The 288358-nt window shown below is 37.3% G+C and overlaps 3 protein-coding genes across 9 annotated transcripts in view; 1 reads left to right on the plus strand and 2 right to left on the minus strand.

The window, feature by feature from the left end:
* Positions 1-18374, minus strand: part of izumo1r.L (IZUMO1 receptor, JUNO L homeolog) — a 23597-nt gene extending 5223 nt beyond the window's left edge. Inside the window, 5 exon segments of the mRNA NM_001174032.1 lie at positions 8415-8523; positions 10304-10432; positions 14422-14521; positions 16614-16768; positions 18362-18374. Of these exon segments, the coding sequence (NP_001167503.1) occupies positions 8415-8523; positions 10304-10432; positions 14422-14521; positions 16614-16752 (477 nt within the window). The 5' untranslated portion in view covers positions 16753-16768; positions 18362-18374.
* Positions 18375-33110: 14736 nt separating this feature from the next.
* Positions 33111-176618, plus strand: LOC108714283 (microtubule-associated serine/threonine-protein kinase 2). Of its 6 annotated transcripts, XM_041590442.1 has the most exons (31): positions 33111-33551; positions 43435-43582; positions 45396-45541; positions 84314-84345; positions 92684-92890; positions 111497-111588; positions 122653-122728; positions 124989-125009; positions 129120-129198; positions 131636-131790; positions 137101-137176; positions 139579-139788; positions 150749-150850; positions 157504-157636; positions 158254-158324; positions 159359-159450; positions 159971-160179; positions 161643-161781; positions 162882-163014; positions 163925-164090; positions 164578-164679; positions 164759-164881; positions 165394-165503; positions 166281-166432; positions 167150-167472; positions 167713-167925; positions 168929-169155; positions 169535-169657; positions 172381-172517; positions 172791-172978; positions 173126-176618. In XM_041590442.1, exons 1-31 carry the CDS (start codon positions 33426-33428, stop codon positions 175120-175122), a joined length of 6108 nt encoding a protein of 2035 aa, XP_041446376.1. In that variant the 5' UTR covers positions 33111-33425; the 3' UTR covers positions 175123-176618. The 6 variants fall into 6 exon arrangements, with proteins under 6 accessions (XP_041446376.1, XP_018113861.1, XP_041446377.1 ...); XM_018258372.2 differs by lacking the exon at positions 124989-125009 and having other exon boundaries at positions 33112-33551; XM_041590443.1 differs by lacking the exon at positions 92684-92890 and having other exon boundaries at positions 33114-33551.
* Positions 176619-226231: 49613 nt separating this feature from the next.
* On the minus strand, positions 226232-247857 carry pik3r3.L (phosphoinositide-3-kinase regulatory subunit 3 L homeolog). Of its 2 annotated transcripts, none has more exons than XM_018256835.2 (10): positions 244137-247508; positions 242731-242839; positions 240702-240800; positions 240405-240585; positions 239652-239777; positions 238579-238721; positions 237569-237745; positions 236960-237034; positions 235898-236068; positions 226232-235286 (listed from the first exon to the last, which is right to left on the minus strand). In XM_018256835.2, exons 2-10 carry the CDS (start codon positions 242811-242813, stop codon positions 235088-235090), a joined length of 1254 nt encoding a protein of 417 aa, XP_018112324.1. In that variant the 5' UTR covers positions 242814-242839; positions 244137-247508; the 3' UTR covers positions 226232-235087.
* Positions 247858-288358: the final 40501 nt, after the last annotated feature.

Raw genomic sequence — 288358 nt, forward strand, 5'->3', positions numbered from 1 at the left:
GATCCTATCGTACGAATCGAGGATTCGTACGATTTTTGGATCGTGTGTGGCGTGTGCCGACATCTTTCGTCCGGCGGAGATCGGTCGTTTGGTCGATAGGTCAGGGTTGATTTTGACTCGACCGATCTCGCCGGAGCCCATTGCTCATCGTAATCGGATCGTTCGGCCATACGGCCGAACAATCAGATTACCCCCGATATAGCCATGCTCGTTAATGGCATATCGAGGAAAGATCCGCTCGTTTGGCGATGTTGCCAAACGAGCGGATCTTTGCGTCTATGGCCACCTTTAGTCTTATATTTGGCTACCAACAGGTCTTGTTCTCTATGGTTCCAGCCTTCTCTGATAACCCACTATGCTGGAGTGATGCATGCTTTTATCAGTACTATGTCTTTGTATTCGCTGTTTCTTCACCTCTGGCCTGATTAAATTCACTTCTCGAACCACATTGCCATTGGCAATTTTTGTTTTTCTCATTGCTCACTGGTTTTTTTCTTCTGTCATTTCTCTTATAATAATGTTTCTTATTATTTTGTGTGTATCATTTTGTATGTATAGTTTCCACTAGATATTGATAAATGCCCCAAACCCCATCAATATTCCTAAGCCCATCCTCTTTTCTGCACAGCTATTGTAAGTAATTGCAGTCCTTACAGGTATATTTCTTTCAACAGTAGATTCAGGATGAAGATGAATGTCAGTGATTCAAAAACACAATACTGGAGAGCACAGATTTCAGCACAATTCTGCCCAATGCCTTGTGTGTCTATTTAAAGTTGGAAGTTGGGAGTTAGGGACTGCGTAGGTGGCCAATTAATGGTAGGGAAAGAGTAGAAACTGATTTTAGCTACAAAACAGTTACCTGCTTTTTACATGCTCACCTTTCTACATAATGTACAATGGATCTATTTGTGAAATAATTTTTCTTTGCTCAAATTTTCTAGAGAGAGATTTTGTTTCTAGTGAACATAAAAGCAAATCAATCATACACTGAATATAAAGGTAAGAAGACATTATTACCTTGAGAATTAAAATGTTATTTATAGTTAACAACCTCACAGTACTAATATGCAGGTTTGTTTCAGGGGCTGCTGCCCTCCCGCTCCGCGCTTCTAACTTGTAGGGGCACATTTACTAAGCTCGAGTGAAGGATTTAAAGTAAAAAAACTTTTTTTTTTTTTGGGTACTTCGACCATCGAATAGGCTACTACGACTTTCGACTACGACTTCGACTTTGTTTCGAACTAAAAATCGTTAGACTATTCGACCATTCGATAGTCGAAGTACTGTCTCTTTAAAAAAAACTTTGACTACATACTTCAGTATTTTAAACCTACCGAGGTACAATGTTAGCCTATGGGGACCTTCCCCATTACTTTTCTAAGGTTTTTTTGATCGAAGGAAAATCCTTCAATCGATAGATTAAAATCCTTTGAATCGTTCGATCGTAGGATTTGCGGTAAATCCTACGAATTCGATATTTGAATTCGTAGGATTTTACCTCGAGGGTCGAATTCGAGGGTTTATTAACCCTCGATATTCGACCCTTTGTAAATGTGCCCCGTAGTGTCAGAGCGGGTAATGGAGAGGCCACATTGCTAGTGCAGTGAGTGCTACTGCGCTAGCTGCACTAGAAGAGCCTAATTTTCATTTTAAAAAACGGAAATTCTGCTCTTGAAGTTACCAGAGGTGGCTTTTTGCCGTCCCTGGTAACTGGCCACTCTGTGCCGCCTGAGGCATGTTTCTCACCTTGCCTCATGGCTGGAGCGGCCCTGCTAATATGCAGAATAAAAGTTTGGATTTGTTTGTTTTGTAATTTTGCTAATCCCTGCAGCAAGTACAAACTATCAATGAGATTATTGTAAACAAATTCTACATAGCAAAATATGATATAAACAGCAGTAATTGTAATGATTTTAATAGCTATTAGTAGCAGCTACTTGTTGTGGCTACAAAAACTCATAGGCAATACTGAGAATTGCCTCGGCTAAGTGTTTCGGCAAATCCAATTATAACTATAACCCTTAGAGTTACTGCCTTGCAGCACTGGGATCCTTTGACTCCAACTAGGGCATGGGGTCTGTATGTTCTCCCCTTGTTGCATGTATTTACTCTGGGTACTACAAAAATGTACAAGCAGGTTAACTGTCTTCTCATAAAAGTAACCATAGTGCTCATGATAAGAATTTGGTTATATGTTGATTCATATAAATAAAGTATCTCCAGTCTGGTTGCACACCATTTATAAAGGGCTACATGCCCAAGTGATAAAGCCAAAAAACTGCACTGTATATTCTAGATGAGGCCTTACCACTGCTTTATAAAGTAGACTTACCAGATCACTTGAACATTCAGAAAATCCTGCCAGAAGAGATGCCCGGATTGCAATTTAAACTAAACCCTGCAACATGCATTTATTAGATGTGTCCTTGAATTTTCAAGTGATCTGGTAACCCTATTATAAATAGGGAGAATAACACTCTCCTCTTGTGAATCTATACCCCTTTTAATACAGGGCAAGACCTTGATGGTCCTTTCTGTTGACGTCTGCCATTGCTTGCTACAGCTATGTTTATTATCCACAAGTACCCGATCCTTAAGACAGTTTTCTATCCATGTACAGCATTACTAATACCAACATACCTTAACATAAAAACATATATGTGACACTGTAAAAAAGCTTTGGCAAAAAAACAAGAAAGTCACATCTACTGCAATCCCACTGTCTACATTCCTACTTATTTCATCATAAAAAAAAAACTATTAAAGGGGAACCATTGTGAAAATGAAAATTTAATATAAGCTTCATACTAAAATAAGAAACTTCCTAAATGCAATCAATTAAAAATTCACCATTTTTTTAAAATAATCATGTTTATCTTCACTATCCCTTTTATTATTTAGAAAGTTTCTTAATTCAGTATGATGAAGCTTATATTAGATTCTCATTTTCACGATAGTTGCCCTTTAAATATGTCTGATATGATCTGTCATTCATAAACCCATGCTGATTACTAGTTATAATGCCATTTTCCAGAACATAATTTTTAACGGTATCCCTTAACAAACCTTCAAATAGATTGCCCACAACAGATAGACATACATGCCTTTAATTTCCAGGCTGAGATTGAAATCTCTATTTAAATATTTTGTTAAATATTTAATAAATGCTCAATCTCTACTGATTATAATGACACCGTTAAGAGACTGTATAAATACACACTTTTTACCACTGCAGCTTGACAATACATTGTATTTAAATGCACACAAAGCCCTTTGGTATTTTGTTTTTACTTTTCCTGAACTCTTTCAGTATTATCTAGCAATATTCCAGGACCACACCCTAAAAAGCACATCAACTATAGCTGCCACTTTTTCAGAAATAGATTCCTGCTTTTTCTGGCCTTTACTGATTCTACTCATAATTAAGATACTGCACTAACCTGTGCTAATACATGTAAAAAGCCAATTCGGTTTACGGAATAAAGAACAGTGAAAGACATCTAAAAGCAAAATATGGAGGATGCTGTACGTTCTCCATTCTAGATTACCCTGATCATTGTCATTTATCAATAGTGACAAACAAAACCGCCTTCTACAGCAACAGATCTTTATTCATGGGGCAATTTATGCTTTTCTGACATTTTGTCCTGCTGGATTGGGATCAGTCAATAGACTGCTGGCAGGAGCAGTGAAAGAACAAACAAATCTGTACATTATTAAAATAGGAGAGACAGCCAAGATGTAACTTCATGTGCTTAGAATTAGTTGACGAATAATTCCTGTGTGATGTAAACAGCAGGGGGTATGCTAAGGAGCAAATTAAAAATTAGTATATTATTATTTTTGTGTTGAAATGTATTGAGTCAAAGTTGCTAATTTATTCCAGAAGTAAATTGAACTAAGCAAGGGCTTTACCACAGATCCCACCAGTTAGTACTGTGTATCTCTCACAAAATCAACCTTCTGGCAACTTAAGGCAACTAAGGAATATATGTGGAACTTCTGAAATAGCTATTTGCCATTTTTTTGGTGTTCATTTTTTTTTTACTCTTGCTTTATCTCTTCTCCATTTTGGATTCATCCTATTGTGATACTAGAAGAGTTCTGCAAAAGGTATTAAAACACATCAGTAATGCTAGATTGAAAAGTTTCTCCTCAATGCTGTATTATTAATTTTTATATCACCTACAAAAGCCTTTTGGTAATGTTTGGATGTTGCAACATTTGGAGGGTTATTTATCAAGGTCTGAATGTATTTCAATATCGGCTGCTACAAACTCTGATCTAAGCCGATCGGGTTTTTAACAATTATTTTTTATTACATTTTCCTGAAAATTTGCGGGAAAAGCTCAGATTTTCACAATTTTTTCGTGAATTTTCACCCGAAAGCTCCAAAAACTGAAATTGCCTGAAACTCCGACACAACCAAAAATCAATGGGACTGTTCCCATTGACTTTTATGCAACCTCGACAGGTTTGAGATGCCGTGTTTTTATATTCGGGCTTTTTAGCCCTCGGGGTTTAATAAATTCCGAAAAATTTGTGATTTTTTTTTTAAAAGCCTATTATAACACAAAAAATCAAGAATTTTTTAGGATTTTGGGGAATTTCAGTTATTCTGAGCTTAGTAAATAACCCCCTTGGTGTAATTCCTGTTTACTTTATCACTGAATTCACTAGAAAATCCACTGATTTGTGGATATGATGTACAGTTTATTCTGATTCGCATTTAATTCCATAGTCTGTCTTGAATTGCAGAATCTAACTCCTAAACACTGACAATTACTCTACTGATAAATTCATTGGAAGTTTGGAGTTAAAAACAACAATGGGAATGGAGAGCAGGGGTATTCATTTTCACTCCAGCTCTGTTATCTGTACCCTACTAGTATGTCCGAAATAGAAATAATATATGGACAACATTTTCAATAGCGTTTGTATAATATATAATTTGTCCACTAAAAGATGTTGAATAGTGTGGTTTCTAATAATCAAAGGTTACTAAAACAATTAAATTATCAGACCCATGGTGGACTATGTTTCACTGCATTAATAATGTAGGCTCCAGCATTAATAAATCAGCCCCTATGTCATCACAATCTAGCAAGATTGGCTTTGCAGACTTTGGTGAATTGACTGAATCCCAATTGGATTCATTGAGAGACCTAGGGGCCTATTTATGATTGGTCAAGATTTTCGGCTGAAGCAATCATCGAGGAAGCCCACCGTTCATTTCCATGCTCATCTAAAAGCTGCAAAAGTTTTTCTTTGTTACAAAAGCCCATTCAGTGAAAATTATGGAAATTGCCCCAATCAATCTGTAGCTTAGCACTACTTATTAATTAAAACATGGTAATTGAAGTGTGGTCTGTAGTACCAAACTCCAGTTTTCCATCTCTTGCTGAAGTACAACCTCCCGTGTTCAATCCTCTATTCAGATGCTGATAGTTGTAATCCAACCACTGTTGGAGGGCTGCAGTATGGACATCCATGATGTAAACACTAAAGAAGCTATTTTGAGGCTTACTCCCAGCATACATTCATTTATTTCCCTATCACTAAAGCTAGGCTTGCATTGGTGAATTGATTTTTGGACTCCAATAAATTATCCTAGTACTGCAACTGTGCAAGATTCATTTTAAACTGACTATTCATATCTGTAAGACTCAATAGCCTTATGAGAATAGAGTCTGTGAAGAAAATAATTAACAAAGAACTGAGAGGAAATACACGTTTTCTTCTGAGGCCCAGCAAATTAGGAATGTCAAATCATTTTGGGTGTGGAGCAAGGGAAAGTTCTTACACAGGGAAAAGAAATGTAAGCTCTGGCACTTGAATCATCCACAACAATGTTGTTAGTCATTTCAGCCTGTGCAGAGCTTAATAATACATTGCACCGTGGGAATGGCCTTGACATAATGTAACAAAAGCGTATGATTAGAGGATAACTTACACTGGTTATCATCCATAAGTCATCAGAGACCATGTATGATAAACCTATGAATCATCCTACTGCTGACCTGAATAGAAAGCCCCTTAATCCTCTCAGCCTTATTATACCATTTACATAGCTGGAGAAATGTCACTTGTCACTACTTGTTTAATTCAAATTTGCCAAATATAGTAGCAAGAATCTTCACCCACACCTTAGTAACCATGGTCAGTCTCTTGTGGGTGGATCACACAGTTGTTGGAAAAGAAAACCAAAAAAGAACAAGAAAGTTTGGGAGAACAGTATGTGTGTGTGACTGAGTCACACACAGAAGGACTGACCAGAGAACTCTATACTATAATTACTCTGTATGCACATGGCTATTTATGTACGTGTAGCTGTCTCTATGGATTGTACCATCTACATTACAAGTGCTTTACATATATATATATATAATATGCTTACTTAATACATATTGCATAGCTGGTATGTTTGACTGGATGAGGGAGCAATCATTTAACAGGGCTACCTTGTAAGTCAAAAAGGGACTCAAATGGTAAAGTGACTGCTATATTTGCACAGCTCATTTGTGAAAACTCTATACAGTATAGATGCAACACCCAAAGGTATGTCTGTATTTACATCCCTATTGTTACTGGACCACAACTCCCAGCGTGCATTAACTTCTATGATTTCAGTGGCTGTGACAAAATGTTTTTCAGATAGTTTTTAGGGCTGGTGTTAAACACAGGAACAAGATGATGATGGGAGCAAAGAGTAAACATGAGGGAAAGCATTGGAAGGGTTATCCTGCACATATTTCACATTCATTTGTGATTACTAGTTGCTTTTTCGACTTCTTTTTTTTTTATATATATATAAAAGTTCAACATTAACATTTTAAAACAGAGGAGACACATAATCTTTGGTTTAATGTATGCTTTTCTTATTTTATTTGAGTCTAGGAAGGATTGTAGGCCTATCCTGCTGGTAAACTATCCATTTGAGTAACTTGTAAAACAACAGGCCCTTTAAAAACTCACTGCACTGATGCATAGCACACGCAGCTACATTTTTGACATTTGTACACCCTAGAAAACTCAGGAATTATTTAAATTAACCTGCTCTTTAGTTCTTACAAATGCTAAAGGTTTTCTTAATGGGATTCTGTTATGATATTTATGGTGTAGTTTTTATTACTAAATTACACTATGTACATTGAAAATGATTCTTGAACCAATAAATGTATTTTATTTATTTATTTTAATTCTGGTGTGTAAGCAGGTATCATTGTGCCTGATCCTGTGTATTCAGAAAGACTTAACACAATAGAACTGCTTTTAAATAAGCTATTATTTGGCCTACTCAATGTAAATGGACAAAACGGAAATACTGGTTGGAGTTTTTTGGGCAAAATATTGATTTTTTTTGTGGGAAAAAAACCCTCAAATTTTTCGATATTTATTATACCCCAAAGCTACAAAAAATCTGAATCCATAAATCCGCCATCTCAAACATGCCAAGGTCATGTATAAGTCAATGGGAGATCTCCCTTTTACATTTTGAAGATATTGTGGTTTGAGTTGGGTTTCGTCTGATAATTGAAAAATATGGGGTTATCAGGTTATAACCTGAAAACATCAAGCGATTCAGGCGTCAAATCCAAAAAATTTGTATGATTTAGGTTTTCAATTAATTTTATCTAGTTTTTTCAGGACCGGATTTTTCGAGTTATTTTATTTATAAATAAGATAAAATCATAGATGGGAGTTTGGTCGAGCTTGGTTTAATAAAAATATGAGATAAATTCGAGCTTTAGTAAATAACCCCGTATGTTTATCCCCACATCCAATTTTAAAATTAATAATCATCTGTTTTTTTTTATTTCAATGCAGAATTCTGCTTGAGGTATGCTATTAACTGATGCATTTTGTACATGTTTTCCTGTGATAGAAACCCTGGATTAGATTTGTATTTCTTCTCAGCTCATGAAAACTCCATGTATTTCCATGCTCATTTAAAACTCTCCTTTTTATTTTATGTTTTTATTTGTTTGTTTTTCTCTCTTTTTTCTCCTCTTTTCTTGTTTAACAGTGTACTGTGCTAGAAGTGAGAAAATATAATTGCATGATGAGTGGCGAGTGCTGTGTGGTGAATTGCCTGAAAAAGCAGTACAAAATAATGGTACAATATATAATCATGCATTGAAGTAATGTGCATATTAATACTTCTGTCGTCTAATAGCATAGAGTACAGTTATCTCTGCTGTGGTTAGCAGCAAATTATGCCTGTTAATTAAAGACAAACTTGAAACTCCCAATGTTCAGGAAACACTACAAGTGACATTATCATTTATGGCAACCCACTGTCAATACTGTTTAGACAGACAGTTCAAAATAGGAGCCTTGGAATGCTCACTCAAAATGTCAAATGTCAAATAAAACTCATTCTGAAGCATGTGCGTCAGGAGTTAACTTACCTTATGAAATGGAATGCAGTCATTTTTACAGTGGTTTCCAGTTTCATCAAATTCCCAGTCCGATATCCAGTTGTAAGTACAGGTCAGGTCAGAATGGCAAGCATCAAACCTGGGAAGAAAAGAAGATGCCTGAGTTACCTAAACATTTTAGAAACCATGGCCTTTATGTGGAAGGAGATGAGATTCTTTATCTATTGTGGGACTGCCCAACAATAATGAATATTGTCACTAAGTATATGCAGAATCATACAGACTTTCCTATTATGTTGGACCCTAAGATTCTAATGGGGGCACTTTTGGTAAGGCCCTCTTTACCCTTTTGTATCAATTATTGTTTTTTTTTGTATGTAATCGGAATGTTCAATTTATACATTGATACAGTATATTGTATAACAGTGCATAATGTGTTAGTGCTTTATAAATATGTGTTAATAATAGTGAATTAATCAGATAATACCAAAGAAATATTCCAGGATACCCTGGGACCCCACCAGTTGCATATAGCCGGATGTTCTTTAATGAAATTCAAAATAATAAGGGATATCTGGACCGATTCCAAAAGGAACATATTATTGATCCAAGCTGTGATCTAATTCTTAAGCCTGGACATCTGGCATACCACTTAATAAAACCAACAGTTCTGTGCTTTAATTCAAAGCTTATTGGATATTAACTGTACTGTGATATAAGTCTTAAAAAGGTTTTTTCCCTTTAAAGGTTAAAAGACAGCGATATTCTGAGATTAGCTGCAATTGGTCTTATTTTTTTAAATTTTCTAGTTATTTAGCTTTTTGCATTGCAGCTCTTCAGTTTGGAATTTCTGGTTGCTAGGTTCCAGTTTACCCTACTTGCCAATCGGTGATTTAAATTAGAGAGTGTAATATGAATAGAAGAGGTCCATAATAGAGAGCTAAGCGGTAAAAAGTAACTAACGATAAAATGGTAACCTCACAGAGTAATCGTTTTTTGCTGCTGCCTGAAAGCTGGAAAAAGGCAGAGGAGGAAGGCAAATAATTCAAAAATACTAAATAAATAATGAAGAGCAGTTGAAGTTGCTAAATATATGTTAAAATTAACTTAAAGGTAAACTGAAAACAACTGAACTGAAAAAAGTGTTTGGAAGATGAACAGCCTATTTAAGGCTACTAGAAAATCATTCAGCCATTAAATAACCCAAATAGGCTGATTTTGCTTCAAATAAGGATTAATTAGATCAAATTTAAAGGAAAACTATACCCCCAAAATGAATACTTAAGCAACAGATAGTTTATATCAAATTGAATGACATATTAAAGAATCTTACCAAACTGGAATATATATTTACATAAATATTGCCTTTTACATCTCTTGCCTTGAACCACCATTTCGTGACTCTATCTGTGCTGCCTCAGAGATCACCTGACCAGAAATACTACAACTCTAACTGTAACAGGAAGAAGTGAGGAAGCAAAAGGCAGAACTCTGTCTGTTAATTGGCTCATGTGACCTTACATGTGGTTTGTATGTGTGCACAGTGAATCTTACGATCTCAGGGGGCGGCCCTTATTTTTTAAAATGGCAATTTTCTATTTCTGATTACCCAATGGCACATACTACTAAAAAAGTATATTATTATGATATTGGTTCATTTACATGAAGCAGGTTTTACACATGAGCTGTTTTACTCAGTATCTTTTAATAGAGACCTACATTGTTTGGGGGGTATAGTTTTCCTTTAAGGTACTGTTTTATTATTACAGAGAAAAAGGAAATAATTTTTAAAAAATGTCATTATTTGTATATAATGGAGTCTATGGGAGATGGCCTTTCTGTAATTCAGAACTTTCTGGATAACGGGTTTCCGGATAATGGATCCCATGCCTGTATTAGTAGAATCATATTCTACTTACCAGTTGTCACAGAAGGACTGGCACACAGGCACATGTTGGATTGCTTCTGAAAAGTTAGGGTGTATCCAGTGACTGGCCAGTGGAGAACAATGATAGAAACATTCTGTTTTCTTCATATAATCTTCACACCTGTCAGATTAAAGATACCATTAACTGCTGGTGGTATTCATGTATGAATGATAGGAAAATGACAGTCACAAAATGGTGAAGCTAATACAAAAGCATATAGGTCCCCAAGTTGGCCACTACAGAATTTTTCAGATCCTGGCATATTCCTTCTCTGCACTATGTGTCATTCCAGAGTAAATGTTATGAGCAATTGGTTTAAACAGAATTATATATTTTCGTCAAATTAATTATCAAAATGAAACATAACAACGGTGAGAGAGCATTGGTGTATATAGTGCAATAACACATGCTAAGCCCAGTGATAGACCACCACTAAAGAGCACAGCCATCCAGCTGAAGGTCCATCAAGACCAATGTTGCCATACAAATTTTTTTTATGGCCCTTGATGGATTAAGAATTAGAAAGATCTTTTTGGATGACATAAGAATTTCTTTATAATCTGGCCCCTAAACATAGTAGAATAGTAAATAACTGGGATTCTGCAAATAAACAGTTGGCCAGCACTACTATAGGGCTCAATAACACATGATGAGAACACCCAGACAGCATTAATAGATATAGCACAATAACTCATATGAGCAATGAACCTTTAAGGTGTCATGGTGGTTCAGTGGTTAGCCATGTTGCCCAGAGGTGCCAAAAGTGTGACTGGGACCTCATGTCTTGGTGTTGGATGTGGGTTTCATTTGGGGACTCCAGTTTCCTCCCACACTCTAAAAACATACAGGCACGTTAAAAGAAACTGGCCCTAATGTGTATCCATGGACATATGTGAAGGATGAACAATCGCATATTGGCTCTTTATCAATAAAAGAGAATGATTATTTAGAACACAACGCAGCAAGACAGTAACACATGCTAAAAACAGAGGGAACAGGATGAAGACAAGAAAACCCTAAGGTTCTTTTATTTTCTGCTGGAGATCAGGATCTTGGCTTTAATCAGCTGAGTGACTGTTTTTCCTGCATATTATGAATTACAAGTCACTAGGGAATTATTGCTTGCATGACTGGAACGTGATCCCAACACTACAAATGTTTATCTTACCCATGTGCTGTTGGCTACGCTTAACAATATTTATAGCTTTCCAGTCCCACAGTGGGAGTTGCAAAGAGAAACCTGAGTCCCTCTGGGAGGAGTATACCCTGCACGCTTGGATACACATTATTACTATGCCAGGAGCTGCCTTCATCCTGCCAGATTCACAAGAGCGTTGTGGTGTCACTTTAACCCATTAAATACTTAAATGCTGTTTTTTGGTCAAATCTAATACTCTATGTAGTCTACAAATCCAGCTGCCTGATATGCAGTTTCACTGCCAGTAGATCTCTACCAACTGAGGAAGCCGTTTTATTTTGGCAACAATACTTAATTTTTTTCCAATAATGCCAAAACATACCAGTTTAATACCTAAAATACAGCTCTAATACCTTAAAAGGCTTTAGGGGCAGATTTATCAAGGGTCGAATTTCCTCGAATTGAATTGAAATACTCGAATTGAAATACTTCGAATATCGAAGTTGAAGTATTTTTCACCGAATTTGGCCATCGAACGATCGAAGTATTAGCGTACGATCGAACGATTTTACTTCGATGTGTGAAGACTTAGAAAAATGCTCTAGAAGGTCCCCATAGGCTAACATAGTACTTCAGAAGGTTTAATTTGGCGAAGTATTGAAGTCAAAGTTTTTTTTAAAGTTTTTTTTTACTTCAATTATCGAATATTTGAATATTCAAACTATTTTACTTCGAATCGAATTCATAGTATCCTATTCGATGGTCGAAGTATCCAAAAAATTACTTTGAATTTAAAATTTTATTCCCTCGAATTCACTTCGACCCTTGATAAATCTGCCCCTTAGTGTTTGTTTACACTGTATTCACAAATGTGCCTGCAAAGTGAAAAGCATTTCTCAGCGTGCCTACCCATTGACCTTTGTCCTAGATGCATGTGTGACCTGAAGCAGTGTATCTCCTTCCTATGCGCCATAAGGCTGTACATTTGTTAAGTTGCACATTTTGCCTTGTATCAAAAAGAATTCACATTATGCAGTCACACCATTCATTGCACATTTCCTCCACTCAAATTTATTCTTCCTTAGAGAATATCCTCTTTAAAAGGGAACTATAGCAAAATGAAAATTTAATATAAGCTTCAGCATACTGAAACTTTCTATATACAATCAATTAAAAATTCTGTACCATTTCTGAAATTTTCAGATGAATGAATCCAATATATCTTATAGAGGGGCTCCTTTTACCTAGCAGATGTATTAGAGCTCATTATATTAAAATCACCAGACATTAGGTCTCTCTACATGCAGAATTAGTGCAAAAGGCAGTTATTTTGATAGATTTTGTTTGTACTGGAATCAGTTATTTGAGTGAGCTCTAACACATCTGCTAGAAAAGGAAGCCCCCCTATAAGATATATTAGATGACTCATCTGACACCCAACCGCTGCAAGACAGAATGAAGAGCGACAGATGCTGAGAGAGGAATAGTGAATATAAACTTGATTATTTCAGAAACAGTGCAGAATTTGTAATTGCTTGTATTTAGAAAGTTTCTTATTTTAGTATGAGGAAGCCTATATAAAATTTACATTGTCGCGAAAGTTCCCCTTTAAAAGCCCATGTAAAGGTATTCAGTTGTATTGGTGGCCTTGACTTTTCCCACACACAGCTCTTTTCTTGTGCAAGTAAGCAAGTATGTGTGCATTGGTCAAGGGGTGGGGAGTCATTTATCCAGAGACCAGTGACAGGTAATGATTTATTCCACCATCTGGGGTCTTTGGTTGAATGGAAAGAAAATGAGAACAGAACAGAAAACATTTTGAATAAGCATGCAATACATACATTGTATTTTGTCTGTGATGAGCCCTATGTCAATTCTTTTTATATGCTGATTTTAGAATAGGAAAGAAAGGGCATTTGCCTTGGCCCCTTGGCATCAGAGAGTGACCCTTACGGGAAACATTAACAAAAAGTACACTTCACATATTTTATTGTGTGAATTCAATTCAATTAGATATTTCCTTCAACTGCAGTTGAATTGCAGTCAGCAGCTGTAGATCAACAAGAGCTGAAGGGACTTACGGTTGGGCATTCTGATCTTTTATTTCCCTCTTGGATTGCCAGGGACCCCTACTCTCTGGCTCTGCAGTTGTTTGCCATGTATACATTGTCTAATGTTTAATAAAGGACATGAAAGTATTTTCTGAAAACTCACTCCTAAAAGTCCAAACACAGCTGTATCACTCTACTGTATTGTTAGTTAAAAACTCAATACATGACTTCTCCCTGTATCTTGTCACATGACAATCTGGGTATAAAAGGGCTTATGTTGGGGACATCTGACTTGTTGGCTCCATGGGTGAGTTATGTTTGATGATATGGTGATATTTGGGCAAACCCAAATTGCACTAGTTGCAGGGAGTTTAAAGCCAGACAATGGGCCTATCAGAGATTATCAAGACAATTTGCAATTGGTTTTCATTTATTATGGTTTTGAGTTATTTAGTTTTTTATTCAGCAGCTCTCCAGTTTGCAATTCCAGCAATCTTGTTGCTATGGTTCAAATTACCCTAGCAACCACACACTGAATTGAATAAGACTGGAATATGAATAGGAGAGCGCCTTAATAGAAAGAGGAGTGAAACAGTAAAATAATAAATGTGTAGCTTTACAGAGCATATGTTCTTCAGGTGGGGTCAGTGACCCCCATTTGAAACCTGCAAAAAGTCAGAATAAGATGGCAAATAATTAAAAACCTATCAAAAATAAATAATGAAGATCAATTTAAAAGTTGCTTAGAATTGGCCATTCCATAACATAATAAAAGTTAACGTAAAGGTGGTCCACTTTACATGTTCAGCCCTTTAAATAACAACATGCTCTTACTCAGTAGTTTGTTTTTCCTGAATGTTCCCTAACCTAACACAAGATCAGTTGTGTGCAAGATTAGTTGATTAGTATGAAGTGCTTACGTTTTACTGAGGTTACCGCATCTGTTGTAGTAGTAATTGTTCACCTCAATCATAGGTGAACGAGAGAGTTTCTCGGTGAAGTTGGCATGGCAACATGAAGCTGATGGGAAAAAAAGAAGTGTTTAGTATAACAAAATGTAATAAAATGGCTAAAATGGGAATTGCACACAATATGACAATTATAGCATTAAACATGTTCTGTTGTCTTATTCTTTATTTTTATTTAATTTATTTGAAAACTCTGTCAAATGTTAAATTAATTCGATTTTTTTTAAAATAGTAGTGAACACCATAATGGCATAAACCTGGCTGAGAGGGAACTTATGTGCGATTACGCAAGTTACTAGTTTTACCGGCAGCAATTCTCATTTATTTGAATAAAAAGTTATTTTCAGATGTTTTTTCACCTGCACTAGAGATGATTTAATGTGAGGAATAAAATGTTGCATTCCATTACCATAAAGCTACTAAAAGGCAATTAAATATATATATATAGGATTTGTTATTTGTTAAGAATTGTTTCTTTAGATACTTATATTTTCATGGTTCAATTTTGATGCGTTCTGGATAAAATCAGGCTATCTATTTAGATTTAAATTCAATGTTTCTGCTTGTGTCATAACAAAAATAGACGCAACAATTAATGGACTTTTATGTCCTGAAAAGTGAAATGCAGACAATATATTTTAAACACAGGTGCAGTAGCTAGCAAAGCAGGGACTATGGGTTTCATATACCAATGAGGGTAAAGGAAATATCACAAATAAATCAATACAATCTGCTATTGCAGGTAGCATACAGGCAATGATTTTATACACACTAAAAAAGAAAGTGATGAGTTAATTGTGGAAATGGAAGCTTGGAGTTAAAGGAGAACCAAAACCTGAATTATAAAAACCCCTACACCCCTACTCTACATAGACCCCCCTCCCTGCTCCCCCATAGCCCAGGTGTTGCGCCTACCTCTTTACTTACCCCTTGGTGCAGATTCTGTGCAGCAGAGTTCACAGACGCCATCTTCTCTTCTGTAATCTTCGAGTCTTCTACTGGCGCTTTCGCAATTTCCGTCACTTTGGCACATGCCCAGTTGTTACGAAACGGAAGATTGCTCCAACTGGGCATGCACTGATACACCGCTCTCTTCCCAAAGATTACCAAAGAGAAGAAGATGGCGCCTGGGAACTCTGCTGCACAGAATCTGCACTGAGGGGTAAGTAAAGAGTTAGGGGCATTTACCGGGGGTAACACCTAGGTTGGGGGGAGCAGGGATGGGGGTCTATGTAAGGTAGGGGGATAGAGTTTTTATAATTAAGGGTTTGGTTCTCCTTTAAACCCTAGGTGTAAATTACAGAACTGCTTTGTATCTTTGCACACTATTTTCTGAACTTTGCCCCTCAAACTCAGTAACAGGTACAGTTGCTGCATTTTGAAATGCAATAAGTTGTCGTCTAGTTTTTTGCTGTACCCCTGACAAGTTTCAATTGTGAGTTCCCTGAAAAGAATTGCTGGTGTCCAATGTAGTGCTGATGTAACATTCCAATAGAATAAGTAATAAGACAGAACTGCCCACTAGAAGATGTTTTGGCTATAATAAATACTCTGTTTCATAGCTAAACATCCTTTGAATTCCCTTTGTTTTGTATAACAGTCCAGGAATTAAAGCAATTACTTTTGGATGGTAGTTGAGTTGGGGCCTTTTCTAGTAACAGTTTAATAGGCATTCAAGGTCAAGAAGCAACACCAGTTTATGCTCATATAAGACCTGAGTCTCCAAGCTAATCTTCACATTAACATAAACTAAACAAGATCCCATGACTTCATATCTCCTTCCTCTGGCTGCAATGTAAAGTCTGGTTGTACAGCTGCTGGGGAATACATCTCCCAGTAGCTTTATGCATGACAGTGGTGTGTTGAAAGCTAAGCTTATAATGAGAGTATATTTTCCTCTTAAAGTCTCCTATCTACCCCAGGCACAGGATGATGTTTTGCAATTAAAAGACAGATGGAAAGCTGCTGGCTGTATAATCCTGTTCCAGAATCAGAAATAATTGAACTCAATGTTCTCTTAAGTATATTTTTGCAGAGTCTAACAAGTCAGATAATGATAGATATGACTTCATTGCATTTTAAATTGGTATTGTGCTATAGCCCAGAGGATGGCTACACAGAGTCCTTTAAAGGAAGTCACCTACATTCAGCATATAGGAGACATTCCTGAAAGTTGGTCTCAGAACTTGGCGTTGATTTGTGATGTGGCCCTCCTAGGCATTGTAGCTGGCAAGAAACTGCTGAGACTAAGCCAACACAAAAGATTGTAACAACAAACTTCATCTCTTCAGCTTAATACCTAAAAGAACAAAGTACATTTCTGTTAAAGCCCATGACATAAAATATAATTACTTAAAGCAAAAGATTAGTAAAGGTTAAAGCAAAAGATTAGTAAAGGTTGATGAGTGAGAGAGCCTAAATGTGATAAACTTGATGAAGCTAAATACAAAAGGAAATGTTTTGCAGGAAAGTTTCTTTGTCTGGGCATTTTAGTATCTCAGGATAAACCATTGACTGGAACCAGGTTAGAACACATTTTCACTGTGCTCTTGATGCTTTAGTAACTTGAGAATTAAATGTGTGAGGACATAAATAAGAAAGAAGAGCCACAAACATGAATCACACCCAAAAAAAGATAAAGCCTATGCACAGCAATGTAACAAATATGTATTCAAAGTTGACAAACTTTTTACTTTTACTAATTATATTAGAATTTGCCCATGACACTAATAGAGGCAGGTTTTGAAAATTTCACCTGCCAATGAACCATGTCAGCCAGTGCATGGGTGGCCATCCCTTATTTTCAGACCCTCTTACAGTTTTTCTATGTTCACAGGCAAATCAGTCAGTGTATTATATACAGTATACATGTTGATAATAATAATAATGACACCAGCATACGGCATCAAACAGTATATAGACACCTATAACAATACTTAGCAATGCTTAAACCTTTTATGTAAAAAAAAAGCTGTCCTTCCTATTCTTTTTAGCTTTCTTCTTTATTAACAACATGGGTATCAAGCATGATTTCCCAGGTGGGATCCCTGGCATAACTCCTGCAACATAGAGGATATATTTGCAATGAATACATACTTTTATACATACATGTATAAATTTCACTTATACATGTAATTTCATGCAATTGCAGTTCGTAGCTATAGCTGAACTGGTAACTGGCAGCTGCTATGATTTAGGTTGCTGCAAATAAAACAAAGTGTGAGTGTGTTGGGGGAAGGGCATCTCAGTTATTTTATGCTCTATTAATTCAGAGATACAAGGTACCTCACAGAGCAATTTAAGTAATATAAAACTGAATTTCTGATGTTAATGCTTGACATTATTATTCCACTATTCTACATAGTACTGGTTGCCAACTTGAGACAGGAGCAGGATGGCACATGTATTTCTCTTTTGATAAGTCAAATTAACCTTTTGGTTCAAATGTATGTTGTATCTGTTGGTCTCCCTCTTTCCTTTTATCTGCTACCAGAACTGGAACATTGCTTTATTTATATACATATGCAATTATGTGAGTACTGCTGAGATTATTGTTGCTTACATTTTGGGCTGGTTTTAGGGGTGAATTATAGGAGTGCAACAGTCAGTGAATATAATTTTCTATTGAAATAAATGTTTTTTATTGAATTTTTTAATTGTTTAAATAATCTTTCCTTTTTACTATGCATGACCCTCATGAGCTAAGTTATAGAAGAGCTTTCCCAGGATAATTGACATGTAAATTACAGCATATATGACTACATTAATTAGTTTTCCACAAAATCTTGTGCTATTGAAAGTAGTTGCATAAAAAATATTCACTCAACATCTGCTATCTCTTGCTGGATCGCACAGAAGATAATAAACCAAAAGTCAGTGCCTGCGGCCTTACCTCAACTCAGGATGTGCTCTAGGGGACTTTGCCAGTTCAATGTGCAGATCTCTGTATTTATAGGTTTCCAGCCAGACTCTGCTATGTTTGCTTTCCTTGACGTCTTTTACATATGATTTTTTTTTCAGTTGCTGTCTCTAGCACTGGTATACAGCCCTTCAGAGCTACACTTAGGGGCTAATTTATCAAAGGCTGAGTGTTAGAGTTTTTCTTACCTCAAATGAACTCGAATGAAAGAAAAAACATGAATGTGAAAAAACTGATTCTGCGAGTTCGAGTCCAGCAACCCGGAAACTCGAATCATAAGAGTTTACGGCAAAATACTCTGAAAAAAACTTGAACATAAAGCTGGGCTGTTAACCTCTTCTGCCATTGGCTTCTACAGAACCTCAACAGGTTTTAGGTGGTGTTTTATCAGATCTGAGATATAAATCTCGAATATTCAAGAAACTCGATTGATTCAAGCTTTTTTTAACCCGAAAATGTAAGTTTTGACCAAAAAATACAACTCGAAAATTTGGAAAAAAACAACCCCATCCTTAATAAATCTGCCCCTTAGTTGCTAGTTTCACCAGTTTCTAGCAAAAGGAATAGACACTCAGATGACAGATTTTACAGTAAAAATAATCATGAGTCTTCCTATTATACTTAGGCAAGGGTTAAAATACATTAAAGGCACCCATGCCTGATATAAAGCTATCAAATTTAAGATGCACAAAAACACTCTAGCAAATTTTTTAATTACTGAATAATTTGTCTGGAATTGACTAATGTGTTGAAAAAAAGATTTGGAACAACTCAGAAAGGATCTTTGGAGGCTCAGAGGGTGTGGTAGCCTTGGGCTGGTACCGTATCATTTATAGGTTATTTATGCTGCCTGACCATCTGTGTAGGTATGGCCAGTCAGGGGGTTGTTTAAACTAATTTTCAACCCCAATGGAAAATTTCTGTTGGCCTACTGAAAGGAATGGAGAGGAGCAGCAGATCTCTAGTTTCTGTTCACTTCCCGTTGTTCCATTTATTGCTGGTTGCCCTGAATTCATTAAACAACTCAAAGGTGGTCATACACTTATATGGCCCTTTGTAGAGAATTCTTCAGTTGACCAGTGTAGGTTGGTGTACCATTAGGGTACACCATACGCCCACATTAATTGTTTGTTGAGCTTTAATTTTCTGTTAAAAGGTCAGTGTATGCTATGTTAGCCTTGCCTAAGCCACATTTATACTCAGGCTGGCTGTTCGCTTCCCAAAACGCTTCCTTTTGTGTTACAAGAAGAGGATATGGCACAGAATTCAATAATATGTTTTGGAAATGGTGGTCAAAACATAAAATAATGCAGCATAGTATATTCTAAAGGTTTTCCCAAAGACAATTAGTCCCAACAAACAAATCACTGTGCATAAAACTCACAGTGTCTGCACAACAAGGAGAAAATTCTGCATTTTCAGCATTTTTGGAACAGGAGACAATTGTTTGTCTTAGTGCAAGAGACAGTGCAACTGAAGTCTATTAAATGTGTAACGGGACATCCAGCATGCTCGTTAATTTGCTTATGTTGTAACCAGACCAAAGTCTTGTTGACAAATGTCTGGCACCATTCCTGAGCATACAAAGAAAAAAAGGGAACAGAGGGACATTTACAGAAAACAATCTTTGAACTACAGGACCTTGCCTCATATATACTGTGCTCTCACCTTTTAAAGGGATACTGTCATGGGAAAAAATGTTTTTTCCAAAATGAATCAATTAATAGTGCTACTCCAGCAGAATTCTGCACTGAAATCTATTTCTCAAAAGAGCAAACAGATTTTTTTATATTCAATTTTGAAATCTGACATGGGGCTAGTCATTTTGTCAATTTCCCAGCTGCCCCTGGTCATGTGACTTGTGCCTGCACTTTAGGGGGCAAATTCACTAAGCGCCGAAGTGCCGAACGCTAGCGTTACTTCGCTAGCGTTTGGCATTTTCGTTACTGCGCAAATTCACTAACGAACGCTGGCGTAGATTCGCTAGTGTTACTTCGCACCCTTACGCCTGGCGAATTATCGCTACGGACGTAACTACGCAAATTCACTAACGCGTGCAGTGTACTGAACGCTACCTTTTACGCTAGACTTCCTTCGCCACCTCAGACCAGACGAAGCACAATAGAGTAGATAGGGATTGCTTCAAAAAAAGTCAAAATTTTTTCTAAGTCCCAAAAAACGCTGGCGTGTTTTCTACATTATGGGTGATAGGCTGAAAAAGATCGCAAATTTTTTTGGGGCTCACCTCCTTCCCCCCTACATTTCCTGACTCATGGCAACTTACCTATACAGTGGGCACATGTGTAGGGCAAAATAAAATTTTTATTTGATGTTTTGAAGGTTTTCTAGGTATTTGTAGAGCTACGTATTCCTCCATTGAAATTTGAATTTGGCGCCGTATGCAAATTAAACATCGCTAGCGTAACTTCGCTTCGCTTAGCGAATCAACGCTAGCGCAACTTTGCAACCTTACACTACCCCTGAGCGCAACTTCGGATTTTAGTGAATTTGCAAAGCGCTGGCGAAACTACGCCTGGCGAAGTGTGGCGAAGTGCGGCGAAGTTACGCCTGGCGCAACTACGAATCTTAGTGAATTTGCCCCTTGGAGAGAAATGCTTTCTGGCAGGCTGCTGTTTTTCCTTCAAAATGTAACTGAATGTGTCTCAGTGAGACATGGGTATTTACTATTGAGTGTTGTTCTTAGATCTACCAGGCAGATGTTATCTTGTGTAAGGGAGCTGCTATCTGGTTACCTTCCCATTGTTCTTTTGTTTGGCTTCTGGGTGGGAAGAGGGGGTGGTGATATCACTCCAACTTGCAGTACAGCAGTAAAGAGTGATTGAAGTTTATCAGAGCACAAGTCACATGACTTGGGGCAGCTGGGAAATTGACAAAGTGTCTAGCCCCATGTCAGATTTCAAAATTGAATATAAAAAAATCTGTTTGCTCTTTTGAGAAATGGATTTCAGTGCAGAATTCTGCTGGAGCAGCACTATTAACTGATTCATTTTGAAAAAAAAAAAATTCCCCATGACAGTATACCTTTAATTATCTTTTCAGAAGAATTTTAGAATAATTTTTCTGCAGAGGGACAGATGACTGTATCATTATATAGAACAGATCATCTCATCATCATCAACATTTATGTATATATCACAAGCAAGTTACTAAGGGGTATATTAATCAAAGAGTGAAGTTAGAGATCTCCACAGTCCGCAGAGTGAAATACCGCCTCTCTCCATTCATTTCTATGGGATTTTTAAAAGAGTATTTATCAAATGGGGAACTTTCACTATCAGTCAAATACAAGAGTCCTCTGCACTCAACCCATTATCAATATATTTAAGACAGCGACATTTTGTGCATACTGCTACTAAAAAATGCCTTACCCTTTAAACAAAACAGGGATTGTTTGTCCATATATTGCAATATATTTAAGCTGGCCAACTACGTCAAAGTCATCCCATATCTGGCCAGTCCTATGCTCAATTTTATCTGATTCATTAAGAATTCTGTTGCTTCATTATACATTTTACAAAGGGACTTGGTTTTACCTGCAACTTAACTTGCTGCTTTCAAAGTAAACCTCCATACTTGGCTGCCCTTTTATTAGACACCAGTGGGATCACCTGACTATAGCTGGGAAGGGTGGGAGCTACAACATGGAGCTGGTCACTGCTCCTGTATAAAATATAACAAACAAGGGAAAGTTGTGCTCACCACTATTTTTTAAAACCATTAGGCGGGGGTGCAATGAGGGTGTGACCACAAAATACATATAGTCAAATACAAGAGTCCTCTGCACTCAACCCATTATCAATATATTTAAGACAGCGACATTTTGTGCATACTGCTACTAAAAAATGCCTTACCCTTTAAACAAAACAGGGATTGTTTGTCCATATATTGCAATATATTTAAGCTGGCCAACTACGTCAAAGTCATCCCATATCTGGCCAGTCCAATGCTCAATTTTATCTGATTCATTAAGAATTCTGTTGCTTCATTATACATTTTACAAAGGGACTTGGTTGTTCCATTGTTCTTTTGTTTGGCTTCTGGGTGGGAAGAGGGGGTGGTGATATCACTCCAACTTGCAGTACAGCAGTAAAGAGTGATTGAAGTTTATCAGAGCACAAGTCACATGACTTGGGGCAGCTGGGAAATTGACAAAGTGTCTAGCCCCATGTCAGATTTCAAAATTGAATATAAAAAAATCTGTTTGCTCTTTTGAGAAATGGATTTCAGTGCAGAATTCTGCTGGAGCAGCACTATTAACTGATTCATTTTGAAAAAAAAAAAATTCCCCATGACAGTATACCTTTAATTATCTTTTCAGAAGAATTTTAGAATAATTTTTCTGCAGAGGGATAGATGACTGTATCATTATATAGAACAGATCATCTCATCATCATCAACATTTATGTATATATCACAAGCAAGTTACTAAGGGGTATATTAATCAAAGAGTGAAGTTAGAGATCTCCACAGTCCGCAGAGTGAAATACCGCCTCTCTCCATTCATTTCTATGGGATTTTTAAAAGAGTATTTATCAAATGGGGAACTTTCACTATCAGTCAAATACAAGAGTCCTCTGCACTCAACCCATTATCAATATATTTAAGACAGCGACATTTTGTGCATACTGCTACTAAAAAATGCCTTACCCTTTAAACAAAACAGGGATTGTTTGTCCATATATTGCAATATATTTAAGCTGGCCAACTACGTCAAAGTCATCCCATATCTGGCCAGTCCTATGCTCAATTTTATCTGATTCATTAAGAATTCTGTTGCTTCATTATACATTTTACAAAGGGACTTGGTTTTACCTGCAACTTAACTTGCTGCTTTCAAAGTAAACCTCCATACTTGGCTGCCCTTTTATTAGACACCAGTGGGATCACCTGACTATAGCTGGGAAGGGTGGGAGCTACAACATGGAGCTGGTCACTGCTCCTGTATAAAATATAACAAACAAGGGAAAGTTGTGCTCACCACTATTTTTTAAAACCATTAGGCGGGGGTGCAATGAGGGTGTGACCACAAAATACATATAGTCAAATACAAGAGTCCTCTGCACTCAACCCATTATCAATATATTTAAGACAGCGACATTTTGTGCATACTGCTACTAAAAAATGCCTTACCCTTTAAACAAAACAGGGATTGTTTGTCCATATATTGCAATATATTTAAGCTGGCCAACTACGTCAAAGTCATCCCATATCTGGCCAGTCCAATGCTCAATTTTATCTGATTCATTAAGAATTCTGTTGCTTCATTATACATTTTACAAAGGGACTTGGTTGTTCCATTGTTCTTTTGTTTGGCTTCTGGGTGGGAAGAGGGGGTGGTGATATCACTCCAACTTGCAGTACAGCAGTAAAGAGTGATTGAAGTTTATCAGAGCACAAGTCACATGACTTGGGGCAGCTGGGAAATTGACAAAGTGTCTAGCCCCATGTCAGATTTCAAAATTGAATATAAAAAAATCTGTTTGCTCTTTTGAGAAATGGATTTCAGTGCAGAATTCTGCTGGAGCAGCACTATTAACTGATTCATTTTGAAAAAAAAAAAATTCCCCATGACAGTATACCTTTAATTATCTTTTCAGAAGAATTTTAGAATAATTTTTCTGCAGAGGGACAGATGACTGTATCATTATATAGAACAGATCATCTCATCATCATCAACATTTATGTATATATCACAAGCAAGTTACTAAGGGGTATATTAATCAAAGAGTGAAGTTAGAGATCTCCACAGTCCGCAGAGTGAAATACCGCCTCTCTCCATTCATTTCTATGGGATTTTTAAAAGAGTATTTATCAAATGGGGAACTTTCACTATCAGTCAAATACAAGAGTCCTCTGCACTCAACCCATTATCAATATATTTAAGACAGCGACATTTTGTGCATACTGCTACTAAAAAATGCCTTACCCTTTAAACAAAACAGGGATTGTTTGTCCATATATTGCAATATATTTAAGCTGGCCAACTACGTCAAAGTCATCCCATATCTGGCCAGTCCTATGCTCAATTTTATCTGATTCATTAAGAATTCTGTTGCTTCATTATACATTTTACAAAGGGACTTGGTTTTACCTGCAACTTAACTTGCTGCTTTCAAAGTAAACCTCCATACTTGGCTGCCCTTTTATTAGACACCAGTGGGATCACCTGACTATAGCTGGGAAGGGTGGGAGCTACAACATGGAGCTGGTCACTGCTCCTGTATAAAATATAACAAACAAGGGAAAGTTGTGCTCACCACTATTTTTTAAAACCATTAGGCGGGGGTGCAATGAGGGTGTGACCACAAAATACATATAGTCAAATACAAGAGTCCTCTGCACTCAACCCATTATCAATATATTTAAGACAGCGACATTTTGTGCATACTGCTACTAAAAAATGCCTTACCCTTTAAACAAAACAGGGATTGTTTGTCCATATATTGCAATATATTTAAGCTGGCCAACTACGTCAAAGTCATCCCATATCTGGCCAGTCCAATGCTCAATTTTATCTGATTCATTAAGAATTCTGTTGCTTCATTATACATTTTACAAAGGGACTTGGTTTTACCTGCAACTTAACTTGCTCCTTTCAAAGTAAGGGCAGCCAAGTATGGAGGTTTACTTTGAAAGCAGCAAGTTAAGTTGCAGGTAAAACCAAGTCCCTTTGTAAAATGTATAATGAAGCAACAGAATTCTTAATGAATCAGATAAAATTGAGCATAGGACTGGCCAGATATGGGATGACTTTGACGTAGTTGGCCAGCTTAAATATATTGCAATATATGGACAAACAATCCCTGTTTTGTTTAAAGGGTAAGGCATTTTTTTAGTAGCAGTATGCACAAAATGTCGCTGTCTTAAATATATTGATAATGGGTTGAGTGCAGAGGACTCTTGTATTTGACTATATGTATTTTGTGGTCACACCCTCATTGCACCCCCGCCTAATGGTTTTAAAAAATAGTGGTGAGCACAACTTTCCCTTGTTTGTTATATTTTATACAGGAGCAGTGACCAGCTCCATGTTGTAGCTCCCACCCTTCCCAGCTATAGTCAGGTGATCCCACTGGTGTCTAATAAAAGGGCAGCCAAGTATGGAGGTTTACTTTGAAAGCAGCAAGTTAAGTTGCAGGTAAAACCAAGTCCCTTTGTAAAATGTATAATGAAGCAACAGAATTCTTAATGAATCAGATAAAATTGAGCATAGGACTGGCCAGATATGGGATGACTTTGACGTAGTTGGCCAGCTTAAATATATTGCAATATATGGACAAACAATCCCTGTTTTGTTTAAAGGGTAAGGCATTTTTTAGTAGCAGTATGCACAAAATGTCGCTGTCTTAAATATATTGATAATGGGTTGAGTGCAGAGGACTCTTGTATTTGACTATATGTATTTTGTGGTCACACCCTCATTGCACTCCCGCCTAATGGTTTTAAAAAATAGTGGTGAGCACAACTTTCCCTTGTTTGTTATAGTTATACAGGAGCAGTGACCAGCTCCATGTTGTAGCTCCCACCCTTCCCAGCTATAGTCAGGTGATCCCACTGGTGTCTAATAAAAGGGCAGCCAAGTATGGAGGTTTACTTTGAAAGCAGCAAGTTAAGTTGCAGGTAAAACCAAGTCCCTTTGTAAAATGTATAATGAAGCAACAGAATTCTTAATGAATCAGATAAAATTGAGCATAGGACTGGCCAGATATGGGATGACTTTGACGTAGTTGGCCAGCTTAAATATATTGCAATATATGGACAAACAATCCCTGTTTTGTTTAAAGGGTAAGGCATTTTTAGTAGCAGTATGCACAAAATGTCGCTGTCTTAAATATATTGATAATGGGTTGAGTGCAGAGGACTCTTGTATTTGACTATATGTATTTTGTGGTCACACCCTCATTGCACCCCCGCCTAATGGTTTTAAAAAATAGTGGTGAGCACAACTTTCCCTTGTTTGAACTTTCACTATCACCCTTTGATAAATACACCTTTAAGAATCCCATAGAAATGAATGGAGAGAGGTGGTATTTCACTCTGCGGACTGTGAAGATCTCTAACTTCACTCTTTAATAAATACTGTATACCCTATTAGTGTTTTACATTAATTTATAACAAACAGTGCTCTTACAATTTAACAAGGTTACAGAGTAAAAAATAGGATCAGAGGGCTGTACTTACATCACTTACTCAATCCCACAAAAAAAGATGCCACCCCAGCTGGTGATATGAGATGATGAATAAAAAGGTTCTTGAGGTTTTCACCAGTGTAAACACCTTGAGATCAGGCTATGAGACTGGATAAATATTTCCAGAGGGATGACAATCGTGATTTTGGTATGGGGGTAAAACCTCTGTCCCACTACCATGAAATACATCACAAAAACCTTGATAGTGTTCAGGAACTAGAGAAAAGTCATTAGAGGATATATGGCATATTATGATATACATCATGCTGACAAACATCTGATCTGAATGTAACCTCACTTGATCTCCAGTCAATTGAGGACAAATATTGTGGAAAAGTTGTGGGACTGCAACCTCGTGCCATGACAAGCTTACAACACATAAAGGTGTCATACCCATGGCAAAACATACTGTGAGATGCCCTGGGAGACCGACGCACCTCCTTACATCTTGGCGTGATGGTCCATGGTTCAGTGTGTGCATGTGCATACTATGACATGTGTCCTAACATTGCTGCGTCTTGATTCGAACACATTGTGAGGACTGTGCATATTCTGATGCACATTGTGATTTCACTGCCCACGCGTTATATGAATTGCCCCTCCTGTTTTTTACTTTGTGCCTATTTCTGGCTTCTAAATTTTCACTGATTGCACTGACTCCAAGCCTGTTTATTGATCACAATTCTGCCTGACCTTTCATTGTGCACAAATTGGATAAATCTCTGCTGTATTCAGGTTCACTGTCAGTCCACAGCAGAAAGTTCTGCAGTCCCAAAAGGACGTGGTGAAGACCAGCCCTGGCAGGGGCCTCTTGCCCAATAAAGACTAGCAGACCTAGGATTCCTGCTCTTCAGATTGTGAGAGTTAGATTGGGACAAAGATTGATTTATGCATGTATTGTGGTCAGAGTGGCCATCGCCTTAAGATGTGCTCAATTAATTGTAAGTGTCAGGGAAACACTACCATCTATGTCTGAGTGGGGCGACCCCTCTAGGCAAAGCATTTTTGCTCTCAGATAAGTTACTTTCTAGAATATTTGTCCCTCCTTCCCTGTCCTTTGCTTCTAACTCACACTCATGCTAATCACTCCTGGATTCTGGAGAAACTTGTAATTCCATTGACCTCTGTAATGCCTTTCCCTCTACACTTTTTCAGGTTCCACTTTCTGCTCAAGAAATGGATGGCAGCCCTGTTAGTTTAGGACTTTTGATTACTGTCACTGTCCCTCTTCTGATGCAAGTAGGTTGCCTTTATTCCTGATGATCAGGAAATTTCCTGATCATCAGGTCTCCTACTACTCCTGTAATCCAAGGTTAAGGCAGCACAATCCAGTTAATGTTACTCCAGTTACCTGCCGGCTCCTGTCCTTCTTGTTCCAGTTTCGTCTGTTAATCATGATTCATCCCTTCTGCCTGAGTGATACAAGGACTTTCTGGTCATCTTTGAGAAGAAAAATGCAGAGATCTTGCCTTCTCATAGGTTCTATAACTATCCCATCAACCTTTTGCCTATACCCTTTGTCTGCTCTTGAAATCCAGGTTCTAAAGGAATACTTTAAAAATATATTTTTTATTAGGTTTTAAAAGATCTTTAGAAAGCTAACACAGAGAGGCAATTTGCACTGAAGCATTTATCTGGGGTCGACAGAAGGGGCAACTGCAGAGTTTATACTAAATATTGCAGCAGCAGGAGTTTGCAGACAGCTCAGGCAATGTAGGGTTTTCTAGCAGAAGGGGCTTGGGAATGAGGGTCAGCCATAGCAACATTATTATTATTTATTATTAACATGGATTTATATAGCACCAACATATTGCGTAGCCATGTAAATGTGATTATACAACTAAATCACATGAATTATATGCATAGAACATATGGAGTTACATACATCACAACCAATACCGGTACAAAAGGTGAGGAAGGCCCTATGCAGAAAGAGCTTACACTCTAAAGGGAAGGGAGTAATACACAAGGTGTGGGAGTGGGCAAGATCGAATTAAGTTAGGGTGAGAAATGTGGTACTGTATGTGGTGTTGCATTTGGTAGTTAAGCAGAGTGGCTTCTCGAAAGTGCGTTTTAAGAGATTTCTTGAAAGCAGAAAGGTTCGGAGAAAGTCGGACAGACCATGGGAGAGAGTTCCAGAGGAGGGGTGCAGCCCTTGCAAAGTTTTGAATGCGAGCATGTTAGCAGGTAATGAGAGAAGAGTTGAGTAGTGTCAAGGGGGCCTAGCGACTCCCAAAGGGAGTAGTCCGGACCAAGGAGGAAGCCAGGAACAAAAGTCCAAGATCGTGGTATCCGAGGGGTTAAACAAGAGAATAGTCAAATTCCAGGCAAAGTTTCAGGAGGCAGGCAGATCAGGTTCAGAGTTTCAGGCAGGAATCAGGATCAGGATAGCAATGGCAAAACACACCCAGGTTCTATAGCACAAGAAACCTATAATTCGGCAGGGTTTCAGTGTCCAGGGCGCCCTTTTATGACAAAATCCCGGCACCAGTGATGACGTCATCATGCAGCGACGCTGCACCAATGTGTTCAACATGGGCACCGCCATCTTGGATTTTCATCGGCATCAGTGATGATGTCATCAGGCAGAGACGCTGCACCGATGTGTTCAACATGGGCACCGCCATCTTGGATTTTCATTGCGATCGCCAGGAAGGTAAGCAGCGCCGTCGGGTGCTTCTGACAGTAGAGGAGCATAGTAAGCGGTTGGGTGAGTATATAGAGATGAGTTCAGAAATGTAACATACAGACTTGTTACTTTTTTGTTATCTATATTTATATCTTCTCCTATGAAGCTGTTTTTACAATGTAGTTACTTTTTCTAGTATTGGGATTCTTAAATACTGCTATGGAGATGAGTGATTGGTTACTAAATACATAGTAAGTACATTAAAACAAAGAAAATACAGTTTTTACAGATGTGTATTATAGTTACTAGAACCAGCTCTAAAGTTACACAACTCAAATCAGGTTTCCTTTTTCCATTGAGAGAAATAATTGGTAGACTCTTACTGAAATGATACAAAACCTCCTATGTATCTAGTTACTAATGTATTCATAAATATTATAGGGTTTTATCTAAGTTTACTTTTTCAAAGAAAGAAAGTTACATTTGCCTTATATACTGTAACTAAAACAATACTTTGCAGCAGGATTCATAAGTATGACATCTGTACAGTGTCTGGAATATGTAACAGATGCCAATGTCTGTTTTGTTATTGTTGCTAGAATATGTGAAATTACAAGCAAATGACATAACATTACACTTACGCTAGAAAACTGTTCAGTTTATCTTATGTAAAGGTTTACATTCACAAAACTTGTTGCAGAGCAAATTTGCACCTATATAGTAACCTGTCACAACCAATCATCGATTCATTTTTACAGACAGCTAAAGGTAGAATACTGAAAGCAAATAAAAAAAGGCCTGTAAAAGCTGCAGACCAGACAAAGTGGACATCTTATTGGCCCATCTATGGAACCCTTCCGCTTGCATGTCAGACTGATATTTCCTGGTATTCCTGGAACTTACTATCTAAGATCCCTAAAACATTTACACACACTCTGGTCAGTTTTATTATGAGCTAATTAACCTGATTGTATGTTTTTGGAATGTAGTACCTAGAGAAAACCCACACATATGTAGGTAATTGACCATATATCTGCTAGGTTCAAAAATCCCATTGGCATCTCCCATTCCCAATAAGTCTCCAAATTAATCTATTATGAACATTTGGCCTGAGGGCGCAAATGATCAGATCATCCCAATTTGACCCAGTATGTTGGTGGCCAAATTAGATTAAGATCCACTTGTTTGACGACCAGACAAAATAACAGCATCTTAAAGCGTATGCCCAGCTTAATGCTTCAAGTTGGGAAGTATGCTCAGTAGGTGTCCCTGTGCCTAACAAATTGTCACCGCCCCAATCATTTAAGCTTCAGTTGTCAGTGGAAAATTGGACATACATCTTTTAAATGCTTGCCCTATCAGTCAAAAAACAAATTATTACTAAGCTTTAGTTTTACACAAATGTACACACAGTAAAATATGATGACATCACCTTGTATGCATAAAGTATTCCTTCTCCGCACAGGTGCATTTTGAACAAACAAGTTGAAGCTGTTTAGGAGCTACTGCAGGAGACTCTATAGAAATTATATTCCCAAACTACTACTTTACCTGCCAATAAGGGCACTGTTATTGTGGATAATGCTCAAGCTTTCCACAATAGTGGCAGCAAACACTGGAAAGTTCTGTGTCTTATAACCCCTATTTTGAAGTCAGGTACATTTTACCTGATAAAAAAAAAAGAGTTATGTATACAGCACCACCTGCAGGAACAGAGGGCAGAAAAATGATTGTGCCTTTTTACAGTAATTATGCTTGATGATTAAAAACCTAGTCAGATGATTTATTGAAAAAAAAAATCAGATTTATGTGAAATTTGATTTGGTTGCCCATAAACCAATGACAGTTAGTGTTCCCTCTGTTAAGCTCTCTGCTGCTTAAAAAAAGAGAGTGATACATCTTTATGATCCACAGTTTAATAATTTCCATTTGGGACCAAATAATAAATTATATAGTGAATAATGTAGCCCCATTGTTACATATAGGGATAGTATAAGTCTCAGGCAGGTGGGTCAGTACCAGAGAAATAACCACGGAGACATGAGACAAATTCTAGGTCAGGAACAGACTGGGGTCAGAACCAGAAAATACCACAAGGAGCATGGATCAGCAACAGGAAATCAGGAGCAGGAAATCAGCACCAAGAAACAATTAAGCTTGACTTACAGAAGGCTATGTGTGAGTGCACAGCAGGGGTTTTATAGCCACGCTGATTACAAACTTTTAGGACCTGTGGACAAATTGACTACATCTAAATTCACTAAGCCTACCTGGAAACTAAAGGTGACCAAAGGATAAACTTTGAGCCCGCCTGTCTGCTCAGATAGAGCAGTAGCAAGTAGGCTGCATAGAAGACAGCAGGTCACAGGTCCCCACGCACTTGACAGTATGACTTCTGCCCTATTAGCACCCTCTGCACTAGTGTGGTAGAGACCCCCCACAAAACTCCCTCACCAAAGGAAGTGGTAATGAAGGTGAGGAATGGTGCTGAAAGGAACTACAGACAGAAACATTGCAAGTAATGGACAAGGAGACAACCAGAGACAGGACGCAATGGAAGTAAAGGTTGAAGGGATACTGTCATCGGAAAACATGTTTTTTTCAAAACGCATCAGTTAATAGTGCTACTCCAGCAGAATTCTTCACTGAAATCTATTTCTCAAAAGAGCAAACAGATTTTTTTATATTCAATTTTGAAATCTGACATGGGGCTAGACATATTGTCAATTTCCCAGCTGCCCCAAGTCATGTGACTTGTGCCTGCACATTAGGAGAGAAATGCTTTCTGGCAGGCTGCTGTTTTTCCTTCTCAATGTAACTGAATGTGTCCCAGTGGGACATGGGTTTTTACTATTGAGTGTTGTTCTTAGATCTACCAGGCAGTTGTTATCTTGTGTTAGGGAGCTGTTATCTGGTTACCTTCCCATTGTTTTTTTGTTTGGCTGCTGGGGGGGGGGGAAAGGGAGCGGGTGATATCACTCTAACTTGCAGTACAGCAGTAAAGAGTGATTGACGTTTATCAGAGCACAAGTCACATGACTTGGGGCAGCTGGGAAATTGACAATATGTCTAGCCCCATGTCAGATTTCAAAATTGAATATAAAAAAATCTGTTTGCTCTTTTGAGAAATGGATTTCAGTGCAGAATTCTGCTGGAGCAGCACTATTAACTGATTCATTTTGAATTTTTTTTTCATGACAGAAATTGTAATTTCCAGGACTGGGCATCAAAATGACATCTTTGCTCCATTCTTTAGCCACAAGTTTGCTGTGTCAGTTGTCATGTGGGAGCATATTATTTCAACATTGAAATTAAACCTTTCTGCTTCTCTGTTGCTCCCAGCACTGCAGAAAGTATTTTTATGGCTCTAAGAGGGCCAGGGAGGCTTCTAATGGCAACCCTGTGTTCCATCTCTGTATACAACCACCTCTTCAGCTTATAATGGTCATGTTTCCTATATAAATAATAATTTTAATTCCCTGGGTACCTGTGTGTGTGTCTGTGCTTTATGTCCAAAACATATTGCTGACTATGTATGTCACTTTACATGAGACTTGGAATGCTGTGCAGCTAACGTGTGCCTATTTTGGGGACACTTGTATTTATAGCTCATGGGCCTAGGTAGGAGTGTTACTGGTAGGCCTTTACAGGCGGATACAGGATCATTTGTGGGGTAAAGAATATCCTGACGTAAATTAAAAACATGTTTATCAAATTTTAAAAAAAAACATTCCTATCACGTCTCGTACTAAAAACATTTCAAGACACTGCTTTTTCACAGGAGGACGTAAAGGACACCAAAGAGCCCTGATTAGCAGAGAGTGAACCAATGAGGAGCAAGAACACATGCCGTAATCTTTTCAGGATGACTGAGTGCAGTTTTTAATGACGTAGCATTACAAACGATTTCTCACCCCCGAGGGCACGCCCCTATTCGTCACTAGATACGCCCACATCTGTCGCGGTGGCTGGTTGCAGCGGCGGGTTTGACAGGAGACATTGGATGTAGTTCCGGCTGGCGGGCGGCGCACTGATCGCTGCGGCCGGAGGTTGCGAAGGGGTCGCAAACTGCATTGGTGCCTATGGGGTTGGTGCAGCGGTGAAACCGGCATGTAAAAGCTTACGCTTGTCTGGAGGGTCGGGGAGACATGGTGCAGGTATCCTTTGAGAACCCTGGCTGACCGCCTTGATTAAAGAAATGAAGCGAACACGGGGGAACGCAGAGAAGCCGCAGCCCACCGTGGGCGCAGAGGAAGCCCGGGTTGCCCCTGTGTTACGTAGGAGAACAGCTGGACCAGAAGAGAGAGCTGGAAGCAGAGATCAGGTGATGCGCTGCTTAAAATATATCCATTGTCATTGATAATCCGCTGTATTGCCTAATTATGTATTTGCCTAATTAACTAGCTAATCATGCAGTGCCTTGTTATTCCATGAAAGGAATGGGGGTGGGGGGGTCTGACTGGAATCAAGGTAGCTAGGGAATTCCTCCAGGTATATTTCTGTGATACTAATACTGAGCCCATGTTACTAATGCAGCAGACACAAGTCACACCTCAGGCAGTGTATGCACTTTACATGAGCCCAAGAAACCCTCTAAAGATGGCAGTTTGTTGATCTAGCACTTAGGTTTCTTTGCCATGTGCGATCTATTAAATTCTCCCCTAATATATTTGTGGTTATGCCAATATGGGCTAGCTGTCACATTGCTGGACGCTACCTATCACTTAGAAATGTATCATGTTCTGCTGATGTTTACTTTTCATAAGAATAAGGACCGAACACGTTTTTCCATACACCGTGAAGGATTTGGTGTTGACGGAGATCAGTGTTCCTATGCTTTGGTTTCTCGCTTAACAGTGTACAGGTTACGCTATCTGGAAACCCGCTATCCAGAAAGCTCCGAATTATGGAAAGGTTGCCTCCCATAAATTTCTTTTTATCCAAATAATAATCCAAATGTTAAACAATGATTTCCTTTTTCACTTTATAATAAAACAGTATATTGTACTTGATTCTTACTAAGATATAATTAATCCTTATTGGAAGGAAAAATCACCCTATTGGCTTTATTTACCGTTTACATGATTTTCTAGTAGACATAAGGTATGAAGATCCAAATAATGGAAAGATCCATTATCCGGAAAACCCCAGGTCCCGAGCATTCTATACCATACACCTTTACTGAATAGAAATATAGGTGGATTTTAATGATGGTTTGGGGAGGTTAACCTGCACCAAACCACCATCAATGAATTGATGGAGGTAAGATACATGAAGTTGGCACGGCATTTGTCTTGCTATGTCTTCATGGATTGTACCGTGAAATTGACATAGTATTTATATTACCATCTGCATGAGCGCTACACCAATAAGATAAGTTGGGAAACTCCCATTAGACGGCAGCGCCCCACCAGTGATCAGGGTGGCAAAAAAACTGCTCTTCTGCTTAGAATTTCAGCTGTTATCTGGTTGCTAGGGTCAAAATTACCCTAGAATCAGTTAGTGGCTTGAAAGCAAGACTGGAGTATGAGCTGAAAAGTACATGAATAGAAAGGTAAGAAACAATAAATAACAATAAAATTGTAGTCACACAGATCAACTCTTGTGCTACGGGGGGATCAGTGACCCCCATTTGAAAGCAGGAAATAGAAGAAAAAGACAAATTATTCAAAAAATATCAGTTGAAAAGTTACAAAGAACTGGCCATTCTGTAACAAACTAAAATTTATCTTGAAGGTGAACCACCCCTTAAACAAAATAAACATTCCACCTATGTATACAGAGTTAATATTTTCTTTAAAGGGCATCTTTCTTAGGAAAAGCACCCCCGGTGCTGGCTAATAGAGCTTGCATTCCATTTGGAGAAAACAATACTGTTTTGCTCAGAAAAATTCACTTAAGTCACCTGCACCTGGAACTTTCAGTGATAAATACATAATGTTTAGAGTCCCAACATGGCTGCCTACACTGCAAGCTACCTCCCGACGTATGCTTTATAGAGCATTTGCTAAGCAAAATAGTATTGTATCTCCTAGAGTGTGGTGCTGTTAGTCAACACTTTCTGTGGGGGTAAAATTTTCCTATGTTAAGTGCCTCTTAGGGCCATTTTCAGCCTGACAAGTTACCTAGAATATCTGTCAAAAATTTCATATAATGAGTGATGCCATCTTTTAACAGCAGAAGCGCTACTGAACATGCTGCTGATTAGAAGCTTTACTATTTAGTCATTGCACGCTTACTAAAAGTAGTTCAATGTAGTTAAAGTTACCCTTGCTTGTTGAATTATTGTAAGAGCCACTATTCGTTATTTAAATAACATGCGCCATATAAGTCAATAACGATTATGGTGGTATTGCATAGTTGTTTGCATACACAGACAGGAAATAAACCTTTTTCTCCAAGTTGGAGAAAGAAGTGGGGGTGGCAGAATGGTCGTTTTGCAGTAAGATAACTTAGTTGACAGTCAGAGGCACAACATGTGGGCAAGAAGAGAATGCATCACAACTGTTAAGGCTATGGGAGGAAGCTGAGATTGTGTAAATGGTAAGGCTTTAAGTCTTGGGTTATCATGATAGGGGCTATGGTGATTCACAAATCTGGAAATTCTAGAATTTGTAATGTTTTGTAATTGTAGTATGCCGTTTCAAAACCAATGTATTGTGAATGTGACTTCCTCCTGTCATTCAGAGTGAGGATTTATGAGTTTTAGGGCAGTGGCAGATGGAATGTTTTGATTGCTGCAGTCCTTTCAGGAAGAACTTGAGCTGGCAAACTGTATATCTCTGCCAATGGCCACTTCCCATTTACATAGTTCTAAAAACAAGATAAAGCTAAACACTGTTAAAATCTGGTGCTACCATATTTGGATGAGCAGTTTGGCTGATTTTGACCATACTGTCCGCCCTTCTGGACATGTATGCCATTTTAACAGATCTTCTTGTTGATGATTAGGAATGCTTAAAGATTTAATCTTACAGAAGAGGAAGTGAATAGCCACAGCTCCTTTCTGTGCAGTACTTTCTGGCCTTTGGTCTGAGCAAACAGAACAGAACAATAGGAAGTTGTTCATATATGTATATGGCCACGCATATGGTGTTAATGTGTTTGCCCGGGAGCTGATTGGTCAGAGTATTGGCCAGTGTAATATAAAGCAGCCATTTTTAGATTAGGTTTAGAGGTACATAGTTTTTCGGAGGCAGAAAAAATGTACTTTTTGGAACATGGTCCTGCATTTTTATGTCTTAATTATACGTTTGTATTTTATAATACATATATCTTAAAAATCAGAAACATTTTCAAACAATAGAAATTAATTTATAACTAATATTTATGTTGTAAAAATAGATATTTTTTTGGCTGTTCAATTTTAGAAGCGTAGTGGTAGCCAAGTCTGGCATTTAAAGATTTTCAGTACGCAAGTGCTTTGCCCTGAAGGTGTATTGGGGATAAATGTTCAGATTTATTCTAAAGTGATTGTAACTGATTACATTTCATTTTCAAATTATGTATTTGATTCTTCTTGATAAAGTCAATTTATATTTGTATGAAGATTTTTCTCTAATTAAAACCAACTAGATAGCTGCCTGTGCCACAACCACCAGTGCCCACTCCCTCTTTGAGTGAGTAATTGAAAAGGTTTTTGTGATACCATAACATCTTACCCATTATAAAACATAATGGAGCACAATGAGACATTTTACCACTATAGTTTCACTTTGTTAAATTGTTGCAGAATAATAGTATGATGACTATTATATTATCAAGTGTTAATCTAACTGCTGTTGATGTAGCAACCACTACCATAGGGCACAAATTTAATATACCTCACAGTTAGCCAGATTACAAAATGTTGCAGATTGATGGAATCAATCAGTTTTGCATGAAATTTTCAGAATCTAGGGACTCTGCAAGAGAGGTTATGTGAAAAGGGGGTGTATAGAAAAGCTATTGTCATTAGAATGATGATATTAAGAGCTCACTCGATTCCATTCCATAGAGAGTTGTGTATATATTCGATGGCTAAGGGGCAGATATATTAAAGTGTGAGTTTGGAGTTTAACATATAAAAACTCACCCAAGTTCTACTCATTCCTATGGGATTTTTAGAACTGTATTTATCAAACAGTGCTTTCTAACTTTCACCCATTGATAAATACAATTCTAAAAATCCCATAGGAATGAATAGAATGTGAGTGAGTTTTTATTTATTAAGCTCTAAACTCAAATTTAAATAAATCTGCCTCTAAGTGTATTTATTTATTTTTTTCTCAGAAGAATATGGTGGTGGCAGAGAGCCCAAATGACTGTTCATATTGTGTAAGCAAAATCCGGATTATTAAAAAGTACTAGATGATTTAGAATAAATGAGAGGCCAGGAAATTATCGTATGCCTGGTTAGTCAAGGCTCCCATTAGCGTGACTGACGTGTTAGCAAAGGATCTTTGCTTTTTTGATGTTTGTCAATGTTGTCCAATTATACCCCTCCCCAGCACCAATGTCTACAGTTGTAAATAGGCAGTGTATCTTAGTGGCTGCTGTAAGGATATGGCCAGACGATTTGGAACTGGACCTGCAGAGAAACGCAGGCCAAGAATCCAGGTCTGGACTGGGAGTCAAAATAGGCCCTGACATTCCAAGTACAAAGAGGCCCTAACAGGTCCTAGCAGCCCACTAAGTAGTGTCTTTCTATGGCATCTGATCGCAGCCCCTCTGGCATTTGCCTGAACCCACAGATTGCCAGTCCGGGCCTGCAAGAATCTGCTCCTCTGCGGCTGCCCTTCTGTCCAATGTGCCTGTACCTGGGCACATTACCTCTGCTGAGGTGCAGGCCTAAATTTTCACCTAAGTTGAGATTGCAGAAAGGCAATAGCAGACGAGCAGATTCTCAGCCTGCATTTCTCCACAGCCTGAGATCCAATTCATCTGGCCCTAGCCTAGGATTAGTAAAGAATTTGGTTAGAATGAGTAAGTCTTTAATGCAAGGCTTTTGGTTTTAATTTTAACATCTGCAATCTGTAAAAAGATGGTGAGGGCTGTCTTTTCTTGCTTTTAGGATAAATGCTATCATTTTCTCATGCAGGGAATCTGAAAGTTGTCCCAACCACCCATCCCTTTTAACCGAACGTTTTAAGGGCATTTTATCTGCATTATTAATGTACAGGTTTGCAAATAATCCAAGTTTTTAAAAATGATTACCTCTTTCTCTGTAAAAATAAAACAGTACTTTGTACTTGATCCAAGCTAAGATATATTTAATCCTTATTGGAGGCAAAACCAGCCTATTGGGGTTGTTTAATGTTTACATGATTTCCTAGTAGACTTAAGGTATGAAGATCCAAATTACGGAAAGAACCAATATATGGAAAACCCCCAGGTCCTGCGTATACTGGATTAAAGGTCCCATACCTGTACCAATTTGTGGGGATACCAAATTGACTTGGGGGGTCTAACTTCCAGGGAATGATTAAAGACGTATAGAGCCTCACCCAGACTAAAGCATTAGTCCAAATTGTGCACAGTGTTGTGGTGAGAATGCTGGGAGGTCTAAAGTACTAATTTTGGATATATCATACTATGCGGAAGCAGGGGCCTAAGTAGTCTTGAAAGCTTGCATTTTGTAATCTACTAATAAAGGTATCGCCTAATCTATATTCTGCATTAACAGAGGAACAAGGAAGGTTTAACTATATGAACTTAAGATATGTATGCCACCCACCCACTATTCTGCTCCATTTGTATTAGGAATGCCATTTAACTTCTTTCTGGATTAGCCCCACCAAAATATTTTTCCAGCTCATTACAGTTGTTTTTTCTTTCTTTTACTCTTCCCAGACAAATTGCTGTCTTTAAGTCTCCAGCCTGTGCCTTCCCATTGTAGTGAAAACACCATATATCTCATCATTATTATTTTCCTGCATATTTTATCTGGGGTTATTTTTTTGTATGCTGCCAGTTCTGTGGGTTCTAGTTTTAGAACTGTACCTGCAATAGGTTTCTGTTGGTTGGTCACTGATATAGAGGACCCTGTGCGGGCTTGCTTCCATTGATTAGCTTATTACAGTATTTTAAACCGCATTAAATCACATTGGCATCTGCTAAATTAATTTTAGGGAAAAAAAAGTAATTGAGTAATATTAAGGGGGTTATTTATTAAAGGACAAGCTGTGTTTTCCTAAAAAATTAGAGATTTTCAATGGTAGTTTCACTAAAAAACTTTTGTAATATAAAAAAAACCTCAAATTTTTTGACACTTATTATGCCCCGAATCTGCTAAAAGCCCAAATCTTAAAATACTCCTACGTTCATGTAGAAGTCAATGACAGAGGTCCCTTTAACCATTTGAAGGTTTTTTGCCTTCATGATTTTCCGGTTATTTTTTTTAACGGTGGTTTGTGCTATAAACTCGATAAGTTCGAGTTTTTTCAATGATTGCATTCATTCAAGGTTTTACATTTGTGTTTTGTTTGTAAATATATATATATATATATATATTTGTATAGAAAAGACAGCATAGTGGCAAATTTTTAAACAGAAAAACTAACTTTGAAATGCAACAATATCCCTAGATTAACTTCTGTATGCTAAAACATGTTCACATGTGGCGAAAAGTGAGAGATTTCTACATGTGAAAGTAGTGGAAGGAAATGGTTAACCTGTAAGGGAAGCCTTATTCTGAAATGATATATCATCAGAAGTTGAAGAACTGAGCTGTGTCTCTGTAAAAGCTTATCCTCTTAGGCTTTGGGTCTTGACTCCAGCACGCAAATAGATAATCTATGTTCTTAGAAAATGCTCCTGGGTGTGTTTTAAAACTAAGCACATGTATTAAATTGTGGGAAACGAGTTTAGTGATCACATTTTAGCATATGTTTCAATTGAGGGCCTAAACTGTTTGCATATTTGTTTGGCAAACATGTCTGAGAAAAAAAGGAAACAATAAATGCTCGACAACTAATTCTTTATCTGAGTTTTGGCTCCATTTAAAAAAAGAAAAAAAAAGAAAAGGGTGCTGATATTCTCCTTGTTGCTGCCAAATACGGGCAGTAATTCTGCTTTTCATTCCATACAGTGTTAGCCGGAAAGATCTTTAGCATTTAACAAGTGTGACCAGATCTATTTGTTCCAAGATGTTTTGCTCATGGCGCAGCATTTTGTGGGTAGGCAAACTGCACATGATAGGACATTCAGCACAAAATTTGAAGAAATTGGTTACTGCTTTTTCTTTGAAAAACAAATAAAACCAACAAGATGATTTTGTAATTGTTAATTGTGGCACTGCTTGGTGCATGGTGCTGTTTCAATGTGTTGAGCCTGAAGAAGTAATCTAATGGACATGCATTAACCAACCCCCCCCCCCCCGATATTTTGAGCAATATGCAGAGTGCTCAGTAACCGTAACAAAATGCAGAGTGCTCAGTACCCTTTAATATCTGTAGATCTGTCACTAGAATGGCACATCTTTCTTAGCAACTCTTCAGTTGGTCTTCATTTTTTTAATAATTTTTCTTTGCCTCTTTCTAGCTATTAAATGGGGGCCACTCACCCCTGCAGCCAAAAAAACGATTGCTGTGTGAGGATACAATTTGTATTGCTTCTTTTATTACATTCAAAAGATAAGTAGCTGCTGTTATTTCAAACTATAGAGCTGCTGATAAAAAATTAATTCAAAACCACAAATGTAGAAAGTAAAGACCAGTAGCAAATTGTATGAGAATATCACCGTTACATTATACTAAACATTAATTTTAAGTTGAACTATCCCTTAGGGTAAGGCCAGACAAGGAGATTCGGGGAGATTTTGTCGCCTGTCGACTTATCGCCACGTCTTTTGCGTGACTATCTCCCCAAAGTGCCTCAGCGTCTGCATTAGCGCAGGCGATTTTGCGCTGTAGTCTATGGGGAAAAAACGCTGAGGCAGTTCGGGGAGATAGTCGCGCAAAAGACGTGGCGATAAGTCGCCAGGCGACAAAATCTCCCCGAATCTCCTTGTCTGGCCTTACCCTTAAAGTTATGTGTGGCAGATTTAATTTACTAAACACACATTTTAGATATATAGTACTGTGCCAAAAGTTTATTCTGAAGTTTTTACTCCATTTTATAGTTCCAAGTGCTATTTAAGTGTGACAAAATACAGGTTTAGTAATTCTGGTATGAGCCAGTCTCAGCTTGTGATTACACCCAGATTTTTAAAGTGCCTTATGGTGAAGGGACTGGGGATCTCACATCAATGTATATACACTATAAAAGCAGTTCTCATTTACTTTAAGGTTATGTTTGGTGTCCGCCACTAGAAAAGAGCATTTAATTGAGCAGTTTTTTCTTTGTTATAAAATAAAAAAAACTCTTTGTTATTTTTTCTTTGTTATAAAATACTGTTTTTCATTGCATTTGTGCATTGTGCCTTTCTGTTTTGTAGTGACCCATTCGTATAGATGCTATTTTTGATCGATATGGTGGGGAGGGTTAAAGTAACAGTTGCACCAAAAAATGAAAGTGTTTTAAAGTAATGAAAATATCATGTAGTGTTGCACTGCACTGGTAAAACTGATGTTTGCTTCAGAAACACTACTATAGTTCATATAAACAAGCTGCTGTGTAGCAATGGCGGGAATTGAAAAAAGGCTATATGGCACAGGTTAAATAATGGATAACAGATAACACCATTATGTTTTACTGCTTATCTGCTATCTGCTGTGTAACTTGAGCATTTTCTCCTTTGAATGGCTGCCCCCATTGCTACACAGCAGCTTTTTTATATAAAAAATAGTGTTTCTGAAGCAAACACAGCTGTTTTACCAGTGCAGTGCAACATATTTGCGTTACTTTAGGGTAAGGACACACGGGCAGATTCGGGGAGAATAGTTGCCCCGGCGTCAATTCTCCTCTTCTTCGGGGCGACAATCTCCCTGAACTGCCTTCCCCTACCTTCCCGCAGGCTATAATGAAAAATCGCCCAGCTAGATGGCACTCGCGACTATTTTTTTTCCGAAGTTGCCTCGCGAGGAAACTTCTGGCGACTTCGGAAAATGAAGCGCCGCAAGTGGCATCCCATTGAGATTGCGCATACTGTATGCTAATTTGGTAAACGTAGCGTATTGCTTAGAGTAGTTCGGCGCTGCTGGGCTCAAAGCGGTGTTTTTCCCTTGCGGATTGGATGCAGTTTTTATCCCGGGGATGATCTGACGGATATTTGTGAGCGTTCCACACCACGGACGATATCCACACAAGGGCAAGTATAGGAAACCTTTTGCTGGCATACTGAACTGGGGTTCTGCATATATAGCCTTTAGGCTACTACATTGGATACAGCGTTTGCTACAGCTAACTCCTTACTTACCCTGCATTTAACCTCGGCTCAAGGGGCTTCCCCTGAGGGACTTGCAAGGGGAGCCAGCCCCTACCCTGCTTGGGATATAGTTCTTATACAGAGAAGAAGGGACATTTTGGCACACATGCCCTTAATGTGGTTTCTGCCGGGAGTTCACATCTAATACGCTTTACCAAACTATCTATACTGCTCCAACCACATTTTTTTACCTACGCAAGGTTTTTCAACCAGTATAAAAAATAGTGATCACTAATTAACATCAGGGTATTCCCCGTTTTTTGTTTCCAGCAGCGCTGTTGGTTTTTTTTTTTTAAATATGTTTTAATTTGTTTCACTAGCATGGTTATTAATAAATATTGCTTTTTACTGTAATACATTGTGTCTAATTTTCCACAGTGCAACGGGATAGGGGGATAAGTCCTCTTTTGTATATAGGATAATTGCTTTAAATGTGGCGGACACCCCTCCCCCCTTGCACTGATATATAATTGAAGGCTGGCGCAACTGTGGATGTCTGCTTCTTTTTAACCCGGCGTTCTAATGTATTGCTTAGAGAATAACTACCAGGACTAGCAATGTTTTAAAGAAGAGGATCACTGGTTTTATTGTAGTTGTAATTACATATGAAAGCAGCATTATAAAAGTCAGAACCACCTGTTCAGAGGGTAGGAATTCTACACAAATGGTGTTTAGTAGCAAATGCATTATAAATAACCCCTAAACCTTTGAAAAAATATAAAAAATTGTAGTTGGAAAGGTAAGTTTATAATTTGTATTCTATGAAAAATAAAATTTTATGTGGAATTCCCCATTAAGAGATAAGTGCAAGTGTTCTGAATTTGGCAACTTTTTTTTTCTAAAATGTTTTTATTCCTTTTAGGATACTATTCACCCTCCTGCTCCACTGCTGTTCAGAAAACTGAGCAATCCTGATCTGTATTCATCCACAGGAAAGGTAAAACTGCATCGTCAGCTGAGCCAGGATGACTGCAAGCTTCGTAGGGGAAGTTTAGCCAGTTCTCTTTCAGGTGAGTGGTCCTAATCTCCATCCTAAATGTCCATCCATGTCTCTTAAAGGGATACTGTCATGGGAAAAAAGTTTTTTTCAAAACGCATCAGTTAGTAGTGCCTGTGACATGCACATGCTCACTGTGCTTAGGAAGTTGATGAGAGGCTAAGCTTAAAGGGCTTTGCAAATTAAGTAGAAAATTAGGTTTGCCTGTCTTAGAAACTGATGCTACAGAGCTGATTATTAAATTGTGATGCTAATTGCAATGGTTTCTGAGCTGCCTTGTAATGAACACTGAAGGAATTATGAATCAGCCTTATATTGTGACAATTCTATTCTATTTATGCAGTATATTGTGTATTGGTCAGTAGTCTCAGGTAGCATGTGCAATGAATTAACAGAAAAGAAGAACTGGAACAGGCATCTTTTGGGGGCACAGAACTTCACTGCTAAAGGACTGTGGTTGCCTTGGGCTGGTACAGAATCCCAAAACATAATGTGCAGCATTTCTACCCTTTTTCTTTAAGATTTAGTACTCCTTTAAGTAACAATAAGGTTAGTGCATTTGCATCCCTTAAGGTGGCCATACACTATAAGATTTGACATCGCCAAATCAGCGGATCTTTTCCCCGATATGCCACTAACGGCAGGGCTATATCGGGGGTCATCTGAACGTTCAGCCCTATGGCCGAACAATCGGATTACGACGAGCGCAATGGGCTCCGACGTGTCGGTCGGGAGAAAAATCAAACCTTCCCGATCAATATCGTGTCCAGATATCGATCGCAAAGACCCATCGAAAGCCTCCTTACTCGCAGATTAGCTGTCAAATTGGTCTAAACGACCGATATCGGTAGCTTTATCTGCCCGTGTATGTCCACCTTTAGGGTAGGGACACACTGGGCGATTTGGGGAGATTTAGTCGCCTGGCGACTAATCGCTGCGACTTTCCACGACCAATCTTCCCCGAATGCCTCCCCTCGCTCTGCGCCTGGCTAAAATGAAAAATCGCCTGCGCTAATCACACGCGGCGATTCGTTTTCCGAAGTCGCCCGAAGTTTCCTCGTGAGGCAACTTCGGGCGATTTCGGAAAACGAATCGCCGCGTGTAATTAGCGCAGGCGATTTTTCATTTTAGCCAGGCGCAGAGCGAGGGGAGGCATTCGGGGAGAAAAGTCGCGGCGATTAGTCGCCAGGCGACTAAATCTCCCCAAATCGCCCAGTGTGTCCCTACCCTTAAGTGCTATAGCATTTGCCCCCAGGGTTATTGTAAATTACCCTAGTGCCTTTTATCAGATAAGAGGTTTATTGTTCTATTATTGTTTCAGTGTATAAGTTTGTTTAGAACATATTATGTCTATTTAACCAATTTTCAAACCTGCCTAACTGATTGGCCAGGTGGGCCTGTTAATCTTTTTTTTATCACAAATTAACTGTTTACTTATGTGTATGGCCACCTTTATTCAGTTTGTGGTTAAATAGGCTGGGAGAAGTGTGAAGTGAGAGTGCAAGGGCCAGAGTATAATGTGAAAACAGAACGGGGTATAAGGAAAGGAGGGAACAATTTGTAACAGATAATAGATTTAGTGGGGGACAGAGAGAAACAAAACAGAATTTTGGGGAATAGAACAGGTAAAGTGTAAAAAGACAATTAGGAGAAGGAAAAACCATAAGGTTTTTGCTGTAACAAACACATTTTCTCCTGGTCTTGCTATAGTAGTAGAGTAAATTTAAAACCATGTTGATGTAACTTTGTTTATCCCCTTTTTCATTGGATTTGCTTCCCAAAGTACTGCAAGTTTGATATTTGATAATTTTTTCTCTATCTTAAAGGAAAGCAACTTCTTCCACTATCTAACAGTGTTCACAGTGGTGTTGGTCAGCTGACAACATGGCAGCCATCAGCAGAGACGTCCAATCTGGTCCGAATGAGAAACCAGTCTTTTGGCCAGTCAGCACCTTCCCTTACAGCTGGATTGGTAAGTTGTTTTTTGCTGTCCCGTTTTCACAATTCAGCAGAGCGGTAAAGGGGATCTGTCAAATTCCAAATCCTGTGCTATCATGCTAAAGCTAAATAAACTTTACTAACAGTGGGGAATGTGAGGAGGGCAGTGACATGAAGGAAGTGCAGAAATGAAAATTGGTGTTTCATGTTTAATTTGAAAAGGACTTTTTTTATACAGCTTTTTGTGTCTGGGTGCTGTTCCCCTTTAAGTGTAAGCTTTGAAGCAACTTTATAAGAAAATACATGTTAAAATAGAGGGCATTTGTGTTGTATTCTGTGTCATTTACATTTATTTTACTCCTTGTTCTTATAATGTTTCTAGTTATTTTTAAAGAGTTCATTACCTTCCCTTTTGGCTTTTCCAGTGTTTTTCTGCGTTAGGCTGCTAAGTACTTTTGAGAAAAACATTACCAGTATTTTGGCATTAACAAAGCTTCTTGGTTATTGTCCATGTTTTATCCCGTGGAAGCCATGTTTTGTGGTATCCTTGTTTCTAAGTGATCTTGGTTTGGCTGTAAAAAGCATAAAATGTTTGTGTCTTTTAATGTGTTTCAAGGGGTTTTTGACATTACTGACAAGTTATCAGAGGCCAAGAATCCTAGGATCTTGGAACTGACGAGATGTGTGCAGCTGTTTTTCTCACCATGTCCTGTTTATCACGATGTTAAGCCTTTCAGCGAATGAGCTGCCTTAAATGTATTCAGGATTATTGCTAAATTTTATGTATCCTCTTCAGTTTGAAAAAAAAAAAAATGGAAACTTGTATTTTGTCTTCATAGGCATAATTGTTAAAGGGAAGTATCAATTACATTAAATTGTATTGTAAATTATACTGTTTTTAGAGGTGAAAATCTAAGCAACTATCCATTATACATTAATTACAAATTTTAAAATGTTTGTTATTAATAGCAGTATCTGTCTGACTGTTTATATTATCTGTACTTCTGTCCCTGTCTCCTGAAACAATGTTGCAAGCCTGCTGATACAATCTGATTAAAAGAACTTGAGGAGACCTGTCTCCTATTACATTGTTTAGAGCAGTGATCCCCAACCAGAAGCTTGTGAGCAACATGTTATAACCACTTGGATGTTGCTCCCAGTGGCCTCAAAACAGGAGCTGATTTTTGAATTCCAGTCTTGGAGGCAAGTTTTGGTTGTATAAAACCAGGTGTACTGCCAAACAGAGCCTCAATGTAGGTTGACAATCCACATAGCAGCTAAAAATGGCCAAGCAGAGCACTTATTTGGCACCCCAAGAATTTTCATTTTAGTGTTGCTCCTCAACCCTATTTACTTATGAATGTTGCTCGCAGGTTCAAAAGGTTGGGGATCCCTGGTTTAGAGAGTCATACCCAGAGAACAGAGAGGATTAACAAATACAATTTTTTTACTAATTACATTTAAAGGGGATCTATCGCGAAATTAATAATTCTTGAAATAAATCATCATGTCATATTATAAAAGTTCCTAAATATAATGTATTAAACATTTTGTACAGTTTTCAAAATATTTCACCTTTTGTAGTGAAGCCTGTGGAAGCTGCTTCTCTTCAACCCGTCTCTGGTCAGCTCTGAGGTCGGGTCGGATTTATTTGCAAGACAAGTCTACCCTCACTCTCACTGGCTGCTAATGCTGTCACTCAAGAACAGTTTACTGAACAGCCAGCAACTTTCCCCTTGCATCCCGTTAATCAGCATTGGCAGTGCAGTGGCTTGAAAGGCTTGCTGTTCCCCAAACTAAATACACACAAATCGCCTGCTTTCTGTTTTGACCACCGCTCCCCCAGAGAGGCAGGTGAAAAAGCGGCATAGTAAAGTGACTTCTAATACTTCCTGACTATCTCACGTAACTGTGTCCTGCTCTCTCCTTCTAACCCTCCCCCCTGCACATTCAATGCTTGTGAATGTTATTTAAGCTTTGTGAAAGTGAAAGTGCTGCAGGGAACACTGAAGGGAGCATGTGACAAGTTACCGATTCTGCCCTTCTGTGAGGGGGAGGGTTTGAAGAAGGAGAGAGCAGGAGCCGGAGTTATGTGAGTCTGGAACGGAATGAAACAGAGGGGAGGGGGGAACAGAGAAGGAAATCTTTACAGCTTACTAATTTACTACTGCACTGTTTTTTCAAATGTTTGCCAAGGGTAGTTTGGGGACATAGAATTGAAGACATTAGGAGCTGTGTGTGTTTAGGTGGGGAAATGGATAAGTAGGATTTCAAAGCCAATGTACTACCATACTTTTTAAACAATACTTTTATACTTTTATAAAAGTGCATTCTTTGGTGCAGCAGAGTTCTAGTTCTGTATTAGTTTAAGCACCACCAATGCTTCCATCACTGCCTGAAACTTCCTGCTGCATAAGACATTGTACATAGGGACTCTACAGATCTGCCAACAGTCTTCCTGCACAGGTAACACACATATTTCTACACACACACATTTTACAAAAGTTTTGTCTGCTTTTTTCTTTTGCCCACTTATGCACATATATTTACACACTTATAAACCAAAACACATATTTAGAAGAGTGTACACATGCATATACACACTTTTTATTTGTATTTCTTTATTTTATAATTTTGTGTTTTTCTTCACCAAAACCTGTTTATTTGGCAGCATGACAATTGGATCAAGTATTCTGACCACTAATCATGCTGTTCAGCCAGTTATTTTGTTTTTTCACAATTGTATTTGATTTTTGTGATTTTATTGCAGCTTTATGCTTGCATTGTTTGTTGCTACTTTTTTTAGCATAGCTCTGCAGTTCGCAGTAGAAAGATGTCTTCACACATCTAGAATTGGTCAGAATCTGTATTATCCAAAAATATAACGTTTTCTGGGGTATGTACAGGTATGGGACCTGTTATCCAGAATGCTCGGGACATGGGGTTTTCCGGAAAATGGATCTTTCCATAATTTGGATCTTCATACCTTATGTCTACTAGAAAATCATGGAAATATGAAATAAACCCAATACGCTGGTTTCGCTTCCAATAAGTATTAATTATATCTTAGTTGGGATCAAGTATAATAAACTGTTTTATTATTACTACACAGAAAAACGGAAGTAATTTTAAACCTTTAACTGCTAAGCACATAGGAACTACGCAGTCAAGGGCTTCCTAAGCCGCCATGCAGACGAGTCTGTTGTGTCCCCAAACCTCTAGGCAACGAGCCAAGGGGGCTGCCACCTAGGTCCTGCGACACACATCATCGCAGGACCCGACTTTAACAAGACTTACATGCAGGCACATGTACACTCACATACTTTTGCACATATTTACACACTTACATACACATTTACACACTTTTTAGAGCTGTACACACATGCATACACAAGCACACATATATTTTATGTTAATTTATTTTTTTTCATAATCTTATCAGTTTTCCTCTTGTTATTCCGCTATTGGATCAAGCATTCTGACCGCTAACCACATTGTCGGATCAGTTATTTTGTTATTTCATTAATTTGCCTAATTGTTTTTTATTTGGGGTCCACACATGTCGGCTGCTTCGGTTCATCTACATATGCATATTGGGCATCAAACTGTTCAGTATACCCTTGGTGTCAATATCTATGGTGTTTTCCAATTGTATGTAAGAAATTGGGTGAGATAAATGTGGCCAATTGCAATATTTTTAGGTGTTTTCAGAAATGTAAAAACCGCCAAAATTTAGGATGATACGGCTGTATTTTTTGCCCAATTATCACTGTCCACCTGCCCAATTTTCCATTCCCTCCTGCCCAATTTTCACTGCTCTCCTGCCAATACACTATATTTATATTTTTCTCAGTACAATATTTACCAGTATCTCTGTCTGTACTTGACTGAGAGAATGTGCAGACCTGACAGCCTTACTTTTCTCACAAGGAGCTTCCAGAGTAACAGTTGGTGTGAGGATGCTATTCAGCATGGAGAAGGGTGGGACTTTGCTAGTTGCTAAGTGACGTCATAGCTAGTGAGAAGCCACTCCCATTCAGCAGTAGCTTGAACTGTCTCTCAGAGAAAGCACCCTCATTGCATGTATTAGTATTTCATTTTACAATAAAAGTAAGCATTTCTGCTAAAGAATTATATTTGAAGATTTTATTATTTCCACCTCAACTATCCATCAGTAGAATTTGATTTTCACGATAGATCCCCTTTAAAAATATCTGTAAACCTAAAGAGACAGAAGACAGGAGAACAAACAAAACATAAATCCAAAAGTCATTTGGTTTGCTCTTGCTACAGTATAATAAAATGTCAGAAGTAGTGTTTTCTCCACTGAATTTTTGGTAAGAAAATCCAAAGAACTACCCATGTTTCATGTCATTGACTCCAGTGGTATTCACTTGCCGCTCAAACATGGCAGATTGCCCTAAACCTGTTCCGTTTGAGATATAGGAGGTGGATGCTGTTGAAGTCAATAGCATGATGCATGTACAATATTTAACAAAAAAATAAAATTTTACAGCCGACAGATTAAAAATTAATGTTGAAGAAACCCCCTTAGGAGAATGAAAGCCTCTCTAGAGTTGGCTTATATTGTTTAAAACTTGTATATGCTCCTTGCTGTGCTCTTTCCTGCTTCTGTCAGCGGTTTCAGATCTTTTAGTTGTAAGCTGTAATGTATAAGGCTTTCATTACCTTCTCTGTCTCTCAGTATTGATGTGTAATTCATATGCTTGATGTATACACACTTGTACAGCACTGTAAAATGGGTACTGTATGTGTTAATAGTGGTAAACAGACAGTTGTACTGAGTAATGATAAATGCCTTATCTCTGTACAACTGTAGGATAACTGATCATGTAGTGCAGCCTATACCAAATGCCTTCTCATTAGAGAGAGACATTGAGTATGGGCATTAACTTCTTAATCGTTAACCCTACAGCACCAGGAGGTCTCACAGGGAAGCATTTTACCTTGAAAATGTTACCAAAAACTGTCAACAGCAGGGGGCAGCATGGTAGTTCGGTTGGTGGCACTTGTTCCTTGCAGCACTGGAGTCCTGGATTTAATTCTGGCTTGAACACTATTTGTAAGGAGTTTGTATGTTCCATCAGAATCTACATTGGTTTCTTCTTTGTGCTCTGGATTTCTCCCACACTCCAAAAACTTACAGGGAGGTTAACTGGCTCCTGATAGTGAAGTCATTTTAAATTGTAAGCGCCACTGGAGAAGGGGCCGATGTGAATGATTTATAATCTATGTAAAGTGCTGCATAAATGTGTGCTATAAAAATAACGTAATAAAATAACAACAAAAGTAAATAGCAGAAGAGAGAGCTTTAACGTAGAATCTGCAGTAGAATCTACACACAGTGTCCACTCTAACTTCCATAGATAGGTTCCAGGTTCACTTTAAAGATAGGCGGAACAATTGCTGTGTGATTTGTTTTTTTAAAAACTTTTAGCTTAAAAGCCTTCTATTTAAATAAGAAATTGGTCAGGCAGGGTGGGTTGTGGACTAATTGGCAATCTGTTCAATCTCCTTCTCTCTCTTCTGTTGTGGTCCCGCACTGACATTCCCAAGGGACCAGTGGTTTGTGGTTTTTTGAGGCGAAGATAGTTCTTACTAGTTAGGGCAAGTTAAAATTTGAGACCACAGTCCTGGGTACCCTGCCTTCTCCATCTTTGTGGTGTCCCAGGATTAGAAAATAATTAGGCAGAAGTATTGGGGACAACTCCACCCTCTCTTTTTCCTTTTCTCACTATTTTCAGTTGAGTCCATTGGAATTAATTTATCCTGAAATACTTAATTGGTCACAATGAATTTTACTATTAATTACTATTACATGGGACAATTATTTAAATGCACTGCACTTTAATAATTTGGAATCTGTCTGTTATTAACTGATTTATTGATATTTTATGAATCGATTTAACTAAAAGCACTGCACTTTATAAATTATTAATTGTCTGAACTTATTAATTATCGGGTTATAATCAATTATACCCAGCACTCCTGATACATAATGTTTTTCAAAATACGCTTCACTTAGTTTTTAGATATTTATTAATATATATGCACTAGCACTTTAATACAAAATGGGCTAATTGCAATATTAATATCAAGTGGGAGCAGCATTTATCCTAATTGAGTTGTACCTTATAGTAAAATTTTTTAGATATTGTGTAATTTCAGCACTGGTGGAAGAGGGGTTCTTCTTTTTTCTTTTCTTTTTCACTTTTAAGATATGCCATCCTGCATGTTTATTGCAAGATCCTGTGGCACTGAAAGGGTTTAGGACTTAAATTGTCTGAAGACTTTAGGACTTAATAACTGCAGAAACCCCTGTATTCAGCACAGAATATGGGATGCTAGAAAAATAGCTTGTATTCCAATCTTAAATTTCTGCTAGCAGTCTGAAGGGAAAATGTAACCCTCAGTGTGCAAATCTTCCTCAATACTATTATGTAGAAAGACATTAAACTTCTCTACCATTTGCTTACTGAGAAAAAGAACATTGGAACACTGTATATGACTCCTGCAGCACCTCCGCAGCTTACGGTCGCATCTGGCTTTACATGTACGATCAGTGAAGCAAAGTCTACAGTTCTTGAAAAGTTCACGGCAGCCATCTTCTCCCGAGCGCTCTTCTTCCTGTATTGAGCGACGTTTGGTGGGCGCATGCGCAGTAGGAGGCATTTTCCGGTAAGAATCTACTGCGCATGCGCCGAATGTCACGAAGTTTCTGAAAAAAGAAATCGGAAACTTTGTGACTTTCGGGCGCATGCGCAGTTGGAGGCATTTGCTGGTACAGAGCTACTGCGCATGCGCCTGAAAGTCACAAAGTTTCCGATTTCTTTTTTCGGAAACTTCGTGACTTTCGGCGCATGTGCAGTAGATCCTTACTGGTAAATGTCTCCTACTACGCATGCGCCACCAAACGCCGCTGAATACAGGAAGAAGCGAGCTAGGGAGAAGATGGCTGCTGCAAACTCCTCTGGAGAGGACCTAGAAGGAGTGGTAAGTAACAAGTTAGGGGCATTTGCCCGGGGGGGGGGGGCTATGCATGGGAGAGGGGGAGGGATTTTTGCACCCAGGGGTTGAATTCTCCTTTAAAGAAGAAGTAAACTTTTATTTTCTCAAATTGCTCTTAATAGTCCCCTAGAATAACCAACCTTAGTCCAAGCATCAGCCTGTGTGTAAGCACCTGCACTGGAATCACAAGATTTTCATATTTACTGATTAGTGATACAATTTGCTGTATTTATTGACCAGTTTCTTGCACTTGCATCTTAATTAATTCAACTGTGGTTTTGCACTATAACTCTCTGCACTTCAAGTTTAACCTTTTTTTGTACATTTTTAAAGAATACTTTGATATTTCTATTACGGTATTGAAAATACCATACCATTCTGTTCAGAGTTATAGCTAGGACCTTTATCAAGGATAACAAATAGTTACTTGTGCAAATCTTAAATACCCATAGCCATTGTGAAAATGGAGCCAGAAAGAGATCAAACAATCAATTAATGTATGCCTTAATGAAGATAAGTTGAATATGCAAAGTGCCAAACATATTGAAGTGCATTTCACTAATCTATCCACTAGGTGTCTCGCATATTGATCATAAAGTGATATCATGTTGCTATACCATATATCAACCGTGCATTTTAGCAACCATGTATTTTAATAAAATGCAGAGTTGCTATGGTATATTTTATATGACAACATGATGGAATGCACTGTCATTTTATGATTGATATGTGAGACACCTAGTCCTCTGAAAAGCAAAAAAATGGGGTTTGACTATATTTTCTCTCTGTATGATTGTATTGATATGAGCTGATGCTACAGATCCAAAGCTTGCTATCTATAAATCAAAAAAGGTGCACTACGGTGTATGCTTGAAATACAGACCAAACCAGTCATTTATTATTGCATATTTGACTTTTAACTGACCGTAAGCAAGGTTGATGCTATCAAGACCGTATAAAGAAAGATGCACTGTAGTTTCTAGTATGATAGAGCTGCAATTTTTTTCCTGCAAATAACTTCTAACAAAAATTATTAGCCCCAGAGGCGGACAGGAGATGTTTGTGTTTGCATACCTCCTGTCATCATTTTTTCTGCTTGTTAATAGACTACCGTGTTCTTTTGTTATTGTTTGGACATATTGGTATTTAGCTAGCTGCAGTCATTTCAGCGTGTTCTTATTTTATTAAAGCCTATGAATCATTCTATTTATTTTATATGTGTTTATTTGGTATCAGAGCAAATCCTGAGTTTTTTTAACTTTATATATTTAAATAGATTTATAATGTGCACAATGTTTTAAAACCCATAATTCTGTGCTTTTACAAACTGGTATACAAAATATCATGAAGCAGTAGGGGGCAGCAAATGGTAGTATTTTTTTCCCCTGTACTCTTGTCAGACATCTATGAAGGACCTGTATTCTGCCATGCAATTAATTAGTCTACGACAATACAAAAGACAGAAAGCTGCTTGCTTTTACAAAAAAAATTGCTAAATATATTTGGCCATATTTGCATTTCAAGTCTGCAGGCTATTTTTCAGGAAAGTGGGGAGCGCATGATAACTGAGGGCATTAAGAAACAACAGGAAATACATACAGAAATACATTTCAGAAAAATAAAAATAAACTACAGTAATGTCCAATATGTTCTAAAACCTGCTGCAGATTTGAGACCAGGATGGACATGTAGCCCATGTGTCTGCACGAGATACACTCGGCAGCCCATACAAATGATATTCTTCTGCTGATAATATTTAACAGTATTTTTTTTTAGCTCTGCAGCAGCCGTAGTTGAGTGGAGCACATTCACTTTTTCTCACACTTCATTTTTTTGTGTGGAATACCCAGCCAGAGGAGGGTGCGGTGGCTTGGATGATTTATAATAATTTGCCATCATCAGCCTGATTACGGCTCGAGTCTAAGACCCGAAACATTGAATAAACCCATTTTTTTTTCATCACAAAAGACCTATGAGTGCGGATTTCTTTGCTATATATATATATATATATATATATATATATATATATATATATATATATATATATATATATATATATATATATATATAGATATAGATATAGATATATATATATATATATATATATATATATATATATATATATATATATATATATATATAGATATATATATATAGATATATATATAGATATATATATATATATATATAGATATATATAGTTCCCATTTACTCAGGTACATACCTGGGTGCCAGCCAAGAAAGGTAAGTATATATGCACAGAAAGTGTTTTTTAACTTGCCTCATAGTGCTCTAGCACTTGCACAACTTGGGAACCTTTAGTAGCCTGTTTGCAGTGTAACATAAAATATGCTTATTTCTAGAGCAGTGCTTTGCAAATTGTATTACTGTGCGTCATGGCAGGCAGTAAGAACAGGGCTGATTTGCACTTCCTGAGTATACATGTTGTACTTCACTCAGATTTTTTTATTACTTGGATGAGGTGCAAAGCACAGGCAGAAGTACTGTCTGCATAAAGTTGTCTAGGACTTCTGGTCTTGGTAAATTACCCGTTCTCCATTTCTCTCTGTCACATCTGCTTTGGTTTGTTCCATTGAAATTAGATCTGGGTTATATCCCTTTCCAAAATCTTCATATCCAATTCCATAAAAACTGTCTATAAGGAATATTATTGACGCAGTATTCATTCATACTTTTTGTTCTTGGGCACCTTTTCCACAAAATGTGTAGAGCAGTGTTTTCCAGTTTATATAGTGTAATATTCCTGATTATTTGATTGAGCACATAACCAAATTACCTTATGATTATATTTTGATACAAAGACATCTGTGGAGGCCTTCAGTCCGCTTTTCTTGGACTGCCCCATTTGGCCCACAAGCCTTTCATTTGACAGCTTTGGCATACAGATAAAAATCCATTATTCACTTCAGCACAGTGATGCGATAATTTATAGCAATTAGCTAAATGCAGGCTGTGTAATTTTGGCCACAGCTCCGATCACATATTTTCAAGCATATAGTGCCAAATATTTGGCAGTCAGAATAAAAGGCATTTTCTTAATGAACGCCTTTAATAAAAACTCCAAACTGTACATACAGGGATCAAAAAAAAGGATTGTGAGTAAAAGGTTCTGTGTTTGTTCTCTTTTGATGATCAAAAGGCTTTCAATAAAAGACCTATCAGAAGAGCTATTCTTCTCTGAAAAATTGAACTCTATAATCAACCTTTTATCTCTTGCTTCAATTGGATATACCGCATATGTGTCTGTGCATGGTTTGTTAATTTTCTTACGTGTCCCTTCATAACCTGATGTTAGGAGCCAAAGGGATAGGAGTCGTGGTTACCTGGTTCCTGGAAAGTAAATAGTCATAGCCACCCTTTTCCCAGGGATTTGTGAAGCTCTACTGGACCTGATATAAGGCATTTAGTTTCTTGGTAAAGTCATTGTTTTACAAAAAGCATGTATCACTAATTCAACTTTAACATATATACAGTAATACTCGCAGAGAAAGTTTTGTTCTACAGTGTTTCAAAATGTTGTATAGAAGTAGTAGAACACATTAGAGAAAAACTATATACAGTTTAGTAAGTTAATACATTTGTGTAGGTCTACTACTTCTATATCAGATTTGGGACTCCTGAGTGGATGTTTCAGGAAGCTGTAATTCTCTAATTAGATATTGGACATTTGATTGTGAAGATCAAGTTGCTTTCACAATGTATGAACAGACTTTGTCTATATATATATATATATATATATCTATATCTATCTATCTATCTATCTATCTATCTATCTATCTATCTATATATATAATTAGGGATTATATATATCCAGGGACTATATATATATATATATATATATATATATATATATATATATATATATATATATATATATATATATATATATATATATATATATATATATATATATAGTGACACCTAGGGGCAGATTTATCAAGGGTCGAATTTCGAAGTAAAAAATACTTTTTCTATTTTTCACCGAATTTGGCCATCAAACGAAAGGTTCTAACAATTTTAGCGTACGATCATAGCATAGCTAACATAGCACTTCGGCAGCTTTAATTTGGACGAAATATTGAAGCCAAAGTTTTTGGCTATAACCCAGATCTAATTTCAATGGAACAAACCAAAGCAGATGTGACAGAGAGAAATGGAGAACGGGTAATTTACCAAGACCAGAAGTCCTAGACAACTTTATGCAGACAGTACTTCTGCCTGTGCTTTGCACCTCATCCAAGTAATAAAAAAATCTGAGTGAAGTACAACATGTATACTCAGGAAGTGCAAATCAGCCCTGTTCTTACTGCCTGCCATGACGCACAGTAATACAATTTGCAAAGCACTGCTCTAGAAATAAGCATATTTTATGTTACACTGCAAACAGGCTACTAAAGGTTCCCAAGTTGTGCAAGTGCTAGAGCACTATGAGGCAAGTTAAAAAACACTTTCTTACAAAAATACCCTATTACTAACCCCATTGTTAAATTTCATATGCAACTTTGGAAATTGCTTAAACCGAGATTGTTACCAGTGGCTACTAATAGTTACATGCAAGCTCTGGTAGGAAATCCAGATTTCCCCCCAGGGATGGTTCATAGCGATTTTCAATGGTGGGCCTCTCAAAATTTCAATAAATTATATGATCTATTGTCCCTGCATGGGTTTAGAACTTGGAACTCATTAAAAGAGTCGCTCACAATCCACCCACGAGAGTTTTTACGTTATTCTCAACTTTCCCACTTTTATTTCTCACAACTACAAAAGAAACCTACATTAACTGGATCCTTATTTGAAAATCTCTGTAAAAATGCCCTACGAGCTAAAGGTCATATTTCCACTATATACTCCATATTAATTGAGGCTCCACCTTCCTCTTTACCTATGTATATGAAAGCTTGGGACAGGGATTTCAACCTATTATGGACTACAGAGGATTGGTCCAAAGTAATGGAATTCTCTCATAAATTTTCTCCCAATGTTGCCATACGGGAAATGGCTTACAAAGTAATTTCAAGATGGTATTACACACCAATGCGTAAACACAATTTTTCTCCTTCCTCTTCTCCTTTGTGCTTTAGAGGCTGTGGAGCACTAGGTGATTATAAACATTCGTGGTGGTCCTGCCCAGTAGTAGAGCAATTTTGGAATAGGGTAGTCCAAATTGCAGGTGACTTAACTGATTCCCCTATTACACGAACTCCTGAACATCTTTTACTGAATCACCCTAATCCAGATTTTAATAAAGTTACCAATGCTTTGCTATTTCAGATATGGGCAGCGGCGCGCTGGGTTGTTGCACTTAACTGGGTTTCCCCTACGCTTTCAATAACTCAATTCATTTCTAGACTCAACTACATTCAGGAAATGCATTTATTAACAGCCATTGCAGATAACAAAAAAGAAGTTTTTGACGATATATGGCAACCTTGGGAGAACTTTAAGAAATCCTCTGGTTTTTTGCTTTTGTTTCCTTAACTTAATTTCTTCCCACGAGTAATTCTACTTTTTCAGAGTCATTGAGAATACAACCTGTCATAACACACCGGTTTCCCAGTTAGGGAAAACTTAGCAATTTGAGAGCCACCCGTTTATTCTCTTTGTAGTCGCGCTATTGCCTACCCTGCTCTATTTAACTATGCAGGTTTCCTTACTCTTCCCCTTTTTTTTTTTTTTTTTTTTTTTTTTTTTTTATTATTTTACTATTGGTTTTGGTTTATATTCTTTGCCTTCTCCTGTTGTTTAAGTGAAGTTGTAATACTTACCTTATGCTTTTGCAAGTTCATATTGTTGTGATGTCTTTCAATGTCTATTACATATGAAGCACCAAATGTGAAAAATGACGCAATGACAAGATTGTACTGTTACCATTTTGTTCACGAAATAAAAAAAGATATGTTAAAAAAAACACTTTCTGTGCATATATACTTACCTTTCTTGGCTGGCACCCAGGTATGTACCTGAGTAAATGGGAACTATATATATCTATCTATATATATATATATATATATATATATATATATATATATATATATATATATATATATATATATATATATATATATATATATATATATATATATATAGTGACACCTAGGGGCAGATTTATCAAGGGTCGAATTTCGAAGTAAAAAATACTTTTTCTATTTTTCACCGAATTTGGCCATCAAACGAAAGGTTCTAACAATTTTAGCATACGATCATAGCATAGCTAACATAGCACTTCGGCAGCTTTAATTTGGACGAAATATTGAAGCCAAAGTTTTTTTTAAAGAGACAGTACTTTGATTATCGAATGGTCGAATATTCAAACTATTTTTACTTTGAATCGAATTTGAAGTAAATTCAAAGTCGTAGTATCCTATTCAATGGTCGTAGTATCCGAAAAATTACTTCGACTTTTCGAATTTTATTACTTTGGAAATTCCCTCGAATTCACTTCGACCCTTGATAAATCTGCCCCCTATACTTCTAGGGGTACCTGGGTCAGTGTCTTGGGGCCACTTTCCACAGTTTCAGGGTAAACAAAGCATTTACAGAAGCCTCTCTAAGGGTAAGGCCACACGAGGAGATTCAGGGAGGGTTTGCCTCTGAGGCAACTTTGGGCGACTATTGAAAATGCATCGCTGCGTGTGCATTAGCGCAGGCGACTTTGCGCTGTAGCCTATGGGGAAAAACGCTGAGGCAGTTCGGGGAGATAGTCGCGCAAAAGAGGTGGCGATTTGTCGCCAGGCCACAAAACCTCCCCGAATCTCCTCGTGTGGCCTTACCCTTAAAGGCAAGTGCCTGCAGTTTATTCTGTTACACAGTCTTTATAACAAGCTCACAAAAGAAATGTAAAACAAGGAAAAATAAACCCTTGAACCAGGGCGCTGGCCAAACACAGTTGGCAGCCTAACTACAGCTGGGTGGCTTTCCCAACAGCAAAAGAACCAAAGTGATCACAATTACTGGTAACCAGCACCTGCTTTCTCTCCCTGAAGTCGGAGAGCCCCTCCTTAAATCCTTTAAGCCCCTCCTTAAATCTGAGTCTGGTACTTCAGCTTCAGTAATTACCTTGCAGCTCTGTTCTGTATTAATTATTCTATGTTCCAGGGTGCAATATATTACCCATGTGCAACTAATCCAGCTACTTTGTTGCAATACGCACGCACGCACGCACACACACACACACACACACACACTGGTGTGAAAAACTATTTGCCCCCTTCCTGATTTCTTATTCTTTTGCATGTTTGTCACACTTAAATGTTTCTGCTCATCAAAAACCGTTAACTATTAGTCAAAGATAACATAATTGAACACAAAATGCAGTTTTTTAAATGAAGGTTTACGTTATTAAGGGAGAAAAAAAAACCTCCAAATCTACATGGGCCTGTGTGAAAAAGTGATTGCCCCCCTTGTTAAAAAATAACTTAACTGTGGTTTATCACACCTGAGTTCAATTTCAAAGGTTATAAAGCCATTTCTAAAGCTTTGGGACTCCAGCGAACCACAGTGAGAGCCATTATCCACAAATGGCAAAAACATGGAACAGTGGTGAACCTTCCCAGGAGTGGCCGGCCGACCAAAATTACCCCAAGAGCGCAGAGACAACTCATCCGAGAGGCCACAAAAGACCCCAGGACAACATCTAAAGAACTGCAGGCCTCACTTGCCTCAATTAAGGTCAGTGTTCACGACTCCACCATAAGAAAGAGACTGGGCAAAAACGGCCTGCATGGCAGATTTCCAAGGCGCAAACCACTTTTAAGCAAAAAGAACATTAAGGCTCGTCTCAATTTTGCTAAAAAACATCTCAATGATTGCCAAGACTTTTGGGAAAATACCTTGTGGACCGACGAGACAAAAGTTGAACTTTTTGGAAGGTGCGCGTCCCGTTACATCTGGCGTAAAAGTAACACAGCATTTCAGAAAAAGAACATCATACCAACAGTAAAATATGGTGGTGGTAGTGTGATGGTCTGGGGTTGTTTTGCTGCTTCAGGACCTGGAAGACTTGCTGTGATAGATGGAACCATGAATTCTACTGTCTGCCAAAAAATCCTGAAGGAGAATGTCCGGCCATCTGTTCGTCAACTCAAGCTGAAGCGATCTTGGGTGCTGCAGCAGGACAATGACCCAAAACACACCAGCAAATCCACCTCTGAATGGCTGAAGAAAAACAAAATGAAGACTTTGGAGTGGCCTAGTCAAAGTCCTGACCTGAATCCTATTGAGATGTTGTGGCATGACCTTAAAAAGGCGGTTCATGCTAGAAAACCCTCAAATAAAGCTGAATTACAACAATTCTGCAAAGATGAGTGGGCCAAAATTCCTCCAGAGCGCTGTAAAAGACTCGTTGCAAGTTATCGCAAACGCTTGATTGCAGTTATTGCTGCTAAGGGTGGCCCAACCAGTTATTAGGTTCAGGGGGCAATAACTTTTTCACACAGGTTTGGATTTCTTTTCTCCCTAAATAATAAAAACCCTCATTTAAAAACTGCATTTTGTGTTTACTTGTGTTATCTTTGACTAATAGTTAAATGTGTTTGATTATCAGAAACATTTTGTGTGACAAACAAGCACAATAGGGCACACAACCCACTCTTACCATTTGTAGAATGAACTTAAAAAGAGCCCTCTGTAACTGTGGCATGCTCGGAGCTTAACACTTTTCATACCAGCCTCCAACAGCCAGCACAGAGTCCCTGATAATTATTCCTTACATACTAGAAATATGTACTACTGGTTATTGCACTGGTGATGGTCATTGCCAATGTTTTAGGGAGATAGGCTGAAGCAGTGCCTCTAAAATGCGGCCTTAATTGCAACTGCATTATCTGTTGTAATTGTGTACACTTGATTAGTTTAACTGGGTCTGTTGAAACAACTTCAGTAATTAGAAAAAAAAATAGCTTGATGATAATGTTATGTGCTGAAACTGACTGAAACCATGTTACATCCAGTTCATTAGCAGGTATTCATTTTTCTGCAGCTACTAAAGTCCCTGTAGATTTACTTTGTTCTATTAGCGCACAGATAACAGATTTGGACTTGTATTTGCTATTTTACAAACCTATCTAATCATTTTTGCAGTAGAAAGCAGTTATTCCACACATAGCATTTTCTCTGCTTTATTAGCATTGTGTATTACAGTATTCTAGTTTATACAGGGAAATGCTGATAACAAGCCATATGAAAAAAAAATGCTCATTCTTAACATTGAAAACCTGTAGAATATTAGTATTCACTAAGCATAAAATAGACCATTATATAAATTGTTTTTTTCTAAGGATTCTGATTTCTGGGTCATCTTAGAAACAACTGACTATTTAAATTGAAAAGGAGCAGCTGCTGTACAGCCCTTCGATATCCAATGTCTGGTTTTGTTAAGGGTAATTATGTCAAATTTGAAGTGATTATAGCCTGGGGTATTAAGCAAGGTTTTTCTGCGTTGTGTAACAACCTTTGTAGCTCTTTAGGGTGAGAAAGATGAGATTTTCAATTAATATTAGTCTTCCTTGTAACCTTTCTAATTAATTTTGAGCTTTATGTAAAGCATACAATGCAGACACTTTTAATAGACAAATCGCCCAAAAAAAAAAACCATGATATTTTTTTAAATTGAGATACCATTTATTTGTCTTTTGCATGTTAATTTATTATTAAAATCCAGCCATAGTGTCACATTTTCATACTTGCTAGAAGTCTATAATTGTAGGCCTTTTCACCATATGTATCTAAATTTAGAATGTAGCTGGGGGTATCTGCTTCCTTCCTGTTTTTAAGATTTTTCATATATATTTTAAAAGAGGGAGGAAAGGCAATACAGGTACAAGATCTATTATCCAGAATACTTGCTTTCTGTAATTAGGATCACCATTCCTTTAGTCTGCAACAGATTATTTATACCAGAAATAAACTTAAATGGGATTGTTTTGTCACCAATATGGATTCCTTCAGCTCAGCTAGTATCATGTACAAGGTACTGTTTTATTATAACAGAGAAAAAATTGAATTATTTGCTTAAAATGGACTCTGGGGGAGATGGCCTTCCCATACCTGTGTCACTAGGGATGCCAAGTTGTTATGCACCCTAGTTATTCTACTTCTTTGCCTGCTATACCTGGTGGTGCGCCTTTACTTCAATAAGTTGCCAGCCATTTTCTTCCAGTTTCTCAGGTGTCCTCATTGGGCTTGAGTACAGACTTCCCCCCCCCCTCAAACTTTCTGTGCTGTCTATGCACCCTACTAAAAGTCACACACAGGAACATTAGGAACATCTGAACAAATATTTTTATGTCGCCAAACGAGCGGATCTCTCCCCGATATGCCCACCTTGAAGTGGGCAATATCGGGCTGATCCGATCGTGGGCCCGAGGGCCCAACGATCGGATCCTAACAGTGGCTTTACTTGCGGTCGGATTGCGGGACTGCATCAACGAACAGATGTGGCCGCGATCTGACGGGATTTTTAGTCCCATCCGTATCGGTGAAGCCCGTCGGGGGGCCCCATACACGGGCCAATAAGCTGCCGATCCGGTCTGTCGGCAGCTTTTATCGGCCCGTGTATGGCCACCTTAAATTGAGAAATAGGTTATTTCTTCATGCAGATCAGTTTAAAGGACAAAGAAAAGCTTCTTTTCTAAGTCACATTATATTAAAGAGGCCCCTTGTGTGTACCTAGGGTTGCCACCTGCCCGGTATTTTGCTGGCCTGGTCGGTAAAATTAAGCTTGATCCCAATGTTATTAATAGGGAAAATGCATAAAAATATAGAAAGGCCGGTATTTTTTTTCAAGAAAAGGTGGCAACCCTATGTTTTACCTGATCGCTGGATTGTTTTTTTTTTAAAATACAGCTCCTTTCTCCTGTGGCACCCTCTCCAAGTTAACAATCTCTCTCCTTTGTCGCGGCCACCATTTTATTTCTGATGACAAATGAAGGTGGTTCCTGCGCATGCGCCAATGCTTTTCTAGTTTTCTTCCTCCTGGACACCAGCATGATTAGAAAGCTTGCAGACCTGATAGAAAGTGAGTGCAGCAGAGGAGAGTTGTATAGGCAGGGCTGGCAGGACACCGCAACATCACTGAATGAGGCAGGAGTAATACGCACTATTCGGCTAAAAGCAGGAGTCCGTAATAAGGACTTTGTGTATTTCTTCCTCAGTAGGCTGTTTTGATTGGTGTGTGCTTCAAGAGTGCAGACATTTTCAGGGGTAAGCAATCGTTCTCTACAAGGGCACACTCCAGAAGATTTGTGTCCCGTCTACTAATTTAATGTTCTGCGCATGACCAACAGTCTTGGTCTTGCTGCAGTAGAGATGCATCACGGGACTTTATGATAATGTAATTAGTGGTTTTGCCTAGATTGCAGGGATTGAACTGCAAACAAGCCTATTACAGGGGGGAACAACAAGGACTTACTATAGGTAGACCTTTTGATAGAACATGACTATTTTTATATCCTTTCATTGTCCTTTAATTAGAAGGTGTAAATGGGTTATGAAGTATCAAAACTAATAGTCTTACTGTAGATAAAATTACATTCAGATCACACTCTTCCTTCCTAGATCAACGTTTTGAAACTGAAATAAGGGAAAGATTGTATACTTTGCATGTACAGATGAAGGGAATAGTCTTCAAAGTCTGCCCTGTAGAGCTTGCATTCAAAGGTTTGATGGCTAAAACGTAATTATAATTCTATTTTCTAAACTACAAAAACATATTTGTAAATAGTAAGGTTTGTGGATATGAAGATTAATAACACGTTCAGCTCAAGAATTTTGTAGTACGGTATGCATTGAGTGGCTTAGCCCTTACTACTACTACTACTACTACTACTACTACTACTACTACTTTTTTACTACTTTTTTACTACTACTACTTTTTTTACTACTTTTTTACTACTACTACTTTTTTACTACTTTTTTACTACTACTACTTTTTTACTACTTTTTTACTACTACTACTTTTTTACTACTTTTACTACTTTTACTGTTACTACTACTACTGCTATTATTACATCTATTACTACAGTTGTGCCTCAATGGTTTATTGGGAACTTTGGGCTAAGGGTCTTACTGTTCTACATGATAAAACAGACATTGTTATGACCAAACAGAAGTACATTTTTCTGTATAATTATCAGAGATTCCCGTTCCAGGTATCCAACTGTTCACATGCTCTTCACATGGAAGTCAGCCTATTATTGCCCTGGAGCAAAGGCACATACCAGATTTATGTGACCATTAACAGTACAATTAACTACTTATAATTATATACAGTGGTATAACTAGATGTTACTGGGCCCTACAGCAAAATAATTTGAGGGGCCCCAAACTCTCCAGAGGTTGTCCTGTTTTACCAATATATATTAAAATTACTCATTAATTAAGGCCTCATGGGACCCTAAACCTCCTGAGCCCCCTGCAGCCGCAGGGTCTGCTTCCTCTGTTGTTATGCCCCTGATTATATATGCATTTGTGGGATTAAGGCTATATAAATCCTCTTGTTACTATTGCACCAGTTGCAAGTTTCAAAGCCTTAAGGGGAACAATATCTACAGTAGGATATATTTCTTCCGTTTTGAGTCCTTTTAAACATTTTTATTAACCGTAGCTGATTTTTCTAAGGAAGACTAGCTGTTTTATATTACATTTACAATATAAATTTACAATATAAATTAAATACTTTAAGATTGGAAGCTCTAGTCTTCCAGATAAAGGACCTTTCAGTAATTTGGATCTTCATATCTTAAGTCTACTAGAAAATCATATAAACATTAAATAAACCCAGTAGGCTGGGGTTGCCTCCAATAAGGATTAATTATATCTTAGTTTGAATCAAGTACAAGGGTTTGTTTTATTATTACAGAGAAAAAGGGAGCGAAAAAAGTAAGCATTTGGATTGTTTGGATAAAATATAGTCTATGGGAGACAGCCATTCCGTAATTCTGAGCTTTCTGGATAACGGGTTTCCGAATAACGAATCCTATATCTGTATTGGTTATTAGTTGTACTTTTATATGTCATTTGTATATTTGATTTATACACCCTTCTGTTGCTCAAATCTGTGGAATAAGTTAATGCTTTATAGATACATGATAATGATGATAATAATTACAGTAGCATCTCAGCTACAAGTTATTTCGTTGCTGCTATATTTGAAAAAATATAAGATATGATGCTATTGCATTTGTTTTGACAATGCTTGCAGTATGGCAGCTTCCCTGCCAAACAATAATCTTTCATGTCATCTTACTCTGTGGTGTTCTTTCAGTATATTATAGATTTGTAAATAGGATATATTTCTGTTAACGTATGCAAAAGCTCTGAATGTTTTCAGGTTTACTGGATCATATCAGTGCAGCCCAGCTCACCCTCTACCTATTATGTCACTGATTTTAGATTCTCTAAATGATCTGCTAATCTTGACATTGTATGCATAGCATATTGTATGCATAAATATTCATTTATAAGATTTTATTCTCGTCAAAGGCTGTTTATGTTAGACATTTTCTCTCTGTAATGATAACTGTGCCTTTAAAAGCAAGCTGCATAATAAAAGATGTTCTCACCAGTTCTGTGCTTTTATGGCTCAGGCCCTATGCAAATGGTTCTTCTTTGAGCATGCTGGTTGGTTGCCCTGCCCGGGAGCGCTCTAACTGCTTTGCTCCCTGATGTGATGTCAGCTTCAGTTGTCTAAACAGCAGATGGAAGGAGGTATCAGGCAAGGTACTGTGTGGATCTTTTCCTTTCCCAGTGTTTAGCTGATATTTTAACAGTGCTTTTGTCTCCTACTCATATGCTATAAATTCAGCAACTGATTTGCTTTGAGTCAGAGCTTTCATTTTTTTCTTTTATCTTAACGGTGCTTAAAGTCTCATTGCGTATTTGATATGATGAAGAATATTGGTTGTCAATATTCTGCATTGTGTATCATTAGGAAAATGCTCAATGCACTTGCAATTTTATGACGTTATCATCCTATTTTTTCAATCTTGATTTTTTTTTTTTTTTTTGCACACTGCATCTGTTGAAAGTCGAATGTACCAGCTTGTTTTTCTAAAGGATTCATCTGTAGCTGCCTGTGTTGTCCCATTGTGAAACAGAACTAAAATATAGAAAACACTGCTATTTTCTGGAATTCCCTCCCCCCCACTTCAAATGAGCGGTATTTTTAACACTGGCATAGAGATTGGATGGATGAATGAATACATACTGACAATGACATGGCTTGTCTCAGACTTATCTTAAATGTATATGAGCATTTTGCTAGGATCCCTGGAAGTCCCTTCTATTGCAACAGTTGGTCAAATTGTACAAGCCCTTTGAAGGAAACAGAAGACAACATGCTCACCAGAATCAAAGTGGATCTGTTCTTTTCAAAGGAATCATATCATGTCTTCTTGCAATGATTTTGCTTGATTCTTAGGAGTTTTACAAACTGAATAACGATATTAATGCCCTTTAAGGCTCTTGCCTTATGTGATGGACAGTTTTTTTGTTAATGATAAAATTCTCTCTTGCACTGAACCTTCTATCTTGAACTGAAAAGAGTATATACTGCTTTCATTTCTCTACCACCAAGATTGCTGCTGAGTAAAATATGTAAAGGTTTAGCTGGCAGCCCAGTGCTCAAGCCTGAATGATTAAATGCAGAGAAAGACATTATTTTGGAAACTGCATTGCAAGAAGTTTATCAGGGACTTGTAGTTTGGTAACTCAGCAGAGGTTTTACTTATGGATGACTCAAGCATTTTACGGCGTAGAGGACTCCAGGTATGTTAACGGAGCTTTTTTCCCCTTTTCTGGTACTTTTAGGTGTATACTATTATAGTAATTGCCCATCACTAGTTATTACTACAGATTGATGGGGTCAAAAATAAATTCAGCTGTTCAATACCTTTGTACAATAATGTAATTGCCCACTGTTTCATAGAATTTTTAGCTTATAGAGCACCTGCAAATATATTATCCTTAACCAAAAGTGCGGTTGGGGTAGCAGTAGTTTTTTTTTTAAAAAAATGTGCCCCCGCCAGCGCAAGGCCACTCAAACTGGGAGGGAGCTTCCGGTGCAAGTGGCCATGTCGTACATAGTGCATGCGCATAATGGATAAGTCACAGCATTCGATCATTATGTGTGTGCCCCAATATTTCTGTTCGTACCAGTAGCTCCCTCCTGGTACGGATGACCTAGTGCTGGCTGGGGGCAATTTAAAAACAAGAAAACAAACTACTGTTACCTCTAATTGAAATGCAGGCTCTATTAGTCCACACCTTTTGGTTGGGGATAATATTTTTGCCCAACAAGGGTTGTTCACCTTTGAGTTAATGTTAAGCATGATGTAGAGAGAGTGATATTCTTAGACAATCTGCAATTGGTTTTAATTTTTTATTATTTGTGGTTTGTTTTTTTTTTAGTTATTTAGAGTTTTATTTAGCAGCTCTCCAGTTTTCAATCTCATCATTCTGTTTGTTAAAGTACAAATTATCCTAGAAACCATGCATTAATTTCAATAAGAGACTGGAATGTGAATAGAAGAGGGTCTGAATAGAATAAAACGTAGTAACAACAATAAATGTGTAACCTTCCAGAGCATTTGTATTTAGATGGGGTCAGTGGCCCAATTTGAAAGCTGGAAACAGTAGAAAAAGGCAAATAATGAAAAAAAAACCCCACTATAAAAACTATAAAAACTAAATTATGAAGACCAATTGAATAGCTGCTTAGAACTGGCCTCTATATAATATAGTAAAAGTTAACATAAAGATGAACCACACCTTTAATCTAGCAATCTGATTAATTTTACATTTAATTATTGTTGCTGAGGGAACCCGTTTGTAAGATATTCTTGCTTTGCATTAAAAAGATTTGACAACTTTGTTTCACTTACAAACTACTTTTGTCATCTCTGCCATGGTTATAACTTTTAATTGATACATTAAAGTTACCTTTTAATTTAGTGTTGGATTACAGAGATAAAATATTGTTTTTGAGTAAGTTTTATATGCCGAAAATACTGAATATATATTATACTATTTATTATATTTTAATTTGGCCTTTGGTTATTAATCCCACTGTCCCTCTGTATAAAGCATATCCGATTTACATTAAACATTATTCGGTCTCTTAGTTACACTGTTGCAGCAGATATATAATTGTACTTGCACATCACAAATACACACCATAAAAGGGGTTTTTCACCTTCCAACACTCACAAAATAGTAAGGAGGCAGGTATCTCAGGAAAACACATTTTGTTGATGCAGGAGAAAATCTGTGGGAGGTAGTTTTTAAGCAAGAAATAGTTTCTTCCAAGGGGGTAGGCCCTTCGTTCTCAGAGTCACCCATCAGATCTTTGTATGTTTTTGGGTACTGGAAGAAGACCTTGTGATTTTGTTTGTGTTACACTTCTGCACATAATAATTTTCACTCTATTGGACAACAACAGTTTGCCATGGATTTACTAGTTCAACATTGGAACTTTGCTTTCGTCTTCTTTTTTAACATTTTTACCTATCATAGTAAGAGTAATTATCTTATAGATGGGCTTTAATTTTGATTTTACTGACATAGGCGTATAGACAGTTTTTCACAGATCTTCTGAAAAGTTTGTCATTATGGCAATTGCCTCACCATCAGAATCTTCTATTGCAGTGGCCAGCCATCCATCCATACTGCGTGGTCTTCAACTGCATTTTAGAAATCTTAAAGGAAAACTATACCCCCCAAACAATGTAGGTCTCTATTAAAAGATACTGAGTAAAACAGCTCATATGTAAAATCCTGCTTCATGTAAATGAACCATTATCATAATAATATACTTTTTTAGTAGTATGTGCCATTGGGTAATCATAAATAGAAAATTGCCATTTTAAAAAATAAGGGCCGCCCCCTGAGATCGTAAGATTCACCGTGCACACATACAAACCACATGTAAGGTCACATGAGCCAATTAACAGACAGAGTTCTGCCTTTTGCTTCCACACTTCTTCCTGTTACAGTTAGTGTTGTAGTATTTCTGGTCAGGTGATCTCTGAGGCAGCACAGATAGAGTCACGAAATGATGGTTCAAGGCAAGAGATGTAAAAGGGCACTATTTATGTAAATATATATTCCAGTTTGGTAAGATTCTTTCATATGTCATTCAATTTGATATAAACTATCTGTTGCTTAAGTATTCATTTTGGGGGTATAGTTTTCCTTTAAAGAAAAGTAGTAGACTCTTTAGGGATCTAAAGACCCACAAAGGTCATTAATGCAGTATTCATTTATCAAAACATGCCAAAGAGTTTCCATTACCTCAAAAAGCTGGCAAAGAGTTCAGTGTCTTTCCTGAAAGTACCTCAATTCTAATTTTTCTTTCTGGTGGTTTCAAAAAGCTTCTCCCATCTGACCAAAAAAAAAAACACACACTCACTCCAAACTTGCATGCTATTCTTAAGCAGTAGCTTTTTGTTTCTTGTTTTCTTATAGGCAATTGTTATACTGAGCTCTAAATATGGTTTGCCCATGCCTACAGTGAAAAATGGTGGCAGCTAATTATTAGCAGGAAGTGGACAAAATGCTGAAAAATACTGCTAAAAATTGCAGCTTGAGCAAAACTCATCTTTTAGCAGGATAATGTGGACTGATGAACATAGGCCAAAGAACAAAGGCCAAAGAAGCCCATTCAAAGCTTTCATCTCAATCCAGTTGGCAGACCGAGACACTATTTAAATATTTAAATTTTCTATACTAACCTTAATTTGGAATATTCTATAAAGAATTAAAAAAAAATAATTTGAGATTCTGTGCATGTGTAAACTGTCATTGTAACCACTTAATCACATAAGTGATTTCCCCTTTTGTATCACAAAATGTTTTGTTCAGTTGGGGCTGTCATGAATACACACTGTCTAGTAAAAATTCTGACAAAAGAAAAGTGCAACTGAAAGCATCTGTATGAGAGCTAAAACTGTGGATCATGACTTTTTTGTTTCCATTGTTATTTGTGAAACATTTTATATTTTTATGTTGTGACTTCATTTTAGAAACATGGCATACAAAAGATGTTACACAGAAATTACTTAACTTATGTCACTCTAAAAAATAAGCACTATATTATTTTATTGTACATTTTATCTGTGATTGTAGACCACAGTTTTTATTATTCTTTTGATGTGTTACATAGTGGGCTCTATGAAATGAGAATGAAAAGTAGCTGTTGACACAAGGAGCTCATCTTGCATCTTAAATTTAAGTGAAATGATGTTAAACTGGTTCTAAATAGTTAATTAAATCTATAGGCAGCCATATATGGTCCGCTATTTGTTGCAGACTTGGCACCTTCAAACTGAGTTGGCAGCTAACTGGACTGTCTGTGGGGCATTGGCCCACGAATGTGTTATTTGCTGAAGGGGAAGCAGAGGCCCTAAAGGTGGCTATAGACGTAACAATTACGATCTTTCTTGGAAAAGATGTTTCCAAGAAAGATCGTTAATTTCAAGACACACGTGTAGAGCTGAATTGTCAGATATACAGGTAGAAACAATAGAATTCTACCTGTATCTAAAGATTCAGCACTAACAATGGGCGATGTTTAGTCTGATATGATTGCCCCAGGACCAAATGATAGAAAGCACCTGAAATGGCTCATCACATGGGTGAGCAATTGTGAAAGGATCCTTTTATTTGGCATCGTGACCAATCAAGTGTTGCATTATCCTAATCGTGTCCAGGGGCAATTTTGACATGTGGCAGGGTTAGAACCTTATCTCAAATGGTATTTTATCAGGCTGCACATTGTTTTTGCTGGCAACTTTATAATATTCAAATGAAATAATCTGCATCTTAACATAACAAATTTACATGTATCATGAATAGAGTGCTGCATTCAATGGGCTTTCTTAAAATTCTTTATAAGTGACAGGTTAACATTTTGGTCCTTTTTTAAGTCTTGATATTATTTATATTAGAAACATTAACATGCTTTTGTCCTGTACATCTGTATTACCTACCACGATACGATGATAGTCATGAGAGAAGGCAATGACGTCCGTTACCATACCAATCCGGTATTTTTCCCCTTCAACTGATACCATGGGTAGAAATGAATGAGTTTTTCTAATATGGGTATTGTATAAAAAAGGCAATTGGTTCAACTCTCCTTTGTGTTTTCGTGGTAAGTATGTTCAGTACCAGCTTTGGAACTGATTTTGGCCTATTATTTCTGGCAGATTTATACCGGTTAAGGATAGTTGGATGATAGGGCACCTTGGCAATAACTGCTATTGGTTTAGCTGAATTGAACACAGGTCTATGACTAGGCCATTGTTGGACATTAGGATTTTGTTCTTGAGCAAATAAAAATGACTGTTCTTGTGTTGTATATAATTGTCCTAATGAAAGTTATTTTGACCACGGTTCAGTTTTTTCAGCAATCAAAACAGCTTCTCATACATTTTACCCTATATTTTGCCTCATTTATTCTTGCCATCCTGCCCCTGCCATCTGTTCTATTTTAAATTGTTCCCTCCTTGCTGATTAAAAGTAGCCCTGCAGCATTAGATTTACCACCACCAGAACAACAGCTAGAGTGACATTGGTTAATAAGCTGCTGACTTGGCATGGAGGGGGCCAAAAAATCACACCATGTATGGCCAGCTTTTAGTTTCTATACCCATGGTGCTATCAATGTACCGAGATATAAAAAATCACACAGTAGTGAGATCTGGTTGTGAAAGTAAGGGCATGCATAATGTGCTTTGCTGTGGAAGTGCTGTATAGTTGAATTAGGGCCACGTATGCAAACATACTCTCAGAAATCTTCCTATATCTGCAGCTTGTTAGCTGCTTAATAAACTGGCTATTATAAAAACATATGAATTGAGTTTACATCATATAAGATGTATTGCTATAAATCCCTGAAATCTCCCTGCTCTTCCTCTATTTTATTAAGCCTGCTTCCCATCTGTTTATAAACTCCCCCAGTAGGTTTGTATTAAGCATCTTATTTATATGTGGGTGGTGTTTATATTTCATACTTTCTACAAATTCATTTTAAATAACCATGTATGCAGTTTTCTAAATTAATTTCTCTGGGTATCTCTTAACTTTGAACTTAAAAGAAGAAATGAAATGCTCTGTTGTTGTTGTACAGCTGTTGTATTCTGCTGGGTTTAATTTCCACTTATTCTGCTTCTAGCAAAGTAAACACACTAGTGGCAGGATGTAGTGTATGATCTATCCGTAGATTACTGCCAGTTTTTTTTTTTTTTCAAAACCAAACCGTTATTTAGATGCATAGTATATCTAGCACCGTAGGTCTCAATTAGATCACAATACTGTGGTTTCCTTAAAAATAATTGGTGTCTGATTCTGAAAGACTATGCTAATTTGAAAGTAAAGACAAGTATCAAATTATTGCAAACTGTTGCTATTTCTGGTATAAGATATTTTATCTAGGAAGTTAAAAAAATACAGCAATAATATAACATTGTCTTTGCATGCTATTTATAATTTTGCCACCAAAGTATTTGCCCAATGCTTTTACTTTACCTTTTTAATCCCTATGTTCCCTTATGAGGAGACAGCCATATTTGTGCAGCAATAGTCCTTTGGCATTAGAAACTCATAACCGATTAAGAAGGGACAGTCAGGTTTAGAAACTTCAAGTAACACTTACAAAAGAATCCCTTTCAGTGAAAAACAATCACCATGAACTAAAGGTAATGTTTAGGGGCTTATTTATCAAAGGTCGAGTTGTGTTTTCCACGAAAAATTTGATGGAATTTTTTAGTCAAAAATCTAAACTTGAATTTTTGGAGATTTATTATAAATCGAAGCTGGAAATAGCTCAAATCTGAAAATACACCATCTAAATCCTATCTTGGTTATATAAAAGTCAATAGCAGAGGTCTCTTGAACCATTTGAAGATGTTAATAGCCTTCATGATGTTCGAGTTTTTTCCGGTGGGTTTCGTGAGAGAGATTCAAGGGGTTTTTAATCACTGAAAACTGAAAACTTCAAAACTTCAGATAGAGTATTTGAGTTTTTCACCCCTGATTCGAGTTTTTTATATTCAAGTTTTTTGTCAAATCAGAAAACATCTGAGATGTGAGTTCAATCAAAAGTCTAAAAAAACCTCATAAAGCTCTAAAATTCGACCTTTGATGAATAACTTCCTTAATGTACATTTAGGGTAAGGTCACACTGGGCGTTTTGGGGAGATTTAGTCGCCTGGCGACTAATCGCCTCGTCTTTGTGGCAACCAATCTCCCCAAACGCCTTCCCTCCCTCTGCGCTGGCTAAAATGAAAAATCTCCGGCGCTAATCACACGTTCGTTTTCTGAAGTCATCCGAAGTTTCCTCATGGGGCAACTTCAGGTGACTTGGGAAAACGAATCGCCGCGTGTGATTAGCGCCGTCGATTTTTCATTTTAGCCAGCGCAGAGTGAGGGAAGGCGTTTGGGGAGATCGGTCGCCACAAAGACGAGACGATTAGTCGCCAGGCAACTAAATCTCCCCAAAACGCCCAGTGTGACTGTACCCTAATATTTTGAAGGGCATTTTTCTAATGTCAGTATCGCTTTAATGCATGTTGATCATGACAGAACTATCCCTTATGTGGAAAACCCCAGGTCAAAAGTATTTCTGATAACAGGTCCAATACTTATTGTAATCCAATATTTATGCAGTACTTTTCAGAGGTTTGTCATTATCATCTCTGCCCCAGTGGTGCTTACAATATAATAATAGTACAGGTATGGGATCCGTTATCCGGAAACCCAATGTCCAGAAAGCTACAAATTGCAGAATGACCATCTCCCATAGACTCCATTATAATAAAATAATCCAAATTTTTATAAATGATTACCCTTTTCAGTGTAATAATAAAACAGTACATTGTACTTGATACAAACTAAGATATAATTAATCCTTATTGGAAGCAAAACCAGCCTATTGGGTTTATTTCATGTTTACATGATTTTCTAGTAGACAAGATATGAAGATCCAAATTATGGAAAGATCCGTTATCCGGAAAACCCCAGGTCCTGAGCATTCTGGATAATAGGTCCCATACCTGTATCATTTTATCATATATAATTATATTATTACTTTGATGTTATAAGTGCAATGCCATACAATATGAAATAATCTGTATGGAAGACTAAATAACCTAGTGGGCATGTGAATTATCTGTTTTTCCCTTAACTATAATGTCTCTGAAGGCAATTAAGCGAGCCCCAAGAGAGAATATGGTGCAAGAAGCGAGTATAGCACTCGTTTTCATAGTATTTTATAGTATCCCTCCACATCCCTCTTTGAATAGGATCATTTGGCTGCACCATCTTAAACCACACATCTAAATTAATTCTGATTTCAGGTGTTAACCCTACATTAATTCCATTTATGAAAATTGTATTGTGCAAGGGATTAAATGCAGCCCCGTGTAAACCATTATTCCTAAATCTGTGTTCAACTGGAATTCTGCCATGTATATTTACATTTCCTGATTTTCCATGGATTGGGTATACATACTGATAAAAACAGTATGTTTAGATTAGCAGCATGATTAGCAGAAAGATGTTGAGATTACACACACTTAATTCTGATTATGGAATATATGATAATTAACTTCCTTTAGACTGATCCTTGTGAGGGGAGGACGGAACGTTCCAAAGAATAATAGAATATCATTTTTTTTACGCCATCCGCAGTCACTGGGTAAAGCTGTTTTTTTCTAAACAAACAAAATATCAACTAGCATAACTCAGATGTTACAGGGACCCACTACATTTCCCAGTCCTCTTTCCTGATGTGAAGAGACTTGTAAGTAAATGTTGCTGTGGAAGTTTTGGACAATAGTATTATTGCTCCTTTTTTCATGTAATTTTAAAAAGCCACCCTGTAAGGAATACAAAATTGTGTGATCCAATATCATTTTTGTTGATATAAGTATTTAAAGTCTAATGCACATGTTTCTAAACTATTCAGGGAGGTTTGAAATAAGGACTATTTTTACAGGGTTGTCAACTTCAGGGTAAGGAAATTTTATCAGGAAAGCTGGCAAAAATATTGCACCATCTGCAATATTACTTGCCTTACGGCATCGTTTCTTAAGCCATTATTAATTCTTTCTTATTGTACCAGATGGTGCATTGACTGCCGTGGCAATGAAAAAGCACCCCACAGTTAATTATTTTATAATAAATCTATAGAAAAATCTCTTAGGTAGTGTTTCAGTGTTTCAATTACAGCCACATTAAAATCATATTAATGCATTATACTGTTATTTCCTCGATATTCGTCTTGGCGTACATTAATCTGTTTTAAAAAAAAAAAAAAAAAAGTTTCCCCAAGTTCTTTCCATTTTAGAATAATCTTTTACAGGTATTTATAGAAGTACTAACACATCACACATGTTTTGTGCTCATAATCAAGTTACCTTGATGCAACTAGCACCCATGTTTGTTAATCAGCTTGGAGTTGTTTTACTGCATTGGATCTATCTGCTTTCATGATTCTGTGCAGTTACATACATACATACATATGCATGCACTGCTTCTCAAAAGGAAGGTTTGTTCTCTTATTTATGGGTACTTTCAAGCAAAAAAAAAAAAAAAAAAAAAAGCCTCTACTCAATCCACATTATAGTGTCAGGACAGGAGAAGAGGTATATCGGTAAAATCTACTTTAATCTATTTATTACGTATATAAAATCAGTTAGGTTTGGGATTGTACAATTTTCTTTATGATACCTGTCATATTCAAATGTTTCTAGTTCATATGCCTTCACTATAAATAAAATTGTAAATCCATAATGGATTAGAATTATAGTTATTTATAATAAATTTTAGGGTGGGATCTGACTGGCTATGAGAACCCTTGCCCAATTTTTTCCCATTTTTCCATTATTTTCCAAAGTATATTTAAGGAGAAAGTGATTCTTTGTTATTTAATAAGTCATTGTTACCTACAGCAATTTACACAGGAAGCAATTAAAACTTATTTTGGCTACTTAGTTCTCCATTTCTAGTGTTATTTCCTTTGTGCCCCATGTGCTACAAGGGCTACAGCATATGGAGGTCATAGGGGGTTAGACTGCTGCTATTGTCCGAGAAAATCAGCGGTGTTTAAAATGGCCCACCCTGGCTCTGTGTCACAGCCTCTGATGCAGAGTTGACAGAGGCTGGCATTTTACTGCTCCATGTTTGCCAATGAAGGTGCTTTTAATGTAATATTGTGGTAATATTGTCCACTGGCGAAACAAAAAAAAGTGTGCTTGGATTCCTTTTAAGGGGCAAAACATAATATTGGGGAAATTGTGGAAAGAATGACCATAATAAAGAATGGGTAAAGAGAAGAAGTTGACTAGATGTCAGACCTGTAATAAAACAGCATGAAGAGGAGAAGTGGGAAGCTTAAAAATGCCCCATGAAAGCTGACATAAAACTTTATCTAACCATTAACAGGATCTTATATGAGGAAGAAGTAGGTAAAATATATGGGCATATATACATAGGATAAAAGTGAGATAGATAAGGAACACATAATGAGTAGGCATCAAAAGGCAAAATCAGTGGTTAAAATGAACAGAAGGAGAAAGGGAGAGCAGAAGAAATGGGGTGGTAGAGAGAAAAGAACAGTTAGAAGGTTGGGCATAGAGGTGATCAAGAGGAGAGGTGTTGGAGGTATTGTAGTAACAGGAGGGAGAAGCAGAGATTGGGAAAAAGAGGGAAAACAGTATATAAATAAGAGAGCAGAGAGAACTACTGCAAAAGAGGGAGTGTGGCATGGGGAAAGGAGGAGTGAGATACAGGGAAGGGATAGGGAACATATGAAAATGTGACTGTTTCTTTTGTCAAGCTTTTGTTTTGGATACTTTGCAGCTCTAATGATTTCATATTTAGAAGGCAGCTCACCACTAAATTATATCTGTATCTATGTTTTGCCATTAAAGCATGATTTAATTTGCTTCTGGTAAATTGGTTTACTGAGGATCTGTGGGTTTGTCTCAGCTCAGTCATATCATTTGAGCTTCTTGCAGATATTTATTAATATTATAAATGCAGAAGGCTGTTATAATGTCATTCGCTAAAAGGTTTTATAGCTTTCATTCTTGAAAATGAATAGCACAACCATGGTTCATTACTGGATGCAGGCATGACATCAGTGATTATTCATCATTGGTCTTCTTGTTCAAAGACACAGTTGTACAAACCCCAAATTGTAAATAGCTTCTTTAGTAGGTTTGCACTTAAAATATAGAACCAAATTGAAGCTCTTGGAATCTACAAGTCCTTAGTTTGCATAGAGGTTAAAGGACCAGTAACATCAATTTTTTTCTCTCAAAAATTCGTTAGTACACAACGAAAAAATAACACCAACACAAATTAAAATTTAAAATAACAAAGCCTTTATTAAGAAATAACTTACAGAAACTCCACTTCCTGTCCTCTGCAGAAACGGCGAAAGGGCGACCATTCTTCCTGCAGAGCTCGATTTGTCCTCCCTGGTTAGCTCCAACATTCTACTGACAGCGTGTGAAGCGAGGTGAAGCGAGTTGAAGCTGCGGATCAAGACCCTGCGGGACCGACACATGAAGCCCTTGCTGCTGTAGGAGTGCGGGAAACCAACTGGTGCAGGCAGCCTAAGATGCAGGCAGTTTCCTGGGAGCAAGCGGTTCTCCCTCCACAGGCAGCTGAGGCTCGGTATCTCCACAGCTCAATGCGAGGCAAAGGACAGGGGAAGACTTACGGCCAGTCTGGAGCTGCCTCAGTGCAGCAGTGCAGCGAGACGCCATCCAATTTTAGATGTGCGGGTGGTTCTGCAAGAAATAATCGGCTGTCGCGGTTTGCTTGTCCTCTATTTAGCGCCGCTTCCCACTTGACGAAATTTGTCCCAGCAGTGTCGGACAGGAGGGAGGTGCGGGACTGAGCTGCATGTGCCCTCCTCAACTGAGTCCGAATCACTCACTACTCATCAATGAGAGCCGCGCTCCTCCGGCCCTAAGGGTTATGCCTGCTGCAACACGTGACTGGATAGTAGCGCTCCTCCATGCCCGGCTCTCCCTGACTCTGGACTGAAGAGCTGAAGCCGGATAGAACTGCAAGTCCTGTGCGGGGTCCTCTTTTGGCTCCTTCTGCCCGGCTCCCTCTTGGCAGGTGAGTACATACGGACACACAGGCTAATAATGACCAGTGGGCTAAATAGAGGACAAGCAAACCGCGACAGCCGATTATTTCTTGCAGAACCACTCGCACATCTAAAATTGGATGGCGTCTCGCTGCACTGCTGCACTGAGGCAGCTCCAGACTGGCCGTAAGTCTTCCCCTGTCCTTTGCCTCGCACTGAGCTGTGGAGATACCGAGCCTCAGCTGCCTGTGGAGGGAGAACCGCTTGCTCCCAGGAAACTGCCTGCATCTTAGGCTGCCTGCACCAGTTGGTTTCCCGCACTCCTACAGCAGCAAGGGCTTCATGTGTTGGTCCCGCAGGGTCTTGATCCGCAGCTTCAACTCGCTTCACCTCGCTTCACACGCTGTCAGTAGAATATTGGAGCTAACCAGGGAGGACAAATCGAGCGCTGCAGGAAGGATAGTCGCCCTTTCGCCGTTTCTGCAGAGGACAGGAAGTGGAGTTTCTGTAAGTTATTTCTTAAGAAAGGCTTTGTTATTTTAAATTTTAATTTGTGTTGGTGTTATTTTTTCGTTGTGTACTAACGAATTTTTGAGAAAAAAAAATTGATGTTACTGGTCCTTTAAGTGATAACCCTTTGATGCAGGGAAGCAACTCTCAAAAGATCGAAAACAAAGAGGTTTAAACTGTCCGTTTCAACTGTAAGGATTGTAATCAGGAAATGGAAAGCCACAGGCACAGTTGCCAGGTCTGGCAGGCCAAGAAAAACACAGGAGTGGCATATGCGGTGGATTGTGAGTGGTTAAAGACAACCCAAAGATCACCTCCAAAGACTTGCAAGAACATCTTGCTACAGATGCTGTATCTGTACATCATTCTACAATTCAGCGCAATTTGCACAAAGAACATCTGTATGGCAGGCTGATGAGAGAGAGAGAGAAGCCCTTTCTGCACTCACTCAAACACAAACAGAGTCGCTTGTTGTATGCAAAAGCTCATTTAGACAAGCCACAGTCATTTCTGAATAAAGTGCTTTGGACTGATGAGACAAAAATTTAATTATTTGTTCATAACAAAAAGCTCTTTGCATGGAGGAAGATGAACACCGCATTCCAAGAAAAACACATGCTTACCTACTGTCAAATTTGGTGGAGGTTCCATCATGCTGTGGGGCTGTGTGGCAAGTTTAGGGACTGGGGCCCTTGTTAAAGTCGACGGTCAGATGAATTCAACTCAATATCAACAAATTCTTCAGGATAATGTTCAAGCATCAGTCACAAAGTGGCCTAAACACACTACTACACTACTACAAAGGCATTTATGCAGAGGGAGAAGTACAATATTCTGGAATGGCCGTCACAGTCCCCCGACTTGAGTATCATGGAAAATCTATGGGATGATTTGGAACAGGCTGTTTCCATAAGGCATGTTATATATTTAAAAGAAGTTGCTACTTTGAAAGCTCAGCCAATGATAAACAAAACTCCAAAGAATTAAGAGGGGTTCCTAAACTTTTTAATATGACTGTATGGTCGCCAATTCCCAGAACCATCTGTATATAGTATATAAATATTGGGCTTTTATGTTAATGGCTAAACAATCCTAATTTCATTAAAAATAAATGTTTTTTTTAAGCACTTGTAGCAAGGTGTTTCATGTTATAGAAAATCCCTTTTTTAGGACAACCCCAGTTCCCACATTGTGGATAACAAATGCCATACCAGTTCACCATTTCAGGCCCACACATTGTGTATCTTAATATGATTGCAAGGGTGGAAATTTAAGAAGCCTTTGAAATGTGAGAGTTGTGTGCCTGCATCAAATGATGAGATAGTAATGAGACCATAACAATTAGAGTTCATGTAGAAAGAAGTTCAGCTGTCCCAAGGTCCCCATTTCATAGTTGGAAAACAGTATTCAATAGAATGTCCAACCTTCTAAACTACAGCTGTTGAACAGCAACTGCCAGCATCCCCATCACTGCCTTCACTTTTGGATGCTTTTGGTTGTGTTTTGGCAACAGCTAACAGGCTTCAGGTTGGGCATCCCTGATGGTATATTGTAATGATATCTGTGTAACCGAGAATATAATGTCCTTTGTACTTCAACAATGTTTCCCAAAAGCTCCTAATAATGTTGTCATCTCAGGACAAGCACTCTCTCTGTTCTAATTTGAAATTAGCGATGGAAATAGACACGTATTTATAGGATTATGTAAGTGACCTTGAAGCTATGTGTCTTTCCAAGTGAGTGTTAATCTGAGGATTAATATCCATTTATTGACAACTTAAATGCATAGAGTAATTCAGGTATGAGCAGTTATGGAACACAGAACAATGACTGGTCCATCCATATTTTTGAAAGCATAAGTATGGGATTGCCAGGCTGATTCAATAAGGTAAGAAACACTTTGCCGTAGGAAATATTTAATTGTATATGCCCTCTTATTTTTTAACCTTAGTATACAATCTTTCTCTGTCTCTTACTGTACTGGGTAGTGCCAGTGTAAAACCAATTGCTGAATACAAATCGTCGTACTAAGGCTAGCGATATTAAACCTCAATTATATGTTCTTGCTATGTGTGTAATTTTTTTGCAGTTTGGCTTAAATATGCCATTTGTTCTCTGTGTATTTTTATGAAATTTAGGCATTTAAAATTCGAAGCGCATGCATATTTTGCCCTGGGTCATTCTGTAAATAAGGAATTACGTTTAGTTAGTATCTCATGTGCCCAACAACTGATTGCTTATTGCTGAATATTGGAGAGATGTTGGAAATACTGGTCTAAAATGGGCTATATTATTAATACTGCACTGCATAAGCTTGTCACTAATAGAGAACTAAGCACTGCATTACAAAGAAAACTGACTCCAGTGTTTGTACCTTTTGAGTATTTGAAACTTGAGCTGCTTTAACATAGTGATCACTGATGAAGGGCCAAGAGGTCCCAAAATGTTTGATCTGTTGAATAATGTCAAGAACACGATGGGTTAAAACTTGGGATCACCCCGTTTGTTGCATAAAAAGGTATCGGCTTTTTATTTATTATTGGATCAACACAGTTCCTGCAGTTTACTTTTTAACAGATTTTTACACCAGTTATTTTAGTCCTTTGAAAAACATAAAATGGGTGCTAGGTTAGCTAGGTCAGTTTTGTTGCAACTTCTGCGCTGGCAATAAGCCATGCAATGTCCAGACTAAGAATAGAAGTGCAATATCAGAGTTGGTGACTCAATCCATGTCCTGTAATCATATTGTGAATCTTCTTGTTCCAGTTGTGAATTGATAAGCATGACCCATGTCGTTAATAAAGGATAAAAACAAAACAAAACAAAGCACACTATATTGTATGTATTGTGTGTTGTATGATTTGTGAACATCAGGGCGAGACAGGTTCCAGGGCTGGGGACTTGTGGAAGAACAAGTTTATTTATTAAGAATTGCATCTCATCTAGCACCACCAAAACAAGTCTAAATAGCCTCTCCATTCTGCGCAAAGTCTTGAGGAAACAGAAATGTCTCTTTCGATGCGTTTTTGTATCGAGTCATTTTGATGTACTTTATGCAGCTGACATTTATTTTTGGGTTTGATAAGGGGTTATATTCACAAATAGCTACCAAATAAGACAGGATGTATGCGTGAGTGCGGCCACTGTGTGTAGTTGTGCACGAAAATAGCGTTTACAGTAACTTAAATTCACAATTTGCAAATATTTGCCAAAATTGTGGCGTAACTCTAACGCGCATAAATAGTTGCAATTTGTGATTATGCCATGTTTAGTCCCGCTGTAGTCCCGTTACATTTGCCTTTGTTTATCTTCCGGTGTAAGATCTAAAACCATTGTATGCCACAGCACTCTGCTGTCTAGTTTATATGCTGTGTAACCTGTGCCTTTTCTCCTATCAACTGGGCTGCCCCCATGGCTAGAGCATCTTGCTCATATAAACTATAGTAAACTTTCTGAAACAAACACAACATTTTTTTACCAGTGCAGCAATATGCTATTTTTAAATCATATGAAAGAATTCATATTTTTTGGCGTTACTGTTTAAAAGCCTGAAGGTTATGTAAGACAAGGTTTGTTATTTCTGTATGTCTAGCTCTGGTGCATTGGCTTAGAAGTACTATCTCTATAGCCACCAAATTCCAATTACTATGCAGCATATTCTGAACTAAATCGTTACTATTTGGAAGGGTCCTTTGCTTAAAGTTGTCAGGTTTCCTCCTTTTAATCAACTTTTATCAGCTGCCTAAACTAGATGGAAATATACTGCTTTTATAGCAATTACATTTACATATAACTTTAAAACCACTAACATTTATAATGTGTATAGTGGAAAGATGCTTAGAACTGTATTTTCATGATAAAAATGGTTTTTGGGTGGAAGACCCCATTAAGTGTTACAATGGCGCCACCTAGTGACAAATAAATAACTGGCTTTTGAGATATATATGTATATATATGTATGCAAAGCATGTATTACCACACCAACTTACTGTAAAGGACTTGCTACAAAATAACTTTATTAATTATGTTTTGGTCATATAATGTATTTAATCTTTAATTTAGCAAATTCTGTGCATTTAGATTGCATTTTGTGAAGGACTTTCTGTTGCTATCTTTGTATTTGAACATGTCTTATGTTTTTCTTTTTGCTATGTATAATTTACTGGAATGCCCTGGTTAATTATATGTTATTATGTGCAGTTAAACACTGCATTTATATATTTATATGCAAAATTGCTTCCACCTAATAATAAAAAGAGAATTTTAAATTTGGTTTCAGCTATCCCTCACATGTTTAAATTAGCATCCAATCAAACAAATTAAGGGTCCGGGCACACAGGCAGATTAAGGCAACAAGTCTCCTCTTCTTCGGGGCAACTAATCTCCCCGAACTGCCTCCCCTGCCTTCCCGCCAGCTAAAATGTAAATCGCTGGTGGGATGACACTCGGCACGATTCGTTTTTCGAAATCGCCCGAAGTTGCCTCACGGGGAATAGTCTTTTCTTTTTAAAATTGCCTCCTGCCATTGCTAGAACACTCGCACTGGGAGCTCCCTCCCAGTTTGAGGCGCCATGTTGTGCAGAGTGCTTACATTTAATGCGCTTCTGACGTCACGTGCATGTGTATAATGAACAAGTTGTGGCATTCACTCATTATGTGCATGTGTGTGCCCCAACATTGCTGCTCGTTCTGGGAGCTCCCTCTCAGTGTGGGTGTTCTTGCGCTGGCAGGGAGCAATTTAAAAAATGTATATGGTGTGTAATCACAGTATTCTTTTAGTGATCAAGTGTAAAATAATGGTTGTTGGGTTTCCTGTGTGATGTCTGCACTTAATCTTTTAATTTCATCAATATTATAATTTAATAATATCGTACCATTATAATTTTCTAATAAGTACTAGAAATTCCTTATTTAGAAACTTGCAGAAGAAATGTATTTTCTTTAACAGAAGAAATACAAAAATTATGAACAAACGTTTTCCAAAGTGCTACTGAATGCCTTGGTCTTGTTGTAAGACGAGCCTTGGTCTTATCGCTAACTTTCATTTTTTGTTAATAATTTGCTGCAAACATTTATTGCATTTTTATTATTTCTTCTTTTCGTGTTTCTAATTTTGCTTAATACATTTTTTTTTCTTTGTAGAAGGAGCTGAGCCTCCCAAGAAGAGGAAGTTTGTAAGTAATATACATCTTTTAAAATATGAATAGTGTTTTCTAAAAAAAAAAAAAATATATAGTTTGTTTTCTGCAGTATACTGATATGGTATTTGTTTAATTTAAGACTATGCTTACACAGAAGTGCTATATAAATAAAAATATACATATATAGATACACACATTGTTGTTTCAGCTTGGCTTAGATGGCCCTCCCTTCACACCTCTTTGCAACCATTTGTCTTGTTTGATCTTGTTGCTGTTTTGACAAAAGCCTGGTCTGAATATTCAGAAGCTTTTAAATCTCCTCCCAGATGTTTGTACTGTATTCCTTGATATTAGGCTCCACATTGGTTGCCCAGTGGTGTAGACTTTTGTCAATCCTCAATTTACATTAAAGCGGTTTTTGCAAGTCAAACAGCAACTAATGATCCCTATTATTTGGTTTCCTGGATACTTCAATTTTCAGTTTTTGCTTTTCTTAAATGTATATCTCATATTTGCTAGCTGTAATAGTTGTTTTAAACTTATTATTAAAGGGGAACTAAACCCCCAAACCAAAAAGCCCCTCTTAACTGCCTGCACAGTGCGGGGATGGAGGGGTGGGGAATGCAGGCAATGCCAGGCTGTTAAGGGGGGCTTTTTTGGTATGGGGGGGCTTAGTTCTCTTTTAATAGATACACAATGACCTAAACTGATGAAAACATTCATAGATGCATGAGCTAGACAGACATGTGGCTGGTGATACGTTTCATTAAAAATGTTTTTTAAAAAAGTGAGTTTCAGATGTACTAGCAATTTTGGCATGTTTACATTTTATAATGCTTTCCCCCTTTAATGTTTCTTGCTACAGACAATGGTTGCATTTTGATACAATGATCTGCATTTTAAAAACAATACTGCTAAATTATTTACAGTGGAAATGTTTGCAAAACGACTATAAATGTGCAAAAATTCACATAGGCCAATTATATAATTTAGCTTTTGGTTGTGAACATCCACAGCTACATTTGTTTTTGGTTTTTTTTTGCCAATAACACTTTTAATTGAGCATCTATCCCTTTTGTGTACAAAAAGGTGATTATTTGAAACTGCTTGGATCAGGAGAGGTCACATAAGGTTTTAGTAGGGAATGAGAGATGAGATTAATGGAAAAAAAAGACTTGTTCTGAAATAGTAATAGCAGGGAAGTTAGATGTTATTAGCCATAAACCTTTATTAGGATTACTGTTAATATTTTGGTTTACTGGTTAGTAGCAGAGCAGTGGTTATATTTGTTATATTTCTGCTGAGTAACTTCAGGGCAAGTGAGGAAATAATTTTTATGTTGCGTTTCTAAAAACGTGCATCCGAACATACATACATACAAAATAAAGCCCTATTGAAAAGAATGGAATACAAACTATAGCAGTACCCACAGGGTGCTTGTGAGCCAACATCCGCTATGCAATGCCAGTATTTGGATTTTTCAGCAGTAACGCCACTACGTGAAGGAACGCCATATAATTGAACAATTAAATATTCAGCATATTTTCAATATGATGGCCATAATGTCATGAGATGGATTGTGCACATGCGTATTGCAGTGTTGTATGCTGGAGTCGTAATTAGTATGGCTACATTTTGCCTGTAAATTGCTTTTCCGCTTGATTTTTTTTCACAAAAATTCTTCCAAGTAGAATTGTGGGGAACGAGGAAAAACAGAAATGCATGTTGGAAAAAGAAAACTACAGCTTAAAAATGCATATTTTTAAAAACGCAAAGTAAAAACACGACGTGTGAACTCGACCTCTGGGTACTTCACATCTAACCGTGTCTTGAGGGTGCTGACCATGAATGCTAGACTTCTCCCACTGGCAATAAAGAAAGCATTTCAGGGAGAGTTGTCTCCCAAGGTAGCGAAGATTTAAATGTGGACAACAAATCTTACTGTGTGTCTGTACCCTTCTTGTTGTGCCCGTTAATGTTACTCTTGTTGTCTTTTCTTTAGAAAGCAATTTACTTAATTTTTCTCATTTAATATCACAATTCCTTATACACTAAAACACTGAGGCTTATCTTAGATGGGCTATGTTGTTGGCATGATAAGGATAACATTCAAACCGTGCTTGCTCCAATCTGATCTGCATTACAAAGTGTGCGCCTTTGTTGGGAGATCGGCTTTAAGATGCAGTGCATAGTTCAGTGGAGCCCTATGGGTTTAAAGGAGAACTAAAAACTAAAATTGAATGTGGCCAAAAATGCCATATTTTATATAATGCACTTATTGCACCAGCCTAAAGTTTCAGCTTCTCAATAGCAGCAATGATTCAAACTTGTCACAGGGGGTCACCATCTTGGAAAGTGTCTGCGACACTCACATGCTCAATGGGCTCTGAGCAGCTGTTGAGAAGCTATGCTTAGGGGTCGTCACAAATTATCAAGCAGAAAATTAGATTGGCCTGTAATATAAGATGATGATACGAGGCTGATTATTCAATTATGATGCTAGTTGCACTGGTTTGTGTGCTTCCATGTAGTATTTACCTGTATTAATTACTGATCAGCCTTACATGTGTACTGTGTATTTTGAGTCGAACCCTAAGCTCTAAGTAACTGACCGCAACACAGGGCGGGCATGTGCAGTGAATCCGCAGAAAAGAAGATGGAGAGCTACAGGGGCATCTTTGGAGGCACAGCTCTTCACTGCTAAAGGGCTGTGGTTTCCTTGGGCTGGTACAGAAGCCCAAAATATAATGTATAACATTTCTAGCCTACTTCTTTAGTAATGCTTTAGTTCTCCTTTAATGCTTCAGGGCAACTAATGCGGAGGGGCAATATTTGTGGCTTACTGTGGTTTAAGCAAGAGTTTGAGCAGTGTGGACAAAAACCACAATCCTTTGTGTGTGTTTTTGCACTTTATACCTTGCCTCATGTTGTGAACAAGCCATTATTACTGATTGGGATAGAATGCTTTCCTGCTATCCAAGGTTATGTGTGCGGTTTCTTTTGTTCCCAAACTTAACATCAGATGCTGTGTTATAATAAATGGTAACCAGAACCTACAGCAAAGGACAGAGCTGCCTTTCGAGTGTGTGAAGATGAAGAGTATCCAAACATACTTTATGAGCCTTCCCAGAAACATAGTAGGCAATGCCACTTTCTTTTTTTGCTTCTGCATTCATAGGATGAGTTTCTGCAACTTTTCTGGCCGTTAATTCATGGTGGAGGAAGCTTGCATTGCAAAACCAATTCAGCAGCACTTTTATAAGCAAGGATTCAATAGAAATTGATACCCCCCCAGCAAACTGACTATGAACATTTGTTTCTAGGATTAAATGTAGTTAACCCATAGTGAGTGGGGTTAACCCGTTGTGAGTCTTTTTTAATCCATCTATAATTGGTTCTAAATATGTGTATGACAGGAGGTTTTGTGGCTCACTGGAAGTCACCCTTGGATATAAGCTGTAAATGCTTAAATTAATCATTTCCGTTCTGCCTTAGATGTAAGTAAATCTTACATCTAAAAATATATACAATGATGAGGCTGGGGTACACAAGCACTCACAGTTTAACTGTGCTCACTGTGGACTGTTTCTATACAGCTAACTTGACAACCTTGCTTGATGTGCTATTTATATGACCTACCATTTATATGTGCCCATAACACTCTTAGCATCCCAGTGCGTGGAGGACAATATACAGAAGAAGAACGTGATATAATATGATTGTTTCTACTTCTGGCAAAGATACCATGATAGTCCTGTGCCATCACTATGCCGTCACTGCACCACTCACCCACCCTCCCAATAAACAGTGTAACAGTAGCAGTGGCATAACTAGGGGTCCACAAGCCAAGGTGCGAAACCAGCGGCTGCCCCCCTTCCCCCAAGCAATACCTAAGGGGCCCCCCTGTAATGCACTAAATTGAATCTCCAGTAGTTACACCACTGAACAACAGTGCAAAATGCCAGTTTAGGTCAGCCGTTGGTTAGAAATAGTGCAGGCAAATCATTGAAATAGATAAGAGGCAGTTCGAGTGGGGAAGTGTAGCATATAGTAGGACGATGCAACCTCTTCTGAAGTAGACTTTATTGTTGAGTTGTTAATAATGCAGGGTAAATCATCCTCTGTCACATGCTACATTCTCTTTTCTACAGCTGTTCCACAAAATGATTATAAATAACTCATTTGGTTTGGAGTCATCAAAGCTTAAGCTTCCCCACTGGTGTTACACATATACGTAGGTATTAATTAAGCCCAAATTACTGTCACGTTTGTCTATATTTATCTGTACAAGCTCAGTGTTAGCAGGCTTTATTGTACTTGCTTAATTCCAGGTTGATTGTACTTAATTGTGCCAGTTCCTGAAACCACAGTATGCATTAACAAGTCATTATAAAACAGCTATTATTTGGACTGGGGCCATCTTTGCTTTAAAGGAAAGATTACAATATCTATCTAATCTGTCTGTCTGTCTGTCTGTCTGTCTGTCTGTCTGTCTGTCTGTCTGTCTGTCTGTCTGTCTAGATAAATGTAGGGCCAGTGCACACAAATCACAGGTATATGCCTAGGTGCTGGAATACTCAATCTTAGTATAGAACAGCAAAAAAAACGCACTCATAGGACTTTAAATGCAAAGCAAAAAGTGTTTAATATATATATATTCAAACCAAAAAAACATATTTTATGGTGTGTATACATAAAATATAATTCTTTGTAACTTTGTTTTTTTCCATGTAAGGGATCCTTACATACCATACCTTGTATCTCCAGATATCTTAAGTCTGCTAAAAAAAACAAAAAACATTTATGGATTGCATTGCTTCCAGTAAGAACACATTTTATCTATGTTGGGCTCAAGTACAAGGTACTGTTTTATTACTCCATAAAAAAGGGAAATCAATTAGAAAAATTTGAAGGAAAAAAATATATAAATAGCCTCTATTATTTATATATATATATATATATATATATATATATATATATATATATATATATATATATATATATATATTATAAAGATGGAAAAAAATTCACCCTTAACAAAAATTAAAGTATATCCAAAATTTACAGTAAAACCAATTTCCCCCAAACTATCCAGGCACATAATGTTTTTTTTTTATTATATTGTTGCTTAATTGAGGGAGTTTAAAATTCAATATTCCTAAAATGGTCCCTTGGGCACTTTGGAACTTAATGTTTTTTTAAATGACAACTATACCTCCAGAATGAATAATACTAAAGCAACAGTTTATATCATATTAAGTGGCCTGGTAAAGAATATTACCCAACCGTATTATAGATATCTGCAAATATTGCCTTTTTACATATTTTATCTTGAGACACCATTTTGTGATGGTCTATGTGCTCCCCCGGAGATCACCTGGCCAGACATAATGCAGCTCTGACGTTAACAGGAAGAAGTATGGGTGTAAAAGACAGAACTTTTACCATTTATTGGCTCATGTGACCTCTTTTGTTTTTTGTGCTTGGAGAGTCATATGGTCCTGGGGCCATCCTTTGTTATTAAAATGGCAATTTTCTATTTAGGATTTTCCAATGGCACATACAACTAAAAAAGTATATTTTTATGAATATCGTTTATTTAGATTTTACATATGAGCTGTTTCATGCCATATACTGTTGTAGAGACCTACATTATTCGAAGGTATAGTTTTCCTTTTTGAGAGAGACTTTAAAAGATCACAACAACAGGAAAGCTATCTATTGGGGTAAGGACTGCTCCAACAATCCGATGCTGTCCTTAACCAGACAGAATTTTCAATCCTGCTCCATCAATATATGGCCAATTTGCATCCAGATATCAGTCACACTGGCCAGTTGGAGGTCCATATACATGGGCAAATAAGCTGCTGACTGAAGGGGATAACTTTGCTGCCATTTCAAAGGCTGAATTGAGCTGATCTAATGACTGTGGGAAACTCAACTTGATATGGAATAAATGACAAGTTTTATATACATTTTCTTGTGTATTCTTTGCATGTACATTTTTTTGGCATTACAACTATTATTGGCAACAATTTCTTCTTGCACACAACCGCTACAGAAAATGATTCTTGCCAAGCAGAAATTCACTATAGATTTCTCAGTTAGCTGTTTATTCCGCTATAAAGGGAAAATAAAATTGTACAACATTTTGAGGCCAAATCATACATACAAGTTAAGAAGAATTTGTAAAGAGTACATATTTGTTTTTCTGCCTCAGTTACCTTTTGGAGCTCTGAAATAATTCCCAAACTCTACACCTCAAAACTAATCCAGTCAGAAAGGGCTTTCCTAAAATGGAATGCTCCCTTGGTGTAAGAGGAACAGCTGCTCCCTGCTCTCTTCATGACTTTCTCTGGTGTCAGCCAGCGCACTGCCTTGTGCTCCTATCACACACACAGTTTTTGAGTTACAATGTCAAATTTTTGCATGAGTCTTTTCATTGTGCCAGCTCTTTGACCTCCACCCCCTCCTCCCAAACAGGACCCTGGCTTGCTCTCTCATTTGCTGAAACTGTTGCTACTCTGATATCTGAAGCCTAAGAAAAGATTCTGTTCAGTGTCGCTGATTTGTTGTCACCCATATCAGGCGTACATTGCTATTTATATGTCTGCTGAGTGTTTTCAGGTGGAGTCAGTGCACTGTGTTGCAAAGAGTGGAAGTCCTCTTGGATACCATTGCCATTATTGCAACTAAATAAATCCTACTTTGTGAGTAAGATGTGCTGGCTACGCAGTTCAGATCATCCCTGTATCTCTGTGACTACGCTGGAATAATGTGTGTGCATGGCACTTTTTTTCTGGCCAGTTAAGCCGGATTGCTGCCAGGGGCACACACTTCTCTGCTGCTGCTGTTCTCTTTTACTTTAACAGCAACTATGATGAAAAGAAGAAGAGAAAGATTTGGAGCTCCGAACTTGCGCCTCCAGTAAGCACAAACTAGTTGGGGTACTGGGCATTTGTAATCTTGGCTAAGGCTAACAAATGGCAAAGATCTGAAAATTAATGAATTTTTGCCTTTTTTTGGGATTTGTTTTTTAATATTATTACAATTTTGCACAACATATTACTCAGTGCTGTACAGAATAGCGGATGTTAATAACAAAACACTGTTACATGAGATGTAAATTAATGAGGACCCTACCCCTGTATGTAATAGAGTTTCAGTACTGATAAGTAAGTTATAGAGGGCATTGTCCAGTCACAAAATGTACATTTTCACCAATCACAATTGCCTCTCGCTGACAAACTTAGAAGACCATATATATTAACTTTTAATATGTTGTAGACTGTAAGTATCTAAGGTCTTTCTTTGATTTCTTTTTTTTTTCTTTCTTTACTTACCGTTCAGTCAGCCGACACTAAACCATGTGTTGCCAACACTAAAAAAACACAAACTTTAAATTGTCACTTAAAACTCTCCCTGAGTTTTGACAAACAAGTCTTATTTTCCCACTTCCATGTTTCCCAGTAGCAGTAATTGAAGCCTAGTCACCATCATGTCAGCAGCACCATGTATCAATGTAACAGCTACTCTGGTATTTCTACAAGTTGTGGCGTATATGTCAAACAGTTTATAGACCAAGTAATTAATATAGTTCTGGTATGCAGGGTCAGTTGAAGATCCATAGATATTAATTATAGGCCATAGACTTACAAGCTGATGTTTTTCTTTTTTAAACCACAATATGTTTTTAAACATTGCATTTACATTTAAATGTGCAAATTCAGATTTTCGTTTCTTACTGGGACAGATTTTTTGGCAGAGTATTCTGTGATTGCCTGAATTGAAAAATGACAGATTTGGTTTGCTTGTATAAATTTTAATAATAAGGACGGGTTTACTTTACACCAATGTCTTTTTTGAAAAGGACACACCAAATAGATGGCTATATCCCTATGATCAAGCCAGTTGGATCTGATTGATTTAATGAGTCTGTGTATTGATCACAGTGACCTTATTAAGGCCCTTTTATGCTGGGCTCTTTTATCTCCTTCTTTGTGACTGTATTCTAATTCTGGTTGGTCTGACAAAACAGCATGGCAACACAGTTGTGGCACTGAAGTCCTTGGTTTGTTTGACAAGTGAATATGTATAAGTTGTGCCTGTGTCTGTGTATATTCCTCTGTGTACTCCAGAGGAGTAGGCAAAAACCTACTGTCAGGTTAAACTGACCCTTGTGTGAATGTAATGTGACATGTAGCTTATACATTCCTCTGAGGCAGGGACTGTTGGAAATAATGAAAATTTGTGGCCACTATGTACTTTGTGAAGCACTGAAAACTTGTGGATATTAGGCACACAAAAGGTAGTAATAATATGATGACACTACTTTCTGAGTGATTATATTCATTTTTTTAATTCTTGTCAGAATCTTCTCCCCTTTGCACGCTCACTGCCGAGGAAACGATGTGCATCAGCGGATGCTCTCGCCTTCATCTGCTCCAAACCTCCAGCACTTAAAAATCCCATTAAGTGCCGACTGCACACTCGATACATCTCCACTTGCTTTTTTCTGCAGTCCTCAAGCACAGAGTAATCCAGGTAGTCCTTGCTACAGTGCGCCATTGCAGTGGAGGTAAGCTGGAACTGCATGAGGTGTCTTGAAAATCTTGGGATGAGTGTGCTTCACTAATACTTGAAAACAAACTAACAAACTAGAAAAATGCAAATCGGCATTGGTTTTACATCTACATTTCTTTTTTGGTACAACTCTGGACAATTTATTAACCTGCCAACTAATCCGAGAAGCTCATTAGATTGTTGGCATGTGAGATTGAGAGATGGGAGTGGTGTTGACAGAACTTCCCCAGCAACACATAGGAACACTAATACTAAACGTTATAACGCATGGGTTGTATTCTGCATATTTCAGCTGCCTGGAAAGTGCCTGGAACCAACTCTGCCGCCTACAGTGCTGGTGATTTTCAGCCAAAAATAGTTTAGGTGCACCTCTGAGCAAAACTTGTTGTCTCTGCTACTTTTATGCAATGTATCTATTACTTAACTGTTTTGGCCAACTCCACATCCTATTACATCAGACTATGCCCCAGTTGGTTTCTGGATTAGAGACCCTTCTTTGCAGGATGGTTGTTGAATACAGAGTACTTGAGAAACATGAAAAGGGTTTAGCGCAATTGCTGTTTAAATACATATTGAATATTTTTGTCATATAGTTTTTAGTTTTACTCAAAGCTGTAAGTGGTAGGACTTAGACAGACTAGGTAAGAAGGAAATTATTATATATTTACCTCATAATATTTAAATACTAAAAAAGTTATCCCTATTAAAATGAACCTATTACAAGAATGGTGTTTGTGTTTGGGAATATATGAACCACTGTAATCTGATATCACCTGCACATATTTTTAAAATATCAACCCCAATATGTAATAAAATTGTCCAGGAGCAGTAACCCATGGCAACCAATAAGATGTTTGCTTTTAAACAGGTGACCATTAAATGCTTCCTTCTTCTGCTATGGGTTATTGTTCCTGGGCAAACTTAATGTATTTTATTGCATAACCCCCCCCCCCCCCCAAGTCATAGGATTGTGCCCTATTGGGCAATATAGACTGTTGTGCTAAAAGATAAAAAAATACTTTCAGGAACAATTAATGTAGTTTCCAGTTTGCATGTTTAAAAAATACTTTCAGGAACAATTAATGTAGTTTCCAGTTTGCATGTTTAAAAAATACTTTCAGGAACAATTAATGTAGTTTCCAGTTTGCGTGTTTATTATGCAGGTCTGTTTTGAGTGATCTGGATTTTGGTGCAATGTAATAAGTGGAATAAAAAGTTGCAATATTAAAGATACTAGACGACTTTATAGCATGAGACAAAATACAGGGTTACTATAATTAGCTCTTAATTTAAAATTGAACAAGGTGCTGGCCCAGTTGCAATTTGGTCCTAGGAAGGATTTTTATTGCCATCTGAGGCAAATTCAAGAGGCTTTAGATGTTTTAGATTCTCTGGATAAATAAGCAGTTAGGTTTAATTTAGATAAAAAGGTTGAACTTAATGGACCTGTGTCTCTTTCCACCACAATTACTATGGTGCGTTTCTGAGTTCACAAGCTGTAATATGAACAGAGGGAAAACTGTTGGTGTTGTGCATATAATTCCATTAACAGATTTTTATACATAAATCAAACATACCATAAACAGCATTGCATTACAGAATGTAATGTACTGTATAGTGCAGATGTGACTGCAGGAGACTTTTGCATTCAACTTTATGTAATGAATGTTTATGTGCTTTGCATTTGTCTCATCACTTTGAACCAATAATCTTGCCATGTTTGCAAAGTGTTTTTGTATGAGTTACTTTATTCTGATGTATCTACGGAGTGCTACATGGATGTAACAGGGTCAGGCATTTAAAAAGTGAAGGATTAAACTGCAGCTTATTCTTGTATGGGTCCCTCACAACAATGCACCGAACTAATACTCAAAAATCGTCCACAAATCAGTTAGTGCAGGTATAAAACTCCCAAAGGGCCAACACTGGAATTTGCCGTAGTTGTGAGGGTAGCCCAATCAGGCAAAGGTCTTCCTGTTTAACAATCTAATGAAAGTGTAAGTGTATGGTTTGTTTTAGACTTTCTTCTGTCTAAATATGATTTTCTTTACACAGCTGCAGAGGAAACCTTATTCAAACGTGCTCATTAGTGACTTTGGTGTTATCTTTAAAAGCCCAGTAACACCAGGAAATGAAAATGCCCTTACACACAAAGCCCAGTTAGCCTGCACTTTTATACATTTGCTGCCATTTGAAGAATTCGTGATATTTTTATTTAGAAATTCCTGTAGTTTAAGACTTTTAAGAGCATGTCTGAAATGGTATTAGTCCACACAATATGGTTTGCTATTTATTGTTATCAGATTTCTCCTAGATGTGATGTAATGTTACATTGAAAACTAAATGTACATGCAGTGGTGCCCAGTGTTGTATCAGCTAATTTGGTCATCTCTGTGATTGTAAATCGTCTCTCATGAGGGCAGCAAATGTCTGAAAATAAGTTGATTGGAATTGCTTCCTTAAAGCGATACTGACACATTCCTATAAAAATCATAGGAACGTGTCACTATCAAGTAAATGCTGCACCTGGAATAGTTCACCTCAAAACCGCCGACCCACTGACACTACTAACGGATCTTCCGCATTTCTTCAGTGACGCTGAGACTGTTGATAAAATGTAAGACAAGGCAGCTGATTAACAGACCTGTCTTTGTTGGGGAACAAAGACCGTTGCAACATTGTTTAAAAAGTAACAACCAGGAGTTTAGCAAATGCTGCTTTCAATAGCAATTCTTTTTACAAATAGCTTGAAAAGTATTGAACATTTTTAAAGGGGAACTCCGGTTTCCAAACCAAAATTTGATAAAGAGGCCCACATAACACAGAAACCCCTAATATACCCATCACAGTTACCTGTTTCTTCTATGAATAAATTAAATTTTCTATGCTGAAATCCAGCTATTTAACAGTTCTTTTCTTTCTGCATCATTTGAAATCCTGGCAGGGAAAGAGGGACTAAACACTGATGTTACAAATTGTAACAACTTTTCCACAACTTACAGACAGCATGCAAGAACTACATAACCCACAATACATTGCACTATGATGTTCCGTTCCTTATTGAAATCACGTGTGCAGGGAATTGTTGGGTTTGGAGGATGCAGGCTGAGGACAGCTGGCTGTTGATACAAAGTAACAGTAGTCAGCCAGCTCAGCAAAGTAGTCAGAAAGATCAGGGGGTCGGCTTAGGGAACTGTCAGAAACCATTAAAAATCATGTAAAGTCTACATGTTTTTTTAACTAATGTATATTGCAAAATTGCTTGAAATTATGTTTACTTTTCAAAAAGCTTCAGTTATATTTTTGTGGAGTTCCCCTTTAATAAATGTATAATGGAAAGTTACTCACAATTAAGTTTTCTTTTATTAGGCAAATTGTTATTTTGGGCTCAGGCTTATCTCAGGCTTTCAATTCATACTGCCAGCTATATGGTTGCTAGCAACCAGGTGGCAGTATGGAAGACAGAATGAGAGCTCAGTAGTAGAGGGTCCAAATAGAGATAAAAACAACTGAAATAATAAACCTTTTAATGCAAAGAAAAAACACAGAATATAATTATATTACAAATATATTGACCTATATCATATAAAAAGGAGGAATTAAAATAGGGAATTCCAAGCTCTGCAAATTGTGCAATCTTTATTATGTTTAGTCAGCAGTTACCTTTTACAGTAAAGCTCTTTCCACCAAGCTTATGGTATAATGTTACATTGATATTTTAGCTGGCTTTTTTTGACAGCTGCCAAATGACTTTCTGGAAGCTAGAGGGTTTGTCTATAACAAAAGCTATTTATGCAGCAAATACAACCTCTGTGGAATTGTTTTGACTCCAGTAGAATGTTGTAAACTCATGTAGGATCATAGAACTGGTGTTTGCATTGAGCATATGCAAATTAGGGTCAGGAAAGGAAAAAGTGGGAGAATTTTTTTTTACTTCCTTGTTTTGTTAGGAAAAGTCACGTGATTTCCCTCCGCCCCTAATTTGCATATGCAAATTACTATTTGATTCAGCCAAGCACAAGAATTTGCCCGAATTCTGCTGAAAATATAGTTTATTGGATTAACAGAAAATATGCAATATGTGTCATAACAAAATTAGACAGGTGCATAAATGTGGGCACCCCAACAGAGATATTACATCAATACTTAGTTGAGCCTCCGTTTGCAAATGTAACAGCCTCTAGACGCCTCCTATAGCCTTTGAGGAGTGTCTGGATTCTGGATGGCAGTATTTTTGATCATTCGTCCATACAAAACCTCTCCAGTTCAGTTAAATTTGATGGCAACATGATTCAAATCATCCCATAGACTTTTTATGCTATTCAAGTTGGGGGACTGTGACGGCCATTCCAGAATATTCCCTCTGCATAAATGCCTTTGTAGATTTCAAAGTGTGTTAAGGGTCATTGTTTTGTCGTAATATCCAACCTCTGCATAACTTCAACTTTGTGACTAATGCTTGAAGAATTTGTTGATATTGGGTTGAATTCATCCAACCCTCGACTTTAACAAGGGCCCCAGTCCCTGAACTCGCCACACAGCCCCACAGCATGATGGAATCTCCACCAAATTTGAAAGTAGGTAGCAGGTGTTTTTCTTGGAATGCGGTGTTATTCTTTAGCCATGCAAAGCTTGTTTTGTTATGACCAAATAACTCCATTGTCTCATCAGTCCAAAAGTACTTTGTTCCAAAATGACTGTGGCTTGTCTAAATGAGCTTTTGCATACAACAAGCAACTCTGTTTGTGGTGAGTGCAGAAAGGGCTTCTTTCTCAATACTCTGCCATACAGATGGTCTTTGTGCAAATTACACTGAATTGTAGAACGATGTACAGATACACCATCTGCAGCAAGATGTTCTTTCTGGTCTTTAGGGTTGATCTTTGGGTTGTCCGTAACCATTCTTACAATCCTCCGCATCCTTCCATTTCCTGATTACATTCCTTACAGTTGAAACTGACAGTTTAAACCTCTGAGATAGCTTTTTGTAGCCTTCCCCTAAACCATGATATTGAACAATCTGTTGCCACTCTTGAGAGGAGAGTCAAACAGAAGCATAATTTGCTATTTGCCACCTTAAATACCTTTTCTCATGATTTGACTCACCTGCCTATGAAGTTCAAGGTTTAACAAGCTAATCCAACCAGTTTGGTGTTGCCAGTAATCATTATTGAGCAGTTAAATGCATTCAAATTAGCAAAGTTATACTATTAACAAAATGTCTATTATTTATTCTGTACTGCTCTTCCAAAATCTAAGATTAAAGTTGAATGTTCCCGTCGCTGGTGTTTCACTCTGGCCAATCAGTAATTCAGGTGCAGGTTCTGAGCTGTTACAATTTTGCAACATTTAGTTGATACATTTCTCAGCAGCATCTCTGGAGTATTAGCAACTATTGTGTCAATTCTAACAGCAGTAATGAAACCCAGGGATTCTGCTCAGCAGGGTCAAAGATAAGAAATATATCAACTAAGGTCAGAGACACGTGGAGATTCGGGGAGATTCAGTGCCCAGCGACAAATCGCCTCTTCAGTGACTAATCTACCCGAACTGGATTTAGAACCTAAATCGCGTGCGGGATGGCACTCGGATCGCTTCGTTTTCCGAAGTCGTGCGAAGTTGCCTCACGAGGAAACTTCGGGTGACTTTGGAAAACGAAGTGCTTTGAGTGCCATCCTGCTGTCGATTTAGATTCTAGCCGGTGGGAAGACATTACGGGGAGATTAGTCGCTGAAGAAGAGGCGATTTGTCGCCGGGCGACTAATCTCCTCGTATCTCCATGTGTGTCTTTGCCCTAAATGTATCAATTTAGAACAGTTTACAGGGTCGGCAACCCCCCCCCCCCAGAGCTGCTTTAGACGGTGAAAAATGACACTTTACATTTCAAATATTAGAAAAACTGTGGCACATAGAAAATAAAAGGTAGAACTTGTTGTTTGGAGGTGAACAACCTGTTTAAACAATTTTACTGTGCCTTTGGCAATAAGCATAGATTGTAAGGTATACTAACAGGTACTATTTTTTTCCTTCAAAGATTTTATATACAACTACAAGTAATATATTCTCATCATGATAATGATACCAAGTGTTTGCAAATGTTCCATCCTTTCCTGTGTTTTTCAAAATAGTGTTGAAGAGATTAGACAATGTTCACTGTCCTTAAATAACACTTAAGTCTTATCTCTTTCAAACTGATCGTGAGCCAGTCTTCAGTTGTGTCACACCTTCACTCGTCGGTAAAATTAAAGTATGAAAGCCGGTAGAGTTGGAGATTTAGCGAAACAATTAGTAGACTATATAGTATGAATGGGCTTGTAATTATTTATCACCCCACTGGAGTATGGAGGAGGGATGAACAGAGGGGAGTGGTAGCTGAAATCGATACAAAGCAGAAGCTGGGGGAACAGCCGGAGCACTCCTTTCTGCTTCTCGTGTATTAATGGAAAAGCATGATAAGGTCTCCAGGGAATACATATTGTCTGCATCTCTTTCTGGATACGCTTTCTTGTTTTCCAAAGCTGCTGGCATCTTGGTGTAGGTGTGTGCCAGCCATGAATGCTCAGCTTTACAATGTCTGACTCCTTCTGGACTGTTTTGTCCAATTTCTCTCTCCCTGAAACAAACATGCTGCGAAGATCCAAAAGGTAAAACATATATGATATACACAAGATATTGTCTAATGGTGCAAAATTACTGCTTAGAAAATTATCTCTTTTGTGCTTTAGATTTTTTTTAAAAATGTTTTACACTTTTATCTAACATTGGAGTTGGTTAAATCTGTAAACTGCATCTTGTTCTTGTAATTATTTGTTTTTGGTTTATGTACAGCATACATCTTATTTTATGTTACTGGGAAATAACTAGATGAGGCATTAAACATGTAGTACAGTTCTGCACATGTTCACTACAGATTATTATAAGGTTTTTTTGTTCTTTTATATAACTTTTTTTATCCATGTATATATTTGTTTTTCTTTAAATATTTCACCTTGTTTAAGTATTAAACTCCTACCACAGACTAGGAATACATTTCTATATATAGAGGCTATGTGTACATTTAAGGGACTGTGTTTTAAGCTGTGACTAACCAATAAAGATTGAGTTCCTGCCAAATTATTAGCTGCACAACACCATCTCCAGGTAACTGCCAGGTTTAAAGAACACCGTGACCCAGCACTGCTTGAATATTCAACTTATAAATACAGTATACATATTTCTCTTATTTCTGTTACATGGTGATCAGTATCATTATAGATGGCTATTTTATATATCTGTATAGTTAGTACGGTTCATCTAGGACTGGCTTTTAAATCTCTTGTCTTGTCTTAAAGATTCAAAGCCTTCTAAATGGGCAGGAAAGTGGCAAAGAGGCTTTTTTTTTTAAATGACATGTTAGAAAAATTAACAGTCAGCCGTCATTAACTATTTTTAAAAAGGAAAGGTGTATTGATTGGAAGAGCTACACCATATCAGTTTACTTTATTGACTCTAAGGGCTTTAGCACACGGGGAGATTTAGTCACCTGCGGCAATGCACTTGCGGCGCTTTGATTTCCGAAGTTGCCTCACGAGGAAACTTCGGGCGACTTTGGAAATTAAAGCGCCGCAAGTGCATTGCCGCAGGCGATTTTTCATTTAAGCAGGTGGAAGGCAGTTCGGGGAGATTGTCGCCCGAAGAAGAGGTGATTAGTCGCCATTCAACGAAATCTCCCTGAATCTGCACGTGTGCTAAAGCCCTAAATAACCTGTATTGTACAATGTTTATCTCACCCAGCATGTTTATTGAGCAGTAATATGCTATCAATCTGTCTGTTTAGAAGTTAAGGCCATTGGAATGTAATTTTAAGTAACATTTTATGGGGACATTTTATTTTCTGACTGAAAAAAAATAAGACTGCCATAAAATGTAGGAATTATAGATCTACAAAGGGTTAACCTGAAAGACCTTAGAAATGAAGGATAACAAGCATGAAATATACTCATAATTATGTATGAGAAGGTTTTCAAAATGGGTGGAACAGTTAAGTACAGTTGGAACCTACTTAGGAAATGCCTTTGCACACAAATATAGCTCTTGTTCTAGTTAAACTCGCACAAACATGGGTATGATGGTCCTTGCTTAATTTATTTTATAGATATTTTCATGTATGTTATTGAAAGGGCAATGCAAGCATGGGAGTTTCTTTGAAGGTGATAAAAACGAACTTTTTTTGGGGGGTAGCTGTAATTAACCTGCATTACCGTGTCATGAAGTTTCCTCCTATTTCTGACCTTAGGAATTGCCCTTTGGAATTATTAGATTTTCATATTACTTATTTTGTTAAACATAATTTGCCCAGACCCCCTCTGTCTGAGTAAATGGTTACAGAGAGGATTGACTGAGTGGGAGCAAAGCTCTTCCAGGAGCTACACTTTTAAGCTTTTCTTATCTCACATTGGTCAGGCTTTCCACCCATCATGTACTTAAAGAATAGATTAAAAATAATCCCCATACCCAACATAATATTTGTCTTTTCAGGCACCCAGATGTTTATATCCTTGTGAGAAATCATCTTTCCAATTTCTGTTTAAAAGACTTATCAGCAGAACTATTCAAATATACAGTTTTTTTCCCCTTTCAGTAAAAACACTTCCTGACATATATGCTGGAAAAATCTGTGTACAGCCCTGCATGCTAACTGTAATCTTGTGGGCCTCTTATCATTATCTTATTTCAAGTAATGTCTGCTGTAATTGAACAGCAGAGCTATCAGCTTAAAGGAAATCCATCATGTCCCAGAAGTAAATGTGCATAAGATCTTATTCATACTTGTGGGTTTTTTTAGTCCCTGGCATTAGATTTAAAGGATTAAACATAGTTGCAATGTTACTACTTATAAATAGGACAGTTTAAGGAAGAAATTAGAGGCACTGTATTTGTGTAGTTTCTCAGCAAACCTAACTAATGTCAGTGGTGTAGAAATACAGATCCAACTGCAGAATTATTTGGTAAAAGAAAATTTCAGCATAAAATGATTGTATATAGCACTCATTTTGTGCAACCTTTATTCTGCACATAAAAAAAGTTTTTTTCTGATTATTTACTGTAAGTAGCATGTTGCATTTTTATTGATTTTTGGGATTTAGTTTTATATTGGTACGCTGGTACAGCTATGGGATCTCTTATCTGGAAGCTAGAAATAGGTAATAAGAGTTGTTAGCTGTTCTTCTTACTGCAAAAATAACAGTTTGTGAGAAGTAGCTGATTGGCGTATTCTGGTGCTGTTTGTCTGATGGCAAATCAATACCCTGATTATAACACTGTATGCACTGGACCCTTGATTGCTTTGCCTGTAATACAGCTTAGAAGAGACTGCTGAAAAATGTGGGAGATGAGACAGGTCTGAGAGTGAAAAAAAACCCAATTGTGATTGTTATAAAGCTAAAGCTTTTTGGGGTTTTGTTGTTGTTTTTTTAATATTTAGGTTGTGATGCCACAGATTGCCCAAAAAAGTAACTTGTGGGAAGAATTGAAATGGCCCTTGGCACCTACCTATACCGTGGCTGGGTATAATCCTGCATTATAGAAAATAGAGCGTTGATTGTCTAAATATATCTTAATATTGTCACATCAATTTCTTTAATAACATAGGGTACGTGAGAGAAACAGATCTTGGTTATTCTATTTCAGCATGACATTTTTCCTCCATCAACTGGCTTTGAATCCTGTGTTATTAATAATTAAGGCAGTCTTGTCATTTAGGCAAAGCAGCTGGTACAGCTGTGATCAGTTCAGTGAATTAGCTTTAATTAGGTTTCTGTTGACCTTAACAGCTTTGAAGTTTGACTGTGGATTTAAGAATAAGTTTGGTTGCATTAACGGTTTCTGGCCAAGACATGCTAATTATTTGCGCTAAAGAAAGATTACACAGTATGTAGCTTCTGGAAGCAGACACACGAAAGAGTAGTGCAGAATTTAAGGCATGGTGCCAGAAAGACATATTTTATTTGTAACACTCCAATGTCCCAAGCATTCAAAATAATAGATCCCATAATAGTAGTTATATTGGGGAGGTAGGGGTAGTATGGGAAGTTGCAGCTGAACTTCAGTTGGATGGTTTCAACACCCATTTATTTTCTGTTGGTGTAGCGCCTTGCCTGGAAACTGGCACTTATATGGCAATGTCACATATTGTAACCTGCAGCACTTAATACCTACGGCAAAAGGTTGTGGCAGTGAGAGCAATAGCGTGTCACTAAGGGGCAGATTTATTAAAGTTCGAAGTGAACGTTCGAAGTTAAAAACTTCAAATTTCAAAGTAATTTTCGGGTACTTCGACCATCGAATAGTCCAACTTTGATTCGAAGTTGAAAAAAACTTCGAAATTCGAAGGCCGTCTGTCTCTTTAAAATTTCAACCATTTGCCACCTAAAAGCTGCCGAGGTGCTGTTTTAGCCTATGGGGGACCTCCTAGAACCTGTATGGAGGCAATTGGGGGAGCTTGGGATATCGAAGGTTGAAGTTAAAAAAACTTTGAATCAAAGTAGATCGAAGATTTAGTTTGTGAACTAGAATATATATTTTATACAGATCGAATGATTGCCATGGAAGCCTGTAGTTTCAGGTGAGAATCCTGCCCATGTGCCAAGAAGAGTGCAACCCTCACAGACTAAAACGATAAGTGATTTGTGGCAGCTCTTGCCATTTAGTCTCTTTAGTGGTAGTCCTGAGAGCAATTGCAGAGACATGCACCATATGTGCTTTTGTCCTTAGTTAAATAATTCATCAAAGTGTACAGAAGGGACGTGTCAGTTAGTGTGACAGTCAACCTAAAGTGAATCGTTTATCTCAGATTTTATGCAAAATCAATTGGTCTCTTCAGTGCAGAATTTCTTGCCTTAAGAAGCTATATCTCCCATAACATTTTTAGAAAATTAATGGGTCGGTGCATAATTCTTTAAGCAGAGAGAGGAGATGAAATATACATGTTAGGTTGTTTATTTAAAAGAATTTATCAGTTTCATTACTTTAACGTATTTGGAATTTTTTTTCCAAAATACTACTACAGTTTATATTTATTTATTCATCTGTCACCTGTCTTTTTTGCGCTGTCACCCGTAGTTATATCTCCATGGGTATTATTAACATTTATTTTAAGAGCGCTAACATATTGCACAATGCTGTAAAATAAATGTAGCAGAGCAAGGGGTGCTGTCATTTCATACGATTTACAAATCCCCTGGATTCAGTTCCCAGTTGGTTGACATCTTTGTTTGTTCTCTCTGTCATTCCCCTGATTCCTAACCCGCACCTTTCTTCTTTTGCTATGATGTACTTGTTGGATCCACAAATCACCTTCCAGAGAAGTCAATAGAAAACTCATAGAAAAGCTAGAATGGGTGATTTCTCCTTTGGTAACATACACATGCTATGGCATGCAAAATGTATGTTAGTTGGCATGTCTCACTATTATCAAAATGGCATAAAGAATTAGGATAACATTACATTACGTTAGCCTTGTATCTTTACAATGAATAATCAATGTTTACATGCAGTGGGTGTAGGACAGTTCACATATACCCACCCATAAATACCAAAACATCTCATTTTATTTGCTGGTAGTCTCATAGATGCTATTTGATCTGACACCAGATATCAGCTTCTGTTCATATTTGTACTTAAGATGAGTGACTGTATATTTGTTATAAATAAATGGTCATGGTGAGTAGGGCATTAGGAAATAAGGTGATGTGTTGTTTATTATACAGCTCCTTCTTATTGCATATATTGAGATAGATTAAAGGGATGGTTTACCTTTAAGTTAACTTTTCATATGTTATGGAATGGCCAGTTCTAAGCAACTTTTCAGTTGGTCTTCATTTATTTCTAGGTTTTTTAATTATTTGCCTTTTTCTTTTCAGCTTCACAAGTTGGGGTCACTGACCCCATCTAAAAAGCAAATGCTCTGTAAAGCTACAAATTTTCTGCCACTTTTGTAAAAAACTCATATTTCTATTCAGTCCCTCTCCTAATCTAATGCCAGTCCCTTATTCAAATCAATGCATAGTTGCTAGGGTAATATGGATCCTAGCAACCTTCCTAAAACTACAAACTGGAGAGCTGCTGAATGCTTACATTGTGCACTGCTGTGACTGTTTTTCCTATTTTTGGTGTGAGATGTACATTATTAATAAATGGCGGGTAACATAGATTGGTGTTTGTATGAGTGTGGCCACTGTGTATGGGGTTTGTGCACGAATATAGTGCTGATGGTCATCTTGCAAATATAATTTTGCAAGTTTATGAAAACTGTTAAGAAAATATTTTTTCTGTCACCAAAGTTGTGGCTTAACTCGACTGCAAAGTGTGAGCACAAATATTTGCAATTATGTGACTATGAAGATTTTCATTCATCCAGGTCATGGTATATCTAGTATAGTTCAATCTAAAAACAACTGGACTTGCTGAGTAATCAATGAAGACGTTTCACTACTCATCCGAGCAGCTTCTTCAGTTCAACTGACTGGTGTGGGAAGTTCTCGTCATATATACTCTTCCACTAATCCAATCATAATGGCACATTGTAACTCTTCAAAGAGGTGACATCTCAAGAAATTCACAGAGGTGTTGATTCTGTGTAGTTACTGTGATAGGATTATCCAATGTGTCATGCAACTCCTAGAAAGAGGTGTTACTTGTGAGAGTTGCATGAATGGACGTGTGAAGTCTTCTGAAACCGCTGGGGTACAGATGTTAGAATAGCATTGTATGTAGCAGACAGGTGGTAAAAAAAGGAGCCCCACTAAGACCCATTGTCAGCAGCATAAATTCAGTGACATACAACATTGCAAAATTCTTGGCTAACATTTTAGCCCCGTTGGTAGGCAATACAGTGCATCATGTCCAGAATGCCAAAGAGTTTGTAACCAAGATTCACGGCGTTACACTAGAGGCAGAAGAAACAATGGTATCATATGATGTCACTTCATTGTTCACATGTATACCTACTACAGAGGCAATTGAGACTGTAAGAAATCGACTGCAAGAAGATAATACCCTCAGCAGCAGAACGAAGCTCAGTCCCAACCAAGTATGTTTGTTGCTAGATTTGTGTCTTAACACCACATACTTCAAGTACAAGAACCTTTTTTATAGACAGAAACATGACTGTGTAATGGGTTCTCCAGTCTCTCCTATTGTAGCAAACCTGTACATGGAGGAATTGGAAAGGAGGGCCTTACTTACTTTCCAGGGAACTATACAGAGTCACTGGTTCAGGTATGTGGATGACACTTGGGGGGTAACTTGAAGACGGAAGTATACAGGAAACCCACTCATACGTACCAATATCTGTTGTTTGATTCCCACCATCCGCTGGAACACAAACATTAGAACTCTGCACCACAGGGCGGAAGTTGTGGCAACTGATACAGAGTCCAAAGACAAAGAGCAAAAACATCTCGGAGGCAGGGCCGCTTCTGCCATGAGGCAAGGTGAAACCCTTGCCTCAGGCGGCAGTGAGCGGCCAGTTACAAGGGGTGGCAAAAAAAGCCGCCTCTTGTAACTTTAAGAGCCGAACTTCCGGGTTTTAACCCGGAAATTCGGCTCCGCTAGTGCAAAGAGCGCTATTGCGCTCAATGCACTAGCGATCCTGCCCCCTGAAACCTGCTCCGACGCTAATTTTTAAGCGCGGAGCAGGAGAGGAGGGGGGCGGCATCTGGGCTGCTGCCTCAGGCGGCAGCAGCCTCAGAATCGGCGCTGCTCAGAGGAGCCTTGAAAGCGTGTGGCTACCCAGACTGGGCCTTTGTCAAAACAGCAGCAACCAAGCCCAACAGGAACACCAATGGAAATAACTGCACGGAGACACATAGTAGGTGAAACATAGTCATCCCATATGTAGCTGGAGTGTCTGAGAAACTCAGGAGGATTTTTAACAAACACCATGTCCCTGTGTTTTTCAAACCTAGCAACACACTGAGACATAAACTGGTACACCCAAAGGATCCAACCCCTAAAGAAAAACAAAGCAATGTGGTATACAGAGTCCAGTGTAGCGAGGAGTGCACAGATCTATACATTGGGGAGACAAAACAACTATTCACCAAGCGAATGGCTCAGCATAGGAGGGCAAAAGTCAGCTGTCTTTCTACACTTAAAAGACAAGGGACACTCCTTTGAAGATAGCAAGGTCCAAATCTTGGATAAAGAAGACCGCTGGTGTGAAAGAGGCGATTCATGTCAAGGTGGAGAAACCATCCCTAAACAGAGGCGGGGGCCTTCGACACCACCTGTCTATTACATACAATGCTGTTCTAACATCTGTACCCTGACGGTTTCAGAACACTTCACACATCCATTCAGGCAACTCTCACAAGTAACACCTCTTTCTAGGAGTTGCATGACACATTGGATAATCCTATCACAGTAACTACACAGAATCTACACCTCTGTGAATTTCTTCAGATGTCACCTCTTTGAAGAGTTACAATGTGCCATTGTGATTGGATTAGTGAAAGAGTTTATATGCTGAGAATTTCCCACTTCAGTTGAACTGAAGAAGCTGCTTGGATGAGTAGTGAAACATATTCATTGATTACTCAGCAAGTCCAGTTGTTTTTAGATTTACCTATACTAGATATTTGCAATTATGGCATATTTTAAAAGTTCTTACAGGCAATCGCAGAACAAGTACAACAAACTTGCCCAGCTTTATAAATACAAACACACACAGGGCAAATATTTCAGCACTGCTGAAAGTTTATAAATTAACCCAAGTGAAAGCTACATTGTACATATCCTGAAGTTTTTCCTTATTTTGCACTGTTTTTTTGAGGTCCTACCAATATATAATGTACCCCCTGTTGCAAAATATATATAATGTGGAGTTCCATGACCTGTATAAAAACACTCAGCCTTCAACCATGTGCTTTTATATGTTCATGGAACTCCTTGGCAATTTATATTATCCTTATATTTTACAAGAGTAAACTCTCTATATAATCTCTATAATTCACTATATAATGTACAGTATATTCATGGCTCTTGTATACTATACACAAACACGCTATATGTTATCTGTGATCCAATTTTTTTGTTTGTGTGGTTGTTACCTTAATGTTCTGAAGCAAATGCACAAGAGAAACGTGCTCTCCACTGCTCTTCCACTGAAAAAATCCCTGTAAAGCAGATGCTTGTTAGTTCTTATCTTTTGAGGAGCTAATTATTGCTCTTGCCTGTTTTGTGTTACGCATTTCAAATTCACATCCATCTCTAAATTACTGTAATTAAAGCTACAACATTCATATCTGTTTTACTGTGCCATGCAGCTGGGGGTGTTGATCATGAATGAACATGGATATTCCAGACATCCACACATTGTGAGCTGAAATATCTTAAATATTTGTTTCCTCCCCAGTCAAAACCTTTTTTTAATGAATTGATTCAGATTGCTTAAAGCATTTAAATATGTAAGGGTGGTAGGGGATGTAGACAGGGGATAGTTTGTCTGAGAATAGTATAGGTAGAAATTTGACATATACGTGGTTTTCGGATATCGTGAACTCCAGATACTGTCATGTTTTCAGCACATTCTCTTTGTATAGACACTAAAGCAGGGCATAGATGTAAAGATTTTTAAAAGATCTGATTGTCATTGTGAGAACACGATTATCTCAACGATCGTACGAATTGTCCATCAATTAAAAGACCAATTTGCCAGGAAAACAAAGGGGAGCTGCCTGCTTGGCCCTGCAAATATAGATTCTAACCGCACCATAATTTCAAAGGATTGGTCGGACTTCCCTAAAATCGGTCGTTCGTAAAAAATGTCTTGAATACTTTTAGGGGCATATTTATTATGCTGTGTAAAACATAATTTGTGTAAAAAATTGTGTTTTTACACGGTGAAGCCTGGTGATGTGTGTTGTATTACCCACTTTTTTTTTTACATTGCATAATAAATATGCCCCTTACAATCTCCCAGTACCTCCAACCCCTTTTTGCGTATAAAGTATGTGCTGTTTGAGTATCCAGATTTTGCAAATACACTACAAGTGCACTGTAGACTTTAATGGCAGTTAAGCCTGTTCCACAGACTTAGTATAGTGAAAATAGAAATAGAAAGAGCCAGAGGAATTCTAGTATAGTTTTCCTGGAGTAGGGGAAAGTGGGATAGTGGCAGGCAGGACCATATGGTATGGTCCGCATTTGACGTGAAATCTGTTTTAAACTTAAAGTAAGTTAAAGGGCAACTATTGAAAAACAAAATTTGATTACGATTTTTTTTTTTAAATATAGTCTATAAAACATTCTGTTTTTTTTAAATAATTAAGATACTCTCTCTCAAGCAGCTGTGTGCCAGTCCGTTATTTTGAAGGACGTTTAGCTCCAATACATTGTTTTGGAAAAGGGAGCACACACCAATGTATGTGGCCTGGTATAGTTTTAGCAATTCGTGCGCCAAACATTCATTTACAGAAATAAAGAAGACTTGAAAAAAACACAGTGTGATATCATAATAACCATTCAATTGCAGGAATGTGAAAACCTAAGAAAGTTGCATAAGCTAGAATGCATTGAAAGTTACCACCGACCTTACACCAACCATAGTGAAATGTAATGGACTGTGAAAATTTCTTGGGAAATGTCATGTCATGGACAGTGTTGGACATAAACTACAGTAGTTGATAGTAGCAGAACATCCTCATCTGTATTATGTGTAGAACTGTCTGGTAGTGGTGGAGACTTGGTCTACTGGCAATATAATGTAGAGGGTTCCGACTGTGTTATCTGTGCATATCCTAATAACTAAGTAATGCACACTCTCAGTTTGGGTTGTAAATTTATGTATCTTAGTATATTTTTATCTATATATCACTACTTATGCATGTAGCGCTGTACAGCAAAACATTGCTGTATGAATGAATTGCTAGAAACAAGCATAGCACAATGTTGACAGTGACCTGCTTTAACTTTTGCTTATTGTTGCTTGTTTCTCCCCAGAAAAGTTGTATCATACCCACAATAGATAGCTTAATGTTGCTGTATTGCTGGCCTTAGGTATTTTCAAGAAATTAGTAAAAGGGATTGTTCACCTTCAAACAACTAGTTGTTTTCAGACAGATCATCAGAAATAACAACTTTTTCCAATTACTTTATATTTTCTATCTGTGACCGTTTTTCTAAAATCGAAGTGTAAAGTTTCATTTTTCACCTTCTAAAGCAGCTCTGGGAGGGGGGGTCGCCGACCCGGTGAACTGTTCTAAATTGATACATTTAGTTGATACATTTGTTATCTGTGTCCCTGCTGAGCAGAATCCCTGGGTTTCATTAAAGGCAGCTGTTAGAATTGATACAATAGTTGCTAATACTCCAGAGATGCTGCTGAGAAATGTATCAACTAAATGTTCCAAAATTGTAACAGTTCAGAATCTGCACCTGAATTACTGATTGGCCAGACTCAAACACCAGAGACAGGAACATTCAACTTTACACTTAGATTTTGGAAAAACAGTAAAAAATAAAGAATGGAAAGTAATTGAAAATAGTCTTTATTTCTGGGGAATGAAAGGTGAACAATCCCTTTAAAGGGGTGGTTTACCTTCAGGTTAACTGTTATATATAGAATGGCCAATTCTAAGCAACTTTTCCATTGGTTTTCATTATTTATTTATTTTTTTTATTTTTTGAATTAAATCACGACATACTAAAAGTTTATTTAAAGGTGAACAACCGCTTTAAGCACTTGCTGAAGTATGACCATTTTGTACCATTTTTAAAACATCTTACGTTTTAGAATTCACAAATTCTGTATAATATTTTGGAAGTTGAAATTAATTATCATGAAGAATAATGGATATACTGCATGCTTTATTGAATCGTTAAACTTCCGTAAAGGATATTTCTTCTGGGAATTGATGGGAAATTACACAAATGGACTTGAATCGGATTTACATGATATTGGTTTTAGCATTGAGAAATTGTACCTGTCCCTTGAGGATCATCAGTCATTCTGCTACTGTTGTCATGGAGAGATTTATCAATTAGAGTTTAAGCAATGTTTGAAGTGGTGGGATATACCCCATCTGCAATATGGCGATAGTGCCTGTATATCTGAGGAAGATGGGATTCATTTCTCATCCCTAGGGGGTGTCTAATTTCGGACCATTATGCATATGTCATTACATGAAATGGCTTTGGTACAAAATCAGTCATATTTTAGAAAGGATGCTCTCATGCATTCTATCGATTAGCACACATATTTAGTTTGGATCAATGTTTTGCTCAAAGTGAAAGAAGGCTATTCATAATCTACTGAACAACTGATCACATAGACTTGCTTTATAATGACCTTACTCGGCTCAACTTGAGACTTTATTAGTTACATTCTGAATGTAAATGGTAAATACATAATAATGATACTGAAATGAAAATAAAATATAGAAATCATTGTTGTGCACCAATATTTCCATTACATACACATCTGTACATTTTTCACAATTCTATCTTCATTTCAGAATATCTAGCATCTTGCTTCATTTTGAAATGTGGGGGTTAATTCTTGAAAGCTGCCTGTCTAGTATAAGATTTGAGCTCTAATTTTATTTTTATTTTTTTCCCACAGCTGTCGTTCTAGTAATAGAAAGAGCTTGATTGTAGCTTCCAGCACATCCCCAACTTTGCCCCGTCCTCACTCTCCTCTCCATGGACATACAGGTAAAAATCCAGCCCTTTGCTGCCATTCTGACTCTACATGATTAATTGCTCATATTCCTTCCATTAGGGGGTTATTTATCAATAGTCGATTGTTAGTTTTGTGAGCTTTTTTTATAAACTTGCAACTCGAATGGTTTCTGATTTATGAAAAAACTCAAATGTAAAAAACTTGAATCAATGAAAACCAGTGAAAAAAACCTTGAATCGCTGGTATTAATCACATTTTCGAGAGAAACCCATGGGAAAAAAACCCGAACATCATGAAGGCTGCAAACATCTTCAAATGTTTTAAGGGACCTCTGCCATTGACTTCTACGTGACCTCGACAGGTTTTAGCTGGAGTATTTTTGGATTCAAGATAGTTCAAGGTTCTGGGTATAAAAAAATGTTTCAAACCCGAAAAATTCAAGTTTTTTTAAACCTGAAAATTTGAATTTCCCAGTTAAGCCTTTATGTAGCAGACAATGTTATTTGGCACTGATCTAAGGTACATTTTGATAAGATTACTCTGTCACCGCATTATATTGTGCCACATAAATATTTCTAATATTGTGCAACCTGTAGTGGAACTTTGTAAACAAGCATCAGGTGTCAATATAATGCAATATGCAGTGATGTCTAAATAAAAGGATTTCATACATTTTGTAAACATTTTTAGAATTTTACCCATTTGAAAGATATATCCAACAATAGCAACAATCAAACAGATGATAAAAGACATATTTAGGGGCCTATTTATTAACTTGAATTTTTACTGGTCCAGTTTTCGAAGGGGAAAACGAAGCTGCTAAAAATCCAAATCCAAAAATACTAAAACCTGTTGAAGTAATGTAGAAGTCAATGGCAGATGTCCCTTTTACAAAAGATGTTTCTTGACATTGTGATCTGCGCTGGTTTTTGTAAAATAATCAGAGAAAGTCGAGTTTATCTGGCAACAACTCGAAAAAGTACTACTATCTGAGCGTCGAGGCAATGGGAAAAATTATACCCTCCTTAGTGTAAGATGTTTTACACCAAAAAAAAATTCGTTTTTCTCCTTACTTATGCATTACTATCAGCATTTCTGAAATCAACAGGCAGAAACAATTAACATCATTTAAAGAAGTTCCAGAGTGAAGCACAGGGAAAAATGAGTTACAAGAAGTGCATATTAACCCCAGGTTTTTACACAGCTTTTTACACCAGAATTTTACACTCCGCTACACATTCTTAGGGTAAGGCCACACTAGGCGTTTTGGGGAGATTTGGTCGCCTGGCGACTAATCACCTCGTCTTTGCGGCGACCAATCTCCCCAAATGCCTTCCCTGACTCTGAGCCGGCTAAAATGAAAAAAACGCCGGCGCTAATCACATGCGGCGAATCGTTTTCCGAAGTTGCCTCACGTGAAAACTTCGGGCGACTTCGGAAAATGAATCGCCTTGTGTGATTAGCGCCGGTGTTTTTTCATTTTAGCCGGCGCAGAGTCAGGGTAGTTGGGGAGATTGGTAGCTCAAAGACGAGGCGATTAGTCGCCAGGCGACCAAATCTCCCAAAAACGCCCAGTGTGGCCTAACCCATAATGTCATGTGTTGCCTCATTTTTTTCTACCAGTAGCCTAACATGACTCATCATATATACGGTAGTCTCACCTACACCCAGAGAAAGTTGTGCTGTAACACAGAGATGATAAACTTTTGGCCTCTCCTCTCATGTTTTATTGCCTGTTTATTCAGGTAACCTACTGTTGCTTTTGACTGGACATATAAAATGTGCTTTTCTTGACACTCAATCACCTATGGCTGCCATTAAATGCAAGGTTTGTGCTGATGGACCATTCCATTCCATGGGGAGCTGATTAAGAACATGCTTAATCACATTTGTAGCGTTTGGAGGAAGAACATTTAAATTTTATATCACTGCTTTTTCTTTCTGTCCAGTACCACAACACCAACGTTAAATAGTTTATTGCAACGTTTTCTGTCACTTAATCCTTACGTAACTATAGTATTTATGCATAAGAACTGCAGTAATGGTATTAAAAACTGGCACAAACCAAAACAAATCTTCTTTTAGGTTCTGTGTGCAAAAGCTTTTGTTTAGCAAAGTGGCCTGGTCCAAGTCTAACTGTGTACCACATTATCTGAGTGCTACATTTTTTGTTCCCTTTACATTTATAAATGTTGGTCCAGTCTGACGTTGTATAAAATGGTGCACCTTAAATCCATTTACATGTGTGAAAGGAGAGAGAAAATGTCATTGCTCTTACATTAATAGCTTACATCATTTAGGCCCATAACCTGTGCCACATAGTATAAGCAATTTAATTGAATTGAAGCCATATATACACAATCAACGGGGAGGTAACACACACACCCACCTGTAATTGCAAGTATTAAAGCTTCTCCTTGATCCTATAAAATAAATAGTTTAATTCCTTCTAGCCTCCAGTCGCCTCACTGTCTACCAGTGTCATGAGTATTTATTTGTTGAACAGCATGGCTGACAAATCTAAAATATTGTTAATTCTTTATGACACATTTTTGAAGAATTTTAATATGAAAATCCTCTTAATACTTAAGCTTTTCTTAGCCTTATGTTTGAGGAACTGCCCTTCTGACAAAACTGGAACAGGTTGGATTTAGTTTGACATAAATTCGAAATCTGGCATTTATAGTCAATTATATGTCACTGTTATTAATCTGACTCTGTGGATTTGGATAATTATGTGCGGGTGATTAAACATTTTAGTAAGCTTTTAAAATAAACAAACGGAATCAGTCAGTTTTTCACGTTTCCCTCTTAAAAGCCAACATTTCACTTTCACAACTCTATTAGTCACAGCTTGACAGATCTCTGCCACAAGGCACTGAATTAGAATAATTTTTGAATAGAAGATTTCCATACAAATGACTTCATTTTTTTAATATTTAGCGGCACCGGAGTTTAAAGCATTGTCTTATTTAAATATTAATTAAAACATTGTGCCACTTAATCCAAAACTGTTTAGTGTACGTTTTGTGTAGGAATGCACATAAGCCAGCATTCATTTGCAGAGTTTAGATTTGGATGAATCATGAAGTCATGCGACTTTAAAGCTTTGGACAAGATTTAAAGATTTGGATTGATATTTGGCCAATTTTTTTTTTTTTGCTGGCTGAGGGTTCAGTATTTGGCCGATTCCGAAATAATCAACTTGGTGCGTCAATAGTTTTGTTGAGATTTTATGTATAGCAAAACATGCCCATACAAAATAAATTATACACATATTACACACAAATTTGATATTTATGGAAGCATAAAATAAAGATATATTTTCAGTGTTGCCCATGATTGCAGTGATGTGAAAGTGTATGAGTATAATGACTCTTGAGTATTTATATATCTGAATTAACATCACACTAGAAGAATTGATCACATTGACCTCGTCAGAATTAGAGTAACTGCATTTAGATAATCAGATTGATCACATTGCTTTATTTTTAAAAGTTTGAGGTTATTCCGTATTGAATTGGAACAAGCTGATTAGAGGAGAATCGGAGAGCAGCCTCCTGTGCAGTTGGTCATGATTCATGGCCAGGAGGGAAGAAAGACTATTTAAATGTCATTTGTATGCACCACATACTCCAGTGGACTTCTCTAGAATTATTTGAAAGGCATAATCACTTGTCCCACTTTCACAAGAGATTATATTATGTAGATCTCTGGGTCAGTCTGCCAAAGATTAGTCATTATCTTCAAAAGAAGTAATACGATGTACTGAATACATTTTGAGCTAAAAAAAAACCCTTTGGAGAACATAAGTATTAGTACCTAAATGATAAAATGAATATCTTACCATACTTTGATTGCTAGGGATGCTACAGTGTGGGATTCCATGTGGTTTTAAAAGCTCACTAAATGTAAAAATGGTTTAATTTTGTTATTCCTTGCATGTAATAATTCCCTAATGATGGCAATGACTGACCCGTATCTCTAGCCATACCAAAGATTTGTTGTACAATGAATGAATGGTCAGGCAGGACTAAATGTGGCCACACACTACTGTTTGAAAAGACAACTGTCCAACTACCTGCTCACCTCCATCAATGGCCAATTGCTTATTTGCACTTATACACTCTTGGCACTTTAGATGAACAAGCACAGTGGTGTAACTTTAATATAGCAGAACCCACAGTTTAGGAAGGGCCGGGGGAATAGGAGACGTGCTTACAGGGTCTTTTGTATTGTAGTCCTCCTCCCGTTCCACTAAAGTTCAGTATCCAGTGCAGGTAAGCGAGCAGCGCGTAGGTGCCCAATCACTGCTGAGGATGGGGAGGAATGCTCTGCACTGCCCTGAAGATTTTTTTGCAAGATGGCCTAGTCATTTGTATTTACACCACTAAACAAACAGACTGTAAGGAAAGTGGGAGTGTGGTGTGCCACCTGTCACAGGTGTGTGGATGACCTCCTTTACTTGCCAGTGAAAGGCATTATCACCAGACCATATTTTTTTTTTCTTCTGAACATACGAACTGTGATGGGATCATAAAACACGTGTATGGCTTCTTCGTGTTGGCAAAGTAAAATTATTGGTGTGACATATGATTAGATTCATTTCATTTTTGGAAAAGATAATTGTTATATGTAAAAGCATAGAATTATTTTTCACTGTCACTATATGTCATGCGGTTGTGTGCATAATTACTTCTCTCTTTGTGTATATGCTCTATCTACAAATACTCACACATTGTGTATGTATACATGTATAAACACACATATATATATTTACAGTTGAATGGAAAAGTTTGGCCATCCCTGGCAAATCTACAAATTGGGTTAATATTGTAAAACGTAGTAAATGGCTACTGCAGAAATCAGTGTGTTAAGAAACATCTGCAAATGTCAATGCAAATGTTTATTTTCCAAACTTTAAAACACAGGAACAAATAAAAGAGTACTTAAAGGGATTCTGTCATGTAGTTTTTATTCCTAAACTACACTGTTTACACTGCAAATAATTCACTCTGCCATCTAAAAAATCATTCCCAATCCAACAAGTGTATTTTTAGTTGTTATATTGGTGTGTAGGCAGTCATCTCACGTCACTTTGCCTGGTCATGTACTTTCAGAAAGAGCCAGCAGAATGGATCTGCTTTCTGACAGGGTATTGTTTCTTCTACTAAGTGTAACTGAATTTGTCTGAGTTGGACATGGGTTTTTACTATTGAGTGCTATTCTTATATCTACAAGGGAGCTGTTATCTTGTTACCTTTCCATTGTTCTGCTGATGGGCTGTTGGGGGGGGGACGGGTGGAGGGTGATGTCACTCCAACTTGCAGTGCAGCAGTAAAGAGTGACTGAAGTTTATCAGAGCACAAGTCACATGACTGGGGGCACCTGTGAAACTGACAGTATGTCTATCCCCATGTCCGATTTCATAATTAAATATAAAATAAAATCAGTTTGCTCTTTTAAAAACTGATTTCAGTGCAGAAGTCTGCTGGAGCAGCACTATTAACTAATGCTATTTGAAAAAAACATGCTTTCCTGCAATAGTATCCCTTTAAGGCAGGTGCAAAAGTTTGTGGGATCCCCTCCACTTGTCCAGTAATAAACAATGCTTTTGCAAGGATCCTCACCCTAAATACCTTATAATACCTTAATAGCTATAAGGAGTTGTGACCTGTTGACTATTTCTGAGCTTAAAGGAAATGTTCAGTGAAAAAATAAAAACTAAGTTAACAGATAGTCTGTGCTAAATAAAAAAATGTTTCTTATATAGTTAGCCAAAAATATAGCCTATAAAGGCTAGAGTGAGTGGATGTCTAATATAATAGCCAGAACACTACTTCCTGTTTCTCAGCTCTCTTGGTTTCCACTAACTAGTTACCAGGCAGTAACCAATCAGTGACCTGAGGGGGGGGGGCACATGGGTCATAACTGTTGCTTTTGAATCTGACCTGCATGCTAAGGATCAAGTGCAAACTGAACAGTTGTGTCCCATGTGGCCCCCCTTAAAATCTTTGACACCAAACTTTTGGCTGTCATTCAACTATCATGTGCGCCCCTAGCAACAGAGTGAATATTTGAAATGAAGCTAATTGATGCCTCCATAGCAAGGTAAGGCTATAAAAAGATTTCAAATCACTTCTAGCTCATAATTTCCCACTGTCTGTAATGTCATTAAGAAATGGCAGGAACTATCATGATTTTTTTTCTCGCTATTAGTATTCCATTTATTGAATAAAATAATTTTCTAAATATAAGCCATTAAACATTTCCTACCATTTTTAAATTCCTTTACAAGCTGTTATCTGTGCCAAAGGGGTGTTACTAAATATCAACCTACGGTGTCCAGCTGTATATATTCTCACACACTGTATTGTAACACAAGGGTATTTGAAGCCATTGAGCTCCATAAACATATATAAGAAAGAGCGCCATCCAGTGGTAATATGATCTAATTGTAAATCAATTTTAAAATCACATAAAACAATAAAATTAAAACACATCAACCTCTACACTAATATACTATACACTCTCTACACTATATATACACAATATACTGTATATACAATATAGTATAGCCTATATAACATACTCTATATAGGAACTGAGAGTCGACCCTTACTAAAATTATCAGATAGTAATTGAGTGAATAAATGCCTCCAACAGCCATAAACCATTTAACATATATAAGATCATCATACTAGTTTGATTTTGAGTTCAACATTTTTCACTTTTTATGGTTCTGATGAATAAATTACAATCTTACAATTATTAACTGGTTTCTGATTATTTTTCAGATCTTTGTTCCTATACAAAGTTTGTTATATTTGACCATAGCATACTAATGCTTATCAGTTTACATTTGCTTTGATTTTATTATTTTATGTGATGTAATTTAAAATAACTTTACTATTAGTTAATACCACCACTGTATCCTTGCAAACACAGCTGCTAAATGCACTAGTGCAGATACCCTTAGCAACCAATTATTATTTAACTTGTGGTAAACTGTTTAAAGCTAATTATTAATTGGTCACTATTGGCAACAGATCTGTTAAATGTGCGCTAATGCCACATGGGTCAGATTTAGGCTGGTATACACACAATTAGTATGCATTTTGGCTCAGAAATCCATACCTCCCAACATTTTTTGAGGGACAGTCAGGATTTTGACAGCTCAGCACATAGTCCCGGATTGTTACTGAAATGTCCTGACTTTCTCTTTGATTTCCTGCACTGAACAGCCAGAAAAAGATACAATGTTTCTAACTTAATTGGCTTTTGGCAGAGAGCCCAGAGCAAAGAAACAATTGTAGCAATTTAAGATAAACAAGTCTCTTGGGGAAACTGATGTGCATCTTAAAGGGCAATTCGCCTTCATTAGCAGAACTGTAATAACAACCACAGAAATGTTTTCAAACTTTCATAACCTGCCAAATATTGTAGAATGAACATGATACTTAGGGGGTGTGACCACAAAAATGGGCCTGATCAAAAAATGTGCACCACGATCTGCTCATCAAATCTTTTAGTCCCTCTTTCTATTTCCAAAATGCTGAGAAGTATGGAAATCTGTTCCATGTGACTGCACCCAGTCTGACTCAGTGGCTCTGGGTGCAGGCACTTGAGAAGACTGATGCAAGTGCAGGGAATGATTCTCAGCCTACGTTTATCCGCAGGTTGAGAATAAGCGCTATGTGGCCATGACTTTAAAGTGGTAAAGACTGCCAGCACCAAGTTTCTAACCCACAAGTGCCATCCCCAAGTTATCGAACATCCTGGAAATGGCACATAGTTTTATCCCTCAGCAGAAGTGAGAGGAACCACAGTTCTTCCTTCACATGACAAGAACAAGTATGGGATCCGTTATCTGGAAACTCGTTATCCAGAAAGATCTGAATTACAGAAAGGCTGTCTCCCATAGACTTCATTTTATCAAAATAATCCAAATTTTGAAAAATGGTTTATTTTACCTTTGTAATAATAAAACAGTACCTTCTACTTGATCCAAACTAAGATATAATTAATCCTTATTGGAAGAAAAACCAGCCTATTGGGTTTATTTCATGTTTACATGATTTTCTAGTAGACTTATGGTATGAAAATCCAAATTGCCGAAAGATCTGTTATCCGGAAAACCTCAGGTCCCGAGAATTCTGGAGAACAGGTCCCATACCTGTAGTTATTCATACTGTAGTCATTCTGCTAATTACCCTGATCATGAGGAGTTTGTTTCCCTAGTCATTTGTACATATATAATCGTGGTACTCTTGTTAGTGCCTTACAATGTTTCTAATGTTTATAATTAATACCAGTAAAGGTACCTGTATATATGGGTTCAGCCCCACAGGGCTTTTATTTCTTGGGAATTTTTGAAAGCATTGTGGGTAAATTCAAATTCATAATGTTTCTGAACGGAAACATCATGGTTGTTTGATTGTGTCTTCACTTCAAAGGTTTTAGTAGCAGGAGAGTTTGGCACTACTGGGACTTATGAGCTGTAATTCTTCATGTACATTCATTGTGTAGGATTACGTAAATACACTTGTGGTTTGCGCGATTACTCAGAAACCCTGTACTCTGTTTATCATGTTTTGCTAATATAGCAGAGTATGTTTTGCTAAATCAAAATAAATTGTAATAACTTACTAAAAATACATAGATTAATTGCTAATAACAATCATAATCTTAATCATTCCTAAATACTTGAACAAAACAGCTTCACTCTTCATCTGGCTGGAGCGGAATCACTTCATTAATAATTCATTCTATATATATATATATATATATATATATATATATATATATATATATATATATATATATATATATATATATATATATATATATATATATATATATATATATATATATATATATATATATATAATTTTTTTTTTTTTTTTTTGGCATATACAGTGAAAACAATTCTGGTTTCCCTTGTCAGACCAAAAACATGAAAAACTGTTAGATCATAAGCTTCTAACTTGTCATGTTACTGATTGCCAAGCGGGTCTTATCAAAGGCTTCACAGGGGGACTCCAGATATTTTACTTATAAAGGGCCCAGGGGACCATTCAGACTCCTCATAGCCTTGAGTTGAATTCTGATAAATAAATGTCATTATCAGTAAAATCAAAGCGTTACTTAGACAGGGTGCACAGAAATGTCCCTCTAATATGAATTATAGCTACTAAAGGTGGCCATAGACGTAACAATTACGATCTTTCTTGGAAAAGATCTTTCCAAGAAAGATCGTATTTTTTTTTACTGAAGAAAAAAGCCTTGGGACAGATATCTTTTGATATAGGAATTTTTTGCATATGATTGCCTGTGAACTGGGGCGAGTCCCTTTGGCGTAATTAAGGCAGAAATCCGATGTGAAAACAAGAAGTCACCTCGCACACCCTGGCCGTCCGAATTTTGCGAAACCTGGTGCTCGATGAAGGAGGTATTGGCAGCCTCCACAACAGACAGAGAAGTAGAAAATCACCGGCACAACAGGATATTTCTAGCAGGGAAAACCCTTGCTCGTTTATTTGCGGATGCAACGTTTCGGGGCTTACCCCTTTGTCAAGCATACACGCACCGAATATCGTACGAACATTTGTTTCGTACGATATTATCCGTGCGTCTATGGTCAACTTAAGTCTCTAGAACTATAAAACAGCCCTTAAAAGAAATGGGCATGTTTTAGCAAATAAAAGTGCTGCTAGTGTTAGGTGATGCATGTAACAGTACACTAGAGTGATAAGGGAGCATGAGACATAGCCATGCATTGCTTTATCCAGGCCAAACCAATTTGGAATTACTGTGAAATGCTGCAGTGCACTTTAATGAGATGCCGAACACAAAAGGGAAAATGTAAATTTCTATTCATACTTCAGACTTCATTTCTGTAACACATAAAAGATTAGCCCAAACAGTGCTTGCCTTCACTACGATTTCCATGAAATCTACATCACAATATGTGTCTGACTTTATAGTCTGCAATAATCTCAGCAGAAATAGATCTGCACCTGCAAAGGATAGAGACACAGCTGCACAGGATCCTTTCATTGCCCTAACTTTATCTTTGGCTAATATTCTAGTGTCAATTGCCTTCCCAAGGAGTCATGAATATCTCCACCAGATGGACGGTACTTTCCAAAATGATTTCACTTTCACATGATGTTTACTGTTAAATGCTTTGAAATTGTCCATACATAGATATTGCTCTCTGGATAATTAGGCTTCTGTTACAATGGGGAGGTTTTTTGTTACTACTGGTATATAGAAACAGGCATTGGTTTTTCCCAAGGGGGCAAAGACATTGAAACTTATATCTAACAAGCTATATAAGTAGTAAAATCTGCCCAATTATCCAGTAAGTCTCAAATTTGTTTTTATTGAATTTCTGCTCACTCCACAACATGAAACTAGGGCAATGCTGGGAAGACCGCAAGTATAATACGGAAGACCAGGACTTTCAACATATGACAATTTTTAAATTATTTCTTTTCATGGCAAGTGTCAGAAATACAGTTTAACGTTAACATGCGAAGTTTAGTAAAAGATAACCAAAGTGGAACCAGTGCCTAAGCAGAAATTGGTATTTGTAATCGATGGTACTCCACAATGGTAATACAGGTATGGGACCTGTTATCCAGAATTCTCTGGACCCGGGTTTTTCCGGATAATGGATCTTTCTGTAATTTGGACCTTCATACCTTAGTCTACTAGAAAATCATGTAAACATTAAAGAAACCCAATAGGCTGGTTTTGCTTCCAATAAGGATTAATTATATCTTAGTTTGGATCAAGTACAAGGTACTGCTTTATTATTACAGAGAGGAGCTTTAAAATTCTTGATTATTTGATTATAATGGAGTCTATGGGAGACATCCGCTTTGTAATTCGGAACTCTCTGGATAATGGGTTTCCAGATAACTGATCTGTCCCAGGTTTGAGACTAGTCAACAGATGACAGTACTATATATAGTGGCCAAAGGTCAGCATTTTTGCATGGCTATTATTTGACATTAATGTAACTGATATTTGCATTCCATTGGCATTTTTCACTAATCGTTTGGATTTGATTTTTTTTTTTTGCACAGGTAACAGCCCGCTTGATAGTCCACGTAACTTCTCTCCAAATGCTGCTGCTCACTTTTCATTTATTCCCGCTCGGAGGTAAGCCATTTTACATATATACACTGTAGGATTTGTGTAATCCAATTTTATGGTGCGTCAGTGACTTTTTATACTGTAAAATAATACAAGAGGACCATTCCATGGTACTTTAAGACTTTTAAATGATGGGCATATAATAATGAACCTGGATAACTATAAACCAAAGCTGCATCCCCGTTCTTGCATGGGTTTCCTCTCTCACATACAGAATCATTTCGGTCTTGGTAAAAGTGACCATTGTATGGATGTTTGATAAGCACCTTAGCTACCCAGCACCTGTGTGAATGATCTGTAATCTGTATCAAGAGCTGTAAAATATGTTGGTTTCTAAATTGGTGCAAAACCTAATTATAGTAAAATGAAGTACCATTTAATAACTTGCAATTAGGGGTTTTTCTGCCAAGGAGACCCCCAGCAAAAAATGTATATGAGAAAATATATCTCCCTTCATATGTATGGTTTACATTAATATTTATTTTTTCATAAGCGTTATCTATATGCATTATATATTACATTTATCAGTATTGGTAGCTGTACTGGTTACTTTGATGTGTGTCATTCTTAGAGTCTGATTAAACAGCGACCTCCAGTGGCCAATTTACCTAAATGTTTGCCTTCAAGTACATGGGAGTGCGCATGGGAATACAATAGTAATCTGTTTGGTAACATATAAGCACATTTTTATGTTTATTTAAAGCTCATCCTAACAACTCACACACATTGTTTATTTCTATGGGATTTTGATCAATGGGCGAAGTCTTAACATTGTTAAATGTTTAACATTGTTAAATACACTTCTGAAAATCCCATAGGAATGAATAGGAAGTGTATGAGTTTTTTTGGGGTGAGCTCTAATCTCACATTTTGAGATCTCTGTCCCATAAATTCTGTCTTCTTTTGCAGTCATATAAATGAGAGTGAAGCTATGACAAAGTGTTTGTGTATTTGTATCTGAGATGTGTACAATTCGACTTTCTCATGCAGCCCTACAACAAAAATCACAAAATATTTGTGATTTTCTTTTAATATAAAATCGGACTATTAAAAAATCACAAGTTTTTTGCAATTTATTAAACCCAGAGGATGGAAAAGTCAGAATAAAAAATCTGGCATCTCAGACCTGTTGAGGTTGCATATAAGCCAATGGGAGAAGTTCCAATGATTTTTTTTGATGTGTGCTGGGTTTTTGCCAATACCCTGAAGTTTTCGGGCAAAATTCTTGAGTTTTCGGGTGAAAAAAATCTTGAAAATCGGATGAAAATTCAGAAAAAAACTTGAAAAACTGATTTTTTTTCCCCCCACAAACATAATTTTTTGGAAAGTGTATTAATAAATAAGCCCAAAATACTTGTGCGTATTTGGTCAGAGTTTTTTTCAGAAAATACTGAGATAAATTTGGACTTTGATAAATAACCCCCTAAATGTTCTGCTGCACCTTCTTCTAGGCTGACATTCCTGGACTTATATCTGAAGATTTATGTGCGAACAATGACCTCTTGAATATTTTTAAGCCAGTATATGTATGCATATTATATATGTACATATTTATTTTTATTTCCAGAATATTGGGAGGCTTATTGTAGTTACAAATGAGGCACTGGGGATATGTAGCGCAAGTTGACCAATATACTTGCCTAGAGAGGTCCTTTTTGTATAAAAGGATGTCCCAATAATAATTACTTATAAAGTGGGGGCATGTGGTTTGATAATTTTATTTATACAGGTATGGGACCTGATTTCTATAATGCCCGGCACCTGGGGTTTTCTGGATAACTGATCTTTCCATAATTTGGAAAGTCTAAAATATTAAGTCTACTAGAAAATCATGTAAACATTAAATAAACCCAATAGGCTGTTTTTACTTCCAAGGAGACCAAATATATCTTAGTTTGGATCAAGTGCAAGGTATTGTTTTATTATTACAGAGAAAAGAGAAATCAATTTTAAATGTTTAAATTATTTGGATAAAGTGGAGTCTAAGGGATGGCCTTTCCGTTATTTGGAGCTTTCCGGATGACGGATCCCATACGTCCTACCTCTTGCTTTAACATATGCAGGGCTCACAAGGGGGCACAGGCTTGCTTACTGTATGTAATAGAATTAAAGTGATTTGTTTTATGATTTATAAACAGATATGAGATGGCGGGCAGATTAACTGTGGGGCAAAATATGATTGTATAAGGGCTGCTGTGGGAAGTCACAGACTTAAATTTGTATAATAGTGCATATAAATATTTTTTTCTTTAATTCTTCAATTAAGCCACGGACACAGAGCAGACAGGTAATAATAATAGCTTGGGTCTGTTTCTCATTCCCATTACGTTTTGCATGGTTGTTTTTATATGAACCCTCTGGCATTGTTTTTGACACATCTTTTTATTGCTCCCAAAGGCAATCATTCCTCTACTCTTGAGAGATTCATACAAACAAAATGCTTAAACTAGTACACACAGTAAATCAATGTGTCCTGTTGTAGTTATTACTTGTAATGAATGTTATCCTCAAATGTGTATTTTTTTCTTATGCAATTTACAGATTATAGTAAATAAGTCATTTTCTCCAGCTTCCTTAGTGCTACCAGAAAAATGCTACTGTAATATCACTTACAGTTATTTATTATTTTTTCACAGAAATGTTCTAGTTACAAAATGTTTTGGGGATTGTTTCCCATGACATTGAATGGCAATCTTTGTTGACATAAGCAAGCCGTTATCTTTTAAAAACCCTCCACCCAGGACAATGAATTTTCGTCTTTTTGACGGAGACCTTTAATGTGGACAATCACATTAACGTGATGCTGCCTCTAAAATATATTTTTTAAAAAAGTATACATTAGAGGAAAGAATGAAAAACGGTATGATCCCAGCTTCTTTTTTGATACTCTTTCCCGTCTTCTATGTATAAACTGTCATATAATGTGGCTGCTCGCTTTTGCAGTCAGCGAAGCCAATTCTTGAGCAATGAAAATACTGTGTGTGGCTTTGCCCTTAAAAAGGGACAAAAGTCATAAACAGCAAATTAATAAATTTTTACCCTTTTCTTGCTTAAAGCAGTTCTTTCCCTTTTACCCCCCCCCCTCCCCCCGTTAATTCCGAGCAAGTAAGAGCTGCCAATCCTGTATCTGGCTACTGCTCTGCCAATTAGACAAAGGGTAGTGAGCAAGTGTTGATTTATATTGTACACTGTACACTAGCTGGAAAGGGGGGGGGGGAAGTCAAGTATTAGTCAATTTATAGAAGTACAGTCTCTTATCTGAAAACCTGTTAACCAGAAAGCTCACAATCACTGTAATCCCATAAATCCATTTTAAGCAAATAATTAAAATTTTTTAAAATTAATTTCTTTTTCTCTGTAATAATAAAACAGCACCTTATACTTGATGCCAGCTACGCTGCATGAATCCATACTGGTGAAAAAATAATCCTGTTGGATTTATTTAATGTATTAATGATTTTTAACAGACATGAGGTATGGGGATCCAAATTACAGACTGATCCCTTATTTTAAAAACCCCAGCTCCCAAGCCTTCCTGATAAGTGATCCCATACCTTCATATTGCAAAGTACTTTTATTTTGAGATGAGGAACCACATTGGAGTTTTAAACCTCACTTGTAGTGCACAAGTGTGTAACAGCTGTAAAGCATTGCATGGAATTAAAAGATCAATTGTTGTGTTCTAGGGGCATATTTATCAAGGGTCGATTTTCGAATTGAAAAAACTTTTCAAAATTTGAATTCAAAAAGACCAACCAAAATTAAGTTGAAGTTTTTGGTTGAATAGGTCCGTGGTTGAATAGGTCCGTTTCTGATCGAATAGGTCTGTATTCGGCCAAATTCAAATCGTACGAATAGAAGGAACCGCACATTCATTCGAATTCGATTCAGAGTTTTTTCCACAAAAAACTTCGATTTTTCAAAGTCCACCAATTGACTCCAGGTAGGTTGTAGGAGGTCCCCCATAGGCTAAAACAGCAATTGGGAAGTTTTAGATGCCGAATGTTCGAAGTCGAATTTTTAGAGACAGTACATAATAAATTTCGATATTCTAATATTCGATTTTTTTTTTTCAAATCGAATTTGGACTATTCCCTAGTCGAAGTACACAAAAAATAGCTAGAAAATTTTTTATTCGAAAATTCACCTCGACCTTTGATAATCCTGCCCCTAAGTGTTACCTGGCACTAGGGATGCACCAATCCAGGATTCGGTTCGGAATTCTGCCTTTTTCAGCAGGATTCAGATTCACCTGAATCCTTCTGTCTGACTGAACCGAATCCGAACATATGCAAATTAGGGGCAGGGAGGGAAATCACGTGACTTTTTGTCACAAAACAAGGAAGTAAAAAAGTTTCCCCCTTCCTACCCCAAATTTGCATATGCAAATAAGCAAATTAGGATTCGGTTCGGTATTCTGCCAAATCTTTCGCGAGGGATTCAGGGGTTTAGCCGAATCCAAAATAGTGGATTTGGTGCATCTCTACCTGGCTCATAGGGATACAATGAAATTAGGGAGTGGGGGACTGCAAATAATTCTGTTTTGAAGTTGCATTTTGATCAGGAAAAGCACTTTGACTTGTGTGACCTAGTCCATAAACCAAAGTGAAGTACTTGTAGCTGCCTGGAAATAAGATTCTATAAGACAAATAAAAGATAATTGAAGAACAGTAATAGTACATAAATAATAAATACTGGACTATAAATCTTTTAAAAGGCTAATGTATTACATAACGTATGATTAATTTCTTGAATGGAAACTGCATAATAATGCCATCTGATTGCAAAAATCCAAACCCAAAGAGTCTAGAAAAGCTAGGGGGCGTTTCACTGAGAGGCAACTTCTGCTTATAGATGTTTCCCATTTGCAGGGGTGTAACTACAAAGGTATAGGGGCCCCATGAGGCCATGAGATCATATACAATTTCAATAAATACTGGCAACACAGAGCAACCTCTAGTCATTTTAGGGGCCTGAAAAATAATTTGCTGTGGGGCCCAATAATATCTAGTTATGCCACTGCCCGTTTGGTTTGGTAAATAGTGAAAGCAAAACAGGAGCCAACATCAATGAGATCACACATTTTTATCCATGGTTTTCCCTTGTTTGTGAATTCTTTTGGCCCCATTACACACATAAGCGGTCTATTTATCATGCTGTGTAGAAAGTGCGAGTGAAACACTACCGGTGATGTTACTCATAGCAACCAATCAAATCTTTGCTTTTGTTTGTGGAAATCTGATTGGTTGGTCTGTGCAACATCATCGGTAATGTTTCACTCCACTTTTTACATAGCATAATAAATAGACCCCTATATGTTGTTTTTCCTGCTTGCGCTTACATGTCTGCTTCGAAGGGACTTAAAGGAAAACTATACCCCCAAACAATGTAGGTCTCTATAAAAAGATATTGCATAAAACAGCTCATACGTAAAACCCTGCTTCATGTAAATAAATCATTTTCATAATAATATACTTTTCTAGTAGTATGTGCCATTGGGTAATCATTAATTGAAAATTGCCATTTTAAAAAATAAGGGCCGCCCTCTGGGATCGTAGGATTCCCTGTACTCACAAGCATACCAACAAACCATACATGTTAGGTCACATGAGCCAATTAACAGACAGAGTTCTATCTTTTGCTTCCACACTTCTTCCTGTTACAGTTAGAGTTGAAGTATTTCTGGTCAGGTGATCTCTGAGGCAGCACACAGACCATCACGAAATGGTGGCTCAAGGCAAGAGATGTAAAGGGGCAATATTTACTTAAATATATATTCCAGTTTGGTAAGATTCTTTAATATGCCACTTAATATGATATGAACTATCTGTTGCTTAAGCGTTCATTTTGGGGGTATAGTTTTCCTTTAATATTTTAGTGAATTGCTTTGATACATAGATTCAATAATGTTCCTTTTTTACCACTGAAGTTGTTCAGGTTACATACATTTATTTATTTAAAGCAGCATAGCTTTTTTTAAATTTCTTTTTCTTATATAATATACTTCTTGGAACCCTAGCTACCAGAATAAATTGCAAGAATGCTTTTTATCCACATTCTTAAAGCTAACAGGGATCCTTTAATAGTGTACTTCATCATATTGTGAGACATTCATTATATTTCATAAGTAGTAGGTAATGAGTGCCCTGCAGCAGCCACTTCTTCAATTCAGATAACCATGTGTAAGCGCCTGCCACTGTATTAGTGTAAATGTTTTACCTGTTGACTGTCCGCAGCACTGTTTTTATTTTCAGCCATTAGGATATGGTAATAAACTCTTCTCATGTACTGTGTTCTCTGTTATTTTGTATCAGAATCAGTGAAAATGTATAATTTCAATACTGTCAATACTGTCTTATTAGTATTAGTAGTACAATACATATGATATACTTTTTAGGACGGATGGACGCCGTTGGTCTTTGGCATCTCTACCTTCATCTGGATATGGAACGAACACTCCTAGTTCCACAGTTTCAGTAAGTGCCGGCTTTATTGTAGTATGAACACAGCAGTACAGCAGTCGGGCAGCAAACACTGCATTCAAATCTGTGTTTCAAAGAAAACATTCCTACATTAAAATAATAATGTTAGGGCTACATAAAACAAGTATGCTAAAGACTACACATAACCAACTTGGCTCCTATCATTAGGAGTTGAAAATATTCTTGTAACAGATAGCTTTATATTTGGGGACTGTTCTTAGAAAAGAAAAAAAAACTTCATGTTTAGTGTGGCTTTCGGACTAACTAAAATGCCATACAGTTGGCCAGAGGACCAATCGGAACACTTCATGACCAGAGCCCTGCCTATGTTATGCCTCATTTTGGCCAGTTTGGTAAAAATGTCAGTATTGGCATACCTGGTTGGTTTTACAGTAGTGCGTAAAAGTTTGTGAATTCTAGTTAAACAAATGAAACAAAAATTATTATATTTAGTCATGTATTTATTAAAAAAATGATCCAATAACATATGTGCATGTGGCAAAAGTAAGTGAATCCCTAGGATTATCGTATAATTAGTTAAAATCAGAATCTGATGTTTTCAGTCAATGGGATGACAATTAGTGTGAGTTAGATACTCTGTCTAAAGAATCGGGATCCAGCAAAACCTGATCACACATACAACACATTTGTTGAGGTGTATCATGGATTGAACAAAGAAGGTGTCTGAAGCTTTAGAAAAAGAGTTGTTGATGCCCATAAAGATGGAAAAGGTTACAAGACTATCTCTAAAGAGGTTAGACTCCACCAATCAACAGTGTGTATAAATGGAAGAAATGCAGGACCTTTGTTACCCTACCCAGATATGGGCAACCATCAAAGATAACTCCAACCGCAAGGCATCTGAAGCTTTAGAAAAAGAGTTGTTGATGCCCATAAAGATGGAAAAGGTTACAAGACTATCTCTAAAGAGGTTAGACTCCACCAATCAACAGTGTGTATAAATGGAAGAAATGCAGGACCTTTGTTACCCTACCCAGATATGGGCAACCATCAAAGATAACTCCAACCGCAAGGCATCTGAAGCTTTAGAAAAAGAGTTGTTGATGCCCATAAAGATGGAAAAGGTTACAAGACTATCTCTAAAGAGGTTAGACTCCACCAATCAACAGTGTGTATAAATGGAAGAAATGCAGGACCTTTGTTACCCTACCCAGATATGGGCAACCATCAAAGATAACTCCAACCGCAAGGCATCTAATAATCCGAGAGATTACAAAGTAACCCAGGGTAACTTCTAAGCAACTGAAGGACATTGTCGAATGTTGATGTTCATGAATTCATCATCAGGAGAACACTGAACAGCAATGGTGTGTATGTCAGGGTAGCAAGGAGAAAGCCACTGCTCTACCCAAAAATTAGTGGACTGATGAAGCCAAAATAGAAGTTTTTGTCTTAAATGAGGAGCCTTGCATTAAGAGAAAGAAAAACTCTGCATTCCAGCATAAGAACCATACCCCATCTGTGATACATGGTGGTGGGAGTGTTCTGGATTGAGGCTGTTTTGCTGCATCTGGGCCTGGATGGCTTGCCGTCATTGATGGAACAATGAATTTTGAACTATACCAGAGAATTCTAAAGTTAAATGTCAAGACATCTGTCTGTGAACTGAATCTCAAGAGACAGTGAATCATGCAGCAAGAGAGCAATCCTAAACACACAAGTTGTTCTACCAAAGAAGGGTTAAAGTAGAATAAAGTGAATGTTCTAGAATGGCCAAGTCAAAATCCTGACCTTAATTCAATTGGAATGTTGTGGAAAGACCTAAAGGGAGCGCTTCATGTGAGGAAACCCATCAACATCCAAGAGCTGAAGTTGTTCTGTATGGAGGAATTTTATTGCTGAACAAGGGGGTCTAAGAGCATATTTCACTTGCTTTTGCCACACACTGATACGTTATTGGATCATTTATTTTCAATAAATACATGACCAAATATAATATTTGGTTTCATTTGTTTAACTAGGTTTTCTTTACCTACTTTTAGGATTTGTTTGAAAATCAGATAATGATTTAGATCATGTTCATCTAAAAATGAAGTATTTTAAAAATGAGTAATGTTTTGAAAAACGCATTTGGAACGTATAGTTATTGGCATGATTTTAGCAGCAATGATGCTATGCACCTAATTTTTATTAGCAGCCCTCTTCTAGCTCTGATTTGTCTTATGTTTCAATTTTCCAGTTCTTTTTTTTTATTGCTTTTTAGCTGTCGCTATAGTACAGATTTACATTTGGATTTAAACTAGCAGTGTCCAGCTCCTGTATGTAGCTCCCTTGATTCCCAACTCCTTTCAAGGGATACCTGTGGTGTTCAATGTAAAGGCAACTGGTTGAGGGGTATTTTTATTTTTGTGAATGGTTTCCATTCTCAGTGAATGTATGTTTTTTTTAAGTGTATTTTTTTTGTACTTAGTCGTCCTGCTCATCCCAAGAGAAGCTGCACCAGTTGCCATATCAGCCAACGGCAGATGAGCTTCATTTCCTGACCAAACACTTCAGCACCGAGAACATCACTGATGAGGAGGGACGTAACTCACCAGCCATGCGCCCTCGTTCTCGCAGCCTCAGGTGATCTTATACTACTTTTTTTGGGTAACTCTGTTCCCTGACAATTGCTCCATTAGTTGCAAAATTATCATCATAGTTTAAATAATGTGAGATTTCTTTCTGCCCTCGTGATGCAAACCGACAAGCCAGGATTTGGATGGGTAGTGCACAGAACTGAGCACCATAACCCCCATAGATCATTCCACTGCTCAAAGCAGACAGACATATTTTTCCGATTTGAATTTCATAAATGTGTTAATTTGTTAAAGCTTTCCTTGACTGTCTTCAGTATTCTTCTTAGATTCATTTTCACTTTGTACAAAATCTAGTATCTGTTATACATAATTTCTTAAATGACAGAAATAATAGCAATGAGAAATACACACATTTTAGGATTAAGACCCAGGTACAAAGGTTATATGTCACAAAGTATACTTGTACATGGCTTCAAAAATGTCACTTTGCCTAGTTAACATGGCAGTTTGGGTTTAAAAGGCCTGAAGCGAATTGCTTGAAGTTGTCAGTACCAGCAAATACACTTGAATCCTGGTCCAGTTCAGCAAGCCCTGATCCGTAACATACTGGGTAGACAGCTGTAAGAAACCATTGTACTGCTAATATACTGTGTCACTATAAGTAAATTTATATTATGCTTTAATACATCAGATTTTTTGTAGATAGATTATTTTAACATAATTAAAAATTTTGAAAATGTGCCCCCCATGTTTATGTTATTCTTCTGTCCATTCAGTTTGTTGCTGGGACAAGTAAACATTTGGGTTAGATCTATATAATTTCCTATACATACAATTATGTTTACCTGTCCCTTATAAATGTCATGCATAGAGGCCCCAAGCAGTGCAATAAAAAAATGTAAGGTACCTATTTTATATGTAATATAATATTGTCCCCTTTAGGAAACCTACTACATCAAATCAAAATATGTATAAGACGTTGGTTTCCTTTCATATATAGTAGAACCCCCATTTTACATCCCCTGATTTTCAGATTTCCCTCATTTTACATTTTTGTTTTGTGATCCCACCTATATAGTATGCACAATAATTTTCTTTTCCTGATTTTACATTTTCCTGGATTTTACATCAATTTTTTCTGGTCCCCTAAAAAACGTAAAACTAAAATTACGTGACAATAATGTTGCACAAAATCTTATTTTCCCCCCTTAATTGCATTGTTCCATATCCAGCACACAAAGAGAAGGCTGCACAGCCCTTGCAGGCAAATTACCTGGGATTGTTGTACAGCATAGCTTTTTTTATTGCATGGAATGCATTATAATTTTCTGAGTAGATTTTTTCTCTTTTAGCTTTATTCATACAATGATTTCAGAAATGACCGCTCTTGCTGTATATTACTTTAAAGCTCCTGCCATTTTCAATTGCTCATGTAAATTGACATTTTAATTCAAAGGTATGTGGCTCATGCAAATTTCATATCCTAAAGGGCTCTTCATGTAACCTTCACTTCCTTCCATGATACATTTCTTTTCCTGTCAGTTTTAAATGAGGTTCATTTAAATTCCTTGTTTTTCTCCATAGAAGACTACAGAGCCTGTCTGGCTTTTAATTATCCTATGAGATCCATGTGATACAGAGTTTTATTAATCTTTTTTCTTGTGTCTGTAGTTTTACTCTCGGAATAAGGAGCCCGTTTCTGAAATTCATGAACAAAAAAAAATGGTTAACATTGTAGAGTAGAAAATTGAGATGTAAATTTGCTTTTCTATTGCTTAATTCTGTGAATAGGTGCTGCTATACAGTTAAATGTGACTACAGCGTTGAAGAGAAAAGCATTTTATTTATTTATTGCTGGCAGTATAGTTTGTTTTTTTTTGGTTGAGAGGTGAAAAAAAATATAGATTTTAACACCTGATTTTCAGACAGATTTTCCTGCTTCAGAATTACAGGCTATATTGTTTCAGCTATAGGCTACTAGCAATATATGCTTGTTTACTCAAGGCAACTCTAAATGATATGTATTCAATTGTATTGACAGTTTTCATTCATACTATTTAATACTAAATAATCCTTTTCAATTGAGGATCTTGTACATGATACCTCATTAGCTGCCAGTTAGGTCATTTCTACCCCGGCAATTGAATAAATCCGTGCTTTCCATACAGGGTGGGGTGAGCATCATAATATGCCATTAATCTCCTAGCCAACTGTGTGCTGGAACTAATTAAGGATGCCAGTAATTCATTTTGGAGAAAGCGATTACATCATGATAGGAAAAATGTATTTTTATATTTTCAAACATGATCAGAAAAAAAGCCAAACTCCTACTTAGTGGTAGTTTATAAACAAGATGATTAAAAAAGAATTATTACAGATTTTGTTTGAATAAATCATCCCTAACTTCTAGTTCATTAAAAGCTGTATTGTAAAACATCAGACAAACCAGTCCTTGGAGTGATAATATACAAAAACTATAAAGGTTTTAGTGATACAGGTGTGGGACCTGTTATCCAGAATTCCTTGGGTTTTCCAGATAATGGGTCTTTCCATAATTTGGATCTCCGTGACTTAAGTCTACTAAAATGTATATTAATTAAACATTATAGCATTGTTTGCATCCAATAAGGATTAATTATTTATTTATTTGTTTGAATCTATAAGAGAAAAAGGACATTTTTAAAAAATGTTATTATTCAGTTAAAACGGAGTCCCCCATAATTTGAAGTATACTGGATAACAGGTTTCCGGATAATGAATGCTCTATCTGTAGTAGGACAACTCTTTCAGTTAGGCTTATGTCACAGAGGTACACAGTATTTACCCAAATATACACTTATTGCTCACATTGAGAGGAAACCATGATGGTATGTGCAAGGAATATTCCCCTTTTACTCACCCTTAAGCTGGCCATAGACGCAAAGATCCGATCGTACGAATCAACGTACGATCGGACTTTCCCATCTCCCGACCCGCCACTAACCATTCAGATCAAAGTCTTTACAATTCCGATCAAATAAGAACAGATCACCCAATGTTCTGCCCCTGACAGCAATCGTACGATACTTATGTCTGACAACACTAGTGACAGTCTCCCTCTGAAAATCGTACGATTGGCAATACACGCAGAGATATTATCGGCAGGTGACAGAAATTTTCTAACCTGTCCGATCGACCAAACGACCGATCTCCGACGGACGAAAAATGTCGGGACTCTCCACACATGGTCCGAAAATCGTACGAATCCACGATTCGTACGATCGGATCTTTGCGTCTATGGCCAGCTTTAGGCTACCAGAGTCATCCCAGCTTTGATGAATCAACCTGTAACTGAAATAATATGTAACATGTGAAGCAGGAAACCTGTGCTGCAAACAGTCGTCTCATATAAACCAGTTAAATAGCATAATCATATCCACTACATATAGAAGCCGGAAGCATATTTTCATTTTGACATCCAGGTGGAAGACATTACCCTAACCTGCCTGTTACTGGCCATGCTGGAATCAGGTATTCGATCAAACTGGATATTTAAATTCAAACCTAAGAGAGGGTTTACGGTGTGTAATGATTATAACAAAGGAATGGAGCCTTGCCCATACAGTGGACGTTAAGTTTTTTAAATCATTTTTCTTATCTGGATTACCTCATTGTCCCCTGGGTTGGGGGGGGGGGCTGCTGAGGCAGGAATGAGTCATACCATTACATACTTGCATCGTGCTGCAATAGGCTGCTGCTTATAATTCAGCACCTGTCACTCTGTTCAGTGGATCTATGGTGCATGTCCATCAGCTGAATGACCTCACATGTTTAGCGCAAACACTATAAAATTGCCAATTTATTGCACTATTCTTATTGGCCTGGGCTGAAAAAACTCACCTTTAAACAGCTGTTCTAATTTCTCTAGTATCTTAATTCTCAAGCAAATCATAGATAGGTGTGTCGTGTGTGTGCAGATCATTGATCTTTATATACTCATAATCTTGATTGGCACGTTAGACTAGGGCTTCCAAATGCAGTCTCTTTTTATTCAGTTATAGGTAGCACAATCTCAAGTTTGTTTTCTGTAAAACTGGTATCAATACAGTTTCTTAATATCTCGTCCCTCTGTCTCCTTTGTTGTGTTTCTGTTTGTGACCCCTACCTGCTGGCTGCCTGCTCAATTTGCTGTCTGGCTATTGAAGTGCAACTGACAGGCTGATTTATCACTTGGCGAAACAATAATATGGCGAAACACCTCCTCCCTCATTGTGCTAATACACGCTGAATCAAGGACACACTGCTTTCACTCAGTCTCTGTCCATCTTTCTGTAATACACAGTGCTGAGGTGTTTAAGCCCGTCCCTGCTTCTTTCAGCTTTCTACCATTCATTTTGTCACATCATTTCTGTTGAAAACACATTTTCCTTTCAGCTATTTATATTAAAACTATTGTGTGGGTGTATGTCTTTGTTTTCTTTTGTGTTTATTTTACAACATTGCCGCAATGTATTGTACCCTGTTAAAGAGACACTGACACCAGAAATGAAACATTTTTCTACCTCTATCATAATATGAATAGCATGCAAAGACATTAAGGTGGTCATACCTTTGCTGATTTACTCAAGGTTGTCCAAAGGGCCAGCCAGTAATTTCACTGCCTTATTAGCTGGTGTATTTACATTTTCTGTATGTGATCCACTAATATTATGGGATTGTGAAATTGACCCCCAATGATTTATACTGTATGCCCAGATGGGGACATTGTGTCGTCGAAAGATCTTCAGCGACTAATCGCCTCTTCTGAGGGGCGACAATCTCCCCGAACTGCCTTTCCCCTGCCTGCCGCCTGCTATAATGACAAAACGACAGTGCCAATGCACTCACGGCGCTTCAATTTCGAATGGCATTTTGTCATTATAGCAGAGGGAAGGCAGTTGGGGGAAATTGTCGCCCCACTGAAGAGGCGATTAGTCGCCAGGCGACTAAATCTCCCCGAATCTGCCCGTGTGCTTAAACCCTTAAACTAGACAACCAAGCATGGTTATATATGGCAACTTTAGCCACTTTAGCAGAAAAAGTGATACTCATAATAGATGTTTTAATTGCAAGCTTTCAGGACCAGTTCTTAGGTCCATTAAGCCTAAACTCTAGCTTGTTAACAAAGGGTATATTATTGTAATGCAATATTTTACTTCTTTTACAGTATTGGAAACTCTCAGCCACTGAGGCTGCCTGTTAAGGAGCTGATCTGTAAAAGGAGAGCGTGTGTTCAGTTCCTGTTTTGTCTCCTTCTGAATTTGGACTTGTCATTTTATCTCAGGAGCATCATACCCAACCCCAATAACATGTTATTTTGATATGTTTTTACTTTTAGCCCTGGACGTTCTCCTATTTCATATGATGGGGAGATAGTGATGATGAATCATGTTTACAAAGAACGCTTTCCTAAGGTAAGAGATTCTTTGGCATATCTACATACATACATACATAACATACATACATACATACATACATAACATACATACATAACATACATACATAACATACATACATAACATACATACATAACATACATAACATACATAACATACATACATAACATACATAACATACATAACATACATAACATACATACATACATACATACATAACATACATAACATACATACATACATACATACATACATACATACATACATACATACATACATTACATACATAACATACATACATAACATACATACATAACATACATACATAACATACATACATAACATACATAACATACATAACTACATACATACATACATACATACATACATACATACATACCATACATAACATACATAACATACATAACATACATAACATACATAACATACATAACATACATAACATACATAACATACATAACATACATAACATACATAACATACATAACATACATAACATACATAACATACATAACATACATAACATACATAACATACATAACATACATAACATACATAACATACATAACATACATAACATACATAACATACATAACATACATAACATACATAACATATATACATACATACATACATACATACATAGCAGCAGCTCCAACAGTATTGGTCACCAAATACATATATTATAAATAGGATCATACATATATTATAAATAGGATCTACAGATATCTGTTATTAAGCATTCACAAAAGTGAATCCTATATTAATATATTCTGAAAGCTGGACACTAGACAAAATTGATGGAAACGTTATCTGGAAATCTGTTATCCAGAAATAGTTGCTGCTTAAAGTGGAGTGTTTTTAAATGGGTGGTTCACCTTTAGTTAAACTTTTAGTATATAATAGAATGTCCAATTCTAAGCAACTTTTCCATTGGTTTTCATTATTTATTTTGTATAGTTTTTTTTAATTATTAGCAATCGTCTCCTGAATCTTTCCAGCTTTCAAATGTCCCTGACCCCATCTAAGAAGCAAATGCTCTGTAAGGCTACAAATGTATTGTTATTGCTAATTCTTATTGCTCATATTTCTAGTAAGGCCCTCTCCTATTCATATTCCAATCTCTTATTCAAATTAATGCATGGTTGCTAGGGTAAAATGGACCCTAGCTACCAGATTGTTTATAATGCATGGTTGCTAGGGTAAAATGGACCCTAGCTACCAGATTGTTTATAATGCAAATTGAAGAGCTGCTGAATAAAAAGCTAAATAACTCAAAAACCTTAAATAATAATAAATGAAAACCGATTGCAAATTGTCTCAGAATATCACTCTCTACACCATACTAAAAGATAACTCAAAGGTAAACAACCCCTTTAAGAAGCTCTGAAATGTGTTGTTCAATCAATCAAAAACACACTGTATAGACTACATAATCATCACTTGTCAAGCCTGTCATCTGTATACTTAATTAGGCAAGTATCTTCTGACAAGAGCTTGTACACAAACTTGCCTGGCAAATGCAATAGGAATATGGTTTCAGGTGCTTTAAATACGCCTCCTTCTAGGCTTAAGCTCCCCAAACAGCCAAATGTGTTATTACCCATATTGGCATTAAGCCATATAGAAATAGGAGACTTTAAAATGTCACACTGAAATACTCTAAGGGTGATATCACACCAGGTGATAACTGAATTTGAAGATGACTTAGTAAAATGAATCACAAAATCGGTGACATTCTAATGCCAGTTTGACTGCTAATGAAATAAAAGGCCCAATCACCTTTAGCAACCTGTCAGCACTTAGCTTTTACTGATCATCAGTTTGGAAGCAAACATCTCATTAGTATTAACTAGATCTGGGCAAAATGACTTATGTGTACCTGTAAGTTCCAAAGCCAGAGGTAATAGCACACTGGGTGTGTGTGTTTTATGCATTCTACTTTTGTCACCTGACCTTTATTTAGTTTATGTACAGCTATGGGATCTGTTATCCAGAAAACTTCAAATTACGTAAAGGCAGTCTCCCATAGGCTCCATTTTATCCAAATCCACATTTTTTAAAGTGATTTCCCTTTTCTCTGTAATAATAAAACTGTGCCTTGTACTTGATCTAAACTAAGATATAATTTATCCTTATTGGAAGAAAAACCAGTCTATTGGGTTTATTTAATGTTGACATGATTTTCTAGTATGAAGATCCAAATTACAGGATGATCCGTTATCTGGAAAACCCAGGTCTGGATAACGGGTCAGAAACCTGTACTTCATTAAAGTGATGGAAGCCTAATTTAGTATTAAAGCTAGGTTTCTTGTGAAGATGGATATATTTCAGAATGATTTCAGAACATTTGCAACTTAAGTTTCATTGTTTATTTATACCTTTTGTGGTTTCCTAAGGCAACAGCACAGATGGAAGAACGACTGGCAGATTTCATTATTTCCAATTCTCCAGAGAATGTGCTGCCATTAGCAGACGGTGTCCTGAGCTTCATTCATCACCAAGTGATTGAACTGGCACGTGACTGCCTGAGCAAATCACGAGATGGGCTGATCACCTCTCGCTACTTTTATGAGCTTCAAGAGAACTTAGAGAAATTGCTGCAAAATGTAAGTCCTTAAACATACTTTTTAACATGTTAGCAGTCCAGTTCTAGCTTTGTGAAGATGACTGCTGTGTACCCTTTGCATTATTTACTAATTACTAAGAAACTTTGATACAAAACATGACTTCTGTCACAAAATATGTGTTTAATGCAAAGGAGGTGGAAATTAGATTGCTAATTTTTCACCGTTTCGCGGGAAATTCACAAATTTTCCGCCGAAACAAAACGGGATATATTCACCAGTCAACTAATAATGGCATAAGTTACTGCTTTCAGGTGGTATAAGAAAAAACAAAAAACTATAAAAACTGCAATCTGTTCTTTTTAATGGATGATTTGACAGAATGCAGTGCATGGTGTAAAATCACGCATAAGGACTGTTGCATAACGTAGTAATGATATTTTTTTTTTTACACTACTTTGACATTCTGACAATCTACATGTTATATAGATTGTGGTGGCCTATAACTGTTTAAACGTAATAAAAGAAGAACTGGCACTCAGAGCTCGATGCAAGCGGGCAAAGCCCTGCGTGTCCACCACAATGCAACGCTTCGGGGGCGGGCCCCCTCGTCACTGACGAGGGGGCCCGCCCCCGAAGCGTTGCATTGTGGTGGACACGCAGGGCTTTGCCCGCTTGCGTCGAGCTCTGAGTGCCAGTTCTTCTTTTATTACGTTTACTGCAGTTGGGGTTGCCGATCCCTTCTGACTGTGCACCGGGCCAACTTGTGCTGGAGAAGCCGGGGTGTGCTGGTGGGTTCTGAAATTTGGCCTATAACTGTTTACCATTTATCAGTAATTGTTGTTGTGCCACTTTCCATACGGTTTAAAGGAACAGTCATTCTTCCATATAGAAAACATTTAGAGGGTTATTTATCAAAGTTTGAATTTTAGAGCTATGTGGCTTTTTTATACCTCGAATGAACTCACAACTTTAATGGTTTCTAATTTATGAAAAAACTGGAATGGAGAAAACTCAAAACAGTGTGTTTGGGGTTAACAACCCAAAAACTGATAAATTGATAGAGTTTTGGCAAAAAAAAAACCTTGAATCTCTTGAATTAATGAAGTTTTCGAAACCAATTGAACAAAATCGATCATCGTGAAGGCTATTAACATCTTCAAATGGTTCACAGGACCTCTGCCATTGACTTCTACATGAATTACACAGGTTTTATTTTCAGATTTCAGCTATTTCCAGGGTCGGGGTATAATAAATCTCAAAAAATTCAACCAAAAAAAATCAATTGTTGACGCAAAAATAACCTTGAAAACACAATTTTTTTGTGGAAAACACAACTTGAACCTTAATAAATCTGCCCCTATTTATTATTTCTTCTGTTTACAAAATTTCTAACATTTCTCATATAAAATTCTCTTTGATAAATCTCTTCTGTTTAAAGGAGAAGGAAAGCTACAGAGGCATTTTATTGCCAATAGATTAGCTGCAATAGTGCAAGATAGAATGCTATATTTATTCTGTAGAATGTTTTACCATATCTGAGTAAAAAGCTCTAGAAACTTACTGTTTGTTTAGGATAGGAGCTGCAGTATTAACATGGTGTGACATCACTTCCTGCCTGAGTCTCTCCCTGCTCTGGGCTCAGATTACAGTAGAGAAGGGAGGGGGGGAGGAAGAGGAGCAAACAGAGCATGCTCTTGCCCAGGGCAATGAGGTTTAAGATGAAGGCAGGAAGTCTGATACAGAAGTCCATGTGTATACAATAGAAGGAAAGAAATGCAGTGTTTCTTTTGACAGAGGACTCAGAGCAGCATTACTTTGGGGGTTTACTGGTATATTTAGATGGACCTTTCTGATAAGGCTTACTTAGTTTTAACCTTTCCTTCTCCTTTAAGTCTGTAATGGTTAAATGTGGAAAATGCACATTTTGCACGATAATGTTGCAATGACCAAGGTTTAGTATTTTACAATAATTTTTTTTTTCTGGTTGATTTTATAACTATTTCCCTCCAAAAAATATGACCATGAAATTATCATACTGTATGTTGTTAAATGTACCTTGCTTCATTGCTAAATTTTTCTTTAAAAAAAATCTTTAAATCCTCAAATATCTCAAGAAAGATAACTTTATTTTATCTGCTGCGCTTAAAACACTCAGGCATGACAGTGGCTGAAGGGGTAATTAAAAAGAAAAAGTCCCCGACTTTCCTCAGAAATGAAATCATTGGTGACCTCATTGGGATTAAATCTGCCTTTTGCTTTGTGATTGATAAGGTGTTCCACTGTTTGACTTTGACAGTTGAAAGAGAGCTAAAAGCTCCTAGACACAATTAACTCTTTAGGAATTGCAGAAGGGGTTATTTTGGGTGTTTTGTCAGTTGTATTTTTTATTAGCACATGGCTTTTTTTTAGCACAGAATTCTGAAGGTGGTTGTTCAGTGGCCCTTTCTTTGAAAATGAGTAATTACATTGCCCTTAATTTGCATTCCTGCAGTACTGTCATACTGGGCAAATTTTCTGTGGTGGTTAAACCAAGAGACCACACTATTTATTGATTAAAAAGACACATTAGGTCATAATCAATTTGATTCCAGAAGTCCCCAGAGATTTCTGATGAGTTTTCATGAGATGCTTTTCGTGAAAGTTCTTCTCCTTGAATTATATTTGGCAGTTATCGGTTGTAAAACTGGTGGTATTTGATAAGATCTGTTCTTTAAATGCTTGTTCAATTTGGTGGTGGGTCCAGTCAGATCTGATCCAATATTTAATAATCAGATCACACTTACCCCTGTGGAATTTTCTGCCCGCCTAGTGGGCCATTGTTTTGGCCACATAGATGAGTCAAGAGTGGCTCCAGAATATGCTAGTTTAAAGGAGAAGGAAATGCTAAAACGAAGTAAACTTTATCAGAAAGGTCTCTATAAATCCACCAGTAAACCCTCAAAGTAATGCTGCCCCGAGTCCCCTGTCAAAAGAAACACCACATTTCTTTCCTTCTATTGTGTACACATGGGCTTCTGTATCAGACTTCCTGCCTTCAGCTTAAACCTCCAGGGCTTGGTCTTGAGCATGCTCAATTTGCTCCTTTCCTCCTGTCTCCCTCCTCCCCTCCCTGCTGTAATCTGAGCCCAGAGCTATGAGTGAGCAGGGCGAGACTCAGCAGGAAGTGATATCACACCAAGCCAATATGGTAGCTGTATCCTAAACAAACCGAGAGAGCTTCTAGAGCAGTTTACTCTGCAAATATGGTGTTATAGCTTGCAGTATTGTGGCTGATCTATTGGCAATAAACTCCCTCGGTAGCTTTCTTTCTCCTTTAAGTCGCTCAGTTACTTGTGACCTGAGCTCTGGCATTTTCCCTTGATTAAGCTGAATCACTGCGAGCACTCTACAGAATATAGCTATGCTATATAAATATAGAATAATGATATTTACCAACACACAAATACATTTTATCATGACAAATTCCTCTAAACTGCTTTATGTTTTCTGGTATTTGGAAAATTAGCATAATATTAAAAGACAGGCCAGTAGTGATGTGCGAGTCGGGTAAAACCCAACCCACACCCATCCCAAACCTGCCCTCCCTCCACCCGCGCCTCCCCGAGACAGACTTTTGGCTTCCATTTATAGACCCGCCCCGCCAATGATGTTGCAAAAGGGGTGGGGCGAGCAGGCACGTGTCTATAAAAAAGAAAGCTGGCAGTGTTAGGTGGCAAATGGGGGTGCCAGGTCGGCCTGAACCCTCCCGACCCGCAGGTAAACCCGAGGGTATCGGACCGGCCCGCACATCACTACAGGCCGTTCATGATCAGCAACAAAGCAGTCCTATAGCATAATACAAATTTTAAAAGGGTTGTTCACATTTCAAACAGGTTGTTTTTTTGTTTCAGTTGTTTTCAGATTGTTCACCAGAAGTACACACTTTGTTTTCAGTTTGTTTCCATATTTATTTTTCCAAAATTTTAAAGTTGAAAGGAATTGTTCAGTATAAAAATAAAAACTGGGTTAATAGATAGGCTGTGCAAGATAGAAAATGTTTTCAATATAATTATTTAGCCAAAAATGTAATGTATAAAGGCTGCAGTGACTGGAGGTCTCACATAATAGCCCATATACTACTTCCTGCTTTGCAACTCTCTTGGTTTTCAGGGATTGGTTACCAGGCAGTAAGCGATCAGTGACTGTTTGCTGAATGCTGAGGATCAATTGCAAACTCACTGAACAGTTATGTCCCATGTAGCCCCCCTTTAAGTCTCTGAATAACTCAGAGAGCTGAAAAGCAGGGAGTTGTTTTCTGTTCTGACATCCATTTACTCCAGCCTTTATACATTACATTTTTGGCTAACTAACTATATTAGAAACTTTTTTTATTTTGCACGACCTATCTATTTACCCAGTTTTTATTTTTACACCGAACTTGACTTTAATGTCACTGTCTCTGGTGTTTGAGTCTGGCAGTTTAGTTATTTCAGGTGAGAATCTGAACTGTTAACGTTTTGCTACATTTAGTTGATACATTTCTCAGCCGCATCTCTGGAGTATTAGCAACTATTGTATCAATTCTAACAGCTGCCTGTAATGAAACTCAGGGATTCTGCTCAGCAGGGACAAAGATAAGAAATGTATCAACTAAATGTATCAGTTTAGTACAGTTTACAGAGCTGCTTCAGAAAGACAAGATTAAAATTGAGACTTCAAGCTTCAATATTAGAAAAACAGTCACAAATATAAAATAGTAACTGAACTATCTAAACTGAACTGAAAAAAGTGTTGGAAGGTGAACAACCCCTTTAAATAAGAAAGGGGTTGTTTCCCTTTACTGTTACATTACTCTATATATCATTATACTTAGCAGATAATGCAAGACATTAACTTAAATATTTTTTATTTCATTCCAGTGATCTAGCAACTTATGTACACCGTGCACAGAAAAATGTAGATTGTAAGCTCTTTTGCACAGGGCCTCCTTTACCTCTTGTATCCGTTATCAATTATATTTTTTGTGTAATCTATATATATATATATATATATATATATATATATATATATATATATATATATATATATATATATATATATATATATATATATATATATATATATATATTTGCAGAGGGTTTTGTTTGGGAAGGCTTAATATGGGCCATACATAGACTGGTATAAAGATAATGTGAGATTTAGCAGATTAACCTGCCCAACTACGTCTAGCAATTCCCACCTAGTTTCAGGAAACTGTAAAAGTGGGTGCTCTTTTTTTACCCTAAAATGCTCAGGATGTAAAAGTATTTACACATGCACTCTATGGGCTCCATTGAGGTGTTCATTTCAACAAAGGGGTGATATTTTTGTGGAGTGTTAAAAAGTGATCTTTTTTTTTCCTTCAAAATTTCTAAATCTAAAGCAAAAACTGCTCCAATCAACCATGAAGGCTAAAAAAGTATACATTGATCGTGGTGTCCTAGATAATTTAGCTGAAATGTGTTTTACTTCGTTTTATAGAGTGGAAGGCAGTGGGTACTTGCTCCCCACCCACATTATATACAGTTAGGGTTGCCAGGGTAAAAATGATCTCTGATCCCAATGTTATGAATAGGGGAAAAGATTAAATATAGGCGACACACTTATATGCAGTGAAATGCAGTCTGTATTTGCAAAACAAACACATTATATGCAGTGGGTGTTGATGCCAGATATTCAGATATTCCCTCACATTGTAACATTGCCGCTGCAACACAACATTGGTTTGTTTCCCACCTTAACTAACTAAAAATGAATAAGTGAGTTTTTTAAGGTGCCAAGCCTTATTGAAAATCCACCTATGCTTACATGTATATATATATTATATGTAGCATGCTTCTTTGTCCTGTTATTATGCCCAACTGTTGTTAAACTTTGAGTAAAATGGAATGCTAATGTTCCTATAAGTGTGTTGCTGGAAATTTCAGACAGTGCCTGAGCATTGTGTGCTTGCACCATAATTACACATGCATTTCAGTAGCAGGGAATCTCCTTTTAATGAAGGCGTAAGCACAAATATCCTATTATCTGCTGCCACAGCACCTCTGCTTATGTTGTGCATTGTCTCAATTACAGTGTTGTGACTGCTATACCCTGGTTATTATACTCTGGTTATTGGCCGCGCTGATCCCTAGAGGAGGACAACGATTTTAATTTCATGCCCCACCGCCTGCAGTTAGCGAGGGATAGGGATTTCAGATAAAGGAGCTGCTGTGTGCATCTCTTGTATTTCTGGCTGTGTATAGGAATTGCATGTTCTACAACCTGGAGCCCTCTCCCTCCTTTTTTTTTCGTCACTTCTCCACGGCCTGAAGGGAAATAAAGGGAAGACACCCATAACCTTCAGACAAGCGAGCCGTCACTGGGAACGGCTAATTAGATGACATGCAGCTTGGTATAAAATGCTGGTGTGGCTTGAAGCTTATCAGGAACAATCATAACCAAGGCATCGGCACAAGTGTTCCAACAAGCCTCCCGCAGCTGGAAAGCAGCCACTAGGGATGTATCTTAGGATGCCGGACCCACACAAATGCGCACATATCATGGCTGAGTGGCTCTTACAAGTTGGGTTTCTTTTTCTTTTTAATACTGGATGTGTAATTATTGTATTATAATGGAATTCACTGGTCTGTTAGATGTGTACTTAGGTATACAGGTGTGTACTTGGTTTGCTATAGAGATTATTACTAAAAAATCCGATATTGCTATTCTATTATAGCCATGTCTTTATTTTTAGTTACTGGAAGGCAACTTTACATATGACATGTTTGATGTATTTCAGTCTTACTTAGTGTATGCACTTGTTCTACCTTTTCTTTCTTTGTATACAATCAGTGGGGTGTTATCTGCTAAATATTCATTTTAGCCGTTACTTAAAAAGGAGTTTATTTTATTAACGTGAATGTAAAGGTCTAAATGTGTAATACAGGTATAGGACCTGTTATCCAGAATGCTCAGGACCTTGTCGGATAACAGATCTTTCCGTAATTTGGATCTATAGTCTGCTAGAAAATCTTTTAAATATTAAGTAAACCCAATAGGCTGGTTTTCCTTCCAATAAGGATAAATTATATCTTAGTTTGGATCAAGTACAAGCTACTGTTTTATTATTATAAAAATGTGGATTATTGGGATAAAATGGAGTCTATGGGAGATGACTTTTCTGTAATTTGGAGCTGGATAATGGATTTCTGGATAATGGATCCCTTACCTGTATATATGAGTTTATTATCTATGTCTATCTGTAATTGTTTCCTTCAGGTTCTGTCCCTACAAAAATGCCATCACGTCCCAGTGGCTTTTGTAGCCTCAGGTATAAACGCAACTGTAATAAAGAGATCTGTATTTGCTTCAGAAAGATATTACATCCCAATTACATACAGGGTTAGCTCCACAAGATCAAGCACCAGCTCTTCTTTAAATACCTCTTACCTGTCCCTTTTGCTTTAGTAGAGCCTCGGGAATTGTCGCTGTGTAGGTTTTTAATAAGCCTTGGTAAATGAACCCTTCTCATGTCGGTTCCCCGCTGATCAAATATTATGCCTGAGGGCTGCTGAGGGGCAAGCAGAGGTTACCTTGTCATTCTTTCTGTTTCCTAGACCCATCTTCTAGAAAAGAGTGTTAAAATCATAATATATAGTCTGCAGTGAATTGCTCCAGGAAAACCTCTGAGAATTGCTCTTTATAGGCAACTGCAGTAAATGAAGATTTATTTGTGTGGGTCACTATTGTGTGTTCCACTGTCGCAGAAACAAAATTTTGCCAGTATATTTATTTTGTGTCAATTTTGGTGTTCTACAAAAGCCAATTTGCTTTCTAATAAGTGTAATTGAGTATAGGCTATAGCACTGTAAGCTTTTCACTAGCTGTTCTTATAAAGCAATGTGTCTTTTATTGTAATGCCAGGGCTTGAGATTTCCTAAGAACAAAGAAGTTGTGTTTGATTGTGACTTCTAGTGTTCTAACAAGTCAGCGTTAAAGTCTATATCCATTGATAGAATTTATTTCCATAGCTCTTTATACAAAGCCATTTGTATGTTTGCTTATTGCAATAGTTGATATTGACTCACTTACTGTATAAGTGCACCCAACATTGAAAGTTTATTTAAATATGTTAATACTCATTTATTCTTAAATGGGATGTATACCCCCCTCATTCAGGAGGGGAATTACATGAACAGGGATTGTAGGGAACCTGCTGTTTGTTTGTTGCTTTGATAAACAATAACTATGGTGAACTAAAAACTCTAACATCCTAGCAACTGTGGGATGAGAAGAAGGTAGTTAATCAAATGGCCATTCCACAGATAAGAAGGGGGATTTGTTTATACAGAGCTCATCTCTATTTAAAGAAACTCTCCCTATTACAGGTAGTGGTAGTTTTGATCCAAGTGAAAACAAAAAGCAGATATACTTTTTAATTTGTTAAGATTGAGTTCTCAGTCTTATAGATTCAAGACTGAACCTGGATACATATCTAAGAAAGCGCCTATAATTAAAGGGCTTTTTCTTTTACCTGTGGGGACATACTTTAAATGTATTAGATGTTTTTATTATTATTATTATAACAACAATAAATGGAACAAAGCTAATTGCTGATCTTCCAGTTGATGATGTTCTAAAAATATACGCAAATTTATCCAAAATTAGGGATGCACTGAATCCAGTTTGGGATTCGGTCAGGATTCGGCCTTTTCCAGCAGGATTTGGGTTTGGCTGAATCCTTGTGCCTGCCGAACTGAATCGGAATCCTAATTTGCATATGCCAATTAGGGCCGAGAAGGGAAATTACATAACTCTTTGTCACAAAACAAGGAAGTAAATTTTTTTTTTCACTTTTTACCTTCCTGTCACTAATTTGCATATACAAATTAGGATCCTGTTCGGTATTCGGCCGAATCTTTCATGAACGATTCGGGGATTCGGCCGAATCCCAAATAGTGGATTCGGTGCATCCCTATCCAAAATATAGCATTTTTCTAGGAAACAAAATAATAATCTATATCTAGCAGGTGTAACATAATGGATCGATTGAAAAAAGAAAGAAACTTGGTGGTTATTCCAGCTAAACGGAAGTTGTGTGTAGCCAGGCAGGAGAGAGAGACTGCTGGGTAAGGAAAGCTTGTTAGAAAGAAGTGTTACACTAGCAAAATGGAGAAGGCAGTCTTTGCACTTTGTGCTATGGCAGGACAGGGAAGTAGTGCTTTAAAGGGGTTGTTCACCTTTGAGGTTATTTTTTGTGTTATATAGATTATAGATAGTGATATTCTGAGACCATTTGCTAAAGGTTTTTTTTTTATTTGTAGTTTTTTTTTTTAGTCATTTACCTTTTTATTCAACAGTTCTCCAGCTCTCCAAATTCCCCTAGCAACCATGCACCTCCTTGAATAAGAGACTGGAATATGAAAAGGAGAGGGAATGAATAGAAAGTAGCAATAGCAATACATTGTAGCTTTTACAGATCTTTTGTTTTTAGATGGGTCAGTGACTCCCTTTTGAAAGCTGAAAAGCGTTGAGAAAAAGGCAAATTATTGAAATGCTATAAGAAATAAATAATGAAGATTAGTTGAAAAGTTACTTCGAATTGGCCATTCTATAGCATATTAAAAGTTAACTGAAATGTGAACCACCCAATATGATTTGCAAAACAAACTGTGTACAGCCGACTAAGAGTTAATGCTAAAAACACATGAGCAAAATGGGAGCCCTTTGGTATTTTTTTCACTGCTGTGTTTGTTCATATGCATCTTTCATAATAAATGTTAAGTAAAGTACACGTCTCATTTATTAATAAATGTGTCACTTACAAGCTGCTTCTGGGGCTTATAGACAGGATTGTCTCTTTCACACCTGAGAGATTCAGTGGAGTCAGCTCTTTACTAATGTCTCTGGTCAAGCCTGAGACTGAATGTGATCCAACAGCCACTTACTCACCAGCTACTGTACTATATGAAAAGGCATTGCTTTATTATCCCCCTAAAACAGATATTGTACAGGACTGAATGCAGCCTAAATATATGTCAACTGGTTTTTCAAGTATAATTAATAATAATTCTAAGAAACTTTGCTTTGGCCTTAAATCTTTTTTTAAATAGTTTAGCTTTGTGTTCAACAGCTTTCCAGTTTGGCATTTCAGCAGTGATTTTCTAGGGCCCATTATAGCCTGGCAGCCATGCTGTGGTTACAGTGAGAGACAAGAACAATTGGCGAGGATCTGAATAGAAAGATCACTAATACAAAAGTAAAATTGTAGCCTCCCAGAACAATAGCTTTTTAGCTGCAGATGTCAGTGACCTCCAACAACCAGGTAGCATTTATATCACAAGCTGGAAAGAGGCAGAAGAGGAAGACAAATAATTTGAGTATAAAAATGAAGAAAAACTGAAAAGTTGTAAAAAAAAGACACATTCAATAACATATTTAGGGTGTTATTTACTAAACCCCGATTTTATCTGGTCGGGCTTTTTGGGGGCAAAAACTCAATTTTTTGTGGGAAAAAAACTCACATTTTTTTCATATTTATTATACCCTGATGCTGCAAAAAGCCAGAATCAGAAAATTACCCATCTTAGACCTGTTAAGCTCCTGTATAAGTCAATGGGAGAGGCACCTATTTCAATTTGAAGTTTTCATAGTTTGCCCTGGGTTCGTGGATTTCAACAAAAAGTCAAAAAATCGAGCAATTCAGGGAAAAAAGCCCAAAAAGCCACGTTTTTGCTCAATTGTATCACATTTTTCAGTTTTCTGATTAATTTGGGTTATTTTATTAATAATTAAGGTCAAATCGAGCAAGGGAGTTTAAATAAAAAGAGATAAATTAGGATTTTAGTAAATAACTCCTTAAAGTTAACTGAAAGGTGAACTATCCCTTTAACACAAACAGAAATAGTATTTTCAGAATGTCTGAATATGTTTGTCATTTTTTGTGTAAATGTGTCTCACTGTTACTTTGACAATCATTTTCCAATGTTGTATTTAACAGGCCCACGAGCGGTCCGAGAGCTCAGAGGTGGCATTTGTTACCCAACTGGTGAAAAAGCTTATGATTATCATTGCTCGTCCTGCCCGACTCCTGGAGTGTTTGGTAAGGTCACTATTGTCACTTAATAGAGTACTAGAGTGTGTAGAGAACTCCTTGCCTTGCTGCACTGCTGTTAATTTGTTATCAATATGTAATGCTCATGATTTGGTTTTACTCAAGGCAGCTCATGTCTGATATAAACAGATTGATTTGTAGATTGTCTGTGTTATTGTTCAGCTTTACTTCCAATGCAGTGACCTTGCTCATGCCAATGTAACACCTAACTCTGCTGTTTGCTCCTGTCTAATTGAACAGTAAATTTTTTTTAACCTGTACCCTTGAAGGACTTGTCATGAAGGCTACATATTTGCTTGTCAGTTGTAGCCGTTCTGTCTCCTGGGATCCTCCTATCACTATCCTAAGATTTATGAATTAACTCTGGGCTGCTTGGGAATGGCTTGAGGAGTGCTTTTGTTTTGCCAGGGAAACATTTATTTATTTCTGATATAAGACTACAGGAAGGTCACCATATTCATAATTTAGTATGGCCTTGTTTTTCTCTTCAGCGGATGACAAGCAAAACATGATGGCCATTATCTGAAGATCACAATAGATTAGCTGTTAATTCCTTGCCAAACTAACTTGGGATGTACGAATGCATTATAAGCAACTGTGCCATATATTCTTACACAATCCCACACCTACTTTTAGGGGGTTATCAAAGGTCGAGTTTTAGATGTTTTTTATACCTTGAATGAACTCACAACTCAAATGGATTTAAGAAAAAACTCAAATGGAAAAATACTTGATTCAGTGAGTTTGGGGTTGAAGGAGAAACAAACCCTTGCTACTAAAATCCCCTACCCTACATAGACCCTGCTCCCCCCCAGCCTTGGTGGTACCTTTGCTAATTGCCCCTAACTCTTTACTTAGCCCTCGGTGCAGAGCGGAGCTTATGGGCGCCATCTTCAGCTGCTTCAGTAATCTTCGGGTCTTATTCCAGCGCTTTGGCAATTTCCGTGACTTTCGGTGCCTGCGCAGTTGTAACTGCGCGTGCGCCGATACGGCACTTACTTCCCGAAGATAAAGAGAAGAAGATGGCTGCCGTGAACTCCGATGGGGAGCATTTAGCAAAGGTACCACCTAGGTTGGGGGGAGCAGAGAGGGGGGTCTATTTAGGGTAGGGGAGTAGGAGATTTTAGTAGGAAGGGTTTACTTCTTTTTTAACAACAAAAATCATGAAGGCTATTATCATCTTCAAATGGTTCAAGGGACCTCTGCCATTGACTTCTACATGACCTCGACCGGTTTTAGATTGTATATTTTTGGATTCCAGGTATTTCCAGGGTTGGGGTATAATAAATAAAAAAAAACATATACAATTAATAATGGATGGAGGGCACACCAGAACTTTCAAAAATTAGCGAGAGGTGCAAAAACAAATGTTACCCCTACCAAAGGTAACCAATGTCAATACTCAATCTACATGTTTGCACATTCAAAACAAAAATGAGAACAATTTAACACGTGGGTGGTTTGAAAAAATAATTTTTACTATTGTTCAAAAAACATTTTACATAGACAATGCCATACAACACATGGCGCAATTTATACAATGTTAAAAAAGTAGCATAGAAAATTAACCACCCATTAGTCTCATGTAGCAAGCAAGAAATCAGCAAGGGAGCGGATACACCTACCAGAAAAATGAGAATGGCCCCAACGTTTCGGCACCAAGGCCTTTGTCAATGAGAATCCCCTTGACAAAGGCCTTGGTGCCGAAGCGTTGGGGCCATTCTCATTTTTCTGGTAGGTGTATCCGCTCCCTTGCTGATTTCTTGCTTGCTGCATATAACTAATGTCTATGTAAAATGTTTTTTGAACAATAGTAAAAATTATTTTTTCAAACCACCCACGTGTTAAATTGTTCTCGTTTTTGTTTTGAGTGTGCAAACATGTAGATTAAATAAAAAAAAAACTCCAGTTTTCTAAAAAAAAAAACTCAAAACATTTGTTTTTTTAACCACAAAATGTGACTTTTGACCAAAAGGAAAAAAAACTCAAAAACTTGAATTTTCGTGGCAAAAAACCCCGAACCTTAATAAATAACCCCCTTAAAACTGAAATGTGTAAAAATGAGTAGATGTCATATGGGATTTCTGATGCAGTTTAGGAAGCATGTTATTTTGCTCTCTGCACCCAGCAGTTTACTGGCTTGTATGTATTTGTTTCTTTGCAGTTCTGAAAGATTACTTTTAATTATCTCACTGCAATTGTATGTTTTTTGGAGGTTGGTGGAATGCAAGCAGATTTGGTTTATTTGAGAATGTTTTGTGGTATTATTGGTAAAATTACGGTCTATTTGCACCTAATTCATTCTTAGATTTAGAATAAACTTTGATCATTTCCCATTTTCTAATTAAAAAAGCTTTAGTTTTTACGTTGTGAAAGTTGGGGTTATTTTAGGCCTAAATTCTTCTATGGGGGGGCAGGAACATGTATTTTATTATTTTTTTAGTTAGACAAAAAAAACCTAACATTGCACCAATTTAGCCTACATAACTTTAATAATCTGTTTTTAAATGTTTTGTGTTGTACTGGAGTTAAGAGCTCTTGCAATGAGTTTAGTAACTAGGATTTATTTCTATTCTGCTATTTACCTGCAGTCCATGGCTAGGTTAGTGGCATACAATGTATTACGGTGAAAAAGCAATGACTGATTGCCCAAAATTGGCTCAGATCTGGTTAGGAATTATGTTAAGCTGGCCATAGATGTTGAGATTTTTAACAGATCAGATCCTCCTCGCGAGACCACGATTATCTCGGAACGAATTGACCATCAACATCAGCAAACATAGATAGATTGCACTGGGACCGACAAAGATTTTTTGACCTGGCCGATCAATTTCCTGACAGATGTCGGAAGAAAAATCGTAAGATGTACGATCGTTCGAATCCCACTAACCGCACGATAATTTCGAAGGATTGGTCGGACTTCTCAAAAATTGGTCATTCGGCTTGAAGAATCGTCGCGTCTATGGGGACCTTTACTCTCTGCATTTCCAGTTGTTTATATGAGCCATTAGATCTGCTATTCTCAGAAACTGCAATGTGAAACAATTAAGGACAGTTTCTGGCATTCTGTGCTGACATTTACAGCTCTGTAATTCCAATTATGGCATGAGTAGGGATGAGCGAATTTTTTCGGAGCGTTTTATCACAGAAATGACACCCATAGACTTCAATTGGAGAGAAAAAATGTTGCACATCAAAAAACAATTGTCTCTAATAGACTTTAATGCATTTTGGCGAAGATAAACTGGTTAAATTCACCCATCCCTAGTCATGAGAAACCTTTTTACAATATTTGTGGCCTTAAACTTGTTATCATTTTACTCCTGGGTTTTTTTGGTTGCCAGGGTGATATCATTAAAAGTATTAAGATTTGAAATGCTTTACTTGTGTTAAGTGTTAGGTGGCACATCACAGAGTAAATATCTGTTGCTGAGGAATCAAGCCTTTCATAAATCATTTTATTTGCATCAGACAACTAGGTGACTTTGGGACACATTTCTCCCCTGCATTTGTTGCTTCTCTGTGTATTCAATTCAGAGACGAGACAACAAACTCCCTCTTCATGTTGTATACAGTATTCTACATGTTCTTTTCTTCTGGAAATGTGTGTGCCAGCTTTGTAGTTTTAAAACTCCTGTTTACATTTCAAAGTGTATTTGTAACAACGTTTTCTGGATTAGTCACAAGATTTCTCAATAGTAATGATAGAAATATCTCAATATGAGCCTGACTTTTATCCATTGAGTTTACAGACCAGTGTTGTAATCCAGTTTATTTTCATTGATTCTTTGACTTCTCATCAGGGTTGGATAAATATTTAAAGGACAAGTGATGCCTACATGCCAAATTTTGTTGCACTTTTTGCCATCTGCAATTTATGTTGCATTTGCCATTCAGAAATTTAAATGTACAGGTATAGGATCTGTTATCCGGAAACCCAAAGCTCTGAATTATGGAAAGGCGCTCTCCCATAGATTCAATTTTATCGTAAAAAAAAACGTTGGGGACCCCTTCTGTATTGTATAAGCTTTCAGCACTGAGTTGGCCACTCTTGTTATCAACTAAATAAATACAAAAATCCCAGTGTAGATTTTTCATATAAATTTTGAGAACAGTTTAAGTAGCATCCGCACAACTTCTTTAATAAACATCATCCTCCTATTAGTTCCTATTCATTAGACATTGAATTGAATGTCAGCGCAACTGTACACACCCCATGTACTGAATGAAATAAGAAATAATGTGAATAATCTGAAGATACGGCCGTTACAGGCATTCGCTTTGTAATGTCACTGCCAAACACAGGATTTTGGAGGCAATGTCTTTGTCTTTGTTTTCAATGGTTTAGGAAGCTGTGTAGCAATCTTTTCAGGTGAAGCTGGAGCCGCCATCAAGAACTCTCTAGGAGAAAGGTCCCTATGGCTTTTACAAAAATGCTATAATGATTTGCAGCCCCTCAAGGCCAGTGAAGATTGCGACATCAATATTTCTTCCTTTATTTGATGACAGGCTTTTGTTAGAAAGTGTTTCTCTCCTGCTAGAATCAATCATTTCCAGTCAGTCAGTGTTCCTTTACCAGAAAACAAAGCAAAAATCTGGATGTTGTGATCATGTCTCAGGGAGAGTTTACTGTACCATTGGACATTGCAAATTAAACAATACATAAAACAGACAATGTTTAACACACTTTCATGTGTAATTAAAATCATCGACGTGACCCCAAGAAATCATTCCAAATTCTATAATATAATCTTAGTCAATCTTAATAAACTTCACTTGCACTATATAAATTATTTCAATTTTTTGTTTCTTTCAATTCATTATCACATGAAGCAGGCAGGCGCCATTTTGTAGAGACTGTTATTAAGGCAAGCTTTGCATCTTGCCAAAATCTTGTCTAGGCGCCATAAAAGGGGACCTGATACCCATGTACTATGTATGTATTTTCGTATCAAGCTATTTCCAGGGTCGGGGTATAATAAATCTCAAAACAAATTAGAGAGTTTTTTTCCAAAAAAATTTAAAAGTTCAAGTTTTTTTTAACCTGAAAATGTGGGTTTTCACCAAAAAACGAAACCTCAAAAACTCAAATTTTCATGGAAAACACAACTCAATCCGTAATAAATAACCCCCTTAAAGTATGGAGATCCAAATTATGGAAAGATTCGTTATCCAGAAAGCACCAGGTCCCAAGCGTTCTGGAAAACAGTTCCCATACCTGTATTTTCACATTAATATATCACAATATATAGATACCTATTAATATATAATTAACTACTCACAATCTGTATAGTGGAAGGCCGAAAATTCCGTATGCTACTCTACGTTATACTACCAATCGTGAATGCATAGCAGATTGCAGGTGCCATCTTTGTTTCACCAACGTTATTAAGATGGCCAATGGACCTTTCAGTGTATGCTTGAACAGGACAGGTGATCTCTGCTGTTTTTGGTTTTGTGCCATGGAAACCACAGGGCACGGTATGGGATGGAGGGCTGGCAAAGATCAGATAATGCTTGTGTCATCTTTCATGCAGGCTTTTTCTTATACTCTAGGCACATGCGCATTATACACTTTGTAATACACAGGTGAGTTGTCTGATGCAGTAGACTTCAGTAGAAATGGCACGTTACTATATCTTAAGGTGGCCATACATGGGCAGATTAAAGCTGTCGATATTGGTCCTTTAGACCAATTCAGCATCTTATCTGCCGTGTATGGGGGCTTCGGTGGGGTCTTCCCGATCGATATCTGGCTACAATATCAATCGGGAAGGTTACATTTTTCCAGTGATGACCCGTCGGGGCCCATTGCTCCTCATTGTAATCCGAACGTTCGGATAACCCCAATATAGCCCTGCGGTTGGTGGGCATATTGGGGAAAGATCCGCTCGATTGGCGATGTCGTCGGAAGTTATAGTTTATGGGCAGCTTAAGTAGAGAGTTAATTTAAACCATGCAGGGATTGTGTGCAAGCAAAAGTCTCAAAAGTCAAATCAGTATTCAAAATAATTACATTTTAAATGAAAGTATTGCTAAATTAGTACTGAAATAAATGCCATATTAAAAATCTGATTTTGCCAGATCAGATGTTTTTTTAAAAAAAATATAACCCTACACACTGGGAGTCAGCCCCAGCCACTACCCCACACAATATAAAAATAATAGATTGAAAACATTTTTTCAGCATCCCGCCATACCTCAATGATCTACATGGTAAAAAACCAATAATTATGAGCATGGAAATGTTATGTGCTGTTCTTTGAGCAAGTCTAATTATCTTGGCTTTGTCTTAATCAGCAATGGGAGAAGGGGAGGTAGATTTCTAGCCATTATAATTATTTCACAATTTTGACAGCTGAGTTAATTGTATAAAAGTCCAACGCCCAGAGCCTTGTGGACATCAACAAAACATTTTTCTGAAGATTTTTCTAAAGATGAAAAATTGTCCAACTAAACATGATGCATGCCCAATATCCATTAAAACCTTTGCATGGCGCTGCAATTGTTACTTGTAAATCCAATACTGGGTTTTGTTTCCTTCTGTTTTACCTACTATATTTAAACAGAAAAAGGTATATACACAGATACTATTGACTGTAGTGTTCTATTTTTCCTGATATGTGATGCTTTATCAATAGGAATTTGATCCAGAAGAATTCTACCATCTGTTGGAAGCTGCAGAAGGCCATGCCAAAGAAGGAGAAGGAATTAAGTCAGATATTCCCCGTTATATCATCAGCCAACTGGGGCTCACACGGGATCCCTTGGAGGGTGAGTACTGTGGAAACCACGTTTTCCCCATTGCAGCAGCTGGCTGGCCATGAACACAGGTATAAGTTCATCAAGGCTGCATAAAGAACTTGTATTTTCTAACAAATATAAGTGGACAAATCTTATGGATATATATAGTGGTTGGTCTTTTTTTGAGAGGCAATACCTCCCTACCTATTAATCCCCACGTATGATTCTGGTAATACTGTTGTGGTTATGGACCAGAGTATCCCAGAAGGAGATAATTTGCTCTTAAAAAGTAAAACACACCAGACACCTGTTCATAGGGACACCATAGGAGGAATTTTCCTAGCGGCAGTAATGAGCTTTCGAGATCCTCTTAAGTATGTGGCATGGTTGCATTTTCCTTGCTATTTCTATTGGCACCATGAACTGCTATCTACTCTGTGAACACCTAATATTTACTCATTTTCTCACATACTGCTTGTAGTAAGACTCAGAGGCTACAACCTACAGAATGAGAGATTCTTCTTGTCACCACTACTCTATCACAAGCTGCATAATTACATATTATTCAAATATATGTTATTGAATCAATACATGATTTTGGTGTCTGTATTAATTGTTTTAATCTAGTTTTAAAATATTTGTTTTAGAAATGGCCCAGCTGAATAGTTATGACAGCAGTAATACAGATACTCCTGAGACGGACGGAGGATGTATTGAGGTAATGTAGCCAATAAAAGCATCTTAACATTTTTCTTAATACCAGCCTGATGTTTATATATTGTGCTCTACACAAATCTCTCTGTACAGTACTTTTAGGGACAGCAAGTACCTGCCCTATAGAGTGTGAAGTGTGTTGGCTCCCAAGGAGCTAACACAGGAGTTATTACAAGGAACAGAACCTTTGCTTTCATTTGTTCACCAAGTTACAGTTATAAATTGGCTTCAGCTTTGATCAAGAAGCTGGAGCAAAAGTGAGCACTCACAATCTGTATTGTGTCCTGATATAGATTGTTTTCCATGATATAGATTGTTTTCCATGAAAATTTGAGTTTTCAATGTTTTTGGGATAAAACTCAAATTTTACGAGCTTAAAAACCAGATTTATTATACCCCGATCCTGGAAATCACTCGAAACCAAAATACACCATCTAAAGCCTGTTGAGCTCATGTAGAAGTCAATGGCAGAGATCCCTTGAACCACGTGTTTGAGTTTCTTTTGGGGTTTTGCTCAGTCGAGCAATTCGAGATTTCGGCAAAAAAAAATAATTGTTGATTCAAGTTTTTTCCATTTGATATTTTTCTTAAATACGAAACCATTCGAGTTGTGAGTTCATTCTAAGTATAAAAAACTCTAAAATTCGACTTTTGATCTGTAACCCCCTTATTATAGCAATAAGAGACACTTTTACTAAATACATTTATTGTAAAAGCAATTGTAATACTTACGGGACTGCATGCTAGACCAACTAATAATAATTTAGACAAGTTCCTTGAAAAATCATGTTAGTATTGTTCCCTTACAAATGTAGTTCACCTTTAAATTATCGTTTAATCTGATTTCAATAAGCTTAAAGTTACTGAAACCAGTATTTTTGCTCTGGTCACTTGAAACTATGTAGCAGAGGTCAGTTATTCTCTAGGTGTATTAATTTGGTGTACAGGACTAGTCTTTTAACTGCCATTAATAAATATCTTTAAGCAGCATCGTCAGAATATTGTTGTTAAGCATAACAGGGATTCCTTTATTTCTAGGGTCGCAGTGGTGCTGCTGTCATTCAACCAAAGAAAACACCCTCAGAAGAGGAGTTTGAGAACATTAAATTGATCAGCAATGGAGCTTATGGGTAAATGATGATTATGGTCTAGGAAAATAGATATACATTTCAGAAGGAGCACTTTCAGAATTATGTGAAAAAGTCCTGTGAGGGTTGTGCTCCTTCTGAAGTTTGTGCTGAACTGCAACATGGCACCTATGTGATTACACCTGTTATTTGCTGGTCTTTTTGGCAATATATGAAATTTGCCGAGCACCCTGGCAAAAGGGCCTCATGATAGAAATTTTTATATATCATGCTGTTATAACCATAATCAAACAGTAGCATCACAAATCCAGCTTCCAGATTTTGTCAAACCTTGCACAAATGATTGGTGGTTGGTGCTATATTTATCCTTTGCCACACAATAATAAATAAGCCCTACTTTCTTATAGAACGTTATTTGTTTTTGTTGTTATGAGCTGGCAAAACCAGTTTCCCAAATATTTCTAGAAATGTAATAGGGAGCCGCACTGATAACCATACACCCGTGATATTTTATATGGACTTAATACGCTGTATGGACTTCATTTTTGTTGTTTCCTTACAGAGCGGTGTATTTAGTACGACACAAGGAAACAAGGCAGCGATTTGCAATGAAGAAGATAAACAAGCAAAATTTAATCCTTAGGAACCAGATCCAACAAGCCTTTGTGGAGAGGGATATTCTTACCTTTGCTGAAAACCCATTTGTAGTCAGCATGTTTTGTTCTTTTGAGACAAAGAGGCACCTATGTATGGTCATGGAATATGTAGAAGGTATTCTTTATCTTGAATTATTATTGTCCTTAATTCATATTTAAGATATTTTATCTTTTAGCTTGTGAGTACTGCACCCTATTTTTTGGGGGTTGTAGCAAACTCCAAGACAGATGTTTATGTTGTCTTTTTAAATAGGCTTCTCTATGAATTCTCACGATGGCCTCTCATGCATGCCCAAACTGGCCGGTCTGTTTGCATTTGCTTCTTACAGCATGTAGGAATAGTACTGGCTAAGTACCCGAGAGAGAGAGTTTAGTGGGAAATACATTTTTCTGTGTGCTTAGATCAGCCCAGTTTAAGTAAAAAACATAATAAAGGATGTCAAGAAAGCAAAAGCATATGTTTTTTGAACGGTTTTTGGCTTGTGGTAGTTCACAGCAGACATTAGAAAACAGCAGCTGTTCCCTTTAAATATGTGTAATATAACACAAACACTAAGGTTTTTAGAGTGTGGGAGAAAACTGGAGTACCCATAAGGAAACCCACACTAACACAAGGAAAAAATAGAAACTCCTTGCAGATAGTGCCCAGGCTGTAATCAAACCAAGGTCCCCAATGCTGGACTAACCATTAAAGGAACAGTAACACCAAAAAATGTGTTTTAAAGTAATTAAATATAATGTACTGTTGCCCTATACTATACTACTATAGTTCATATAAACAAGCTGCTGTGTAGCAATGGCGTAAATTGAAAAAAGTCTATATGGCACAGGTTAAATAGTGGATAACAGATAACCATTATGTTCTACAGAGCTTATCTGCTATCTGCTGTGTAACCTGGCTGCCCCTATGGCCACACAGCAACTTATTTATATAAATAATAGTAGTGTTTCTGAAGCAAACACAGCAGTTTTACTAGTGTAGGGCAACACTGCATTATATTTTTATTATTTTAAAACACTTTAATTTTTTGATGTTACTGTTCCTTTAAGCCACCATCCTGATGAATAATATATGATTAAAGAAATGGGTTGTACAGGTGCCAAGCCAGCATCTCTCTTTGCAGTGGTCCAAAAGTCTGACAACACCGCAAGCCTTACTTTGTTTTGAGTGGCATGGTGAATGAGTCAATGAATGAAGAGGTACAAGAGTTGAATCAGCCACAGGAGGGGTTACACTGCAGATCACTTTATTTGTTTTAAAGCTGCAGGGAACATTTTGTCCAGTAGCAGCCATAATGAAAATACCACAAGTAGTGAAGGGAGAATTGGTCTCATTTCGATTTGCCAAAAATTTGCGAAACGGCAAAAAATCTGCCAAATGCATTGTTTCAAACATTTTTTCAAACTAAACATCTAAAGAATGTATTGGCATTTTTTTCATAGCGAAATATTTTACTCATCCCAAACCACAAGGCAGAAATGCACTTCAGGTGCCTATTTTCAATATTAGGTACAGATTGTGATTTATCATTTGTTAGTTTCACCATATTTTAAAATGTTTTTTTAATTTTTTTACAGGAGGCGATTGTGCCACACTTCTGAAAAGTATTGGTGCCCTTCCAGTTGAAATGGCTAGGATGTATTTTGCAGAGACTGTGCTAGCGCTAGAATACCTTCATAACTATGGAATCGTCCACCGAGATCTCAAACCAGATAAGTATGTACTAATAATATGGCACTTAGTTTAAAAAGAAACTTTAAAATTATAGAAATAACCTAACATATCATTTCTGCATTAATGAAATTAAATCTTACAGTAATTATTGTAGCAAAATATTAAAAATAAAATGTGTAGTACTCTATCTATTTTTGGTGAGCTCATATAAATACTGGAAAAATTAAAGTGCCAATCCCCCCCTGGTCATCTGAAATGCTTTCAGTGAACTGGAAAACACTGCTGGCATTTCAAGGGTGAGGTTGTTATGGAAAGTAAATATCCTTCCTTGCTTACCTTGGACAAAATTGGGTCCACTTGAATAGCAAATAGAACAAAGTTTATTGTGCCAGGTGCTCTTGAAAAGTTATTCTGTAGAGGTTAGTGTAGCCTTCCTTTGACTGTGTACTTCAGAATATGCAAAGCAGATCCTTATTGGAGACAATCTGAATAGCACAGTTAAATAGCACAGCATCCCTCAGGCATAATGTTAGAGCCAGTGCAGCCAAAAACCTCCATAAACTGTAAAATAAAGAAAGAAAAATGGCTTTGAAAGTGGTTCAGTAATGTAATATTCTGCTTCAAATAAAAAATCATTTGCAATTCAATTCTTATTTAATATATGATGTCTTTATTAACTATCCAGTGCTGTCCAACAGAATCTAATAGAGAGTCAACCAGAGAGGGGGAGGGAGTTCTACCCATTATCAGAACTGAATACTTTGCCACACCAATGACCCACAATAACAAAACAATGACATATTCAGGGGAAAAAAAGCTTTATATTTTTTATTACAATTTGCTGAATATTTTGTGCTAATCATTATCTGCAGTAAAGTGCATTTTAAATTGATTATCAGCCTTCTGCGTATGAAAAATCAGTTCACCAAGGTATAGTAGGAAGGGGATTCTTTGGAAAGGATTTTAAACTATTCTTAAAAGAATTAGAACATATTGGCTTGTGTTTGTGCTATGTTTAACAGATTTTCTTTAGTTCTGCTGCTCTGTGTGAACCAGTGCACTGCATAGAGAAAAGGGGAAAACAGAACAAAAATGTGTTTAATTTTCCATATTAATACATATCTTTTAAACTATAATTGCAGCCTCCTTATCACCTCAATGGGGCACATCAAGCTCACAGATTTTGGTCTCTCTAAAATTGGGCTCATGAGTCTAACCACAAACCTGTATGAAGGTCATATTGAAAAGGACACAAGAGAATTTTTGGATAAACAGGTAAGCAGAACTCAGAGCAGCGTAACTGTGAGGGTTTACTGGTATATTTATATAGGCCTTTCTGATAAGCCTTACTTAGTTTTAACCTTTCCTTCTCTTTTAACACAAATGTTTATAAATGATCTCCCATATTTTGCCTAGAACTCTCTTTTGCAGTTTTTATGCTGCTTATATGACATTGAAACAACATAGCCATATACTTGTTGGGAGACGGTAAGGAGAACATTTTAGAATGAAAGGGTAAACTTTTCACGTTGCTCCGCCTAGAAAAGAGCAGAGAACAGTCATCTGTTGTTTTTATTTTCAACTGTAACTATTGCTTTAAAGGAACAGTTCAGTGTGAAAATAAAAACTGGGTAAATAGGCTGTGCAAAATAAAAAATGTTTCTAATATAGTTAGTTAGACAAAAATGGAATATATAAAGGCTGGAGTGACTGAATGTCTAACATAATAGCCAGAACACTACTTCCTGCTTTTCAGCTCTCTAACTCTGAGTTAGTCAGCTACTTGAAGGGGGGCCACATGGGACATAACTGTTCAGTGAGTTTGCAATTGATCCTCCGCATTCAGCTCAGATTCAAAAGCAACAGATATGACCCATGTGCCCCCCCCCCCTCAATTCTCTGATTGGTTACTGCCTCGTAGCCAGGGTAACCTGTCAGTGTAAACCAAGAGAGCTGAAAAGCAGGAAGTAGTGATCTGACTGACATATGTCAAATCACTCCAGCCTTTATACATTACATTTTTGGCTAACTAACTATATTAGAAACATTTTTATTTTGCACAGCCTATTTACCCAGTTTTTATTTTTACACTGAACAATTCCTTTAATCCTTATTTTTATTAATAACGGTAGGATTCTGGGCTGAAAGGAAATTCACTACAAAGTTTTTGTCTTTTTTCCTACAGGTGTGTGGGACCCCAGAGTACATTGCACCAGAAGTCATCCTGAGGCAGGGATATGGGAAACCTGTGGACTGGTGGGCTATGGGCGTTATTCTATATGAATTTTTAGTCGGGTGCGTTCCTTTCTTTGGTGATACGCCAGAAGAATTGTTTGGACAAGTCATCAGCGGTAAATACATTTGTTTCGTTTTTTAAACAAACTAAATTACTCCATTTGTTGCCCATTTTGAGATTTTATTTAATGGCTTTAAAATACTGAAGTATTAGAATAGTAGAGGTTTAAAAATAAACTCACATCTTGGTTTTGGATAGGATAAGTATACTTTTTTGTGTATTAGAATGGGTGTATGCAGGCTTGGCTTTGGAGAAACGATTAGGAATTATTGTACCTTATGTAAAACGACATGATTTGTTACACATGTATATAGGTACAGAATTGAATAAACAATACAGATGGTGATCGTTATGAGTAAGTGTGTAACTAGTGACTGGGCCTGTCATCTTCTCCAGTATGCATGTTAGAAAGAGATAGGATCAGATGGATGAATAGCGGAACTGTTCTGTTTTGAAAACACAAACTTATTTACACAATGATGTATTGGATTAAAATGCCATAGGTGTAATTGTTACATAGCTGAGGTTCTGTTATTTAACAGATGAGATTGCCTGGCCAGATGGAGATGATGCTTTGCCTGCAGATGCTCAAGATCTGATATCCAGACTTCTTCGGCAAAACCCCTTGGAGAGACTAGGAACAGGTCTGATTTTATTGCACTGTGCTCGTTTCCAGAAACTGAGTGAAAACAACAACATATAACCATTATTTGTATTTTCTAGGTAGCGCAATTGAGGTTAAACAGCATCGCTTTTTTAAAGACGTGGACTGGAATGGTTTACTGCGGCAGAAAGCAGAGTTCATTCCCCAGTTAGAATCTGAAGATGACACCAGTTATTTTGACAGTAAGAAAACGCCATACAAATTCATTCTGCTTAGCTGTCAGCAGTTATCTGCTGTATACACTGCATGCAATGTAGAATTTAAGCTAAATCATATCTTTATAGATCTATAGGTAGATATATATATATATATATATATATATATATATATATATATATATATATATATATATATATATATATATATATATATATATATATATATATATAATTGTAATGCTTTACTTCTCCCAGTTGCTTTCTAATGCTGAACACAGATTGTATAGAAACCAGATCCTTAATGTATACACTATTCACACTCCCCATATATCTGTTCCTGCCTTCTGATACACCTAGAGCTCAGCAGAGGTTTTCTTGATTAATTTATGGGCATAAAAAAATGATATTTGGAAAAACTCAACTATTCCTTTAAATAATTTTTTTTTTTTTTTAATCTACAACATTTCCAATTATCTGTGGTTATTGTCTAAAGTCAGTAAATATGTACACACACTGACGGCCTATTTGTCACACAGCCCGTTCTGAAAGATACCAGCACATGGATTCTGAAGAGGAGGAAGACACAAATGATGAAGATCGAGTAGAGATAAGACAGTTTTCATCATGTTCTCCTCGATTTAGCAAGGTAAATCTTGAGCTTTGTAATGCATTTTAAAATGTGGGGTGTACACACACACACACATAAGGGTGGAAAATGAAACCATATACTTAAAAGGGGACCCGTCACCCAAAAGAATTATTCAAAATCCTATTTTATCACATTAGTCCAGCAAAATAAACTTTAATTACACTATATAAATTATTTGAATCTTGTTTCCTTCAATCTGGGAATTCATAATTATAGCAAGCAGGCAGGAGCCATTTTGTGGACACTGTTATTAAGACAAAACTTGCATCTCAGAATCTTGTTTGTGCACCAGAATAGGGGGACCCAATTTCCATCCCCATGGCCTGGTTACACAATTAAATGGTTGAGAACTGGGGGAATGTGGGGAGAGCAGTGACATCTAGGAAGTGCTGAATGGAAAGTGAAAGCAATTGTAAATAAAGTTATTTTCTTTGGTGTGTTTGTATAATGACTCGCCTGTTTATGTCAGGATTTGTGAACAGGATGGGGGGCTTTTTTTTCTTTTCTTTTTTTACCTAGTTGTAGACTGCAGAAAAAAGCACAATTATTGCTTTATTTGGAGCATCAATCTATAAAAATGGTTCCATCCATTTCTCGATTGTACTAAACAGAGAATATATTTATATTAATCCTATTATGTCATCGTGCTTGAGTTGGACGGTACTGTAGCATGTAGTGATTATTCCGTTATGTAGTTTCATTGGTTCTTACTCTGTAGAATACTTCCATACCTTTTCTTTCAAACAATAAGTCTAATCCAATAAAACTGTGCAGGTTTATAGCAGTATGGAGCGCCTTTCAATTCATGAAGAGAGAACTCCTCCACCCACTAAACGCAGCCTGAGTGAGGAAAAAGAAGACAAGTTGGACGGTCTGGGTGGGCTGAAGAACAGAGATCGGGGCTGGGTTATCGGATCCCCTGAAATGTAAGGGATTTTGCCAGTTGTTCTGTCTGCTCAGTACATATAGTAGCTGTGTACAAAATGTGGTTTTGCATGCGATAACATTAAAAAAAGCGTGTTATTGTAAATACACGTTATTAGCAAGAAACACAGGAAAAGTTACTGAATGTGAACACTACAGAGTTTGGGCCTGTTGTGAGTTGGTCAGTGACCCATTAGGCACAAGTGATTATCCAACCTTGTTTTCCATTTTGGTTTAGTCACACAATAGCACCATGGAAGTATAACACAGCAACACTGGAACAATGCTAATGTAACACAAACATGACATATTACATCTGGTGTAACATCCTATTGCCATATGTAATAAACTGCACTAAGTTTGCCTAGGTGCACTAACCCATGACAACTTATATAAATGCTTGCTTTTAGCGGCACATGCTACCTACTGATTGGTTGTTATAGGTTGCTCTGCCTGCGCAAACGCAGGGGCTGAAAAATAATTTCAAATATTTTTATGCTTTTTTTCTTATTGAATCCAAAAAAACCTCAATCTGGGGAGCACTTTAAGACAATGCATCACTAGTTACATCATTACAGGTCACTTTGTCATAATAAAACGCAGCAAGTATTAGTTGTATAACTTGCTAAAAGAATGACTTAACGTATAACTATTGTGATATTTTTTTAAGGTTGTTTTTGTAGTGTTTTTTAATCATGGTTTTGTTATTCTGTCTTTAGCCTTCGCAAGCGACTGTCTGCGTCCGAGTCCTCTCACACAGAAAGTGACTCAAGCCCACCGCTTACAGTCAGGAGGCGATGTTCTGCTTTGGTTGATATGCCTCGCTTTGCCATCTCCACTGAAGAAGAATTGCACTTACAGAGGAAGCTAAGCCAATCTCAGCAGGATGTGACCGCAAGCCCATCATCTCTTCCAAAAGAGGGAAACGCCCTTCCTGTGCTTGTGCAGCCAGTGGAAAGAGAGCTGAAACTAGATGATGATTTGGTGCCATCTACACCTTCTTCAACCATAAGCAATACTAGCAGCTCAACCACACTGACTGGTAATTACCCTGTGTTGTCAGCCTGTAATGTTACCACACAGCACAATAAAGTGAACTTGTTTTATTTTTAAGACCTTATTCATTACTGTTATTTTGCTTTTTCCAACTGTTTATTTTACTCTCTAGAAGATACGTAAATTAGGGCATCTTTCGTTGAAGTCTGCTTTTGATGTATGATGTAGTGATTCTGTGCTGGCAAGTAATTGAAATTCCTCTAATTGTTTCTGTTGTGTTCACCAGCTGGCAGCAACGCTGATTCCTCAGATCACAACATTCACCTTGGCACAGACGTGTCTGAATTTGCCACTCCAAAAGCCATCAGTGACTTAGCTGTAAGAAGAGCACGCCATAGGCTTCTCTCAGGGGATTCTGGGGAAAAACGCCCCTCCAGACCATTCAATAAAGTCATCAAGTCGGCCTCTGCTACTGCCCTGTCACTCATGATCCCCTCTGGTAAGCATTCCCTCCTCCTATAGCACAACCTTATACAACACAACATGATATTCACATAGGGATATGTTAACATTAAATAAACCCAATAGGCTCGTTTTGCTTCCAATAAGGATTAATTAAAGGGGTTGTTCACCTTCCAACACTTTTTTTTTAGTTCAGTTGGTTTCAGACAGTTCCAGAAATAATACTTTTTTCCAATTACTCTATCATCTATGTGTGACCTTTTTTCTAATATTGAAGTGTAAAGTTCTCTTTTACACCTTCTAAAGCAGCTCTGGGAGTGGGGGGGGTAAAAAATTTTAAAAAATTAATTAATTGAAATAAGTCTTTATTTCTGGGGAACAATCTGAAAAAAATGTAACTGAAAAAATTGTTTGGAAGGTGAACAACCCCCTTAAGGAGAGAGAGAAAAATTGCCAGCGCAGTTTGCCTTTAAAAATAATTATTGCAAAAAAATAACCACAGTTTGGCCAAAATATGTAAACTCATTGCCACATCAAGGCCCCTTATTGAACACAAAACACATAAAAAAAACTAGTTTAGACCGAGTGCTGGCAATATTTTTTTGTGTTTCATGTACAAATTGTAGCCAAATCTTGCCTATAGCTGCCATTCAGCCTTTAAAACAGGGAATTACTTATAAATGTATGTTAATTGGCTGGGGCTTAAAAGCTCCTTGCTTTTTTTTCACTGTAGCCCCTGAGTTAAGGGGAAGTGCTCCATGGTCTTATTTTCTGTCCGAATGGGAGAATGTCATCCATTTCACTTTCTTATTCATACTTCCATTAAAAATCAGTTAGTTGTTGGTGAATTCAGTCATGTTAACAATTTATGTAGTTAGTGATTTATAACCTGGTATTCCTTAGTACAGATTTCAGTTATTTCTGTCAGTTTTCACTCCAGGTTTTGTTTTGTGCAAGGGGAATGTGCAATGCTCAAATTCTTGAGTTTTTGATGTCACAGACTTTAAATTGAAATGCTAATGAATGATTTTATTTCTCAGATTACCATACTTATTCACCTTTGGCCAGCCCTATGTCTCCGCATTCTATATCTTCAAACCCCTCCTCGCGTGACTCTTCCCCAAGCAGAGATTTTTTCCCTGCTATCTCCCATCTCAAACCCCCAATCATCATACATCGTGCGGGGAAGAAATATGGGTTCACTCTACGAGCTATTCGTGTCTACATGGGAGAAAGCGATGTGTATACTGTCCATCACATGGTGTGGGTACGTATATAGAGACAGATCTATGTCTCTGTGTGTGTCTGTATAAAAGAAAGGAAATCATTTTACTCTGTAGTCCTAACTTGAGGCTGAAATGCTTCATCCTCACACCAACCCTAACTTGCTGCTTCCCAAACTGTACCCTCTGAAGTCCTCTTCCACTTCCCTTTGATGACTCCTATCAGCCACCATAGGGAAGTGCTTGGCTATATTACCACATGCTTGAATTTTACCATCCATCTACCCAAAGCTGATTCTGGGGCTCACTTTCTTTACCCAAACCTTGTAGGTAAATCCATGGGTATTGAGCCAGTCTGAGCATAACTAGTAGCAGTACCACTTTTTTTTCTTTTTCTTAATCATACAATGCACTTTTTTGCAGCACGTTGAAGAAGATGGTCCAGCGCATGATGCTGGTCTACGAGAAGGTGATTTGATCACTCATGTCAATGGAGAACCTGTCCATGGTCTAGTGCACACTGAAGTGGTGGAACTCATCCTGAAGGTACCAATGCATAACACTAGTTTGCTTGTATTTAGACTAAGTGGAAAATGTGTTAAATGTGTACCCACATTCACTCATTTAAAGGAGTATTAAGATAACGCTTAATATCTTCACAGCTTTTCACTGTGGAAAAATACAATGTTTTGTTAGTAGGTGACAATGATTAGGTGGGCTTGGTGACAGCAGACATTTAGGAAATGAATTGAAAGGCTTGTACTGTCTGTAAATTTACAAAAAAGACGTTCAGTGTCGAATGCAGTGAAGGATGGGGTTAAGCTTGTACTGTTTTTTACACCTGTGTCCCTCCTGCGTGTCATCCCATTGGTCACAGAATCATATTACAGACATGCACTTCATTAATTGGTGCAAAATGTTTTTCCGCATTGCCTGTCCCATAATGTTTCCCACCTTTGTACAACCACAGTTACACTGGAATTCTGGGGAAGATGTTGCATTGTGGGTAGAAAAGAAGGTGAATTGTGAATGACACATATATCTCAAGAAACTATATATTGTTTATCCACATGTTATACAGTTACAAAATTGTTCACTTCAGTTATGACTAGCCTTCCTCCCGACTGATGCTGTGCAATAAATACATAGATGACCCTGGTGCTTTAGTGTAGCACAGCATTTACCTGCATCACAAACATAAGTCATGATGTATTTAAAGGAAACTATACCCCCAAAATGAACCCTTTAGCAACAGTTTATATCATATAAAGTTTATTATTAAAGAATCTTACCAAACTGGAATATATATTTAAGTAAATATTGCCCTTTTACATCTCTTGCCTTGAACCAACATTTCATGATGATCTCTGTGCTGTCTTAGAGATCACCTGACCAGAAATACTACAACTCTAACTGTAACAGGAAGAAGTGTTGAAATAAAAGATAAAACTCTGTCTGTTAATTGTGACCTAAGAAGTATAGTTTGTTTGGAATGGTTGTGTGCATAGTGAATCGTACGATCCCAGGGGGCGGCCCTTGTTTTTTTAAAATGTCAATTTTCTATTTGTGATTACCCAATGGCACATACTACTAGAAAGTATATGATTATGAAAATGGTTTGTTTACATGAAGCAGGGTTTTACACATGAGCTGTTTTATGCAATATCTTTTTATAGACCCCTACATTGTTTGGGGGGTATAGTTTTCCTTTAATTCAGGTACCAGGAGCTCATTGTTAGTCACTTGGTCACTTAAGTACATGCCTAGCATTTATTGGATTGATGATTCATCTGGAATGCACCACATGCCTAGATATTACACAAGGAATTCAAATTTACTTTCAGAATGATCTGCTGAAACACTTTAGCAGCTGGTCTTCATAAATTATTTTTAGTGTTTGTTTTTCTTTTCTTTTGTCATTCTCCCTTTCTCCGGTATGTATGAAATTTAAATTGCTATCTGATTGCTGAAGGGACTCACTCCAGAAACCAGATAGCAGATTAATCCTGAGACTTGGTCTTTCCGTTCGCCTGGTTTGGTAAGTGGGACCCTAGCAAGCAGATTTACATTTCAGACTGGAGAGCAGCAGGACAAAAAGTTCAGCCAATCCAACAATCACAAAGTAAATAATACTGTCGAAATAATACTACAACCTAATTTAAAAGACTAGCCCCTTAAAGAAAACAAGAAATAATCCCTAAAAACATGCATTCCCAAAAACAACAGTGGAAGCTCATACCAATAGATTCTTACTGTACATTTTCATCAGTTCATTTTATCATTCTAGCACGTTTCACAGTTGTAAGGGCAATGACACGCGGTGCTATTTGGCGCTCAAATAGCGTAATCTCTCAGAAATTCCTTTGCATGCATATTTGAGGGATTACGTGATTTGAGTGTTTTAGCAGAGACATTTGTAAGTATTTTCTATTGCTGAGTATTTTCCAGTGTTTCGTAGCTGCAACAAAATGCTGAGCGACAAATAGCACCGTATGTCATTGCATTGTCTTTTGGCAGGATAACGGTTTGAAGATTCGGCTTAATTACGCTCTTAAATTGTTTTGTGTTTTTCAAAATTGTGTCATAATGTTTGAATGCTACGAATGCATTTAAGACGTTTACTTATTTGCTTTTGTTCTTCATCATCATTTTTTATATCACACTAGCAAGTTACACAGAGCTTTGCTTCCAATTATTACAGACAGGGTCAATATTTTAACAAACATGGGTTACAAAAAATAGAGTCAAAGGGGACAGTTAACATAAGGATGTTTTAAAAAGTTGGTGATTTTTTAAGTGGTCTCCTGATAAAGAAGGCTGCAATGAATATGTTTCTCTAAACAGGTTGGTCTTAGGGAAGAGTCTTATAGGTCATGGCAGAGAATTCCAGAGATAGACAGTAAGGAATGGGATGATAGTCGAAGATCAAAAGCAAAGTGTCGGTTGTGTAGAGGAGTCTATTTTGAGATATAGTGAGTGGCTTCATTGCTAGGGGCATTGAAGGAGAGTGTTAGTAATTTCAGTTTGCTGGGAGAAGAAATTGGGGGCCACTGGAGGGATTTGCATAGCTAAGATTCAGTTATAGAGCCTGTACTTCTCAAGATCCAGTGAGATTAAGGTTGAGAAAAGGATTTATTGAAAACTGTGCAATATTGAATAATTGCAAAATATTTTTTATATTTTATTCTTTACTGCTGCATTTTTATCCACAATTTCCATAATTGCAACTCGAAATTCATATTTTCTTTTATATTGTGTTTTTGTGGCAGAGTGGAAACAAAGTTTCCATATCCACCACTCCATTTGAGAACACTTCAATCAAAGTTGGCCCAGCAAGGAAAGCTAGCTACAAATCAAAAATGGCTCGCCGGAATAAGAAGAGCAAACCAAAGGATGGGCAGGAAAGGTAAGTTCCTATTCATTATCAGCAGCCATAAAAACTGCTAAATGTCAACTGCACTCCAAACAAAAAAATATGATTCTTTAAATAACTTGTTTGTACTGATACAAACACATTTTAGCGTGTCCACATTTAACATTGCAAATTAGCTTCTTGTTCGTGATTTCTTGTGAGACTACATTTTCATTTTGGCATGGCAGTTTTCTTCTCAAGTAGCACACTATAGTTGGAAAACCTTACATTACAATGAGGAGTTTTATCTTTTTTTGTTTTGCACAGCAAGAAAAAGTCTTCTTTATTTCGGAAGATCACAAAGCAAGCATCACTACTTCACACCAGTCGCAGCCTGTCCTCTCTCAACCGCTCCCTGTCCTCTGGAGAAAGTGTTCCAGGCTCTCCTACCCATGTCCTGTCTCCTCGCTCTCCTACACAGACGTACAGATCTACTCCAGACTCTGCCCACTCAGGTATAACTGTGTGAGCCATTCTCACCTTCTGTTTGTTTCTTGGAAATGTGTGACGGTAGTGGAAAGAATAATATTGTGAGTTTTAAAAAAGAAAACAGAGGATTTGCAGTACCGGTAATCTCTGTCTTTTTCCCCTCCTCTTTCTAGTTGGCGGTAATTCTTCCCAAAGCAGCTCTCCAAGCTCCAGTGTTCCTAACTCTCCAGCCAGTTCTGGGCATATCCGTCCCAGTTCCCTGCATGGGCTGGCTCCAAAGCTACAAAGACAATACAGGTCTCCTCGTCGGAAATCTGCAGGGAATATACCACTTTCACCTTTGGCACATACACCTTCTCCAACATCTCAGTCCACCTCTCCACAGCGTTCACCTTCACCTCTTCCAGGACACGCTCTTGGAAACTGCAACATCCTGCAGTCGTTCCCTGTCAAATTGCACTCTTCTCCACCACTTGTTAGGCAAATATCAAGGCCAAAAAGTGCTGAACCACCACGGTCTCCTCTGCTGAAAAGGGTACAGTCTGCAGAAAAGTTATCTGGGTCATTATCTTCTGAGAAGAAGCTGGCTTCTTCTCGTAAGCACAGTCTGGAAATCTCCCACTCAGATTTCAAAAAGGAGATAATGCATCGAGACTTAAGTTTGCAGTGCTTGCCAGAGTCTATAAGTGAGAACACTGGTAGCAAAGTAGGACTGGCAGAAAAAGGGACTCTGCAAAAACCTTCAAGAAAACTTGGTGCTATTCGTCACGATAGGGTAGAACGAAGGGAGTCACTTCAGAAACAGGAGGCTATTCGTGAGGTGGATTCTTCTGAGGATGAAACTGATGAAGGCTCAGAGGATAGTCAGGATGGGAGGCGGTTAGAGAGATCTTCACTTAGAAATGAGAAAGTATCCGCTTCAGGCATCAGCAGTGGCAGAGATTCCTGCCAGGTGCAGAGCAAGAGTAGTACTGAGGATGATTCTTTCCTGCCTCAATGTTACAGGAGAAAGAATGAGGTGAAAGAAATGTCTGGTAAAGTTATTGATACTACCTCACAAAATCTCCCTGACCATGCTGGGATTGTGTCCTTTCGTAGTCCAAACCCTCCCAAGGACACTTGCCTGATTCCTGCTGCAGAAACCAATATGCTAAAACAACAAAATATTTTGAAACGTGAGGCAAGTATTATGCATATCAAAGGTAAACCACTCCAAGAAGCAAGTCAAGAAAGCACAGGCACTGATAGCAAGAACACTCAAAATAGTTTAGTGCAAAAAGAAGCAAACTACTCTTCACATCTATGTCAGCCAAGCAAAAGTAGCTGTATTAGTGTAGTAGATCACATAGAGGTGCCTAATTGTAAAGAGTCTGTTCCTGAAGATGGCTCTAAAGTGTCTGCACTTTCTCTTTCCTCATCTTGCCTAAAGACCACTTCCAGTTCTGTTGCAGTACACTGCCCTGCAGGAGATACCTGTTTAACTACCAGTACTGCATCAGATGCTTATGTGCAATATTCGCCCATTTTAAATGAGCAAGGGCTGCAGGAACCTGCTGAAAAGCAAAGCACTTTAAAGGGGATGAACAACTCTGTTTCTACAGAAGCAACCTTGTCTCGAAAAGCAGGTACAGTTACCTCAACCAACCCTGTGTCCAGTGAAAAAAAGGCATTGGTATCTCATATCGCAACCATGGCTAAGAGCGTCTTGGGACCAGTAAAGCTTAGCATGCCGGGATCAAGAGGTTCAGATGACCATGCAAACAAAAAGGAGAAAAATTCTAGGCAAAAAAAATCTGAGCTTTTTAGATCTGAATCAATGCAGGAAGGCATTAGAGAATTTTCGACAGACACAGGTTTCAGGACATGCACATCCTTAAACGAGTGTGCTTTATCTGCTGTCACCAAGCAACACGACTGGACCTCTCTTTCTAACAAATCAGAACGACTGAGAGTATTTGATGTTTTAGACCCTAGAAAAATTCCTCCGTCAAAGGACCAGCAGCCACCGGCAGCAGATAGCTTCATGGGGAGATCTCCTTCACTCAGTGAGGTCAGCAAAAAACTAACGAAAGAGGAAACTGTGACTCAAGGGACAAGCAAAGTGATTGGTAGTCACTCTCACACACAAGATTGTTCATCATTACAAGCAGATAACACGAGAAACACATAGCAGTATTTACATTTGGACTGTTGGCAGTAACCTGCATGTTATACACTAGCATAATCGTTTTCATGCCTTTATATTTGTTTCTTTTCTTTTCCTGTTTTCCCCATACATTATCTTAATCCTCAAAATGGCAGAGGAGTTAACGCATTTCTTTGTAATATATTGCATGCCCTCACACTATTATTTGGGGGTACTGTACATATTATGTTGGCGGAACAGGGTATCTAAAATGCAGGGTATTTATATTACACCCAAGCTTAGTAAGAATATTGGTGTAGAATTCTGTAAAAAGAATGCATATTGGAATTGGACACAGCCCTTAGATATACATATGATTTCATTGGCTTTTCGTTGCTAAAAGCAAGATTATATTTCATACTTTCTGGCATTTTGATGGTGTTTTTTAAATTTCTTCAGAGACAGCTTAACCCCTTAGCAGGCATATAAAGCAATCTGGCTTGTATGTATATATGTATCTGTAGGTTTAAGAAACTGGAAGCCTAACGTACATCACATCTACAAAAAAAGTGAGACCTTTAAATATGAAGCTTTATATTGCCCTAATGTAAAGTCGCAGCACGAAATGTTAATACTCTGGGGACAGATGATAGTGGAAAACAAGTAGAACATTGTCATACAGTGCTGGTAAGTTTCACCAGTATCAAACTGACAGCTTTTGGTAAACTAACTGCAACCCCCTAACATTGACCCTCCACTGAGTGTTACCTCTACCTGTACAAGAGCACTGACTGGGAACTGAGTAAGGACAGTATATTGGAAAGGAGAAGTTGGAACACATGATACAGTTCTGAGAAAATTTATCATATTTGTTTCATGGTGCTCTTTTATTGACCTCTCTAATATACTTTTTTCTCTGTTTCCGCCCATTCTTTTCCGTGGGTTTCTCTTTCTGATTAGACACCATGGAAATAACAGGTTCACTAGTAAGGATTCTGTATCTGTTTTCTATTCCAAAATCAGTCTATAAAGTGCTAAGCTTTAACTTACAGGACAAGTTAAAGGGGATGTGAACCCCAAAATAACATTTTAGTCTCAACTTTTTTTCTGATGTGCATTAATTACACATATTCAATCAGTTTAAAGTTATTTGTATATGTAATTGCTATTTAAAGCAGTATCTGGCCATTTCCAGTCCCTGCATTGCTGGTTCTTAAAACAGAAACCATCAAAACCATTCAGCAGTATTCATCTCCCTTCCAATTCTCACAGTGCCTTGCATGATCTGCAGTTAACATCCTGTAAAGAAGAATTACAGATGTGTGCAAGGCATTGTGGGAAAAGCAGTCATGCCTGGGGGTGAGTTGACTACTGCAACATTGCTTCAGTTGTTCTAATGTACATTTAGTCAGAACCAATAGTGCAGCGCACAGGCAGATATTGCTTGTAATATCAATTGTATTTATACATATCTTTAAATTAATAGAAAATATAAAGTATAATGGACAATTGCTTAGAATTAAATTTCTTTTAGTATGCATAATGGGTTTACACCCCATTTAACCCTTCACTGACAAGCTGACATGAGTCAAAAGAGTTTCCTCTGCATACAAGTCCTATTGGGGGTCGAAATTGAGAAAATAAGGCACATTCTCTAAGGTGGTTTTTATCCGTAGCAATTTGATGACAGAGATGGTGTCAGGCAACATATTAGACAAACTACCTATCAGCTCATTACTAAAATGAATAAAACAAAATACATGAAAGTTAAAATTGACATGTGGAACAAATATTAACTCTGAAAGTTATTCATAACTTTTAAAAAATATTCTTAAATGTATATAGTTTTCCTAGTGCTACATTTTAAAAGAATAGGTATACCAGTAAAATCCTGTGTGAACTGCAAGGTAATAAGTTGTGTGTCGAAATTGAATAGAATAGTCCTGGACATCCCTGTAGGTTTGGAGGCATAATGATAGGACAGCCACGTCACAGTTTCTCCCATTATTAAATTTTAATATATTAGGAGCATAATGCATGTTTGCATTTGTGTAGAACTTACGAGTGAGCAGTGTAGCAGCACATATACACAGAGCAAAATAGGGTAGAACTATGTAGAGCACATGGCATTGAGGGAAAATGCAGGAAAGTCAGAAAATTGTAGCTAGTTTCAGGGCCAGCCAAACAGGGATCATTTGAATTCTAGAAGTCTTGTTTCCTTCACAAAGTTGAGCATAAGTGTTAATATGTATATGTTTGAGAGCAAAATGTCATTCACATACACAGCAGTTCCACTCAGGGATACTTCATACCTGTGCCCCCAACCCAGAACCAATGAACTACACATTGTCTGCACTTGCAAATTATATCCTAAGAGTACCAGCAACTTCACTACACTCTAAACAATGGCAATAAATACCCGTGTGACATCTAGGAGCAAATACTGTAGCAGAACTGCAGGGCCTCTTCCTTATTTGCTCCACTGTAGAAGTGGGCTGTATTCCATCCCAACCTGTAACGTAAGTGCTGCTATTAAAAACATTTCTAGGTGTTGCTGAAAACCCCAAATATATCTTTAGGTATTGTCTTTGCTTTCCTCTGAAGGTAAAATGCACAGAATTTAAACGTCAAATGAACAGTTTATATGACACGGATGTTGAAATGAACTCAGAGGTTGACTCTTCAGTGCAAGGCAACGCTCTTTGCAGGAGCCCTATTAGGAAAATATTTAACAATACCTTCCTTTTCTTCCAGTGAAAACTATGTAAACAATTTTGTTGCCTCCTTGCTTCTGTTTTGTTTTCCCGATGATTTGCTCCTATCTGTCTCTCCCCATAATCAAAGTTGGGATTTGGATGCCTTGTCATACATTTCTGGACCAACCTCTGACATTTCATTATTTTTCTGCAATGGCAGCAAATTCCTGTTTACTGCAACAGTGTGTACGTTTACTGTGAATCTGCTGCACACACTGGAAAAGATCTTTAGGATATATATATATATATATATATATATATATATATATATATATATATATATATATATATATATACATACATGTACATACATACACATTAAGAAAAAAACGCACTCCAAGGACTTGTAAGGTGAAAAATAAAGTGATTTATTTCAACGTTTCGGCTCCATCACTCGATCACTGATGGAGTCGAAACGTTGAAATAAATCACTTTATTTTTCACCTTACAAGTCCTTGGAGTGCAGTTTTTGGTAATGTATGTACACTGGTTTTGACCAGCATCCAGGCAGCTGATTTCTATTGGTTGTGAATGCACCAGGTTGGACTGGATTAGTGTGTGTGTATATAACACATACACACACACACACTTCCTTGCAACCATGATCGAACAGTGTGTTCAGCGTTTCTATGATGTCTTGTTAAGGTACTTTTTTTTTTATATTTTGAACTGTACTAGCTATATAAAGCACTTGCAAGTGCAAAGATAACTTGTCGAATTGAATGGTAGCTGTGTGGGTTTCTCATTTTTTTTTTTAATCTAAAAAAACAAAAGAGTTAGTCTTCTATCTCATTAAAAACGGAACGGATGTATGTGACTCGCGGTATGGATCCTGTAAGACTAATACTGATGGAGTATGAATTCGCATAACAGCAAAATAGTTTGTTGTGCTCGGCAAACTTACCCACAGCATCCAATAAAAATATTTTGCTTCTGTGAGCCTTGTTAATTTCTTTACTAAACACACTACTAATCAGTAGTAGCATTGATGCTCTATTTAGTTCTGAAGTGTAGCATTTGCAGCCCAGCCATGGATTGCATGTCTTGTATAGAAAAACTGGCCATACCTAATACAATACAGTTGTTTGGTGCATCACAAGCCAGATAAATTCATACTGTGGATGATACACTACCTTTCCAAGCACTGACTTTGGCTTTACACATGAATAGATGTTAGACCAGTGTGATGGAATGTGACCAAACTGGCTTACCATGGGCTAGCATAAGCCTTGACAAGAAACAACCCTAAATCCTTCTTATATTACATCCTCAAAATGAATATGATGTAGGTAACGGTATCAGATAATTGCCCTTAATTATTTATGTGATTATTATTACATTATTATCATATTATTATTTTGTGAATTATTTTCCTGTCACTGTACAATGAGCATTTCAACTGCTATCTCTGGTTTCAGTGACAACTGGCTGATGAATAAGAGAGAGAGAGAGAAGCTGTGAACATCAAGGTAATAAAAGAGTATATCATTTAACCACCTTTTGGTTGCAAGTCTTATTAAGCCAAGGAACGGTGTAGGCTTATATATCTATATTTCATTTTACGTTGAGGTAGAATAAAACAAAACGTTTAAATTTTTTTTTTAAAAAAATGCCATTTCAAATTTGCATAGATGAGTTCTGTCTGCAAGAACATTGTAACGCAGGGTATCCCAAACTCAACAGGACTAGCCCGCCGCTACTCGGATGCTGCCAGGTCTTAACATGAGAGACCGAAGGGGAGAGTTTTGAGCGAGCGAGGGGAAACAAGCATGAGGTTATGGAACGGGAAACAAGAAGCGTTGTCAAAAGCCAGGCCGAGTCGGTAACAGTCGGACAATGCAGTACAAATTAAGGAGACAAAGGAATCGTCGGGGGTCACAGGCCAAGTTAAACATACCAATATCATGGTACTGAACAGGATCCAAGAGAAAAGTCGAAACAAGGCAGTGGTCAAGGACAGGCAGGGTCAATAACAGATCAGGAATACTCAAGATCACACCCAGGAACTATGAAATAGACCTTTTGGTTGTTGGGCAGTGAATATTTGCACAAGGCCCCTTTAAATATTTAAACTTCGCATCAACTGTGATGACTTCAGAAGCAAACCCGCGTCAAAACCCGTAAGTGCGCGAACCTCCCACATGGTGCATGAAGAAACGGGAAGCCCACCACCGAGCTCCTAAAGGTAAATTTATTACAAAAGTAAAGAAGGAGGAAAACAAAGGTTTTCTTAAAAGGATTCGGTCATGGCTTTACAAAACGCATAAGTTCATATTGCTCCTCCAGCAGAATTCTGCATTGAACTCTATTTTTCTAATTTTGAAATCTGACATAAGGCTAGATATGTTGTAAGTATCTCAGGTGCCCCCAGTCATGTCACTTGTGCTCTTCACAAGTGCACGTCAGTCACTCTTTACTGCTGTACTGCAAGTTGCAGTGATATCACCCCCCCCCCCCAGCAGCCTATCAACAGAACAATGGGAAAGTAACCAGATAACCTGCAGACACCTGCATTGCTTAAAATGCTACCTAGTGGTAGAAATGAGAAAAAAATCCAAGTCTGGCTAACCAAAGTTACGTGGAGTAGGAGAAACAACAGTCTGTCTGAAAGCAATTTCATAGTGAAGTGCTGACTTTCTCTGAAAGCACAGGATCAGGCAAAGTGACCTGAGATGGCTGCCTACACACCAATATTACAACTAAATAAAATACATTTATTGGTTCAAGAATAACATTTTAAATTGTAGAGTGAATTATGTGCACTTTTCACAGTGTAATTTAGTAATAAAAACTATACCTCAAAATTCATGACAGCATCGCTTTGAGTTAAAATGTGATCTTTAAAACAAGGATAAAGGCAAATTCATAGGCAGTTCAGATGAAACTTGCTGATTAAATGTAGCGAATACAGCATTGACAATCAGAGCTTTTTCCAAAATATGAACACTAGCTGATTAGAATTAAAAGCCAATTTTGTAAGAAAGGTGAAGTATAATATTTTTTCTATAAAGCTCAGTGTTCTTTGGTTATCCTTCTCCATTCTGAGACATTGAAATGATAGCAGTTGTATGGGCATGTGAACACCAACTGGAAAAAATATATTTCACTACCATGATGTATAATAAAGCCCTTAGATTGCAACTTTAAATGCTCAAAGAACTTTCCATTATTCTTACATTTAACAGTTAGTTCACATTAACTCTTACAATGCACTTGTATAATGTTTCATCATCCCTCTTTTTTTTTCTTGTTCTCCTAGGTTAAAGCAGCTGCTATTTTAATAATACAGCTGAACAGATTTTCTGTGCAAAATTTCAAATAGGTTTCTGAAAGCACTGATAAAATTAGGCAGTTTTCCTTTTGGGAGGGTGGTTTATGTAAATAAATATGCAATTGTCAAGTTTACATAAATTATTGAAATAAATAGGGCGATTGGTAATGTAGACAGTGCCTAAGATTCCATCAGTGTGGCATTCAAAGATCACATAGTTGTTTCACTATTGTGTATGGTGACACCACATTGCCACAACAAAATGTTTGTGTACCAGCTCTAACACTCAACATGCAGCCAAAAGATAATATGTGCATATTATGGAGATGGGGAATGGGAACACTGGGGCATTGAGGCATTTGAGTGCTTATAGCATTTGTGCAAGTGCTGTTCAATACCATGTCCCTTTATTCTGCAAAACACGACTACAATTTAATTGTTATTAATGATACATTTGATACAGTTTCAATAGTATCTCTTTAAATAAGCAATAGAACAGCAACACTAATAGCACATAACAATATGGTGTATAAAAAGGACAAAAAGCAGTGTAGCTTAACAATGCAGAGCAATACAGTTTGGAAAATTGGAGGTTAAATTACATTAGGGAAGGGGCATGGAATTCTTGTGCCTATAGCACCAAAATGAATGCATTTGTTGCAGAAGATCAGTGTCATAAGCTGCAGACAGTTGTGACACCATCTATTTATCTCACTGAGCGTGTGTGTCTGCAGTATGACTAGAGCGCAGGAGCATGCCTCTAAGGCAAATAGATTACATACAATATTAAAACTAATATTTCCAGCCTGGATGCCCACATCCATCTCACGCTTACTGGGACTGTAATGCCTTTGACTTTGGTAATCTAACTCTAAAGATGATAGCTATTACACCCATCCAGGCATAAATGATACTGTGTGAGATGTGGTCTAATACTTCAGAACAGTTTCCAAATATCAATTTATTGTCAGGCACAGATATACACTGCTGTTGTGTCAGAGAAAGGGTATTTTATATATTTGTTGATTGCCAGATTTTTGTCTTATTTCATTAAAACATATTTCATTTTTTAGGGGACATGTAGGTCTAGTCTGGTACATTGCTGCTCTGTGTTGCCTGTCCTTTGTGACTCCGACACAAAGCTGCGTGTGGAGAGACTGATTGGTGAGAGAGCGACATTGAATCGTAGAAATGGTACAAAAATAACATTATATTTAAAAAGATGGTTATTTCCAGATTTTCCAAGTTCCAAGTATTTAAAGGAGACATATAGGATAAATGAAAAAAACTCATTTTGTAGGCAATTATAAGTTATATATGGTGTTGCTTAAATGAATATTATCTTTAAAGGGATACTGTCATGGGAAAACATGTTTTTTTTTCAAAACACATCAGTTAATAGTGCTGCTCCAGCTGACTTCTGCAATGAAATCCATTTCTCAAAAGAGCAAACAGATTTTTTTATATTCACTTTTGAAATCTGACATCGGGCTAGACATATTGTCAATTTCCCAGCTGCCCAGTCATGTGACTTGTGCCTGCACTTTAGGATGGAACTACTTTCCGGCAGGCTGTTATTTCTCCTACTTAATGTAACTGAATCAGTCTTAGTGGGACTTGGCTTTTACTATTGAGTGTTGTTTTTAGATCTACCAGGCAGCTGTTATCTTGTGTCAGGGAGCTGCTATCTGGTTACCTTCCCATTGTTCTTTTGTTAGGTTGCACTACAGCAGTAAAGAGTTACTAAAGTTTATCAAAGCACATGACTGGGGGCAGCTGGGAAACTGACAATATGTTTAGCCCCATGTCAGATTTCAAAATCGAATATAAAAAATATGTTTGCTCTTTTGAGAAATGGATTTAAGTGCAGAATTCTGCTGCAACAGCACTATTAACTGATGCATTTTGAAGAAAACATATTTTCCCATTACAGTATCCCTTTAAAAATAGCCTCTTTACTGGAGCTCCCTATAGATGTTCTCTGGTCCCTGTCTGTGTTTCAAATGAAGAGTGGGCGTGTCCTAATGGTCCCTGCCAGAAGCACAGTAGGAGTGGGACAGCCAATCACAGCCCTGTAGTCACACAAGCACAGACAGGCTTCGGTTCCCTATCAGGTACTGCTAGCTGCTGATTGGTTCCTGTCCTACAGTACAGTGAGCTGTTAATGGCTATTAATAGTTTTTGTACAGAAAGCCCAATGAATGATGGTTGATGTTTAGCTCCCCCATATATTCTAATGGCACTTTAGATCCCAGTGACCCTTACATGACCAGAACCCTTTGCTTTCCTCAGTCATGCAATTTAACTGCCAAGGAAAATAATGACAAGGAGAGAGAGAAATCATATAGCACCATGAAAGAATACTGGGGAGTTTGCTGGCACTACCTTTATTTTATTTATACTGTAACCTGTGTTTAGAAGATAAATAAATCCAGTTTATTAATTAGTGGATTTGGTTGCCAGTCTCTGAAGCTTTTCATGATTTTTAATTGTTTGTATTTGCTCCATATCATCTAGACAACATATAATGAAACCATTGGCACTATTACTATGTTGGGCAGCCCTTTTTGTGGTAAAGGATTTATTCCATTCTTCTTGGGATACATGCCTAAATGACCACATAAGCAGAGAGAGTGCTAATAGGACTTTAAGTTGTATTTATTTAATGCTTATGATTTATATAGTGCCATTGTCTCCTGCAACAGGAGGTGAGCAGAAATCTAGATTCTAGGACGGCAGTGGATGTAATCTATAGACTTGCTAAAGCAATTGATCATAGTATTTGTACTTGGGCAGAAAACTGACTGAAGGATAAATTAAAGAGTGGTGGGAAATGGAACATTTTCTAATTGGACCATTGTTGTTATAGGATCACCACATGGGTCTGTCCTTGGTACATTCATTATATGTCAAGGTCCTTGAACAAGGTCTTAATAAGGACCGAAACGTTGGAACTCTGTAAAATGTGTATTTGAATAAAATACACTGATTTTTACAAAAGGGGAAGTACCGTTATAGGCATTGTATTGATTGAGAATTGACCGTGCACCCTGGAGATTGCCCGGTTGCAGCAGACATTCAAAGATTTTTGATCTTCCTACCTTGTCTCCTACAAAATCATGTAAACATTAAATGAACCCAAAAGGCTGGTTTTGCTTCCAATAAGGATTAATTATATCACAGTTTGGATCAAGTACGGTAAGAGAAAAAGGAAAAAAAAAAATTTTTTATTATTTGGATATAATGCAGTCTATGGGAGAAGGCCTTTTTATACATGCACTTTCTGTATAACGGGTTTCCAGGTAATGTATCCCATCAATAACAGTAGAAGTGTATAGAGCTGCTAAGCATCTTCACTGTCCTGCTTCTGGGTACAGATGTTAGCAATTGGTGCACTGGGCACTGAATACCTGGGGTTTTCCCAGGTTTAAGGTCTGCTGAAGTTAATTTTTAAAAAGCAGCAGCCATTGGCATTTACCAAATCAGGGCCAACCTGTACTATCCCTAAGGACAAGATGCAATGGATGGATTTTTTTAAATCTCTGATTCTTCCAGGGATACAAAAGCATTTATTTAAGCATGCTCATTTATATCTTCTGCAAATTCACAGGTGAATCTATGTATATTACGACTAATAATGCATATTGCAGAAAAATGCTATTAGTAGATGCACTGGTGCAATTTAGCATGTATATGCTCTGAAACCTATCTTCTGATTTAGGATCGGGAACCTGCAGACTTTTCGATCATGAATCTCTAGTCTGATGAATCCGGTTTGTGGTTTGGTCTTATGGTAAAACCTGAGTGAGCTTATGGGTTAAAATCATGGTCTCAGATCACAGTAATAATATATGCATACATATAGGACTTTGCCAGGGCTCTTATCAGGATTGAGGATCACAACTGAGTTCTGATATGAATGCAAGTCTGATCCTCCCTAACAAAGACTTCACACCACTGATGTTACTTGGAGTTTGAAGAATGACAGACTATGATGACTTGTGTGTAACTTACCCTTGTGTTCTAGCGGGGACTACGGCCCTTGCCTACCTGACTATTCTGAACTCTGACAATATTGACCCTTGCCTGCCTGACTACTCTTTGAACGCTGCCTGTACCGACCCCGGCCTGTCTGCCTTTGCTTGAACTCCGCCTGTACCGACCCCGGCCTGCCTGACCATGCTTTTCTTCTACTCCTTGAACTGTTGCCTTTCCGTCCGAAACCTTGGAAGTGAACACGCCCCTTTGCTCATTCAGAACACTTGCTTAGCTACTCTCAAGTTACGACCTGGCTGCATCTGAGTAGCTGAGGGCTCCTCCCAAGGCCAAAGGCAGCTGCTACAGGCAGAAGATTGAGCCGTGACCAGAGAGCTTAGCACTTGACACTATGATTTGGGCTGACAGACTTCTCTGCCCCAGCTGCATATATCATTATTATGCAACTTTCATTTGCTTTGTGGTTCTCCAGCTGAATCTTATATATTATTACAGAGGGTAACAACAATAGTTATCTGAACAAGGAGAGACAACCTTCATGATATTGCAGGGATGTGGGAGGTATAGTTCTGAAACCATGGTAGTGTGTATAGCTGAAACCGCTGTTACAAATTCGCAATGTAAGTTAAACATAAAGTATAACTACAGCTAGTTACAACCAGCTTTTACTTAATGAGAATATGCAGTTCATTTCATTGTAACGCCATTCAGCCCCTGCCTCTCTCAAGAGAACACATGTGTCATGTGACTGTCTCAGGTTGGCACTTGCAGTAGCATTGAAGGGTTACCAACCTTATACTTACACAGACATGGGCACTAGTTCTTCTGAAAACTGCTTTATTACTGACATTTTACAACAGACTCAATGCATTTCACAGATTTGGCTTTCAGATAATACATTCAGAATCCATGTGGTACATTCACTTCCCTGATAACAAGGCTACAAGCAGCAGTTGCTTGCACATGTCTATCTGCAGAGTACTAGACCAATCACTCTTCTTGGGATTTCTCCATCCCTGTGCCCATCTGATTGAGTCCTGTACTGTTGGGTGATGCTTAGGGTGATCACCCTTGTGTTCTCCTTGGTGAAGCCTATGGCTGTTCTACAAATTGGACTACATCCTACACTCACTCCAAAAAAAGATATATGACAGGAGCTAGCCCTCACTCTTAACTAGTCTTAATTCATGGGGTACCTACCTCAGGGCATTTTGAGGCTTACTCTGCCTCATACTCTTAGCACCTTTTCCTCCTGCCAGTGAAGTCCAAAAGGATGAAGCCTGGAAATCTGCCTGACACTACTGGCCAATAGCAAGCTCCCAGCACCCTCAAGGGGACATTTACCAATTGATTGGGAATTCCTACCCTGTCTCAGCTTTAACAGAGTCAGCACATAGCCGAAGCTTTATCTCACTATGCTTTCTCCTAATGGGAGAAAGGACTTAATCCATGCTCTCTTACATTCATAAAGGTTTTGGACTGAATTATTCCATCTTTTAAGTAACTTAAAATCACCCTGTTGGTTTAGAGTGCCAGTAATTAGCCCCAAATGGGTATATTAATCTGTCACTTGTTTCTTGTGTAGGACAAATAAGAGCAGGCCTGTAATTTTAGATTATTTGTAATGTGCAATAATTTTATTTGCCAGAAGAGAGCACTGTTGCTCAACATTCTAAGGATTGTCATGGAATTTCCCCACAGATTCAAACTAATCTGATTAACCCTGTGTCAGGTTTCAGTGCTGCAGTATAACAGCAAATTTCTTTTCAACCATGAACTTGTACAGGGCAAATAGGAAAAGAGCACTCCTGATTTAAAGCAGTTGTAGGGGGAAACGTTTTGGTAAAAACTAAAATATATGATATATAAAAAACATATATATATTTATATGTATGTATAATATATATATATATATATATATATATATATATATATATATATATACACTACTATGTAGCTATTATGTAGTTTATGATACAATACTGGATTGTCCTTCCCTGTGTACAGTAACGTAATTGGGGGGTGCGGGCCTGGGTGCAGGCCATGCAGCCGGGTCCCCCACCCCCCTCTGGAGGAGATTTTTTCCCCCGGATTCGCGTCCACCGCCGGCGGGCCCTGATGTGATTGCACCTCTGGTAGTTCCGCCACTGGCTATGTGGCTGTCAGTAAAGGCCCACAAAGAACGGTTCTGTAAGAACCAAGATTAAAATCTAGCCAATTAAAACAGAGAAAGTGTTTGTAATTGTTTATGCCTCTAGATTGCTCCTGTTCTGTAGGTTAGGCCCAAAGCAAGAAGACTGGTTCAATTGAGAGATTCCAGTAGTGATTTAGTATTTTTATAGCAATTGTTACAAATTGAGCTCTACGACCCAATACAAAAAACGTTAGCAGCCTGGTGGCTTCAGCTATCTCCAACCCAAATAAACAATGTTCCCTGATTCTGCTGCAGTATCTCTGGAAGCCTTAACCAGGTGTTAAATCTTGAAAAAGTATTTTTGTAGAAAAACAAGAATGTTCCAGTGCACTACACTCTTTAAAATGTGCTTTTGAAATGTGTTGAATGTGTGAAAGTAGTGTTTTGGCCTGATTTCTTGGAAATGTGAGCAAAACCCCTACTAACCCCATCTGTTCCACTTCCCGCTGCCTCCTTTCCCAGGCTGTGCAGCAGAGCTGGCAGCAGTCAGCTCACAGTACTGTACGATAGGAACCAATCAGCAGCTAGCCTGACCTTTCTTTGCTTGTGTGACTGCAGGGCTGTGATTGGCTGTTCCCCTTGTACTGTGCTTCTGGCAGAGACTGTTAGGACATGCCCACCCCTCATTTGAAACCGCTACCATAGCAGATCTATGGGGAGATCCAATATAGGGGCCAGTTTTAAAGATAATATTAATTTTTGGTCCAAAGTAAGATCAACACCGTATATTTATTATTGCCTACAAAATTAAAAGGGGTTTTTAGTTATGTTATATTTCTCTTTTAAAGGGTTGATTTAGTCATTTACAGAAGTAGAAATCACCCTTCCTCCCACCCTCCACAATAAACACATCATTATTCCTGGTGTTATCTCATGGTAGCTATATTACCATGCTAAACGCAATCACATCACTGTACACACACACACATACACACAAATGCTTAATACAGATATCAAGATCCATATTTAAGACAGTTGAGATCTCTGATGAGGGATTAGACCACTGCAGGTGCCCTGGGGCGCTTCTCAACTCTGATCCCTGTGCCGTATCACTGATATCTCTACATTAGGATGTTCAGGCATCCATGTAATCCAGCAAAGCACATTACTCTCTAGCTTCATTACCCTGGTCTGTGTGTTGTGGGAACACAATTTTGAACAGAAGCATGCATTCTGCATCATGGTGTTACTGTAGGTTTGGTTGCAATCTGTGTGAAGTTTGTGTGATACCTTGGGTGGGTGTATGTCTGTCATTAGTATGGATGTTATAGTAATACAGAGAAGGAAGGCAGTCCTTTAAGTTTAAATATTTACAAATATTTGTAAATGAGAAAAAGAGTAAAAGCCCCCGCACTCTCAAATAAATTAAATTCATTATCTAACTTATATCTATATATTATATAGATATATATATATATATTATATTTAGTTAATTAATTTAATTTATTTGAGAGTGCGGGGGCTTTTACTATCTTTTTCTCATTTACTTATGGATGTTATAGTGTAAGCTCAAGTGGGGCTAGTACTGATACAAATAATTTACCACTGTACATAATAAATCACCACTATATGAATAAAGAATAATAAGAATAGTAAAAATGTTCTCTGGCTTTCTGTAAACAGGTATATGCTGGCACCTGCTAACTAAGGCCATTATTTGCTATATAATATTTGCAATGTTAGAGCAATCTATTTATGGTGACATTTTGCGGAAGAAGAAACAGAAGTAATACATGCTGGTAAGCTATAGCCACTAGAAAGCTTAAAAAAAGCTTGAAATGAACAGTATAAGTTACTAAAGCAAGATATGTAAAATATTATTACACACTGCAAAAAATGCACTTTTCGTAGCAAGCAGTGGTATAACTAGATATTACTGGGCCCAGCAGCAAATTCAATTTAGGGTCCCAAAATATTGGTAAGTTGACCTTTTCTATCAAGATATATTAAACTTGCTCATTAAAGGAGCAGTAACATAAAAAAACAAGTGTTTTAAAGTAATGAAATTATAATGTACTGTTGCCCTGCACTGGTACAACTTTGTTTCAGAAACTCTACTATAGTTCATGTAAACAAGCTGCTGTGTAGCCATGGGGCAGACATTCCAAGCTGAAATAGGAGAAAAGCACAGGATACACAGTAGATAACAGGTAAGCTCTGTAGCATACAATGGGATCCTTCAGACCCTGTATCCTGTACTTGAATGGCTGCCCCATGGCTACACAGCAGCTTATTTATATATACAATAGTAGTCCTTCTGAAGCAAACACAGCAGTTTTACCAGCGCAGGACAACACTGCATTATAATGGTATTACTTTAAAAAACTTTAATTTTTTGATGTTACTGTTCCTTTAAGTAGGGCCTCACTTGGCCCTCTACATTCCTGGGCCCCTCTGCAACCACAGGATCTGCATTCACCCCTGGTAGCAAGTATAAAAGTTGTACATTTCATTTTGTTGGAATTCAGTACGTCTCTTATCTTGGAATTACTTTGCACAGTAGCTGGTCCCTGGAAATTTAGGGCAGCCATGTTTCTACTGTGGTAATTCTTTGTATACTACTTTAAAGCAAAAGCAGTGTTTATGTGATCAGTGTTATTAACAGGAACCTCCTGCCTGGAATATGTAGTTTAATGATGGTAGTGTTTAGAGATCCAATACCAGCTCTTTGTGCATCTGGGAACAGGACAGATATTCATGCAGGTAGCATTAAGACCTTCTCTCTATGCCAACATGGTGTGGGGGCAAAATTAATTATTGAGTCCAAATATTTTATTGCAGAAAAGTTAAGAAATTGTCTTGCCTATGACTCCAAGGTAACACATAAAGCATGCCAGGTACACAAAGTGTATAGGGTACAGGCCTTTCACAATTCCATCCACACCTGGAGAACCCACTGTGGAGTGTTTGTACTGTATACAGTATATATGCATTTGTTGGTGTCATTTGAATCAAATGTACAGAAAAAAAGTGCTAAAATATTTTTCAAGAAAATAAAGATATTGCAGCTGATGTGCCTGATATAGTTACACACAGCAGTATTTAATGAAGTGAATAGCACATGCCTACATTTCAGTTGCAGAATTGTATACCCTTATACTGTTTACAGGTATGGGACATCTTATATGGAAACAATTATCGACAAAACTCTGAATTATGGGAAGGCCGTCTCTCCTTGAGCCCATTTTAAGCAATTAATTCTCATTTATTTAAATGATTTCCTTTTTCTCTGTAATATTAACACCAGTACCTTGTACTTGAGTCAAACTAAGCTGCATGAATCCATATTGGTGGCCGAACAATAATTTAATGTTTAAATGTTTTACGGTGGACTAAAGATACAGGAAACCTCCTGTATAAGGTCATGTTTGTCCTGTGCTTTGTACATCTCCCCATCCAGATGTAACATCCCTCCGTGAGTATTATCAGTCCTGATTCAGTACTTCATGTAATTTGAGTTTGACATGCTGGCAATACAGGGGAGTGAGTGTACATTCCAATGAAAACACGAGATCAGAAGTCAGGCCCCTTGTGCTGTTCTTGTACCTTTCCTGCTTTCCCGATAGCGTCACAATTTGTACTACAGAAGGAACGCAGAAATTTTATTTTGGGAACTGCGTGAAAGAGAAACTGGACTGAGTGTGATACGAAGAACATTTTATTGTGATTACCAGCTTGTGGCAAACCAGGATACTTCTATCTACTAATATTAATACTACTAAATACTAATATTTTTTTTAATTAGTTTATGGCGCAATAGAGTAGTTTCCCAGACTTGAACAAAACTGATTTTAAAGACAAAATGTTTATATATATATATATATATTTCAAAAGCAGTTGTTATTGGTTAAACCATATAGGCTTTTCCTTTTGGAGAGGCAGGTTTCTTGTTAATGTAACACTTAAAGTGATACTGACACTAAAAATAGTCTTTTCAAAATATTAATCTACTTGAAAAGTTACCTATAAGTGATGTTGATCATTTTTCTCTGATAGTTCTGCTTTTGTAAGAATTGTCCCTTCTTAACCTGTCAGTTAGAGATTCTAATGCTAACGGACTCCTGCTGCACAAATATGGCAGCCCCCCTCATAGAGGAACAGGGGGCTAAGAAAGGTAATGTAAAAGCATCAGGCAAATACTTTTATGGCAAAATTATAAATAGCATTGAAATATAATGTTATGATAGATAATAAAAAAGGTAATTTTCTGATGTCAGTATCACTTTATTTTATTCTTTAATTTATTCACCAGCCATGGATTTGTGGTGAAACTTGTGGCATTTGGCCATATGCAAATTTTTTTACAAATCTGCGACAAATGATTGCTGCTGAAAAATTTGCAGAGAAAAAATACCCATTGACTCAATTGCATTTGGACAAAAAAGTCACCATAAGAAAAAACGCCCATTGACTTTAATGCATTTGGAACGAGAAAAAATTGTTGCATGCGTAAAACTTTTGTGTATAAAAATGGCCATTGCCTTTGATGCGTTTTCGCAGTTTCACATTCGCTCATCACTACCTATTTATCATGCTGTATAAAAAGTGGAGTGAAGCATTACCAGTGATGTTGCCCAGTGCAACTAATCAGCAGACTCCAACAGTTAGAAAACAAAAGCAAGGATCTGTTTGGTTGCTATGAGCAACATCACTCAACTTTTTTCACAGCATGATCAATAGACACCTGAACATTATTCTGTGTTTAAAAGAGTAAGCATTATGGATGCATTATAAGAACCAGAATAGGCATTTGGAATTCATATAAATATAAAAACCAAAGATAAGTCCATATGAAATGTCCTTGTTTGCACCCCTCTCCTCCCCACTGACAGTAACAGGCAGCCGCTGAGTTAAGGGAGCAGGGTGATTGGGGTCACCCCAGAGAGCAGGACTGGACTATCCCTGCTTATGAATAGCGACACAGATTGTATTCACCACACTCTCTGTAAAGTATTTGGCTTCTGTAATGTCCACAGCAATCAAACAATAAATTGAGAAGCAGTGAGAAAGTGAAATGTCTTACAGTGACTATGTAACTATAATTCCATTATTGTATTTTCTTCATGGCAACAAGCCAAACACAAAATTCACTGCAACATCTGCCACAATAAAACCAACAGAAAATGAGAAATATATACCAATATGCCAACAATGCAAATAGTACAAGAGGGCATAGGTCTAAGCTCAGCAACATTTCAGCTCTGAGTCCTCATCTGAAATGTTGATTGTATTGCAGATTTTATGTGTTTAACTATGTAATTAATATAACATAATATACATACTAATAGTTGCTCTGGTTTGGGGGGCATCCGAGTTTACTGTTAAGATGAGAGCCTGATGGATTAGCAGGTATCACCTGGTGAAGGGGGAACGCACCAGAAACGTTGTTGATTCTTGAGTGGCTCAATAAATCAAAGGGCTTGTCCCTTGTTTCAATTGCCTTTTGAGTGCCTGTACCCGGACCTGCTTTTCTTGTTATCCCTGGAGATGTCAGTGCCTGGGTTGATGACAAACTCTCACAGCTGGGGCAAGAATTCCTCCTGACTATGACTGGTTTGGGTCTGACACGAGCAGTAACATCAGCAACACACAAACAAGACCACACACTTGATCTTGTTTTCCATCACAAACATGGCTATAGACAAAGTTGTCAGTCCAGATAACCATCTTGTACACTATGTTAAAAAATGCAGCAAACGGAATTTACAAGTTCCCCTCTTTAAGCTTTTAGGATCCATTATCCGGAAACCCGTTATCCAGAAAGCTCCGATTTACAGAAAGGCCTTCTCCCATAGACTCCATTATAATCAAATAATCCCAATTTTAAAAATGATTTCCTTTTTTTTCCTGTAATAATAAAACAGTATCTTGTACTTGATACAAACTAAGATATAATTAATCCTTATTGGAAGAAAAACACGCCTATTGTGTTATGTTTACATGATTTTCTAGTATACGTTAGGTTTGAAATCCGTTATCCGGGAAACCCCTGGTCCAGAGCATTCTGGATAACCAGTCCCATACATGTATAACAAAAATATACAGTAATTGCCCCGTCTGGGTTAAACCTCTTCCCTTGACCCGCTGTGCCCAATGATTTGATAATGCTGTGAGAAAAATGAAACAAAAAGGGCACATGCCTCTGAACACAATCTAAAAATGAAAAGTATTCTCTAAGTCAACATCTCACTAATTACCAGATCATAATAATGCAAAAGAAGCAGTCAAGTTACATATCATATGAAATTGCAGCAGCACAGAACAGACTTGCTCAGCTCTTCTGTGCTGGGGAGAAGCTATGCAACCCAGCATGCTTAAGGCCAAAAAAGAGTTTTTCCACAGGAAAGTTTGGGGTTTGCTCTTTACTTTGCTAACAAGGGGATTTCCATCTGGGCTGCTGTGCAGATAATACCCAAATCTACCTGCCCTTTAAACCAGACAATAGGCATCCAGTATCCACTATATAGCTATATTCATTTTTAGGGTTTAGTTCTCCTTTAAAGGGGAACTATTGTGAAGATGAAAATCTTATATAATGTTCAGCTCATGGAAATATGAAATTTTCAAAATCAATTATATAATCAACTAAAGGTACTGTACCACCTTTTCTAACTCCTCCTCATTCAGATACCTTAGCCCAGTAGGTTGGGAGCAAGCACACAAGCACACAAGAGCTGCATGCATCACCTGAATGTCACCAGATCACCATAAGGCTCAGGTTTTTTGTATACTGGTTTTCCTCCACGATTTCACCGTATTTTGCTGCATTCCAGTGCTAAGTGTCCATATGAAATCTGCATGTGATTCTTTAAGTGCACTTCTGCTGTATCTATTGATGCAGCCCCACTGGAATGACCAGCAGCCTTAAGGTGGCAGTTGTAGCTCCGTTTTTTTTTTTTTACTGCTTTAGTAGGCGCAGCTGTGGGACAGATGCAGTGGTGCCAAGTGCAACTAAAGGAAAGTGCAAGCAGTGTCTTTGGACACAAGCTATTTTCACTCAACTGCAGCTGCCATGGTAAATGAGCCCCAAAGACTACATGTAGAGAGACAAATTGCTTGAGAGGAGGGAGAGGGAAAAGTGATTTGATTATTCCAAAAATGGTACAGAAATTGTAGCAGATCATATTTAGAATTATTTTTATTTCCATGAGATGAAGCTTATACAGGAATGGGATCTCTGCATTGTGTGTCCCACATCAAATACATTTTACGGGGGAGCTCCCACATAACAGTTTCTGGTCTTGTATAACATTTCTGGGGTCACTTGGCTCTGGTGAGTAATCTGAAGCCACCCTGTTTCTGTATTACATATTTTCTACTTTCAATAAAAGTGTCATCCCCACAAGTGTTCAGGACCCATTTCTCAATCTAGTCAGGTCTCTGCTTCTTCAGACCAACATGCAGATCCCAACACTTCCAACATCTCTCCATTTTGTGTATCCTGTTCTACTGCCTCTCTTCCTGGCAAGCAGCCACCCTTGCTTCTTTTTTTCTGTGCTGCTTTTCCCCTGCACTAATACTGTAGATGTATACTGAGCACCTCCACAGGCTTCTGCTCTGCATAGTGTTTCCCACATATTGGCCCTGACTTTTAAAAGGGCTTGTGTCATCTTCCACCCCACATAACAACCTACTTTGTCTATTATCTCTCACTGAAATCCTAGGGCTCATGTGAAACTTCATTATCATTTCTTTATCAGGGGATGCTTTACAGTACTGTTATTAAGAACTCTGGATTTAGCAGGAATTAACAAACAAGGAGCCCAGAATAAAACAGTACGATTTAGATAGCTCAGTTCACAAGAGATTTAGTGCCGTCTCCTTGTATGTTTGTTCAGGAGTGAGATGATGTTGCAGAGAATGCTATTACAAGATAGTGACCCTATTGCACATAGTGAGCACACAAGTACACACCTACAAAATAGACATATGAGTGTGCATAATATGAAACATGGACAATTAATGAGCAACTCTTGTAGAGACAACAAGTTTGCACATGATCTGATTAAAAAACAGAAGGTTGTGTTCTTGTGCTAGAGTCGCTTTATCCATCCTTCTATAATATGGATACAGTTTTATCATGCACTCCAGAAAAAGGGAAATGTATCCACATGAATTTCTGGCTACAGGAGATCTTGGTATGTGACAAAGGCAGAAGACACAGAGAACTGACTAAGCTGTTTCTATACTTCCCTGTTTTTAGTCATTTGCCAAGGTAAATATCTTTGTCCTTAATGGCATTCATTACCTTTTTTTTCCCTAAATCTGGCTTGGAGGATATTGCTCTGATAACTCACCCGAGAACTCAGCTATATTTATTGCATGTGATGATTGTGTTGGCAGTGAGATGTGTAAGTGCACCCATGGCCCAGGATAATATGCATGCCACTCACATGTACTATATTTAAAGTGGTTCTACATTCATACAGTATATGAAATTTAAACTTACTTCAACTGAATGTAATAATGCAAAGAATAATTCCTTCAACTAAAAAGTTAGTTAGCACCCATTAACATTATACAACGAGACACTGTGGCAACGGTCACTTTATATATAATGTATATTATACACAGTCAGAGGCAGTGGGAACTGGCATACAAAGCACGCACAGCAGGGAGAAGCAGTGTGGTACTAGCACTCTACAACATAGTAGTGCATACTCTCACTCCAAATACATGATACTTGAGGTGACAATATGGAAGACACTGGAAGTGGTACAATTAGCCTGTTTGACTGCCCTGACTAACAGACACATGGTGACTACATTGATGAGGCAGGTCACTGGTCACTTGGATAGCATAGTGCTCAGTGGCAGATTATAATATAGGTCAAACTAGGCAGGTTTAGGGCCAGGACCAGTGACCAGCATCATCTTTATTATCTGCAACTGCCAATCTGCATGTTACTCTGTCTACCCCTTGGAATTTTAGGGTTGTGTTGACAGCTGGAAGGCAATGCTACTTGCAGATTGTCTGGAAAATCTACACTACACCAATAGTTAATTTTAAGATGATCTAACCTTTTCAGACTCTGGAGAAACCAGGTGGGACAAGATTGTGATGCTAGCAGAAGGTTAGAGAGACAGGATTGCATTAGAGATTTTGAGTAAGGAGAACAGTCAAACTTTGTTAAAGGAGAACTAAACTTGAAAAATGAATAGGGCTAAAATTTCCATATTTTGTATACTGAACTTATTGCACCAGCCTTCAGCTTATCAATAGCACTAATGATCCAGAACTTCAAACTTGTCACAAGGGGTCACCACCTTGGAAAGTGTCTGCATCACTCACATGCTCAGTGGGCTTTGAGCAGTTGTTGAGAAGCTAAGCTTAGGGTTCGTCACAAATTATCAAGCAGAAAATGAGGTTAAACTGTAATATAAGATGATGCTACAGGGCTTATTAGTAAATTATGATGCTAGTTGCACTGGTTTCTGTGATGCCATGTATTAATTATCTGTATTAATTACTAATCAGCCCTTATAATGAGACATTTAATGTATATTCTGTGTACTGTATATTGTGGGTTGATCCCTAACATGTATAGATCAAAGAAGGAATTGTCAAGTCTTGCTCCAAATTAACCTTAATGTTGTTTTTCTTGCAGCTAATACCAAACATCAGAATCCTGGGATGTGACCCAGCTAACAGCTAGTCATTCATTTAGAGCAGTGGATGTATAACACTGCAGTAGATAAACATATTGTATCAGTTCATTTAGAGTGCATGCATGCAACAATCAAGATAATATACAGAGCTAACAGCTTTAATTACTAGATGTATATGACTCAAGAGCCATAGATTAGATGAATTCCATGCATTTTTCCAAAACTAGATGGAAAATGACCAGTCTTGTTGTTCACCTTTTTCTGTAAACTTGTCTATAGAAACAAAACAAGACACAAATGAAGAAAATACCATTTTTTTTTAAAATGTGAAAGCCAATATGTGTTCTGTTGTTGATGGGATAAAGGTTGATTCTTATTTTTCCACTTCTTGAAGCAAATGCAGGATTAAAAATACAGGAAACCACAGCTGCTTCCATTTCTTCTGTATGGATATTGCACTGCTTTTTGACTCATGTGAATGCGATTGGGAATAAAAATGCCTTAGACCCTGAAGGTCCTTATATTTAAAGGATATAGTTAATGTTAGAATTTGCTATAATTTTATCAACAAGATCAAATGCAGCCCAAAAAAGCTTATGGCTCTTATATACTGGCAATTTTTGAATGCATTTAGGAAGAACGCTAAGGACAAAAAAAATGCAAGGGTGAAAAAAAATTGCTCATTCCAGTTCTGAGACAAACTGAACCAATACCAGCAACTTAATTATTGGATTAATTATGACATCTGTTTTACTGCTTTTTACTGTGTCTTACATATTTCAGGTATCGCATAAGGGAAGGCAACATATAGGGAGAGCTAAGTGGGATATTGTTCATCAATGGAAATGGTGTATCATATAACAGTGGATGGGAAAATAATGGTCTGTAATGACTAGTGGCAGACTGGGCTTCCTAGGGCCCACCAGAAAACCTGACATCCAACAATCAGAGAATGAGAAAATGCTGATAGGTCTAACTAGCTTTGGACCCACTAGACCAGGAGTGCCCATACTTTACTAATGCGGGGTCTACTTTTAGTGATGGTGTCCCATTATGAACTACATCCATAAAAGTATCATTGGCATTCTGTTCCATTGAAAATATTACTTAAATACTGATTTATGGGGAAATGTATATTGCTATATTTAACAAACAACTATTTCTTATGTAACCTTAGCATAATAAATATCTGAATGAAAAGCATGAAACAAGTGGGTGATATTGACAAGCTGTTTGTTAACAGTGTCTTGAGATCTACTGATCACCAGCTAAAGGTCTTACGGTAGATCCTGATCTACCTTTTGGGCGCCCCTGCACTAGACTATCCACCAATACTCTTGCAGTCCAGCCTATACTGTGAATTGAGACATTGGAGCATATTTATTGTGTTGGTGCAAGGGGTGAGATACCAATATAGGGAAAGTTATTTTGTTTGATACTGGTTTAAAGACTGCTTGCAAAATATTTATTTTATTGTTCCTTTAGACTTCTTTACAGTGGGGCCAATATCCAAATTTCACCTTCAAATATACTCTTTAAGCTGAGGTTCAGTGAAGAAGCAAAAATGTAATGGTGGCTTATGTTAAAACTCATTTGTGGCTTCCTCGGTGCGTAAGAGACTTTTATGTAAATGCAAATATTTTAAATAAAATCAGAGGGGAGCAGGCGAGGCTGCAGGAATGAACACAGCAGTCCTTCTGTTCTCCATAAGGATGTTTGAACAGTTTAAATTAGAAACTCGGAAAGAAAGTAACACTCAACACCAACCAGGATTGCTGTAAAACCCCATTTCCTTTCATCCAAGAGGTACTTTAGCCCATATGGTATCATATGAAAAAAATCTTAATTTATCCCTAATGTTTATAAAGTTTTTTTTAGGACAGTTCATTTTGACAATTTGCCACTAATACATAGGTCTCTACATGGTCACCTTTTAATTCATTCATTATTCACTTAGAAGACCATGCAAATTTCCTTCCAATGGCTCAAGCCATTTATTATGTGAGAGAATACATTTTCTGTGGACTCTGGTGTCATGACTTGCTTGCACACTCACAAGTGCATAACTGAGAGAGTACATTGTATCCAATTATCCAATGTTCTGCCTTCTTTTGGCCAATAGCAAACAACAGTCCAATGAAAAATGTCAAGAGCCTCATTTTTCAGTCACATAGTGTCAATGCCCCTATTGGTGTTAACTATACCATATAGCCATGTAAGAGACATGGCACCAGATCTCCTAAAACACAATCTGGTATTTTACCCAGTTTTAATCTAAAGTGTCACAATTCTATTCCTTTACAGATTATACATTTTTGAGAAGTTTTTGCACTAATATCAGTTACCTGTAGACAACCTTTGCAGCCATCAGAGGAGACCAGGACTGCAGTACCCAGCACTGGTTATGCCTATAGGCATTGGCACTAGGGTGGCCAGAAAAGTTCCATGACCTGGGAGTTCCTTGGTGTCTTATGATATCTCTATATTTTACTCAGGGTACATTATTCAATATAGATTATTGGATTATTCAGTGTCGGACTGGGACACCAGGGGCCCACCCAAAAACCTTAGACCAGGGGCCCACCATAAAACCTTAGACCAGGGGCCCACTCTCAGTACTAATATTCTTCATCTCCTCAATCAACCTCTATTTTCCTAGTCTGTTTTCTTTATACTATAATCAATTATTCCACCTATTTAGCCACTTTGTTCTCATAGAACTAGGGAATGGCCATGAAATAGGCCAAAAGTTTAGCAGCATGAGGGCCCACTGACACCTAGGCCCACCAGGAGTTTTCCTGGTATCCCGGTGGGCCAGTCTGACACTGGGATTATTCACTTAGATTATTGCAATCTCCTACTAACTGGTCTCTCAGACACAATCTCCACTGCTAGAATCTTTCTGCTCTCTCCTAAAAGGGAATATGTTAATCACTCTGTAAAATCTTTATGACTCCGGACTGCTGTTGTGAACCTGTGAAAAACGTTTACCTTGGTTCAATCATATTAAGCGTGTCATGCCTACATCTCATTGCAAAGGCCTTACGGGGTACTCAGGTTGGAAGCCCAATAACTATGGGTGCCCCTATTAAAATCTTTATAATGGCTGCCTGTTAATGTGAAGGATAGCATACAAAATTCTTCTGCTAATATTTAAAGCCCTTCACTCCTCTGCCTATGGCAGGTGATAAGAACAAGACTGGCCTGCACTGCCTGATCCTGTGGTCTGCACCCTGCACTTGTAATAGGGGCACCCATAGTTATTGGGCTTCCAACCTGAGTACCCCGTAAGGCCTTTGCAATGAGATGTAGGCATGACACGCTTAATATGATTGAACCAAGGTAAACGTTTTTCACAGGTTCACAACAGCAGTCCGGAGTCACCGCTGACAGGAACATTTAGTTGACTAGTTACTCAAATATGTTTCTAATCCAATCTTCTCACTGTCCCTCACTGTCAAACAAACTCACAGAGTGTATCTCCCTGAAGCCTCCAGCACACCTGTACAGGCAGAGTGTTGTTAGCCTTTAAAGGGGGTCTGCTATCCTGGTAAAGTTTCTCTCTTCCTCTCTGTAGTATCTACACAAAGTGCCCAAGCTTGCTCGGACCACCAGCAACAATGGTCCCACTAGGGTGCCACTAATCTAGTGCCTATACACTCTCTTCTCTGTCTGACGCACAATCGCCCCTGGGGCAGTACCCTTACTCTAAACTCCTTGTTGGAGCTCTTAAAATCCTCTATCTATTCCTAGTAAGGATCAGGTACCCACCTGGTCTGGCTCAGTAATGGCTGTCTCTCATGTGGATGGTTTTAGGCCAATATGGAAGTGCACAACTCATGCACTTCCTTATATAGTAGTGATGTGTGGGTCGAAAAAACAGCCTGCACCCGAAGCTAACTCACTAAACCAGCATCAGACTGGGGGGCCCAGGGCCTCAGGGCCCCCCCACACCATCCCCTTGGCCGCCCAGTCACAAAGACCTATCAGCCGGGAAACCACCTATCTCCCCTCCTGCATGTGCGCATACCTTTTGCGAGGCGACCGGGGTCCAGGAGGTAAGCAGAAAGTGCAGTAAGCCAGTCTGGGCCGGCTCCCCAGCGCGCATGTGCGCGCATACTTTTGTGCCGAAACCGAGATCCTGAAGCTAAGGCGGAAGTGCAGGGCGCGGGTCTGGGCCAGGGTTTTTTTCCCCGGTATCCTGCCGGCCCTGTCCGACCCTGCACTAAACCTTAACTCACACCCAACCGTAACGTGCATCTTTTCACTTTGTATGCTACTTCGGTGGATGCCTCTGGTTTCAAGACAGGGAATCTTTGGGGGCAGCAGAGCAGTGTATTTCCCCAGTCTGACCCGCACCCAACCCTAACACGTAATGGTTGGCCAAATTTCAACCCAAACCCTGTGATGTCTCACTGAGCATCACAAGGAAAATAAATAGCCATCTTTGAACTCAATGTATATTCCCTCCTTATTGCTCTGCTGAAGTACAATGCCCCTAGTGAACACAGTTTGTGACATTATTATGAACAGTGTGTTTGTGAAGATTCTCATTCATACAGGTCATGGTATATCTGTAGAAATAAGTCATCCAACTGGCTTTCTTAATTCAGAATAGTCATAAATTGAGAAAGCCAGTCAGATGACTGGTGAAACGTCTTCAAGTAAAATACAGCAAGTCCAGTTGATTTGACTTATTTCTACAGACATTATGAACAGTGCATTCTTGCCTCTGAGAGAACACCACATTTACTACATTATTTTTTAAAACAACAAATGTTTTAAAATAATGTTTTTAATGGGAAGTTATTTTTTCATACTGTGTAACTCATGGTTTAGCTACTAAATTACAGCAAAAACTTTTTTTTTTCAAATTCTGAATATCTATCTGCCTTGTCAGTCAGGTTGGAAGAAGGAGCTACAGTAGTTATTTGCTCTCCTTGAGTGTTCTTGGGTCCTTGTTGTGAGGTGAGACTAATGTTAACTGTGCTATTGCTTCTTAGCACCATGTGGAAAGATAAAATAAACATACCTGGGACCGGCATTGGATTAATGGCTTGTACTGGCACTCAGAGGAGGCCTAATCTGGCTCGCTCAGAAGCACATATAGGTTTAAAGCCATACGTCTTCCAGCAGAATGTAATTTGCATGGCAGCTAAAACAGCAGAGCACATTGAAACACTTTACTGCTGTCAGATCAAACTTTGGATCTATTCCTGTAATTCATTTAGTACAGCCAGTTGATCTTTCACCGTCCAGCCTCATAAGCATTCCTTTTACTCTGTATGTGCCTATACAGCCCAGCTCTTCAACTTGCTAATTCAGCACATTCCAGACAAAACAGTAGGGAGGAAACCTCACAATCAAAGTACTGGAAGAAGATGGAATGCTTGTGTTTTGCTATCAGTTTTGGCCTGCACAATTTATTTTTCATCAGAAAACATAAAAATGCTGGGTATTAACATCAAAATAACAAGGAACTTATAGAGTAATGCAATAACATAGTACAGATTTCCCCGTCTATCAAGCAATAGTAATCAATCAGATGATTGCTTTTAATATTCTACCAGTAGACTAAACAAATGTCATTTTGAGTTGGTTGTTCTAAGTGACTTCACTGGATTAATCTGCATAAATGGCTACTGTTTAAATGTTTAAAGTACAAAATACGCAGTGGCATAACTACCAGGGGTGCATATTGTGGAGGCCTGGAAGAATAGATTTGAGCACCTGTGCATCTGGGGCATAAATGCATAGGAACAGAGGGGCTGTGTGCACACCCTGCCTAGTAAAGTAAGTAAGGAAAATTAATTAGTAGACATTTAAAGCGATAGGGGCTATTAACCCTGTGGGTCCCTATGCACATATTTATGCACTTGTAAAGCTAATCCACCATAAGTACACAAGTATGTACTTTGCACATTTTGTAACTTGTTCCTTTTGTACAACTCCTTAATAGTGAAAACTTTACAGCAACATTCTTTCATCTCACTTCTTGTTTCATATCTTTCCAACCACTTTCATTCCTCTTATTTTAGCACTACCTCCCTTGCCTATGTTTCAAAATTGCTACTTCTCTTTGTATCACCTCTCACTCCAACACACCCTAAAAATCAGTTCCAGATGTTAATCCACCGTTCTCCTTCCCTGTGAGTTTTCCTTGTAATCATTAATCTCCCATACCACTGGCACACTCTCTTCCCCATCCCTTTGCTATTCTTCCTTGCATAAGCTCCAAAGCAAACAACCAAAATTTCCCCCATCACATTTCTGTGTTTGGCTCATCTATACATCTCTTTGAAACGTTCATCTGTTAGCTTACGTTTGCTGGTCCCTGTTTCACCCTTCTCATTTCCTATATAGAGGGTAGAGGGGGTAGGGAAGGAACTGTGGTCAGATGCAGGCAGGTTTTGGATAAGGTTCTCTGTAACGGGGCCTGTAAAGGAATCACAGCGTCTCTTTCATGCGAAGGAGCTTCTTTATGTATACAGGTGCAAGCCGCTTGCTAAGCAGCTTAAACCACTGATGCAGGACTGAAAGGGCACATTGTACCACTGCTCTGCTTTGGGTTCATGTAAGCTTGGATCTAGAGAGATGGCCACCAGCTGAATTGATTTTAACTGCTTTCTGCCACCTGTAAAAGTTTTCAAAGGCATAGCAGGGCTGTAATGAGAGAAGAGAGTGAACAGGGGCAATTCAGGAAGTTTGCCCCCCCCAACTTTGGAAAAAATGATGTAAATTATGAGTGCTCAATCTCTTACAACTCACTGCATGTACTGCCAGTTGATTCTTGAAGTTGTAGCTGAAGGACTGCTGATTGGGCATCCCTGATCAAAAATAATATAAGTATCTTGTAAATAGAGCATGTTTACAATGGTAGATATAGTGCATCAGCAGAAAAGACTTTGAAACATGCTCTATTGCCAAACAAAACACCATCCATAGTACATGGATATCGATCATGATTGTTGAAACACAGACTGAAGATTGTGTGAAAGTGTGCTTTATATAATTTTTATCGCTAAGTGTATGGTCACTATTAGAGATTTAGTGGTTGTACCCCCCACTACTACTGCTGTTTCCCGTATCAAACCCTTCTCTCTTGCGACTCCTTATATTTGGAATGCCATTCCTGAATCTCTCAGGAGAGAATCCTCCTTCAGTGTTTTTAAAACAAAACTCAAAGACTACCTCTGGGAGCACCTGGATAACACCTGAACTGGCACTTATATATATCAGTGTAACAAACTGTAACCCACAGCACCTTAATACCCCTCTGAATTGTGTCTGTATGTTACCCTCCCATTTAGACTGTAAGCCCCACAGGGTAGGGTCCTCTAGCCTTTTGTTTCCTTGACACTGAGCACTTAATCTGTATTGTAATTATATTTTTTATATTTATGTGAATTGTATTTCTAATAATGCACTTATTGTTACTTTTTATTCCAAAGACCCCTTGTTTGTTACTACTAATTTATTGTTTTGTTGTACAGTGCTTTGCCCTCAGGGAGCGCTTTACAAATAAAAATATACATACATACATACAACAATTATAAACATTAAAACTTTAGTAGGATACTATAGAGTTGAAGGTATGTAAGTTTAAGGTAAGGTAGGAAAGGATGATAGGATCAGCTGATCCTTTACTAACTGGGAAAACTTGCATCTGAATAATAACTCATTGCAGCTAACTAATGATTAGCTGTGTTCAAACAGCTGCAGGAAGAACAGTTAAAGCGTACATTTGAATGGCTGCCATAGGTTACTGCACTAGAGCAAATTTGGCCAGTGTTTGAAACAAAAGAGTGCTCATTTTCAAATACATCTGGAAAACACATCTCTAATTACAGTATTTTAAAGAGTGTGATGAGGGAGCATCTTTATGGACCAATTCACGTTTTACACATTATGCAGAGAACATGAGAAAGAACCCTTATTGGAAATGGGGAGAAACAAAAAGGCTACAATGGACAATAGCTAATATAGCTGACATGGATATTCTAGTCGCAGTCAATGAAAACTGCCATGAAAAAAATCTGTGTGTAACCATATATTCAACAGAGAATGAAGAACAACAGAAAGAATAGTGCCAAAAGGCAAGGCTCTGTGAGCATTTGTTGTAAAGATGGGCTTGTATTCTGGGACAACAGTGTCAGGTTCAGAGGAAAAGGGATATTTCCAGGAATATTATAAATTTTATTCATGGCTTTGTGAAAGTAATTTTGCTCAGTGTGTCATCTATTATCATCAGAGACATTTTTTGCAAAACCCAATGTGCAAAGTTGGCATAAGGAGGCATACCACATGGAGCCTGAAGTGTTGGGGAATCCAAGATGGTGCCCTCATCTAGTGGTTCATAGTTATACTAGAAGGGCTCTGAGTAAATCAGAGTATTTATTTTTACATTGAAATAAGCACCTTTTTGATTGTTTATGGGTTAAGAAAGGGAGGGAAAGGAAGCCTTTGTGACATTTGTTGGAAAATTTAGAGCAATATGTACCTGTGAGAGACAAGATTATGATATCAGAGAAGGGACAGAAAACAAGCTATGGAAATGATCAATGAGAGGAAGAAAGAAATGGGAATTAAAAAGTACTGTATAATTGCCATCTGCCCCTTATTTGCTTGGACCCTCCCTAACTTTATCTCTAGAGTTATTTTAATTTCTGGATTTGTCTCTGGATTTTAAAAGTATTATTGCTTTGAACTGAAACTAATCTTTTAACACCTACAAAGCAAAAGTAACTGTGGGTATTTTTTTTAACACAATTTAAAAACATGTAATGACATGTAATGAATAGTGGTAGTGACAGGGTATTCCCCATTCTAAAGTCTTGTTTAATAAACTGACCCAGAGGCAGCTTTATGGGAATTATTTCCAAAAATTAGCAACAACTAAAGGGTTCAGTACTTGGTACAGACTAAATCAAGTGACAGCCCATGTGATAGTTGAAGCCTCTTGCTGTAGGCCAAATGAAGAGGTTAATCAGAGAAAGGGAGATAAAGGAGAATGCATGGGAATATCAGCATGAAAGTTCATATTAGCAAATACCAGAGCTCTAGAATTAAACAAGCTTCAAAATCCCGGCACTCATAAAACGAGGACAGCAATGTGGTATGCTTCAAAAGTATCTTTGATCTACCGATATAGAGTTCACATAAAAAGAAGCACACACAGTAAGTATAGATGCAAAGATCATATATACCACAAGGAGAACACATGCATGAAAGTTCACAGGAAGATACTGTATAGTGAGCAATGTTTTCAGATGTCTTGTTTATGAAATAACCATTTCAGTATTCTTTTTGTAGTGTGTATATTTATGTATCTATAACTGTATGCATGTTGTGTGTGCTGATCACAATATGTGTATTGTATCATTACTATTTTAATTCTATCAGTACTAAGTTGTTTTTGCTGTACCGTTTTGAAACCTGATATCCAGATAGCTCCAGATTACAGAAAAATGTTCTCTTATAGACTCCATTTTAGCCAAATAATCCACATTTTAAAAACATTATTTCATTTTTCACTGTAATAATAAAACAGTACTTTGTACTTGATCCAAACTAAAACTTAATTAATCCTTATTTGAAGCAAAACCAGCCTATTGGGTTTATTTCATATTTACATGATTTTCTAGTAGACTTAAGGTATGAAGATCCAAATTACAGAAAGATTTGTTATCCGGAAAACCCCAGGTCACAAGCATTCTGGATAACAGCTCCCATACCTGTATATAATTTCAGAGGGAATATTGCATTTATCATGTGCTCTTTGCACCTGTTCACTACAGAGTTTGATAGCTCATTAATCTTTGAGAGGGAAAGGTTACATGCAGAAAATGTCCCTTCCAGGACACAATGCAATGAGCAGAAAAGGGTAACTTTTTAAGATCTCTTATTTGCCAGTGCATAGTGTTTTCACTTTTTAATATGTTATTTTGTGTGTTTTGCATAAACTATGTATGTGTATTTGATCACTCTGTTGGAAGTATTAGGCATGGGAGGGAGCACTGAGAAATACTATGGAGATTGGAGAATACGCTAAGGGCTCTTACACATGAGCGTTCTGACCTGCGCTCCCCTGCGTTCCGTTTTTTGGCGTTCAGCCGCAGGGGAGCGCAGGAATAGACGCAAGTCATTATTTGAAATGGGGCTGTACTCACTCAGGCGCGTGTAGGCGCCGAACGCAGGTTCAGACGCAACATGCTGCATTTTTCCTGCGTTCGGCGCCTACACGTGCCTGAGTGAGTACAGCCCCATTTCAAATAATGACTTGCGTCTATTCCTGCGCTCCCCTGCGGCTGAACGCCAAAAAACGGAACGCAGGGGAGCGCAGGTCAGAACGCTCATGTGTAAGAGCCCTAAAGGAGTATCTGGGCATACCTGTGGAAAATGAAAGTGGGGTGGATAGGGTGTTGATATGACTTCTGGTTCTTGTCACATATTCTCACCATACACCACAATTAAATGCATGTTTACTAAAATTTGTTGTTAAAACAGGTGAGAGTGGGTTAATGGCACTGGATAAGAAATACAGATGGTAAGGTTGCAGGTAAATTAATTTAAGTAGTATGATATAGGCCATTTTATTTGCATGGAGGAGAGAGAGGCACAGCTCCAGATTGGTGTAAATCCAGACTATAACTGCGTATTCCACAGTTCCAAGATGGCAGTATTCATTTAAAGCAGCGAAGGTGGTTCTTCACAGTGAGGACAGTGAGATTGTGGAATGCTCTGCCTGGTGAGGTCATGTTGGCTGATCCTAGTAATGCCTTTAAGGGTGGTTTGGATGATTTAATTGAACAAGCATAATATCTAAGGCAATTGTGACCTTAAGAGCTACAATACGTTAGTATAGGTATCAGTATGATAGGTCTGTATAGGTATGTGTGTACATATGTGCAATGGATCGCCTTTGGAGTGGATGAACTTGATAAACTTTGGCCTTTATTCAAACCAAATCAACTGCCATCATTTACACAAGCATAGTCGTTTCAGCATTAAGTCTTGCACGTTGTGAGTTTTTGCCTCTCATTTAGAACAACTACATATTTAGAACACCTGCTATAAGTGAAGATGTTTTTGGTGACCACTGCAATTGACCACATTAATTTGTAGTTCATATAATTTAGCATTTCTTAGCAATTACATTTATGAATGTATTATTACATGTGATTATGGCCAATTAAGCAAAAAAAAAAGTATCAAAATATTTTCACATGACATTTATTGCTATAAATTAATTCGCTTCATTCAATATATTTATAAGTATCATTTTTCCCCAACCGATTTACTAATTTTGGCTGCTCATGATTAAAAACTGACACATCTCTCCCACTATAACATTTCTGGTGTTTTTTTCACATAATTAACAACACTCTCTGGGGGGGATTGAAATTGGCAACAATTTTGTCTTTATTTGGCGACAGTTCTGGCATTAATCTTTAACAAACCTCGCAAAACAGCTTACATTGTGTTGATTGTGTGGATGCAATAAAATATATATGCGCCAGAAAATCTTCAATGTAAGAAATGTTTGTGCGTTAGTAAACCTGCTCTGGCACTTTTTTTCTGGCTCAAGTCTTTATTGTTGTCTTTAGTAAATGACAGGAATGCATAAATCCATAATTTTTGGATTCAGATGAATACTGAATATCCCTCAAAAGGATATAAACCATACTTTGCATATAATATTCCAGTAATTTCATCATACTGATTTAGCTTGGCTGAATCCTGCTTCTAAAAATTGTGCTTGAATTTGGCCAAGTTCTGAACTGAATCCTGAGTTCACTCACAGAGGCAGGGGCGGATCAAGCGCGGGTGCCAGGCACTAGGACCCAGTGGCCTGGGGCACCGAGGCCCAAAATCCAGGCCTGGGTGGGTAGTAAAAGGGCTATTGCAAAGGCTTATATATTAGCATGTATTGAAAGGAAGAGCATTTCAAGCAGCACCAACATGATTCTGTCGTTATCTAAAGTAATGGTTGAACATTTAATTGTTGTATGTTAATGAAAAATATAGTAGCCTATCTATAGATCAGCTGGAAAGGTTTAAAACAATAGCAACAGTAGCAATATATAAAGTTTGAAGAGGCATCCAGTATCTATTGGAGAAAGTAGCAGGGGTTTAACTTAGCAAAGTTAACGGGGGTCTGGGTGCTCAAGCCGCAAACCTTCAGCTTCGGGGACGTGATGAACACATTGTTATCTTCTCTTTGGGGCTGGCACAAAGCTGACAGCACATGGAGATTGATGCAGTTAAAAATGTAGTTTATTTAAAGAAGAAACATCTCAATGTGTAGCCTTATGCGTTTCATGCCTTTTGGGCACTTAGTCAGATTCATTGAGCCTATGACTAAGTGCCCACAAGGTACGAAACACGAAAGGCTACATATTGAGATGTTTCTTCTTTAAATAAACTACCTTTCTAACTGCATCACTCTCCATGTGATGTCAGCTTTATGCCAGCTCCAAAGAGAAGATAAGAAAATTACAGTAGCAATGTTTACTTCTTCAAAGTGCTCAAATGGTTTCCAGCATTACTGAAATTTCCCATTTCTTAAAGCTTCAAAACATTTCTGTCGGGGAAATGTTAAAATAGTTGTCTATGCAGTAATAGAAATTTTATTGAAGCAGCAATTTGTTAAAATCCTGAAAAAAAATGTAATTTGTTAAAACATGCTCAGCATGCATTTTTAGACACACATATACACTTGTGTTTAAGAGTCCATATGTTTGTTAAATACAGCATTGCAAAAAACCTAAAACACAGGAGATTAGAGAGAAGAATAGCAGGAGAATGCTATTGTTTAAGTGCAATTTTCATGGATTTTTACAGCAAATGGTTCAATTCCGAAATTTCCAACCACCCATTACACTGCCTAACAGCAAAAATTGGTATACACTAATAAAGAGAGGTGTCTGCGTCCACTTACAGCCTGATAACTGAAATGATAGAGTAGCCATCAGTAGGAATATCAAGAGGCAGGGATGAATCATGTTGCTATTTCTGCTCCATATGTGTGGGTGAATCTCTAACACACTCTGTGGAAGAGCCACATTACCCTAAATTGGGGAATGCTCTCAACCTATGAGTTGTGGGTTATAACCCCCCTCCCCCAGTAAATTATACAGAGAGACAACTGATTGGCTCATATACTGACTTTTGCAATTCAAATGTAAAGGCTTGCATTTTAATGATGTATGAGCTTTATCTGAAATGCTTAAAGGAAAACTATACCCCCCTAACAATGTAGGTCTCTATTAAAAGATACAGCTCATGTGTAAAACCCTGCTTCATGTAAATGAACCATTATCATAATAATATACTTTTTTAGTAGTATGTGCCATTGGGTGATCATAAATAGAAAATTGCCATTTTAAAAAATAAGGGCCGCCCCCTGAGATCTTAAGATTCACTGTGCACACATACAAACCACATGTAAGGTCACATGAGCCAATTAACAGACAGAGTTCTGCCTTTTGCTTCCACACTTCTTCCTGTTACAGTTAGTGTTGTAGTATTTCTGGTCAGGTGATCTCTGAGGCAGCACAGATAGAGTCACGAAATGCTGGTTCAAGGCAAGAGATGTAAAAGGGCAATATTTATGTAAATATATATTCCAGTTTGGTAAGATTCTTTAATATGTCATTCAATTTGATATAAACTATCTGTTGCTTAAGTATTCATTTGGGGGGTATAGTTTTCCTTTAATACTTTAGCATCAGCAATCTAATCATTTTAATATAAATGGATTAATTTACAAGGGAATGGCAAAGATAAAAAAAAGAGAATAAAAAAATGGGAGTGCAATGTGATTAACCACTAAAATATTTATTTAAACAATCGTGCCCACAATTCTTTAATGTATGGCAGGCAGGAAACAGAGCACCTAAGTTGGACACGTAAAGATCTCAATAGCTCTAAATACAAGATTCGATGTATCGGGCCTGAGATTACTCCACTTCTTACATAGCTTTAACGGGGTAGTTTGAATTAACCGTTAGTACAAACAGTGCTGTCTAATTCTAGCAACTGGTCTTAATCTTTTATTTAGCTATCTGGTTGCTAGGGTCCAATTAACCCTAGCAAGCTGCCAATGGTTGCTAAAAATAGGACATTCTATATGATCCCAAAAGCTAACTTAATAAATAGGCCCTCTCACTGCTGCTCATGGTTCTGCTCATTCTCACTGACTTCTGGCACCAAATGTGTTTAATCTGTTAAATCATAGGAGCAGAAATGTTTTTATATGTTTCCATTATGGCTTACTTGAAATTCTAACAAATAAATGGCTGTGTTTCAGTGTTTATTGTTTGAGCCTTTCCCAATGTAGATAGAAACTTAGATCAAACTGAAGAAACCTATTACATTGCGGAATGCAAATTTGTTTTTGCTATTCTGTGATTTTTAATTCTGTCTTATTACAAAGAGCTGTTAAAGCTGTACTTACTTAGCAATTAGGGTTGTCACAGCACTCCTTTAGTACCGGCCATATATTGAATCTACATCCTGTATGGCTAATTAGGAATTAATTTAGATGCATGCTGCAGACTGATTTATGTGTAGCCATGCATCATACATCTAAATGAATTGCTAACTAGCCATGCAGGGTTTGGATTCAATATGTGACTGAAAACCCTACTGGCAATATGTGAAATATGTCAGTGAAATCCATTCCTATGTGACACTTGTACAAAAAGATTGCAGATTAATAACTATGTACACCTCTTAGTTTGAACATAAGGGATAGTTTCAAATTCAAACAAAAGTAAAAATGTTTAGCCATTTTGCCCCAACACTTCACTTTTTCGTGATTTGTATGGTAGCTGTATTGTATGAACTGTCTTATTCCCTGAACAAAAATCTTTTTTTTTTTTTAGCATTGCATAATGTACATCTGTGTTAGGCTGACTATTCATCATTGTGAATGCTAAAAACTGAAGCAGCCAACAATTGCAACATGTGTGGCGAATTTAGTCTATTCGTGATACTTTCGCTTTTAAAAGGCATTTTCAAGAATGGACAAAGGCACCCTTGAGAGTGGATATGGAGCCATTACAGCAAGCCAAATGATACACCGATTTAAACTACTATATTTAAAGGCGCAAAATGCATCAAATTGATTGGCTTGCATTTGCATTGTATTATTAGCACAAACCATTACATGGTAGCACTATATGGACCCCCTCACATTGACACATTGATATTAATACCTTAAGGACTCTTACTCATGCGTGTTTTTACCTGCGCTCCCCTGCGTTCCGTTTTTCGGAGTTCAGCCGTAGGGGAGCGCAGGAATAGACGCATTTCATTATTTCAAATGGGGCTGTACTCACACAGGCGCATATAGGCGCCGAACGCAGGTTGAGACACAACATGCTGCATTTTTCCTGCGTTCGGCGCCTACACGCGCCTGTGTGAGTACAGCCCCATTTGAAATAATGAAATGCGTCTATTCCTGCGCTCCCCAGCGGCTAAACGCCGAAAAACGGAACGTAGGGGAGCGCAGGTAAAAACGCGCGTGAGTAAGAGCCCTTAGACTGACTTAATTCTGAGTTAATGAGGTTCTATTCATTCTTCATACTTTGGTTTACAAAAAAACAAAGCCCAAGATCTTGGAGTGCAATTAGAATGCGACACAGTGTGCACAATGCAAAAAAGGGCAGCTGTGGTGCTTCCTCCCCTCCTGCCCCTTACTTCCACGTCATTTTAATGCACAACTTAAGGAGCATTAGGAGGTGCACCCGCATTGGGGACGTTCACCGCTCTGCTTTATGTAGCTGCACTCAGTTTGAAGCTGTGCAGCTTATAGGGAGCTGCTCATTAGATCAGATCCGCTTCTCAGCGCAGGATATGCCACATGTGACTATGACCTTAGAGAAAGAGGTGAAAGCGCTAAAAAAGCTTTTGAAGAAGTTCACTTTAACCCATTTAAAAAAAGGTGAACTGTAATTGCGGAGTATACTAGCTCCTCATTTCCAATTACATTCAGAGGTACTTCCTTCCTTTCTAGATTACACTTAATTACTGTTTGCTAATAATGACATCCAACTGTTTCTTAAAGCTATGTAATGTATCTACCAGTACTAAAACTACACAGATTTTAATCAGATTTTGTGGGCCAGCTTTTATCTGATCTTGACATACAATTGCAAGCAACAGCATGGATCCCCCTATTGCTAGAATGTAAAGTTGGATCAGATAAAGTCAGATGGTGTACATCGGCATACCAACCTGGCACTGGGCTCCCCCTCCAGAAAAAATCTTCAGAGGGGCCCAGCGCATGTAGCAACTTACCCACCCATGTGCTGGGGCGCTGGCGTGAGCACGCTGGTCTGGACGAGCTGACATGAGAGTGCTCATCGGGTCTCGCCGTGTGTGAACATCTACTTGTTGCAGGGGCTCTGCAAGTTTCCAGGCAAGAGAGCTTCTGGTAGTGAAAGCAGACCCTGCTATCAAGAACCCCTTGCGACCTTGGGATCTGCTTCATTTGTAGTTATGCCACTGATGCTGTAGTTTGTTCATGCATCTACATCCTACAGCTAAAGACACAGTAAGATTATATCTCTTCAGATGGACGCAGCATGCAGCTTTCACATCCGACAGTTATGTTTCATTGGATGGAAAATGTTGTATCTACCATGTAGTTTACATATCAGATTTTTGTATCAGTCCCATTATATTTTGACTACATCAACTTGTAGAATGGGTTTTGCTGATCTGACACCATCCTACAAAATCTCCCATGGAGTTTAGCCCTTAGGGAGAGAATTTTACAATTTCACAGTTTTTACTGTAAAAAAAAAAACCTTTTTTTGGACATTAAGATAAAACCTTCTCTTTTTAATACCTTTGCCCTGAAAACTTTGGTTTCCTCCTACACTCCAAAAACATACAGTATATGCATATTAATTGTCTCCTGATTAAACTGACCCTAGTGTGATCTGTGTGAATGTAAGTGGGAACAATGATTAGAAGCTCCGCTGAGATTAATGTGAATGATGAACAAACTCTGCCTAAGCACTTCCTAACATATTAATGTAATATCACTAAAGGATACTGTTAATGATAACAGTAATTGTTTGTAATTCTGAAGGCAGTTATAGGACATTTTTCAATGATTAACTGGAATGCAAAGATTTGCTATCTCTTACAAATGCACTTTACCGCTCCCCTGTTAATTTGGAGAACCAGGCTTTAAGATGAACTTTTATTCACTTGTTCCAATTTAAAGAAAGGGTCCATATTTTTAAATAAGCCAGACTTTGGCCTTTGGCACATGAAATGTTTTTACCACCACTGCGCTCAGGTGGAAAACAGCAGTGATCAAAACTCCCTTTTCTGCCTCTCCTTACTGTCATGGTAAAAAAAAAAATTTTTCAAAATGAACCAATTAATAGTGCTGCCCCAGCAGAATTCTGCACTGAAATCCATTTCTCAAAAGAGCAAACAGATTTTTTTATATTCAATTTTGAAATCTGACATGGGGCTAGACATATTGTCAATTTCCCAGCTGCCCCAAGTCATGTGACTCGTGCTCTGATAAACTTCAATCACTCTTTACTGCTGTACTGCAAGTTGGAGTGATATCACCCCCCTTCCTTTTCCCCCCCCAGCAGCCAAACAAAAGAACAATGGGAAGGTAACAAGATAACAGCTCCCTAACACAAGATAACAGCTGCCTGGTAGATCTAAGAACAACACTCAATAGTAAAAACCCATGTCCCACTGAGACACATTCAGTTACATTGAGAAACAAAAACAGCAGCCTGCCAGAAAGCATTTCTCTCCTAAAGTGCAGGCACAAGTCACATGACCAGGGGCAGCTGGGAAATTGACAAAATGTCTAGCCCCATGTCAGATTTCAAAATTGAATATAAAAAAATCTGTTTGCTCTTTTGAGAAATGGATTTCAGTGCAGAATTCTGCTGGAGCAGCACTATTAACTGATGCATTTTGAAAAAAACATATTTTCCCATGACAGTATCCCTTTAATATAAAAAAGTGTAAGGAAGTGCTCTTCCTATGACAGACCTGGAAATAAAAGATCTACTGCTCACCCAGAAAAGCATTTCTAAATGCCCCTTTTGCCATCAGACTTAAGGATCTTCATTACATTATTTTTAGTGTCTCCTTTGTAAGAAACACACTGCCATTAAGGGCTAGGCCACACGGGAAGATTTCAGGGAGATTAGTCGCCTGGCGACCTCATTTTCCAGTTTGCTGCCCAGTTTTCCAATTTAGACAGATCACTGTGCAAAGTGGCAGCATCCGGCATGGAACCTATAGTTCTGCACAATTTAGTATTATCTGCAAAAATAGAAACAGTACTTTCAATGCCCACCTCCAGGTCATTGATAAACAAGTTGAAAAGCAAGGGACCTAGTACAGAGCCCTGCGGTACTCCACTAACAACACTGGTCCAATTAGAAAATGTTCCATTTACCATCACTCTTTTTAGTCTATCTTTTAGCCAGTTCTCTATCCAGGTACAAATACTATGTTCCAGGCCAACATTCCTTAATTTAACAAGTAACCTTTTGTGTGGCACTGTATCAAATGCTTTAGCAAAGTCTAAGTAAATCACATCCACTGCCAACCCAGAATCAAGGTCCCTGCTTACCTTCTCATAAAAAGAAATTAAGTTAGTCTGGCAAGATCTATTACGCATAAAACCATGCTGGCACAAACTCATAGTATTATGATTTGCTATGAAGTCCAGTATCTTATCCTTTATTAATCCTTCGAAAAGTTTCCTACCACTGACGTCAGACTAACTGGCCTATAGTTTTGAGCCTGAGATCGGGATCCTTTTTTGTAACAATCCTGAACTCAGTATAAAAAAAATTCTGAGGTCTCAGTCTTTTGACAAGTATGGTGAAAGAAATCATAGGAGAAATAAAAAACTATTTACATGTATTTGCTTTAGATCACCTACCCCAATATTTAAAGATTTAACAAAACTCCAGAGCAGGTGTTAACACTAGCCTTTGCTTAGCAATGTAATATTTGCCAGTGAATGATTTTACATTGCGAGCAGCACTAAACATTTGCAAAAACATCGTTTGCAATTTTAAATTAAATTTCCCCTAAAGTTTAGAGTAATGCTACTATACAAACAAAACATCTGTTAACATGTATAAAAGCTTCTAGCTAGTATTTTTTCTTTATGTTATTTTTATGTTATCTTTATGCTATTTTTATTAAAAACCTTTTTGTCTAGTCTACCACTGTGCAATGAAAATACATATCCCAGTATTCTTCATTGTTAAAAAAGTGTTATTTGTTCAATCTATTAGTGGTTACTAGAAAAACCAGTCAATGCCTTCTCTATTTTGAAGGAACTGCCTAAATTTGGTTTTAGGAGTAACCACAGGACTTTAACTTCAATTCTATAATGAGCAGCTACACTAATACCATCCTGTAATTTACCAAAAAGAGAAGCAGGAGCTCAGGGAGGAGCAGGTCTGTGGCTCAATCAGGGGTGTGTGAAATGGAAAGTTCCAAAACAAGCCAAAGTGCATGTTGTCTTTGGAAGAGCCAGGCTGGCAGCTTTCATTCTGTCCCAGATATAAGTCTGTCAAAGGACAGCTGGAAAGTCCCCTTGTTTTCTCAGCCAGCATATTGTATGATATAAATGTAACTAACTTTGGAGTATAAAATTGGCACTCACTATTGTGCCTCAAGGTTGTATCTACTCTGGCACATCTAGGGAAAAAATCTTATCCATGTGACCCTGACAAATCTTTTTTTTTTTAGTTTTTCCCCCCCAATTTGTATAGAGACTGTTGTGCTCTCCTGTGATAAAAGAGTCAAACTTCCTGTTAAAAGATGATGGTTGACTTTTACAAGTTAGAAAGCATTTTGTCAACTATGGTAAAATGGTCCTTGAGGCAAGGTTCTAATCCTATGGAAGCAGTGACTCTATTGTCTTCCACTTATACAGATGGTAAAATCCATTTGGAGAACCTCTTAATTTGTATTTCATAACAGATGTGGATAAAGGTCCATATATAAATGTATTACATTTAATACAAATTAAATAAAAGTGCAGAATCTGCACACCATTCTACATGCACAGAATATGCCAAGAAACTAGAAACACTAAGATCTTCTTGAAGCAGAATTAGGATATTTACTTTGTAGTCTGCATATCTTACCAAATCGACCCTCCCCTTTATATAAGGCCGTATCGTAAGCCATAACTGAATTTACAGCGACATTACCAGTACATTGACAGGAATAAAAGGCAACGATCTAGCTGCTTTTAAGTAGTTACAGCATTAAATCTGAGAAACTATGTTGAGTTGGGTTGGATTCAACTGATTCTGCTTCATTTGAAAATAGTAATTGGTATGCTAAATGTGCCATGTGTGTACTCACTAAAGTGTAAATCAATCAAGTTTTTTCCTATGCACCGCTCGAATTTGAACTTGTGTTCCAGTGTTGACCTATGACATATATAGGGTGTGGGGATTAACAAAAATATGCATATATGTGTATATATATATATATATCTAAATTAAGAATGCACCTAATCGAATCCAAATACCGAACTGAATCAGAACCCTTCTTCTGCATGGGAAAAGCTGGCACATGGGCGGAAATACCTGATGTGCATGAAGCATCGGCCAACTACTATATTTCTTTCAGTTATATTGGGTTGGAATTCAGTTCAGCCACGCGCTTGGATTCGTCAAATCCTTGTAAAAATAGCCTGGATTTGGCTAAATCCCGAACCTAATAAGGATTCGGTGCATTCCTAATCTACTGTAAATACATTATGTATATTATATACTAAATTTACCAACCCAGAGGTTGGTAAAGAAAACAGAAGTCCTACATGCAGACAAAATATTCTTGGACAGGAGATAGTTTGATTAAACAATGTGTCTCAAACTTTTATACTTCACATTACACAAACCGTGTTGTTTAGAGCATCTGCCTTTTGATTCAGTTGTAGAGCATTTGTGTGTAAACATTGCTGTCTGCCTAGTAAGTTGTCTGTGTCATTATCATCATCATTATTTATTGATATAGTGCTAGCAAGATAGTAGCTACTCACTGGAAATGAGACATTTCTAATGAAATTAAATGTTTAATTTCCAGCGTTTTTGCTTATTTCTATTGGGGTTCCAACACCTTTCATCACTTATGACCTCCCTATGACTTTGTAAATGTCAGGCAATTCTCCAGTTTATACAAAAGAAATGACTTAGAATGGATGAAATAGGATCAGGAAGGGGATATGCCTGCAGTGACAATAAATCACTAGTAGTTAGCTTTCTATACAAAGAATTGCGTGCACCAAGCTCAGTTGCAGGTGGTTAGATGCATCCACAATGCTGCCATGATTAATAAAACTTTGCGTGGCCTAATCTCAACAGACAACCAATGTAACAGTGCCTGCCAGTAAATATTCCAGTCAAAATGGGTTAACCAATTACACTATTTAGTCTTCCTTAAAGGAAAAAGTCGAAGCAGAAAGTAACTAGACTGTGATCGTTGTGATGCTTTGGCCAGCTTTTGGGGTAGGCCTTATTAACCTATATAAAAGGGGAGCTTTCAATCCTAGTTTGCTGGTCCATCTGCCCTCTAAAGGACTGTTATTTTGAAATGTAACCAGTGAAAATGTCTGGATGACAAGAAGCAAGCTTGGCACATTTCAGCAGACTAACTGAAAAGCCATTTGTCTTTGTTTAGCTTCGCACGGCATTGTAAGTCAGTCTGTCCAGGTGTTGTTTCATAGTTCAGTGCTGGCGGCACTCCAAATTTATCTGTTCCTTGGTGTATATACAGTATAATAGAAAGCTGCAACAAAAGGGAAGAGGAGAGGCCCAGAGGAGGGGGAAAAAACCTGACACAGCAAAACTGGCTTTTACTTCTTGTGGATGAGTGGAACTTCTGCTGGATCACGCTTTGCTGTGCTGTAACCTAATCCACCTTTTCAGCTGCTACACATTGCCTCTTAGCAAGCTGTGTTTGTGCCTTTGCTTTTTTCATGGGGCACTCTCTCACTGGAAGAGCATCAGTCACCAAAGTGTTTTCTGCTTAAGGAGCATTTTGGAGTACTTGCTAATCCTCCCATTGAACCCATGCACCTCTGGTAACTACTTTGCAAACTCTTTTCCTGTGGGAACACAAACTCATTGAGCCTGGTCACTGGAAGCAAAGGCTGTGTTTAACTCTTCATATTAAAGCTAGATCATGGGTTAGTGCAGAAGGCTGAACTGCATTGTATTCAAGCAGTCTTAGGTACAGCAGCACAATATATAAATCTGTCAGCTGCTAATGCTGAACGTAAAAAACCATAGCTCGGAAAGTTTAAGCAGCATCTGATAAACCTGCTTCATAAACCTTTACATCGGGCACCATTAAAGGGTTAGTCTTACACTGAAATCGCATAGTTTGGGTGAGTGACCCAGATTTATCAAAATGTGAATTTAGATTTTAATGAATAAAAACCCACCACATTCTATTTATTCCTATGGGATTTTTAGAAGCATATTGATCAATTGGTGAAAGTGAGAACTCGCCATTTGATAAATACACTTCCAAAAATCCCTTAGGATTGAATAGAACATGGGTGAGTTTTTATTTATTAAAATCTAAACTAACATTTGGATAAATCTGCCCCTTGATGTGAATGATTTGACTTCCACCTGAGACTCTATCCCCTCTCTTACAATGACCATCCTTTCAAGTGGATATTGCTGATCCTAGACTCCTAGAAACATAATCCCAATAGAACCATGGTAGGGAGCTAAGTGAAAACCCTACGTTGTGATATTACTGAAACCTGAAACACTGCTATATAAGGTCTATGTACAGTACGTTATACACCATCTGTAAGGTATATTGTTCTTTCTACAAGTAGCCTGCTTTGTGCCTAATGTGACATAAGAATTTAAGAGCGTAAGGGATACATTGTTTATTAGGGTATGTTTGTCCATATATTGCAATATATTTAAGATGGCCATCTATGTCAAAGTCATCCCTGGTATGGCCAGTCCTATACTCAACTTTCATCTGATTCATTAATAATTATATTGTTTCATTATATATTTTCATCCTATATTTCCTGCCTGCTTGAAACGTTAGCATTATAGAGCATGGCTTTATTAAGGTTGACATTTAATTGATGAAATTTACTGGGGTAGGGGATAAGGAAAAAATATTGCAAAAATGGTGAGTGGTAAGGTACACTTACCAATACTTACAGGGGGTCCAGGTGCTCAAGCCCCAGACCTTCAGCTTGGGGAGGTAGTATCAGACATGTAGAATTCCGTGGTAAGCTGGCACAGAAACTGGACTTCACTCCAAAATAGATGCAAATAAAAAGTTTTATTACGCAAAAAGGAACATCTCAGAGTGTGGCCTTACGCGTTTCATGCCTCTAAGTGCCCCTAAGCTTACCACAGAATTCTACATGACATTTGATTGAACCAATATAACTTGCATATTATTGATGATTAAAGTGGCTTTAAAGGTAGTAATATAAGGGGGGGTCAAATTGTAACTATACTCCTATGCTTGCGGTGGTACATTTCCTTGATTCAAGAAGGAAAGGCTCTACTTCACAGACCTTAATACGTAAATAGTGAAATGGACATTATTGTGCAAGAACAAGTTGAATTAGTACTGGTCATTTAAAAAGAAAATACTCAATGTGAAATATATTCAGTTTTTTACTGTTTTACAAATCTATGCAAAGAAAAGTGGAACAATAGGCATCTAATAATTGGGCATCATTTCATTTGTTCTTTATACTTTTCAGTTCTTGTTTTTGAAGGTGTCTGTTCTACTCTTTGTCTAATAATCTTCATAGCAAAAGAATTAATTAAGTAATAATTGTGCCTCAAATACAAGGCCCTTAGACCAAAGTGCTTTCATTTATACGGAGCGTGGGATGAGTATGGCTCTGGAGATGCTGATCTGAATATAGCCATTATATCCCAGTATATTCAACAAATTTGTTTTGTTGGTATCCATTATGATCAGAGATAATTAATTCAGAAGCGACTATGCAGATCCCTGAATTTATAACCTCAGCCCACACAACAGTGAAGTAATGGTTATTTTTGGGACAATCTGCCAATTATTTTCCACTTGTATTGTATGATTTAATTTTATTATGCTAACAATTCCAGCAGCATTGTCAAACTCAATACAATCTACATAAAACAAAGCACGAGTTATGAAGAATGGGAAGTACATGATAAGGAGAAAGTATTAAGGTCTGAGGTAGCAATCCCTTGGGCTATATTCATTATAATGCAATGAGCAGCCTCTCCATTAATTAGGCAAACATAGAACTTGGGTCCAGGACCAAAAAAATTAAATGGAACTTACGACTATGACCCTAAGAATGATAAGATATACTTGAACATGGTTATATTACAGAGGCACATGCAGTTTATTAACAAGTGTTTGACACTGACAAGGGTGAACAAAGTTAATAGTGGTGTTTTTATCTGTGGGTGCCTTATCTGCCCACTGCATCGTAGTATTCTGATAATCATCTCCTCTCCTATGAGACCTCGGTCATATAAACTAGAAGATAGAATCAAGTCTAATACACAATTATTTAAATTATACTAAATGATCATAAATAACCCCTTGAACAACCTTGAACATTGGCAATAGTTTGCTGTATTTGGAGACAATATACTTTGAAAAATAAATACTAGTGCAAATGCACTTTACATATATAAAACCAATGATAAGCAGACAGGAAGGGTAACAATGTGGCATTAGATGGGAATGATGAAGGGTAATGTGTATAAGAAACAGATCCGCACACACGCTGATTAATGCAGTCGGGGAATATCCCCTTTTATTCAGCCACCAAACATCAACGTTTCGGGGGGGGGGAACACCCACCCTTCATCATCCCTGGCAGGGGGACCAGCAGCTTGCACCTGACACTACAACAAGTGGTGAGTTATAGTTGAGCATAGCCCGCATTTGATTGTACTAGAAAGTCCCATACCTATAGTTACTACTGGAAGAAATAAAATGGCAGCAAATTTCTTCTTATCTGTTTTTCAGCACTGAAAGGATTTGTCAGAATTGTTAATCTGTGCATCATGCCAATTTCTCTTCTGTACACCAAACCCCAGCTTGTAGAGATCTAGTCCCTGAATGTTGCCCTATACTAGCATGTTGGGAGATGTTGAGACTCTTGCCCAGGACTGTGCATATGTGGATTACCGAGTCAAACGAGCAGCCCTCTAAAAAGAATCTAAAATGCCAGTGGGTCTCAGCAGTACCCATGGAGGGATACAGGAATGGTATGGTACCAATGGAAACAGCTGTTCCCTCAATAATACTAAGATTAAAAATTACATTCTAGGTTACCTGCTCCCTTTTGGGCCTTTATACAACGTCTGCTGCCATAAGAATGACTTATAACTGCATAGAGAAGTAGGAAACAATTATTATTAATTTGGGATCATTTGTTTAAAAATAAATGCATAAAGTGTTAAAGTGGAAAGCTTATTTCAGATTAATTAATGGAAGAAACCAGTTACATTTATTCATTTATTTATGAATGGACTCTCTAATTTTCATCTTCAATTCAAGGGATATTAGCAGTAATAACTTCAGTACCAATTTAATGTATGATGATCGAGAAATTACTTTAAAACAAATACAATGCAACCTCCTTGTATAATGCCCCAGACTACATGGCAGAATGAATGCTATATTATTTCCATGTACAGTGAAAATGATAAAAAAAAAAAATATTAATTTCTGTTCCAGTTGTGTTAAATAGGTTGCTCACCTTTACACTGACTCAGAGGCAGGCCAGGCAAGCCAGGCGCCCAAGGCAGCTCAACTCGCCCCCTCCCTTCCCCCATCACATGCGCAGTAACGATGCTGGTGCGCATGCGTGGTAACGATGTTGGCGTGCACAGTAACGACGCTCGCACATGCGCAGTAACACTGCTCGCACGCATGCGCAATATCATTTGGGGTGCATATCGTACGCCAAATTCCAGGTGAGTCTGGTCTAGTGGTAGGCAGAAGAGATAGCTGCCCAGCGCCCCCTAATTGTTGCACTGTAGGCAGCTTTTTATTCAGCTGCTCTCCAGTTTGCAATTTCAGTCACCTACACATAAAAACCTGCATAATGAAAGTCCTTTGCAAATGAAACATGGAACACAAATAATTTTTTTGTTAAAACATATATAACTGTTATAAAGGTGTTTAAATTACTGAGCTTTCAATCAAACATTATTTTCCACGCCTCTATGCCTGGGGCAGTCAATTACATTCACTTTCCATTTAGCAATTCCTATAAGTCACTGAGCTCCTTAGATTCCCCCTCCTCGCACTATATAATTCTGTAGGGCACTGTGTATGGATATTAGGTCCCCCATTCTGGTGCATAAACAAGATTTTGGGGGTGATACACAATTTGTCTTATCAACAGTGTCCACAAAATGGCAGCTGCCAGCTTGTTGTGATTGTGTAATTTCAAGACTGAAGGAAACAAAATGTAAATAATAAATATTGTGTAAGTGAAGTTTATTTTGCTCAACTAACATGATAGAAAAGAATTTGGAATTATTTCTTATGGTGACAGGTCCCCTTTAAGTTAACTTTTAGTATGTTATAGGATGGCCAATTCTAAGCAACTTTTCAGTTTGTCTTTCAACTTTTCAGTTAGGGGCAGATTTACTAAGGGTCGAATATCGAGGGTTAATTAACCCTTGATATTCGACTAGGAACTAAAATCGTTCGACTTCGAATATCGAAGTCGAACGATTTAGCGCAAATCCTGCGATCGAACGATTCGAAGGATTTTAATACAACGATCGAAGGAATATCCTTCGATCAAAAAATCACAGGCAAGCCTATGGGGACCTTCCCCATAGGCTAACATTGACTTCGGTAGCTTTTAGCTGCCGAAGTAGGGGGTCGAAGTTTTTCTTAAAGAGACAGTACTTCGACTATCGAATGGTCGAATAGTCGAATGATTTTTAGTTCGAATCGTTCGATTCGAAGTCGAAGTAGTAGTCGAAGGTCGAAGTAGCCCATTCGATGGTCGAAGTAGCCCAAAAAACACTTCGAAATTCGAAGTTTTTTTAATTCGAATCCTTCACTCGAGCTTTGTAAATGTGCCCCTAAGTCTCTGAATTATTTGCCTTCCTCTTCTGACTCCTCTTTCCAGCTTTCTTTACTAACCCCATCTAAAATAAGAAATGTTCTGTAAAGCTACAAATATATTGATACTGATACTTTTAATTACTCATCATTCTATTCAGGCCCTCTCTTGTTCACATTTCAGTTGCTTCACTGTATGGTTGCTAGGGTAATTTGACCCTAGCAACCAGATTGTTAAAATTGTAAACTGGAGAGCTGATGAATAAAAAGGCGAATAACCTTTTTAAAAAGATGTAAAAAAAAAAAGATGCCAGTTAGATATGAGCTATAGAAGAATACATATATACAGTAATTAACAAAATGAGGATTTAGCCAGTCTTTATGTATTGTTTAAAAAAAGATAGAGTCAGAGGTGATCATAACAGCTGCAAAACAAACTTAAAAAATGACTGAAAATGTCATGCATCACTGAGGAAATATGAAAAAATGAAACTGCAATGCAAAAAACAGTATACTGTAAAATATACCATTTTTTCTGTGTAACGGGAAACACTGCTCTGCGATATAGTGCTTCTTGAGCACTGTGAAAACTACTGGGATTAATACAAAACAGAAATGAAAATGATTCCAGCCCCAGCCTAAGGTTTGACACAAACAGACCGTGTACAGTTTGAACACTGACTGAAAGATTGCCATTTAAAATACCTGGGGGCACAGCACCTTTGCAGTTTTGCTTTCCCACTGCCTGAGCTGCCTCAGTTTTTTCCCTTTTTAGATACAGTAAAAAAATAGGTGGTGGAAAAATGAACCATGAGTTGCAATCTTTTTGCTCTCTCGCACAAGGATTTTTGTACAATGCATTTCAAACAGTCAAAAGGAGTGTTTTTTTTCCCTCCAAAATATAGGGAACCACTTTTAAAAATTAAAATAACACAAGTAGGAGACAACAACACAGTATTGTTGGCATTTTCCTACAAAATTGGCATATATATATATATCTACTGTATATATCAGGAAATCATACCTTAAGCCACCATTTTGTGCTCTCTCAGATCACCTGACAGGAAATAATGCAGCTCTAAGTGTAACAGAAGGAAGTGTGGGAGTAAAAGACAGAGCTCTGTCCTTTAATGGACTGACATAACCTGGCATGTGTGAGCACAATGAATCATATGAGCCTGGGAGTGGCCCTTAGTACTCATTTTTTTTTAGTTAGGATTATCCAATATACTACTAGAAAGTATATATTTATGAAAACGGTTTATTTATATGTAAATGGTTTATACACAAGCTGTTATAACGGATATATTTTTATGGAGACCTGCAATGTTCAGGGGCATACTTTAAAATGAAGCATTCTGCACATTTTCCTGGCTTGCAGCATGTAAAGAGCTTTTAAATAAATTGATCCCTGATTTAAGTATTTTCAGGTGTTTTGTTGCCTGTTGTGCATTGCCTCTCCTGCTGGCAACAAGGCACTACCTGTATCTTTGCCCTTAGGCTAAAGGCAAAATAGTGGATTTTGATCATTAAACAAATCATAAACTTGGCACATTTTTGTGGTGAAGCAAATGTACTCAAACCTTTATGCAGAGGTAATTATGGGGTTTACCCAGGTAACCCAATACCAGGGTTGTGGAAACCCAGTTAAATATGTGTGAGCATATAGTTTAAGCTTTCTTGGATCATATGTCCATTTCTCATCTTGCCTCAGGGGAAGTAATTTTAAATTGAATTTGTATTTCTGATGTACATTATGTATTTGAAACAAAAAAAAAATATATTGCTTTTGGTTCACTATAGAAAGTGCTGGGCTGCACGTCCAGCTGCTCCTATCTTGTGCCTCAGGCACCTATGAGCCTTTGCCCCACCTGCCCTTGTTGAATGTAGTGCAATCCAAGGCATTTCGCACAATGCCCTATGCAGTGGGCAAAGTACAAAAAATTTAAATTGCAGGCTTTTTTTTTTATTTCAGCTGCCAGTGTGGGGTATTGTAAATTGGCCCTGTAATTTCTAGTTAGGCTACAGTGTTGAGCACCCTTATCCATTATAAATTAATACAATGAAAATTCTTGATAGTAGTTCTGCATGAATACCTAAAACATACCTAAAGGGTCTTTATTTATTCAAGCCTCTTTTAAATACCAAATGATGTGTCAGACAGAAACAGATGGTGTTCAAACAAGTAAAAATAAGACAGTACGCAATATCAAGAAAATATTTTTTTTTATTCTGCAAGACAGATAAGTATCATGGAGCAATGTAAATGCTGTACACAAATCTGCCCCCACGGGACGTGGAGGTACAACACAGCCGATACAGAGTACTGAACAATTAGATGCAACTGTACTTGTAACAATGGTGCACCATGGTACTAAACCAAAAGCAAAATACTGAGAGAAGCTGGAGAAAACAAAATAAGAGAAATGCTACTTGTCACCAGCTGCATTACACGGACTCAGAAAAAGCAAGCATTTCAAGTCTTATGTGCAAAGACGCAGCAGGCCCAACACTGCCTGTATGTGTAAGGGTCAAATACAATAACCCATAGGTCCTCTAGCGTAGTGTAATGGTAATATCCTGAGTAGTGGTCTCAGAATACAGAAGTAGTAACCAAGATCAGAAGGCTGATTTAGTTACTTTCCTGCTGCTCATTCATCAACCTCAGAGTTAGTACAAAATGCTAAAGATACGTTTTGTCAACGTTAAGGAATCGTAGCCAATGACATGTTGTAAACTATGACTGTTAAAGGCACACTGACCATTTTTCTATGTTATACAACGCATGATTGTACAATTTTGTACAATCTTAATATTTCTTATGCACTTGAAAAAGGTGCATCCAAAGGCTGGATATAAGGAGAGCCATGTATGGAAAATAGCACTGAACTAGTCCTGCAGGGCTTATTGGCTGGATTAGTTTGCATTTGATGTGGCACTCTCAAGGTAGAATACCATGGGGTATTTGTTCCGTAACAGGTCACAGTCAAAAGACACAATTAACATGTATACAGTGAGAACATGCATAGTCACAATAAAGAAAACAATATAAATATATATATATTTATATTTTTTTTTTAAGGTAAGTGTGCCTTTAAAAAAATGTTTAAAAAGGATTCAGCTATGCAAACCATATCAAGTATAATATTGCTTAGTGTGTGAAAATGGGCCTTTTTTCTGAGAACAGAACTTGAAATAACAGAATGAAGGCTTGAGTGGACTACAATTTATAGCTTAATGTTGCCAATGCCACAGCAAGTCATAATCAGGAGAATGCTTGACCAGAGCACACAGCAAATAGTGGGTGTGTGCCATGAATTTTGTGTGAAAAACATAGTCCTTAATTAGACTGGCCCACTCTCCTGTTTGAGTTTTATTTGAAGTGTGAAACAATCTTGCAAATATGGCCAAAAAGAAATGAGGGGTAATGTTAATCTGGACCGAAAGTTACTTCTAGTTACATCAGAATTTCAGAAGTTTTTGTATGGCGACAACTTGATGGGACCAAAATTACATTTTCTGAAAGACTTCTCACCCAAATCTTTGTTATGGGAAACAAAAGGATATTGGGTTGTTGCACTCCTCTTACAAGATGTTTAAATGTTCATATTAAAGAGCAGAATAAAATGTGCATTATTGCATTGTTTCACTTATTATTGCATCGTACTTAACTTCTCACAAATATGTAGTCGATGTCAAGAGCAGCTGGTGACAAGCATTCTACAATGTCATAAATCTGTCTACGGTCTACAGTATGATTCATCTGAAAAACACTACACGTACAGCTCGGTTTTGTTGTGAAACCACTGAATCTAGCTACATGGATTTCTCATGATACCATAAGAAGACAGAACATGTTTTACATTAACAACAGTCAAAGTACCAAAGTTACATGCTGAAATTCTGAAGAACCAAAAGACAAAAGAAATTCATGTTATCTTGGGAGAACCAAACTGATTAGTACTGTAGCAACAAGCGGAACATTTTAAATGTGTAAGAAAAAGTAAAATAAGTTTGTTCCTCTGAAAAGTAGCTGAACCACTTGCCCTTTATAAAGCAAGTAAAGGGGAAAAAAAGTGAATACCTGCACATCAATTCAGAAAAAGGCCAGCCTCAGTAGAGTAGCTAGGAAGTTGATGTGCACAAAGGTTACAGAATCCTACGTGGTAATTAGAATTAAATCCTATTAACTCAATTGGTTTGCATATACCTCCTGATAAAACACATATCTTGTACCTATTCAAATTCTTTCTGTCCCGCAGAGTACAAAACAAGGTCAGAATGAAACTCGTTAAAAAAAAAATCTAAGTCTATTAAAACATAAAAAACCCAAACATTTCAAATCAATTTCTTGAGATCCTCAAGGAATTAAACATAGCTTCTTCTTAATACATAAAGTGAGTGCAAGCTGAAATGTAATGCATTTATTTGCCTCCTTAGCACAGGTAAGATGGCATTTTAAAAGCGGCATTGCGTTAAAAACAAAACAAATAAAAAAACACAAGGGAAGAAGAGCCCTTTAAGAGTTCATTTCAGAATAATGTTTCTTTGCCACCCTAGCCAGGGAACTTGGAAAGAAATATATGGGGAAATGTATTTGATGGTCCATGGGATTGTTATTTTATATACTAGTTTGTGAATCAAGAAGACAAGACCCCAACTTTAATACAGCCTTTATTGTCTATGCATTTCTTGCAAAAATATCTGCAGCCTACTGAAGAGGATAATGCTGAACAAGACAGATCAGTATATTATTAAATTACTAAAAGTATGCGGCCAATACTTAAGCAAAGATTCAATTTGGGGGGGGGGGGTCTCAATTTGCAATAGCCAAGAGAATATATGTCAATATTTACATAATGCAACATATTATGCATTTAGGTCTGAAAACTAAAGGGAATAGAAATTGATAATTTCTTGTTCCACACCTACCTGACCTATTCAGCTAACAAATGTTCTACTATTACAGGGTTAACAGAGTATTTCTTGAAAGAAAAGTGGGGTTTGTTAAATATTGCAGAGAGGCTTAAAGGGGATATTCACATTTTGCAAAATCCTACCAAACAAAAAAAACTATTTCTCTGAATATCTGCAAGATAACACATCAAGGCAGCAAAGCCAAATGGTGTTGTGGCTCTACTAAGGCAATATGCTAGCTTCCAGAAATGTAGGTAAATTATATTATGAGCTAGTGAAATATATGGAAGTGAAGTTCAGTTCAAATGGTTTCCCCCTAAATAACAAGGTTCCTCTTCCTTTTTATAGCAATTTGGTGAATGCATATTAAAATATGTATTATAATGGGGATTTTTGGACAAAAAAATGCTCCTCATTTAAGTTATCTTTTTGTGGAAGACTAAAAAAATGTTAAAGCGTGTTTAGGTTGAACAAAAGCTTTAAGGTAAGCTATAAACGCCAACCTTCAGATGAGGGTGTATCCAAAGATATTAAGACTGGGTAGATAAATGAGGTTGGTGCAGGTTGTCTAAAACCCAATGACTCACTAATAGGAAATGACCATTAGCCCACTATAGGTAACCAGAGTGAATAACAAATTCAGCTTTCAAGCAGCCAATCAAAATGCCCCTGCCCCTGAAGGCCCATGTATGGACATCATGGAAGGTGGCCTGACAGGTACTGCTTCAGTACCAACAGCCATTGGAACTTTCTCTTCACTGAATTATGGAAGTGGAGAACTAGTGGTTTAACAGTGTTATACCAAGGTATGTAAAACTCTTGAGTAATAATTATATGCAGAAACTGTGATAGACCTTTGCTGGTAAAATTGCTCAAGCTATTAAGATTGTCTGCAGGCTAAAGGGGTAGTTCACCTTAAAATGAACTTATTTTATGATGTAGATGGTGAATTTGGATATTCTAACAACTTACAAGGCATTTCTATTTTTTGATAGTTTCTTAACTATAGAATTAATTATTACCATTAGTTTATTCGAAAGTTTAATTTATGGAAAGCTGTCCTGATGCAACCAGGATATAACTGGCCAAATAAAACGATAAAATACAAGAAGCTCTTAATTATAGCTGCATATGTAAAATATTGGGTAGGAGTGTCTAAAGGATAGATACTCTGTTACCGAGGTGTCTTCTACAGCACAGCGGGAAGGCTGAATGATCTTTTAAATAAACATTTACGAGATATTTTCACTTAGAAATTGCATATCACATTTTGGCTGTTTATGGCAGTATCATCTATTTAAGAATTGGTAAAAAAAAAAAAAAAAAAAAAAAAAAAAGATGGCAATGATATAGCATCGTGGCACCGACTCCATGACAGAATTTAGTAGAGAAAGTACTGCTCAAAGAATCTTGTATCACCAAAAGCAATACGCACACAGACCATGAGACATGGTAAAAATGTGGTTCTCTAATGTTACGCTTAAAAGCCACCAATGAAAAAAAAAAAAAAAAAAAAATCTTAACAGTTCAATACAAAAATTAAAATTCCTAGAACTATTTTCCCCTGAAAGGATTCTGCTATACAAGTGCAGAAATACAGCAAAACGTACAAAAGCAGTTTCAATTGCAAGTCCCAACATCCTATAAAAACAGGTCTTCACACAAAAATGTTCAAGTACCAAGACACTTTCATTTATTATCTTGAAAGGAAACAAAAAAAAAAATATAAATAAATAAAAATCAGATTGCTGCTTAAGATATTACATGAGACATTTTCATGTAGTGTGTACACAACATTTGATTAAGAGACTGACTTGCTTATATAGATATTAAAATGACCAAAAGCTGAAAACTTATACTTCGTAACGAATGTACAGAAAATTTTACATCAAATCACAGGTCACGTTAAGATCTACCTGCTCTGAATGTTTATAGCATCTAGTTACACAAACAGAAGTCACTTTCCACAGTAGCCACAAATGCTAATGAAGTAATGTACTTCAGATGAATCCTTCCCCCTCTAAAAATGCTATGCTAGTCTGCATCCCATTCTGGAAAAAACAAAATTTCCGTCCTGGCAGTCTGAAAAAAGTGTTTAATAAATTAAAACATTTATCAAAACAGATGAATAGACTGCTCTTGGAAGTTGAATGCAATTCTTTCCTATGTTGGTTAGTATATAGCTCTGTTCACTGAACTCCAACAGGCATAGGAAAGAATTGTATTTGACTATAATTATTTGAAAAGTGCTGCCCCCCCCCCCCCAAAAAAGAACACTACATTAAACGCAATGCTCTTCCATGAGCAGAGTTGGTAAAGGACAGATCTGGATTTACTTAGTCTAAAATGGCAAAATAGGGGAGAAAGGCAGGTACTCAAGTTTAAGTATAATATTTTAGTACTTCCCACAAAAACCTCCTGCTGCAACTTTATTTGCCCTTATAAAAGGGAAGAACATCTAACAGTTATGAGTACTGTGAAAGATGATTTGCAGTGTAAGGCTGCATAATTTAGATTGTGAGCACCTTTGGTACCAGAGAGCCCGCAACATAAAATGCATTCCTCTGTGTTACTGAAGGCGTTGGGATAGGTCGGCAATCTATCACAAAATTATACTGCTTTCCCTGTGTAGGAAAGGATTAAAATGATTTGAAAATGAAGAAACAAAACAAAATATAATACTGACGTACCATCTCCCACACTCAGACACCAATGGAAGAAAAAGGCATATATAAGTGATTTTCCTGATACCCCTTGCTAGAAAGTTACATTAGAAAAGCTTGAAAGCTAAAACAGGTGGCCAACCAGGAAAAATGAAATAGCATATTTATATATTGCACATATATTTCAATGACAACCTGCCAACTTTCCAAACATAATTTCATTGTAAGAAAGAAGACAGTTTAGTATGCAACATGTCCATTCTTTGCTCCACTGACATCGGCAGTCATACTTTTTGAAAAGTTATAAGATACATCACTATCCAGCCACGCTGCTTTGCATGGTATAAGATATGGTCATTAAATCTTCTAGAATAAGTTTGGGATATATTGTATTATGTTCACTTATAGCCTTATCTAACCACAGTGGACCATTTTCTAAAACATATATTATATTTATTTAATAGGATGGCCAGCTGAGATCATCATCTGTCAGCTGTAGTCAGAGAATAACTTAAGCGTTAATATATGTCTTTCTGAAAATAAATGATGTTTTAATACCAAACCCATAACTGTTCCGAAATGCAAAAGTAAAGAAAACAAAAACCACCCCTTTCCTTTCTTCAGTGCAAACCTTTTCCTCATTCATACAAAGCCCATAGTCCCTCAGGTTCTACTTCCGGCAATTCATGCTGGTTTAACTGCCGGCAAGCCTGTAGTGCATTTACGCTTGGTTATACTATACACGGTAAGCCTTATACCCATTTTGTACCAAGTGCCGAATGAGTGCAAGAAACTGTGAAAAGTACATGTGCAACGGCTTTCATGTGTATAAAATGGGTACAAAATGGACTGTTGGAAGCTTTAGAAGCCAAAACCAAGTGCAACACTAAAAGAGAAGATACAATGCACAACAGGAGCACTTAGGAAAAGCTAGCCTAATTTACACATGGAGCTTCAACACATTAAAACAATGACACATTAACAAAGATGAATGCTTCTAGATGGCTTTTACATGGTTGGTTTCTCTTTTTTGATAAGGTTAATACACAAATCTGCAACAATAACCCAAAAACATCATATGGCAAATGTGGCCCACCAGATAAAAAAAGAAAAAGTTCTTTAAACAGCAAAATCAGAGTAGTTTAAATAAGAGGGGGGACAATAGAAAAAATAAAATAAAAAAAAGTTAGCTGCCTTTTATAAAAGGGATTTCTTGGACCAGAGATTTCAACCACTGTTTAGTGTGTCTATTATGGGGTGAGCCAAGTGTGTGTGTGTACAGTTACATTGTGATGTTATGTGCTACTATATATGTGTATATGTATATATATATATATATATATATATATATATATATATATATATATATATATATATATATATATAATTATTTTTTTTGCGAAGACACCTAATGGCTTAAAGGGTAACTGAAAACAGAGAAAGAAACAATGCCCTAAGTAATGTACCTCAATTACAGGGTTGTCTTACAAACCCTGCGGAACAACAGTCTATTAACAGTAAAGATTTTGTCCTCCTAAATTTGTTTCCTGTAGGTCTATGTGGTTAAAAGCATTTAGCCGTCAACTATGCCAAGAAGCATTTCAGCGTGTGCTGCTTGCTCTAACTTTTGTATAGTGAGCATCAATGGCAGTCCTGAGTGCAAGGAGCATGAGTTGGAGGAAATCTGGATCATAGACTGTCAGTGGATGCCGCAGCACAGAGGTAAGTTTGGAGATGATCATTGTTATAAGGCTGATGTACTATTGTCAAAATTGCTGGTTTCTTTGCAAAAAGGACATTTCACAGAGAACAGTTCAAATCTCCAGGTAATACTTCTACTACATTTAACTCAGGCTATATACAGAGAGTTTCATCAGCAAGCATAGTCAAAAACCTACTGGATAACCTACAATGCACAATGGATATTTATGAAATCCATTACAACCCAAGACTTTGAGCTCTATAATAGAAGATAGCCATATTGACAAAAAGGTAACGATCCAGAAACATCAAATGTTTCCCTGAAATTTCAAATTAGGCCCCGCATATACACACACACACAAGTACGGTTTTGCTGAAACATCAATTAAACTCTGCACGTACACATGCAAGTAAATTCATACATAATAATATTTACACACACAAAGCAAGCAGTCCACTGATGGAATAAGGATTGCTTGATTGCGGGTCTTATGGGAGCTACCCATGTTAAAATTTGCTATTCGAAATCTGAAGAGCTATCCTTCCAAAAAGTTGTGGTAGTACACAGGTAAATACTACACGTGGAGGTCCATTCAGATGAGAAATGTGCAACTTTATGTATGTAAAAATTAAAGAGCTGTATGAATTAAATTCAAACATAAACGTGTGAGATTGTTATGAATGTTACGTACAATGCCCCTTTTTTTGGTAAAACAAGCCATCTAGAAGCATTGGTTTGCACCATTTCATCCAACATTTATGACATTTTAACACAAAATGACAATTTAACATTTTTTTTTTCCTCCTTGTGGAAAGAAGCCCACAAGCAATGGAGCACCAGCTCATTTTCAGTTTACATTCCAAAGCAAAGTGTCCATTTTATTTAACTTCGGAAAAGTTGTGTCAAGAAACATTAGAGGAAAAAAATTATACATAAAAAAAAAAAGGGACTAGATTTTTTTTTAAAACGGCAATTGACAAGATTAGTGCCGTTATCGAACAATACAAGTTTTTAGTTTTTTTTTTTTTTCTTTCAAGTTTTGGTGTAGAAATATGTGCAGATGCCAATGCAATTTCCCACAAGTGCTTAGTCCAGCAACGAACAAAGTTTTGGTGGGTTCAATTTGGTTAAAAACATCGAAGGTTTCCTCATGTGGCAAGTTGTAGTGCTATGGAAGCCAAAACTTTGTTAACTGTTGGAAAAAAATAAAGCAACTTTGTAGTTTTTTTTCCCCCTTTCAGGAAATCAAAGTGAATTTTTGCCAAGAATCCTTTGGTCTTCTTTTTGTTTTACCAAACAACATGATACCATTTCCACAGAGTAAACAACTCTGGACTGGAAATTCAGCTGAATTTTATCATTTATAATGGTAAATGAAGAGATAGCTATAGTGGTGTCGTTTCTTTATCCACATACTCCTCGATAAGTGAAGACTGAGACATACTACCAATGCCGAAATAAGCAGATTTAAATTTCTACAAGAATGAAACAGGCATTGAAAAATGTTTAGGATCCACTGCAGGAGCCTGGTGAAATTCTCTTCCAGTTGTCAGGTTCTGTTTCCCATGACAAATGACCTGTGTAAGAGCACATCTGATCATGGGTAGCACCAGGACACCTACACTTAAGTTGCCATCTTGCTGCTGTTAGGCTTCTTTGATTCACATTCAGAAATTCACTTCTTGTGCAAAACAAGCAGTCTAAGTAGAAAGAATGCCCTCTTAGTTCTATTAAAAACATTAGAAAATTTCCAAAATAGGAGCCTTTAACCCCTTCCATTGGTTTATCTGCAGAGGGAGGGCATCTGTGCGTAGACTGGATAAGCAAGCCTGACATTAAGCGAATCATTATGTTGTACAAGGGATGTATGCTGGTAATGAAGGACTAACTCTTTTAGTGTACTGTAGAGATTGTATGGCTCTGCAAATCCATACCCCCTTGATGTACTGTAGATGACACAGTGCTTCACATCACCATCAATCCTGGAAGGAAAAATATATACAATTAATTCAGCTAGCAAATAAGAGTACCTATTATTTACAATTAGGAGTACAATAGCAATACAAAGGACAGTCAGCCATTAATGGTATTAAGCCACTGCGATGATAAAAAATATGGACAGCAACGTTTCATTGTGGTTTATGATGCAGGTCAAAAACAGGTCCCACAAATTGATAGCTTATTAAATGGGAATTTACTCCTACTGAAATATAAAAATATCACTCTAAATTTCAAAACACAACCTGGACTTTTTCATAGTAATGAATGTAGCAACTGCATACAAGTTTGTAGCAGCACCGATATCATAAGGCAAACAAAAGGGAAACTACTTTGGTTGTATGTGGGGGGAGGGGGCACAGATGATACAAGAAATGGATTTGCAATATAGCACTTGCAAAGATATCTTTCCCATCCAGGAATATATCTACCTGGCATATAAATATGTGCCTCACTTTAGGTAAGCAGTATCTTCTCTGAATATTTGCAGTAGATGGATAGAAGCAAGGTCTATGCATAACCACTTCTTAATATATCAATATTTTGAAGAAAAATACCAATTTGAGTGAGCACAAAATAAACAAAAAAAACTCACACAACAGAACAGGCATAGCATCCCTTCTTGCTACTTTCTCGAATTAGAAAGGCTCCATCTGGCTTTCCACTGAGTAATTCTTCTGCTTGTATACGGTTGAGATCACCAACGAACCAGGTTTTCTCATCATAATGTGGAAGGTTCTCTTCCTCCTCACTAACAAAATAAATACTGAGAGAAATGTAATAAGGTCAGAAGTCTATAAAAACCAAACAACTATCATTTTATAGTAAAAAAAAGTACTCCCTATTGTACAATAAGTATACTGTATACATTATATTTTACAGAGTAGTTCCATGACTATATAAAAACATGAGGCGGAAGGCTTTTATACCGGTCATGGAACTCAGAGGTGACTTCTAATAGCCTCATATTTTGAAACATGGGCACTTTATTTATTATAATAAACCATGCAAGATAGTTTTGGTTCAACCATGCTCCTCAAAGATTTTCTTAGCTGTGGATTCCTGGTGTCTATGCACCATCACACTATAATCAAACAAAGTAGATGAAGAATCGACAGCTGTAAGGCAGTGTTAAACTGAAAAGTGCTTTATTCAGCAGTGTGAATACACTGCATGTTTTCTGGGTCAAGCGAGAAAAGGAGTGTATTCATGAATAAAGCACCTGCAGTTTGTTAATACTTCCTTACAGCTGTCGATTCTTCAGACTTTGTTTATTGATTTATTATAATACACAAGTTTCAGTGACTCATGAGACAGAAATTACATCACTAAGCTCCAATTATAACCCATGACATCACTAAGCACCATTTATAAGGATATAATTTACAGGATATTCATGGCTCTTCTGTATTTTATACAGATATATACTAGAAAAGTGTCCTAATAGCACAAGCATCCATTAAGTTGAAATCCAATGAAGACAAAAAAAAACAACAACATTAGGATATCTGGTTCAAGTGGTTGTGTGTGTGTGTGTGTGTGTGTGTGTGTTAATATAGAAAATATTTCAGGAGAAGATGGATTATATGCAAGAAGATCATATAATGGAAACTGGACCACAGCCATCATGTAATTGATGAATGTCAAGGGAACTCACTCATCAATATTTTCATTCTTGATTCCCAGCCAGTCATTTATTCGCTTTTGCCTCACTCCTTTGTGATTGAGCCATCTGTAAAAAAAAAAAAAAAAAAAAAAAATAAAAAATAAAAAAAAGGGGGGGGAAACCATTATAAATAAGATCATAAAAAAAGAAGATACAAATTAATCCCTTTATAACATGTCTCTGAAATAGTGTAGCTTCCAAACTAAAAGCAAAATCCTCATTCTGAGTTGCCATTCATGAAATTAAAGGGGTTGTCACTTTCCACACTCTCTTGGATAAGATGTTTTCAAATACACTGAAAAGTTAGTTAAAAAAGGTATTTGGAAGGCGAACAATGCCTTGAAATTAAAATCCATTTTGAATAAAAGTCATCTAAGTCAGGTGCTAAGCTTCCTATCTGCCCAATGCGCTTATGACATTTAATAGCACTCAAGACAAAGGTTCTGTAACATAGAGTTGTTCTGTTTTAATTGAAGCTGTATCCTCAAATTTCCCAGGTATGTCCGCTAATAATAATAATAATAATAATAATAATAATAAATAAATATACACACAGAGCAAGAATAGAAAATCTTACAATTCCAAAACTAAAATACTTACACAAGGTATTGATCTCTCATTTTACGCAGCTGAAGAAGATCAGGCTTGATACTGTTCATTTTTTTGTCTATTTCTCTATTGTCTAAAGCTTGTTTCTTAAAGTCTTGTTCCAGGCGTAATTTACTGTCATGAATCTCACCCAAACGAGATTTTAATTTCTCAGAATTCATTATTATCCTGTAAAAAAAAATATAATACATATAGAAATATATACTTTCCCTACCTATAAACTACTAACAGAGCAAGGAAACGCATTGCCGTTAGAGCTCAGTTTTCTGATGGGCCCACTTTGAAACAGAGAGACTACTTATTTTGAATGTCGGAATGTGTACTCTTGGAAAATATACGGTTTCCTGGGATCAACTCAATGCTATCGGGTGCAGGTGTATTGTGTTTGTTAGTGTCAGCCATGGGTGATTGCAAAATGTACTTTCTTCTACAAAAGTTAAGTTTAAAGCTAAAGTATGCATGTTGAATGTTAGAATGTGCCCTTTCCAAAAAAAAATATATTTTTCTGGGGAACATACTATTAGGAGCACTGGCATTGTAATCAAAATTAGGCTTACTTATGTGGTGTAACAATATATTGTGCAAAGTAGTGTTCCAAAGTTTCAATTACCTTGTGAGGAAGTTCACCTTGCAGTGAACACAATCTAGATATTTTTATTTAGGTTTAAGATTCATATCTTCTTACAGAAGTAAAATAAACAAAATATTGCCCTATAGTCTTTATTTTTTAAATCTATCTAGTTTAATTAAAAATTTCCCACATGAAATACCACATGTAAAAGAGCACAATGTTAAAAAAAAATAAAAAATAAATAAATAAAATGGCGGCCATTTCTGTGATTCAAAGTTTATATTGTGTTGTGGTCACCAGACAATGCATTAGTTACAAAATTTTTTTGCTTCAACCTAAAACTAGCTACATTAGGAATTAAGTCATCTGAAAGGATACCAACTATTTATAAGACTAGATAATAAAGAGGCACAGCAGAAATGCAGATTACCTTTCCATTTCCTTTTCATTGCCCTCCCTATTGAAACGCTCCATGTATTCTTTACTATAGCGTTCTTGTGTATGGCACTGTTCTTCAAATATTTTAATAGTCTCGTTAAAGGCTTCAATTGCCGTTCTCTTCATCTGAATTTCCTGAAAGACAAAATAGAGTTCTTTACTACAGATCTGGATAATTATTATTTTGATTTATATATAGGCATAATGAACTTCTGTCTCATTCCACTACACTAAAATTGGCATCTGACCTCATATAGAACACACACACACGATAGCTGTAGGCAAGGTTAAGCAAAGTCTGTCTACTGCAGACAAATAGAAGTGACAACAAGCGTATAAAAACTGCCAACATATTCCCACAGCATAAACCTTAGTATATACCTTCAATACAAATTAATATAAACACAAGTTCTGACCTTTTGTTTTGCTTCTATAATTGGAATATATTTATTGCCAACACAACCCCACCAAACCCAGCATTAATTACAGAATGGGCACCTTTCAGTTGGACTGCAGAATGGCTTGTGGTCCTCAGTTACTAGCAGCAACATTCTATGAATTATAGTAATTGTAATGTATCACATTAAGAGATGTTCAGAGAAAACCTTGATTGATAGAAAAAAAACCCCACATCCCTCAAGGCTTCCTACATGCCCATTCTATAGAGCAGTACTAAAGTTTTAAACAGTTAAAATTTACCAATCTAACGAACTGCCAGCATACACATTCATATAAAAAATGCAGGCAGAGCAAAACTGCAGATTTAATTAATTCTGACAAGAAGAGGATTTCTCTTGGCCTAAATCCTGTTGGGTATAAATACAACAACCAACAAATGCCTTAGAATATCACTATTTAGATCATAATTAAAGTTCCCAAATCCTTTTAAAACTAACAATGTTTAGGATTCATGAGCGATCACACAACTCTCTGCATGCAAACAACAAACCATTACAGATTTTCTATATACCAAGACGTTTGGTGAAAAACTGTACACATGCTGCATTAGCAACAATACTTTTCAGGAAATAAGCAGCCCCACGACCAGTCTGCATCAATACAAACCTGTGATGTTTTTGTATATTCTTCATACAATTTGTCATATTCTTTGCTTTTATCCTGAAACTGACCATGGTATTCTTGAAGTTTCCTACCAACAGCATCAATGTTATCTTCTTTGACTAGCTGATCCTATAAAAACATTGCAAATAAATTTAAATACAAAAAAAACCTGCATACAATATAGCAGATATATTATCTTTTATTTACATAGAACTGACATGACACACAGCAGTTTACAGAAATTATTTATCCTTTACATCAGTTCCTTACCAAGCTTAAATCTAAAGTTAGTAGCAGGCACACCCACAAATTGTATCAGATGGGATTTTAAATGTAATAAATGCACACAGACCCTGGGAGAACAAACGCCTTTCAGATAAAACCATGGATAGACTTCAGTTCAGGAACTCCGTGCTAACCACTTAACTACCACATATAGTAAAAAAAAAAAAAGGCACACAATAAAGTGAATAGTAACCTTCGAATATCTGGCTAAACTGTTTTTTCCCAGAGGTAGATTTAATAAATAAGGTAGTGAAACAACAAAAGCCCATCTCATACAGCACCAACCATAATGACTACACGTTTAGAATACTATAGAACGGAAAGGAACCTCAAATTACAAAAAAAAAAAAAAAAAAAAAAAAAAAAAAAAAAAATTGTCACAGGACAATTTCCTAAAGCTGCATTTAATAATATAATTATATTAAATTAAACAAGGAGACTTTGAAATCAAGGAGAAATAAAAATGCTCACCTGTTGGTATCTTGACACTGGATAGAACAACTTCACATCCAGTTTAGGATTGTATTGTGCCAGGGATTCATGTCTATAATGGTTTATCAACTCCACGACAGAGTTAAAAGTCAATGGATCAGAAAAACCATATTTGCCATCCTGATGATAAATCTTTATCAGTTTGTTATTGCCCCCTTTCCTATATTACAAAGAACACAAAAAATAACATTTAAACTAGTGTAAAACATCACTTCTGATGCAGTGTTCGATTTGGACACAACACACTCACAGTTCATCACCATCAGCAATACTCACCGCAGTGTCAAAGTATAATCGCCTTGCACCTTGGTAGATGCATTACGAACCAGGAAGGTACCATCTGGCATATCACGAAGTTTATCATTTACCTCTTCCCTTTTAAAAGGAGAGAAAAAAAAGTGAGTCAGCAAAGCATTTTAAAAACAACTTTTATAAAGCAAATTAAAATACAGGTATGGGATCCCTTATTCAGAAACCAGTTATCCAGAAAGATCCAAATTACAAGAAGGCTATTTCCCATAGACTCCCATTTTATTCAAAAAATCCAGATTAAAAAAAAAAAATCTATGTAATAATAATAATAAAACAGTAATTGATCCAAACAACTATATTATTAGTCCTAATTGAAAGCCAAACAAGCCTATTGGTTTATTTAATGTTTACATGATTTTCTAGTAGATTTAAGGTATTGAGATCCAAATAATGGAAAGATATGTTATCTGGAAACCTCCAGGTCCTGAGCATTCTGGATAAAAGGGTTGCATACCTGTATATTGTACATTAAAAAAAAAAAAAAATTCTCAATAGGGCACATTTGCAACAGTGAATAATTATTACTGCAAACCATCAACCTAACTTTTTTTCATGCTGCAAGCAACTTACATGTTTCAGAGCAGCATATTACTGCAGGAAGAAGTTTTTAAGGCCTATGCTACCTCTCAGCTGGTTCTTCTAACTAACCGGCAAAGGTGTTAACTAAAACATCCACTACAGTTTCCCTTTAAGTAAAACTGAGGTCAGTGAGGTTGTTTACACTCAAAAGTTGTTTAAATAGTCAAGTCAACATCTGTACCAGCGTTTTGACCTTAGAAAAAACATTTTCAGAAAGTTTGTGGATTTCATTAATTATTTTATTTTTTTTATTTTTTATAACTTTTCTATTTTAAGGCTACAAAACATATAGAGCAGAGTGAACAGTTATCATAACACATTTTATTTTTTCAAATTTTCTTTCTACCACAACATACCTTAAGTGATGAGTGTAAAGGAAGCCATGTTTAGCCCTGACTAAAACACATTCATCATAGAACACAAAATGTTCCCATGACCTATTTCCTGTGCTAATATAAACTGCAAGAATAAGCATAATTTGCTCGTATCAAAGGTTATATTTCTATAAAGCAATATATGCTCCATCGTACTGGTTGGTTGCCTTATTATCCAAGGACAACAGCAGAATAATGACACAATAATTCATGATCACAAAGGAGAATTAAATGGAAGATGTTGAGGTAGCTACTCCTCTTGTATAAATGCAAATTTGTCAAATCCGGAATCTTTATTGCCTATGCAACAGAAATAAAGAATAATGAATGTGGCAGTTTACTTTTCCTTTAAAAGCTCCAATAGGCCTGGCAAATTTCCTTTTACATCTACAGTAACAAAATTAAACAAAGAAAGCTTTTATAGTTGTTCTTAAACTTTACAACTTTACTTTACAGACAGTTTGTTTTAAGCTGCAACAATGTTGTCTGCACACAAACTTTGTGACAAATGCATTCATATTAAAAAAGAATATATATATATATATATATATATATATATATATATATATATATATATATATATATATATATATATATATATATATATATATATATATATATATATATATATATATATATATATATATATATATATATATATATATATATATATATATATATATATATATATATATATCTTATCGAAGTAATAGTTTTGTCGGCAGGCAGCTATTTTAGGCCAGTGCTGTGGCTGCTATGTTTTGTGGAAGGATGTTGCTAATTAAAAAGAAACAAAATAAATGAACGTTTAGCCATAGGTTACACTGACCTATCATCTTTCTGCCTAGTCAATATCTCTTCAGAAGGAGTTAGAATTCCTCCTACATAAAAGGTTTTTAAGACTAAGAAACCAAATAATGCAATAAAACCCTTGCCTTATGGTAGACACATATTATTTTGAATATCCTTGCATATTTTGCATGAAATGTAGGTCAACAGGACCATGAAGCACCACTGAATAATAGGATTATAACATTTACCTTGAGATGTCTCCCCAGTACCATTCGGCATCCTGAAGAGAAGTTGTGTTCTCTTTGCTTCCTTCTGTAGACAATGAAGTCATCGATTTTGGTGGTTTAGGAGGAAGTGCTTCAAAAGAGACAGACGAAAAAAAAAAAAAAAAAAAAGTTCAATATTTAATTGCCCTCTACAGTAAAACATTACTTGTAATAACCAAACATGGCCGCTTGTACACTTATACATGTACTCTATAAATTAAAATAGGAATTTAATGGAGACGAATTATGAAGAGTCAGTAATCATAAAACACAGATCTTCAACTGTAGATCTGTACTTTCGCTGTTACTGCAAACATATGATAACCTACAGAGAATATCTATACCCCAGATTTTAGCAAAATTCGACAGTTCATTATTATAGCATGCAATTTTAAAAGCAGCCCATTTTTGGGGAACACATTTTTCATTTGTTGAACCGTTACTTTTACAAATTTGAACACCACTTGTGAATAATGTAATATTACAGTTCAAGATAAAACAAGTTAAAAAAATGACCCTACCCCAGAGCAGTACATGAAACCCTAAATAAGGTATTGGCCTGTAGACTGCACCCCTTGTACACATGCCATTTGTATGCGTACATGCATATTATGCTAAATTAAAAAAAGGATTAAAAGGAAAAAAAAAAAAAAAAACACAACTATGTAAAAAAGGGACTATAGTTTGGAAATCAGTCATTACTGGAGTATGGAAAAGTTGAGTCAGTCCATAAAAATGGTAAAAAGGGACTTGAACCTATAGTTTCCAAAATGTATTGCCATATTTTTTTTTATTATTATAAAAGGTATGGAAAAATACTGCACACAACCGCAGATTCACAGAAAGCATAAAAATGATGCAAGCTGATAAACTGCTTACTATTAACATTATATATCGTCCGTTTGGTTGGACTTTTTGCACTCGGCAGATGCAAGTGCAATATATCACATCCAGCCCTGCATAATGAGCATTGTTGAGCTCGGTTTGAAGCTTAAACTGTGTTTTCTTCTTAAGAAGATGCATGGACCCCAATGTCACATAAAGTGCACTGTAGCTCTGCTAATGCCATGTACCCATGCAGCCCTGACAAGCTTAGACAGCAGAAAATCCAAATACCTGGTTTATATTATAAACTTCTAGTGTGTGAAGGGGATAAAGAATTAGAAAGTAGAAATTAAAACGTTTGAAATATACAATTAACAAAATAACTAATAAATCTTACTGATTCCTTTATCTATTTTTTTTTTTTTTGTGGCGGCCATGGATCCATAAAATGTTCGGTTAGGACTGGTCAAGCACCATACTTATGCACTGAAGTGGTTATATTATAGCTTGCTCTTTAGTAACCCTAATCTTCCCCCCTCCTTTTCTTCCTCCGCGGCACTCACCATCCAACCTGATTTCTGTACTAAATCCCAAATCAGACGCTGTTGGCAAAAACTAATCTCTGAATGGAGACAGAGCTCTAGCCAATCAGAGCTCGGTAAAAGAATCGTATGTTCCTGACGTTCAGATGCAGAAAGTAGCTGTGCGGGGGAGCAGCAGGTAGTTTTACCAAAGCTAATCAGTTCCACCAAATAGAATCTCGAGCCCAATTAGTTCCCGGGCAAGCGAGACGGCAAAAAAAAGAAAAAAAAAAAAAAAGGTTTGGCATGATACAATTCAGATTTCTACATTTAAAAAGAAAATACTGCATGCAAGAAGGGCAGTTGTTATAAAAGATTTGACTATGTTTTATTTGCATGTCGAGGAAAGGAAAGACACAAAGGTAAGAACAATCTACAGACTGACTGCGTAGGCAGTATATAGAATCTGAGCTGGATCTTAAAACAAAACTTCAATAGGAACATCTTAAATAGTTGCTTGTTCTTTCCAGAGTAACTTTACTTTGCACAGTAGCTGTATATCTAAATATCATGCCTAGACCAGCCTATTATAAAAATCAAAAAAACTGTTTTGCAAATCTGGTCACTTCTAAAAACAAGAAATACGGATGAAAATTATTAGAATGAAAGTTACAACAAAACAAGAATACCTGACATTTTGGGGGGGGGGGGGGTAAAAAAAAATTAAAGGGAATTAGTACAAACATATAATAACAACATCGCATAGACATGTTTAATTAAATGCAAGATAACAAGCAGTGAAATTCATTGGTTATTTAAGCTAAGAGAATCTTAAAGTTAACACAAAAAGCTCATCTGCAGCAGAGAAGGCACAAAATAGGTTACGATGCCCCTTCTGGACAAAATGTAGAGGATATACAGACTTTCCTACAAAGCCCGCTCTGCTTTTGGCTATCCAGAGATTTACACGGCAAATTTGAACATTATGTTTCCAACTTAAAAAACTTTTACTACAAAGAAAAATAAAAAAAGATGGGGGACAAAACCAACTTAGCAATATTCTGAGGCAAAGTGAAATCATGGATACAAACCCATATACATCAAACATTTGACTATTAATTTCATTGCTTATATACACAAAATCAAAATACATTAAGAGCATTAACATAACATAATATTTCAGGAATCGGCATGACGGTATTGTGCATATCGGAGGTAAACTGCAAACGAAAAGAATAAATATGCTACTAAAACTAACAAGGTGCACAGTACTCAGCAATATAAGGCTAGGCAGAGCCCCCAAAACCTAAAGCGCATTAACCCCTTTTTAGATGCTTCAACATCCTTACTGCATTGCAGAGCGCTCTGGCAGCGACAGGGTTAAGGTTTTGCCAAGATGACGTAGCCAAAAACAGACAATGAACAGAAGCAGCAAAAGGCACCACAGATACCAAAACTATATTTGATCGACTATTATTTTGCAAGATGATTTAGAAATTGGCAATAGTGCCTTAATGCTAAGATGTAATGGCACCAGTTTTATTCAGGGAAAGGAAACGGAGACAAAGGTTTGGGGTACATTATGAGTTAAAGAAAGGAGTGAAAAACAAAATGTACAATTTATTTGCATAAAAAAAAAAAAAAATCTATGAACCTCTTGACTAATCATTTCTTTGAGCACACTAAAGGATTTGAAACTTGGTTGGCTCTAGTCTTTTTTAAATAATATGGGTCTAACTACGTGCCAAACTCAGTCAATTCTAAATAAGCCATATTTCTTGAAAGTTTGTTAAACAATGAAAGCGGAGGAGGGAAAAATGTTTTGGTTCTTGCCTTACTTTGTCTATAGAGACTAACATCCAGTTCCGCTAGACTTAGTGCCAAATTCAACAAGGCCTGTGTACTCCTCACCCCCACCTGCATCCTACAGAGCTCTTCAGCAACACAGTAATCTGCCCCGGGCTTCTAAAGTAATATGTTACTGGCTAAACCAACCACTGTACCATTGCATCATTCTGCCATCAATATATTATTAGTAGCCACTTTGATTATACAAATGGTTTGACGCCTGAACTATTATTTCATATCTCTTCGTGCAGTGGGGAAAATTATTTTGGGTAAGGATTTATGCACTTTGACTGCAAGATCTTTAAACAATAAAAAAGTAATACAATGGCAGGAGGTTCATCTGTGTCTTCACATTTTGTTTTGTGCTTTCCATTTAGGCATATAAAATAGATAATCTAAAACAAAAAAATATAGGTTTATGCCTCCAAACATCTATGGAAATGGATTAATTCTAAACATTACTTGTTTAGCCAAGCAAGACTTGCTATATAGGAATCACAAGACAAAGACTAAGCTGTAAACGTCAAATAGACACCATGTATAGGCCATATAACAAAGACAGACTGACGGACGCATTAGAAAATAAATGATATGGTTAAATAAGTAAGAAATGCCACAGAGGACAAAGAAATGAAGGCACAGAAGTAATACCTAATGTGGCCACTGACAGGTGATGGAACCTTAGCAATTGCTATGGGGATGAGGTAAGTGAAGCAGCAGGAGGAGGGGCAGGAAGGTTCAAATCCAGAATGTCTGCATAAAGTTGGCTTTAGGGAAGGAATATTAACTGAAACAAAGTACCAGCATCTTGTGCAGGTATACTCAAAAAGTAAAAGGACACCCGAAACTTTGCTGGAAAAAAAATTAAATAAAATATTAAACAATGAATTGTATTGTCCAAATAATAATTAATAAGGAATACAAAAGTCAGATCAAAACAGTTGCTATTATAACAAATTTAGTCTAAGAAAAAAAAAAAAAAAAAGATCTGGCGAGAAAATGAATAAATTAAAAAAAAAAAAAAATTGCAGCTGCAATAAAGTCACAAAATAACTGGCTGAAAATAAATGAAAGGACAATGGGATGCCTGGGGGTTTCAAAGAGAAAATGGGTAAAATAACTTAAATAAATGCACAAAGGGAACATAAGCAGGATGAATCTGCCTCAACATGTCCACACCCCTTTTGTCAGTGAGAAAGTGACTAGTGCAAAATGAAATATATTCAACTGGACAAAAGGTAGGAGAGATTCAGGCTGACCCTAAAGCCTTTCTTCTGGACCACAGAGAGATCGTTTGCCCTAAACAAAGAATCTGCTGCAGAACTTCTTAGGTTAAAAGATCCAAGGCAATTCTACATGTGGGTTAGAATGCAAAAAAATTAAAAAATAAATGATATAAAGGACTGATGTTTACATTGTAGTCCTTCAGCTACTGCTAAACTACAACTCTTCTCCCTCTGGGCTTGCTGGCATGCTGGGAGTTGTAGTCCACCAGCAGCTGGAGGGCTGCAAGCTGAGCATCTCTCTAATAAAGGTATAAGGCGAGTGTTCCATAAGAAGTGTGAAGAGGGTCATCTCCAGTACCTGGGGGGTCCATCTCTATATAAAAGATCAGTTCGGTGGAATAAGGCATCATAACTTCCCTCCAGTCTGCATCATCTTGGTCCATATTCCACACGGTGTTGTACATCGTCTCTGTCCTCCTGCCTTTAATCCAGACCGATGTCAAGCACGGAAGTGTGAGGCACTCGGGAGCCACTGATGTAGAGCATACAGATGCTACACAATGGAGCTAATATCAATGGCTCCTAATACAGTCCCGGTGCGTGATACAAAGGCGTTCAACGATACCGACGCGCCCTCCCTAACGACTACAGGATAACTAAAGCACTGAGGGTAGATCCCAGCTCTACTCTCTGCTCCGATCTCCAGCTCTCAGCCGATTACATTTCATTTTAACAGCAGCGTGGGCCAACCGGCAAACTGTCGGAATGTACCATGCTCACTTTCATTGAGGGGGGGTCGACGGACTATCTATGTGAATTGGAAGACACTTTAAACGTTTTTTGAAAATTCTCCGGCTTTACGTGTCTTTTTAATTTGAGCTTAAGTTTCCAGATAAAAATCGTGCCCCTTTTCAGGCACCAAACTATTATTTGGACCCTCTCCATCTGTTAATTACCCCCTCCAACAGGCAGGTAAAACTGACACATTGGTATGCCCCATGAGTTGGCAGGGCGCCAGAGCCGTTGGGGAGAAATAAAGGGAGGGTTTGTGCAACACCAGTGCTGGCAGAGGATAGGTTGGCTGGCCTTAAGCGTGAGGAACGACGTGATTGGTTAAAAGTGCGTTCGTAGGCTGAACCCCCTTAGTTCAGTTCAATTGCCTTTGTCTGCCTGGAGAACGCGAGAACTTCGCAAGCGTGAGAACGGCAGCTTCTCCTGTTACCTTGCCCCCCCGCCAGCCAATCAAAAAAGCGGAGATGCCGGCTGGCGCTTTTGTGATTGGTTGAGACAGTTACTAAGACGGACAAAGGGAAAGAGAAAGAAGTTTCTATGAGAAAAGCGATTAAAGTGACAGTTGAGCATTTGTGCCCCATGTAACGTTGAGCTAAAGCGGCGGACGGTTCAGGATGGCAGACAAAACGCATTTATAACGCTTGCTGTACTAGAATATGCAGGCTAATTCAGTAGCTAAACAACATATCGCTACATGATAATCGCGTGGAAGGTTTTCCCGTGTTTTCCACAGTGGCATCAGTGTAAAAAGCCCCTAGGTTTACAGACCTGACGTACCTGGTAAGCACCTTGTCTCCGTCTGCATGCAGCTGCTTCGGACATGCCATAAAGCGAGCTGTGTGTCGTGTACGACTAGGTGCTTCATAATGCCATCGTCGCTCATCCTCTGGCAAAGTCATTTCAGCTTATCCGTAGCAAATCCTCAACATAACTTTCATTATTATATCGATTTAACATCGTTCTTTGCATTCGAACGGGGCTATTGTGGGGCACATGAAATGGGCGCTTCACATTACACGTGAATTCAAATAGTTCAAATGGTGTTCTTGGCACCTGCCATTGCATAGCAGTTTTAAACTATTCGAATCTACGTGGAACATTGAGGATGATTTCTTGTACAATATTAGCATGATACAATACCTGTGATACACAATTGTGATATTCTTTTGAGTTAGCACCATTTTGCAGATGGAAATAGCTGGATATCATTAGTAATTATTAGTCTTACCAGGTACAATTTTAGGGAAGTCAGGAAAGGGCATTTGTCCTGTTTCCTGAAGTTGCCACCTTTTTCTAGAAAATACAACTGCCTATAACATTACTAACAGGTTTAATTGTTACTAACCAGCCCAGTAAAATTTCAAGCAAATGGCAACCTAATTGGACTCCATCATTAGAAGGTTCCCCCGTGGGGAATCAGGTAGACTATATAGAATATGTTGTATTCTTTATATATTATGTGCTACAATGGTTTTATCATTTTAGCATATAATAAGATATACCAACCTGCAGCCTTCCATCTGTTGTTAAACTGCAGTTCACAGCACTCTAGGCTGTTGGAAGTTGGGGAACATTTAACAGCTGGAGGAGTGCAAGATGGGCATGCCTAATAAATAGAGACTGTCTATGGCTCCTCTGGCATGTAAAAGAGAAAACACTGGCACTCAAGGCAATGAAATACAGGTTTACCCTTGCTGTTTATTAGTGCCGACGTGCAACATTTCTGGTCTTGCCCCGAAAAATTGAACATCCGCACTAATAAACAGCAAGCAGTAACCCTGCATTTCATTGCCTTGAGTGCCAGTGTTTTCTCTTTGACCTACTGGAGGTCACCGTATCCACCTACACTGAGCACCAGGCTATCCAGCAGAGGGTGGGTTAAGTGAGTGCGCTGCTTCACCTGTTCCAGTATCCTCTGGCGTTTGCCAAAACCTACAGATGAAATGTCTGTGGGATGACGGTGGAACTGAAAAAGCAACCTTCTTTGTGCAAGTACTGTATTTTAGATAGCCTGAACTCAGAACTCAAAATCCATTGTTCTATTAAGGCTTTCTAGATTGATTGTTTTAATGGAATTGTTGGTTAAAGTTAGCAATGCCACTTTGCAGCGCTGCCGTCCTAGGCTCTATTCGAGCCGGAGCAAAATAACCAGCAATTTGTAAGCCCCCATTTTCACATGCCTCCATGAGTTTCCTGCCATACTCCAAAAATGTAAAAAAGGTTCTAATAAAATTGACCATTGTGTATGTATGTGATAAGGTCTTTAGACTGTAAGCTCTATTGGGCAAGCATGAACTGAATGATGTATAATCTCTGTAAATGAACTGCACAATATGCTGGCTCTATTTAAAGGATAAACACTGGCCAAACTCAGGTCATATTTCAAGATATCTGATATTTCAATCAATTAGATATCATTTCACTTTGGCCACACATATGCATGACTAAACAGTGGTGGACAGATTGTTACATGGAAGTATGAACAGTGGCAGCCATGGATTAGCAAATTACCCTATATGTTTGTTATTCAATACTGCCTCCTTATTCGGATGGACAGTAGGGAAGCAAATATAAATTTATATTATCTCAGCCAATGATATGTTTTTAAAGACACTGTCCCTAGAGTCATCAATTTTACATTGTTGTGGAATTTTAGCATTTGATTTAAAATGGATCAGACAGGGGAATCCAGAATGATTCTCAGCAGTTTGATCTATTTTATAATTTAACAAAACATTCTTGCATGGCCCAGAACAGAAGGGAATGCGTGGGCAAGTGGTGCTAAACATGCTCATGGTTTGGAGAAACCTGGTCTCCTGACCCCAGAATACTGCATTTTCTTACAGGGTTCAGGAACATTAAAATGACAAATATTTTTATTAATATTTTCAGAAATAAATGTAAATGTTTTAACATGTTCTTAACAGGTTTTAAGCCATGCCTGTAAGATGTATGTCAGATATACCATAGCTCCCAATACAGGGAGTAGTAGACTACTGATTTTTCTTTTCTGTGCAGATACTGGAAGGACAGGGAACATTTAAAGGTAAACTTATGACACAGATGCCCCATCTGCCAACACCTGGACCATAGGAATGTGGCTGCTGGGGAGGGTGGATGAAAATTAATATAGTTTATGTGAGTGTATGGAGGGGTCGGTGTGAGTTTGTGTTCACAGGGTTTCATTTGTAGGGGTTGAACTTGATGGACTTTGGTCTTTTTTCAACCCAAATTAAAGGAAAACTATACCCCCCAAACAATGAAGGTCTCTATAAAAAGATATTGCATAAAACAGCTTGTGTAAAACCCTGCTTCACGCAAATAAACCATTTTTATAATAATATACTTTTTTAGTAGTATTTGGGTAGCATTGGGTAATCCTAAATAGAAAATTGGCTTTTTTTAAAAAAAAGGGGCACCCCCTTGGATCGTAGCATTCACAGTGCACACAAACAAACCAAACAAACAATACAATAAGTGACATGATCCAATTAAAAGACAGTTCTGTCTTTTGCTTCCACACTTCTTCCTGTTACAGTTAGAGTTGTAGTATTTCTGGTCAGGTGATCTCTGAGGCAGCACAGAGACCATCATAAAATGGTGGCTCAAGGCAAGAGATGTAAAAGGGCAATATTTACTTAAATATATATATATAGTTTGGTAAGATTCTTTAATATGCGACTTTATCATTTGATAAACTATCTGTTGCTCAAGTATTATTTTTTTGTGTATAGCTTTCCTTTAAATATGTAACTATGAAATCTTTGATATTTTGAAGTTCCAGAATTTGAATAGAGTATACAGTGAAACCTCAATTTTAAGTATTCGAATCCAAAAAATCACGTGGTTTTTCATCACACAAAGAAGTCTTTTTTTTTTTACAGTGTGTAGTTCTTTTCCCCCCTTGTTTCGCTAATGTACATATGCAAATTAGGTTTCTGTTTCAGTTTGGCATTTGGCTGAATCATTCACAAAGAATTCAGGATTTGGCCAAATCATAAAATAGTGAATTCGGTGCAACCCTAGTAGATAGAGAAAGGAGAAAGTATAAATTATAAAGGGAAGAGGGGAATAGATGTGTGAAAGGAAAGAAGATATAGAAAGGGAAACACATTTAGAAATTACAAATGGAAGATTCAGAATTAAAGAGTGAAAGAGGGGGAGAAAAATAGCATGAAAACATGGAAGGAAAAAATAGTGAAAGAAGGAAAACTGGGGGAAACAATAGGTATAGGATTAGAGGGATCAAGAGAAGGTGGCATTGGAGAGAAAAGAATGACAATAGCTCAAGGCAAGAGATGTAAAAGGGCAATATTTACTTAAATATATATATATATAGTTTGGTAAGATTCTTTAATATGCGACTTTATCATTTGATAAACTATCTGTTGCTCAAGTATTATTTTTTTGTGTATAGCTTTCCTTTAAATATGTAACTATGAAATCTTTGATATTTTGAAGTTCCAGAATTTGAATAGAGTATACAGTGAAACCTCAATTTTAAGTATTCGAATCTAAAAAATCACGTGGTTTTTCATCACACAAAGAAGTCATTTTTTTTTTACAGTGTGTAGTTCTTTTCCCCCCTTGTTTCGCTAATGTACATATGCAAATTAGGTTTCTGTTTCAGTTTGGTATTTGGCTGAATCATTCACAAAGAATTCAGGATTTGGCCAAATCATAAAATAGTGAATTCGGTGCAACCCTAGTAGATAGAGAAAGGAGAAAGTATAAATTATAAAGGGAAGAGGGGAATAGATGTGTGAAAGGAAAGAAGATATAGAAAGGGAAACACATTTAGAAATTACAAATGGAAGATTCAGAATTAAAGAGTGAAAGAGGGGGAGAAAAATAGCATGAAAACATGGAAGGAAAAAATAGTGAAAGAAGGAAAACTGGGGGAAACAATAGGTATAGGATTAGAGGGATCAAGAGAAGGTGGCATTGGAGAGAAAAGAATGACAATAGGTCACTGTAGAAGTGTACAACATATGTACGTATATGGTATACTACACTAAAGCATGTTATCAGTGGCTGTCTTGCTCTTTTTCTTCCTGTTTAACCTGAAATGTTGACATGTCTGATGTGTCATGGGTTTGAAATCAAAAAGTTAAACAGTTAATTTAAAAGTAAAAGCAATACATCAGTTTGCACAATGAAAGCAAATTAGCAATATTCTCAGCAATTTTCCAATATAAATGAATTCACAATGGTAAATCAAGTTAAAAGTTTATAAATCTTGCCATTTATAAAGACATATCTGTCTGCCTTTTTATATAATCACCACTAGTGGTCATGACTACATATACCTCTGAAACAATGTAGCAGTTGTCACCTATGAAGACCTTACTCATGGAGCAATAGAACAGTGTATGCTTCACGCATTGCCTTGAAAAAAATTACAATTGGGACAGGAAACCTTGAATAGGCCCACTGTCTCCCCCCCCCAAGGACCACTTCAGGTAGTACCAAGTATTCTGTCTCTATACAGCATAGGTTAACTTTGGGTTGTGGCTAGCCCATTAGTCTCAAAGTAGATAGGCAGGATTGACTGGCCAAACAAAATCCAAACCCTTACAATTAGGTAATTTGATTATGGGGCTAATCATTTTCTGTCCCTCTTACTTCCTTAAAATTCATATGCCTTGTGATTTAGTTTAGGATTGGCCGAATCCTTCCTGAAAGATTTGGGGTTTCGACGAATCCCAAAATTAGGAATTCGGTGCATCCCTAGTATGATTGTGAATGTACAACCACCTTGAACATTGAATTGAAATCTTTTTTATGTGAACAACCAAATTATGTAATTAAAAGTGTTAGTATCACGTTCTGTATGAGGAGATTTTACTCGAGAAAAATACAAGGCTGTAACTTAATTGATACATTTCATGTATAGTAAGCATGCATTTCTTTTAGAAGAAGCTGTGCTATTATTTTTACATCAAAGATTATGTTGGTAGAAAAAGTTACCTTTATGAACGATAACAACTGAACATAGGGGATGTTTTAAAATCGGAGAAGCTGCACGAATAGGGAACAGTTAATACATTGTATAATGTCAGTCGTTTTATATGTCATTCACCACATCTAAAAACATTTCTTTTTCAGGTATTACAGTGTAGAAATAAAAATGAAGATTTTACGATATACAATGAAAATTTCACAGAAAGATAAATAAGGTGCTGCTTGTATGCTTAGATTATCTACTGGAATTATTTCATTTAAAAAAAAGCACTCGTTTACCCTGTGGCATTATTGCCTGGTAACATTTTCCCGATGGTATATATCTTGATCGGTTGCTCCAAATAGAGATGATGTCATTGCTGAAAATCTGCTGATGACTCCTCTCTTCATCTCGGCTTAGCAGCACAGTCACAAAGCACTGTAAAGATGCAAGATGCCAGGCTGAAAATAGCAGGGTTTCTTTTCAAATTCAAATGAAATACAGTACATTGAGTTCATCTTTACGTTGCAATGTTGCAATGTCCACACCAAATATATAAAATGCTAAATCAAGATGACTACTAGTTACAATACAATTCAATTCATCAGAATTCTTTTAGACTTATTGTAGATATTTCAAATATGTGCAATATTAATTTTAAAGATGTTCTTGTTATAGGGTTTAACAAATAGCAATTAGAATAAACTACTGCCCAAAGGGACAGAATTTAAATTTGTGACTCATATCCACTCATCAGGTAATCATGATCTATTCATATGGCAGGTGTTGATATACAAATTACAGGAGTAATTGGTAGACCTCATATATTTCTGTTGGACGACAAAAGTTAGCACTATGCTTATTTAAAGCGGAATTATTACGGAAATGAAAATTTATTATAAGCTTCAGCATACCCAACTGCTGCATGTAGACAGAATAAAGAGAAGCAAATGCTGAAAGAGGGATAGTGAAAATAAACTTGATTATTTCAGAAACGATGCAGAATTTTTAATTGATTGTATTTAGAAAGTTTCCTATTTCAGTATGATGAAGAGGATATGAAATTTTCATTTTCGCGATAGTTCCCCTTTAAGTTTTCAATAAACAACATTAAAACCCTTAATTGCAGAAAACAGAAAAATCTTTGGCTCAAAGGGAGAAAGGTGTCTTATAAACAAGCTTTTGCATTTGAATGACAGAATAAATGTTTGTAAAATCCCTTGTATTTTTGAAGGGCATGTAACTTACATTTATTCTGGCCCTCTGAATTAATCAATGTTGGTCCTATGAAGACCTTACAGCAATTATTCAGTATATATATTGTATAATCATATATTAATCAATGTACTATTATATTCTACTGTTTAAACTGTAGAATCAAAATCTTAAAACTACTTACATTTAAGGATTTATCCTAAACTAAATAAAGGAGTCAGCAAATTCCTGTATGTTAGATTCCCGACTGATACATTATAAGCATTTATGTTTATTAATGTTTTATAATTCAGAACAAGCACAGCATGATAAACTAGTCCTGTTCGAGTAAAGGTGAGGCGTCAAAGGCATGGGAGATGTCTGCTTTTGTTATGGAGAGCTTGAACCAGTGCTATGTACCGGAAACAATTCTGAAACCACACTTCTTCAAAACAAAAAAGCGTATTAAATGATTAACCATAATAGCATTATAATGTGCTCCTTTCTTCTTTGTACTTTTTAAAACAATCCTAAATACTGTACTGTACTTGCTTTAGTCATTTCTGATCTCTGTCTATAAACCAATTAAATACACATTTTGAAGCATTTATCCTGCCCTATTGTTACATTTTCATGAAATGATAAAATGACTTGAGAGATGGTGGGTCTACTTTTAATTGTACAATGGTCTACCACTTGAAGTGGTACACAGTCATAGTTGTAGTTCTTCTACAAATAAAAAAACAAGTCAAGTGCCGCTAGAACAATAAAATGAAAAGCTCTCATAGAAAATAAGATTAAATAAATTCTACATAAATACACAAGAGCCATGAATATCCTGTAAATTATGTCTATATAAATGTCGCTTAGTGGTGTCATAGGTTATAAGCAGTGCTTAGTGATGTAATTTGCATCATATAATTTGCTGAAAATTGTGTAACAAATATTGTACCCCCTGTTCTAAGATATGAAGATATAAGAAATCACCTTGCATTTTTATTTTCACAGAACTCCTTGATGACTTACAATATTCTTATATTTTATAGCATAAAATATTCTAATATTTTACTCGATATATAGAGGCCTAAGGATGCAAATTTACCTCCAGATAATTGACACTTAAGCTGGCCATGCACTTGCAGATAAAAGCTGCCAACAGACTGAGTCGGCAGCTTATCGGCCCGTGCGTGGGCTGAAAAGTCAGGCAGATGTTGGTCGGGCAGGGTTAAAAATCCTGTCGGATCACAGCCGAATCTGTTTGTTGATGCGGTCTCGTGATCCAACCTCCCGTATGTCTACGTTATGATCCGATCGTTGGGCCCTAGGGCCCACAATTGGATCAGCACAATATCATCCACCTCAATGTGGGCATATCGGGGAGAGATCCGCTTGTTTGGCGAAATTGACAAATGAGTGGATCTCTACGTGTATGGCCACCTTTATTCCCATTATCACTATGAATAGCCTATGCTCTGTACTCATGGGTGAACCTCACTTACTTTAACAGCACAAATAAAACATATTATGTAGGTGACATTACTCTTGGTCGAGTATAGATAGATTTATAGTATCAGCTTTCCATTATACCTTGTTTAAAAAAGGTTTCCAGGGATATTTTTTTGCATATTCTGTGCCTGTCCACTGTGAAATTGCTGTTGCCAGTATCTAGATTTTATAGCATATTCCCTAAATGTGGGGCTGCTTCTCTAGGGGGTTCAATGAAGTGGATGAATGGGCAATCAGAAGGCCAGTTATATTGCCATAGGTAATGAATAATTCTTTTATATTGTCCTGGATATTTTTGAAATGATAATGATTGGTATGATTATGTTTTATGATTATGTATTATACATCTGTAAACTTATTAGCTGTGGGAGTATAAGCAAATAGTAAAAGCACATGAGACTGGGGATTGAATATATATTCCTATATGTAGTAAGATTAGGGTCTAATAGATATGCTGTGTTCTCTGCTGAAATCAAAATTACAGCAACTTTATGACAACAGATGGCAATATTTGCTATTAATGGTCATAGTGTTGTAGTGACATTTTAGGTAATTTATGGAAGCTTTTGGAGAAAAGAAAAAAAGGAAGAATGCAATAATAAAAATGGTATCATCTACAAAAAATGGTATCATCTACAAACCTTAAGGTGCGTATTCAAAATTATGTCAAAGATATATTTATTTGGTCTAGTTGCCAGGGAGTCTGGTAAAATGAAATACAATTGGCAATAGAGGACATTCCTGTGGGATCCAGTCTAAGGAAATAGGAAAAAAACTGTCTTTGCAGAAGGCTATTTATATGATGCCTAGACCACTTTTGCTTAGGAATTTGCCCCCATTGCTTAAGTCTGCTTTGAACTTTAGGTGGGAAAGAGTCATTTGGCTAGTCACCTAATTATAGATGATTCTCAAGAAGCATCTGGACTTCCATAGTATTTCTATTTGTATTGTCATTTGGTGTTACTCTCACTAACTTCCTTTACTTAATACATTTCTTGCCTTTGTAAGGTGATGTCAACATGGCTACCTTTATGTAAAAAACAGTATGTTTGTTTCAGAAACTCAAATATAACTCTTAGTTTATGCAAACAATTGCACTGTGTAAAAATGGGGGTAACACTTTGGGTCATATTTATCAAGGGTCGAATTTTAAATTGAATCAACTTCGAAATTCGAATTCAAAAAGACGAAGCGAAATTAAGTTATGATGGAATAGGTCCGTATTCGGCCAAATTCGAGTTAAAGTTTTTCCAAACTTTTCCAAAAAAAAAAAACGTGATTTTTCAAAGTCCACCAATTGACTCCAAATAGGTTCTAGGAGGTCCCCCATAGACTAAAACAGCAAAAGTCGAATTTTTAAATAGACAGTACATCATAAATTTCGATATTCAAATTTTGTAATTTTTTTCAAATTCTAATCGAATTTGGACTATTCCCTAGTCGAAGTACACAAAAAATAGCTTGAAATTCAAATTTCTTTCATTCGAAAATTCACCTCGACCTTTGATAAATCTGCCCTTTTAAGTTAAATAGGACAAACTTAATCAGATAATACGCATAGAATAGAATGGCTTCAGAGCTTAACCAGGGATATAACCAGGAGTAAATGTCATTCATGGATTTCCAAAGAATTGCAGAATAAAAACATATTTCTGACCAAGTAAAACATTTATTATCAATAAATAATTGTTAGCTAACTTATAAAGCATATATACTGTACAATAGATATAGCATTTGAATGTTATTTTGGAATGATGCAGAATTGACATGTTACATTTTTTTACTGTATGATATTACTGGTATTATGTGTATGGTGGTACATACATTTTTTTATTCACCTTCATTTTCATGAATCTCAACAGAACTTCTCATTGTCATGGCAGGAGAGAACTGTGGGGAGAGGGGTTTAGAGATAATGATTGCATCAGAGCTGCTGTTCAAAATCTTGATATTAAAAGTGTAAAACTGCTAATATGAAAACTAAATAGACAACAAAATCAATGTATACTGTAGAAGTGCTCAGAAGAGCACTCAATTCATTTTATATGGGACTACAGATCCCTTAAAATGCATCAGTCATTATTTTTGTTTTATTTGTATGTTTGATAAATACACATTTTCTTGAGCAGGGCTTTTGAATTTAGTATTTATGCAGTTTTTAAATATGCATTAATATTAAGAATGTGAATCTGGTTATTTAATAAACATTTATATTCTCCCTCTGTCTCAAATATCCATCAGGATAAGAAATTAAGTTAGTCTGGCAAGATCTTTTATGCATAGTATTATGATTTGCTATGTATCCTTATGTTCAGCATAGGCTTAGTCAATAGGGTTTGTGATTCATGCAAGGTAGATAATTAAAACATAGATTATCAGTGCACAAATAAACTCCCTAAATTACAGACTCCTGCTTATCTGTGAGGTTAAACAGTCACAACAAAGGAGGGAATTGTTTATACAGAGTTGGTTAGCACTAGTTAACTAACTTACCTAAAAACCAGGAAGACAGTAAAGCTGGACATAGACGCAAAGATTTGTTTGTACGAATCGAGGATTCGTACGATTTTCGAACCGTGTGTGGAGAGTCCTGACATTTTTCGTCCGGCGGAGATCGATCGTTTGGTCGATCAGACAGGTTAGAAAATTTCTGTCGGCTGCCGATAATATCTCTGCGTGTATTGCCAATCGTACGATTTTCAGTGGGAGACTGTCACTAGCTTTGTCAGCCATAGATATCGTACGATTGCTGTCAGGGGCAGAACATTGCTGATCTGTTCTTTAACTACTTTATTTGATCTGACTGGTAAGACTTTGATCTGAATGGTTAGTGGCGGGTCGGGAGATGGGAAAGTCCGATCGTACGATGATTCGTACGATCGGATCTTTGCATCTATGGCCAGCTTAAGGAGCAGATTTTTCAAGGGTCGAAGTGAATTCGACGGAATTTTCCAAGTAAAAAAATTTAGAAATTCAAATTAATTTTATGGATACTTCGACCATCGAATAGGATACTACGACTTCGAATCCGATTCGAAGTAAAATAGTTTGAATATTCGACCATTTGATAATCAAAGTACTGTCTCTTTAAAAAAAACTTTGACTTCAATACTTCGCCAAATTAAACCTGCCGAATTGCTATGTTAGCCTATGGGGACCTTCTACAAACTTTTTCCAAGTCTTTACACATCGAATTAAAATAGTTTGCTGAAATCCTTTCGAATCATTCGATCTAACGATTTTAATTCGATCTGTCGATTGCCAAAATCTCTGAAAAAACTTCGAATTCAATATTCGAAGTATTTAAATTCTATGGTTGAATTTCAAAGTATTTTCAACTTCAAAATTCGACCCTTGATAAATCTGCCCCTAAGTGTAAAAACAAATTCCCTGTTACTGCTTTATAAAAAAAAGGCACAAGCAGAATATATTTTCATCATAAATCCCATTTATTTTGTTCATATAAAAAAAAACTTTATGGGGCAGATTTATCAAGGATTTATCAAGGGTCGAATTTCGAGGGGTAATAAACCCTCTAATTCGACACTCGAAGTAACGAATTCGAACGATTTTGAAGCGCAAATACGTCAATCGAACGATGAAATTGTTAGAATCGAACGATTTGAACGATTTTAAGCGATCGATCGATTGATTTTTATTCAATAAAAAAAAACATAGAAAAGTGCTGGGGAAGGTCCCCATAGGCTAACATTGCAGCTCGGTTTAAAGTGGCGAAGTATGAAGTCGAAGTATTTTTTAAAGAGACAGTATTTCGACTATCGAATGGTCTAATAGTCGAATGATTTTTACTTCGAATCGTTCAAATCATTCGATTCGATCGAATTTGACCCATTCGATGGTTGAAGTACCCAAAAAAATACTTTGAAATTCTAATTTTTTTTCATTCGAATTCTTCACTCGAGCTTAGTAAATCTGCCTCTATATGTTTGTGTATACTGCTCCTTTAAAATGGTTATGCATTATCCATTTTATAAAGCACAAGTGATGCCCCATCTAGAATGTTCAATAACATTGCACAAAACAAATATAAAATATTAAAAAGGAACCTGAAAAAGAAATGTGCATCAGTTATATTGGGTGGACACTATGCAAATGTTATCAGTCAGTGACAGATCATTTCTGGCACTCAATGTGAACATATGTTTGCGCCTGATATTCTAGGTGCAAGTTTACTGTGCCTTTTCTAGCAACCTGCTGTAGGAGCCCTGGGGCTACTGTCACTTTTAAAGTGGCAGTAGTTCCACGTTTTTTCTATTTGAATAGATGCATTAGCGCAAGATTCTGAAAAGGAGGCAGGGCAACTATACTCGGCTATTCACTTATGGTATGTGACCCCTGTAGTTTTATAAAGGTTTGGATGGCTTTTTAGCAGGTGTTTGGTCAGCTAGCCTTTAAGAGCTTACTGATAATTATTATCTGGTTTGTAGAGTTATTATGCAAGTAATATGCTCTCTCTCACTCTCTCTCTCTCTCTCTCTCTCTCTCTCTCTCTATACAGTATTTGAAAAAATCTTATGTGAAAGCAGACACATTTCCCATGAGATCAAAATGTTATATTTGTGTACTACATTCTACTTGTTGACTGACACAATGAATCTGGTTGAGTTTAACTTTCGTCAACATTTCTCAATAGCACTGTGTAGGCAATTAGTGAAATGAGTTTTGTTTGCAAGAGTTATTTATTACATTTTCCAGAGGAAACAAACCAAAAACAACAGTTAAGGTGCTTACATTTGGAATGAAACCAAGAGAAAGAGAAACCATGTTTTTTAAATCAGCCTCCAGGTGCAGAGAAGATAAAGAATACAAGCAAGGAGAACGTAAAGCACTCAACTAAATTAATCTACAGGGAAGGATTAAGAAATAGATGCATGCCTCTTATCTCTAACTGGGAATTCTTGACTCTGTGCCAGCAAACAATGAGATGATTACAATAGGGAACTTTAATTGGAATATACAAAAGTCAAGGCCTGATGAATACATTGTTTTTTATTTATAATTTGTTCTTTTTTTTGATTATTCAGGCATATTTAAGTTTTACAGCAGAGCTGTACAACTTGCAGCATGTGGACTGTGGCCAGCTACCAGGTTTTAACTTGCTAGTAAGGCCACCATTTCATTTTCAGTTTTTTTGTATCTTCCCCACATGGGACTTTTAGCTCACTGAAAGTACTCAAATATCAGCAAAATGAAAGATGACCTCAGCCCAAGGCAGAATCCAGCAGCACACTAAGTTGCTTTTATGAAATATTTGTATATTTGGCCCAAATACAGCCAAATATTCAAAACAAGGCACTGACAATTATACAAGTGTTCCATTACTAGCACCAGCCACCTACACAGGTGTACAATACAGTGGGTTGAGATCAACTGATCTTTAGTCCAATTGAAAAGCTGCTGTACAGGTATTGGATCCATTATCCTGAAACCTGTTATCCAGAAAGCACCGAATTAGGGAATGGCCATCTCCCACAGACTCAGTTTAATCCAAATGTTTAAAAATTATTTTACTTTTTCTCTGTTATAATAAAACAGTACCTTTATCCACACTAAAACCAGGCTATTGGGTTTATTTACTGTTTACATTATTTTCTAGTAGACTTAAGGTATGAAGATCCAAATTATGGAAAGATCGCTTATCGGGAAAACCCCAGGTCCCGAAAATTCTGGATAACAGGTTCTATACCTGTACCTTTTGAAAACCAGGTGCACAAGCAAAACCGTGAACAACCATAAGCAAATCTGTCTGAAATAACTGGCCTAAATCACTCCAGAAAAGTGTCCAAAGCTGGTAAATATTCAATGTAAAAAAGATGAAGATTTATTTAGCCATTTCCCCCTAAAATGTGTTATATCCTATAGGTTCGATATTTTCGCATTCCTTAAAGTGCTATTGTATTTATTCACTTCTCAATTGTTTGACAAATCATTTAAAAAAATAATGTGGGTGCTAAATACTATTATCAAGGCCAGTCTATAAACTGTTAAAAACATAGCACAGAGCTGCCTTAATTTTAAAGGTACAAATGGTAGTGGCAAGAAAATACAGCAACGTGTGAAACTTGTCTACTGAACATGTACATAGGGCATGCCCATTTTTAAAGACTATGACAGCTTTCATAGGGGCCCAGAAAATTTTTCCGTACGGGGCCCCGTGATTTCTGATGGCAAAACTTATGGGATGGTATTTACCCCATTTCAATATGAACTCAATTAATAGTGCTTATGCTGAACCTACTTTTTGCCTGTTGTTAAAAAATCTGTCTTATGTTATTCTGCGACTAAATAAGATAATAAAACTAGTTTAACTTTAGCACTTCCTGTCACTTCCTGGTTCTAACAAGCGGAGAAGTATTTGATACTTCCTGTCACTTTCTGGTTCTGACGAACGGAGAAGTATCTGATAAAACCAGTTACCAGTCAATTTAGAAACCCTCTGATTGCTGCTTAAAGACGGTTACTTTGGTTTGCTTGTAAGATGCGTGTAAGGATCTCTGAACAAAATGCCTTTTTTTATAATGGGAGAGGGGGTAAGATATTCAATGAAAAAAATGTGTATAAAAATATTTTTTTAAAAAAAATAGTAGGCAGAATGCATTTTCTACACAAGTTCTATTTATTGAACTCTTTTTTTTTAGTATTTTCAGGTATATACTGTCCCTTTACAACTTTGCCAAGTCCCAATGCAAAGAGTCACCTAGTGCTGAGCAAGTTAGGGAGTTTTTGGCAAATTTCACAATTCCATGAATGTTCATGTTTCACAAAAATGCCTGAAAAACAGGTTTATGAATGCAGAGATTCATCACATGGCCTCAGACTGAAATAATTTAACCTTACCCTAGATACCATTTGTCATTCTACAGTTCAGCAGTGACAGACGCCTTGTGCTGGAGTTAGAAAAGTACCATTGTTACTGAAGACTCACAGCCTGGAGCAAGTAACATTTTTTTAAAGTTTGGTAAGGTCATAGCCAAGGAGGATGGGGTGGGGAGAGGATACACTTTTCCCAATTGTACAGGAATATAGTAAGGATGGAATAAATATCCAACATTCTACTTTTTTAAGGAGTTTATTTTGTGGCATATCATAAATGTCTTATAATGTCATTAATATCATGCAAATAAGTCATCTGGCTGAGTTACATGCCTGTTATAGACAGAAATCTAAACTTTTTTCTGCATAACTTGCAAATGATCAAGACTTGATATAAAAAGCCAGCTTTATTTTGAATGATCACAGTCAGTTTTCTTGCTCTGAAATACTAACTTTGTGCACACTGTGATATACTTCCTATGTAATAAAAGGCTTGCATATTGCTGGGTTTCAGCAGTCTGCTTTTATTTTCACCTCATAAAGTGTACCCAAAAAAAATGTTGACTTATATAATATATCATTCTAAGCAACAGTCCAGTACATATTGATTAAGCATTAAGTATCCTATTCAATGGTCGAAGTATCCAAAAAATGACTTCGAATTTTATTACTTTATTTTAACTCTACCCAAACAAACCCGGAGATGTCATGGAGGGGTAGAGGCTGTCACTGATGTCACCACAGGGAGGGCTCACTGGAAGATTATGGTAATGTCAAACTCAACCTGCCACCTTTCTGTGTGAATGGCTCATGCAAAATCATCCAAGCACCTGGCATTGTTGCTCAGTGAAAACGATAATGGGGTAATATGTTAAAATGTGCAAATTTTGCTATGGCTTAGTAACCTATTTGCAAACTTTGCCAAATTGTATTGCATTACTCAAGTATATCCATATGTTTACATTCCTTTTGCAGTTTCATTATTTTAATATTTCTAGGGGGCTGTATGTTCCAAATATCTCTCAATCTCCCTATTGGCTTCTTTCTTTTAAATTAGCGTTGCCACCCGCAGGGACATTGCCAATTCACTAACAGGCTCCAATTCGCTAGCGAACCGGACTGTCGCTAGCGGTCATTCACACTCTATTTCCAGGCAACTTTTCACTCTGGCGAACGGACATACCCTGCAAATTCACTAAAATGCGTATTTTACTGAACGTTAGCTCTTTCGCCAGAGTTGCTTTCGCCACCTCAGACCATGACAAGTGCTATAAAGCAGCTAGATCTTCCTCAATCTTCTGTCACATACATAATATCATGTGTGCTGAAAATGCATTAAAGTCCTTTTTTTATGTGCAAAAGTCCTAACTTACTTTTTTGGGTAATTACATATTACATATGGAACATTAATTTTACAGTGAGCTCACATGTAGGGCATTATATTAACTCTCTTGTCTTTATTAAGGTTAACTGGACATGTATAATATAAACCGGTAACTGAAACCATTTGCAGCAACATTTATAATAAAGACTTCCATACAACTTTGAATTTCCGCCCTATGCAAATTGACCTAAGCGCAAGATCACTAGCGAAGTTTCGCTAGGCACAAATGAATGCTAGCGCATCTTCCCTATGAAATGCATGCACTGCCGAAGTAACACTAGTGAAAAGTCTCCAGTGTTTGACGCCCGGGACGAAACTTTGCATTGCAGTAAATTAGCCCGTTAACATACAGTATGCACAACATTGCCCGAATACGACCATATCTCAGTTCAGAATCAACTAAAACACTGATTCAGTCTCTCATCATCTCCCGCCTTGATTACTGCGACCTACTCCTCGCAGCCATTCCAACAAGTCACCTTTCACACCTCCAATCTGTTCTAAATGCAGCCGCTAGACTCATTCATCTATCTCACCGCTTAACATTAGCTGCTCCCATATGTATGTCCCTTCACTGGCTCCCAATTTCCTCTAGAATCAAATTCAAATTACTTACACTCACTTTCAAGGCCCTTAATAATGAAGCCCCTCCCTATATTTCATCTCTGATCTCCAAATACTCTCCTTCACGCAACCTTTGCTCTGCTTCTGAACTTGCCTCACTTCTCCTCTCATCACTTCTGCCCATTCTCGTCTACAAGACTTCTCTCGGGCTTCTGCTTTTCTCTGGAACTCTCTGCCTCGAGCTGTCAGACTTTCTCCTTCCTTCCAAACTTTCAAGAGCTCCTTAAAGACCCATCTGTTTAAAGAAGCTTATTCAATGTACCTTAATTAATCAATCATAAATCACAAATTGTTTATAAAATCCTAATGTCTCAGTAGTACCCTAACCTTTACTTTGTAAACTCTAATTTGTAGGGCCTTCTAATCCTATTGTACTCTGTAACCCTTGTTTGTTATCCACCATTTATTCCCTGTTGTGATGACTAAGGTAAAGCACTGTGTATCTTGTCGGCGCTATATAAATAAATGATGATGATGATGAATCTGTCCCATGGACTGAAGTGAGAGATAACTTTTCAGAAAAAGTTTTTATATGTTACCTCAGTGTGATCTGGAATAGCCATCCTATTTCCCCTATTAAGAACTGACCAAAGATTCAGTCTGGATTTGGAGCCCTAAACACCATCGGGCAAATTCACTAAAGGGCGAAGTGGCCGACGCTAGCAAAAATTTGCCAGAAGGCCAATCCGCAAGGACATTGCCAATTTACTACAGGCGTAGAGGACAAAAGTTTCACGCCCTTTGACCAGGCAAATTTTCACTTGGGCAAACTATTGTTCCATTACATGACCCCTTTCACCAGAGTTTCCTTCGCCAGGCAAACTGATAAGATGAAGCTACATCCTCCTCAATCTTATGTCAGTGACATCATATTCTGTCTACCGAAAAGTTATAAAAATGAAAAAAAAAAAAAACGGCTGGCATTTTTACATATGTTTAAGTGGGATTGTGTTTAAAACGTGTAACTGTTATGTTTGTTTTAACCATTTAAGGGGCATGCTACATTTTTTAGGGTGGGCTCATGTCTAGGACATTAGATGATCTCTTTTGTCTTTATTTTGCTTCCTTGGACATTTTTAATTAGTGGCCACTTCAAGCATTTGCACCAACATCACTAATTAAGATATATATATATATATATATATATATATATATATATATATATATATATATATATATATATATATATATATATATGACCTATATGTACCCCCTGCACTCAACCCATTATCAATATATTTAAGACAGCGACATTTTGTGCATACTGCTACTAAAAAATGCCTTACCCTTTAAACAACACAGGGATTGTTTGTCCATATATTGCAATATATTTAAGCTGGCCAACTACGTCAAAGTCATCCCATATCGGGCCAGTCCTACGCTTAATTTTCATCTGATTCATTAAGAATTCAATTGCTTAATTATACATTTTACAAAGGGACTAAGTTTTACCTGCAACTTACTAGCTGCTTTCAAAGTAAAACTCCCAAACTTGGCTGCCCTTTTATTAGCCAGAAGAGGGATCACCTGACTATAGTTGGGAAGGGTGGGAGCTACAACATGGAGCTGGTCACTGCTCCTGTATAACTATAACAAACAAGGGAAAGTTGTGCTCACCACTATTTTTTAAAACCATTAGGCGGGGGTGCAATGAGGGTGTGACCACAAAATACATATAGTCAAATACAAGAGGTTCTCTGCACTCAACCCATTATCAATATATTTAAGACAGCGACATTTTGTGCATACTGCTACTAAAAAATGCCTTACCCTTTAAACAACACAGGGATTGTTTGTCCATATATTGCAATATATTTAAGCTGGCCAACTACGTCAACGTCATCCCATATCTGGCCAGTCCTATGCTTAATTTTCATCTGACTCATTAAGGGCCCCCCATAAAAAAACATTTGTGGCCAGGACCCCCCCATTAAAAAATATTGGTGGCTACGACCCCACATGAGAAAAAAAAATTGGTGGCCAGCCCCCCCCCATTATAAGAAAGTTGGTGGCCAGGGCCCCTTAAACATCCATGCCTTCCCGAAGTCAGCAGCTCTCACAAAGATGGGGGGCCCGGCTAATCAAGTAAGTGGGGTGTGGCCGGGCCCCCCTTACCCTCGGGCCCCCCTACAACTCTCCCCCCTGTCCCTCCCTGATGGCTGCCCTGGATGTTAACACCTGTGTGGAGGGGGGACTATGGAGGGTAGGGGTTTTTATTAGCAAGGGGGTTAATTTAGGTTTACCTTAGGAAGAGATACTTGCAGTATTGCTGCAAAGGTTTATTACATGTCATATGTTACCCTGCTATCCAAAACAAAGGCCTATTCACATCAAGTCTAGCGGTGCCAAAAGTGTAAATTGATCCCTGGTTTATGTAACTGCCAATATGATTTATTCAGGGAGTACATGATTATTTATGGTTTTACTTGAAGGGGTGGTTTATAGAATGACCAATTCTAAGCAACCTTTCAAGTGGTCCTCATCATTTTTTTTTATAGTTTTATAATTTAGAATGATTTGCTTTTTTCTTCTGACAAATGCTCTGTAAGGCTACAAATGTATTATTATGTTATTGCAACTTTTATTACTCATCTTCCTATTCATTCTTTTATTCTATTTAATGCATGGTTGCTAGGGTAATGTGGACCCTAGCAAACAGATTGCTGAAATTGGAGAGCTGCTGAATAAAAAGCTAAATAATAAAACATGAAAAACAATTACAGATTGTCTCAGAATTTCACTCTATCATATTAAAAGTTAAGCCAAAGGTGCACAACCCCTTTAAATAACCCTTTTTTGAATCTAAAAACATCTATGCTTTTTCCCTAATCTAAAGAGAATTTTAAGTGCTTCTTCTTTTGCATTAACCCATTCAGTTTGGACTGCTTGCCTCAGTTAAATCCTATTGTATGCATATCACTTAAATCTCTATAAATAAAGGATAGTTCCATGTTGGCCATACGATATAGAGTAAAACAGCAAAATATATTACCTTTAAATGTTTTTTTCTTCAATGTAGCAATCTATTTTTTTTTCCTGTCCTAGGTTATCTCCAGGGTCATAAAGCTGTTTTATGAACAGGCGTGCATAATTGAATAGCACAGCATGGTATTTACTTCCATTTCTTTTAAAGGTTGGCCCTTTCTGTGGCATCCTGTAGTGCTGTCGTTCCAATGTTCAAGGGCAACAAGAGATTGTCTCCTACTGATACCAAGGGTTTTTCTCTGGACCTATTAATTCAATCTATACTTTATGTATTGTCTGAGGAAATTGACATTATTTTTCATCAACCCAAAAAAATATTTTTTGCCTAATAAAAGAAAACACACTTGACAAAGAGCACAGCTCGAAACATGTTGTGTTAAAATAAAAGCACAGTTTTTGCAGCAACCCACTGCGTTCGACTGAATTCATCACTCCTTTTCCTATGCGCTGCTAGCTTCATTGGACGGAAGCACAGTGATTGAACAGTCTACATTGAATCCAACCTATTTGCCTTGAATAGCTGTTGTCTTGTGTTAGGGAGCTGCTATATGGTTACCTTCCCATTGTTCTTTTGTTTGGCTCCTGGGGGGGAAAAGGGAGGGGGGTGATATCACTCTAACTGCAGTACAGCAGTAAAGAGTGATTGAAGTTTATCAGCGCACAAGTCACATGACTTGGGGCAGCTGGGAAATTGACAATATGTCTAGCCCCATGTCAGATTTCAAAATTGAATATAAAAAAATCTGTTTGCTCTTTTGAGAAATGGATTTCAGTGCAGAATTCTACTGGAGCAGCACTATTAACTGATTCATTTTGAAAAAAACATTTTTTCCCATGACAGTATCCCTTTAACTCAAAGGGGAACAACCTTTTTAAAAAAAGATGCTTGTTCAATTTAAGAGCTATAAAAGAATACATATATACAGTAATTAACAAAATGAGGATTTATCCATTGTTTATGTATTGTGGAAAAGAGAGAATCAGAATCAGATACTTTTTATTGCTCATCTTTCTATTCAAGTCCTCGCCTATTCATTTTCAGTCTCTCATTCAAATCAGTGGATGGTTGCTATGTTAATTTGGGCCCTAGCAGCCATATTGCTATAATTGCTAACTGGAGAGCTGCTGAATAAAAAAGCTAAATAACTCAAAAACCACAAATAATCAAAAATTACAACCAACTGCAAATTGTACTAAATTATACTAAAAGCTTATTTAAAGGTGAACAACCCCTTTATTTAGTGTTTTATTTAGTTCTTTCTTGCACTCAGGCAAGTTGATAAATCAAGAAGTACTTATTTTGATAGATATATATATATATATGTTTTCAGTTAAATATTTAAATATAATCAGTTAACACCAATCTTTCTAATAAGAAACATAATGGTTAATACACTTATAACTGGAACATAGAACCTTTTACTGACGCTTATTTTATAACCTAATGGGGACAATTCTGTTATGTGCAATGTTACCTTTCAAGTAAAAATAAAACTATAACCTTAATTAACCTCTGACCCAGATCGACTTGCCAGGGGAAGGAAGGTTCTCAGATAAAAATAAACAAAATGCCCCATAGTCAATGTAATCCTGCAGGTATACATTGCTTTTATATAAACAAAAAGATTGTCTTTTACTGGCAAAAAGTATACTCATTGCTAAAGCCAAAGCCAAGTGTACAACTAAAGCAGTAGACCTTTACAAGTGCAGTTTATGTGCAGTTTATTTCTTGTACATCAACTTAAAAAATAACACAGTTAATATAACTTTAAAAAGCCCAAAAGTTCATCCAGAACACATAATAATAAGGAATAATATGTAAATCAGTTAATAGAATGTGTTAGATAGAAGTACACAAGTGAATCGTTTTGCTTTTAGTTGAGGAAAAAGGGGACTGAGAAGTCAGGCAAAGGGATCTATTGTGGCTTTATGCAGCTAATTGAATCAAGTCCATTATGTCTAAAGGTGCATTCATAGCACCTGAATAGGAACCATCTTCTGTCCAGCCTGCTGCACAAGCACTAATTGACATATTTAAGTCATTTGCAGATGATACATTAAAAAACATTTTTTGTCCACGTTAAGGGCTTACTTAACAGGACACAGATTATAGGGAGCTTTGCATCAGGGGCCTTGCTTTTGGCAATACTCTGGTTGATGTGACTGATCCATTCTGTGATTAATTGACTGGGTTTGTACATTTGTTGTTCTCACCTGTGGTGGTCTATTGAACGTTTTGGTTTGGTAGCCGGTGAAAAATTATACTTTAGACATATGAATGCATACTTCAAGGTTATAGGGTTAATTCAGAATGAATATGTTTTAAGATGCAAGTTTGTTAGTTTGTATAGGAGTTCCTCTGCATGTGACAGTTTTAATGCAATGTGCTAGGCTAGAGTTGTGATAGTGAGACTAGATTTGTCACTAGGATATAATTGTTTACTTTTATTAAAGACCTATGTATACTACAGGTCTGACTGTGTGCTTGCATTGTGTTATATTTATTTTGAGGTCTATTTTTCCCTTTCAGGAAAAGTTCTGCAGTTGTTTTTCTGAGAAACAGTATTTTGGTTTTATTGGGCAGTTCACGTCTGCATTTCAGAATCTATGATTATGATAATCTCTCCCTACCCATATCTAATTCTTTTTTTCCCTCAGTTCCTTTTGTATGTCCCCTTTTCTACGATTTACATATGCAAATTAGGATTCAACTTTAGTTTAGTGTATTCAGCCGTATCTTTCACTAAGGATTCGGGGGTTCAGCTGGATCCCAAAATGGTAGGTTTTGTGCATCCCTAGGTTTTACATACTGTATATAGGGTAAGCAGGTATTTTTTGATGTATTATGAGCATGTCAAATAGGTAGACTGATCTAGGCCCAAGCCTATGCAAGCATTCCTTTTGGTTGTGCGCTATCCTTTTTAGATATTATTGTGAGATACCTAATAACAGCTCATGGATGATTGCTTTTGTGTAAACGATTCATGTTTTTGTAATTATTTTCTGTCTCAGCCTATGAGAATATGTTTATTATATGCAAAACAATATAGGTATAGAAAATAGGTTTTGATATGTCTACCTGCAATTGGTTGCACCTGGGGGTACTGACGGTCCCCTTCTTAGCTGGTTTCTCCACACAATATGTGACTCTCATCTTATGGGGTGCCGTTTGTCCCAAATACATTCTGTATACAAAACTATCCCTAATACACAGAATGAATGTCTCTCGTGTTATATAAGTATTTGTGACCATACACAGAGAAAAAAAATATACAAAAGACTTATTTCTATTAAAGAATGAAAACAAAATCTGGTTAGTGCACAAAAGGATGTCATTATATCACAAACTCCATTCTGTACAGTTTAACAAGCAATCTGTCTCACAAATGTATAACCTCCATGTAAGGGACGCACTTATGTGCAAAGTTACTTACAGAATGAATTATGTAAAAACAAAGGGCGTTTCATTTCCAGATCTGGTTATCTTTTAAACAATTATTTAAACTTGGGGTCAAACAATTTCGGAGGGTGGTGGATAGAATCTTTGCTCGGTTCAACTCCTTCTCTTTCTCTGCAATACTAAAACTCCCAGGAGACCGCGGAATTGTGGTTTTATAGGATATCGTAGTCTCTCAAATCAGCTTAGGGCTCAGTTAATTACGAGACCACAGTCCCGGTTACTCTGCCTTCTCCACCTTTGTGGTGTCCCAGGGATAGAACAAATTAGGTAGCAGCTTTGGGACAACTCCACCATCTCCTTTTTCATTTTCCTCCTTTTCTCATGAATTTGAGCATTGATTTATTTTTATTCTATCTAATGGCAGCCTAGTTAATCAACTAATCGAATCTTAGTAAGGATTACCTAATCCACTTAGCACTGTAGCACTTTATAATCTATTGTATTATATATTTCTATTTTAGTCAATCAATTATAACTATCAATTTATTCCTTAGTATTACTAGTAATTTAGAAACTGGTTATTAATTTTGGTATCACTTTATTAATCGCCGAATTTATTGTGGGAAACAATAAATTTGGCCTCCCATGCTCCTCACTTATAATCCTTTGCACTGCACTTTATAATTTATTGCACAGCACTTTACAACAATAATAAGTGGCATATTCAGCCTCATGCACTGACCAGTGGTGTTTAATTTTTTAACCTACTACAAATAAGTGTGTTAATAATATTTTGTGACTGCCTGAGTTTAGTCTGTTCCAGTGGGGGTTCTTTTCTATTCTTTGGATATTGTGATACCTAATAACAGCTCATGGATGATTGCTTTTGTGTAAACGATTCATGTTTTTGTAATTATTTTCTGTCTCAGCCTATGAGAATATGTTTATTATATGCAAAACAATATAGGTATAGAAAATAGGTTTTGATATGTCTACCTGCAATTGGTTGCACCTGGGGGTACTGACGGTCCCCTTCTTAGCTGGTTTCTCCACACAATATGTGACTCTCATCTTATGGGGTGCCGTTTGTCCCAAATACATTCTGTATACAAAACTATCCCTAATACACAGAATGAATGTCTCTCGTGTTATATAAGTATTTGTGACCATACACAGAGAAAAAAAATATACAAAAGACTTATTTCTATTAAAGAATGAAAACAAAATCTGGTTAGTGCACAAAAGGATGTCATTATATCACAAACTCCATTCTGTACAGTTTAACAAGCAATCTGTCTCACAAATGTATAACCTCCATGTAAGGGACGCACTTATGTGCAAAGTTACTTACAGAATGAATTATGTAAAAACAAAGTTGGACATAATATATAATAGTGTAAGTAACTAGTGCTTGTCAAGCTAGATTTGACTGACAAAATAGATATCTGTGACAGAAAGCAAGATTTTATAGTACAGGATTCATTCTTTCCACAAAATGACAGTTTTGTTTCACAAAACAGATAAAATAACCATTCTGTGAAGCAACACTGACAGTCACATTCCTGAACCAATAAGAACAAAGCTTATTGCCATATACAAACAAGATGAGAAGTGGCCAGCTCTACTCCACATGGCTAAGGCAAAGTATCTGACCTGCTATAGAGGGCGCCCTCTAATGTCCCCTGTGCTGCATAGTAATAAACATGAACAAACATTTCCTAAAAGAGCTGCTGTTAAACACTACAGGTTCATGAATGGAAGTTTTTACAAATGGCCGAGAAATATAATGCTGCACTTATAATGATTGTAGAGAAAGAAAAGTATGCAAAACATAAATATGATCATTTTAGGTGATATGGCTATTCTTATTGTAGTAACCTGCTTGTGTGACCATTTTGGTTAAGGGCATTCCTGCTGTTTTGCCATGATCTTATGACTCACTCCTGTTCCTCTTCCTGTCTAAGCTGAGAGCAATAATGGGACAGGCCACACCCACCTGCCATCTTCTATTAAATGTACCAGAAGTTACTGTGCTTGTCTGGCTGCTTATAAGTTATAAGTTTTGTATATGATAGTTAGACTCCAATGTCTCCTCCTAGCTGTAATCTTGCACCAATTAGCTTGTAATAGTCTCTTAATAATGTGCTTAGCTATAGTTCAACTACTACATAATAGATTTAGCCAGAGACTTGGGACTGATCATGTGCACACATACCTCCCAACTGTCCCTTTTTCAGAGGGACAGTCCCTCTTTTGACAACTCAACCTGAGGTCCCTCATTTGTACCAGAAAGTCCCTCTTTTCTCTGCACTGAACAGCCAGAAAAAGAAACAAAGTTTTGAACTTAATTGGCTTTTGGCAGAGAGGCCAGTACAGCTAACAGGGGCAACTAAGATGCTTTATAACAATTTTGAGATAAGAAAATAAGTACATTTAACAGTTTAGATAATGAGAAATATTTTAAATTTTTTATAACCTGCTAAACTTTGTAAAGTGAACATGGTAATTAGGGGGTGCGGCCACAAAATGGGTGTGGTCAAAAAATTGCTGCACTACATGCAAAAAAAAAATTTTGTCTCTCTTTTTATTTCCAAAATGTTGGGAGGTATGACATACCTCCCAACTGTCCCTTTTTTGGAGGGACAGTCCCTCTTTTCTCTGCACTGAACAGCAAGAAAAAGAAACAAAATTTCTAACTTACAAGAAGTCATCTGTAGTATGGGTACTTCAATGTGGTAAACTAATTACTCACCACGTAAGGGAAGTGGCCCAGGTGCACTGCCCTGAGCACTCAGCATAGGGGGCGGACGAACCGAAATGTAAAAAGGAGCAGGCACCAATTCAAAGTGTAAAGATCTTTATTGTGTCCAAAATTTCTAACTTAATTGGCTTTTGGCAGAGAGGCCAGTACAGCTAACAGGTGCAACTAAGATACTTTGTAACAATTTTAAAATAAGAAAATAAGTAATTTTAACAGTTTAGATAAGGAGAAATATTTTCAAACTTTTATAACCTGACAAATTTTGTAAAATGAACATGGTAATTACGGCGTGTGGCCACAAAAATGGGTGTGGTCAAAAAAATTGCCATGCTACATGACAAAAAATTTTACTTCCAAAATGTTGTGAGGTATGACCACGCATTCTCTATAGTATGATGTGTAGGTTATATGAGCAGCCACTCCTGAGTACTGTGTGTAAACAAAAGGGGGTCATTTAGGCAGGGGCAATTTTAGGGGATCATAATCTAGTTATATAGAAGCAACAAGCTATACAATGCTTTATATTTATTTATAACAAAAGACTCTAATCCTCTAACCCTTTCACATCAGAGTAGGTCGAGGGGGGCACAACACTAGAGCAGAGAGCACAACTGTGCCCATGTCACATGCATGTCCAGGGCCGCCAGCAGGGGGGACAAGTGTTCCGGGCCTGAAGGGGGGCACAGAAGTGCTGCATTTTTAAAAGAGCCGGTCCCCTTTATGAGCGCCCGAGCCGTGCGGCCATTTCACATATTACAGAATGCGGAAGTGCCGAAAAGACGAAGCTGAAGTCCCGAAGCGGCGAAAAGACCCGAATTCACGAAAGGAGTTGAAGTCCTGAAGCCTTTTGTTTACACACAGTACTCAGGAGTGGCTGCTCATATAACCTACACATCATACTATACACAATGTGTGACATGATCAGTCCCTAGGGTTGCCACCTTTATTCAAAAAAATTACCGGCCAGTGGGGGGCACCAAAAGGGTGCGGTCCGTGACTCTAAAGGGGGCGGAGCTACGCAGGGTGCCGCTGAAAGGGGCGGAGCTATGTGGCGTGCCACAAAAGGGGCGGAGCAACATCGCACAGCGCTGGAAAAAAGGTAAGTTATTTTCGAATTGGGGCAGGCCAGGGGCTTTTTTAAAGGGTATTTCAAATTACCGGCAATTGCATTGCTGGTAAATTTGCAATACCGGCCCTGGCCTTGGCAGGTGTTTTACCGGCTAGGCCGGTAAAATACCAGCCGGGTGGCAACTCTATCAGTCCCTAGGGTTACCACCTGGCCGGTATTTTACCAGCCTAGCCGGTATAACACCAGCCAAGGCCAGGGCCAGTATTACAAATTTACTGGCAATGTAGCTGCCGGTACATTTGTAATACCCTTATAAAGACCCTCTCGGCCCGCCCCCAATCCCCTGTAAGACCCTTTTTCTTCCCACCCCCCCACCAACCGGTAACTAAATTACAAAAAGGTGGCAACCCTATCAGTCCCAAGTCTCTGGCTAAAGCTATTATGTAGTAGTTCAACTATAGCTAAGCACATTACTAAGAGACTACTACAAGCTAATTGGTGCAAGATTACAGCTAGGAGGAGACATTGGAGTCTAACTATCATATACAAAACTTATAACTTATAAGCAGCCAGACAAGCACAGTAATTTCTGGTACATTTAATAGAAGATGGCAGGTGGGTGTGGCCTGTCCCATTATTGCTCTCAGCTTAGACAGGAAGAGGAACAGGAGTGAGTCATAAGATAATGGCAAAACAGCAGGAATGCCCTTAACCAAAATGGTCACACAAGCAGGTTGCTACAATAAGAATAGCCATATCACCTAAAATGATCATATTTATATAAGTTTTGCATACTTTTCTTTCTCTACAATTATTATAAGTGCAGAATTATATTTCTCAGCCATTTGTAAAAACTTCCATTCATGAACCTGTAGTGTTTAACAGCAGCTCTTTTAGGAAATGTTTGTTCATGTTTATTACTATGCAGCACAGGGGACATTAGAGGGCGCCCTCTATAGCAGGTCAGATATTTTGCCTTAGCCATGTGGAGCAGAGCTGGCCACTTCTCATCTTGTTTGTATATGGCAATACGCTTTGTTCTTATTGGTTGCTTCACAGAATGGTTATTTTATCTGTTTTGTGAAACAAAACTGTCATTTTGTGGAAAGAATGAATCCTGTACTATAAAATCTTGCTTTCTGTCACAGATATCTATTTTGTCAGTCAAATCTAGCTTGACAAGCACTAGTTAGTTACACTATTATATATTATGTCCAACTTTGTTTTTACATAATTCATTCTGTAAGTAACTTTGCACATAAGTGCGTCCCTTACATGGAGGTTATACATTTGTGAGACAGATTGCTTGTTAAACTGTACAGAATGGAGTTTGTGATATAATGACATCCTTTTGTGCACTAACCAGATTTTGTTTTTATTCTTTAATAGAAATAAGTCTTTTGTATATTTTTTTTCTCTGTGTATGGTCACAAATACTTATATAACACAAGAGACATTCATTCTGTGTATTAGGGATAGTTTTGTATACAGAATGTATTTGGGACAAACGGCACCCCATACCATCTAGTATAGGTTTCAAGTTTTTTTGCTCTTTTTTACAGCATTTTAATGTTGGGCATATTTATATAATCTTAATACATTTGTCAAATGTTTATTTTTTGTCAAAAAGCTGGAGTGAATCAATTTCAACAGTTGTAATTTAATGTAGGCTTTAACTCTAGCATAACGGAGTTAATAAGCAAACTTACACAAATTTTATCTTGACATAAATTCTAATCCAAATTCACAAGTGGCATACTGGAATGCAATGGTAACTCCACAGTAAAAAAAATAATAATAATAATAATAATAATTCTTACTCCAATCTATATTACAAATAACATAGATACACAAAGTTCCAAATAGTTAAGTTATTATTGTTAAGGCAACATGTGGTGTGTATTAGAATGCTTCAAAGTTTTGGAAGTCGTTATTTAGTTTGTAGGGTATGGCATGCTGGTTACAAAGATGGATTGCAAGCAGGAACAGAATAAGTGAGAAGGATCTCTGGATTTTGCAAAAAAAAGAAAGTTACACTCATTTATTAAAATTCCCCTTCGATAAAATGTATTTTACGATTCCAAGTTCAGTGCAGTTTAGCCAAATGGAAAAGAGGAGAATAGAGATGTCTAACCTGCAGCCTCTGGCTGTTGTTGAACTCTCAGTTGTCCCCTTTCCTGCTCCCCGAGGCCATGTTCTACTTACTAATCCAGGTCTGCCTGCTCATGCTATGAGCTCAAATAAAGGTTCTGATACCCTTGAGGTAATATAATTTGGGCAGAATGCATCAAGTAGCATTAGTGTAAAGGGAGTGTAATTACTGTGCAATGAGCATGTCTGTAAAAATCTGTTGCTTGTCAAAATAGTGACAAAGTTGACAAAAAAAACTAAAAAAAAAAAAAAACTAACAAACAGCATACAGCATTTGTTCCATTTCTGATTGCATTCTACCAATGTGAATATTGCTCAGTAGTGCTTTTTGTGAAATTGGAAACAGATAAGGAATTCTGAATCAGTTGACTGCGAGTGTCAGTTAAGTGTATGGTTAGGCAGTGGCATAAAAGACAGCCCTTAACAGTCTTTATAGAAAAAGATACCACGCTGCATGGCAAAAAAGGCAATGAGTCTGTGTTTTTAATTATTGCATGGGGGATTTACTTGCCATGGTTCAGGTTCACCTTTCCCCTTCGATAGCATAAAAATGCCAATAAAACACAGTGTGGCCCAATGACACAAAGAAAAAAACCTTAGAGAATAGATATTTCTCCCTCAGAATATAGAATAACAGGGTGTTCCCTTTATTTTGGAGGTTACTTGTACTTCGCTCTAGAATGCAATAATTGCTGATTTAATGATATAACTAGACTTGGTGAGTAGAACTTTGTCATTGAAAACAAAATCCAAACCATAACAGTAATATTCCATGCTACAGTATGTATTGTCATTCTAGCGCAGGAGTAATCTACATTTGTGCATGAATATAATAGCCATGTTTGAGTACTGGTTATAACAATAATCTGTAGATAAATGGAGGGGTTGTGTTTTTGGCTAAATGTGTCGTCGTGGCAAAGGAAAGTCTGAAAAGTGTCTTATAACATTTCTGCTTTAGTTTTAGAGACTGTCATTATGTTGCTGTGAGGCAGAGTACTGGCCCCTTTACTTGCAAAGAGGTTAAGTTGCTTTAGATGGCAAGAAACTTGCAGATTTGATGAGTCAGGCAGGTTTTAACCCTCTCTGTATGTGTTCTCCATTCTGCTATTAACAAAGGTTTTGCCCTGCATCACATTAAGCTTCCTAAGGTTTTCTACAGATATAATTTTGTTAGTATGTAGGGGGGCATTATCTGCACACAATAAGATTTTTGTAGCCATACCTGCTTATTATGCCTAGGCTTTTAGATGTGAATGATTCAAGAACAGACTAAGGCAGCAGCAATCACTGTGGCTGTGTCAAAGCTGTGTAACCCTATCTAGCTCCACCTGTTAACTTACCTCCATCATTACCATTACACCCATCTTATTTTCTAAGACCAGCAGGGGTTGCTGGGAGATGTAAGTCACGCAAAGCTAGAAGGACACAAATGAAACATGTCTGCTATGTAGCTGAATGTCAAGGAAAGTCAAGGGACTGAGAGTGTCTAGCCACCACATATTTTATACAGAACATTAGTTCATGGTCACGGATAAAACATTTAGATTTTTTCCTCCTAGCTCCTAGAATGTAGCACTACCCTAAAACAGAAAGCCTCCGGCCAAATATTTTATACTAAAGAAAACATACCGCTGCCAAGTGCCATGAATAGCATCCTTTATCATGGTTAATGTGGCGTGCCCAAGATTGCCAGGCAGTGGTGGAGGGGGATGGGGGGCGATGCAGCTCCTCACGCAGCATTATCTAAAGGCACCCAGCATCACACGCGTTGCCAGAGCAGTGGCCTTTCAGGCTCACGCAATATTATATTAATCAGTTTTAACTCATTGTACTGTTTAGTAAATCAGCCCAGCTTCACATATCATCTCTGCATATTTACATTTGGAAGAAGAAGCTGCCATATCATCCTTGGCTGAGGTATATTATATTACATTCAACAATTTCCATAGCAGAAGTTGTTAACAACGACTTGGATTGTTGTGGTTATTATCAGCTGTGAAGGATTTCCAAGCTTACATCTATTGATATGGCAACACCAAGTACACTGTAATGTATGCAAATATGCAGGTAAGGAAATAAGCGATTTACTGTCTTCGTACAATAACCCTTTTTTTAAAGGACCATTAACATCAAAAAATGAAATTGTTTTAAAGTAATAAAAATATAATGCAGTGTTGCCCTACCACTAGTAAAACTGCTGTGTTTGCTTCAGAAACATTACTATTGTTTATATAAATAAGCTACTGTGTAGCCATGGGGGCAGCTATTCAAAGGAGAAAAGGCTCAGGTTACACAGCAGACAGCAGATAAGCTCTGTAGAACATAATGTTATCTGTTATCCACTATTTAACCTGTGCCATATAGCCTTTTTTCAATTCCCGCCATTGCTACTTAGCAGCTTGTTTATATGAACTATAGTAGTGTTTCTGAAGCAAACACACCAGTTTTACCAGTGCAGGGCAATATTACATGATATTTTCATTACTTTAAAACACTTTGCGGCCCATTTACTTAGCTGGAGTGAAGGAATAGAATAAAAAAAACTTCGAATTTCGAATGATTTTTTTGGCTACTTCGACCATCGAATTGGCTACTTCGACCTTCGACTACGACTTCGTATCGAACGATTCAAACTAAAAATCGTTCAACTATTCGACCATTTGATAGTCGAAGTACTGTCTCTTTAAAAAAACTTCGACCCCCTACTTCGCCACCTAAAACCTACCGAAGTGCAATGTTAGCCTATGGGGAAGGTCCCCATATGCTTTCTAATGTTTTTTAGGTCGATCGTTGGATTAAAATCCTTCGAATCGAACGATTCGAAGGATTTAAATGTTTGATCGAACGATTTTTCCTTCGATCAAACTATTTGCGGTAAATCCTTCGACTTCGATATTCGATACATCGGCAGCCGAATATCGAGGGTTAATTAACCCTCGATATTCGACCCTATGGAAATCTGCCCCTTTAATTTTTTTGTGTTTCTGTTCCTTTAAGTTAATACATTCATTTTTGATCGGAACACTGGCCACATTTATAGAACAAAAAAAAGTTTCTTTCTAATAAAACTGATATCAGGTCATTAAAGGGATTATTCACCTTTGAGTTCATTTTTAGTATGACATCTTGAGAGACATTCAGAGAGGATATGCAGTTGATTCTCATTGTTTATCATTTGTGGTTTTTGAGTTTTTTATTCAGCAGCTCTCTAGTTTGCAATTCAGCAATCTGGTTGCTAGGGTCCAAATTACCCTAGCAACAATGCATTGATTTGAATAAGAGACTGGAATATGAATAGGAGAGGGCCTGAATAGGAAGATGCGTTGTAAAAAGTAGCAATAATGATACATCTGAAACCTTACAGATTATTCATTTTTTTCAGTCAGTGGCCCCCATTTGAGAGCTAGAAACAGTCACAAGAAAAGGAGAGATATTTTAAAAATTTTCAAAAATTTTATTATGAAAAAAAATAATGTAGACCAATTGAAAAGTTGCTTAGAATTGGCCATTCTATAACAAAATAAAAGTTAACTGAAAGGTGAACCACCCCTTTAAAGGGAGAGTGACATGTTTCAGGAGCAACCCAGCTCTACTCCTTCATTTGCAAAGTGTCCCTGCCTTCCCCAGCCCTCCACTACTCACCCATTCAGGAACAAGTAGTACGTTGCTCCCCCTACCTCAAGCTTGACGTCAATTAACACATTTCCCCCTATTCAGAAAGCTCTGTAAATCAGCAATAGCATTCCTGGCAGTTTATTATTTATTGTCTCATTTGCTGTTAGTCCATAATAAGAATAATTGGTGATAACTGAGCAAACAAATGTATATCAATGGCAAATCAGTCATAGTCAATCAATTATACAGTACAGGTATAGGATCCCTTATCCGGAAACCCGATATCCAGAAAGCTCCGAATTACGGAATGGCTGTCTCCCATAGACTCCATTTTATCCAAATAATCCAAATTTTTAAAAATTATTTCCTTTTTCTCTTTAATAATAAAACAGTAGCTTGTACTTGATCCCAACTAAGATATAATTAATCCTTTTTGGAAGCAAAACCAGCCTATTGGTTTTATTTAATGTTTAAATGAATTTCTAGTAGACTTAAGGCATGAAGACCCAAATTATGGAAAGATCCGTTATCCGAAAAACCCCAGGTCCTGAGCATTCTGGATAACAGGTCCCATACCTGTATATGTTTCAGTGGATTTTGAGAATGGTGCTATCAATTCTGGGTAAAAATGAAAAAAACATCTGGTCCCAAACACTGCAGAGAAAAGAAGTTGCACCTACAGCTGATATAGAATATGGCTTTGTATTGTTTTGTTCTTTATTTAAATTTGTGAATATTCAGGTATGAGAATCCAACTAATAGATGCTATAAAAGCATTGGAAATAAATTTAAATATGATATAAGCTTGATCACATGGAAATAAGAAACCTTAGAAATATAGTGAATTACAAATTCTATACCATTTGTGACATAGTCAAGTTATTCTTTTCCCCTCCCAGCAATCTGTCTCTCTGCATGCAGGAGTCGGAGTCAGATTTTGATTGAGGTCAAATACATTGGCGTGTGCTCCCTTGACAATGTATTAGAGCTAACAGTCTTTCAAAATAACCAACTCAGACACAAAACTGCATGGACATAGACGGATTGCCGAGAGGGGGACAGGGAAGATTAACTTGATTATTTTAGAAACAGTACAGAACATACACTTGATTTTAATTAGAACGTTTCTCATTTCCATTAGATGAAGCTCTTATACAGGTATGGGACCTGTTATCCAGAATGCTTGGGACCTAGGGTTTTTAGGATAAAAGATCTTTCTATAATTTTAAGTTTTATACGTTGTCTGCTAAAAAAAAACATGTAAACATTAAATTAACCCAATAAGCTTTAGTCTCCAATAGGAATTCCTTTTATCATAGTTTGGATAAAGTACAAGGTACTGTTTTATTATTACAGAGAAAAAGGAAGCCATTTTTAGAAATTTTAATTATTTGGATAAAATGGAGTTCATGTAATTTGAAGCTGAATAATGTGTTTCCGGGTAAAAGATTCCGTACCTGTATTACATTTTCATTTCTACAATTTTGATGATGTTCTTTAAGTACTGTATTCTTTAAGAACCAAACAATGCAAATCCACATCCTGCAGCAAAGGCAAAGAACATAGCAGTTTTCTTGTAAATAAATGTGAGGTGATGTCATGGTTAGTTTATAGCTCTCCCAGCATCTTCTGCTAGCCAATGCCTGGCTAATCATATGGGTTATACAAGTTACAGGGTAACTAATATATGACAGATGGCCATGCTTGTGTTTTGGTACAGATACATGCTTTGTGTTTGTGCCGCTAGTCAGCTTGAACCTCTACTAAATTGCTCTGATTTCACCAGCACACCTTCCCTATGTTTCATTTAATCCCATCCTCCTCTGTTTAACCTTGATTATATTTCTACTGCCTTTTTCCCTTGCTCTCATGATCCCTCGTCAACTTGTATTTTGAAAGAAAAGAAAATAAACTTGCCCAAAGAGAGAAATGAAGCGAGCATGAGGGTTGTGGGAAACTTGATTATCATTTTTTTCCCTGGCTCATTCTGAGAAAATAAAGAATCCCTTTATGATGAGGATTACAGAGCTCAGTCTTCGGAGGAATAGGTTACATCGTAATGCACTTGCTCCATTAGCTTTGATACACTGTGGGGAATATCAGCAGAACAGCATCAATGTGATGAGCTATTTTGGTCCTGTGGCTGCCAGATGATGTCATCCTTAGCTGCAATGCGACCTCCCCTCCCGGCCCTTTGCTAAAGTCCCTTAATGAGCCATTTCAGTCCTTGGCATTGATGCTGAGGCAAGGCAAACTGCTTGCTGTGTAAATGCATCCTTTAAGCCATTCATATGTCAATTCCTTTCATTCTTCTGTGAATGCAGAAGGGATTCTGCTGAACGCTATTTGCACCCATACATTTGGCATGCTTGCTTTTTAGGCTTACAGTGATGCTGGTAAAAAAGTGCCTAGAATCAGTCCAGAGCCTTAGGAGTTAAAGGAGTTTTGCTTCAGAATGCGGGGTTCTGCATTTGTTAGTAACATCTAAAGAACCCGCAGTAAAATACAGCTCTTTGAAAACTGCCTAAGGGTTCCTTGTCTTATTAGGGTGCATTCTATTACCTATCAGTGTGTAAAGTGCAATTGCCATGTTTTTTTCCTTACAGTGCACTGTTTTCTCCAATAATTCTAAGGTCAATATGGGCGCAATGTTAATAATAATAATGGTCAATAACCAAAGCAGCACTCAATTCGAAATGGAAGGCAGGAAAGACTGATTGGCGCTGAGCCCAAATATAAGGAAGTTGTGAAGATTAATTTTGATGGAAGTACCTTTACCGAAAGTGGCTTTAGATACAACTCACTGCAGAGAAAAGGACAAGCTGCCCCCTGCATCTTATAGAAAAAGTGTTTTATAAAATGTATAAATAATTTTAGGCAGTATGCAGCAAGTTATATTGTTGGGAGTAATGACAACTTTTGGTGCTTGTAGGCTGTGACATGGTACTCATATCATGCTATATTAATGATGATCTCTGTTGTGGACTTAAAGTGGACCTGTCAACCAGACACAAAAATCTGTATAATAAAAGTCCTATTTAAATTAAATATGAAATCAAATTTATATTTTTAATTTAAGCATTCATAGCTGTTGTTAGCTCATTTAAAAATCTCAGCTGTCAATCTTTACGCATAGAGAGAGGGCAGACAATTACTTTCACTTTCCATTCAGCACTTCCTAGATGTCACTGCTCTCCACACATTCCCCCGTTCTCTTCACCGTTTAATAGCCCGGGCATGGGGTTGGACATTGGGTCCCCCATTCTGGTGCACAAACAAGATTCTGAGATGATGCAAGGCTTGCCTTTATAACTGTCCACAAAATGGCTCCTGTCTGTTTGCTATAATTATGAATTGCCAGACTGAAGGAAACAAGATTCAACTAATTTATAGTGTGTAATTAAAGTTCATTTTGCTTGACTAATGTGATAAAATAGGATTTTGAATATTTTTTTGGGGTGACAGGTCCCCTTTAAGAGCTTGTGGGGGTGAGTTAATTAAGTGTCAAGTGCCATTTTGTATACAAAAAGCCACTTTTATAAATTCATCCCTAAATGATAGCACTGTGAGAATTACAGAGCTCACAAGAGGAGCAAATTCACTAAGCTCCGAAGTTGCGCCAGCGACAGCTTCGCCACACTTCAGCAGGTGTAGTTTTGCCAGCGCTATGCAAATTCACTAAAATGCAAAGTTGCGCTCAGGGAGGCGAACGGTAGCGAGGTTGCACTACCGCTACTTCGTCAGACAAAGCGAAGTTACGCTAGAGATGCCTAATTTGCATACGGCACAAAGTTAAAATATAATGGACGGATATGCTGCAGCAACTACATTACACTACCCAGAAAACCTTTAAAAGATAAAATAAAGGTGTTCTATTGCCCTACACATGAGCCCACTGTATCGTTGAGTTGCCATATGTTAGGAAATGTAGGGGGGAAGGAGGGTACCCCCTAAAAATTTACGATCTTTTTCAGCCTATCACCCTTAAAAAAAAGTAAAAGACGCCAGTGTTTTTTGGGACTTAGAAAAAATGTAAACTTTTTTTGAAGCAAGCCCTATCTACTCTATTGCACTTCGCCTGATCTGAGGTGGCGAAGGCAAGTCTGGCGCAAGAGGTAACGTTCAGTAAAATGTGCAAGTTAGTGAATTAGCGTAGTTACGTCCCATCGCCATAATGCAACTTCACCTGGCGTACGGGTGAAAAGTAGAGCTAGGTCCACTTTGCTAGCGAATTTACGCCAGCATGCATTAGTAAATCGGCGAAGTAACGAAATTATGTCACGCTGTCGAATTTGCGATAGCGTTAGCCGCTTCACAATCTAGTGAATTTGCCCGAATGAAAGTCTAAATAGCTATTTAAATTTGATATACTTATTGGTGTGAGCCTACTCCAGCCTTATTCTAGTGTTAGGGTGTTTGGGGGCACACCAACCAGAGCTGATCTTACCACATATAGGTTGTCCTAAACCCTACCTATGGAGCTACGTACTGACTTCTGATCCATACTTTGAAAGATTTCATAGTTCTGTGGTACATTTGTTCCAAAGATATTCTGTACGACAATAGTTTGGTGGAAACCTATTGTAATGGATATGGGAAATGGAAGTGATGCGTTTGTTACCAGTATTTTTTGTGCACATGATCATATTCATCCTGTCTAGCAGGGCAGAGAATAATAAAGAGACTGTTATTATTTTTATTAAAAGGAGACTCAACAGACCCATATTTCTTTATTTCTTTAATCATTTTTACAGCTGATTTTCTGCCTAAAATAATGCTATTAAATAATGGAGACCTATTGAAAAGTTGCTTAGAATTGGCTATTCTATAACATACTAAAAGTTACCTTAAAGGTGAACTACCCCGTAAAATGTACCCATGTTTTATAGAGCAAGTTTGCACTTAATTGCATTAGCCTTTTTTGAAAGTGATGTTGATCATGTTCCTGTCAATGATAAAAGCCTGCCAGTATCACTGTTAAATATGTGCTATTTTGTTCTTCTTCCCCCCTCCTGAGACCCCTGTTACCCTGGAATACTCTAGCTAGCTAAACTATATAGGTCACTGGAGAGTCATCTGTCATTCACATTGGAATGATCCTTTCGATAGGCTGCATAACAGTTTACATTCATTCTCTAGCCTACTGGATGTGCCACCCCTAGCCCTCTCCATAGACTGCAGTTTAGCTGGTTGAAATATTGGAATATGTAAAATGGCTTTATACACATACAAGGAACATCCTTCAAGTTAGTTGTTTTTTTAACAATTTAACTCTTCATATACCTATACATTTCTGTTCTGATTTCACATGTATAATTGCATTACATATACACCCAGCTATAACTAAATGGCACTCATGCAACTTTGAACCATACAATCTTTGTAATCTTTATTGAGATCTCAGCAAATGTTATGGGGCAACTCCATTCTTCAAGTGCTCTTTCAAATTGCAATTACATAAAGGTAGTTAAAGGGTAAGCTCACCAGGATCTTTAGACCTATTAATGTGACCATTAAAGAAGACTAGGGCCTGGGGAGGGCCAAAAGTTAAGCACCCCCATGATTGTATTCACTTACCTTACTCCAGTTAGCAGAAAACTGCACTAGCCTGGGATCTTCTCAGCGAACACCACAAAGCAGAACTCTTCTTCCACTTTGTTCTACTTTGCTACCCCTGGACTGACATGCAGAAAAGTGGAGAAGCAGAAAGATGAAGCAGGAATAGGATCGCTCCTTCGTTCTTGCTGGGAAGAACACTGGGCTGGTGCACTCCCCTGTGATTTCACCTTTCCTTCTGCTTTAAGTCAACAGGATATGTTGTATGAACAGAGAATAGCTCATACTATATACAACGTGCTAACTAAAAAGAATTGCTTTATTGTATGTAGATGTGCATATGGATATAGTCCACTTATAATGTGTCAACTAAAAAGTATCCACTTTTACCAAATTATGTCGCTGTCAGAGCAGATTAAGCATTTACTTTTCATGTTGCTGTCGTTTTACTTTATAAAAACACAAGTAGGGATTGGCACACCCTCAGTATTGAGTATACTAAATATCCTTTAGATTTTGCTCTCGTTGGCCAGTTAAATTGTCAGCATGTTTCTGTCCAATATAAATAGTTATGATACCAAATGTTGGATTGCATTAGGAGGTTACAAGTATCAACTTTGTCTTACCTTTCAGTTTTTTGTCTTGCATAAACATCCATTAGCCAGAACCTTTCTTGTCAATCTTCCATACCCATTTCTTGATGTTGGATATGCAATATAGGGCCAGGTCATACAGTAATGGAATAGAAAATACCACTCCACACACAAAGATACAAGTTTTTACCCTATTAATTGGGCCAACTGCAAGAAATGTTTCAGGAGTAGAACCACCCTTAGTCAACCATGAAATGTTGTTGGTGTGTGGCAAATAGAGGGGGGGGATGTTATATCCATTTATTCTGAGTTTGCTTTGCTATTTATTTCCCTTTGCACTTTAGGTGATATGGCAAGGCATTCAAGCTATCACCCTATACGTTTGTACCTTATATTCTGTGCTGCTTATTCTAAATTTGTTACTCTATATAATTCAGGGCATGGGTCAGCTTAGCAATACTCATTATGGAATACTTCAAGAATGCATTTGCAGGAACAACTACTTAGATTGCTTATTTGTATATTCTGTATAAAGATTACCTACAATATGTCAGCATAACTATTCCCTTGTGTACTGAGACTGTAAAGAGTGCATAATAATTTTATTTAACACATAAACCACTTATAAACCATTAAAGGGATCCTGTCATCGGAAAACATGTTTTTTTCAAAATGCACCAGTTAATAGTGCTACTCCAGCAGACTTCTGCACTGAAATCCATTTCTCAAAAGAGCAAACAGATTTTTTTATATTCAATTTTGAATTCTGACATGGGGCTAGA

The sequence above is a fragment of the Xenopus laevis genome, chromosome 4L, assembly GCF_017654675.1.
Source record: "Xenopus laevis strain J_2021 chromosome 4L, Xenopus_laevis_v10.1, whole genome shotgun sequence".
Taxonomy (NCBI): Eukaryota; Metazoa; Chordata; class Amphibia; order Anura; family Pipidae; genus Xenopus; species Xenopus laevis.

Coding starts and splice junctions, on each gene's coding strand:
- LOC108714283 (XM_041590442.1), top strand. CDS start 33,426: ATGAAGCGAACACGGGGGAACGCAGAGAAGCCGCAGCCCACCGTGGGC. Junction 84,346..92,683: donor CTCCCAAGAAGAGGAAGTTT/GTAAGTAATATA, acceptor AATTCTTGTCAG/AATCTTCTCCCCTTTGCACG. Junction 139,789..150,748: donor TAGAGAAATTGCTGCAAAAT/GTAAGTCCTTAA, acceptor TGTATTTAACAG/GCCCACGAGCGGTCCGAGAG.
- pik3r3.L (XM_018256835.2), bottom strand. CDS start 242,813: ATGACTTCATTGTCTACAGAAGGAAGCAAAGAGAACACAACTTCTCTT. Junction 237,746..238,578: donor AATGAAAAGGAAATGGAAAG/GTAATCTGCATT, acceptor TTTTTTTTACAG/GATAATAATGAATTCTGAGA. Junction 235,287..235,897: donor TGCTATGCCTGTTCTGTTGT/GTGAGTTTTTTT, acceptor TTTTCCTTCCAG/GATTGATGGTGATGTGAAGC.